The sequence below is a fragment of the Synchiropus splendidus genome, chromosome 16, assembly GCF_027744825.2.
Source record: "Synchiropus splendidus isolate RoL2022-P1 chromosome 16, RoL_Sspl_1.0, whole genome shotgun sequence".
NCBI classification, from domain to species: domain Eukaryota; kingdom Metazoa; phylum Chordata; class Actinopteri; order Syngnathiformes; family Callionymidae; genus Synchiropus; species Synchiropus splendidus.
Genome location: NC_071349.1, coordinates 12,063,087 through 12,330,520, shown reverse-complemented (window position 1 = coordinate 12,330,520; position 267,434 = coordinate 12,063,087). Strand labels below are relative to the sequence as shown.

Below are 267,434 nucleotides of genomic sequence, written 5' to 3'. Positions count from 1 at the left end.
ATCTGAATACTACAAACTACACATCCCTCATACATATGTCATGCCCGCTCTTCTTGGACCTCTCAACATAGAGATAAGTACAGACACACAACATGGGGATTTCTCTTCAGGACACAAGTAATAACGTAGGACAGGATCATGCAAGATGGTACAGTGCATGTGCTGCTGAAAAATTCCTGTGAGAAGCGAAAAAGCAGGGTAGAATGGAGGGAATGAAACCCACACAAACCCACAGAAAGTAAAAACCACCTCACACAGAGTATCGCAGTGCTCTGCTGATCTTTTGTTAGCCTTCATCATTCAGGGACAATTTTCAAATCTGCCACTTACAGCCCGACTAATGCAGATGGAGAAGGAGTGTGGATACCGAGCGAGAGTCTCAGTGGAAAAGTCCACTGGTGCTCACACACTCTCTCTCACACACACACACACACTTGCAGGTTGCGTTTTCCCTCGGAGGGAGCCGCTTCTGCTCACAGGAAAACCTTTGATGCTCTTTTTGCTCTCTGTTGTTGTGCCAGAGCCGAATAATGGTGCCGCCTTTGTGAGCCTCCCTCACCTTCTCGCCCTAAGCAGGCCAACGGCAAGCGTTTTTGTTTGGAGTCTACAAAATTGAGAGAGACGTCGCTTCATCCCCGGTCTTTTAACTGTTTCCCCACTTTTTGTTGTTGTTTGTTCATCATTAGCATCTTTTATTCAGGGTTCCGATGTGTTGCTGAGTCTACGACTCGCAGAGTATACATGAATTATTCCTCTCTGCAAACAGCTTTGAAGAGGAAGGCTTCTCAGCGTCCGCTTGACCTCACATTCCACCACCAGGTGTCCGATCGCCCTCACCTGCCTTCTTGTTTGAGAGGGCAACTTTTATTTTCACAGTCACCTGTGATGCAATTATCAAGTCAACAAACCATCATCTTTAAGAAAACAATATGAAGGAGGGACTTTTTGCGCGGCAGGATCAGAACCCCCACCTGTCCAGTGGAAGCCCACCGAACAAAAGGAGGATTCAGACATGTTGCTTATGCTGCGGCTTCACTAGGGTAGTTAACAAACTGCCTACGAGACAGAGTTCTAGATTTACGCCGACAATCTAGTGTGTTTGAGCGGGACAGCAGGACTCCTCCCCGTGGGTAAGCTTGTCCTTCAAACTTGTTCATTCATCACGCCGATGTCCAGTCTGGTCTTTGCTGCTTTACAACACCACTGATGCAAATGTCGTCACTTATGAGTTTTAATTTATGACTTTTATTACACGGACGAATAAAGAGGCTGATTTTATTTACAGCAGCGTTTTTGCTGATGTAACAGAGTGTTCTTTATGTCCGCATTGTTGTTGCAAGAGGGATAAAAAGTCCTGATGGATCGCCCAACCGAGACGCAGCCAACAGACGTGAATATGAGTCGCATAAATATGAAAGTCAGGCTGCAGGAATCAAACGACACCCTTGGCCTTTTCTTAAAGGAGCATGTGCAGATGACAGCTGATTTACACAGACACGCAGACTCAATATTAGGCGTCGCAAGGACACAAAAACTTTGGCTGTAATGAGAAACTGGGCCTCAAATCACAGGACGATAAATCGCATGTCGGAGCAGCGAGCCAAGGCCGCGAGTGGCCGGGAAGAAAACATCAACACAAAGATGGAGACGCTGTGACATGATGGCGCTCGGCAGCAGAGGATCTGGTGAACATCAGTCTGCTGAAATGCCGTCGCCTCTCTGAAGCGCAGAACCTGTGACAAATTTTCAAATCATCTTTGTGTGTTGCTGATCTCGTTCGTTGAATGTAGCTACATAACTTCAGTCAACCCATGAGTCATCTCTGTGCTCAAACGTATACCAGACTCTCTTTTCCTGCTAATTTAATGCATGCACAACTCACCTCCACACCTGCCCTCCAGCAGACCCACATTCCTTACACTGTTACCTAACCTTGTACTTCTGTTTCACTCTCCTTCCTACTTCCAGTTTACCCACTTCCTCTGCCGGCATACATACCTACCACTTAATTCTTCTTGTCCTTACCACCTACTCTGTCTATCTGCCTACCCACATACGTACCAACCTACCTACGTACCTACCTACCAACAACTCATCCTACCCGCCAGCCCACCTGCCCACCTACCTACCTACCTACCTACCAACAAATCATCCTACCCGCCAGCCCACCTGCCCACTTACCTACCTACCTACCTACAAATCATCCTACCTGCCAGCCCACCTACCTACCTACCTACCTACCAACAAATCATCCTACCCGCCAGCCCACCTGCCCACCTACCTACCTACCTACCTACCTACAAATCATCCTACCCGCCAGCCCACCTACCTACCTACCTACCTACCTACCTGCCAGCCCACCTACCTACCTACCTACCTACCTACCTACCTACCTACGAGCCCACCTGCCCACTTACCAACCAACCTACCTACCTACCTAGCTAATTACATACCTACCTACCTACCTACCCATCCACCCCTGAACATACCTTATCGCAACACCTTGTCAGCCTACCCCCCCAGAGCATCCCAACCGGGATGACAGCCCAACAACCTAGTGGTTTTCCCATACAGTCCTTACTGACTTACTGTTCCCTTATCTTTTTCCAAACCAACGCTTCGCTTCTCTTACCTTCCTCATCTGAGTTCTTTCCCCCTTTATCCTACCTGTCTCCAGTCTTACCTTAGCGGTCAGTCCAATTCCACAAGGTACTTTGCTGGCTCCCACCTTCTTACCTATCTCCCTCATCCCTCCTTATCCCCCTATCAACCGACCGACCTGCCTCCCTGACTTTCCTGTCTGGTGTCTGATGACAGAGGGATCCTTCTGGACTGGCCGTTGAGAACTTGCCAGTTAATTGTCCCTCGCTCCCGTTTCCTCATCAGAGCCTCGTTTACTAAACAATCATCAACAAACGATGCCTCCTTAGCGTCAAACGGCTCCAGATCAGCGAACCAACGACCCAAACGGGATCAGAACACATTTTTACAGACAATTAACTGTCACGGAGGGACGGAGAGGATCAGCAGGCTCGTTAGCGCCGGAGCATAATTGCTGCTCGATTGGAAATAAAGTTTTGATCCAAATTGAGTCTGATCCCATCGTCCTCCACTAATTGATTCTCCCCTGCCAGGAGTTTGGACTGCGCTCTCCTGGATTTACAGAAAAGATTCTCTTCTCACTCAAAGACTTAGACCACGTTCATCTGTCTATCTGACAGCTGCTTGGAGGAGGTCTGTTCTCTCCCGGTTCTTTGGTTGTTTATTTGTTTTCATATTTTTATTTAAAATCTTTATTATAATTAATATATATTTTTAAATGATTTATTGCTTTTAAAATTCAGTATTCAAGTTTGTGCTATTTAAGACATATATTTCAAATAGTATTTTCTCTCATTTGTAGGATTATTCTTTATGCTTGTATTCTTTATTGATGATGAACTGTTATTTTTGGTCACAAATAATATAAATACAAATATTTAAAAAAAAAAAATCTATATATATATATATCTATATATATATAGATATATATATATATATGCTTCCAAATGTGCAATTTAAATTATGGTTTGCTTCCACTGAGGCGTATCTGCTCTACCTCTACCTCAACTCTCCCAGTGTTTTCCTTACAGTGATGGATCTCTGCATGAGTGTAGGAAACGACTTCCCGAGAGTGAAGAGAAGTTTCCAGCGAGTGAGCCAGGCAACATCTCAAAGTACAAATGTCATTTCCTGAATACGTGATCTTGATTTAAAGTCGTCTGCTGGAGCATCTCTGCGGCAGCAGGACCCGCTCCTGTGAAGCTGCGGCCAGAAGGATGTGGTCCATTAGAGCCGGCTAATTAGGAAGCAGCCAAAGTCAACTGCCGACACACAAGCAGCTGATCTGCTGCCAGACCGTCTGGGTTCCCCTCCAAACCACCTCATCCTCTGCTGGGGGGTGGCAGTCCTCATCGACCACTGGGAGTCTCAGGACCGACCCACATCTGAGTTCTGCGGGAGGAAATATGATTTCATTGAGGAAACCACAACACAAAGATAGTACAAGTACTACCGCTGCTGTCCTGTAGTAACTGCACGTCTACTGCAACAACTGCTGTTACTACCTCCACCACTGCTACAACTTTGTCTATTGAAGCTACAGCTACTACTTTTGCACTTACCTAGAACTGCAGCCAGTACTACTGCTGCCTAAACTTCTACTTCATCAGCTATCGCTACAGTACACAACTACCAACACTGCTTGTTACTACAACTAATATTGCTACGATTACCATGACTGCAACTGCTGTTCCTAATACCAGTGTTGCTTGTGAAAAATCTTTATACGACCATGACCTTCAAAAGCTGTCTTAGCACCACTGCTACAACTACTTTTACTACAAATTATACTAGTAGTAGTAGTAATACCTGCATTGGCTAAGTACTAGAACTGACTAGCAGTAATATGATAACCTTGTGTACTTTGTACTTTGTACCTTGTGTACAGTTTGTACCTTATGTACAGTTCTTCTAGTACTGAAACTAAAACTAGGATCTCTGGTAGTACTACTTCTGAAACTTTTTCATCGAGCACTTCTACTGAAGATCTACTTCTGTCATGACTAGGAATAACTAGCTGTACTTCTACATCTACTGCTATAGCTAGTACTGCATCTCCTCCTGCAACTTCAACCCTTCTAAGCAACTGATACAACAAGTACTTTTACCTTTGTTACGAAGGCTGAAAACTCAGACAACTTTAACTACGTCTTGAAAACGACTCCCCCTCACCTACCTCCCCCACCTCACTCCTCCTCCCCACCGACAAACTCAATCCTAATCCAGGAAGCGGTTGGTAATCAGAATATTGGAGTTGACATCAGAGCAGCCACTGAGGCGAGTCCCACACCCCCCCACCGCACCCCGCACCACTCCCCCCAGCTTCAAAGCTGTTCCTGGTCTGTTCTGGTTTCCCCCGTGATCGACTGTGACACTCCACAAACACAAAGGCCTGGTTCTCCTGGGGCTCAGCCGGGCTCTTCTCGGGCCGCTGCAGTCAGACCAGCGCCAAGTTCACTTGGTGTGTGTGTGTCTGTTTATGTTTCCATGGTGCGATGATGTAATCTGCTGCCATAATCAAAGCCATTACCAGTTTGTGTGTGAAGCTGCTGTTTCCAAAAAATGAATTATTGAGTTCCTCGTCTCCTGATCAGAGAGAGCGACGTCCAGGAAGCAGAATCAAACGGAGGAGAGACGATCAACGGGCCAGCAGCCAGAACTTATCTGTAGATCTGATGTCAGACTGTTTGATTTTTTCAATGTTCCTGGCCATTTTGTTTTCTCTTCGAACAACCGTCTTTTGTGCTGTCAACTTTTACTGTTTTACTTCTACTGTCATTTATTTTTTTGTTTATTTTCCAACTGACTCAGTGTTTTTTTTGTTTCTCTGTTCTTTCTTTTATTTTTATTTAATTATTTTATTTAGTATTTTCGTATTTTGTGAGTGTCAGGTTTTCTTTTTTTCCTCATTTTAAGTTATCCAAAGTGTCCTAATACTAAAGACAATTTCTAAAATTCTTTTTAAATTGAATTTTTAAGTCAACCAGCATTTTGAGTTGTGTGGACAGTGATATCCAGTCCAAAACTGCAGTCAAGTGGCTCCTCAAAAAACACTTTTATTCTTGTTATAATAAGTTATTTATCTGTATATTGAGCATAGTAGGGTTCCCTTCCTTTCAGTCTCCCCCCCCTGTGGAGCTTGCGTGCTACATGAAACAAAAGTGATCATCCAGCGTGCGTCCTGACACACGTGACCATAAATAACAAACAAACCCAAGGCCTCCCTCTCACACGCTCGCCGCCCACGCTAGATGAGAAAGCCACGGACCAGATCGGAGATGACCTCAAGTTTACGGCCTCAGACCTGTTGATCCTGAACGATTGATCGCCGCCCGCCAATGAGACCCAGCCTCCATCAATCCCCTACTGAAATGAATTCCAGCAGCGATCCATCCATGAGAAGCACATCAGTGGCGGCCGGCAGCTTCCGGTTTTTACGAGGAGAATTCCATCCGCTGGTCCCAATATTCCTGCGCCCTGGAGTCTGGTGATTAAAGTGTATAAAAACGGGGGCGCGCCTCTAAAAGGGTGATTTAGTGAGCTGTCGGCACGGTCCAGGCAGGGGGACAAGTTCAAGTCCCCGCAGGAGGTTTGTAATGAAATGACACGAGGGGTGAGACGGAGAGACGGGTGGGGCGGGGTCAAAGGTTATGAAAGGTTTTCACCCCTTCAGGTAATGAAGGGGTGAAAACTGCTGGTGTCAAGCATGAAGTTTGTTAGTTAGTTTTAAAGACGTGGTGATGATGGGGTCCACCAGAGGGCGACCTCGGGCCTTCTCCAGAACTTCAGTCCGAAACCAGCTGACACCTTCAGTCAAAACTTTGGCCACTTCTGTCCGGGGTGTGTTGGAGTTAACAGACCTGAGCAGGCTGTAGCCAAGTCCCTGACCCCTCACAAACCCCCCGCTGACCTCGTAAAAAGCTCGACCTCGTCATTTCCAGCTGTACAGGATTCATCTCCGGCCTCTCATCTGCGGAGTAGACTCCTTCAAGTGCTGCTGTAAAAGACACATCCTGACGGGCTTTCCTCTCTTTAATAGCCCCCCTGCTCTCGCACACTGACCTCCGCATCACCCGCCGGCCTCGGCCTCTCCAGCAACCCTTGGCTGACCCCCCGACTCAAGGTTCAGGGTCGGGCCAGCCGACTTCCAGCCAAAAGAGGAACTGATGCTCAGACGTGAGAGACCGCAGGAGTCTCCAACATCCGGACGCTTCAAGAGGGAAGAAGATGTTTACAAGTGGCAGGAAGCGGACATTTGGCTTCAAAGCGTGGCTCAGGGGCCACTTGAGATCCAGAGACTGCAGCTATCCGGTCGTCATGAAGACAGATGATTTCATCTCTCAAACCTTCTTCGGCAGTCCGGCCTCCTTGGTGCTGAGTCATCGATTACGCCAGAATCCAAGGTCGCCCGCGCTTCTACTGTAATCCCGAGCGTTTGGCGGCGAGCCATGCATCACTCATGAGCGGTTTGAGAGACTGATAGATGAACTTGGTGTTCGGGGCGGACGGTTAATATTAATCAGAGCAATTATTGAAAGTGTTTTTCAGCTGACATCATCGGCAGGAGCGGTATATCAGCGAGGTGATGGCCGCGACTGCAGGATGCTGGGTGGCAAAAGGTTCAGACCTTCCGGGGATGTTGAGAACCTCACACGTGTCGCACCCAATGAACTAAGAAGGCCATGTTCAGCTTGTGAACTGAGGAGTGATTGAATTATCTTTTCGTCAATCCATTTTTGGGGTTCAGGCCCATAGAGGATCTGACCTCAGTGTTTACTTATTTACAACACATGGCGCTGGAAAACTGAAGTCGGGCGTTGCTGGAAAACGTCAGAGGCAATTCTCTGCCCGGACTGTTTTCACCGAAACACTTGTGCGATCAGTAGAATGACTCGCTCAGATGTGTCCGCGCAGATGGGGGCCACCATTAAACCATCAGAGAGGAGCTCACACCACACGCACGCTTGGGTTTATGGCAGATTTAGTTTCATTACAGCTGTTTGTTTGATCATTAGCCACGGTTGATTCAACATGCTAAATGGAGAGCGTGCGTGAACCTAGGATGCTTTTCTTTCTGGCTTTAGAGAGCAGTGGGTCTGTCCCAGCTACTCAGGGTGACAGGTAGACAGGTGACACCTTGGGCTGCAGTGACCTGCAGTGAAGCATTAAACCCCATTATGTTGCCGTTAGCATGATTGTTTCATTAGCATTTCAAATGGATGTGCTGAGTCGTGCACCTAATGTGGCGGCTCATTGACGCCCAACAATCTAGTCACGCATAATTGATAAGTCGCCATGTCAGAATATCAGAAAACTTCAGCTTCTTAACCCATGATTCAGTGTCTTTGTTACGAAGTTTTGTATCTGCGCCGATGTTGGAGCTCCAGAAAATCATGTTACCGAGTCACTGGTGCTGGGGTTGGAAGCCAGTCCCCGAGACTGACTCGGGTGATTCATGTGGAACCATCAGACATCGCTGCCAAACAAACTAAAGAAAAGTGTTTGTGCGATCAAACAGTCGCTTTGAGATCTAGAAGGCCGGGGAAAGTTGAAGGGTCTGAAGTCACGTTGCCGTGGAAACCAACAGAGCGCAGAATCCAGCTGACGAGTGTTTGACACGAACCTGAAAGGCCCCACGCTGCCCGACTGTAGACCAGCCTGTGGTGGTCTCCCACTGCCCGCTTGTTTTTGAGGGCCACTCACTGCTTCATCCCTGCCTCAGGGCACAACCTCCTCCTCCTCCTCCCACACATCAGCCTCTCTCACCGTTCTCCCCTCAGGGCAGCAGGTTCGGGGGAAAGTCCATTGCGGCGATCAGAGCTGGTAACCTGTTCTCTGGACAGGCCTGCATGTGGAAGCCCACATTGCCCGAGGAAAGGTTGGTCCATGCTCAGGGCAACTCGGCGCCTGGAGGGGCCAAGGCCGGGGGCGAGGTCTAAAATGGGCTGGGTGCTGGGAGGATAGGGCAGGAGCTGGGTCCATGAAGGGGAAGGGGGCAGAGAAAGTGAGGCAGGGGGTCGGCTGAGGATCTACAGGCTCTCCAATGATCCATGTTTTCATTTTATTTATTTTGCAGTGTCAACTTAACCATATGAGTCTACTCATTTGTGAGTATTCCAATCTCAAATTATGGCCCTTCTGTCATTCCATACTACTTTAAGATCATTTATTATCATGTTTTCTGTTGACGTTTTTTACTCCCTAATTTCATTGTTCTTTTTTTTGTATGGTGCAAGAATTTCCTCATCCATTGTTCGACCTGCTGATGTTGCATTTTAACTCCCGGTGTTGGAGAAAGTAAAGATCTGCTGTCAGCACTCCTTCTGTTTATTTGTGTGTTTTTAGTGTGTTTGTCCGGTGTGTGTGTGTGTGTTGCCTCCATCTGCTGGTCTGCCGTGCCGCTCCGATTCCATCACCTCTTATGGTTCTGGAGCAGGAAGAAGGGGGGGTTGGTGGTGGGCACGGGTGGAGGGGGGTGTCGACCAAAAGTCACCCTGAATCTGCCAGTTGATTAATCATGGCTGATTCCTCCCCGGCCGCTCTCTGAGTATTTACTCTGAGTAACCCTGTTCGGTCGGGCCTGACCTCAAACCATCAGGAGCAGTCGCGTCCAAGCATAAACACAAGAATGTGTAATGAAGGTAGGAGGACGACGGAGGGAGGGAGGGGGGTTAGGCTGTGTGTGTGTGTGTGTGTGTGTGTGTGTTTCTTCCTCTGAGATAAGAATCTCCAGCAGACTGCGTGTGTCCAGATCAGGAGTCGGTCCTGGTGTTTACTTCTCAGTTGACATGGGAACAGGAAGTGGGTGACCTCTGGTGGACCAGCCCGAGTCCATCAATCTTCTGCTGATGGCCGCTGTTGTTTTGGCATCAGATGTCAGGGAGAACATGGGGGGGTGACAAGGGGACCGCCCACTTAGTGGGACCAGAAACTTCAGCAATCTCAAATCAGTTTTTAGAGAAGTGTTTTGTTGAATCTAGACTTGGCAGCAGGTTCCGAGGTCCGGGTCAAAGAGGTGAGAGATCCTCAAACTGAGCGCTACAAACCAAGGAGATGAACTAGAATGACGTGGTGAGGTGTGTATCTTCCACTTGTCAACTCACAAACCTGTACATGAAAGGTTCCAAATTAAAATCAATGAGTCTCACAGGTCTGCATGAGTCCTCTTTGGGTAGAATTCAGACTTGCTCCTAAAGTCAATTGAACCAAAGTTGTGATTTCAGACCTGCTTCTCTTATCAGTCACATGGGGCCAAGGGCTTCAATCCGTTTCATCACCTCCACTGTGATGTAACAGACACAAACAAAGCTCCGAGACTCTGCCGAGAAGTATCGATCGCTGGTAAAACAGAAGGAAACAGAAGGAGCCAGAGTCCATTGTTCTCTGCTGCCGAATAATCGGAACCCAGTTTTTAGGTTATTCCGAGGACTCGGTGGGGGCGCCAGTGGGCCGTGACCGGAGCAGGTGGAGTCTGGGACCGACCTCCGTGTCCTCCACGCGTGTTTGTCGGCGCGTCACTTGCACTGCGCCGTGCGGGTGAAGAGGCGTGAACATACGACACGCCACCTGGTGCCGGGTGGAGGGACGTCAAGGAGGGAGAGGGCATGTTGCACCGACACAGCTTGTCGGGTTCTGACCCGCTTCATCCCTCAATTTCAGAGAACCCAGCTGGCCCCTCTCTCAGGGAGAGTTTGGGGGAAGCAGAAGGTCCGGGGAGAGAAGCATCTGGAGTGTCAAGACATTTGAAGTTTGAAGAAAAAATCATCTAAAATCCTTGAAACCGACAGGAGACAGTTGCAATACTTCACCCAAATAACCTGGTAAATGTCTCCCAACGATTCCATAAAATCACATCTAATGTATTCCTGTGAACTTTGATGAACCACGGCCTTGAAACTGCGAGGGATTGTGTTGCCTCCTCTTCGCCAGTAAAACACTTGGAATGATTAAATAATGCAAAGCAGCTTCCTCGGGTGTCACGTTAGCTTCTCCCCATGAACCCACTTTACTTTCACCCTCACGGACTTGACAGACTCGACACCTCGACAGCAGGAGAAATACCAAGTGATAAATTCGCAGAGTTTCTCTGGGCTGTCAGGCGAGGGAGCCAACAAGTGCACCCAGCCACTCGCTAACCTTCAGCTCTCTCCGTCGCTGGCTGACGGCTCCAAAATATGCTTTTCTCCCCCCGAGTTGTCAGCGCTAACTGTCAGTGGCGGCGTTAAGCACAGGAGGACACATGTGGCTCGGGCGGGAAGGGGCTTCCTTTCAGGAGGGGGGGGGTCTGTAAAGTCACTCACAGAGTTGCTGTCACGGTTAAGTAGACAGGTGCTTACTGTTAACACCCCACTAATATCTTTATGCATATTTATGAACCCTCATAATTCCACGCTTGTTAATGTCACAGCTGCCAAATATTGACTCTTAAAAGCGCATAAATAAAACTGCTTTTAAAGATTCTGACCCGCTTAAAGGCGTCGCTGCCGCCGCGCCTTTGATCAGGAGCTCCTTCATTATTTAAGCCGCAATGCTGCTTCACACTTCGCCACCTCGAATGTGCTGCGTCTCTTTATGTGCAGCAGCATCGTGCGCCTTCATCTCGCACGCACGCCGCCGTCCTCTCCCGCGGTGCCGGAAAGTTCACCATGTCCTGGAAGTCTTCCGGAAAAGTTTGGGAATGAGATCGGAAAAAAAAAACGCTGTCAAGAAATGTAAAGGCTTTCCTCCTGATTGGCTGGGCTGTCCGTTACCATGACAACATCCGCTACAACTTATCAAATATCTTCTCACAAATAGAACTCAATGATTTTTCTGAGGTCTTATTGTGTTTCATGAGTCGCATTCATTTTCTGATGAGTTGTCGCTCAGACAGCCGCTGCTATTTTGGTGAGTCATTAGATCGAGTCACGTTTGGAAACAATATCTTTCCTGAGTTAAAGTTGTGCTACATCATGTGAGCCATTGTGTTTCAACTTCTCAAATACTTAATTTGGTTTTAGTGAGTTTTTGTGTTTTGAATTTTGTGAGTCTAAGTTTGCTGAACTGATGTGTCTAGTGAGTCGTTTAGTCTTGGCAGACTTTTGTGTTAGAAGAGTCATGTTTGGTGAGCCGATATGCCGATATCTTCTTTTTGCAGAGCCCCCTGTAGCCAGAAAAAAAGGTCAACAATATAGGTCATCGCAAGATTGGAAATGCCGCAAGGGTTCACATTCACCTGGACTGGTGCCCACATGTTCTAACCAGGTTCAGCCAGGTTCTAACCCTAAGCTTTGAAAGAGCTTTGAAATGCCATTTGAAAACTAATATATTGTCAATAATATCAAGCTTTCAAAAGAATTACTTTCATCAAATTTCACGTCACTGCCAGTGGGAATTTATGAATACACGCAAACATGCCTTGGTGCCACAGCACTCAGAGAGACCTCAAAAATAGGAAACATATGATGTCATCACGCTTCAGTGATACATCAAATAGAAGACAATTCTGCTTTTGTAAGGGGCAGATTGCAACCCTTTCGCTATGTTTTACCCGCTAAGCTACAAGTAGCAACCCTCCCTAGCATTGTGCTGACCCCTTGTGTGTGACAGACAACCAATGGAACTACTGCATTCGTGTGTTTATTTAGTCGTCGATGGGTTTCATAAGATTACTTCCTTTTCAGTGATAGAAGAGTTCTGTGCTACAACTCTCATGTCTGTGACTTCATTGAGTCCATAGCGTGGACACCAACACATCTTGATTCTTGTTGGCAACTTCATAAGGATCGACTTGTGTCTTAAACAAAGGAGAAGTTTTAAACGTCAAAAGCATAAAGATTTGACTCGGAGGACAAATCCTGGTGGATCAGTGCTCGGGGTCAGAGGTCAAGCCTGACACAGGAAAGCACGACGTGACAGGCTCAGGCGGCTCTCTTGCCCGCGAACAGATGTTAGAGCCGGCGGTGTGATTATCGCCACGGCGACCAGGGTCCTGGATGGATGCTGGTAATTACCCAGCATCCCACGGGACGGAGATGACACGCCGCCGCCACGCTCAGAGATCACAGGGGCGTAATTAAAGCTGCGGTAACAGTTGTTAGTGTGGCGGCGAAGCCGGCTAAGGACTGGGCCATTGGGTCTTTGTCCTTGGTGCTGACCCTCCATGGAGGAAACAAGGTGAAGGCTGGATCATGTGACCGCATTGTATTTTCGCTCGCCTCTTTCCAGCAGATTCATGAGAGTTTTGTGAAACTTGCGAACGCCTCCGCAGCTTCACGACACCCGACAGGCTGGTCTTTAAGTGCGGCGCGGTGTGTTCTGGTGACAGGTATGTTTTAGTCTGGCGCCCACGCCGCGCTCTTAAGAGCTCCGTACAGAGCCACGTGTCAGAGCACATCAGCAGGACCGTTTAAGACCACAAAACCCTCTGACAGGACCAAAATGGCTTCAGTAGCTTTTTGTGCGGCGCAGTAATGGCCGCTTTCAAGCTGCCGCGACGCTTGACAGGCCGGGACGACGTGTGACGCACTCGATTGTACTTGTGTATGTTTTAATGGTCGGCGGATGAAAGGAAATTTCTGCAGACGTCAAAGGCGATTCAGCGATTGAAATGTAATTCCACTGTAGCGAGATGAAGGACCCTCTTGTCCCAGGTCTCTCCAACAACACGCTGCAAACTTCCTTTTATGTTCAGTTTTCTCTCGCCATTTTATTTTTTTACTGTCCTTCTTATTTAGGCATTTGTATTTTTCCTTCAGTTTACCTTTTCCCTTTATGTCTATTTTCCTAGCATTAGCATGAGGTCAAAAACCCCTTCTCACAGTTTCCTTCCATTATCAAATTTTTAAAATTTCTGTCATGTTTACTCGTGCTTCTCCACTTTTTGAGGATTTAAAAAAAATATATTTTATTTCAGTAAGTCGTCCTTCGTCATTTTTAACTTTTTCATTCTTCATGTTGGATGATGTTATGATGTTATATATATGTATATACATCTATAAATATATATACAAAGTATATAAAGTTTGCAGTAAAAGGAACATTGTTTTTTATTATTTATTTTTTATATTATGTTGGAAACAAAATTTGTTGCATTAAAAAAAAAATATAAAATTATATACATTATTTTTTAAACATGACAGATTATATATATATAATTGACCTTTGACCTCTGTCTGTTCCTTCCTCCGGGCACTCTGGATTCCTCCCACAAAAAACAAAGAGAGGTTTACTGATGACTGGTGTGAGTGTGTGTGAGTGGTCCAGAGTCTAGGCTGTCCCCCATCCCTCGCCCTAGGTAGCTGGGATAGACTGCAGCTACTGAATTAAAGGAACAAGTGTCCCACAATGGATGAATGAATGAGTGACCTTCAAGTTTTTGTCTCGTAAAACTTGAATCGAATTTATTCTTTCCACCTGGTTGTGAGTCTCCTGATGAGTTAAGCAACTCCCCTGAGCTGCTCCTCTCACTCTCCATTCTGCTCCACCTCTCTGAGCTCTGGCAGAAGACAGAGTCGGGGGTCCAGAGAGAGTGAGGGATCAGATGACCGGGCGATAATGTGTGAGACTGTCGCCGGCAGCAGAGGCGTCCCCAGAGGACCGGCCGTCTCTGAATCACACCCAAATAAACGGTGAGCTCTGGCTGGACATAGTTAGGGATTAACTTCATGACCCCCCTCGACAGGAGCAACATCCGACAAGAGACCACCAGAGAGCAGGAGAGGAGCTCCACCACAGTCCGACCTGAGATTCTCAGAGAAATTTCTGCTTCACTTTGAAAGAGTTGATGGTAGCGGGACTGTTTTGAAGAACCGGTTAGATCCGGTCTTCAAAGAGTCGCTCATATTTTTCATCCCAGAGCGACACAGGATTATATATAGATCCAGATTATACTCAGATGAAGAGGCAGTGAAGCATGTGAGCAACTTCAAAGCAAAATAAACAGGCACAAAAACATATTATGATGGAGAGAGTGAGGTAAATAAAGGTGCAATCCAGAACAAAAACTGTAAACAATTACCCAAAATATGGGCATTTTTTATAAGAATGGAATGAGTATCTCAAGTCAAATATTACCATCAAACTATCAAATAAACCATCAAATAAAAGAAGAAATGAAATTAGATGAACAGCGGATTGGAATATATTATTTTAGATGCGCTTCATAACTATACAATAAGAATATATATTGTTGAAGTAGTTTCTAAAAAGAAAAAAAAAGAACAGCAACAATTTATTTCGTCTAAAATCCTAAAAATGAAATTTAAACAGATATATATATTTTAAATCTGTGGAACAAAAATATGTAAATATTTTAAATATTAGCATAAGATTAGCAGAAAATAACAGGGACATTAAACTACTTAATTATAAAGAGAAAATGTTTATTAAATAATAATAATAAATAATAATAATAATAATAATAATACAGTGAGATGTCAAGACATGAAAAGGATCATAATATTAAGACATTATAGCTGATGAGAATAAAGTTATTCAGAAACAGAAAACCCGAACTGTATAACATGTTTATTCTCGATAAAATGAAATAAAAACGGAGAATTTAAACAACCCTCTGTGAGAGTGGAGTGTCCAACTTTGGTTCTAAGCACAAGTGGAGTTCAGGTGTGCAACAGTTGCACCAACAAGTCAGTTGCAACCACCCCCTCCACCCACCGTGAAGACCACCTTTGAAGAGAATTGACAAGTTTGCGCGGCTCCTTCTTCATTATTTAGCGAGAGGCTTCGATGAAGTGTGAATCCGCCCGACGTCTCCTGAACCCCAAACCACTCTGACCCTCAAACTTCCCTCAAACCCTTCCGTCTTTGTTTCGGTGAGCTGTCAACGTTTCATGACTTATTCACGTAGCGCTGAGGTCATCAATTTTTCACCAGGCTGGAAATGCGATTTTCCCGGAGCTAAATGTGGGATGTAGTCGATCGCCAAGTTCCTCACACTCGGTTGTGTAACCACTTGTAGGCCTGAATAATTCAGCACGGACAGTCTTCACACCTCGGTCAATATTCATGTGAAAGGTTGAAGAACCGAAGCTCTGCTTCCTCATAAAGGCAACTTTGTCAATGAAAACTGTTTCATTATCGCAATATGTACCAGCCAGCGCCTCCTAATGGGAGTAAGATAATGTTTTTAAAAATCTGTTTATATTTTATATATTTATTGTCTCCTAATACAGACCTCACGATCACAGCACAATATAAAATTTTATTAAATCTACAACCACTCACAAAAAGCGGAGTTTAGAAGTTATTTATACTTTTTTTTAATACTTTTTTTTAAAGATTATTCAAAATAAAAGGAAGGGAGAAAGGTGTTATTTTAAAGAAATGTAATAACTTGCCAGACGACTAAGAAAAATATTTAATAAAAAAAACATATATTTAAAAAATATTGATAAAGATTTCCCTGTCAAAACACGAGGTAAATATTCAGAAATATAGACTAACTTGACAAAAGTTGAGTCATCACATTTGAGTGACAACAGCAGAATAAACCGTGAGGTTGTGTTTTGAGGTGACGTGTGGCAGCAATCTGACTCCGTACACCCCCATGGCTGTCTAAAGATGTGCTAATCCCCACTGTGCTCCTCCGTCTTCCTCTCCCCAGGTCAGTGGTCGATGTTTGGAAATGACTCAATGAACAACCTGCGTGACTTGATTAGCGCGCGGTGGCTAACAGCTCCAGCGCTGTATCAATTCCTCAGTTAACACGCGTCAAATCTAATCCCGGCTGCTAATCCCTGATCCCCGCACCCTCACGTCCCGTCTAAGGCTCCTCCTAAATTTATTTGTCAACCTTTGGTCTGGGCTAATCTGAGCGATCGAAGCTAACCCTCGCCCCTTGATCCGGCCGGCCGCGCGGATCAATGCGGGTATTGATCAATAAGTGATATTGGATGCGCCTGGCGGGGTCGAGGCTAATCAGGTTTAGTTGGCCGCAGGCGGGGAAATGGAGGATAAGTGGAGTTAAGTAGCGAGTGAGTCCACAGAGACGCTTTGCAATGTAATAACTTTGACTCATCATCAACCCTGACAGTGGTCATTTCACCGACACCCCAGTTCCCAATCTGTTTTGGAGGGAGGTAAGTAGCGCCAAGTCTCTGTCCTGGCGAGATTGGAAAACATTTGAATTCACCTGGAAGTGAGTCTCTGTGACTCAACTAAAAGAGCCGACTCAGACAGTTGACCAGGTTTAACTTTGCTAACAGACAGTGGTGCTGTTGTCCTCAATTTGAGTCCGATCCAACTGACTCCTACAGACTACAGGTCTAGCTTCTTCCTCACAACCAGTCGCATAAAAAACTCACTAAATCTGCGTAATAAATAAATAATAACTTCATAATAAATACTATTTACAAACTCACTGTCCACACTGTGCTTTGTTTCATGACTCTGATGAGTTCAGAAAGAAGTGAAAGGGAGCTTGAAAGTTTTGGGACCAAATCGGAGTCATGTGAGCGTCAGGAAGCAAGTGACCTCTTCACACAGGTCAGGTGGAGCCAGGACTCATTACCGACCCATTTCTGCTTGAGACTCTTTCACCGCTGGACTGTCACAGTCTACAGGGGGCAGCTGTACACCAGGGGGCGCTGTGCGTGAGTACGACACTCTCCAAATTGACTCTGACGTCAGCCAAAACGTTATGACCTGCCTCGACTGCTGGCCGTCCAGTCACAGGAGCAGTGGGAGTCACAGAAAGTGTTCACATAACTGTTCATGAAAATGAAGACAGAATGAAACCAACTTGATTCAGAATACACACAAACACACACAACCATAGACGCACACTAATGTGTGCAACCAAACATGACCGTCCCCATGTGCTCCCACCCAAACACACTTATTTGAGCCCACAAATATCTCCTCACACACACACTCCCAGCTGCTGATTTGGACAGAGAAGTGACGACTCAGCAGAAGCTTCCAGATGGATCACTCGGGGAATGGTGGTCACGTGGCACGGCGGCGTGAGCGACAACCAGACCTCCTCCCAGAATGCACCGCTGCGCCGGCGTCGCTCCAAATTAGCTAAAACCTCATCAGCCATCACCGTCACACACACTTCCGACCATTACACACGCGCCCTAAAGGTGAGCGCCTCCTGCGGCGGGTACCTTCGCGGAGCCCCAGCGTTCCCGGAGTTGGGCCGCGCGGCGCGCCCCTCGGGGCTGTTTGCCTGCCTGTCTGACATCATCGACGGCGGCAGCGTCTGATCCGCCGGTCGGCGGAGACGATCTGACAGGCTTAATTTACGATGTCAGATCTTTCAAAAGCATCTCTAGCTCGCGCTGACAGCAATCCTGCGTCCATAAATTAGCAGAAACATTAACCTTTCGCTGATGGTAACGCGCTGCGAGGGCGGCGAATTAACTTCCATTTGTTAATGTCAGGTTTGGGGTTCAAACGCCAGCGAGGGAGATGAAGTCAGGTAGATTGTGAAGATAAGGCGGCGGATCGCGTTTCCCCCCACGATGAGATGTTTTGTCAGGTTCTGGCTGACGGACGCCAGAGATTGTTTTGGCGCGTTGCTCGGCAGGTGACGTCGGGTAATTGCAGTCGTGCTCTCCTCAGAACAAAAGTCTGATTGTCTCTGTTGCGTTCTCATTTCTCGATCTGACCTGCCGACGCCGCAAAATAATGAACACCTCAGCGTGGATTTCATTGACTGCAGCGTCTCCATCAAGACTCACCAGCAGTGAATGAACCAGCTGCCTGGAGGCTTGCTCAAGGGCACATTGTCTCTCCTTCCCAAACATTTCGTGTAAACAGTCATCTGGACTCTGAGCAGCTTGGTCATCCACCGGAGACTCAGAGTAGCCTCAGTTAGCCGATGGACGAAGGCAGGAATTCTCAACAACCCACAAGCCTTCAAGTCAGATGGAGCCCTCAGAGACTGTCGTGGAACACCTCCTATACCCAGAGCCATTAGCATAACTGCTAACACAGATGGTGTTTGAGAGTCATCAGATCTGTGACGCTCACAAAACCATCTCCAAAATCTTCACCGCTGTTAGCCTTCATCATCCTCGCCTCTTTCCTCCTGGCAAATCGGCACAATGTGAAGTGGAGTGGTCCTCCTTCTGGGGTCTCCAGTGAGGGACGAGGGTACTTGAGGGCCATATGGTGCGCTTCAGCATCAGAGGGGGGAGGACAGCCGGCCGCTCCTGGTCCCGGGCCAGATCCCAGAAGAATGTTCTGGAAAATAATACTTCCACAGAGCGAGAGGAAGAGGCCACTTGACACAGAGTACGAGTTTGCCATTAACTCTAATGCAGTCTGTTTAGAGTGACATCACTGTCGGTGCTGTTGAAGGTCTAACCTCTGTTATCTCTGCCACCATGACTCACACAACGGTTGAGAAATGATGCCACTATACATGTCGATACTGTTCAACTGATGCTTCCCTTATCTGGATTTCTTATTTTGCAATGATTTTTTTTAGTTAGTTTTAGCGGAAAAAAAAAAAAAAAAATATATATATATATATATATATATATTTTTTTTTTTTCCGCTAAAACTTACTAAAAAAATAATATATATATATATAATATATATATGATGCATATATATATGATATATAAATATAAATCTATATATATATGTTGTATATGTTGTGATCTATATATATATTTTTTTAAATGGAATATTTTTTTGATGGTTGATTTTTTTGTGAAGTTATCAAAAATTAAAATAAAACGTGGGTTTTTCCTTTTTTCTCAAAGTGTAAGATGAAAAAAAAACATTAATTTTAATTTTTATACAAGTGGCCCTTTTCATTATTATTATTATTATTATTATTATTATTATTGTTATTATTATTGTCAATTATTGTCACTTCTTATTTAGTGTCATTGAAATGATTTTTTAAATTATAGAGATAGTTTTGATTCATAATTATTATCTATTTATGTACTGTACTGTTTATTTACGATTATTGAATTGACCTTTTGTTTTGCTTTGCGTTGTATTTAAAATTTTGTCACAAACTAAAATGTTTCTTTGTATTTAGTTTATTCATTTATTTGTACTTAAGTAGCATTTTATTGTTTACAATCACATTTTAGTCATATAGCTATATTTTATTTGTATTTAGTATGAAAATATTGAGTGTTTTTTTTAATGCCTCGCTTATTTTCTTAAATTCTTTCATGTTGCTCTCATTTCAAGCTTTCATTAAAATCATCAACCATTTTTTGGAACTCCATTTTCAACTGAGAAATCTTCGATGATTTGTAGGTTCACATCCAACATTATCTTCACAGCTATCTGTTCAGAAGCCTCGTCACTTGACAAGTGAATCAGCTTTGGAATATTTTTGGAATTCCAGCCGAGTGAAAGGTGAATCTGACTTTATTACTTCGACAGCGTCTGTCATTCAAAGCCAGCTCCTCCGCAGACGTGCCCAAGGGCGGCTGCCGCAGCGCCTCCTCCACAATGTCACATTGTTCGGCACGAAGACAGAAGGTTCAGCGGGAGGAAAGAAGATCCTCTTGTTGGTGAAGAAGGTCCAGGGGTTTGTATCTTTCATCTGCTGCGGTTACTACGAGGTGAGAAGTTTCCGATGTCTGTGTTTCGCCGTCAGCGGGGATTAAGCCTAACCTGTGCCCAGCGTCGGATTACAAACCTGAATCCAGCCCTGGGCGAAGTGGAACTGTCGCTCCACAAAAGCTGCACCTGAGTGAAGTCCTTAAAAGCGTTGAATCTTAATTTCAGATGGTTAAAGAAGGTTCTCTGGCTCCTGTTTGAAAAGTTGGAGCTCTTCCAATAAAAGGTGTTGCTAGCTCCGCCTGCTGACAGGTATAGACCTGAAGTCGATGTCAGTCACTCAGAATTAGCTTTGAATGACCTTACGCCAACCTGTTGACTTCATGCTTGAGGTGTTTCGCTTGAGCACTAAACAGCTAACAGTCTCAAGTCAGCTCGCGTATCATTGGTCAACAGAATCTTCTGTAGCTTCAATACAGAACTCTCCCAGAAGCTCATTTCTTAAAGCAAAGGTGGGCAGTTACATTTCCTAAAGGGCCACATTACAAACTGTGACTGTTGTGAGGCACCATCATGCCAGAAGGAAGGCGGCGATGACTAAGCAATGTGATGGAAAAAGTCTTGAAATGTACCAGTGAATATTCAATGGAGGCAAGGATATTAAAAAGTGTAAATATGACAAAAAATGTTTTACATGCATCTTATTATATAAATCAAACATCTTTTATTTATTTCAAAATATATTTAGAATTTTCTTTCAAACAAATTTTGAGGGAAAATACAGGAAACAGTATATAAAATGAAGTTGTATAATTTTTTTGTCTGACCTCATGAGGGCCACAAAAACACAGGCAAAGGGCCCCATATGGCCCCCGGGCCACACTTTGCCCAGGTCTGCCTTAAAGCCTTCAGACTCTTTTAGTTGCAGTCTAGCATGACCCAACACCATCACCGACATGTGTTCGGCCCGCCTCACCAGACTCCCTCTGTCCTCTGAGTCACCAGCTAGAATGACTCTCTTCGGTTGTTATCAGAGGAGCAATCTGAGAATCAATGAAACCCAAATGATACCCGACCTAGATCACATTTAAAAACAAAGCAAGGCTGAGGGACCATCTTAAATGTTCACCGACCTGGTGAACTGCAGTACCGGACGGTATCATTGTGAGATATTGTGTCGCTGTGTGACATCACGCGTCTAAAAAATATCGGTTTGTCATAAGCTTTTTGGTCAGAACATCATGTTTCCTGAACAGATTCTACTGTCATGCCACTTGATATTGACACGAATCAAAATCAACCTGGGTCAGGAAGGTCCAGGCTAACCAGAGGGGAAGTCTTAATGACCTGGTTCTGGTCCGGAGGATGCAGGTCCCGGGCGAGAGGAACCTTTTGACACCAAATAAGAAGTGAGTAAACAGAGAGAGCTGAGGGCAGAGAGAGGAGGAGGAGGAGGAGAGAGCAGCTCTTCATCATTAAAGAAACAACCTCCACACACACACACACACACTGGCCTGTCTCAGTCAAACTCAGTCACCCGGCGTCTCGTCCTGACAGCTGAGTTTTAATTGGCCAGGTTGCTGCAGTGCGGGCCGCTGTCATGTGCCTGGCAGTTTGAGGGGCGGTGGGACGAGCCCCCCCACCACGGGGCTGTCAAACGGCCCACGGTTTCCTCAGAAACCCCCACTGTGGGTGTCCCGCCTCATTTAAGAGCGTACAGACAAAGCGCCAATTAAGAAGCGCTTTAAACAATCAAACAGAGTTCCTCAGGGCCCTCCACAACTCCACAGGGCACACGCACACACACACACATATAGAACTGCATAGTAAAAATACACTCCAGACCAGAGCATAATTAAAGCATGTTCCATGAATCCTATTTGAACCCATGTTTGATCCCAAAAAACACACTAAATTCTGACTAAATGTGTTTCTCTCAACTGTCAGGAGGTGTGAGATGCTTCCAAATGGCTCTGTTAAGGAGTTAAACCTGGTCCACAGTTGGAGCAACGCGTGTCCACGTGATAGTCCCACTCACAACGCACAATTCAGTGGTCATAATGTTGTGAACAACACAAAGGTGATCGGGGTTGCTTCCTTGTCAAGGACCCGAACACGACCACGCTAGATGGCGACGCTGGGCCGACTGGAAACACACAAAATAGTTCCGATCGGCCTCATTTGTTGAAGCGGCGCTTCCGTCTGTCAGCCGCTGCTCCTCTCTAAACTGATGAACTCGGAGTTTTGGGGAGCAAAGCGACGTCTTTAACGGCGGCGATGTCGCTGGCAGCCTCCATATGCCGCCTCCATATGTCCCCGCGGCCTCGGCTGACAGGCTGCGCCCGCCGACCATCCATCATCGCCGCCGCACGCTCACTTGTTATCCGCTCCGGCTGCCGCTGGGGGAGCCGGCGCCACAAACGGAGTCAGACGACTTCCTCCACAACTCAGAACATTTCTCTGCTCTCCTCGCTTGATGACTTCAGGAAGAGAAGGAAGAAGAGCTTTCTGTCCCGGGGGAGGAGACACGAACAAACATCCACGCACAACATCGCTCTTCTTCTGTTCAGTGTCGCAGTATGTACCAAACCATAAAGCAGAAATATAACACTGAATTAAGATCAAAGTTGAAATACCCTCTTCTTCCACATCATTGTGGGTCGATGAGGAGAATCGTCGGGTGATTCACTCAAACTGAAATAAACACTAGAGCCGAGGAATTCAGGCCGAAACACTTAAATAAACACGACGCCCAGGACCAGATGCTGGCGGACCAGTCCCGCGAGTGTAAACACGCCATGGCGGACATTTACATTTCTGTTCCAGAACGTGATCTGAGCTCACGAGGAAGGAAAACATTTCAAGTTCTCCAGTCTGGGCCGACACCACGGATCTGTTTTCATGCTTACCAGAACTTTTAACCCTGGTCAGCTGCAACATTATGACCACCGACTGCTGCCTTGAGAATCAGGAGTGGATGTGAATGAGTCGCTCAGATGTTTGACAGGGTTTAACCATGAGAGCTGTTTTTGTTGCTCTAGTGTCGAGCATGTGAAGCATCGCCGACTCTCTGAAGAACCTTGAAGGGGCACAGAAGCCGAGGACGCCGTGTCTGTGGTCTGTGGCGACTCTGGTGCCGTAGTGACCGCACCAAGAGCCGCTGTGTCACCCGAGACCCCATTAACCTTCTTCATATGTATTTATGTTGCCGCCCGTCACCTGATCCGGTCTGAGGTCCAGCAAGGAGAAGACCTCCTCGTCCGATCACATGAATGATTTATAAAGCTCTTGTAAGCGCTGCCACCATTTCTGCTGCGTCGCTAATTCAATTAGCAGCTGGTGAGCCACACAGGTTTGTGGTTTTTGCTTCATGACGCCTATGATTATTGACGTTTCCACTACACTTGTTGGTTTTGGGGTTCCTCAGACACACGAGCAGATGTCCCTCAGTCTTCCAGACGAGCCCCTCATCTTCAACTCTTCAGTTATCTCTTCATCCTGGCGGGTCCGAACCTGCTGCTCCAGAGGTCGAGTCCAAGGGGTCGACCTCCACTCTCCTTCAGTGACAGCACCACCCGGGTCCAACATAATTCCGAGCTGGGAACCGCTCAAGTCCGGGTGAATTTCCCTGGTCCTTCGCCGAAAACAAAAATAAATAGTGAATTACTTCGATAATTACACTCCAGACTTTTGACATTCCAGAAATCAGCGTCCGTGGAAGTCATGAGGCTGCATACGAAGCAGCTTCCTGTTTCCAGTCCAACTAAAAATGAGACTTCGGAAAAGAAAGTGCGGCCGTCATGGGAACTGACCAACATTCCTTCTCAGTGTCTCAACCCAGAGCAGATCCAGTCCCTACTTCAGTCACTGACTCACCAATGGAAAAATCGCTTGTATTTGCAAGCAAGCTTTATATCTGTGTTGATGACGGTGTCCACCAGGGGGCTCCAAAGCACAGACTGCAGGAGTGGAATCGCAGATGAGTTGGTTCCTGCAAGCCAGAAGAAGACACTCACATGATCCTTCATTCATAAAATAATATGGATAACAGCAAAAAGAATAAATCGCAGGTGAGACAATAAATAAAAGCTACAGAAATGACAAGTCTTGAAAAGACCTTGTCTCTCTCTCTCTCTCTCTCTCTCTCTCTCTCTCTCTATATATATATATATATATATATATATATATATATATATATATATATATATATATATATATATATATATATATATCAGGGATATACATCAGGGCCTGCTCAGTGAAATACTGTCGTTGTGGCTTGTTCGTACTCCATGGTTTGCAAAGACCTGGAGGACCAAAAAAACAATGCTCGTGAGCGCACGGGCTGGTGTCAGCTGAGGAGGAGGAGAGATGGAGGGAGAGAGGGGAGTGAGCATGCGGATCTAGTCTTCAAATTCTGAGCTTCTGAGGCAAACGGTTTGAACATGTGACTGATGACGTCGCCAGAACTGAATAAAAAACTGATATCAACTTATTTTTTATTTCTATTTGTTTTGTTTCCCACATTTTTCCTCTGACAGATTGTTTTGATATTTATGCATATCTTGCATCAAGTGTATATATTTAAAATAATATTTTATATATATTACACATGTATATAAAATATAATATTATTTAAAAATTTTATTTATTGATTATTTTGTAAAAAGTTAAAGAAAATTATTAAAAAACATATCAAACAGTTGCAAAGTACCACAAGGAAAAAAAAACCCTTTGACAGTGAAGTCAAGGCATGGAAAAAAATACAGAAACATATAGTAGTAAGTAAATAACAATAATATAAAAAATTTTTAAATGGGCAGATATACAGATATTATTTTAAGCAACAATACATAAATATAAATTGAGATAATATTATTCATACCTAAACAAATACGAAAGAAAAAAATGTATTTTATTCATTTAATTTAGATTTTTTTTTTAATAAAAAGAAGTTTTGCTATCTCCATGTGTTTCTTGAAAATGAAATCTCTGAGTGGTGGGACATCAAAGCCTCGGCCGTGGTCCTGAGAAGGTTCTGGTCAAAACGTTTAGCATTCCCAGCAGAAACACGGTGAGGGGGAGGAGCGGGAGGACTGGGGGGGCAAGGAGGGGTGTGGGAGAGAGAGGGTCATCAATCACCAGGAGGTGACACACAATGAAATCCGAGTGCAGCCGAGATGTTTTAATACGACGTCCATTAGAGTCGGAAAATAAATTGCAATTTGGGAAACAGGCCGGTTTTCCTCATCCATCTTCCGAGTCCTGTAATGTAATTGTGTTGTTAATTTATCCAGGAATTTCCCCGGAACACCGTTTCAGCCGTGGCTCTTAATTTCCCTGCAGAGGTGCTCCCCCTCGTCCGGCCTGGCGGGGGCAGAGTAATGTTTCTGCTTAGAGAGGCATTAGCAGGCCGGCGAATCAAAGCGCTGAAGTCCGTGACACTTCATCAATGCAGAACCAAACCAGCCACGGAGCAGGTCCAATCTGGTCCGTACCACCACGTGACTCGGATGTCGGCGCAAGCGTCGATATTATCGACAGGAAGTGGCTCGGGAGGGGAGGCATTGAAAAGGTGAAAGCAAGTCTGGAGTGGACGTCAGCGAAGATGCAGGCACTGCTGAGGCGGCAGGTATTAGCCTTAGCTGCTGACAGGAGTGGAGCACCTGCGGCGGCTGACCCGCGACTGTCCACACCAACAACAAGAGACGCCTGAGAGACTCTGGAGAACCAACTTGAGATCCGGACTGAAGAGATTCATCTCCAGCTGCTGCGCATCGACTACGCTGGCACTGACCCGCGCAGCGCCATTTCAAATACGGGTGTCGGTGCGAATCCGAGCGCTTCCTCACTTCCTGTCACCTGACGTGGTTTTGAAACAAGAGCTGAGAAGACAGGAGGCAGGAATGTTGTATGAAGAAAGGAGATGAGATCAAAGCCCCACAGGAGGAAGAGGACAGTTGCTCGGCCCGTGGACTCCACCCAGAGAGACGGACTTAGCTTACCTGTACCTTTGATATTCAAAGAGCTAAGAAGTAGGTCACACCGCACACTGCTCCAAGATGGACAGGAAACTTAATAACAAATAAATAAAGGAGTGTTTGGTGATTGAGAGTGAAAAGTGAGCGAGATATCTATCTATTTGGTGTCAAACAGTGGACATGAATGAGATTTTTGCAAATTATTATTATTATTATTATAACTTTTTCTTTATTTATTGCCATTATTTTTATTAATAAATAAGTCTCTCAACATGAACAATTTAATTTTGTCCAAATATGGGAGATGGAAGTCTGTAACATTTAAAAAATATATATTATTCATTACAATAATAATTCAAAATTTAATAACTTCAAATATGAGGAAATATCAGCAGGAAGCCACTATATTTTAAAAAGAAAATGAGGCGAAGACAGAGTCTGGACCACAACGTGACCTCTGGTTTGTAGTTCTTTTTGAATCAGTCACATGGAAGGGTTATATTACGCCATAAACACGTCCCAACTAACGGAGTTTATTTCAGTTGGACAAATTGAATCAAGAAATGTGCTTCTCTGACCTGAGAAAACTCTTCCAGCTCAAGACTGCTGCCATGGCAACTGAGACTCGGCGTAAAGCAGCCCCATGTAAAAGTAAAAGTAAAAGTGGTGGCTAACTTCCACACTTTTAATGTCCTTGTGGTTGTTTTCTTCCTCCTAAAACGATGGAAGGCAGCGGAGGAGTCCAATGTCTCCGGCAGGAAACCGCAGGAGAATCTGCAGAGCTCCACATGAAAACGTCCCAAAACTCCAGCCGTTTAAACTTCCAGGAGGATTCTGTAAGAAGATATTTCTTCTCCCTGGTGCTGATTTGAAAACTGTAGCCGTCACGCAGACGCCCGCGCTGCCAAATCCACATAATGACATCAGATTATAGCTCTAAAACCGTCAGAATAAATACGTCTGTCGGCAGCTCGGGCTCTGAGGCCGGCGAGGTTGGAGCGCCGCCGCGTTCTGGACACGCTTGAAAGGCTTTTGTATTCATTTCACTGATTTATCTGGAAGTTGTGCGACTTCCTCTCTGCTAACCGCTGTGGTTTCCTCGATACATATGTCGAGGACGAGTCCAGCTGGGCTGGTGGAGGCGGTGCGACGGTCCCGTGTGGCAGGTCCAAAATCTTCACATTCAGACAGGTCCAGCTCTACTGAGGCCACATGAAGAACCACTGAGCTGCACACTTCAGTTGGGTCACCTGGTTGTTGTGTAGGCGACTTGAGTCTTTGTGTTTTCCCCTGTGCATTTTCAGTGTTGTCCTTTGTTCAGTTGGTTGCTACATTGTTATGGTCGGGTCTAAGTCGTTGTGTTTGGAAAGTTATTGTTGCAGAACGTGTTGCCTGTGGTCACTGCCAGAGCAGCTCGCAGTCTGTAGTCTGACTCCACCGCTCACTTCTTCCCCTGCTCTGCAGAATAATAAATGTTTTCAACAAGCTCCACTCTACTTTCAGGTGACCTCCAGGTGCTCCTCGCTCACCTGCCCTTCATCTCCACTTCGGTCAGCGACGTCTCCGGAGGAGGACGAATCACGTGAAGCACATCAACAACACAAATACCAGGCAGGAAACGTGACGCTCCGTCTGCTTCCAGCCGTCGGCTGTCACGGACGACACGACAGGAAGGGTGAACTCACGCTCGTCGGTCCATCGCTGTTCTGACAACGTTGACAGGACGGTCAGACAGAGGAGAAATGAATTAGTCATATTGTTTTAGCCGTCAACAAGTCCAACTCTCAGGGCGGCCAGCTGTAGGAACGCGCGTCCAGAATGAGAAGTGTGGAGGCTTCAGCTTGAGTCGGAGAAATGATCAGAGTCATTGTTCTTGTTGTGCTCTGTGTCTTCAAGACTTTCATTTTTTTCCAACACTAACCTTCCCACGCACAACAATTACATGTTTTCTTTATTCTTTTTTGTTTTTCCTCTGATTCGCTGTTGTCTAATAAACAGCCTTTAAAATTGGGTTTTTTTCTATCACGTTTCCGCCACATCTGTCAAATTTGTTGTTGGTTTAGCTTTTTATTATTATGCAAAAAGTTTTTTTCACAGTATTTTTAAACATCATCCTTCCCCTCCATTTCCCCACTTTTAACTACTTTTTGTTGACGTTGACTTGTTTTCTTCCTGCATTTTTATTTTTCTTTATTTCATGTTTTTTTGCACATCTAAACCTGCTAGTTTTGTCACTTTTCACTATTTTTTCTACAGTTAAGAGTCCACATCTTGTTACATGTTGTACTTTATAGTTACAGCTGAATTTTTTTTAAATTATTTTATTTTGCTGAATTCTTATGCTAATGTTGCTAACAGCTAGCCGCTAGCTCCTCTTCACACTTTCATTCCTATATGGGTCTGAGCTACAATTCTGATGATGATTTATTTACCTATGTATTTCAGGCAACAAACATAAAGACTATTCTCATTATTTTAGAATCATATTTTAGCCCAAATAAAGTTGACTTTGGCAGCAGGTTTGCGATGTTAGCTTCACATCTGTAAATGCTTTATAGAGGCCGTGTCTTTATGTATTTGAAGTTTTAACTCGCTAACACGCTAAACAACCTCGGCCCCTCCCTCCACTGTGTTTTGCAGTGTTTATCCTTGTTGCCACGGTGACGGCACGTTAGCTAAACACTTTGCATGAATCTCCACAGCACATATTCTTTCTTCCAGTTTTATCTGGTGGAAAATCTCCATCCCAGGTGTATCACATGTCCACCAATGAGATCACAAGATGAACTTTCTGATGAGTCCAGACGAAGCGCTTCACTTCGTGAATCGCTCAAGAAGGCTCATGTTTTCATAAACTAACCAGCTAGAATGAAGCGTGCAGCTGAGGTGATGGCGGCCTGTCTCCTCCGCAGAACCTCGCTTCCCCCCCCCGCCCTCCTCTCCAACTCCTTCCCGTTGGATGAGCCTCCAGCTCCAGAGAATTCCAGATTAATGAGATAGATTTATCTTACCTGCTAATGCAGCCGCTCTTGTTTTCTCCGCGCGTCCTAAATGCGTCCCAGGTGCCTTCGGGAGGGAGCGAGGGCCGCGTCACGGAGTCCCATAGATCAGCGCTTCAGCGGCCGTCCCCCCCCACCACACACACACTTTCATTTCCCTCCAGATGTACCGAAGCAATATGCATAAAAATTTGATTCGCTCGACATTCCGGGACAAGCTTGCTGCTCCGAGTGAAGATCACGAGGGTGGAGGCAGAATGCAGCAGTGCTGATCACGATGTGTTCCACACAGTCAAAACTCTGCTGGATCACTGAGCTCCTGAAAACACCTCTAGAACAATGAAGGTATTTGTACCTTCATTGTTTAATGCAAAGCATCCAACCTCTCCTCAAACTTTACCTGATTCGTCTCCTATTTCTGGGCTTCAGTTAAATACCTCAGTTGTGTTTCACTTGTCAAACCATTTAAAAAAAATTTAATTTAATTTAATTTAATTTTTCTATTTTATTTTTTTATCAAAACATTGTGGCGAATATATGCTCCTTTCCAGTTACCTCGGAAGTGGGAAGTCAAAGTTCAAAAGTCTGAAAGGATGATAGCGACGTCTACGAAAGCTTTACTCACGCTTGTGCTTCCTTTGCCACTAGAAAACCCACAGGATGAATAGTAACCACAAATTTCTTTTGGCTCTGGAATTCTTCTCATTGATTCAACACTAGTCCTACTTCCTGCTTACATTCGGGGAAGCCATCTTGGATCGCATACTGCTGATGGTGGAAAATTCTTCCTCTTTCTGATGTCAACAGGCCACCGTAGCTAGGCAAAAAAAAACCCCAAAAAACATGAAGAATAAAATAAAGTTGACTTCAAAATTCATGAAATTAATAAACACTGCTCTCAATATATATACACTCATATCGTGAGACCAGAAGTAGCCCGGACTCATTCAGTAATGATGAAAAACTCCTCCTTTGACACACTTTCTTTTGCTATGAATGAATCTTGTCTGGTGCGTAATTGTCTATTAAGAAGTAAAATGTGATTTTTGTGCTACGACAAATAAAAGCAATGACCCGTACAAGTCAGCCTGCATTCATCACCAGTGGCCAGACCAGGAAGTTGAACACATGCCTGGCCATCTTTTGTTTTTTTGCGAATAGAATTGTTTCGGTTGTACCTGCTGTTTGCTCTCCAAAAAGTTCGGTACCTACCACGCCACGTTGTTCTGGTCAAAGACAGAGAGGAGGAAGTGTCGTCTTCCACCCATCGGAGCAGCAGCTCTCGGTGTCAGAGCCGGTGCTGGTCGATAATGACTTACATGCTCTTATTTGCTTTTCTTAATGATTTGCCCTCTTTGGGAAATTGTTTCGCGTCTCTGCCTGAGGACAATGTAAATTATAAAATTAGCCAACGTTACCGCCGCTCTGACGCCGGCGACACTCGCCTCATCGTCGCCCCCATTTACGCTCAAATTAATTGGCTTGGGCAAACATGAATAATGGAAGCGGAAGATTATCCTTATCGCTTGGAAAGCAATCAGACCTCCTCAAACGCGACTAAATTGGAGGCAAACACATCCCGGGCCGGACTCGCGGGCTCCCATCTGTCCGGCCGTCAGCTGCCAGCGCTCTGGAATTGTCGGAGCGTGAATCACTCGTCCTGGGTGGCAGAGCCGGGAAACCTCTGCGTGACCTGGGGTGTCCCGCTAACAGGTGAGGGCGCTGAAAGATTGAGTTTCTGGAGAAACCTGCAGGGACTTCTGGACCCCAACACCCGGGAACAAGACCCCGACCCCCCACTGGTGCGGATATTTACAGCTGGAACGATGAGATCACGGCTAGCATTCTCCGGATTCTTCGGAGAAGAGGCGCGATTTACGCAGGAGCCTAGCTTGTTCTGCGGTCACATGTCTCGGCACAAGCCGAGGAGCACTTCCTCCCGCGACGCTCCTCACATCAGCAGGTTAATTAACTGTGAAAGCCGCTCACTTGAAACCTTAAATCACTCATTCAGCGTTCTGTCAAGAGCCGGCAGCTTAGCGCGCTGAGGAGGGTTCCGCCTTGTTTACCCAACACAGAAGATGGCGGCGCGCGGAGAGTGGGGGGAGTGAGGTAGCACAGCGAGTAGACAGATGCAGAGTCGGACAAAGATAGAACTAAAAATGTTCATATCTGTGCGACTGCAGAGGGACGCTGGTAATCTGAGATAATCTGTCCTTTCAGAACAACAACAGGTGGATTGTCTCCGAGGCGGGTCTGGACTCCAACCAAGACCACCCACTCTCGACAGCCCTCCAGATTTACACCCAAAATCTGCTTCAATCTAATCCGCCGATGAGTTGAGACAAAAGAGGAATCGGTCGCTGGAGGGAAGAAGAGAGGAGGAAGAGTGAGGAGGGCGAGGAAGAGAGTCTGAGAGCGACGGACGTGTCAGAAATCAAAGTATGAATGTGTGAATGAGGATTTGTTTTGGTGAGTTATAAAGTCTGAAGGATGAAACACTATGTGTGAAAGAGATAAGTAAACAAAGAGGTGTATGTGGAACATTTTTCTCTCCTTTGATTTACAGTTTTGTCACCATATTTCACTTCATTTTACATTTAAAATTGTATTTACTTAATGTTTTTTTCCATATAACCACCATATAATTTTTTAGATCATTATAATAATAACATAATATTGTTGAATGTATCGAAAAATGTTTCATACTACATGTTTTATATATATATTATAATCTATTTTTTGTCAGTTCACTATGTTTTTTTTTTTCATGTATTATTTTTTTCTTTACTGTCAAACATTTTTCTCTTTTTCTCTTTAATAATTTATGCCTCCGTATTTGATCCTAACTCACATGATGGTTCCTTGAATAAAGCTGATGGTCTCCTCCAGTTCCAGACCCGGTGCTGACCCCCCTGTTTGGGTCTGTGGCCCCGTTAAAAGCCCAGATCGGGCCTCTGGTCGACCGTAAACATCCTGACGTTAGAAATCACTTCCATAAATCTGCTCCCTCCAAAATCATCTCATAAAGTTTCTGTGCTCGTCTCATCAGCATTCTTTGTTTAACATTCTTGTTTATTGATAAATGTTGTTCAATAATTCAGAGCCAACATTAGTGGGCTCTTAATAATTGATGGGGCGTGTGCGGGGGCCACGCGGGGATAGATAATATTAGCTTAATGCAGCTCATGTGAACATGGGACTGGAGCCGCCGCCCTGCGCTGATGTGGCCTGAAACTTGCTCGGAACGGGGGTCTGTGTGAGTCCGGGGGGGGTCTGCGAGGAGCTGACACGGCAGATCTCTGTTAATAGCAGCAGGTTCACAGGTTCTGCTGAGGGGCCCTCATGGTCCAGCGCGCTCAGCTCGAGCGGGAAAATGAAGCGCCGCTATTAAAAAGAAACTTGAGTCGCCCCTCACTCAGCTCGGCGTTTCCTCAGAAGCCCCAGTCCAAATATGTCTCCCCATCACTCAGTGACCCCCTTCCTGCCCACACACACACAACGGTTTGTCACACCATCTTTGTGCAGTCCACTCGCCATAACCCTTTCCCCAGCCTCTCACCCTAAACCTAACCATCCAAAACAAATGGCTAACCTTAACCCCACCTTGTGGGGACCAGCAAAAGGGCCTCACAAACATATAAGGGGTGTTTTCCCAAAAGGATTGTTGTCTCAGAACGGCCTTCAGAAACACACTGAGTAGAACCTTTGGTGGACATTTGACGGAGGACTTCTACAACACTACTCCAGGTGACACTCAACTTGAACTCCCAAAGGCCAAAACTGTGACCTATGGGGAACCTGCGTCTTCTGAAGTCGGTCCAATGCAACCTGGATGGCAGTCGCTGTTGGATGAGTCAAGACGTTTGCAGCGTCCAGGTCATGTGACTCTTGTAGGCACGGCATGAAGCGTGGCTTCTTCCACCTTCGGCAGATCAGAACAAGCAGGCCATTACATTAAATATGAACACAGGAGGAGATTAAACCTGAATTTGGAAGTGACCGTCCTCGCCGCCGTCCCCACCCCCCCCGGAGCGAAGGCTAGCTTGATGCGAGGCGTCGTTATTTCTGCTGTGCTGTGAGATATTACACGTATGTTAATGGCTGCTCGGCGCCCGCAGGTCAGCCGGCAACAAAAGAGAGACTCTCCCGGGGATTGCAGTTGTGCCGGGCTGGTGGAAAAGCTCCGGCACGGGATGAAAGCGGCGAGGACGCGGCTCCAGATTGCTATCACAGCAGCATATTAGCATCTAAACAAAAGAGGCAGGATCCCCTGCAGCGCCGCCGCGCCTCCACTGGTCACTCAGCGCCGCTGTTTATTTCTCAATCCCACACTTTTTTCCGCTGAACGCAGCGAAAACGGAGGGGTAGGAAGAGGCTGGCGCGTTCGCAGAAAAAGTGTTGAAGCTGCTACTCTGGCTGCGGCGCCGTGACAGCTGTCATCTCCGCTCAGCAGCTCTCAGATCTGCCGTTCAAGGTCTGCAGGTTCTCCAGGTTCTGCTCGGGCAGACAGCTCATCTCCGAGCTCTGATGAGTCCGGCGCGTCAACAGTGCTCACCGGATTCAGGAAGCTTCCGGAACACAACGTCCAGAGAGGGAGCTGTTGTGGGAAACACAGGGAAAATAAAAGTCTGAATAAAGTGAGTAGATACCTGGAGGCCAACCAGATCTCAGTCAGAGCTACAGATGCCATTTTCTGGAGATAAAGAATATTAATGTTAAAGGTAAATATTATAATATAATCATAAATAGAACAAAAAAAATTGAAAAAGGAAAAGGATTGTTTTTCTTTAGTGTGAATGGGAAATATATGAAATATATATCCTGTATATTTCACATTTCTATATCTCAAATAAATAAATAGAAAATTCTCAGGCAACTTGAGCCTGGCGTGTTGAAGCCGCATCATTTCCTTCTCTCCGGGTGAAACCACCTGACTGAGAGTCCGACCTGCTGACAGCCCATCACACCTCTGCAGCGGTCAGTGGACGTGAGGTCAGCAGCTGCTGGAACGCTTGACGGCTCAGTGTAAAGGAGAAAACTTCTCCTCCCTCACTGCAGGCTGAAGAGTGAAGAACATGCTGACACCTGATCTTTTATTCATCCTCTCTCCGTAGCAAACACAAACTTGTTTTGGATGGAAACAGTAAATAATGATGGCGATGTAGAAATTGCCGAAGAACTTGGAAGTGACGATGATGATGTATCTCTGGAAGATACCTGTGGAGGACTGGTCAAAGTTCAGGTCATCTTGGATAGAAAAACTTCCGTAGACGTCCTGGAGAGAACATGGGTGTAGACTGAAGTTCGTTGAGATAAAACGGGTCTGTCTCTCAAGAACTTTGCAGTAGAATGAAGTCTGTGACTGGAGAAGACGTCTTTGACGTTTTTAAGAGTCAGATGTCACCGATGTCTCCACATCCTGGTGATTCCGAATCAGAAACGCAGGTCGCCACAGCACCTCTGGGCACGTCTGCATCTGTAAACAGTCACTTCTACTCCACGATTCTGAGACACGTTTGATGCCACCAGAGGGTCGGCACGCGACCACCCGCCGCCTCTGCTCCCCCGGATTGCCGCAGGCACCCACTGATCATGCAAAGGTACAAAGGCGGGCTGGAGAGCGAGGGGTTGTTATAGTGGGCCGTCCACGCTCGGATCCTCGCCTGTGATGTCAGAGCACGACGGCGACGTGTCATTGTCCTCCATTGGCCTCAAGCTAAGATGAATTCTTAAATACCTCCTTGTCTGGACCGGAATCAAAGCGGAGAGCAATTACAGACAGCAGCGTTGAAAATGGACCATTGGAGTCTCGGACCCAAAACATAAAACCCTAAACCCATTTTAATCAGTTATCAACTTTCTCAAGAGGACAGAACTGACAGGCGTTAATTTTTTATCACATGATGAATTACGAAAATGTAACATTCTTTTTCTTTTTTTTATTACTTTTTTTTTGAAAATTTAGCAATTTTAATAATGTATTCAAAATTATAAAAACATAAGTCAGATCAACTATCAACTTTTGAATGACAATATTAATAATTTTTACCATTATGTGATTAAATTATAAAATAAAAATCTTAAAATTATATAATTAAGAATGCAGCAGAAAGAATTTACTTTTTTTTTTTTTTTATTATGCATCAAGCCGAGTCACCAGTGTGTACAAGAAAAAAATCAAAGGAGATTTGGGGCCGAATCTTTCTTTTAACAGAAATGAAATAAACAAATATTGCAAAGGAAAAAACAGGGTCATTATTATTAGTATTTTTATTATTATTGTTATTATTATTGTTATGAAACAATACATGGGAAATCAGATCAAATACACGATATTTGGCGGAAAAATTTAGAATTAATTTTATTGAAAAGAGAAAAACAGCAACTAAAATTGCTGACAGACAAAAAGGTTTAAATACTAAAGCCTATTTGAAGCTGGTGTACCAAGAGAAGACGCTCCGCTGTTAGCAGGAAAGCAATTTCTCCTCGCAGGAGTCGACCCTCCGTCTTGGTTCAGATAAAAGTTGCCACAGAACTAACGTGTGTTTTGGCTACAAATTGGCTGCAAGTGACGTTTGGCATCTCGAGTGGGCAAGTCCACGTCAGCCAGCCTTCAAAACAAACTTCGGCATCTCAGAGAACTTAGCTGTTCGGAGCGATGATGGCAGCGCTGCACTTGTCACCGCCGCCTCTCGGCCGCGGACAATTCTTCAACTTAAAAAGCCCTTTCATTCTTCGGTCCCCGCCTGCGTCTGTGGTCGTCCGAGGGAAGAAAGTTCCTTAAACCGGGAACAGAACTTGAAAGCGAGGAGCTTTGGCGAGGGCGTTTGAAGCAGGCTTGTTGGTGTAATAACCGAGGAGCGCTGGTGGATGTGTCAAGATGGCGGCTCAGACAGCGGCGGCGCGGGCTTTGAGAGCAAAACTGCAGCAATTATCCGAAATGCTGCTGTTGAGACGGAGCCTCTTAGCTTATGTTGCCTCATCCAGGGTTTCGGTTGCCATGGCGACGGTTGGTCAGACTGATGTCTGAAAGCCTCATCTGAAGATTCTGCAGCCAAAGTTTTTTCAGTTTTTCCAACAATACTTCTGAACGAGACTTCTGATATCAGGTCTTCCTCAAAGGTCACCTGTCATTGCTCCAGGATGCCCTCTGGTGGACACAAGTATCAGGGCTCCAACAAAACTTTATCACAAACTTGTGATCCTGACTGAATGAATGTAAATCAGTTGTTTAAAACCGCTAGAACAGTACAGAGCTAACCGGTGCTGGAGTGTCTGCGTCTCCACCCTAAAACTTCTAACTACTCGGCCGAGTGTGAACAGCGGGTCGGCCGTCTCTCAGCTGCTCGGAGGTCAGAGGTGAAGGAAGGAAGAGGCCGTTTCGTGTTCACAACTTGCTGATGAAGGCAAATCCTCCGACCAGAAGCGGCGGAGCGGTGGGATGCTAATGTTTTAGCTTGTGGCCACGAATCATCCGCTCAGCAGAGCGAGAGATGAAAAACATCCTCGAGAGAGAAGCGTTTTAGCAGCCTGCGATGAGCCTGACAAAGCTGGCGTCAGGAGTCAGACGTCGCTCTGGGTGAGAGCGCTTCAGCTGGACCCACCAGCTCCACTCAGAGCCAGAAAACCGACAGGATCGCCAAAGAGGATTTGAACAACCCAGACCTTGAGAGAGGAGAGAGTTAAACATGAAAAAAAAAAAAAAAATATATATATATATATAAATAATAAAAAAAATATATAATATATAACATCTATTTTAAAATAAAAATATATATATTAAAATCAAAAATAACAAATCACACGTATAATAATGATAATGATAACAACGAAATAAAATAATAAATCACACATATAATAATGATAATAATAAATAAACGAAATAATGTATTCATTGGATAAATAAATCAAATTAAAAGAAACAAAATTTGATACCTTTTCAGATTAATTTGAAAAATGAAAAATAAATGTAAATATAAATTAATAACTGATCAAAAACTTGAGTTACTGTATTGTTTTTAAAGTTGGGGGGAAGATTTTTCTTGTCAGTTAAAAACTCAATATATTATTAGAAATATTAATAGAAAAACCTATATATATAAATTTTTTTTAAATCTCACATAAAGAACACATACTTTTTGTTTTAGTTTTATAAATTGCATTATTGATCACATTCCATTGTGACAAAGTGTCAATCAACCAGTAGATTTCAACTCTGAAAGTGGTCAGACGTTTTCCTCCAGCAGGTGATCAGAACGTTGACTTGTTCTTTGACGGCGCCTCCTCCTGGTCGACACCTTGGTTAATTGTCAGCGCACGAGGCCGCACACAACAGTTTAGCTCTGGTATCCTCGGCAGAGCCCGGCCCAGAAGATCTCCTATCTCCTAATGGATCTATTTTTAAGATCGACTCACGGGTCCGGTGGCTCATAAATTCGAATAAAGTGATCGGATTTCGTTTAATGCATCCCCCCCTCCTTGCAGGAGCGCAGCCATAAATTAAAACCATCTGACAGCGTCTGGAGTGCATTTCATTTTGTCTTGATTCATGAGCTGAAACCTGAGCTCCGGCCGACTCCCGGGGCGACTCGGGAGAGTGAGCCGGGCCGTTGGGAGATCCAGACCCGGCTGCTCGGACTCAGGATGATGGCTCCAGATGATATCGCTGGGATGAAAGTGCAAAGAGGAAATAGTTGTAGAAACTCACATTGATTCATCATGGAGGGGAGTAGCTCTGTTTACACTGTAGCCTTTAGCTCCTCTGAGAGCCCTTCAATCCATGAACTCATTCTCTCAAGTCCTCCTCATGTGAGTGCGTGTCAGGAACTGAGCGAATCAGGAGACTTGGTGGATTAAGCCACCTCTGCCGCAGCTAATCCCCTGGGACAGATTACGACGTGCCAATCTCTGCTCTAGTTCACACCTCCTTGTGCGTCCTTGTGCGTCCGCCGTTCTGGTCCTCCACTTCAGCGGGGCCGGACAGCTGTGCTGGCACGGAGTCCGCTCCCGGCTGCCAAGTCCCAGAGCCTCTCTGCCCTCGCCGCCTCGGTGCTCACCGGCAAGAGCTGCAATAACAAAACACACGTCAGGAATTAACAGCTCACTTTGCTCCCGCCCCACTGGCCTCCTCCAGACTCGGGCTGGAGGTCAAAGGTGGACGGAGAGGTCTCCTTCAGGTTAGGAGGGTCAGAACAAACCAGTAGGTTTTATTGTCTGTGAAATAAAGGTTTAAAGTGACATTGAAATTTACAGATAACCAGCATACAGAGCATGGCGCTGCGTCTCCAGAACACCAGAATCATGTTCCTCTGAAGGTCCTCTGAAAACAAGCAGCCTCAGAGTTTCTCAGTGCAACATTCTTGTCAGAAGAGAAAGAGGTTGAGTTCCTTGAAGATAACCCAGCAGCTACTCAGAGAAGAACCACTCTATCTTGCATCTCTGGGTCCTCGGGAGTAGCCACCATCTTTGAAGGTCCAGACCAGAGCTGCAGGCCTCAGAGAGGTGCAGCAGGTTCCCAAGTCTTCCTGCACTCTGCGGCCCTGAAGGTCCGATTACTGCTCCGGGATCAGCCACAGAGCGTTTTCATTAGCCTCAGAGCCGAGATCATCCTGGAAGGTTCCGGCCCATTAATGCTTTTGAAGCGGCCAACGACGGGCTCGCGGGGTCCCGGGGGGTGTTTTGAAAGAGGAGAGTGGCCTTGAGAGCCTCCTGATTAAACACTCGCCGGATCATCTCTGCTCCTCAACACAAAAGATCTGCAGCCAATTTTCCTGCAATTTGGGATAAATGGTTTGTGAAATCCACGTTGATGCTTCCACTGGGGAATGGGGGGCAGGAGGTGGGGGGGCGGTTCCCAAAACAAGGCAGTGACATCATCGGTTTCTGGTTTCACGTTCTTGTCTTCACCGAAAAAAAGTAAAGTTGACTGATAGTTTAGTCCTTCAAAGCATGGAGGCAGATCAGCGCCTCCATTAGACGTCATCATTCTGTGAAGACTGGTTCGGGTCAGAGTTGAATCCTGAAGAAAACAGTGCAAGCGTCTCTTGCTTTGGAGAAGAAGAGAGTCTTGCTGTGACAGTGTGGAGTCTAGAGTCCTGAGGGACGACTGAATCTGCACTGGCTTTATATCAATAAACTAAAGTTACTGTTTCGTATTTCCAACAATTACATCATCTGTGAACCAGCGCTCGCACAGACGCGTCCTTCGGGAGGCGTCGACTCTCTCGGCTCCCAAAAACACATTTCCAGCCACAAACAGTGAAACAGAAGATCCCTGCAGGCGCCCCGGCCTGTCGGGGACACCAACAGAAGCAGAGCGGCGTCTGGGGTCTTCTCAGTAGCTGGAGAGTGTTTGTTTGGTCTCCACTGACAACAGGCCTCTGTAGTCTCCCTCCGCCCCCCCGAGGCCTCTGCGGTCGGCCTTGAGCTGAGCCTGGACAGATGTGAGCCGACGACCCTGAGACTCATCTGCTCTGCTCCGTCCTTCTCTTCGTCTTCTATTGTCCAGCTACTTCAAGCTCACCTGAGACCCAGGGTGTCAAATGTCAAGTGCAGAGAGTTAGGGATGCATTTCCTCAGAAAATATTCAATTAAAGATGTTTATTTCACTACTTGTGCACTTGTACCATGACTTCTATTTTATACTTTCTCTCTCTTTAATTTCATCTTTAAGTTCCAACCTATTTGACTTAACCTTTTTATTGATTTGACTTTAACTAAATCAAAATTAAAATTGAAGAATATATTTTTCCTTTGTTCAACATTTTGTTTTTACAATAGAGATTTTTTTGAAAACTGATCATACGAATTATTTAAAAAACCTAAATAAATTAAGTGGGAAAACTTTTTCGTCTTTTCCCATTTTATTCATCGTAAAATAGTCACAAAATATTCAATAAATAATTATTTGTTTTTTATTTAAAAAAAAGTTTAAAAAAAAATTGTAAGGTACTTTTATAAGCTTTTTATAAATATCCACTTTTTGCTTCGATGTGGAGTGTTTTGATTCATTTTTAAAACATTTATCAAACAGATTTAACTTCAGATGAGGGAAGTTTGACGAGTTAACGCACCTCAGCTGTGCGCCTTCCTCTTTCTTCGACAGAAAACAAAACATTGCTGTAACTGGTACAACAATAGTGCGATGCTGGTCATAATGTTATGGCTGTCTAATAGGCCCAAGACTCTCCTTCAGGCTTCTCAAAGCCAACATGAAACGTATCCAGTGAGTGTGATGTTGAACAGCATGTTCCCATTAAAGGCATGGAATCCTGCGCGCACACACACACACACACACACACACAGACACTCGGGGCTCTAAGTCAGCATTGATCCCTGCTGCCATATATCATTAATGAGGGTATTAAATCCATGTTTAGGAAGCAGCAGTCCAGCTTTAAAAGGTCCTGGCAGGCCCGGATCATGATGCACCGGGTCCCCCCCTCGCAGGAAGCGCCACCCCTCTCCTCACATTAATGGAGTGATGTCATGGCGGCTCATATCACCGCCGCTGTCCAGGGACGAGCAGGAGATTCAAATGCGCGACCCAAAAAGTGACCCGTCGGTGACGGAGGAGAGCGAGTAAATATTTCATTCACGTACGCAACTTCGGAGCTTTTATCTCGCACCTGCGGGGTCAAAGGTCAGAGGAGCAGCGGGGAGGAGCGAGCGTATCGATCAGAAGTGTCCCGCTGCTCCAGGACCGGTTATCTTCGCATCATCTGAGGCTTCCACTGATATTACTGCGCGATACAGCAAATGGACTGGATCGATCGTGGGACGGCAGATGGAGGAAGTGAAGGAGGGAACATCTGGATGAGGGAGCAGGTCACATGATACACAACGACACATGATCCTTGAAACATTGGGAGCGTTGGAGCGACCTGAAAAACTTTAAATTTTTTTAAATCAACACTAGTCCAAACTGACAGCTTTTTAATCTGGAATTATTTTTTTTTAATTTAGCTTAGAGCATTTTTTATGCATTTTTCTATTCTATCTTCTTAGTTTTTGTGTGACAGGCTTGTTTGCATATAATTTTCCTCAATATTCAATTCAGTTCAATATTTTTGTTTTTTTTTCTTGCATTTACTTTTCACCTTTTTAATGTTTATCTTTTTTACATATTATTTTATCAATTTAGTTGAATTGTTTCTTCAATGGTTTTCCGAAACACTTTTTTCTTCAATGGGAACTTTTATTCTTTTTTTTTCTAGATCAGTAGTTTGTTTTCAGAAATATTTCAATGTGATTGTGGGAAAAGTTATTTCACTTTCACGTTAGTTTGCACAATTTTTTTGTTATTATTTTTCTTCTATTTTGAGGACCCATTTTTGAAGCTTTTTATACATAAGTCGAGGGTTTTTTTCCACCTTCTTCTAAAGCATGAGGAAAAAACCAACCCGACTAATTCATGAGTGACACGACCTCATCTTTCACCAGGCTGTCACAGTGGGAGGAAGCTTGTTGCCGAGGTGTCGGCTGATGGTCAGGTGCTTGCGCAGGTCACCCCGGTGACTCACACCTATCTCAGCCGGGAGTGAGTCAGAGGTTCCTCCACTAAGTTTGTTGACAAGTTTTACTTCGCCCTGGAGCTGCACTGTGCTGAAAGCAGAGCTTAACAACGCCAGCTGATGACATGGACGAGGAGCTCCGCAGGCCCCACATCTCGCATGCGGCGAAGAAAGAGCGAACGCAAGTTTAGCAGGATTACAGGAAAAGCAGCGTTTCTTCTGGGTCAGCAGTCGTTTTGGTCGGGCCTCAGGAAATCCTCTTCCCGATAGGAAACTTCGTCCCAGTACAAGTTCATTGTCACGTTCACACCTCCACTCTGGAGCTCAGGTTCAACCATCTGTGCTGAGGAAGAGTGGAGCACGTACAGTTAACTCAGTTCGGATTGTGAATCAAAGTGAGTCCATTCTTCGCCAGAGCGCCCTCTTGTGGCCACTGATTTTCAAAGTTATAAAACCTAAAAAAGATCAGAATCATGTATCGGAAATATTTTATTTTACTTTTACATTATACTCAATATGAGTCTTACACAGAATCAAATGTTTGACTCACTTCAGAGAGTCAGAAAGATTTCTTGATAATGTTAGCAAATAGCTTAAAGATGTTTTTTTTTTTTTAAATCAAAATACATTTACATTTGAGTCCACAAAACTGAAACTGAGTTCCAAACTCTCTCTCTTAAGCCGGAGCAGCTTCAGCTTCAGCAGAGGAAGTTTCTGGTTCTGGTCGGACTTATGATCTCAGCACAGGTGGATCCTCGCTCTCTCCTCGCGACAAAGGTCAGCTAGAGGTCGCGTCCGAGGAGGAAACACATTTTTCAATACGCTAATTTTCAGGAAGCATCTTTCACGACCGTCTCCGCTATTAGCTGACCCGGTGAGCCGGGCCTGTCGGCCGCCCAAGGTAGCACCGCTGAGTTTAGGAAGATGGGAGTCAGGGGTCGTCCACTTAAAACAGGTTTTGTCAGCTGGGGACATGAATACTTTGTCAGAAACGTCGAGTCAGCAGAAGCCATAGAGGAGCTCGCTCTTCTGTAGATGAAGAGCTTCCCAAAAATCTTCGTGATCTTCTGCATTTGGAGGGACAGGAAGTGTCCTCCCAAGCAGAGGATGTCATGTTTTCAGGGTGAAAAGGGGCGAGGTGCAGCTCACGACAGACCAGCGAGGATCTCACGCTCGCCGTGTCTCAGTTCAAACGCAGACTAGAGTTGGCCGAGTGTCCAGGTCGAATGTCGGCGAGGACACGATCTAGTCTGGCAACGGCACAGACGCCTCGGAGGAAGATGCATATTCATGAAGTCACAAAACGCTCGCCCCGTGGTGACTTCATCCGTCGCCCTGTGGAGCCCCCGGTGGCAGCGACACGTCAGGGAGACCTTGTTGGCAAAATGGTCCGCGTGTCATGTGACCGCTTGTTGTGACTGGAGACGTGCAGCAACGTCGATCCATCAGTCAAGTTCAGGACGATTTGCAGAAGACAGGTCCAAGTGAGTCGCTGAGTGACGCCTTCACTTCAACGCCAGAGTCAACCCTGAAGGCTGGGGGAGTAGAGAGCAAGGGAGTGGGGGGAGACCCCTAAGACTTTTGCACTGAGAAGAACAAGAATCTAGTTTGATTTGGGTTGATCTAACTCAGGTTTTTTGATCGGTACTCAAGTCCTGCAAAGAGGTTTTCCTTCCTCTGAGAGGCAATGGGAGTGAAAATGCTGGGTGTCTGAGGTCAAAACAAGACCACATCATCGCCTGAGTCGGACCAGCCTGGTCATGTGACACGCTGCTATGTCCAACCCAACACAGGTGCTGTGATTCGTCCCGCCCGGGCCTGGAACAGGTCCAGACTTCTGAAGAGCATCTGCCCGCGGGTCCTCCAGATCTGATGTCAACAGCTCCAGGATGTTTCGCAATTCCGACAAATGAGACGTTTGATGGAGAAACCAGACGTGGAAGCGGCGACACGCTGACACACATTTGTTAAGGCTCAAGAGCGGAGAGGAGCGGAGCCATCCCCATCCAGTTTTTTATTCCATATTTGAAGAGGAGAAATTCAGAAAACTTTTGGGTAAAAAATGTATTTCAAAAATAAATAGTAAAAAAGTCAATCACTCAAGATGTGTTTCTCGAGCGATCTCCAGTGAGCATTTTGGGGCCGTCCGGGGTCAGTGAGTGGACCCCATGTGGCCCCCGGGACACACTGTCTTGAATGAACAGTGGTGATCTCAATAGAGCAGTAAAGGATTCCTTTCATATTAGGAACACTTTGCTCCCGTTCAACCCCTTATGACTCCGCCCCCTCACTCCCCTTCTGACCCTGGTGCCAAGAGGTCATCATCAACTGGACTCTGACTCATGGGGACCTGACATGGGAGGAAGTGATGCAAGGCTATAAAAAGACTTATTTTGACTTCTACTCAAAACAGATCGCGGTCTGAGGTCCACCGAGGTCCAGGTCTTGAAAGTGACCCAGGTCTACAAATAGACTCTTCAACCCCCCACATCTCAACCCCCCGTCATTGTTCCAGTTCCGGTCCGGACTACAGATGCGGGTCGGGAGATTTCCCTTTCGTCCAGATCTGCAGAGGAAAGGAAATATTAAACAACCAGGCCAGACATTGATACTCGGGTCCTGAACCCAGAACTGCTGGATCAGCGATTTCTCACCTCAAACGTTGTCGGTTTGAAGCATTTTTTTTCACAAAATTTAACAAAAGCAGATTTAAAATTTCAACACACACACACTTAAACACACACACGCACAGATAACAGAAGCTGCTCGGTCAGCATTCCTCCTCTGAAAAATCATATTTGAAGAATAAATCCTCGGAGCAGGAAGTCGGGGAGACGCGGTTCGTCCATCAAACTGTCAGCGTACAAGTTTCACTCACGTCTGGTTGGGGAGCAAGGCCCAGCAGGAGAGCCGGGCCCTGCCTCCACAGAAGCCTCCAGCAGGTTAAATACTTGAGCAGTCCTCAGACGACCATCAGAGAGAGCGGTTAACAACATCAGCGCCGAAGAGTTACGACGTCGTGATAAATGAGCGAGTCAAGTGAAAGAAAAGTGTTCAGAGGAGACTCGCGGAGACGAGTCTCAGATGTTCGACCGTGAACCTGCCGCAGTCGAGTGGTTAATGGGTAAATAAAATCACAAAGGAGAAGGAAATAATTGAAAATATGGAACATTTAATTTAAAAATAAAAGAAATATATTCAATGACATTTAGATATACATTAATTTCAATATTAATAAAATACAAAAAAAGTAAATAGAAAGTGAGAATAAATACTTTCAGACCGGGCCTCCTTAGTCTCGCTGCTGCCCCCACAACCAGCGGTGTCTGTATTGGTGTCGGTATTGACCTTCGCCGGTTCATTCTGCTGACTCAGCACCATGACGGTCGCCCATGAGTGACACCAATGAGCCTTGTCGGGTTTGTGGTTCCTATTGTGCTGGTGTTTGTCCGCAACGATATTAAATGTTTTTGAGCAAACACTGATGTTTGAGCGTCCAACAGCTCGCTCCAAAAAGATCATTCTTAATTACGCAGAGTCAACGAGGGAGGCAGAAACCGGACCCGAGCCAAACTGGATTTGTGGTTTCAGGCAAACAAATCCATTGACCTCCTCCATAATGAAAAGCTTTTCACCTCCTCAGTGATCACGCAACATTTGTCTCTGGCTTCAAGACTGAGTGCATTTTCACTGCACACCTTCAAAAGGTCCCTTTCCTCGTCCCATGTTTGTTTCTGTTCCTGTCAATTTGACCATTTTTTAGGGTTGATCTTGAGGGTCGGCTGGGGTGTGGAGGGAGGGGGGAGGGGGTCTGTGTGGGAAACATAAATCATCTGGATCACAATGCAGCACCTCCTTCAACACGTCTCCCTCGGGAAAGTTCCGGGTCAGCCGCAGATCCTGGACTCTCTCACGGCTATGTAAATCATACCTGCCCCCCGCCCCCCACACCCTACTGCAAGACCCCTCCAGAACCTCGTCACAGCGCTAATTCAACACAGAGATGGCGGCGAGGGCTGGGAAGAAGGGCTGACCTTTGGCCTCACAGGCCGAACTGAGGCAGGTCTGGGTCTGGACTCTGTGTTTCGGTGCCATGTCCACTTCTTTTCTAGCAGTGTTTCATCCTGCCGATCACGTTTTCTTCTGGTTCGCTCAGTTAAGTGAGAAGTAACAGTAAAAAACGCCTTGTGTCGACCTTTCTCTGGTCAATTCCTCTGATCGATATATTGTTTTTTATTGAATTCATTTTTCAATCTGCCTCCTGTACATTGTTTTCCTCCCCCCTGCCCTGTATGATCATTCATTCCATTTTTTCTTCTATATGTTTCTTCAACTTTTCATTATGTTTTTTGTTTATATTTGCTTTAGAAGAAAAAGGAAATAGTTCTCCTTTTTCCTTTGTTTTTTTATGATGATCACTTTTCTCTTGTTTGTCACGTTATAGTTGGCATTTATTTCTATTTTATTCAAACGTTTTTTTTTTTCCTTTTTATACCTTTCACTTTTAATGATGCGCAATATTTTAAGGTCATTTAGTGGAAAATGTTTTTGCATGAATATTATTTTTGGACTTGTTCATCGTTGGAAGTGTTTTTTAACTGTTTATTCATTTATTTTTGGCCTTTTTTGTGTTATTTGATTTTTCTTTTTATCCTAGTAACTTTTTATATATATTTTTTTTATTTATATAGTTAATGAAATATAGTTACTATAGGTGACACCTGTGTTGTTTTTCATGTATTTTTTACTTTTTATTTGAGGCATTTTTTTGTAGTTTGTTTGTCTTTGTTTTTGCACTTTGTCCCCCTCAATATTCATCTTTAAAGTTCTAGAATTCTTGTCTTCAGGGCTGCAGACAGGCGAGTCAAGATCACCTCATCGATCCTCATTCTCTCTCGTCCCTCCGGAGCTCTTCCAACTGAGACTCTCCGAGTCCCATCCAGCTTCACCTCCGCCTGACCCCCCCTCCCTCCCTGACCATCCCAACTCTGCACTCGAGCTTGAGATTCCATGTTCGAGAGGGGAAAACGGTGCAGATTCCAGGGCCAGCTCGGGTTTCGTTTTAATGTGCATGTGTACCAGAGTGGGGGGCGACGGAGTTCCCTTTGGCAGCACATACAAACCTGCTGATGTCACGCGCGGGTACCAGCGAGTCCCTTGATGAGAAGCAGCTTTCTCTCCTGGCCGCGCCGAGGTTTAGAAAAAGGAGGCCGACGGTGACAGACAAGACAAACTCTGATCGCGCACGACTTGGAGACAAAAGGAATTGAGTTTCTCCGTCTGATTGGAAGCAGATAAGCTTCAAATGGAACGGTTGGGTTCAGTAATGAGATTCTCCCAGAGAATGTTTGGATTAGGTGATTACAGAGCGTGCCGTCCTCCCAACACTCACACACACACACACACACACACTCTTATCACCAGGAGTTCATGAACAAGGCGACGCGCACTTCCTGACTCCACTTGACGGGGAACAAAAGGGAAACGGCTCACGAAAACAGACGCAGCTGGACGGAGATAAACAGTCCGGCAGCTGTTTCATTTCCACGGAAATAATCCACGTCAGACACTTCGAGGCGAGGCGCTAATAAAAGTGCGGCTCTCCTCTCCCACTTTAGAGTCTGGAGGAAACAAGTTTGTGGGAGACGATCGAGAGCTGAGACCGCTTCACTTGTGACATTGCAAACAGGACAACATATTCATCTGACTGTTGAACATCTGGTGTATCCAGGAGCTACCGTAGACTTCTGTCAGCTCACACAGACAATCTGCTCAATTCTGAAGGGAAAACCTGGTCAGTAAAATCTAAACTGACGGCGCATCACTTGATGGGAACTCTCTAACGTAACGGGGAAAAAAAAATCCTGAGACAAACTCCTCCTTTGACTTATGAACATCCCTTGAACAAATACATGTTAGAATTGAATTAAAATTAAAATAAACATCACAGTGTCAGAAAAAAACACCCAACTGCACTTGGTGGTGATGGCGCTGACCCGTAAACTCTTGCATGCTCATCTACACATCAACTGTGACGATAACTTGCTCTTTGTATCCGATGTTTTCAAAAAACATCCGGATTGATGCGCAACTTTCAGAAAACAGTAGCGTAACGTCCACGTCATTTCAAAACAATAACGGCGCAGTACTAAAACACAAGTTTCAAGCAAACCAGAGTCAAATCCACTCTATCATCTCCGTTTCCATGTGTGGGTTGTTATGCTAATGTAGCAGACGCTTCCTACCGCGAGCCATCTTCAGGTTTGCATTGCCACACCACCAACAGGCCTGGAATGTGTACTACAACATTCTCATGAGGATGACTGAAGCAGCTCTATTGTTATGAGGCATTTCAGTTCAAACTGGCTGGAAAAATAGATCAGGCAGGAAAAGGTGAAGGGAGTGTTTGATGTGTGCACCTGCACCTCTCACATGCTAGCATCTGAACGGGTAGCGCATCTGCTGCCGAGATATTTTCCTATTCAACATAGAAAGTAAATAATGATTTATAAGTGAACAAGGGAATTGCTCCATTTCAGTCTGATGCCGAGGTGGTGCTTGTGTCAACTGGAATCCCCCCCCCGAAAAAGCAGACCAGTGACGCTCGCCAACTTGGGAGTCCATCAGGTAAACACAGTTTTATGTGGCATAGACAGTTCGGAAATCCCTGCTCGGAATTCTCCTTCCTGTCCCGAACAAACGGTGAGAGCAAACATCTTGACACACGACGGAAGTTTATGGGTTTGAATATTCAAAGAGGAGAGAAAATATTCCACACAACACTTCAATACCCGTGTGTGTGTGTCTGAGTGTGTGTTGCTCTTTTGAAAAGTTTGTCAGCGTGACAGCGTCGGCGAGGTTCCTGACATCGACTTGTCAGACGCCAGATCTCTGCCACCTCAGTCGCTGTCACTCCTGATCACCGCTCCTCTCCCGGTTTATTCTCGCAAATATTCCGAGCTGCATTAGCGTCGCCGGGGGGGGCGGGAATGAAAGACGGCAATAATCTCTGAGTCTTTATCTGCGAGCTATCCTTCAGCAAAGTGCTCCAAATGTGGAGCGGGCTCCAGTGACTGAGAAGGATATTAATGTTTTGATTGTCATCTTTAAAAAAAAAGAAAAAGAAAGCAGCGGCGTGTGTTCCGCTGGAGAAGTTCTTCTAAATTATTCCTCATCACCTCGGGTGAAACCGCGGCGTCACAAAAGAGCGTATATAAAATTATTAAACGGAGCAGACAATGGCGCGAGCGGCGTGGGCGGCTTACACGCGCCTTTAATTGCATTACAAGACAAACACTTAGCGGGATAATGCAGAATCACAGCAGCAGGATTTCACACTTCTCCCAAACAAAAACTCCAGCGCTGGCACGTGCGTCTCCAGATCCATCACAATGCCGCTATCTGCTAGGTGCAGGGTAACCTGATTTAAGGGCAACTTATTGGATTTGTGGGAGGGACCGCGGCGGAGAAAGAGAAAACAAAAGGGGAGGATTAATCACCGCGCGGCGGCGTGACAGCGCCGACAAAGGCGGCGGTGGAACGGTTGCTTGACGAGAGAATGATTGCGGGATCGGCGAGTATCCGGCTGCCACTGGCAATGTTCCTCATCCGACTCAACTTGTCAGGTGCGATCATTTTGTTAAGCTTAATGTTTTATGCAAATGTGCTGAGGGAGAGTTTTGTCAGGCTTGTTTGTGTATGTGTGTTGTTTTCCTAAGCAGTGGGTGAAGATTTGCATGGCTCTGAACCAGGCCTGCGCCGCTCTCACTACTTCCTGTGAGCTGCAGGACTCCAGAGTTTACATGAGACATATCGACTCTCTCAGAGCGTCATCTCACCTCCACCTCTGCTGACTATCCAGTGATGGAGTCAACATCACTGGTGCAAAGAGCTGAACCCCCTCGACCTTAGCCTCAGATTTCCAGGCCGTCTACCTCAAGATCCTACGTGACTCCTGCAGACTTGAGGAGCAAACCTTGAGAGAGATCCAGAGAGTGAGAAGATCTGGGCCACTGATCCAGGACCAGACCCAAAAAAGTCAGTCAAAACAATGATGAAACACGGAACTAAAGGTATACATCAAGGTCACTGTGGTCCAAATAGGTTGGGTCACAAAACCCACCATAAACATCTGAAAGCAGCGAATTATGAAAAATATCCCAGAAATAAATTGAGTCTGATTCAAGTGTGACTCTATAAGAGAAGATTCAGACTCATAGTTTAAATGAGACATTTTGATGCTCTCAGAGCGTCATCACACCTCGAGATGTGAAGTTCTCATCAGAGCGTGTCACGGGCGACTGATTCCCAAAGGTGAGCCAAGACCTCCGACCAAGGAGAATCCTTCTCCCTAAGCTCTGGCGACCTCAGGAGAGGTCAGGAACACGACTCTTTTGTCACCTTCCTGGTCCAACTTCTCAGCCCCTTCACGCCCTGCTGTCCAGTGATGGAATCACTGGCGCAAAGAGCTGAACCTCCTCGACCTTTACCTCAGATTTCCAGACCATCTACCTCAAGATCCTACGTGACTCCTGCAGACTTGAGGAGCAAACCTTAAGAGAGATCCAGAGAGTGAGAAGATCTGGGCCACTGATCCAGGACCAGACCCAAAAAAGTCAGTCAAAACATTGAAGAGTCATGGAACTAAAGGTACACATCAAGGTCACTGTGGTTGGGTCACAAAAACCCACCATAAACATCTGGGAACAGCGAATTGTGAAAAATATCCAGGACATAAATTGAGTCTGATTCAAGAGTGACTCGATGAGACTCGGACTCATAAATATGTCTGCTAATCGTCACCGAAGAGCTCGACAGGCACGAGCTGTGGCCGCAGCTCCTCTTTATGAACTGGCACCTCTGTTCTTTTATTGAGCGATATCATTTTTACGGTTCTCATCATCATCAGAGGAGGAGCTCAGCAAGAATCAAAGAATGAGATTTTTTTCCTTTTTTCGCCCGCGGTTTCATTCCCACTCGTCTCCACACGTGAATTAATTTGCTGCCAGATGTAATAAAAGTGGAAGCGGAATCTGATCTGCGGGATGATGCGTCCGACGTTTTATCGCCTTTAAAACTCCTCGTTCGCACGTGAAGCAGTTGGAATTCATCCTCGCTGTAAAACGCTGCTCTGCTTTGATTGGAGTTTGACAAACTGAATTCTCCGGGGACGACCCACCCGTCGGCGCTCCAGTCTTCGCCGTCGTCAGCTGAATCCGTCTGAGAACTCAGGTGACTCGATGGAGGAGAAACTCAACCGTGAGCCAAGTCGATCTTCACTTTCGCAAAGTCTACTAACAAATGAAAGACTTCAGATTCAAACATCCTGCACAGGATTTATGTTCACTGATCATTCAGGAAAATATCGTCTTCTCTTACTTAAAGACTTTGGTGCTTCTGTGTTGTCTTCAGGTGTCCCACAGGGCTCCACACTCGGTCCTTCACCTGTCTATCTCACATTCCCAACAAAACAATAAATGAATTCAGATTTTTAAAAAATGTTGCTTGTTCATGTTCATATTTAAAGTTGAAGTTGTTTTATCTGTTTTTATTTTTTTCTCGACTTTTATTTTGAAAGATCCTCTCTGGAAGTACATGATACGTGATACAATATATGTTAAAACAACAAACTGACTGAATGAGCAGGGTTTCTAATACTTTAAGCAGTACTGATATACAAAATACTTTGATCTGAAACTTTCATCTGAATTTATTCCAAACACCAATCTTTATCTTGTTCCAACATATAACAAAATACAGATATGTTACTAACTGGTGTCACTCAGGGATCACGGCTTGGTCGACTACTTTTCAAAATCAATCCTTTATTAAACTACGGACATTTTACACTGCATACAAAAATGTCTATATCAATGTTACAATTCTATCACTGAATTATTCAGTTTCTCGGCCTGTGGCGTCCCTCAGGGATCAAGCCTTGGTCCTTTGCTGATCATTCTGCTTATTTACAATTGTATGAAAATGAAAGTGCTGTGTCTTTAGACCAATAATACGACTGCAGTATTCGCAGAGGTGGAGCCTCATTAGCATACTTCCGTCGAGTGACACGTCCGACCGCGTCTCCGTGACCTTCACCGCCGCCATGTTATTAATGAACCCGGAAGGTTCTATTTCATCGGCGGTCGTAACGAGGGAACGCGTGTTCATATCAATATGGGGTTTTATCGGGAAGATTCTGGGCCGCAATTACCGAGACCTTTTTGAAAAGTTCACTTCAATTATTCCTCCATACCGCTGTAATGACACTGTGGTGGTAATAGCTCCCCCGGTAAGATAATACCACCTGAAACCAGATATGAGAGACCCCCGAGACCGCGTGTGTGCGTGAGCGTGTGTGTGCGCAAGTAGACGAGTCCTTCATCTCATTGTTCCTGTAATCTTTTGATATTACAAGTCATTCATCATTTCGTCTTGACACTTTGTACAATAAAAAACAGGGTAATTAATTTTAGAACGACAGGGAGCGAGGGAGCGAGAGAGGAGAGAAAACAAGGTATGGAGGTGGGAAAGGTAAAATTGAATTCATGAACGTAGTATACGTTTTTATTTTCATATTACAATGAAGATGCGAGATCACAAGGGCTCAAGCTGTTGGGCCTTACTTGGATGTGTGGGATTCACAGAGTCCAACTCACAAGAGACACCATGACTCATTCTGCAGGAAGAGAATGATTCGACAAATCGCAGTCAGTCAATATGCCAAACAGCAAGTTTGAGTCAGATGCGAGTCTCACTTGTTTCCTGTTGCGCTACACGAAGCGGTCAGATTCATTTCAGAAGGAATTGTTTGACTCAGTAGTCGCAATCGCATTAACAAGTGAGTCTTTTGAGTTGTTGTGTTGTGTTTTTCTCTCGCCCACGTGGGTGACAGAAAGAGTCTGTCGTCTGTTTAATAAAAGAGTTTGAGGCGTTGAAGTTGAATCCATAAGTGTTAAACAAGACTCAAAAACTCCCACGAGCCTTCAGAAGAGGAAGTGGTGGCAGCGTTACCTGGGATGGAACGAGCGGCCTGCGCGCGCTCATCTTGGTAATTTAATTTGAGAGCAGCCCGAGGTGGGACAATCTTCACTTCATTAAAACGCCGACCTGTCCGTCATGGAGAACACGGTCCTGTCCCGATAAGCTGCCGACTTCATCTTAATTGCAAATGTTTGCTAGTGGGTCTGATGTTCTGTCTGATGTGACAGAGGTTGTCATGCATACAAATCGGTGCGCGGAACATGAGTCACTCGGACCTGCGGGGCCGTCGTTGAAGTTTGTTTCAGTCACAAGTTTTCTCACAACACGCTGGTGTGATTTGCTAAACCTATTTGTGTTTACGCAAAGCAACAATTTAGCATTGTCATGCTAATAGCTATATACTGCCCACAAATACTGCCTTCATACTTGATGTTTTTATTACCATAGAATGTCGTAGCTCTGTCAGCATTGTTGTAGCAATATGCTGCCAGGATTAGCATTCACAGCAGTGAAAGTAGTAGCTACTGTTTTTCCGGTAAGACATAGAAGTATTTCAAATAGTTGTCATGATAGTAGTAACTGTTGTTGCAATAAGCGTAAATGAATGTATGTTATTAGCATTAGCATTAACGTAAGTAGGAAGTGCATCATTGACACAGGATATTGAAGCAGTAGTGATAAACGCAGTTGTAGTTTTAGTCTGAGTAGTGGACAAAAAGTAGTATTACGATAATGAAGTTGTACTAAAAAAAAGGGGTTGTGGTGTAATGATGTGTTACCTTGAAGGTTATCAAAGTCCAGGAAGAAGAAAATGGCGCCCACGAATGCATGCATGCCTTGGCCGGGTTTCATTTCTTGAAAAACATCTACATCCTGTTTACGTTTGGGGCAGCCATCTTGGATTGCGTACTCTAGGTGATGATTCTTCCAGGTTCTGACTGAGAAATCCTACATCGGGTGACATCACCAGGGGGCGTAGCTCGGACAAATGGACTGCACCCTAAGTATTGACCACTCCTAAAAGTACTGCCACTAGTTGTGGTTGGCAAGTGACAGTACTTCCTCAATGTTACGGAAGTGGCCTTGAGATTGGAACGGTTCTTCACCTCCTCCTTCTAGGAGGGTGAAAGAAACAGCAACAGGCACTTAAAGAGTTTTCAGCGTTATTTTTCTGCGTGGAAAAGCGTTGACAGGAAGTCATCGACGGGCTGAGGAGGTGGCCAACATTTGTGTCAGCGCTGTCAGCGTCCTCAAACCTGCACGCTGTAATTTCCCGCCATTAAGAGGAGCGACAGGCGAGGAGGCAGCGCGGTTCTGAAGCAGAGCCGTCACGCAGCTACGTTGCCGCTGGAAACTTTTAAAAACATAACAACCACTTGTGCTGTTTAAAGTCATCATGAAGTCAATCACGGCACAATCTGTGTCAGCTAGCGCGCGGCGGCACGAGCAGCTGAGTGTGTTTTGATGTCATATTAATGCTCATAAATGTGCGGTGGCTGCATCAAAAGAAGAAAACTCCACAAATGATCCAGGTTTGATTCAGATGTGACATCTTTCATACCTTATTTTCTTAATTGTCAAAGGTTTCATTTTCTCATGTCTTGTTTTCATCTTTTCTTCATGTTTTTGACCTTTTTTTTCGTACTGTAGTATTGCGTTCCTTGTGATCAACGTCTTCCGTACTGTTTACTTTGGTTGATTCACTTCATATTTCTAATATAAATGAACAGCAATCCTGAAACAGAGGTTGGATGCTAACTGTTAGCATGGCTACCTGCATCAGGAACAGACTGGGTCATGTGACAGTTTTATTACTGAGGTCCAAACAGATATCTTTATTTTCTCTACAGCTATAAATGTGATGAGTCATCGCGGATCACGGTCCTGAGTGAAAACATCTTGCTGGCAGAAGTTGTGACTTCATGTCCAGCTCGGGTCTAAACGGGTCCAAATGACCTGTGACACCTTGTTATCCTCGCACTCGTCAGCGCCCCCGAGTCGTATTATTAGCGCACACTCACACACTCACACACACGCACACACTTCGATATCATCTTACCCCGGATTGGGTTGTTCATCACGGTGTCTCTGAAAATAAGACTCGAGGAGTCTCGGCCGACTTGTCTGCACAGAGCCTCATTAGCGACGTTGATGGATGAGCCGCCGCCGTCGCCAGGACGGAGGAGAGGACGCCATTATTGGTGTTTATGAACTGACACTTAATTACAGGTGAGCGCCGTGACACTAGCCAGCGACGGCTACTACACTGATGCTGAAAGGAAGAGAGGAACATAGGGCTTGGATTTATACCTTTAGACAAGCTTTTTGTTTATTTGTTTGCTTATTGTTGCTCTGGTGTTCAGGAACAGGCTTTGATAAGGGGTCAAAGTTCAACATTCCGACTGGAGAAGCGGGACAAGAAACTTACAGGGGAGCCTAAATGCCGCCAGCTAAGATAGGAACATGCTGCAAAACAGGAAGTAAGCAACAAAATAAAAGCCTGGAACATCGCCAGGCTTCAGCTGTCCAGGGCCACCTCAGGCCCTTTCAATGAAACTTTCACTAGAGATGGACGCAAGCTTTTAAGAATGGCTGTTTGTTTTGAAATAAGCGTCTATTTTCAGGAATTTTAGACCAGAAAGTTTGATCGGATTTTTTCCTCTTCCCGTCACTGGGACGTTGTCCTGTGTCAGATTTACAGCGGGATTTGACTCCGAGTGTAAGGGAAGGTCACCGGAGCTCAGATTCCGAAAAAAGCTTCAGCCAAGAGTGCAGACGGATAAAACATGTTTCTGACAGCGACACACTCGGAGTGATGACACGGCTCCCAAACAATCTGGATATTGGCTTTCCTGTCGTAAACAAACCCGACCACTCTCTGTGGGTGCCTGTGTGTGTGTGTGTGTGTCCGGATATGAAGCAGAAGGACGAGCAATAATCTGATGTCGTGTCTCAATTCACATATTGTCCATTAGAGCGTCGCAGTCGTCAGGAAGATTTACGCTGCAGCATGATTTACTTAAATTCAGCAAGGTCGTGTGAAGGTCCTTTGTTTGTTTATTTATTTATTTCTAGTGGGCGGTTTGTTTTGAAATGCTGCGACAATACATCTCAGTTTCTCCTTGTGTTTTTCAGCACTTTTGTTTTGTCTGTCTGTCTTTTCCATCCACATTGGGGGAGCAAAAGGGGATGAATCGAGGCTCAACAACTCAAGAACCTGGATCTTCCAACAGCACTTGAATGCAGCAGCTACCAAGTTCATCACGCACCAACAAGAACAAGCTTCAAATGCAGGACAGCAGCATTAGCAAGTGAGCTACTTGGAGGAGGTCCGCGCTGTATTAGTGCTTTTCTACTTTTCTGACGGTTCATTCTTGAATGAGTTTTATTTCATGCATATTTTACATTTATGTATGTCTTTTAGAAGTTTATTATTATTATCATTTAGATGTTTTAGGTTTTTGCACTACTTTTTTATGACATATTTTATTAGAAGAGCATGATCATATAATACATACAATATTTTTTTAGTTATATCAACAAAAACAAAATTTCTAACCCCATTCCTTGCTCCTTTCTGTCTTCAACAGACATCCTTCAAAATGTGTGAGTCACGTGTTAAGCAACAACAAAACACACACAGAGGCAAACCAAACAAAGTAAACAACAGCAAGCAAAAATAAATAAAAAATGAAAAATATATGTGCAGTAAACATATATGTTGACCCTTAATTTGAATGATCTTGGATCATCAATCTCAATGAACTTGTAAATCTGTGTTATTAGAAGACTCTTTTGTCCAAAGTACTCTGCTATTAGAACTAGTACATGCAGTTAAAGTGTTCCAGTTCCAGCGCTGCACTGAGGTCCAGGTTCTGTGGGACCAGCGGGACCACTAATGAGTCCTGGTGAGGAGGTTTATGTAGAGGAGACGGAGGGATGAGACGAGGGAGAAGAGGAAGCATGTGAAGCAGACAGACAGGTGAGGCTGCCGCAGACACACAGGAAGTCGACAGGTGCTTCATCATCTGCTCAGGCGTCGCCGTAAACAGTCGCCGGGCTTCTCCTGGGAGTGACCCGTTTCACCAGCAGCTCCGGTATGAATCTCTGCCACTAAATTAGACACAATCTTGAGAGCCCGGAGGGAGCCGGTCCTGGGAGGGTCCGGCCGGCTGAGTCTCTCCAGATGGCCGCTCTTCATCCAGCCAGTGTTTTCTCCTGCGTCACCTGGGCGCCTGGATCAAACAGAGCCTCCGCAGATTATTGTTTCTACATTATTCATTTTTCTAGCTGCTGAGGTGCTGACACGCTGAGACCACATCACACCTCTGTGTTGTTCTTCCACTCTCCTGCCACCGGGGGAAGAACATTTGCCGTCGTCTTCCCGCCACGTGTGACAACCGACAAAGAAACTAGATAACAATAAAAAATGCCAGTAAACTACTGCATATACTGTAGTCGTCGGATGTAAAACTACAGTGCAGTCAACTCAAGTGTACTCGGAGGTCAACAGTACCTTCAGCTTCACTTAAATAAACTACATCCTGCTCCACTATAAGTTACACAAGCGTACAAAACGTAACAAACCAGAGACACTTCACTTCGGTGACCAACTTTATTTGTGTTGATGCAAAGATTGCTGTCAGGTCGTCACGGAAACACAAGAGGTGTGGGTCGTAACAGGATGCTAATCTCTTAAACACTTCAACAGTATTTGCTAAACACACACACAGACACGCAACCTGTTTGTCCTAATGCCACTTCACTTAGTCATGTTTGAAAGGTCAAGGGTCAGAGGATGGAAAAGTAGGTCAGAGTGAGCAAGTGAAGGTAAATGGTAAAAGAATAATTGAAGATTTGGAGCTGGTTCAGTCGGTGTTGTAGGGTTCAAATCCCAGAGAGGCAAGGCAGTAGTAGGGACTGTGCTTTTAAACAGCGACAGACGCGTGGTGGTATTAATATCTCCAGATTGTTTACTCAAAAAAGTGGAACACGGAGCGGCTGTGATGCTCTTGCTCACGCACTTCCTCCTGAGTCCCACAGGTCTGTTTACGTTCCTCATAAAAGACTTTACAGAGTGGAGCGAGTCCTGCAGTGAAGCAGGCGACTGCAACTGATGGTTTCAGAAGTGATGGAAATGAAAATAATCATAATCAGTTTTTTCTCAGATGCAATAATCCCATGTGACTGGAATAATCCAGAGCATTGCCTCAGTAATCCCTGCGAACGCTAACAAGCTAATACCTGGTGTGAAAGTGAAGGAGTGTGCATGTGGGCGCACTAGCGTAAAAGTAAAAAAAGTTATAGTTCAGTCAAGTCTTCCTACTGAGCTCCAGATCAGGATGGTGTTCCCATGCCAGAGTGGGAACCTATCTGCCTTGAAACTTCAACATTTGTGAAAAAAAAAAATTACAAAGGACTTTCAAAATGAAAACAAATATCTTGACCCAGAAAAATAAATATGAAGATGTTTTATTAAATACTCATGAATCGGATATTAAGAAAAACTACACAGAAAAATGTAAACAGAAAAAAAATATTTTTAAAAATCTGCTTAAAAGAGTAACACAAACCTAACTGAAAAAGAAGCAAAGTTTTGTTGACAAAAATGTCAATGTTAGCAGTCTTTAAGATAAATGAATACATACAAAAATACTAGAAAATATTTTTTTAAAAGGAGGTTTAAATAAGGTAGAAAAGGAAAATCTAAGTCATAAAAACATATGTATTTTTAAGTGGTCGTAAATTGACAACACAAAATAAATAATAAATATATGAAAATAGATAAATAAGAGAGAAGAAAGTTAAAGAGCCTTTAGATTTACAATTTAAATTTCATTGCATTTTTTTCTGAACACTCAAAAAAAGGTGGGACAAAAAGATAAAACTGAAGTGGGGAGTCTAACCCAGTGATGGAGGAGTGTTTCTAGTTACGATTCAGCTGAGTCCAAAACTGCTCAAGCCGACACCAGGTGGAAGATGAGGGGTTCTTGTCCAAACAATCCCGCTCAGATTTTGGCACCATTACACTCACGCCCTCCTTCACAGGTCCGATAACATTCTCCCGCAGTTTCGGCTCTCGGCTCTGACCAAACACGGCTTGTTGACACGGTCCCGGGCACAATGGCTGCCAACGCCAGGGTTCCTGTTTTTGTTGACTCTGCTGGGGCCCGGCTTTCAGGCCCGCTGCCGCCGAGGACTCATAATTGGAGCGTTGTGTCATGCAACACGACAAATCAACCCTTGAAATGTTTGAGCATGATAAGAGAGAGAAAGGAGGGAGGGGAAGAGGAGAGCACAGAGGAAGTCAGGTGGAGAGAAGTTGAGGGAAATGAAGAAGGTATAGACCACTAGGGGACAGTAGTAAGTCACGGACGACAGGAGCTGCTGCTGCTGCTGCTGCTGCTGCTGCTGTGTGTGTAGGTGTGTGTGTGTGTGGCACAAGTGTGAACAAAAGACTTTTCTTTGTTGCTCTCTGAGATAATAAAAGAATTCAGAAATAGCTCCTCGACTGCTCGGCAGAGGATCTTGACGAGCGCCGGTCCACGACGCTCACAAGCGGCTCCACATTTACGTAGCGAGGAGGAAGAGGAGGAAGAGGAGGAGGAGGAGGAAGAGGGCCCACTTTCTCCAAACACGCTTCATAAAGAAAAGAACATGTTTGCTTTGACGATGAGACGAGGACTGGAACTGCACACTTGTCGCTCAGTCACACACACAAAAAAAAACGCTTAAATTCACTCTTAAATTATTGGCATTATCAATGTGTGTGTGTTTTAACTAAACAAATCTAAATTAAATGTGCTTCACTAGCTGTAATTTGTCATAATATTCTTCATCAGTAACAGCAAGAAATATTACGTGTAATTTCATTCTTTGATAAAAAAAAATGTATTTTTCAATTTGTTTGAATTAGAATTACTAAACACTGCAATTCATTTTTGTTTCTGTTTCTGGGTTCTGCATTTCTTTATTCACAACAGTCGCACATTATAAATCGCTCTGGTCGTATTTGAAATTCAAATATTCCAAATATGCAAAGAAATAAATTTGAAAATGTCAGCGTGTGAGTTAATTTTATTACAAATGTGACCACACACCAGTGCTTTAATTTGACCTTCTGAGGCTGATGTGAACATATTTTAAAGTCATTTGGGCTGTGGTGAGAGTCTGCAGTCGTAATTGATGTTGTGTACTGTTGTGTTTATGTGCTGAAATGTGATTTAGCAGAGGATGACTGTCGACGGCGCTTTAATAAAGACGTTGTGAGGTTTAATAATAATATATCTTCACTCTTCAGCATTATTATCCTGTGATCTGTTAAATGTGGAGCATCAATGTAGTTTGAATATTTGTCTTTGTGTTTGTTTCATCCCTCCATCAACGACAAATAAATCCCCTTCAGGTTTCACTGTTTTAGGGCTCAAAAGTGTTGCAGATTCCAGGTTGATTTACATCAACTGGAATTAAAACCAGGACACAACACAGTTCTAAATGACGGCGGTGTGTTTGTCAACACATCCACACCCACTCTGACACAACCTGTGTGTTCCTCATGGTAGCACACACACACACACACAGCAATTAAAAGCAGAACAATAACAGTATCGAGGATGACAGCGGCGACTCTGGAGTAGTTATGCCCTTCGTTAGTTCCACAATGTTCCTCATGAATTAGTTAAGTGTGATAATTGCACTTTTATTACACCCGAGGCCACGCAGGAGGGAAACACGTGAACCCTGGAATCAAGTGGAATGCAGGAAACAGAAATTAGATCAGAGTGAGACATAAATACAGCTACAAGATCAGACCATTTCTAAAAATAAATCTTGGTTTATTTATATCATTTTTTTAAATCCGTACTTCAGAAACATGATGCCTTTATGTAATAAATCAACACAATTACAACTATGCTGTTGAATCTGTAATAAACATTTTATTACACTTTTAATATAATTTTAATATACCTCTTAAGAGAAATATTGAAAAATGTGAAATTTAATTCATTTAAAAATAAATTCTTAATAAATTAAGGAGATAAAATTCAATTTACAAAATGGCAAGACTGCAGTCACATGACCTACTTTCTAAAATGCATGAACTTGCACCTCATCAATCGTAAAAAAAAAAAAAAAAGAAATTGATAATACAAAGAAAAAATTTTTAAACAATTTTGGTGTGAATCCACTTTTTAAAAAAAAAGCAAACCTTCAAAAAACATTTTAGTACTTTAACATAAAATATTTCAACTGATTTTTATAAAATGTTTAAAAGTCAAATGATTTTAAATGAATTTTAATCAAAGATTAAAATAATATGTAATAAGTTCAAGTAGAATTGGTTTGCTTAGCTCAAACTGTGGTTTAATGAAAAAATAAATAATAAAATAATGATGATCGACCACAGTCGTAATTTAAATGTATTAATATTTAGCACTCAAAGAAGTGACAAGATGAAAGAGTCACATGACTTTTTGTGAGAAACCAAAAAGTAAATGGAAAAGTAGTTCATAATTTCTGAGTTTAAAATGATGACAAAGGTTATTTGCTAAATGAATTAGCATTTGTGGATTAGCGAAGCGCGTCTCCGCAGCCGCGCGGGCAGATCTGCTGTCGCGACAGCAGCCAAACATGGAAACATCCGGCAGCTTCTTCTTTGTCTTCACACTTTCTCTTCGGTGTTTCTGATCTGAGGCGCGTTTCATTACGACTGGCTGACGTGTGAGTGACAGTGACGGCGCGTCGCCGTTGCAGCCATGTGCCGAGGTTCCCTCTCGCCTCCATGCCGACAATAATAACGCCTCAGTGTTTGTGTTATTGTTGCCGAGTGTGTGACGTTAGCTCCCCTCTCTCTCTCTCACACACACACACACACACACTGCAGCGTTATTGACCTTTATCTCGGCACTTTCCTGACAGACGTCGGTACTTATTGACAACACAAACACACGGGACGACACGTAACCTTTCATTTACGACTCTCCCTCACGTCTCCGCCGTTGCAATTTGTTTAAATGAGACGCCGTCGCCGCCGTTTGTCTCTCGCTGCCGAAATTTCTGGAGATAATATCGTTAGAGTCGTTTGGATTCGCTGTGCAGACGCAGACTTGCAGATATTTCAGTTTTTCAATATGGACTTGACAGGATGACGATGACATGCTGTCTGTTTGTCGAGGCTCCAGATCCCGTCGGCAAAATATCTGTCAGGAAGTCGGAATACTGATTTCGGAGCTGTTCATGTTGGTTTTTCTAATTTCTTCTAAAGTTTCTTCTTTGGCCTCCCGGGTCTTGAGTGTATGTAACTTAGCTGGTTGGTGGACTAGGAACTCCACTCTACTGCCTGTCTCTCTATCTAGTCCAGGGTTGTCCTAGTCGGTCTCGGCCTTGCGGTGAGGAGAACTTCCAGCGCTCTCAGATTCAACGCCTTGTTCAGAAGGCTGAATTTACAAAGGGCGAGGGACTTTGTGATAGACTGGCCTCCAACTCCAACATTAAAAACAGAAGCCTCTATTCATGATTTGACTGCGAAAAAAACGTGGTGCTTAGTGAAACTTGTCGACGACCCAGTTGGGTTTGGGACCTCACATAACGTCATTGTGGTTTGGGAAGTGCAATGGTCCGAATAACGTTCCAAGCCGGAGCTTCCTCAGATGATCTCGGTTGTCTTCAGTGTGACTGTTGGGTCGTCGACGCTCACGTTACGGAGCTTTTTTAGGTCAATGGTTATGTTTTGGCTTCTGAAAAATCTCTACGAGACAAAGACCAGCTGACGTGGGGATCATAACAGAAAGACACCTCAGTGAAGAACAGGTGAACATCAATAATAATGCTCAAACAAACCGTCCTGCAGAAGAAGAAACTTGATTATGTGAAAAGACAATCGGTGATAAAGTGAATAATTTACTGCGTCTCGACGCGCCGTTGAATAACAAAGCTCATAAAACCCGCTAATGATTCCCAGCCAGAATTTATTGTGTTTTTCCGTCTGTGTCCTCGTGCGTTTGCGGCGTGAAGAATGGCGACATAAAACACCAGCGCGTCCCCGCCAGCGCTCGCGTCTGCTGGTTCTCAGCACCGGATCAGAACCACACAGACCAACGTGGGACCAAACGAATGATGATGATGCCTGCATGATGTGAAGAATATTTTGTCTGTTAATACACATCATTTTTTAAATCCCTGACGCATAAAATGTAATAGCAATGAAATGAAAACACTCAGTATTTGCATTTTTCCAATAGGATTTCAGTAATAGCATGTTAGAATTAGCAAGTGACTGTAAGCTTGGCTGTTTTCAGTCGGTTATTTCAGTAGAAAACAATTATTTTTATCATTCAAAATAGCAGAATCCGGATAGTTACAGCAACTATTTCAATTTTTATTTTGATATATTGAGTTCAACACTGGCAGCAAACAGTATCTTTTGAGTCCACTCAGGAAGCAGTGTATTATTTACCTATTTGTAAAACCCGATCTTCGTATTTTGGTTCGCTAAAATTAGTGAACCCAAAATACGAAGTTGATACGGCCGGAGAGGAGCAGAGGGAGGGGAGAAAAGGGACCGGATAATGAGGAGAAAATGACCCCCTCCCCAAGCTCTCTCTGCTCCTCCTCCTCCTGTTATTGGGTTAGACTTGATTGACAGGGCGTTAACAGTCGCCGAAATCGAGCGCGATGGAGGCAGCGAGGGCCGAGCGGCAGCATGTGCAGCCACCTCGGACATGCAAATGGCAGCCGGTCAGCCTGTCCAGGATGATTAATGACTCGGCCCGCAGCCTTTGTCTCTCTCGCCTCTCAGCCAACACAATCCCCCAACGTTCTCTTTTGTTGTTCCTGAGTCGACGAATCTTTGAGTCATTAAAGCCTGACGTTGAGCCTTTTTATGCTAGAAAACATGATCAAAACCCCACTTGAAAATCTAGCTGGAGCTGAATCTGAACTGATCTGAAGGTAAACTAAACATTATATCATGAATATTCCATGTCATTCTGAGTTAAAGAATCAGCTGTAAAATCCTGGGCATATAATAAAATTAGTCATGCACCAAACAGATGTAACATTTTCACGATCTGTCTAGAGTTGTGCAGCTCCAACTTTGTTGTTTCTTTGCGTATAATTTTTAAGTCATGTTTAACCAAAGGGCCAGGAGCCGATGCATCCCGTCTTCGTGCCTTAATATTCAGGTTTTTGCACAAGTTACTCATGAAATTACTGAAACATTTTGATTTATCGTAAAACTTAACCAATGTCATGTCATGTCTTTGGCCAAGTGGAAACATCGTAACACGCATGTGTGCACGTGTGCGCTAGCGCTTTCATCACACCTTCATTAAAAATAAAACCAGAAAACAAAGGTGAAACTCATGATGATCTTTTAGTTTCAGGCTCCAAAGATAGCTGAGATATCAAGAGCATTTTGAATGCTAGCTAATACAAGCTCCTAGCATGGCGGCTACTTCAAAGAAACTTCGTAAAATACAACACGGCTGCGATGCAATCCACGCTGAATTATGGCTAATATTTCCGGCTGCGCGGGAGCACACACTTTACTGGCAAAATGGAGACACTTTTAAGAAAAGGTTTGAGCTGAGGTCAGAATTAAGAAGAGCCATGGTCATGGTCCTGTTGCCTTATTGAATGCAGCCTTTGTCGTCATATTTCAACGTCCATGTTTTAGTACTCTCACGTCCTATGAATCCAACTGAACCGGAGCGCTAACTTGAACGGGTTTGTTGGTTTTATCCCTTGCTGTGGAGCGGGCTCTGCTCTGCTAGCAGGCCTCTTACATTAGCGATGGCCGACAATTAAACGGTCCAGGGACAGTCGGCGAAACGGTAGAAGCACGTTGGCCGGCGAACACGTGCATCCGGCCTGGCTCCATGTAAAATATGGATGTGGGATTTGGAGGGGCCGTGAATCTGATACTGTGCTAATACTACAGGCATTTCCTGGTTTTGGCTGCGCTCCTGTACAAAAATGTGATTCCAGACTCCCTGAAGATTCCAGAGTCAATCTGCGGCGGTGGAAACAGGTCAGGACAGTAACACTTGTCTGCTGAGTGACATCAGAGCCACTCGTTTGCTGCCGCTGAGTGATTATGAAAGGAAATGACCTCACACACGCCTCGTCTCCCTGCGCCGGGGAAGAAAATGTAAATGTTTTCTGGCTATTACGCTTCATAAGTGCCATTAGCGGGACGGTGCTTTGCACTACAATGATGCGCCGAGAGCGCTGGAGCAGAGATCAGCGCGGCGTCTGTGGAAATCACAGGGAAGACTCCTTTTGTAAATCCGTCTCCCACTGTGAGTCTTCACAGCCGGTTGACGGCACAGTGAGCAACACGGCCCTGTTTACATGTGGAATGCTCCAAAAATGCTCATCGCTCCTGCGGCTAGTCTGGTTGGACCAACACAAGCCTGAGTGTTGCCTGGTGCTGCCTCAGCTACTCAGCCTCTGTTATATCATCTTTAAGGTATATAGTGTTGATAGAAACATTACAACTGTACCCTGATTTTAGAAAAAAATATTTCAGTTGATATTTTGTGTCTATATATATATATATATACATATTTAATTTATTAAGTAATTTATTCATTTAATAAAAATATTTAATATATTGTATTACTTAAAAAAAAAAAACAACACTTTTTATATGATAAAATATTTGTATTTTTCCTGTATGAGGGGCGTTCCAAGCAAACTTGACATCAAAGCACAAATGGAACGCACCATCAGAGGATGTTGAGACATGAAACTCCTCCAGATCCTGCAGTCTGTGGACATCCAACCCCGGCCTATGAAGTTTATCTCTATAGCATCAGACTCCCCTGATCCTTTAATACCTATGACACACACAGACCCCCCCGATCTTTCTGGTACCTCAACAAGTAAACCGTTGCTCCTGACCTCGGCCCTTTGTAGCAATCAGACCAGACTTCCTCAGAGGTCAAGATCTTATCTGGACTCTAGCAGCACAGCCTCTCTTTTGTAGGCGGTGCGGAGCGGTGAACCTTTTCAGACCCTGGATGAGCACGCGGCAGAAACCTCAGCTCATCTCTCTCATCATACGACACTGGGCTGCAACAATGAGCTCTATTTTGTGATGCGGCGCAGGTCACACCGAGTCTTTCTGCCGGCCAGAGCTTTGTTCCCTCACAAAGGGAGGAACCAGCCACGTTCTTGTCCAGATAACAGCGTCTGATGGCTTCATTCAAGTCTGAGAGGAAAAACAGGAGAAGAAAAGTCATGTTTGATCCAATTCAGACGACAGGAGCTATTTTTATACCGTCTACGACTAAAGCTAGTTCTGTTACCAGCCACCACTAAACTAAACTTTTGTTCGCAAGTAGGGCTACCACAGTTACTGCCACTATTAGTACTTCTACAACTATTGTACTACAACTCAGAAGGACCTGCAACAAAGCAGCATTAGTTCAACCACTCTCCTACACAACCAGTACTTTACCACCACCACCTGTACAACCTATTCTAACACCAGACAGTCTCCTATCTACTGTAACAACCACCACCACTAGTACCTCGACTAGCATCCATATCTACTGTACACACCAGCGCTACCATCTCCTGCTACTACTGAGTCACTATCTTATTTAGCAACACCTCAGTTACTTCATTATAATAACTCCATGACTACTCTCACTGCCGCTTCTATGATATGAGCTGCAGCCATGGTACGAATATAAATGACTCCTCCTTTGCTGCTACTGCAATATATCTGATATTTTAGGATCATTAGTGCGGCGATGACAGAGAACTTCACACTCCCTCAGGTGTGTCCCGCTAAAATATTGAAAATTATATCATTTATTAAAAAAAAAAAAAAAATTCTCCCCCTGTGATGTCAGGCCCTGTTTCTGAGATATAAGACTAAATCCATTAGCTCAGACCTAATCACTGTTCTGAGAGTAATTAGGCAATAACGACATTGTAAAATATTATTGATCTTCAGGGAGACGTTTGTCAGATTATCCCACACGTGTTCCAACTGTAGGGAAACATTTATCCATTAAATCCAACATGCATGAACACATTTGTGGAGTTTTATCTTCCGTGCTGTTCTGCCGCAAATCATTCATGCGCTCATTTACATAGCGCTGCCTGGGGGGCGAGGAGAAGCCTCGCAGGTGAGGTGAGAGGTGTCGATCATGCCGAGGCAGATATTACAGCAGGATCTGGGAAATGACTGCAGAAGTCCCAGACCAATATTCTCGCTCTATTCAGCCTCTACTCCAGCATGACAGGGTGAGAGGAGAATGTTACGTGTGAATCACCATCGCCTTTTTGGATTTTATACATTGGGACTTCAGGAATTCTTATGTACCAGACAGGTAAACTACATAATGACATAAAATAGCCAGCCATATTTCTCAGTCATGTATTGAATATTTTGTATTTAACCTCAGAAATTAGAGATATTTTGAAACTGCAAACAATAACAATATTTTTATTTTGGTGGGATCCGTCTTGATAAAATACCATTAATAACAGTCATATGACACTTATTTAAATGGTACCATTTAAATAAGCGTCATATAATACTGTTATTAATAAGTAATAAATAATTAAATTGAAGTGTTTAATAAAACTGGGGCTGGATAAAATAATTTATTTAAACTGTTTTAGATTTAGGTGGAATAAAGATTTTGAGCGAAGGAAAGAATAAAAACACAGGAATAAAGTACCTTAAAATGTTGAATTAAATCACAAGCACTCGAAAATCTAGTATAATTTCAGAAACGTGTGGTATATTGAAAAATATAATCCAATGGTTCATAAAATGAAATAATTCATTTTTGACTAAAAATGTCGTGTACAGAAAATGGAGATGAATGCAATGCACATACAAATTTGCATTAACATTGTAAAATTGTTTACATTTTAATTCTTTTTGTTTTATTTCTTTAATTCCATTCATGCGCTCAACGTTCCCAACATTCTTATTTATTTATTTATTTGTCTTTAGCACTTCATAGCAAACCAGTTACACATAATTCCACGTTAAATATATAACTGATAGACGACACCGTTTTGATAAGACACCGTTACACCGGATATTTTTAAGGGACGTGAATCGGAGTGGAGCAGCAGACTCAAGCGCTGCCGTTCTGCCGGACACGAGCCAATAAAGCGCAAGTATACTCAGCGCCTTTATTGTCTGGGCCAATCGTCAGGCGCTTTACAGTGACGTGTCTTTAATTTGGAAGCGGGAAGCGGCTAATCAGGAAGTAAACACGGCAGAGAGATTCGATGGTAAACAAACGCCTTTTAAAGTCTGTTTTTAAAATTTGAACTGTGTTTTAACGGCGATAAACCGCACTATGAGACTACAGACGCGCAAAAGCGGAGCTGTCATGTTTTATGCTCGTGTAGTTTTCATTGAAACAGAAACACAGCTGATTTCAGTCATTTGATTTGAATCTATCTGTGTGTGAGGCTGTAAAATATTGTGTCTGTTGCGGGCTACAGCTGTGCAGATAAAAGATAAAACTAGATAAAGACAACGGGGCGCGTATTTAGGTATCATGTGCCTGTGCTTCGTTCTGTTGCTTTACGTTTGTAAATGAAAACTAAAACAGTTTCTGTAAATCGCGTTCTACTGTGGTGGTTGCCTTTGTTCACTCCGTGCTTTGTGTGTTTGTATGTATGTGTGTGTTCTTTGTGAAAACTGCTGTACTATTTTGAGTCATGACCGACGTTCTGGTGAAATATAGGTGCATTCATCGGTGTTGTTATTATTATATGTATATTACAGAATGAATTCATGATCTAATAAGAACATCAATAACGTATAAAGATAACAACTTTCTTTACCTGTTTGACTTGTTTTTTTAAACCAAGGATGTAAAAGGCAGGAGGATATGTGTGTTAAGATTAACCTTTTTATTTATTGTCCCGAGGCTGTGTGCATCTTTAATGTGAAGTATATTTAGTTACAGGCATTCTGTCCTCTGCTTGCAAATTAATTATATGTTATAAAACTTGTTTTGTGATAATTTCACTTACCTATGATTCTCTTTCGACTGAGTGATGCACCCCACATTTCCTAACAGACAGTGTGTTCGGAAATAGGATAATATAAGGAATGTCCTACTCACCTTTTTCATTCAAAAAGTGACATCAGAGAAATGGTTTCTTGTTCATTGTTGATTATTTTAAAATATGTATCAGCAATAAAGATACCATATTCTCTCATAATCCTTTTAATTGTTGTTGTTGCTGGATATTATGATGAATCCAAAAACAGTGGGTGTTTTTTGGTCATACTTCATTAGAGCTTTTTCAGGTCAACATGAAGACTTCTTGGGATTCTTCAGTCTGACTTTAGGTGGTGAGAAGTTGGGACTTAATCCCTGTAGTTAAGGTTTCAATGAATAAAAGAATGAATGATGATGAATGAAAGTTAAAAAAGACAACTTATGTTAAGAAAAATGCAATGCACTTTCTCTCATACGTCTTGCTCATCTGTTTTTACAGGAGCAAGCAGTGACAGAGAGAACAATGAGACTCTCGCGAGCTGAATATAAAGAAATAGTCAGATGGACAGAACAGCTAAAACCAACCCGGCAGTGCATGAAGATGTTGAAGGAGAGATTCCCAAAGTAAGTCCCTGCAGATGCTTATGTGTATCCCAAATTGTGCAGTGGGTTTCTGCTGATCTAGCACATCAAGATGATGTGCATTGTTAATCCTGCATGAAGGTAAATCCAATGATTACATCATGTGTCTCTCTCTAATCCCCATCAGCAATATTAATTACGCCTCTGTCTCTTGCTTTATCTTCCATTACTAAACATTTATAATCCAGTTTGATTTGCTTATTATGGTCATTAATTAATCCTACGCTGTTGTTTTACTGGCAGAATTAGCCGGTGCTTCCTCGTGCACAAATCGAGCGCCGAGGTTAATGGTTGTGTTTGCCTTTCTCCTTGACACCGAGGGCTCTCGCTTTATTGAACGTAACATGTGTAATCCCCCCAAGGCTACCGGGACACCGTGGCTGATCCCGCCGAGGTCACAGGCAAAGTCGCATGTATATGGTGCTTCCTTGTTCCAGTTTGCTCTAATCACCAATCTAGAAAGTGGTATTGGGTCCCCAAAGGGGACGCGGCCAAGCTCGAGCTTGTCTTTGTTCTGCCTGTCAGCATTTTTCAGCGTGTGTCATGTGTTTAAAATTCATCTAATATCCTGTTTGAAAGCAGCAGCAGCAGCTCAGTTTTGGGGTTTTGCCGTTTAATAAGTCCTTAACATAATTTCTTTTTTTCCGAAAAGTTAACCTGGTGGGCAAAGTAATTAAAGAAAACATTCTCACTCCTATCATTTCGTGGTTCCGGCCTCCTGAGGCGCCGGGTGGTGCATTTGGTCTTTCTGGTTATTGTTGTTGTTTCATTCACCATAACCAATCTCAGGGAGGCCTGTGCTCCTTAAAATCCCTGAGTCTCGTCAGCAGGCCTGACAGACGGCTCAGCAGCGCTGTTTTCACAGCCTGCAAAATTATTCTGCTTGTCCAATCAGCTGAGCCGAGGCTCTGGAGGGTTAGTGATTGGACTGGCAGGAAATCAGGCTCTTAAGACATAACGTATCGACTAGGCCATCCATCATCTCTTAGCATCCAGCTCGGCAGTGGGCCGCCCCCCGCCCAGTCCCTGCACTGCTCCTGTCCCCTCGGACTGTGTGGGAGCTCAGCCACTGCACAAATATTGGCCAGACTGAAGCGAGGACGAGTGTTGTGATCTAGTCTGCACTGAACATGGTTTGTGGTTTTATTACTGCCCAGGTAGAGAGACTCTAGACTCTGTAGTCTTTGTTGGCCTTACCTAGGCAGTGTGTAGCCCGGGGGCCAAATGTGGCTTGGTGCCAAACACTCTGGTTGTCATTGTGAAACTACAAGTAGAGTTCAATGCTAAAATATTTCTCTTTTTGTCTTGTTTAACGTGTGTATTTATAGTAGATTAGTAGACCTTTATTAGTTCCACAGTGGAGGGAGTTCCATGGTTTTGTAACACTATACAGGTATGTCTGATCAATTACTGCTCTTTTGTCCTTTGCTAGTTCCAAAATCACTGTGGGATGTAGGATGATGCGTTCATGTGTCGATAGAATTGTAGGAATGTTAACACCATTAAATTGCAATACGTTCATTCTTCTGATCAATATCTTTGCATCTGTTAATAATAATGTTTAGCCAACCATTCTATTTAATTTTTTTAAGTTTTATTTTGAGTTTTATTTGTCACTCATGAGTTTATAAAAGCACCAATACATATGATAGAATATGATCTTTGAAAGATAATAATCTAATTTATTATAATAAATTAAGTTTGATGACCTACTCTGATGATGAATGTTTCATCATATAATTCTATTTGTGAATACGTTTGTTTATACTGTTTAATTGCTCCAATCTAAAACCATGACCATGGTGGTTGAGCCTTAGGACTGCTTAAAAATCATTACCTTTAATGTGTGGAAAAGGGGAGGGTGACCGAAAGTTGGAACAAAAAAAATGATGGTCATAGAGAACGTCAGGGTGATTTCCACGGACGGTCTGTCGCTCTCTCAGTATAGTGGGAGGAGAGTGGGAGGGTCCGATAGACAGATAGAAGTGGAGAGAGCTTGTGATATGGGTTCCCTCATCTGTAACGGCTGCATAACACAGATGTTGGGAGTCATCTGTCAGGCCCGGCCTCTCTTCCCGGGCCGGAGCCGCTCTGGGGGGAAAGGAATTGGACACGGTGCTGTCACTTTTTACCCCCCGCACAATGCAGGCACATGCAAATGTTCACTTCCCCCTTCTTTTGCCCTCTCGTCCTCTTGCCAACCCTGTCCGCCAGAGTCCTGCCCGTGGATCTGGACGGAGGCTTGGCAGCAGGGAAGGGCAGACTGCTCTCGGGCCAGTGCAGGGTAGAATCGCTCCCATTAGGACCTTCTCCTGTCTCCTATTAGAATTGTAAATGATGGGCTGCTCTCTGAGGTCTTGCCTGGCTTCCTCTGGGTCCAGAGGGGGGACTGGGGTCCTCGTCGCTCCCCTGAGAGCGAAGGAGGGTGGGAGTGTGAGCTCTCTGTGTCCTTCTGTGGTATATTATGAATGAATGGCGATGTAATGATTACCCCTCCTCTTCAAAATGCCATTCAGCTCAACTCCTCATATGGCTTTCACATTCATGGCTGGGGGAGTGAAGGAGGGGGCAGACAGATGCCTCTGTTTTGGGAAATACTTAAAAAGTAAAGTGTGAAATGTTCCTCCCCTCATAACACACACACACACACACACACACACACACACACACACACACACACACACACACACACACACACAGTCCCTGGTGAGGAGTCCCTGAACGTTTTTCGAATCGGGCCCTAATGTGCCGTTTTCCTTGGCTCCGAGGCGAGCTGCAATATGGTGCTGGGTCTCGCTCGGGGAATATGAATGTTGATTAAGCATGCGTTCAGCCTTTTGATAGTGTGACGACGTGTCAGAATAATGGATGTTGAGCAAATGTCAAGCATTTGTTAATTTCTCTGTTATTCCAGGTTTATCCAGCTCCATCCTCGCATGTGAAGAAGAGGGCAGAGTTGTTGTGGCATCAGCCATTGATATGCTGATGTCCCTTTTCTGTTGGCACTTTGGTTTGATGGGAATATCAAGAGCCTGGGTGAAGAAGTGGCTCATTGATTATTTATTGACCTGTGGTGTTTCTTCCTCTTAACAAACACACTTAAACCTCCAAATTCAGTCGGCTTAGGGAATTACATTGGGGGGACCCTTTGAGGAATTTCATCTCTTCAGGGGAACCGTTTAATAACATACAAAACATATTCACTGACAACCATGCCCAATAAACAGAGTGTGAATGCTACAGATCTCAGTGTTCGGATTTGATGTCGTTTTAAAACAATAATACTCGTATAAGTCTAGTGCACATTTTTAAATTGAACACCGTCACTTGATGGTGTGGCAAAGATCTGCACTACATGATGTAAAAATAAAGAAAGATGTCTAAAATATTTACCCATTGCTGCTTTACCTGGCTAGCAAGGGTCATTAGGGGCCAAATCTGGTTTTGGTTACGAGGCATAGGACTCCTTGAAGCATGTCAGCAGTCAATCATAGAGCACTGCGCTTTATTACAATTCTTGATATAAAAAACAAACAAATTGCCTGTGACATTCTCAGGCCGGAGGAGATTAAAATTCTTGCAAGATGCCGAAAATCAAAAGTGTTTTCCTCTCATCCAACCTTAACCAGGTAATAATTTTTAAAATGACTCCTGGCCCCTGGCCCCTGCCTTGGGTTCATATTTGGAAGTGCTGATCCTTATATTGTCCTCTGAGGGTATTTATAAAGTACATTAAAAATATACATTGATTATTTTTTCCACTATCTTTTAATTTTTAAGATGAAATTCTGTTTTAGTCTTGGCATTCTCAGGATTTAAAACGGCCCCAGTTTCCCGACTTATCAGGGTTTTTCATTTCCTCAGCAGATTCGGCTGGAGTTGCTGGGCTGCTGCTCCGGTAAAGTTAGACCTCCTGGGCTGTTTGCTCGCTGGGAAGTGGCAATGACATTACCCAGCGGCTGATGGAGTGCAGATCCAGCGAGGGCAGCCGCACACTTCTGGCTGCTGCTATTGACCCAAACCCAAACTGGCAGACGGGGGCTGGAGGGTCCGGCCCCGCAAGGCTGAAAGGATGGCAAACTAATTCCGCAGCTTTATGTGGTTAGATGAGCGTTGGCCGGGTGAAGGATGAATGAAGTGTAAGCGGAGCTGAGAGGGAGAGCTGTAGAAAGAAGAGATGCTGTGCTGAGTTTACAACTTCACGTCAGCCCGAGGAATTCATGAATAATAGATGCAATCAATTACCTGATTAGGAAGCTTGAGATCGGCTGCTTCCTCTTCATATCGCAGGCGTGTTGTCCAACACGCTCGATAGCCTGCATCGCTTTTTCGGCTCATTGAGTTAAAAACCCCCAAGTAAGCAGCAACTTTCTCCCGCTCCTTGTGTTTTCAAAGAGCCAACTCTTGTCAGAGAGAAACACCTCGAATGTACCACCTCCGCAGAGTTGTCAGCGTAGAAGGAAACTGCGTCAAGTCCCATATTCAAACTGGGAATTTCACTTGCTAACATCAGCGCATTTCCCTGCTAACTGCTCATGCGTTTGTGTAAAGCTCTCCAACACTGGTGTTTGTTTCCATCTCCTGTCAAGATCCATCACTTTTCTACATTAACACATAAAGATATTATTCCACACATTTGTTTTGTGGCTAATGACAGTTGGCTTAGCGCAGACAGATGCTAGCATTTTGCCTATCAGCGTGTGTAATTAGCGTCATTTGCATATCCCGGTGTTCTAGCCCACATTCAGCTGGGTTCTCTTGAACACCCAAATGATACATGGGGAAATAATTGTGTATCATGTGAGGAATGTGGATTTAATATCAATTTCAGCGATTGAGAGAAAACATTTGACGATATAGGGTGTTAAAACCAAGCTAAATATCCGTACACTGCCGCGCAGTGAGTGATTAAATGCCTGCCGCTCTCGTCTTGATATAGCTCCATTAGTAAAAATATGTGCTGGGCCTAAATTACCCGGATCCATGCCCCGAAGAGTCGCACCAGGCGACACTCGCTGCATGCAGATCCACCAAATGCCAAGTACTGCCGCAGCATATGATGCCAATGTCATTAGCCAGGTGGCTTCCATTACCTAAATTGCAGCTATTGTTGATAATTAATTATTTGTAAATAGGAAGATTCACAATTTAATTGATCGCCTGAATTCCCCTCATCGCTTATTAATTTGCCTGATGGTGGATTTTGAGTTGTTTCACTGTTGTGTTTATTTGCTCCAAAAGACACTGATGCTTCTCTACACTTAAACTTGGATTTGTCAGAGGCGTATGCTGGGCGTAATAGAGCCTGAAGCGCTGACCAGACAGGCATACCAGCTCGGTGACGAAGTGGAGGCCTCTAATTGTTTTTAATTTAATCTGCCGCCAGAATATTTTGGGTGCCAGAGCGAATTAATGCCCCGTCTTATGCTGTAAGGGAGGATAATGAGGTCGAGAGTGAATGATTCCTTACCCACTCTTGTGTCTCCCAACCGTCTGCTTCCACCCGACTCTAAATAATATCCGGAAGTTGGCCTTTTAATGATCTCAAATGTGTTGCAGTTTCACTTGCTTTAAGCGTATGCATTAGTGGACCAATCCTGAATGAGGAGAGAACCTTCCGACAAGCATTTCTCTTTTGCGATATTCATTTGGGAATTTATGGTGCACATTCTAAAATCATTGTTAGAAAACAATGACTTGATTCCCCTCTTCTCGCTTTCTTTTCTTGAATTCTTGTTTCACCCTTTCAGTGGTCTACATTTATTTGACGATTTCTGAATTCTTTTTATGTTTAGTTCTCCACTTGCGTTTGGAAGTTGAATTTGTTCCTGGCATGATATTCCGGAGTTTCATTCCAGACTAGCTACTATGACAATCTCTCTGCACCCTCCTTGTCTTCTGCCTTCTCACGATTCCCCAGACTGACCTGATAAAAAAATGCAATGCATTACAGTTCAAGTAACTTTTATATGATTCTGTATATTATGAGATGATTTTACATGACATTGTTCTACCTATTTTATTAATTTATGATGCGTGGAGCCATTAGGGTTCAGATCCTGGCTGCACAATAAGCCAGAGCGATAACGCTGCTGTTACAGACAGATGATATTACAGGACAACTCTTGGCTCCATATTTCAGTTTGAGGTGAGAATATGGCGCCCAGGAGACCGCACTTCTGCAATAACTTCAATACTAATGTCTGTTAAATTGATAGAGGTGCAATCTGAGTGCAATGTAAAACCGACCGGTACTATAAACGTGGACAGATCTTGGTCCAGGTCCAGATCCGAGCAGTTATCTTGTCAATGTTTCAATTCTATTTTCAGCAGCTGTGGGACTTTGTTCATTTCCATGTCAGCAGAAACCAGCTGACGTCAGGAAAAACAACAAAGGTTTCAAAAGTTCTGAGTGTTTTCTCCAAGCAGGTATGTTTTCCTAGATATTTGAGCAGTTTGCATCCCTTTTAAAGTTAACAGGCTGAAGATTTAGCAATTAGGGAGTAATCATGCTCATTATAGAGTGTAATCTATTTAAAACCTAACAGATGTGCGTTCTAGCACCGGGATCGCTGCGCTCCCATGCCAACAATGAGCCTGTAATGTTGTTGAAATCCTCAGGTGCAAGGCTGAAGTGTAGACGATTTTTTTTTTCATCTTTTAAGTGTCCACATGTTGACAGTTGACCATTTAATGGCCCCTTTAATTGCGCCGGCCCCTCATGTCCCCCAGCATCAGTGAAAATTAACGCTGAGGTGGCGGCCAGTTCCCACTTCTCATCTTCAACTTCAAACCTCGCTTTGTTGACGTTAAGAATTTCGACCCAGCGCGTTTTGTTGTGTTTTTTGAGTTTGTTCCAAATGGAGAATAAGTGTGATGCCAGATGTTGTCCGATGGAAAAGATAGAGCCACAGATGTGGATGGTGCATTGTGTTCACAATATGGTTTTGTGTGGCAATTTGAAAGAGAATACCATTCATATTCTTGAAGTTTCTTTGGAAATGTTTGACGATTGACGCAAGTTTGCAGTCTTCTCGCCCAGACTGTGCTTATTTTTTTGTGATTGGTAAAAGGCGGAAAGTTAACAACGGAAGTGGTGACACAAGTCATGGCACAGAAGACAAAGCAAGCGACCCAATACCCATATATCATGCGTCAGTTGGACCATGAGTACCGGTACTCAAACGGTGTCCGCTGAGTCCAAATTTTCAAATGTGTGTTTTGTGTTGAAGGAAACCAGACAAAATCAGAGTTGCTCTGCAGGGTACTTTCAGACATCAACACTAGAATTCTACGACAAATGTGACCATTTTGTGACATCTGTTAATGTTGATGATGAGGTACTCTCACTTTGTGTGGTATCTAGCACCCTTCATTACGAAGCTCATTCTTGGTTCAAGTATTCCCGTCAGGTGGAAATGGAGAACCACACACATTTTGAAAAGCACCTGTATGTGTTTTCCTGCCTCTGTTGCCTTGAAGTGTGCTTTAATGAAGGGTGGAGGCGCGTAACAACCAATTAGAATAATACCTGTCACCACTTTAAATATAATCAACTCAATGAATGCACAGGGGTTTGGGGGGAGGGACTGGGAAGAGGAGCACAGGTCCCTGTCGGCGCGAGCTGTTTTCCCTGGTTCTCTTCTCTGCCAGGTGTTTGACATTGACTGGAGCTGGAGATGAATGTAGCTTATGGCAACCCATCGAAGTGACGCGCTCCTGGGAGTCCGAGCTTCCTGCAGTGAGTTTCCATTTTCAAAGCCCATCAGTTGCAATGGGAGGACGCTGCAATGGTCCATATGCCGGCACTGACAGTGATACAGGAAACTTTTCAGTACGCATTGTTCTAGTGGAGAATTTAGCTCCAGTGAGGGGGGTCATTGTCTTTTAAACGCAGAGCTGGAAAGCCTATTTCATGGCACATCCTTCAACATCACTTGGATACCGTTACATTTCTAAATTTCCAAGTGTCTTTTTGTTCATAGATCAAAATCCCTGCAGTTTTTTATGTGGCACTCGAACATTTAATCAATAATTTCAAGACGTCAGCCTGTCAACTGAACGCACTGCTCGTGCTTTAGTCATCTTCTAACAAAGTACTACATTTATGTTTCAGATTTCGTGAGATCCGCCGTTGCTCGGATGGGAGATCCGGGAAGGGATTAAAACCATCACAATTTGATTGTTTGATTGACGTTTAACACGTCATGTTGTCTGGTGGAACATGTATTTGAGATTTCCCTGCCGGAGATGAGAAATGAACTTGCTTTGAAATCTTTTTCCATTTGTGCAAAATCCAGCGCCATGAAGTTTCTAACTTTGCGAAAACTGATGGGGTTTATTCAACCTTGGTGGTTCTGGTTGAAATTGGAATCGCAATCTTCATTCCTGACAGACAATGACCTATTTTATACCTCCCTTATACAATGCCTCCTGAATCTCCTGTTCAAAATTTCTATGACTAAAATAGTCATGACTGTCCCAGTGCAGTGACATCTGACCCACATACCTCCACAACACCTCTGCTACGAGCCGTGATCAGTTGTCTTCATTGTTTCAGAAAATGAAAGGTACTCTGGGATCCCTTCTGCTTCATCTCACATTTAATTGTAGAATGGGCACTTCCACTTGTATCATTTCAACTGTGACCAATCACTTGTTTCTGACTGAATAGAGAAATGCTTTCTTCTCTTCTATCGATGCAGTACAAGATAGTTTCGCATGCATGAGGTAATATTTCTCTCATCTAGCGCACATGACCTCCCGCCTCCTCTCATCGTCACGGCAGGAATCCTTTGTCAGAGGTGTTCATCTGGAACAACTTTGCCACACTTGTTTTCATGTTCTTTTAGATTACAGGGCAGCCGGCCGCCGCTTTGAAGCTTCCTCCTCCTTCCTTTTGTCTCTCTGCAATGCACTCTGGTAATTAACTTTGTCCTTCTTTTATTTGTTCCAGTCACTCGCAGTCCACTCTTCTGAGCATCTTCTCCCTGGAGTACCAGGTTAGAAGTTTTCTTCCTTTGTGAGCCCTGACAGGTGCCTAATTGAATGATGAATGTCCCTTTATTTCTTTGTAATTGAACTGCCAGCTCTCTGATTGGTTTGGAGGATCCCCCCACGTTCTGCCCAACACACACACACATAGACGCACGCACACACACACACCCCACTGGATTGCCCCCACCTCCTCCTCACGTTCACGTTGAAGGCCCTGAGCCTCGGTGGATGTCTGCCAAGCCTTCCCATCCATCTGTCTAATAACATCTAGCCCCTGCTTATTTGGTGGACCTGTAATAAATTATGCTAAACCATTATTATTCTGACAATAATAATTTCCCCGTGTAGTGCGGCTGCGTGTGCTAAATGTTTGCTGACTCGCACTGTCACTGCTGCTTTCCACGGCTGACAGCGGATGATGATAAATGGCCGCTGCCGCCGGTGGCAGAAGGCAGCACAGGCAGAAAATGGAGTCATTTATCATCCGCCTGACAGGTGTCGCTCACGCCGGCGGTCCCGTTGGAATTCCATTTTTGTTTTTTTTCCCCTCTGTGTAGTAGTTTTTAAATAAGTTACTTCCTCTTTTAAACGGCTATTCTTCTTCAGGATTGTTCGCATGGTCTGCTGGAATGTGCACTCGACTCATTGTTTGATGGAAAAAGGAAATGAAAGGAAGGGGAGCAGGGTGGGGGCAGAGCGGGGGGCTGCACTTTGACCTTTTATGGCCTTTTCTGAAAAATAATTGAACCTAGTCATATTGAAGTGCAATATGATGATTTATTTTCTGTATATTTATGCTAGTTTACCTATAATAATATTTGTTTTCTTAGAAACGGACCAAAAGATCCATCTCCAGACATCACACCCAGGATGTTGTTGAGAGCCACTACCAGAGGTGAGATACTAATAATCTTTCCCGAAAATGTGTACGTCTTTTCACCACAACTAAATGTTTGTTTTTGTTCAGTGTCCTCGCACCTACTTGAGTGTTTTCCTTTTCCCCTCATCCCTTGTCTGGCTCTGTACGAGACGTGACTGAGTCACGACAGAGTTGTAGATAAAATCTCCTCCAAACAAACAAACAGCTCCAGCATTCAGCACAGACCTTCAGCGGCTCTGCTGCTTTTTTTCCAGACGATGGTACTTAAGAGCCAACCCTGATGAGAAAAGACTATTTACCAGCAGTGAAGCAGATATCTACCAATCTCCTACTGATAAATGTTATTTATCCTTCCATTCTTTTTCTTTTATCCGAAGTTATGTTCCTTGCTCCACAGAGAGACTCTACAGCGTGTCCTGGCTCTGTTGTAGTTTCTCCTTCTGCTCACATTGCCAATGTTTCTACATTGAGAGTCTCCTGGATGATTGAGCGTCTGCCACTGTTAAAAAGTACAGACTAGGAAAGGTATTTTCTTGTATTTTTTTGTCTTGTTCTTTTGGTCACTACAAAGCGTGTGGCTACAATTGAGAGTTGAAATCCAGTGGTAAATGTAAAGCTTTTTCCTCTTGGTTAGCTCATTATTCACCACAACAGACAGACACATACACAAGTACACCCCTTCTGTAGAACTTCCCTGCCTGTTTACGTTCTTGCTGCTTTGAGTCCCAATTATTGAAGAAGCTTCACTGTTCCGTCCGGATCATGCTTCGTCCTTCCTTACCTCTAGCTACGTGAACGCCTCCTCATCTCCAACCTTGCCAGGACATTACGTCGTTTTTGTGGCTTCATTCCTGTGAACATGATCTGGTAACTTAAATCGATGGGAACATGTGTTATCTGTTTTTTACCAAAAGGGTTTCTGGTTTTGTTTTTCATCATTTAGTAAAGCAAATTGTACGATGACCAAATATGAGGGCCGTCATTCTCCTCGAAAGTAGCCTTGATCCTTGATCCAGATAATGTGCGTCATTGTATTGGGTCAACTTGCTGTTCTCACTCAAGATTGCAAGGATTATGACAGTCCCCAGTTATCTTACTGTTATAACTAACTGTAATAATGCTCAACTTTCATCATATTTGTTCTGTGTATCCGTGCTATCATTCAGAAATCTCTGAGAAAATATCATTGTGTGTTCAACAACATCCTGAAAGATGTGCACTGATGATCCTCATTTGAGTCCTAATTCAATAAACTGAGACTTTGTGTAGCAAAACATTTCTTTGTGTTCAGAAACGGGGCTTAATTTGTCTCATCAAGCCCGTTGTTCTGGACTCATCCACTTCTAATCCACTTACACAACGCTAAGCCTCAGAGATGGTCTGGCAAATAAATGAAGCACCACTTTGAGCTGGCGAGGGAAAAAGCCCTGCTTTGGCGGCAGAGGTTAACTAACTATCATATGCTTCTGCGGTCTGGCAGAAATATGAGGCCCCTGGCTGTGGTGATGGTTTAACCACAGCCAATCTGCCATATGCCAGCCAGGTCATAATCATCAGGGACATTAGCGTGTCTGTGCTGGTCTGTTCTCACTGCTTTGTTGTTCTTTCTTTCATGAAGGTATCTGAGTGCAGCGGCGGCACATCCCCATGCTCCTGTCCTGCTGGATCTGGCCAATGAGGTAACCCTTGTCCTTTTTCTGCAGCCATCTAACAAGCTCCTCAATTGCAGTCTAAGTCTTCGCTCTGATGAATGAAAGTTGGCAGCAGTTTTTGACTTTCTCTGTTAGCCATTATCAAAATTGGTAAACTGCTCCATTATCAATTATTTAATGTCATTAACTGTGGCCTCCATTAAGCAGATGTGAAAATAGTTTTGGTGTTTTATCATGTCATTTACCAAATTGCAGTTGAGACACAGTCGCCTCAGTTTGTGGACAGGTGAGGGGTCACCGGGTGGCTCGCTTCTTGTTTGCTTTGGGTCAAGTTCACACGAATGATAGACCAAGTGTGTCTGTGTGCTGGATCTCAGATCTCTCTTCTAACAAGTGCATTATTCAGAGCCAGAAATCTATGACCAATCTCGAAAAGGTGCTCTTTTAGAAATGCTATAAACTTATCACTGTGCACCGACACAGACAGACACAGTCAGATTTCATTGACACTTTTAGAGTTACGTTCTTTACCCAGGGAAGATATGTGGTGGTACAAAGGCCACCGCCCTTAGCCAGAGAAATAATCATTTCATAAATATTTTTTGATAAGGCTTTGTTACCAGAACACGGTTGTCAATTGTTGCATCTGATTTTCTTAATACATCACCGTGTGTTGTTTTAGTCACTGTTGTTCCTCTGATATAGTTGCCTCTGTGGTTTTTGTTTTTCAGCATTTATTCAAATGCATTCCACTTGAGTTTGTGCATTTGAAATGAGCGACTATTAATGTTTTCTGTGGCCACTTGCTTCTAGTCAGTAAATATAATTTCCATTAGCTGCAGTGAAGGATCAATCTGCAGTTTGTGCTCCGTGAACAGAAATCAGCTAACGCGGCTGAAATGACTCGACTTATAAATTGAGGTCATTAACGCCCACCATTTGGATTATTGGGCTTTTTAATATGAGCAGAGTTTGTGAAACCAGATCCGTGCATGGATTGTTGCTGGTTTCCTTCTTTGGTTGCGTGATATAGTTTTAATCAGATTTTGGTTATTGAAGTTCAAACCCTAATGGGAATTTTGTTTGTCACCCAGTTAGATGTTTTAATTATGGTTTCAGAGATTGATGTGGTTCGACTGCCATAAGTGTATTTGGTGTTTGAAGTCTAGAACTTTGCTCACTGAGGCAGTTCTCCTGGAACGTTCCCTTCACTCTCAATCACAATTTTTGACTGCGCTGATTATGATGAGAGATCAACGCTGGAAGGCTTAGATTAAAGCTCAAACACAATATCAGTTTGAACGGCAGCAGGAGCTACATACAACCAAATGACTGAAGAAAGTCAGAAAATAAAACAATTTAACCTCAGTTAAATATATTCACTAGCGTCGATCAAATTTCAGAGGCATGTTTGCTCCGTCAGCGGTTGGCCAGGAACAAAGTTTGGTGGAGCAGCGACTTATTCAACATCTGCACTATCATCTTATGTTTCAGTCCACGCTGACAGATGATGTGGGAAGAAAGTGGTCCGCTTCTCTTTATTTCTCTCATTATGATCGAGAGACTTTTCAACACTCCAATCAAAATCCTCTCAACGTTCAGTCTTTCCGGCTCCTCACTGGGAAGAGTGTCACAAGACGGAAGCATCACATTCATCACGCGTCAGCCGAAGCTCAAAGCCAACTGCAATTATTCATTCTCCTTTTAATTGACAGAGATTTTTTCCCCCTTCCTCTCTCCAGACTCCAGTTGGACTCGGAGATAACAGTCTGTGAACCGTTTAACTGTCATTTTAATGTGCTACTTAACATTTAAACCAAGCGCTCTCCAGGCTCTCCCAGACTGCTAATTGACGCACTTTCATTTCTCTGTGAGACAATATATTTGAAACAGAAGGAAACGATGAGCTGAGATGATATTCTACCTGCTGAAATCATGCTCTGTGTTCGAGACGTGATGAGAATTAACACACAGACCGTTGCAGGGGAAGTAGGAGGAGCTGTGGCTTGTTTGACAAAGGTCACATAAGTCTCAGGGAAGCTGCATGACATGGCGATTGGCAGTTTGTGATGAAAAGAACACTGCTGGGAAACAGCTACATTGCCTTAAATAGCATGCTGGTTTTTTAACCAGCATGGCTTCTTACCTGTTTATACTTTAAACCAAAAAAAAAGACTTGAATTTGTCAGCGTATAATGTCAAAATGGTCAAAGTGTATGTAGTGTTTCACATCCATGTGTGCAAACATGGCTTGTTTTCTGACCTCGCTCCCATTATCGCTGAGCAGAACCTGCAGCTCCTCGACATGTTTCACCCAGGAAGTCCTTCCTGCCGATGATTAATATGAAAATTAGGGAGAAGCAGGGACCTGAACTAATCAGGTGGTCTTTATTCAGGCTGGTAATGTTGCCATTTTTCATGTGTCAGGCCCGACGCAGGTTACCAGGAGTCTGACGGTCCCTTGTTATCCAGAGGTGTGAATGGAGACGAGGCTAATGAACACAGGGAGCAGAGATGGGAGGAAGCAGGGGAAAGAAGGGAGGCTGAAGTGAAGCTGTCGGCTAAATTAACTGAATGTGAACTGGTGATGACATCAATTCTCGTCACCTTCTCGTGATCCTCAAGTGCATTAGTAATCTTTGATTAACTACTTTGTGCGGTTAAATGAATTTCTTTTTGAGCAACTTGTAAAAAACGGTTATCAGCTGCAAACTGCAAGAAAGTGGAGTGATTTAGCTTTCAGTTCAGTCTTCAGAACACTTTGTGTTGGCTTCATTACTCTTAATCCTGTACCTGCAGGTGGACCTGTCTCCTGCCCTGATGGCTCGGATCATCTTGGACAGATTCCTGCAGGACATAGACGGCGAAACACGTAAGTCATCTTCATTAGCCTCTTTACATTGACTGCCACTCAGAAGCACTGGATCTGCAGCCTCATTTCACTTTCTCGTCCTCACCAACACTGTATAATAAGAAGCAAGGCTTGTTTGATGGAATACCTCAACTTGTGCCCACCAATGACACCCAAACCTGGACCAGTCAACTGAATATTCTCATGTCACCTCTCAGCGAAAGGCTCTTTACCTTTATTCCATGCACCTCCCATTTATCTGCTGCAACATCACTCCTCTATTTCCATGTGAAATTGTTTCAATCACACAAAAGCATCTCTCCGTTCACCTCATATTTTCTCGCGGTCACTTGTACGATCACATGTAAACATGATTCAATATCGCTTTGATACGCTGAAGGTTTCCCCGCGCCCATGTCGGGGTCTTGATGGAAAAAGGCGTGATGTCAAAGAGACGTGCCTTCAATTTAATCAAGAAAGAGATTAAAGTGGATGTGTGTTATTTTCAACTTGGCCACAGCGCAGCCATTTGTCAAAGTCAGCGCCGTGATTGCTTTGGACCCACCGTTATCCAGCGCCTGTCAAAATACTAGTCTGAGCTGACTGTAGAGCGGGTCATTCATCCAGGAGGAGGATAATAACACGCTCCTGTTGTGCCGTCTCCACACACTGGAAACATCTTTAATTATTAGTTAGAGTGGTTTGGATGAGATGAAACTTCCAAGAGGATGTTCATCAGGCCTCACGTTATGATGCAAACATGCTAGTATCACAGATGCTTTTGCCCTCGTCCTGCCTGCATCAGCACATGCTGGCTTGCCATCAAAATGGGTTGTTATTAATAATTGTGACTTTCATATTGACCATGTTGAGAACCTACAAGGTGAGGTGCTGATGGCTGTTTTCTCATTGCCCCTCAAATGGTATCAAAGGTAGGGTGGTCAAAGTCACCAGTGTGTTTGATGTCCAGTGTCTGTACCAACAGCTTGACCGATATAGTCAAGGTGTGTGTCTTTCCATGTGAAGACCCATGGTTTTGATGCTGGTGTCCTTTAGTGGCATGGTCTCATCCAACAGATGCTACCGGAGCACCCTGGTAGAGACGTATGGCTGGTCTAAGCAAAAGGATTACTGTTTGAATCGCACCATTCGGGTCATGTGTTGAGGTCGATTGTGGATGGATAGGTTGGCCCAAGACTGTCTTTGGCTTTTTAGTTCCCATATAATTGGTTACAAAATACATCACCAGAAGGTCGTCCGTAGCATCTTTGACCTTCTCTGCAGAGCGATGGATTGCTGCGAGCACAATGTCAAATATCTGCATGCTCCTGTGCAGTCATGTGTTTTCATTATCAAACAATGCAGGGATAATTGTCTTTGCTGGCTATTAGCTAACAGGCTTCTTTCGCGCTATTGGCAGAAGTATTCATCACACTCCCCCACCCTCCTACCATCCGGCATCAGACTCTGGAAAGAGGGTTGTGTCGCCGCTCTGCAGAGATCAATACACTGCTATATAAGGCACATCACCCCCAACTTTGACTCCCACATCTTTTCTCATTGCTCCTCTCTTTGCATTGAGGAGACACAGGAACAAGGCCTCTGGGACGCTGGAATATATGTACAATCACGGATCAATACTCTCTTTTAAATTGTTTTCTCTGGCTTCCTTGTTTTGTTTTCCTCTCCTGCATACGCACCCCCCCTCCTCCTCAGCAGTATCGGCATTAGCATCAGTCAGGCCGCAGCAGGACTATCTGGTGGCGCTCGTAAATAAATCAATAGATTGAACGTAGTTTTATCACTTATTGAATATGATATCAGTGACATAATGGCCAGAGCCTCATGAAAGAGTCTGTGGCAGAAGGAAGGTCATCCCAAGTCATTGTTTACATTCTCAGGTAGAAGGTCAGTCTGCTGCTCAGTGCTTGCTGAAGATAGTTACTTTCTTCTGAGTTAAAAGATGGAAATAGACATGAGTCTTTCACGCTTTGACTTTCTAGACCTTCACAATTAACCTTGTTTTGGTGTCCAAACACAATATAGCCAGGAAGGACTGTTTTGGTCTGTTTTCTTTGGTCTTTTGTTAATGTGTCTCCTGCTTTGATTCCAATTTCTATCAAAAAAGATTCAAAAGATTTTGGGCCAATGTCTGCTGCTTTAAAGAGCAGCATGAAGGCAGTGGAGGGGGCTGCGGCGTCTCCCTCCCTCTATCTCCTCATCTCTGTTTCTCTTCCTTCTCTGACAGCGGCTGATGTGCCTCTCGATTTAGACATACTTTTTTTTTTTTTTTTTTTGAGGAGGCAATTTTGCGGCGCTATTTGACCTTTTCCATTTTCCCAAGGCCCGACTTAAGATGAGATTGCTGCTGCGTGTTTTCTAACTATAGCGATTCGGCCGCCTCCAAGATTTATCGTCACGTTCCTTTACAGAAGCCGAGGTTGTAAATGTCCCGCGTTTGATGTTAATGCCGCCAGAATGTTTGTCTGCTATGATCCTGCGCTTCCTTGACAAAATTCACGACGCCCTCCACGAATGGGAGATCAGACGAAGACGGAATATTGTGTTGAGCAGTTGAACTGGAGAGTATCGCTCTCTTTCAGCTCGCCATTAAAGCAGAACTGTATGTGCAGCTTAAATAATGAGAGCAAGGGCTCTTCATTAGCAAGGAAGGGTGGGAGTGTGTGTGTGTGTGTGTGAGGAGGGTGTGCGCGCAGGAGGTAAGAAGCGACGTGGCACTTCACTTGACAAGTTTACTAATTACTCCTTTTCAGACGTGGAGCACTAGTCAGCTCCTCCACAGTCTAATGGCCTGACCCAGGTAGCCCCTCGCTGGAGCAGAGCTGCACCACTTCTACTATTACACCCACACACCCACACACACACCCACACACACTATAACGATTGCAGAGTCTCATCTCGCTGCTATCAGGGAGAATCAGGTGGAAGCAGATCAGTTCTGCCCCAGTAACCTCTTCAGGGACCCAGCTCCTCCTGCGCAGGAGAAACCACCTCATATCATCAGCACCAGCTCCGTCCTCACCCCACCGACTCTCCTTTCTCTTCCCCATCTTCCTTTTTTTTCTTTAAGTCCAATACGGGAGGATAAATTTAAAAGGAGTAAATTGGAAAATCAAATGAGGGCTTTAGGCAGCCGCAGAGATTTGCAGAGCTGTCGGCCGGCGTCCCGCTGCCTCATCCATCATGTCCCACAAGTAGTCAATTCCTGGAGTATCTGTAAATGTTTTCAGATATTAGCCAATTTATATGCTCCGAGATTCATCATGGAAAATCAGCTTTAGCGCCGCACATTATCAGGAGCTGTCTCTCCTCTGCACCATGAAGTTTGATGAACGACTGCCCCTCCACAGCTCAGTGGCTTGTGCACGGAGACGGAGGCGGGGGGGTGTACATAGGAAATGTACTACCCCCCCTCAGTTTTATGTCCCTAGTGAAAAAACAGTTTTTAATTAATAAACAAACTTGCAGAGGAGCTCATCAGTGTCGTGGGCAATAACAATCCTCATCCGTTATGGTTTATCACCGTCCTCCCTCAACAAATGTCGCCCCCTAATGAGGTTTTGCAACATTTTTTGCATGTTGGAGATAATGACTTTTTCGGGGAGGAAGGACGAGTTGTTACGGATGACACGAGTCAGCAGAGAGGTCGGAGTTTTAGGATCTTAGGAAGAGATGAAGGGGTTAAACCGCTTCACTCGTACAGTAAGGGTCCATGTCCACATTCTTAACAATTCCATTTTTCTATTTTCAAAAATGTTTAATTAAATTTAAGCTGTGACAATATTACCATTCCTCATCTTGACAATGGCAATGAATTCTGTACATTAAAAGTATTTATTGGTCTTATCCATAATTATGTAATTTAATTTGAACATTTACTCATTTTTTTATTACCACTTGTATTATATTTGTGTTCCTGTTTTTCTTGAAGATATTGCTACTTTTTTTTTTTTTTTTTTTTTAACAAATATAATTAGTTTGTTATCTTTCGTGAAAATCTTGTCTTAAATGATTTATATTGTGGTATGTCTTACAATATGTGTTTCCTTTGTTATTCATCATATATTTAGTTTGATTTAATTACTTAAAATTATACTTAAGTTATGAAATCAGTATAACTATTATACTTATTCCTTATTAACTGTGAGTCATGTAATCATACTTAAGTACCAAGCTTTCATTGTTCAAGTGTCATCAATCTCCATTATTTATATATGAATTGCATCTGGGTATCAGCACTTTCATTGGGTTCATGTTTTTGTTTATTTATGATTTTTAAAAAATCTTCTCTCACAAGAATAGAAACACTTATAACCTTGTCATTGCACAAGAAACCGAAAAAGAAAGACCACCAATTTCTCTCTGTGTGGAGAACCAGTTGTTTTTTAACTTAACTTAACTTAAACGTAACATAACTTATTTTAATCGTAGGGTCGGAAGTAGAGACCGCCAAGTGGACGGGTTCGGTATTACGTTTTTGTGTCTAAAACACATTTTTACTGTATTAAATTGATAATAGTAATTTCCCAAAGTATGTCGTTTGTGAACTCTATCTCAAAGAGTCACTCAATTTAGGAGGCCTGTATTGCATGTTACCTGGACATGCTGCCCCAAAACTCGAAAGTCCCATTTGTTTTGAGGTTTTATCAATGGACTGAACCTTGTCCTCTTCTCTTCTGTTCTGTTCCTCCACCTGAGCACATTTGTGCAAAGCATTTATCCACAGTCTATTGTCATATTCTTTGTCATTTTAAATTTTCCCTAAAATAGCACTCTGCATTTTAATGCCAGCCCACCGATTAATGTCTTTATTGGGGTCTTTGTTAAAGATTAAGTGACAAAAAGGAGTGCAGCATTTAAGTCAAACCGCGGGGTAAAATATAGAGCTGCTTCATGAAAGTCGCGGGTTGAACCAGAAACAACGTGGTTACAAATGACAGGAGTAGACGAGGAGGTTATTTTGGATCTTCTCCACCGTCTGTTGTGTTTTTTTTGGGGGGGTTTGTGTATTTAAACAAAATTGTGATTTGTTTACACTGCTGTCTCCTTTATGGAGCGAATCCCAACGGAGGCGTACCTTCTCACATCTCTGTGTTCCTGAGGTTCTAAAGTCGACGCTGTGATTCGCCACCTTAGACGGAAATTATACCAACACGCCACAATTACAGTAAATTTAGGCGAATGTTTACAAGGTGCAAAGTCCCGCTGCAGGGCTTTGTTCTCTGTTTGCCTGTGCAGGTTTGTGTGTCTGCGGTGTGTTTTAAGTGTGTGTGTAGCCACAGAAGAGCCGAGGGTGTCGGGGAGGAGTGCTGCTGAGCAAGGCGGGGGCGTCTTTAATAAATGTATGCTGATGTCGTAGGCTGCAGCACTGCAAGGGGATGCATGTTGTTATTTACTGCGATGTTTGTGTGCTGCAGAGGATCCCGGGCCCGCAAATGGAACGCCGCCCTGTGATGAACGAGCATTAGGCTAAATTCATTTTAAAAGCATTGTGATTTATTAGCTTCTCTGGTTTCATCAGGTCAGTGCTTGGCTAAAACTCCACAATGTCATCTCCAAGATCGGTTCTTTACAGCCTGTATTTTGTTTTTTTTAACGTCCTACAATGAAAATCAATTTCTACCCAAATTCTGAGAAAGTTGATCACGTTGAATTTAGCAATGACATTGAGTTCTTTTGAGCCACCATTTTTCTTCTTGGCCATGGGTCTGTGTGTTTGCATGTCAACCATGTTTGTAGTTTTCTTTTATTCAGCTAAACATTCATATACAGTGTCTGTCTATGTGTTTACCTCGGCATGAGCATTATAGACCTAATATTTGCAGCAAACTGTTTTTTTTTCCTCAATAAAAATCCAAAACAAAGCCGGGGAGAAGATCAGTGACACCAAACCACCGTGTCTGTTTTTGATAGTGATAAGCTAGATGGTCCTGATATCTCTGTCCCATAAACTGATGAGTTCATTTTATTAATTTTTTTTACTTTTAAGGGGGGAGTTTCCCAAAATAGGGTGAGATATTTTATACAACAGAGGATCAGGTGGAAAGTGTGTTGTGGATGAGTGTCTTGGTAATGGTCTGTGCTCTTGCTTTTCTTTTCCTTATACCATTAACATCTTAAATATTTAGCGACTACTCATTTGTTGTTGTCACCGATAATAATTTTTCTGGACTGTACGTGTTTTAAATAAGCATCAGAGTGATGTTCTCTGCTATAAGTTCACCACAAGTATTTTTTTTTCAGCATATTATTTTTGTGCGCTCACAGTTTTACAATAATTAGCGCAGACACTTTTCTCCTCTCTTCACAAATCCATTAAAGCAGCAGCAGAGCGATGTGAAGTCTTGAAGTGTGTATTTTCGTGTGTTATGTGAGAGACCAAATTGAGGTGGTGGTCAACCTCCAATTATGGTCTCTGGTAAGACAAGAGCTTTAATGGCTGCCGCTTGCCTTCGGGGAGGTTTAATACACACCAGTGTTTTGCAGAAGCAGCGTCAAATCTATAAAAGGACCATTAGGAGGAGGGAAAAAAATCAATCAAAATGCCATTAAAGTGGAATAAGTTGCCAATATTGCTGATGTGGTTGCGGCTCCTTTGATTTTCCTTCAGATCATCAGGCCCAGTCCGCCGGTGACTTTGTTAAGGGAAACCAGTGTTGTTGGGGAGTAATACGTCTCCTGGCTTCATAAAGTTTGCTGCCTCATATTTCCCGCTTTATTGATTATCCATTATCATTTGTCATGAGGTGTCCTAACTCAAGGGGAAAATATAACCCCCCCGCCCCCCGCCACTGCACACTAGCATGGTATGGATCTGCGTTTGAAGGTACCAATCTCAGAGAAAAATGAGGGAAGGAATAAAGCACAAGCTCATGCCTCGCAGCGCTGAGATGGAAGGTGGAATTATGGGCTGTAGGGAGTCATGTGAGAAGGCAGCAAACAGGAGCAGGTAGAAAATGTGGGCGGCGGCCCCGAGTTGTTTTGTTGGAAAACAGTTATTGATTAAATAAAAGCTGGATGAATAAGTGTGTGTGGGTGGTGGTTTAAACAGGTGCGTCCAGTGCCACGAGAGGATTATGGGATTGGATTATTTTGTTGCCAAATTTATTTAGCTAAATACCAATAATGAATTTCCCTGCGATGGACTGGCGACCTGTAGGGTGTATTCTTGCCTCTCGCCCAATGACCACTGCGATAGGCTCCAACACTCCCCGCAACCCTGAACAGGACTAAGCGGTGGTTAAGTTACGATGTATGTATGACTGATAATGAATTATAAAGCCGTTTGAATGACTCTTCTGAGACTCTTGGGGTGATAATTTCACTGATGCATTTTCCTTTGGTATGTCAACACAGATATTTGTGTCCAGGTATCTGCAGCTGTTGGTGTTTGTTGATCCTCACCAATCCGTCCTCAGATTAAGGCAAACGTTAAATAATCTTCCAGGAAGTTGCAAACCAGCAAGTGAAATATAGTTTTGGTCTTATGGGGACTAAGCAGATAATGGAATTTGGAAGACCTTTAGGAACAGAATACCCTGACTGAGGTTTTCTGGGACGCAAATTAAAAATGGAACTCAAGGTTTATTGAAAAAATAATGCTTAATCCATGGACCAACGTACTTGACACGAGCCACAACACTAAGGCTTGAGTCAATTCATTGTGCTTCACGACCATCTAAATAACTCTCAACATGCATTTCCATCCAGCACATTTCGTTTGCTTGAAAAACTAAAGCATAATCGCCACATAAACCCCAAAAGCAAAAATATATTTTAATATTAAATATAAACATTTTAATTACTCATATTCAGATTGAAAAGACTTCATTTTTTAATGTGAAAAGTTAAATGTGAAAAAGTATAGTTGTCGGAGAGCCGAGACTTTAAAGGTTGGTCAAATCAAAATCTGTTTGTGCTGTTGTCTGGCTGTGATGTTGTATTATCTTGTTCATGAATTGTCTCTAATTATTGCAATTTATTTGTGCACTCTTTGAATATATAGCTGTCTGATTTCAAAACCTTGTTCTTCACTGCTGTGTGCTTCTCTGTGCGTTCAACCCTGACACGTCGATAGAAACGTTCCCTGTATTGTCTCCAAAGCGCCGCATGTGTCAGCAGCATGTGTACGTATATATCACTAAAATGGCGGCCCGACCATTTCGTCACACAATGATACAATCCATTTAATCCAGATCTTTTTAAGAAATGATTTAAACATCCCCCCATTTCTCTGCTGCAGCAGTTTTAGAAGGATCAACCTGCTGATTTATACTGTTGGTAGAGACGGACGAGGGATGAGAGATGCAGAACAGGCAGCGGCGGAATTCTAGATTAACTACATGCAGTTGTGGTGCTCTGGACTGAAACATTTGTCCACAAAGAACCTGTGTGGAAGTCATCTTGTGAAGTCGTGTAAAATTATTCCATTAACCGACGCGTCATCATTCTCTTTGTTCTCCTCGCTTCAGCGAGGCTGTCTCTGTGCTGTGGTGTGTAGTAGACAAACATTTTCGCTGCCCCTTCATACTCAGAATCTAACCTTTATGGAATCTAACCTGTCTGGTTATAAGAGAAGATAAGATTTTTTTTTATCACTGTAAAACACTCTTGTCCTTTAAATGAATGCGTACCAGCCAAGGGAATTTAATCCCCAATAATTTGTGCGAGTTGAATGTCCCTTTATAATAAAAACAAAACTGTAGTTCTCATAGCTTGTGTTAATCACTATGACACTTGTTTCTGTGTTTGTGGCTTTGCAGCGTCCAAGACAACCGTCAACGGCATGCTGAAGGAGCCATCGCTGATTCCGGACCTGACCTTGTCTCGTAACATCTCTCAGGTTTGTTTCTCATTAACAGCAATTGTTTATCTCCTCCTGGTATTGTCACGTCAGCAGCTTCGCAAAGTCACGTGATCCAGCACCACCGCACTGTATCTCCTCCCCTTTCCTTCCCTTCCGCCATGCTGGTCTCAGACTATAATACTCCCTCCCTCTCTTTTCAGTGCACAATAAACGACTGCTGTTATGGACCGCTGGTCGACTGCATCAAACAGTATCCACTGCCATAAAATTTTAAGCCCCAAATTGACGAGAAGCTGTTGAAAGGGATGAGATGAGTGTGTGTGTTTGTGTCAGCAGGGGACGGCCTACTGTAAGCTGACAGTGGGGAGGTTCGTAGAGGAGGAGAATCTCCTCCCAGCACATACCCATGTAGGCCTATATTGTGGATTCCAAATCCTATAAACATGCAGCTCTGTTTCATATCTTCAATATTTTTTAATTCAGAGGTCACTCTGGGTTCAGCACCACGGAGAGCTCAGAATGAACATTGAAAATGTTCAACAGCTCATCTGCAGAGCAGATGGGTTACGTCATGAGGGGGCCACATTATATACCCACAGAGTTATGAGAGACCAACTAAAGCATCTGAATCAGGTTATTATTAGTAGTCGTATTTTTTCAAATTTTAAAAAAGGTATCTGAGTAGAAACTGACATTAATTGTATTATTTTGACACAACGTCATGAGTGGAGAATGTTTGTCTGGAGAGGTCAATAAATATAATTTGTGAATGGCAGAAATTAATATAAAATATTGAGGAAATAGATAGTGGTCGGCTGGAAACAAACAACATAGCAATTCTTATAGATTGGTGATTTTCTGTCAAATCTGGCAACAAGAAAAGAAACAAAAACAACAAAAAGAAAATAATCAAATGCAAGATTGTAAAAAATCAAGAATACAAGAATATGATTTTTGAAGTGTAAAATATGATTTAGAGAGAGTTAGAACAGTTGATATATTACGGAGTGTAAAAGAAAAGAATGCAAGGTGTCGATTGTAATCTAAAATGATGATTATGGAAGTGGATAGAATAAGTAAAATAGATTAGGGTGTTTAGTTGATACAGATACAGGAGCTTCTCCTTAACTTAGATCTGCCTTTCCCTATAAATAAATAAAAATAAATAAATTCCTTTCTTTTTCTGCATTTACCACATTTGCATTTCTTTCAGTTTTTATGGTTAGGATAATTCACTTCTCCCCGCATTGACCTGAAAATTGATTATGTTGTGGATGATCAATGTAAAAACATCATGAAGAAGAAGATTTTTTTTCCCTGCCACTGCAGCGAAGAAGAGCCACTTAGGCATTTTACCATGTCAAAGAAGAACATGCAGATGATTTATAGCACTTAAATTATTTCACGTCCCACAATTTAAAAAAATATAGACGTCTCGATAGCTTCTAACTTAGTGTTGCTTAGGAAGTGATTCAACTTCCTCTGGCTGGAAATGCATTATATTTTTAAAAGCACTTGGGAAAGATCATGATTCTGCGGTTGATTTGCATTTGCAAAACATTAAAAGTTCACAAAGCCTTTGAGGCGGAGTTGATCATAGGGAATAAACACTGTTGACAAACTTTACTTTATAACTGTGTTTCCTTGACTGAACACTCTCAGTGCCATTGGTCAGGAGCATGAGGTTCTACTGCGAGACAAGCTCAAGGAGCGGAATCTTTCCTTTTTAGGTAAGTCTTCGTTTATGTCACCCAGATATTCATTTATTTTGATATTTTTGACCAACACTTCTCCTGTCATCAACCATCTTTATCTTTACACATCTTTATCTTTATCAGAAGTGGATTGGGGCATATTTGTGACATCGATTTTTAAGCCTTTCGTTCGACATATTTGTGTTATTTCTTATTTGGTAAGTCAGAAACTACTCCTGGGAGAAGAGACATTTAATGTGGGCGTGGCCTGTCATGGATGTGAGGTTGTGTGTTTTTAAAACAGATGCGTTTGCACCAGTGTATTTTATTGACCAACATTTCCCCGTCATATTGGAACACAATTCTGTGTTGTCTGCCATCATCATCATCATTCTCCTGCAGGTCCACTGAGTGATGAAGGTTGAAAGTCATCTCTACCATCATTAAGACTGTGTCATTTATTTGGACCTTCAGTGTTGACCTTTCTGCAGGGCGACACAAGGGCCGCTCTAAAACCATCCTGACGGGCCGTGGCACTGACTTTACCCGCTCTGATAGATGAATTGGAAGTGATCCCCCAACAGCCGGGACGGCCCATTAATTTTAATCAAAATTGATGCAGGAAGGCGATCAGAGACGCCCAAAGATGTGGACAGCTGAATAGAGGTCCACCATCCTCTCACCGCTCCCAAGATGCACCTCTCCAGCCTCACTGGTCTCTTCCCCGCCACCGCCACCCTCCATCTCACTTCAATTCCCCTCCACGCCCCATTAGTTGAGCTTGGCTGGAGACAAAGAAGCCGGCACTCGGAACCGAATGACCTGGTCAGCTCTGGATTTAATGGAGAAATCAGGTGTTGTGAAGATAATGGCTGCAGCGCGCCAGAAGTCAAGGACAATGGCTGCTGCCCTGGCAGGCAAGGGTCAGGCTTCCAGGGGCTATAACACCGATCGTTCGTCCCCTCGCCGGGTGTTTTATGAAGCTCTGCCAAACCCGAGAGCTGCTCAGTAACTAACGCTTTATAGGCTTTTGTGCCGAGACAGCAGATACCTACAGTTAATGGTTTTACTGAGTTCCTGCAGCCTGAAGTGTGTTTGGAGGCTCTGCCAGGCTGTAATGACGGCAACTACGGCTTCTTTGTTTGGTCAGAGACACCCTTGGCGTGCTCATTGGCTGCTAGACCATTTCAGAGCAAACTGATAGGTTGTCCTATATGTGGACTGGGCATAGTCAGTGTCTCGCCCAGATGATGAAGTTAAAAGAAATCCAGGTAGAAAATCAACAAATGTGGGTCTGGGGGCTTTGCATGGCTCAACAGCGTATGTCAGCATCTAAGAAAGACCACTAATCTTTTTTTTTTTTGTTTGAAACCACTGTCATCAGATGAGAACCAGTTGAGAACGATGGGCTACGACAAAACCCCTGACATCATCCTCGAGATCCCTATCGGTATGTCCTGTTTCTTCTGGAATTGAGTGACTTCATTAACTCCATCCATGCCAACAGCCGTCGACGGCCACATTGTCCACTGGATCGAGAGCAAAGCGTCGTTTGGAGACGACTACAGTCACCGCACGTATCTCAATGAACAGTTCTGGAGCTACTGCAACAGGTTAGACATATTTCTCTTCATGTCAACACAGGCCAGTAGATATTCAGTAAGACACATTACTTTGACTGAAAGCAAAGTTTCTCAAGTGACAAATAACATATTGCTACATCCAGTGTTCTGGGTGAAAAGTCAATTACAAAAAGGAAACTTTTACCTTACTACCTTAATATTATTAAAAAAAACCCTCTGTGATTCCTCAACTGTAGTCATCCATACACAACTTTTTGTTGATATACTTGTAGTCAGTAGCAGTTTTAGAAACTGACCTGAGGTGCTTGACTGACTGTCTCTGGCCTCAGTCAGGGACATTCAGTCATGTCCAACAGTATAGTTGGCATCACAAACTGAACCAAGATAAAATATGTTGTCCAAAAAAGAAAAAGCCTCAGTCCTTAATGTCGTATTCATTTTTAATTGACATTTACTGTTGACATTTTCAAACTCAAGGCTCGCATCGCTCCACGAGTATGTTTGACCTTATGCATTACCGTCTGTGCGGCCAGCGCGCTCGTGTCCTGACTGAGAGTTGCTTCTGTGATTGGATGACATCATCTCCGTGTCACATGTCGTTTGTTTGGACGAGGTCTGACCGGGTTCGTGTTTAGATTTCTCTGATGAACGATCTGTCTTTGTTGCTTCTGATGGACGTTTTTGGTGATTTGCTTATTTCCCCTCCTCAGCTAGCTCGCGCTAATTGTCCCGCAACGGAGCAGAGAGAGTGATGCGTGTTTTGGAAAGTAAATTTGGCTCTGCATTCATCATCCCAACAATGACGACGCCAACACACTAACCCCATAATGAAGCGTATTCAGTGGAGTGAGGGGTAATGACGCTTCACCTTCGCTGAAAAAAAAGTGGCTATTGGAGCTGAGTCTGACGGCGGGTTCAGGCCCAGCAGCTCGGTTGTCTTCCAGTCATCAATCTTGGCTGGTGGCGCTCCAGAGCCAGTGAGCCCTCTGCTCTGACGGATGTTCACGTAATTGAGTTATCTATCTCGCCCACTATCAGAGTAAAAATTATTCACCTGCTGCTGAATATTAAACACATAACGAGCCTCTTGTGTGTTTTGGGAGGACTGTGTGAGGTTAAACACAGCATGTAATGAAATATCGAGCTCGCCGTGGTGCCACCTTAACTGCTCCTCTCTGATTATGATGTGCTTAAATCCATCATCATTGGCAAAGTTCCCGTCACCATTACTCTGCTGGCAGCCAGCGACGTAACCACGCCGTGTTTGTTTAATTAGCTTAGCTTATCGCCGCCTCCGCACTCCATCACTTTTAATGAGCGTCATTATTTAGCAGCGCCTTGATTTTTATTGTTTAGTGCAAATTTGAGTCTGTCAGCTCAAATTCAACTGCCTGCAGGTGAGTCCACTTTGGTGATGGAAACGTCATTTGGATGTCCACTGCTTGAATTTCAAACCATGGAGCTGTGGTCAACTTAGTGAGACCTGATGTGAACCTATTGACAAAACAATTTGTCAAAATGTAAACACGTTTTTTTTCATATAGATTGTCCCGCATAGTCTCACAACTAACTACCAAATGGCTTCCTGTTCGGCAGTGAAGCAGGCGTTACAGAGGTAACACCTGCTAATCAATCTTTGAATCAATGAGATCCATTCATCGTAGTCAGTCTTGTTTAATTGATTTCGTCATGCTGTAACTTTAATAACAAATGAGGTCACACCATTCACTTTTGGAAAAGTGTTGGTAACCTTTGTCTTCATCCTCAAAACAAAGTGGCAGGTGACTACTTCCTGTACACCTGAGTCTGTTTATGATCTTTGTTTTACTTATATTTGTTGTTGTGAACTGTAGCAGTGTTGTTAGATCCCCATCCATCTGAAATGTGTCCCAGTTCAAAGACCAAATATAGAGTTAGGTAAATTCCTCTTTAGCAGCCCCTCCTCCTCTATGACGACCCCCCAGAGTGGATCAGCTGTGATATCCGGAAAAGCGAGAATGTGTCAGAGTTGAAAATGTTACCTCTCCTAATGGAGGCTTGAAAAGGTTAGATCTGATAAAAAGCTGTCATCCGTCCACCAAAAATGATTTATCGTTGTATAATAGGACAGTACGCCTCATTTCTCCCTCGTATGGAGCCGGGGTCAAGACTTTTGGGCTCAGTATTATACATCATCTGTCCCGGACACTTGCATCCTTTTGAAGGCAAACATTTACATTCTATTTTATTTGTGTCATTGTGGTTTATATGAGTCGTAAGTTCAAATCTTGGGTGTTACATTCTATTTGGAGGATGGATTTTGAGCTGACAACATCACACCTGAATAAACTACTACTTTTAAGATACTGTCTAAAATATCAGAGACACATTTGTGTGCCATTTCTTCAAATGTCATTGACACTACTTTGACTTGGGGTGCTGCGATATACCTGCATTGGAGGAGATGTCAACATACTGCCACTCATACATACCAAGCCAAACCAGATCGAATCTGTAGTATATATCTGATATGTAAGATTGTGACCCCTGATCATTTTAAGGTAGGAATTTCAAATCAGAAGAATCTTCAAGCCTCCAGAATTGATCCTCACATCTACATTAATATTTTTTTTTCTTGTAAAAGCCAGAGCTACAGTTAATGAGAAAACGTCACTGATAATGAGAAGACAGATTCATGTCATGTTTCATCAAGGCCGACACCCTTTAACTTTTTTCTCCAATTATATGTGGAAATCTGCTGTTGTTAGGTGAACAAATTGAATCCTGCCAAAGTTCTGTCAAACAAATGAGTTTTTTGGTCACTCAACTGTTGATTTTTCTTAATGGAACTGTCCATCCTTCATCGCAGCATGACGTCCGACTGTCTTGCTAATTCAATACAGCTATAATGAATAAAGGCTGTTGGATGTGTCATGGAGATCAAACTTTGGCACCAGCACATATTCACACTGAAAGCTAGATTCTGGACGGCACCTGAGTGCCCAAAGGCCTTGCCTGCTGCTGATCCGATGAGACCGGACACAACAGTGCGTCCCTCAGGAAATGTGCCGACTCCTTCAGGGTGACAATGCGACACCTACAAGTCCTCTTCCCCGCCTCGTCTAACCTCATCTTATTGTCATAACGTAAATCCAACTATAGTGAAGTTTGAACACATTCAACACACACTTAGCGTTCTAATTCAACTAGGCACCTGATAAAATCCTCAGACCTGAACACAACCCTAACCCTGATGATCAAATGAATGATTGCAGTTACTGTAGATTTCAAAATGACCTCTCCTTTTCTGCATACTCGGAGGACCAACCAGTCACCCATTGAAAAAGTACTTGATTAACTTAAGTGGCCCATGATAATCCTACAACCTCCTGATTTTGGAAAGTGTGGATACCTCCCACGGGGCTGGACCGTGGTGCCTCATTGTTTCCTCCCTCGCGACATCCTCCTATGGCATCCACACAAAGTGCATCCCAGCGCGGTGCTTCCTTTAAGGCTGCGTGAGTGTTTGTTTAAAACACCTCTGCAGACACAACTGTAATTCCGACCCCCCACAAGCCCCTGAAGCACGAGCCACTCAGAATATTAATGGCAAATGACACATCGGCTCCGATGCTCTAAGGATTTCATGCTTTTAAGGACGCACGTTTGGGTGCATTGTTTAAGGCGTCTGGGGTGTAATCCTCACTCTGGGGTCTCCTGCTGCCCGAGGATTTAGCTGCTTAAGCCTCCATGTCTGTGGTTTATTGCACTTATACGTGTGCATTATCCAAATTTGTCATTTAGCGTTGAGTGTGAGAGCGGCTTTGACACGCTCGCCGTCTATATGAACCAGAGGCGGCAGGCAAATGCAGCACCTCAGCAGTATCTACCCCCGCCCTGGTCCTCCAGATCCAGACGGAAGCCTGCAGTCAAATGAGGCGCAGACACCTCGAGTGCATGTGGTGGAGGTATTTTATCAGTCCCTGATTTTGTCAGCTTTCACTGTGAATATCATCATGTTCCTCTTCTCTCTTCGCGTGTGCAGTTGCCCTCTGGGCCTCAGTCAAGTTGTCGACAAAAGTGTGAAGAGATTTAAAAGTAGATCTTTGAGCGACCGGCGATAACCTTTGACCCAGAGAATTTGAGATATAATTCCAACGTTTAAAAAGTTTAAACATCTGCAGATATCTTCTCCATTGTGTTGTTGGAATGTACCTTAATAGATACATGAGTTGCTCAAACAATTGTTCACAAACAATTGGGGTGGAATGTAAATTGATTCACGCAAATGAAGGACTTAACATTCTGGCCCTTTTTTTCCACAAATATAATGTCACATTTGTCACCCTCCTGTAAGTGGTCATTTTGGCTAGTTGGATTTTAAAGGTCCACATGTACACATGCAGGCTATAAATGGAGTATTTAATGCTTTACTGGACTTCGGGGTGGTGAGACATCTAAGTCCCTCATTTCATGCTCGCCCACAGCTGTTGCACGTTCTCGGATGAACAGCTTAATTGGGTCTTAACCCTTTTGTGAGGACTGGAGGTGAGGGAGAAACCAAAGTCTTGTTCAAAGAAATTGTTCTTGGAAAGCTTTTCTTTACCATTAAAGTCTGTGATACCTGTTTTTTTTTCCTGATGTAAATCGTGAAGTGACAACAGGGCCATGTTGCGTTGGTCTGCTTCATTTATGGTGCCAAACAAGCTGGTCCTGTACCAAAAGGTTTTCACACAAATGAGGAGAGGGTTGTACACAGGGCTCACCAACTCTGTGCCGATTGTCCATTTTTTTAGCCACCACGCGTTTTATTTATTTATTTATTTCACCAGTCTATTAAATTACATTGTAGAAAAGATGAACTTTTCCAGCTTTTAACTTGCCTGTTACTCTCATTCCTACATGGACAGGTTTTGATTTTCTACCAAACAGAACCAGGAACTGCATCATTAAAACAATGCCTATTCTGGTGTATGGAAGGGTTAGATCCTCGAAAGGCATCTGCATGCCTTCGGTAGTCAAGCCTTCTGCAACTTCTGCTCTGGTTGCCAGAGAACATATTCCTTATGTCTTTGTGATTGGGTTGGAGGACCTGAAAGAGCCTCTGTGAGCGTGAGGCTGTGATTAGACTGGTGCGAATGGTGATCCCTGTTTAGCAGCTCAAAAATGTCTAGATAATGCGCTCCTTGCTGAGTCAAGCTATGTCCGAGGGCTATGGCTATGGTCATTTTGAGCATTCTCTTTTCTTAATTTGATTATTGTAAGAAACATGATTTTGGTGAAGTGTGGCACGATACTATTGTGTTGTTTTTTTAAGTACCACCGAGAAAGAGAAACCTGCTGTGAGAGTGACCTGGAGTAAGAACACCCTCTTTGTTGGTGTCTTATCTGGTCGGTCTGAAACATAAAACGCTTTCAGACCATGCGGACAAATCGGATATTTTTACTGAACGACAAGCGAGGAAACAATGCTTCATATTTCTGCCTTTGTGTTTATGGAGCAACTCTGCGTGCAGCAGATAATGTGTCGGTTCTACTGGTCTGTGGAGGCCCATCCGTCACTGTGTGGGCCTGCTGGCCGGCGATAAGTGCTTCTTATAGATAACCCAGACTCTGGGCTTCTTTTTATAGGCCTGCTGCCCCTTACATAACCTTGCCTTTATCCCGGGCGCCATTATTGCTGTCTTTTTATAGCTCTTTTCTGTTGTTGTGTTTGACTCCCAAGTGGCTTTTTTTTTCATTTGTCTCCAGCTAGCTTGCAGTGTAAACAATTTGGAAGCCATGTATCATCACCTCCTACAGAAGATCTGAAAATGTATTTCCTTAATGTGTCTTCAGTTATCTTGAAGTGGTGACAATGTGGTGGACAAAATACTACCCCAAGCGCCTGATGAGTATGTGAATCAGTCAACTACTTACTCGCCTGCTACGTTTTGACTCTGTCATCTACATCCTCATAACAATTTTGTTTTTTCCATCTGTCACTTGAACAGATTATATGAATAAGAATAGGGTCGTTCAAAGCCTACTGTTGTTTTGTTCTCATGACCTTGTCTCCTTCCCTTACCAGTCTGGAGATGTATTGGAGTTGTCAGATCACCTTGGTGTCCTGTGACTACTACATAGATGTGGTTTTCATGTGGTCTCTTCTGTAAGAGGTTCAACTACAGCTTCAAATAGATTCCTAGTTAGGATCCAAGTAATCAAAGTCACTTCAGTTGTTTCTCTTCTGGAATACTGGACTTTTATGTTGGAATTGATGAAAAGATTGTGCTGTGTCGCCTTGGAATTATACACTAGATTCTTGTGTAATGCGTTGGTAATGACACAATGAGCCCACGTATTGTGCTCCTAAGGAAAAGACACTGTTTGGGATTTTTAGTTCACATCCCCAGTGTGCGGTGGGTTGTTTGTGTCATTGGATTGACCCTCACAGCTGTCAGCGTGATTGACGCAGCACTCGGCACAGTGACTTCATAGGTCAGACAGGGAGGTGCTTGTTTCTCTGAACTTTGCTTGATGCCGGCGTATTAATTCACATCAGATATCCCGATAGAGATACAAAGCACATCTGAGTCTCCCCAACTGGCCTGGCAAAGCTTTAAAGGCTTCTCCGGAGCTGAATCCTACATCTTCTCCTTTTTTTTTTTTTTCTTTCCCAGGCCGCCCTCTCGCTCCACCGTCCCCTCCTGGTTTGAGTTTCACGTCTTTCTGCGGTCTGATTGCCTGATAGCTTAAACATACCGGCCTGACGATCCCTTAGTGAGAGTGTGTAATCAAAGACACATGAGAGGAGTCCATGTCCAGGCGCTGACCCTCCAACGTTGCTCATCAATTCTCGGGGTTAATGTCTATGGTGTTTTGGGGAAGCGCGTTTGACTTGGCTGACTCTTGCAAAGTCACTCGCTTTTAAAGCAAAACCTGTATTTACTTAACCATTATGAATTTTATGGATGTCGTAAAGAAAACTCCCGATGACAAGAGCTTCGAGAGTCAAAGGGGAAGGTTTTCTATCCAAGTTCTGACTCCAGCCCATGTTGATGTAACGTTTCATCAAGAGCGGGAAGTTGAAAAAGCTGACACCCGATCTTTTTTTCTTTGGTCTGACGCAAGATAAGAGAGGCAGCGAACAACTGAAATGTAAACTTGTGTCTCCACAGAGGAATCTTTGACTGTAGCGGCAAGGAAATCTTGATTATAGTATGTTGTTCTGTGAAGGGTCAGCCACAGAAAAAAAAAAGTCTGATTAAATACATATTTATGTTTTGTCTAGTCATAACAAAAAGGCACCCAAGAGATATAAGAATATAAAAAATAAGTCCACTCCTCAAAATATGTATAAAAAAATAGATCATGGCAATTGGAAAAAAAGAAAAAAGAGAGACAAAGAATATAAGGAAAAACAAAATGTACCAAAAATCGGCAAGCGAAAATACAAACGTCTATGAAAATACAAGGATGTGTCCTTGAAGTCACAGCCAAAGAAGCAAGACCACCAATTTGTATGAGCTGTTGGCTGGAGGATAGGTGAACAACTGCGCATCCGTGAAACCATTGGATTAAATTGCAGCTGTGGTTCGTGGAAATGAGTCAGTTGTGGTGGTTCTGTCATCTCCTAAATCGGCCACAGGTTTCCTTTGGATGTTATCAGGCTGTCATGGTGGTGAGATTACAACTAAAGCCTGGATGATTGGTGTCAGGGAAGATTTTATAATGCTTTTCCTGCTGCTTTTGCCTATTAATTAATTTACTTATCCAGATTGTTGAGTCACATTCAGTTTCAGAACGATTAGTGTGGTTGAACTCATAGCACTCCTCGGTGGTTTGAAGCGTTTTGGCTAAATTTTCTGAATGATGATCAGTAAACATTCATCTCCTACAGCCTGACTGAAAGAAAACATGCTGCAGAGAAACACTGAACTGGACTGTCCTCTTCGCTCCTCTGTGGTTTCTGTTTTCAAATCCTAGCGGCGGGTTCATGGGAAACTCCGCAAGGTTACCTGCGCTGCTTCACAGCAATGGGAAGAAAGCGGGATTATGGCCAGAAGAATGTTTTTGCAGTTAGTTGAAATATTGCTGGCCTTGTCAAGTGTCGTCTCCAATAAGAAGGCAAACATATTTTAATCAGGCTCTTAAAGGCCGCTGCGCTCCGACTGCGAGTGCGGGAGAATGGGGTCAGCTAATTGCAGCGTTTGATGTCATGTTTGGTCTCCGTTGGCCGCTTGACGCGACTGCCTGGAAGCCCGTTAGCTCCCTCCGTGTCACACTCACACACTCGATCATGCGCTCTTACATGAAAAACCAGCAAGAGGTCCCGAAGTTCTGTGAGCTGCAGTCTTCATCATGTCTTTGTTTTTGCTTTCCGTTAGCCTTGTGCTCAACTTCAGCCTCTAACCTCCCCAATGATGCGTCATTGCGTTCTCCCGGGAATAATAACTCTAGCACTGTAATTACTGTGAATCTACTTTCAGATTATGGGACAAAGAATAGATGACTAACTTTTGGCTGTGTTATGGTTGGGTATCTGGATTCATCTTTTGAAGGTTTTCTCACCTACTGAGTCACTGAATGATGTGTGGATCAATGCAGAAATATTCTACCTTGGATGCCAAATATCTGTGCTCTAAAACTGATTCTCAAATCAGAATATTGGTAGGTCGGTAGGAACTACTTTCTCTTCCACTTGGGTAATCTCAAAGTGCATAGGCCTGCTGCTAAATCACTCAATATTAACGCACTTAAATTTCCTAAACTCCCCACTCTACTGTATCTGTCATGAGATACAGTAGACAAAAATAAGATTTTTATTATATAATAAAAATTTATTTGACCTTTGAAACATTATAAGCAAACATGTAAATATTTGCAGAATGACAAAGAAATAATAAACTCATTTTAAAGGCAAAAATGTGAGGAAAATAACTAAATAAAATTTGGGATGTAAAAATAGTTATACTTGTATAAACTACTAGTAGTAACTTTAGATTGTCAGCATCATCTGTAGTGTGCATGTGATCTTGCACAAATAGGTGCAAGGAAATACTGTAGATAAGAGACTTAGTGATGACTGGAGGAGTTGTGAGTTGGTTTACCACCTCTGTTCACCTGTTATATTGAAGCAACAGTGACTTCATCCCCAAATCTATTTTTGCTAGCCTCCAACCAGCCCTTAGAGCTGTAATCTGTCTTCACATTTCGCTTTCTGTCTGACTGGGGTCGTCATTTGTCAAGCACTTTTCCCATTAGTCGTCATGTTCTACTTCTCTTACTCCACCATCTCATTTGAAATGTAATCAAGTTTAAAAGCATCTTCTCCTGGGATGTTATTAATTTTGCGAATGTATTATCCAGATGACCGTGCACTCTCAGCCATGCAGCTAGAGTTTCCTCCCCAGGGCCGAATATGTACGTGAATGTTTAATAACTGACCCGTTATTGGCTCTTGAAGAGACCTGAAGTTCTTTACATCAGGGACAGTCAAGGGCTGGAACGATGGAATAATAACCCTCCCTCTTGGTGTGTGTATCAAGGTTTGAAAGTTGTTTAGGTTGTGTGTAAGAGTGTCATTCTTGAATGTTTCACGGACATTCTGCGGGTGAAAAGGTCTTCAAAACACAAAGGTCCAAATCTTGTGATTACTGTTTTAACAGCGCGGACGCCGGGGTGAGGGGATATACGTTGTAAATTATGTTTGACAACCCGGGGTTAGTTTTCGTCGTGGCTTGTCTTTGGTTATTACTCATACTTCCTCAGTCGTAGATAAGGAACATACCAAGGTGAACGCTGGCGCAGGGCTCTTATCGCCACTATTGATTTAGGGCAAGAACCTGGTGACAGAGGTCATTGTGCGCCGAGGCCATCCATCATTCAGGTTTCTGCTCAAACCTGTTCAGGTTGTGTGTTCGTGGGCGGGGGCCAGAGAACTATTATGACCAGCTTTAACAATCATGGAGTGCTGATCACAAGTTTGAGAAAGTTGCCCTTGAGAAAAAAGAAAAACCTTTACAGAAATTGCTTTATAACAATGATACAATGCTGTTTTGAGGTCCCAGTCATTTAAAAAAAATGAATCTACTAATGTGCAACTGCTTTAGCATCCTGTAAAGCTTTAATTTTTAATTCCTAGAGGGTGGGATTTGATTGCAAGCAACCAGCTCTATGTACTTTCATCAGATCTGATCTTTGTTATATGACTTGAAAAAAATCCTGATGATGGAAGACAGTTTAATGAAAACTGATGGCATTTCCAAAAATACAGCCAGGAAAGTTCACAGTAGATATTAAATGAACATGACCAGCACAAATGTGCTTCTCGTAATAAATAAAGTTGACCGTTGAATGTAGAATCAACAAAAAGACATGAGCAAAGTGAAAGTGAATCGTTCAAGTGCCAGAGAGAAAATAGAACCAAAAGAGAGAAGCAAAAGCCATAGACAACCCAAAAAATTTGATGTGTCTTTCTGGTGTTTGTTTCCTCCTTTTAGACCAGAGAATGTAATTCTTCGGGTCTCTAAAACTGGCGGTGGGTCTATAAGAGAATCCTGCGCAGAGAGGGTGAGCGTTCCCCTTCCATGTTTAAAGCTGGATATTTATCGCTCTTATCATGTTGTTTCAGCCTCCTTCAGGGCCAGACTTGTAACTTTTGGCTTAAACATCCAATTTTGGTTTCAAGTGCGGGAGACTGTACTTTCAGGCCTGTCATGAGTCACAGTTATTGATCGCGCCGAAGGTTATTTATCCTTCCTCTCTCCTCCGACCCAGCACTCCTGCAGTGGACGTCTGTAAGCGGTTGTAAACCTGCGGTGCTGAATCCAGAGTCTTTTAAGATCTTTTTTTTTTTATTATTGTGAGTTAGGATGGATGGCAGCGATCCAGAGGACCAAATATTTCCGCGTGTAATATCCAGTGACATCTAGTGGTCCGCTGCCAGTTTGCAGTCCAATAGTTGACGTCTTGTTTTCCTCCTGGCCATGACTGGATCGGGTGCTGCCTGTGGGCGTATGCCAAACATCTGCTTGAAAGTCATATAAACTGAAATCATGAGTGAATCTCAGAAACGGGTTCATCTCTGTTTTAAAGCCGAAAGATGCAATGTAGGGAATGTTTCAAACTAGACTCAAACTAAACCTTTTTGCCTTTTCACCTGTGGTCACAGGTTTTGAGGAGTGACCAAGAGATCGTCGATTTCCCACTGAGAGAAGCTCAGTCATCCAGGACAGACTCAAAGTAGAACCACTACGCCTCTAAAAGACTTGGCTCAGACATTTTTTTAGACTCCTGGACCAGTGACGTGTTGAACCAGGAGGATTCCCTGATGCACAGACAGAAGATACTGGATGCCTCTCAGTTGACCACTAGAGCTCTATGAGGTTTTTTGGCAAGAGGGCGCTTGACTAATGAAGAGGCTTACTCAAATCTGAACCCAGCGCGTGACTGTTATCCTCTAGTGGTTATATACCAACAGAGCACTGCATGTCGACCCCTGAAAGTACTAGGCTGCAACTGAAAGTAGCTAATTACACTTCATCTGTAATCAAACCCGTGTCGGCTTGTGTGAGCGGCTGGATTTGAGCGGCTGGATTCCAGTTAAACACGAGGCCGGCTTAAACATTTTATGGTTCTCTCCTCAAATTAAACTTTCTACCCGCGACGGCTCTAAAACGTGTCACATCCCATTACACAAATATGGCAAATTAGCCAGCAGAGAGCTTACACGCCGAACATGTTGACTCCTGCGCCGAGTGCTTTCCAGGGGTGGGGGTGTGCAACTCTTAAAAAGTTGTCTTGGATTCTCTCCCCTCCGAAGATGATGTGTTTTTGCAATTCAAATATTTGCCGGTTCTCTTGTGCACTGCGAAGCCTCTTTGAAGCGGTGGAGTTCTATCAGGACCAATGACAGCGTGAGTGTGCAGCGTGACAGCGCGAGAGGCAGAGCCGGCTATTTCTAACTGCATATTTAAATAGCAGGAATTCAGAATGGCAAATGTATGCAAATGACTGCATGTTTTGCATGCTGATATTTTTCCTTCCGATTTGGAGCTTGAATATTCAGGTGGTCTCTGCGTCGGCTGCAGCAACATTAATCAGAATTACTTCACGTCTTCGCCACATCCTTGATCTCCTAAACAAACACTTCTGGGGGTGGAAGGCCTGCAATTTAGCAGATTTACTTTTAATCAAAGCCCTGCTTAATGTTTTTATAGACTGCAGCCTCAGGCCTTGAAAGCATCTCTGCACTTGAAACAGAGTTTGGTGTAACCTAGAAACACTTTGCCTCTTTGTGGAAGACCCAATTAGCCCACCTCTGTCTCCTTGCAGCGACGACTTTATGCTTCTTCAGCGAGCGCTCCGATCGCCAGTTTAGCTCTCCGGTTTGAATCCACGATGGCAGTGTGGGGGATTTGCTAAATATATGTCAAAACAACTTTGTCTCACGGTTGAGGTTCTCTCTGCCAGCAGCTTGACACCTTCGACTTTTCTCAGGTAACTTTTTGCCAAGTTCAGACTGTGACTGCACATTTTTGCACACTTTTAGAAGCACTCACTAGATTAACTTGTGATGATGGTCAAAGACTCTCTGTCACACAATCAAACGCGTACATTCATTTAACTCTGGCAGCCTATATAAACAACTAGTGTCTTCAATAACAGTCTGCCAGGCCCGGTGGTTGACAGGTGATTTCATCTCTTTCTTTTTAGGAGATGTGAAAAACCAGTCTCGATCTCGGCAGTGACGTCTTGAGTTCAAAAACAGAGGCCTTTCTCATCGGATCGTGAGAGAGTGACGGGCAGGCATGAAAGTCAGGCTTTAACTTTTGATCAGCTGATGTGCCTGAAAGCACGTGATATTCCGTTGCTTCTTGATCTTTTTGAGTTTTGAAGCTCAATTTACAACCTGTTCATGACACATTGTTTTCGTGTGTGGGTGCCCTGTCTGAATGAGTGTGTCTGTCGATGTGTGCAAAAATGTACAACATTACAAGGGAAAAGGAAAAAATGTCCATCTTCTAAAGATGGCGCCACCGACCTTTTAGACACTGTGAGCTGCTCCAAAAGCTCTGTTACATTCTTTTCCTGTGATGAAAGGTCATTCTGAATGAAGACAATGAACAGATTATCGATTCTGCGCGATGATTACCCAACATTTAACCTGAACCTGATCTAAAACGCAGAATTAACCATTAATGTTATTGTTGATGTGTTTGTTCACTTTTTGAACTGTCAGTTCAATTAACTGCAGTAAATATTGATGTTTGAACTTGTGCTGGACTTAATTCCACATTTGTGAAAGATTTGGTAACAATTTCAGGTATTTACGTATGAAATTGGGAAAATTTTATCTATTCGATTTTGTAACATGGATGAATTGTCGGACCTGCAAAGCCAGTGTTGAGCTTCTCGCCTACGCTGATAAATACAAAGCCAAACTCCCATTTAAGCTATAATTTCCCAACAATTTGTTTAGACTTTATGTCCTTGCGTCTTCTTTTCGTCCTTTGTTTTCCTGCCGGCGTCCTGCGGCCCTCACTTCCCTCCTGATGGTGTTTGAGCGGGAGTGTAATAATGAATTGAATTGTCATCTCTGAGCAGCCGCTGCTCCAGCACCCTGTAATTCCAGCCTCCTTCCCTTTGCCACATTTTCTTCTCTTCTTTTTTTTTTTCTAAACAGCAATTAATCTCATTTCTAGTCCAATTTCCAGGCCGCTGCAGGAGTCGCAGAGATTCCCCTGTTTTGTTCCTGTTTGGCTCGGTTCCTCTGCATAGTTATTAAGGGCCCAATTAACGTCAGCCCTCAGCTGAAGAGTGCTCATTTTTATTGGGGAGCTGACAGTCACCGCCATGAGTGCCGCAGTGTAATATGCATTAATTGCCCCGTAACACTGGTAATTACCAGCTCTTCAAGCCTCTCAGTAAACTGTCATGCCCAGACACGACTGCTTTGAAATAGATTACTCATTAGGGCTACCTGCCCTGTTTTCCAACGGGGGCTCGTCGGGTTGGCATCAAGGCGAAAAAGAATCTGCTGCTTGAACAAATAGTTGCCAAGAGCAATTTCCTATTACAACGTCCCACTGACGCTTTGTTTTCCTCCTCGGACGGCGCTCCGGCAGTCGCTTGAGTGAAAAGTCAGGGTTCATCATGGACCGTCCCATACACCAATGATGTGTGATTTTTACCCAACAGGGGAGTGACATTATGCATTTATGTAAATATCTGGTATAAATTGGGAAGGCCACCATTTTGCGTTGCCCATTGATGCTGATGCCTTGCTTCTGCTCTGTTGCTTTGGCGCTGTGGCCATGTGAGTTGTTACTATACCTACCTTCAGCACATTCACTTAAGTTGGGACTTTACTACCTTGTCCCTGACACTGCCTTCCCATCCGTGTAAGAATTGACGACTGATTCGCAACTTAACAGTTCCTTTTTTTTTTTTACTTTTCTTTTCTACTTCTAATCTCCCAACACACCTTTGCTTGATGGGTATACTATTTTCCAATATAGCCAATGTAGCCATTTGTTCCATTGAAGCCATTGAAGCCCAAAGATTCCAACCTTCCTGTGTTGCCCATTTCCCAATCCAGTCTTTGTTTGTAGCCAAATCATGATTTTAGTTTTAGTTTTTTTATTTGATTTGATTTTTGTTTTAGTGGCAAATGCGAATGTAATAAAAGCTTAAATTTGGCGGACCTTCGAGACGATTTTGATCTGTAAGTCTTAACCTCCTGCGTTTCAGTTTGTGTGTCCTCCTCAAACTTACTCCATCTTCTGATGTAACCAGAATCTCTTGATATCCCACTTGAATTATTTATTACCTATTACCAACTATAACCAAGTAGCTTTATTTTCAGCTCTTACTGTGTTCCAGTAAATTAGTGAAAATGAGTGACTTTGTTCTACATCTTGGTGTTGTTGTTGACTGCTGTCATCTTGTCGTCTGTTATTGTTTGCTTGTAGTGTCTGGACTGAAGACAATAAATGTTGTTTTTGAAATATGGATGATGACTGCCAGAAACATGTTGACAAACAACGGCCTGTCCTTCACGCATGAAGACACACATTGTTTCACAGTAAAGAAAATGATTACAAATGCAAATAAATGAAATGACAGAAACAGTCAGTGGACAAAAGGCGAGGTCACTACGACGGGTGTCACCGCTGCTCTGTGATAAGACTCTGAAGCAAAGAGCAAATCAAACAACATTAGCTATCGCACGTCCACAACGGAACGAGGTGTTGGCCTGTTTGGTCACGCCAGAGAAAATATTTAGATTTCACCACCCTCCCGTAAACGTGCAGCACTCCTCCGCCTTCTTCTCTTTTGAAAGGCACTTTAATGTCATTACACATTTACCACCGCCAAGAGAAGAACAGGAAGTGAAGACCAGAGAAAATCTCCCCTCACGCACACACCCACCGCGAGGACTCACACGTCCGATCGCACACGGCGCCTCACAAAGGTGCTGCTTTTTGTTTTATCTCCCTTATAGCAGCTGCTCCAGGCAATCTGCTCCCACTCCTCTCAAATGAATTTTGTCACAGTCGCTCAGATTCTCAGCCTGCGATGCGCTAATGAAAGAGGAAGGTACAATTGGAAGTGACCAGGTAGCGGCCTGCAGTCTGCCGCCCAAGACGAGCCGCTGATTTACCCATTACCCTTCTCATTAATGCCTCGCGGACCCTCGGCGTGTGTCTGTGTGCACTTGTGCGTGCCCAGCTCTGTTTGTGTTGGTCGAGCACTTGCCGAATTGTTTATGACAGGCCTAATTGGGCTAATTGAAGAGATTAAGATTACCTGTCAGCCGTGTGTGACCGGAGTCCCGATCTGTCTGACGAGTCCTGACAAGTGAGGGACCCCGTAGCATCCGTCATGATGGACCAGTCCCGGGCGATAATGGGGACAATAGGGGCCACTCTAATTTGATGTGGACACATCAGCATGGGTGTGTGTGGTTGCCTGCAGCGGAGGAGGGTGTGGGGTGGAGGTCGCTTTTAGGAGGCGGACAAAGAGAAAGGTCTGAAGAGAGAAACCTGAAGTGGTTCTCATGAAAGAAGGTGCTTGAGGACCGTCATGTGTCAGTGGCTGGGGTCAGATAAGCATCTGTTTATGAACAATCATTCGCAAATGGATTATTGTGAAAATATCTTTATTTTGCTCCAAGTATTATTCAAATGAAAAGATGGCTTTTGAATAAAAGAAAAATATATGACATGAATTATATGTATGATGGCTAATAGACTTTTTTAGAACTTTCTTTGAAACTGCTTTTTGTTTTTTTTATGGTTCCATTTATGGTCTGCGTGTGGTTAGCTCTAATCTCTGACATGCTTATATGTTTTGTTTCAGTTTATTCTTTCATGTTCTTATTCCCTTAATGGGGTCAAAATATGAACACATTTTGTGAAGCCTGAATTTATCTGTTGTGAAGAGACATACACACTCATGTGACTAAAATAAATACAGAGCGAGTGTCACTAAATTCTTACGTCCCCCACAATTTCAGTTCATTGAAGTTCCCGACTTAAAAGACTGGAGGAATGTGTGACTGCATATTGTTCTATATCTGTGTCACACACACACACACACGCACGCACCTCTCCTGTGTGGTCGTGTGTGTGTGTGTGTGTGTGTGTGTGTGTGTGTGTGTGTGTGTGTGTGTGTGTGTGTGTGTGTGTGTGTGTGTGTGTGTGCGCGCTCGGTGTCATCACTGTGACAGATCAACGCTGTCAGCTCTGGATCCTTCTGTTTGTTTGTTCGGCTCCAAACGGGGTTAAACTGTCAAGTTGACAACTGCGAGGCCCTTAGACAGCCCCCCGACCCACACTCCCCCACACACACTCGGTCCACCGTCATCCCCAAACGAGTGAAAATCAATACCAGATTGCCTGAGGAGCAGTGTTTGGCGAGGGCCTGACCCGTCCATGCCCCCCCCACTCTGCTTCTTTCATTACATGTAGCCGGTATTTAACTTCCATCCTGATCCTTCGCCTAATTAGTTTCGATAAGCTCAGTCTCTCTCCGTGTCCTCCGCCTCCCGCGTAACGCGCGGCAAAACGCGCGCCGACGTGTTGCTTCTTGGGCCTCAGACGAGGGACTGGGGTCTGTGACTAATAAAAAGACAAATCCCAGCAGGCGCACAGAAGCCCCTGGTCCGAGTCCTGAGCCGGGATCATTGTTTTGTTTGCAGAGAAAATGTTTTAAAACGACACTGGAATTAGATTTGCACCCCAGATCATCAGTGAAAACAAAGAGAGCCAAGTGTGTCATCCAACGCTAATGGAGCTCAGCGGTTGGCCCCCGACCAAGACCAGACCCCCACCCGCCTCTTCCTCCACCACAGTTTCCAGTCTGGCTCCAGACCGAGCTCCGTCATATCGTTAGCACCTAAACTAGTAAATAACTGGGTGACAAACAAGCTGACGGATCAGTTGCAGTGTTTTGTCTGCCAGGGGGGTCTCGGGTGTGTTAATGTACCACCCACATGTCCAGGTGCCGCCACTGAGCCTGGCTGACCACCGACCAGCCCGACGACAAGCCCCCTGCTCCGCCCCCGGAGCTAAAATTACCCCCAGGAATGTAAACAGTGCAGAGTAAGCACCTCTGCCCCACCAACTCAAGTCCAACTTTGCCCCTCTGGCTTTTGGTTCCATTTTGGACCCAAAGGTTAAGGTCGGCGGTGGGACCCTGGCATCGCCCGAATTGCTACAACTCTCTCTTTGGTAGACAGACATGGCCGTGTTGCACCAGGCGACCAGTCCACTGCGGGACTCCACTGAGTCGGCGCTGACATGTTGATTTAGTGGCGGGAACACGACTGCACTTCCAAAGGTGCTGACTGGGACAAAAGCCAGGCCTCTTTTTTTCAGCTCCCAAGCCATGCTCTAATTTTGGGGCAAGGTCTTACTTGCGAACTCGCCACGACACCTGCCTCATTTAATGGTGACTCTTAAACCTCCCAAAAATCTTCATGTGTCCAGAATCAATAGGAAACTGTGGCTGTAGTTCACATTATTGCCGATCGATGAGGAGGTCCGACTTCTTTATTCTCCGAATTTTGATGAAAGTTTGTGTCGTGAAGATGTGTTGACTTTTATTGATGGCAGATTTTGCTTTGATATTTAGTATGCCTTGAAATGTTGACGATATACTTCATTGAGTTTTCATTAACAAACCAGCCATTGTATTTTTTCATTTTTTTGTCTTTGCTAGTTTGATTTTTATTTATTTATACGACTGGATTAATTTTTATCTCACATTTGCTGAATTACTTTCATCCCAAGTGGGCAGAGAGGTGTTGTCATTTATTTGTTTCTTTCACTACCGCTAAACTCTAGCAGCTATTTATGACTAAAGAAAGTTTACTGAAGTTTGATTTTTTTTTTTGTCAATTATATTGAATTATGGAAACGACAAGGTCTGGAGTTTCAGCATAAACTATCATTCATTAGAGTCGCAGCAGCAGCAGCAGGTCTAGTCGCCCTTGTTGGGACAGGGTGAGCGCCCAGAGTCGCGTGGGGTCGAAGATGTGCACAAAATGGCTGCCCCTGTGAATGCACGTTCCCCAGAGACAAGTGTCAATTATACACAGGGCTGCTGGGAGTTCACAATAACAGGTTAAAGGAGCATGTATCCCCTTGACGTCCCGGCTCTCTGCGTCTGCAAGACCTGGCCTGAGTCCCCTCCACCACAGGGAGCTTCCTGTCTCCTCACAAAACCTTGAGACTCATATAGACCTGCACCCTCACGTTTGTTTGGCTTCCCCGACATCTAATTTGAATTCAGCTCACGTACAGTTAAATCTGTAACACCTGAGGGCAATATATCATTAGAGAATGCAAGATAACTGACTATGACACTGTGTACTTGAACCTTTGTTAGTTTTGTTCACTCTAGTTTTCCTCTAAAATCTGACTAGGTATTAAAAATGGCCATTTAAGAAACAAGATTGTGTCCCATGTTGCACCTGTACTCAGTCGCTGTGAAGGAAGCAGCGCACCACCACAGGAGACTTGGTCACGTGTAACACACTAATGCTTTTGGTGATATCAGCCCTATTGTAAAGTGGAGTCTCTGTGACTCTAGCTCTCATCTACAAGTGAATAAATGTCCTATTTTCTGGATGTTTGGAAAGCAAGTATCAGTGCGTTGGTCCAGGACCACAGGTCTCCCTCGACTGCGTGTGCTCTGCCTTCATCACAGCTCTTTTGCTCCAGTTTATCACGCCAGCATATCACGGCTGCACAGGATGTGGTCCCACCGAACACGTTCTTATAATCCAACTTCATAATATCAGCGGTGGATGTTAATGAATAGCCACTCTGCGAATCATAACGGAGGAGATCGGGCCGTTTTCATGATGGAGAGGGTCATTACGAGGCCGTAGAGTCGCTGCATGTGAAGAGATCAGGTGAGGTCCGACCATCTAAATGTTAATCCTCCTCCAGACGGAGACCTTCGCTGTGAGAGACCATTACATCCACTGCAGTGGTGCAAGAGGAACGGAGGTCAGAGAACAATTAATGAGCTGGCGTGGTCAGTGATGGCCTCTTTATGTGGTGTAATGTTATTTGACTCCTGCGCTGGACTTCCACTACCACAGAGGGGGTCTGTCAGTATCATTGTAGTCAATAACGTCACTCCGTATGGCCTCAGTATATTGTCCAAAATGTCTTGAAATTGAACTGAAGCTTACACTGACAACCCCTAGTTGTCAGTGTAAGCTTCAGAAGACTTTTTGAATCCCCACCATTGAAGTATCTCTTAAAGACCAAGTCTGTTTTGGTGTCTTAGAACCCAGCACCTGTTACTCTCTAAAGGCTTATGCCCTGCCGACCCTTGTCTTCTACCATGGATCACCTCTGGTTGAATGACCAAGATAGGGTTGGTGTTCCAACCTCAACAGTGGTCCTAGAAACTCCTCATCAACTCAGAGCAGACTACTTCCAACTTGGGGTCTCAAAGGATGTGTTTTTGGATTGGCTTGTTGCAGCTTAGAACCTCGAGTATGACCTCATCCTGTGCTCAGTTTGGTTTGGACGCAGTGTCCTTGTTCGGTTTAGCCCAAACTCAACGCTGAACAGACGTAGCCAAGGCCAGACCTTGCTGTGTTTGGTTAGGCTCCACATCCAAACCAGACCGGAGCGTGTCAAAGCGCGTTGGACCGTGACGCTACAGATCTGACCGAGACCAGCACACGTTACACACACACTTGTCTATCAGATATGTATCGCTAATGCGGTCGGCGACATGCTCAGTTTAGCCACTTCACCACTTCCAAATACTGATTGAGGCTGGATTCTGAACACATCTGGGACCCTTCTTTCTCTGCCCGCAGAAGTTTGGTACTGTAAAGTGCTCCAGACTTTTTAGGCGGAATGTTGCGGATATCTGAGATGAGGTCTGCTGAAGAGCGTGTCTTTAGGCTGAAGTGTGTGAGATAAGATTCGAGGCTAATGTGGGAGGTTGTTCTGGAGAGACACTGGAGAACGTGATAATTTGTCATTGTGAGATAAAGACTACAGGGAGGAGGGAGCAGAAGCTGGAGTGAAAACGAAGAAGATAGAAGGAAGCCAAAGATGGACACCAATGGCTCCTCCTCCTCCTCCTCCTCCTCCTCCTCCTCTCCACTTGATAAAAACAGGTTTGGTATCAGCGGATGCGGGGTCATGTCGTGGTTACTAGATAATGTGTGATAATCTTCTCATCTGGGTTATGGTATCTGGTGTGAGTGTAAATGAGCTCTGGTGTAGGACACTCACCTCCAAATGACCTCCCACTCGCTCATTCGTACACATCACACCTCTCGCGTTAACCCCCCTCAGCATCGCAATACACATCACGTGATCCAGACCAGAGGTGCCTTCTTGTTAAGATGACTGCTGCGCTCGCCACTCTGACCTTTGGGAAAAAGAGCGACGACATCCAGACTGGGATCTTGGGTTGAGTGTTGGATCAGGAGTGTTCAGGAATGTGATTCGTCCTGGATCTAACTGTTGCTTCCCTCAGAGGTCAGCACCATGTCCCAGTCCTAGACAGGTGAGCTACTCCTCATTCTGAGTCATACGTGTTCTCGGCCACATTATAGGTGTCAAGGTGAATTACACCTGGCCCCACAACTCTTAACTGTCTTCTCACCGTCTCATTATGCCGAACTACTTTAGAAAACCCGTCCTACGTGCGAATGCGTCACATACCTCAGGTGAATTTAACCTGCCGCCGCCCATGAGGAGGATAAAGTGTTGAGGTGTTACGCGTGGGAGGTTTATTCTCACATTCAGCTTGGGTTATTTATAGGCAGGTCTACGTGAAATCACTTCAGGAAGTGAGCTGAGATTATCCCAGCCTGCTGAACTGGCACTACTGTCGTGTGCTCCCGGACAAGGGGGGTATTTTGTCCTGGCCCTCTCTGACTGAAGCTCGCCAGGAAGTGCAATATTTTGCCCAAGGCAACTCAACTTCAGACACAGGAAATGACGCAAGGGGGGAATAGTTCGCAGGACGGAAATTGAATTGGTATTTTTAACAAAAAGCAATGCGACAAAATACGCCATAACTCACAGGCTTTCAGCTGCATTGTTTGCAAGAGGTCAACGTTGTATGTCTCTCTACTGCCCATCAGCCATTAAATCTCTCTGACATCTTATTTACGTCCAAAGTCTTAGGAAGACAATTTTGTATTTCTTTTACGTGAAGTGGATCATGAGTAAATCTTTGCATTCTGGCCCAGCTGGAGAGAGGGAGTACTCCGAGAGAGAGAGTTGATAAGAGTCGAAAAACAGAATGGAGAGCCACACCAGGAGTGGTTTGTCAGACATATCATAATGTTCTTTCTCACGGATTAAACTGACCCTGTTGGCAGTTTTCCATTTTTATCTGGTCTCGATCTGCAGGTACAGGTGAGGCCAGATAATTCATGGGTCTGGCAGAAGCCGTGGTTCTCATCATTGGTTTTGTTGTATTTATTGTCACCTTTGTCGGTTGTTCTGCTGGATTGACATGTCGCCTACTGTGTAATTACTGTCATCAGTGTAAGCATGGCTGGTGTTTCTACCTTGGTCTCGCTCAGCAACATTCTTCTGCACGTGCGACTCCACAGCGTCAACCGCGATCTACACTTTTGTCGGCTCTGTGTTGTCCGCGATCAAAACTGCTGTTTAAAGGCAAGAATGAATAACTTGTTTCCTGAAAATCGGCCTCCGCTGGTCAATGGCTTTTCAGTTCAGATCAGCCACTGAGCACACACACACACACACACACACATCACCGCGATACACTGAGCACGGTGAGAAAGTGCTCCAGTAAAAGTTGGAGCTGCCAAAAAGCATTACTCCACATGATGAATTATCAATAAAATCAAGATGAATTTACGCTCAAGTGGAGAAAAAACTCAGAGCCATTTAAAACAAATACCTTGGCAATAATTTAGACAAGCTAAGCCTCCACCTGAAGGTGAACTCTCTGTCTCTGAGGTCTCCCCACAAAGGCTTCTTTGTCTCCGGCATCCACACATCAGGTCACAAGGTAGCGCTGCGACTGCCAAACATTTGCTTTTTTTCTGCCGACAGGAATAGAGGGATGGAAGCTTTTCTTTAAAAATGGAGACCATTGAGTGCGACGGGAGGTCAGAGGTGCAGGCATCAGGTTTCTGTATGCGAGCGTCATGAGAAAATGTATATAGAAGCATCATTAGTGGTTAAGCGTCAAAGACCAGTGGAGTTTATTTACCAGGTCAGGCCAAGTTTGTGTGTTTGGACGTGAGCGATCCGGCCCTGGAGCCTGACAGAGAAAACTGTGATCGCCTCATTTGCGTTAGTGGAACTTGAGTCTGGTTTGGAAGTTAACATAGAAATTGATTTGGATTTTTCTTGTAACTCAATTTGGAAAGTTTGTTTGGTTTATTTTGTTGTCCAACAGACGTCAACAATGCTTAGGCTTGTGAATGAGCCGGGCGCCACTTGGATACTGACTCTGGGACACATGAATGAAGTCTGGAACCTTTTCTCACAGTCGTCACTGCAGACCTATTGGAGGGAATGACCTCTTGGCTTGGTGTGTGTGAGACGTATCCTGTCATAGAAATGTGGATAAAAAAGTTAGGTTTCATCACCCGACCTAAAGGGCATCAAGACTTACTGCTCTGATGCTGTCAGCAGATCAGAAAGCCAGGAACTGGTGTCGCTACTGCTATGCTAGCTAGTGCTTTTGCGCGGTTCTGAGGCAGACAGTCACTTGCACGACTCGCATTAAATTGCCACGTGAACGCAGCCACTCATTAGCGGCGCCCGTACCCGACAAGTGGCCCTCTTTGCAGATGTTTGGCAACAAACAATTTCGCCGGCTCGCCCAAGAGGATTCTTGGCTAGTGCTGTCTTTCCTGCGCGGGGTTAATTTTCAAACAGAATTACATTTGCGTCCTTGTTAGCTCATTAAATGAGCATGTTTTTACACTCTTTCTGAAAGATCTTTTTGGATGCGAGTAGTTTTTCAGAACGTTGTTGTAATGACGCAATTTTCCGCCGTCGAAGTCACATAATTCACACTGTTTGATTGACGTTTAAATATTCATTTGTAACAAACACGGCGTTTGTGGGAGTGACGCGCAGTGAGGTCCGTCTGATTCCAAATCCTTTTATTTTGTTCTGCAGTTGCACCTGAGGCGATATGGTACGAATAAACATGGCTGAAATGAACTCCACAGCCGTTGAACTTCGAGCGGAAACATGCCGCATGAGCTAATGTACATTCACGTTCGAGGAGGAAAAGTTTTTGTTTTTAATTAAAATACAACTGGTGTGGAGCTACATGGATTAAATCAGGTTGGATCTGAGAGCAGCTCTTCTACATTCCAATATCTGCTGAGATCTGCTGAATCAGCAACAATCCCGATCTTTCTGTGGTTTCTAAGAAGTTGTGTTTCCTGTGCTCAAAGTTGTTCAGAATGAATTGTTCTGGCGCAGAGCAGAGAGAGTCGGAGGAGAAGCTCAGATCTCCACGTTCTTTGTGCTTGACTCAAGTTTTTGAGAAAATCCAAGCGTCCAGCTCAGTCTTGACCCCCTCACCCTCTGCTACCCATTCACTGTTATTGTTTCTGTTCCTGTTTTTTTTTAGTGTGGCTCAAGGTCCCCGGCACTGTTGGCTGTATTAATTCCAAGCCGAATTCTAAGTCCATCTATTTTCTTTACGGTATAGAGAGGCCTTGGTGACACGGCTCCCCTGTGTTTATAATTTTGCTTGTTTCAATTTGTGCTCAGCCTCCCCTGACAGGCCGGGACATGATGTATCGCGCGCCGCTGCCTTATCTGTTGATGTACAGTTTTAACCTTTTCAGAAGGTTGCCTCTCCTCTCTGGTGGAGCCGGGGCCTCCCCCACCCTCCGGCCTTTCCCTAGTCAAGAGCAGGAAACGCACCGCGGCGCGGCAGCGATGGGAGACGCTGCAAGACTGTAGCCCCCTTCTCCAAAGTCATCTAATGTAAATGTTTAGGTTTAGGTTCCATAACATTTCCATATTAAGAGTCACAGACACGTTAAGCTCTGGGCTCTGCTGAGAGCCAGAGTCTTTGTGCGGCAGAGAGAAGCTGAGGTGTGTGTGACATTGCAGTGAACTTGCAGTGAGCATCTGTGTGCTTTCTCTGCAGGGCTGTTAGCTTTGGCCTGTTTGCTCATAGACACACCGCTGTAAATCACACGCCGTAAAGTGTAGTGCGGCGGGCGTAGGGAGGGTGTGCTTCTATAGTCGCACACATTTGTCTGGACGTACACATACACCTATTACAGAAAGAGCCGGGTCCAATTCCAGGACCTTCGACAAAGTGTCCTTGAGTTTAAATCTAAGAATGCAGCTCGTGTTGTGCGTCTTCGACTCACAATCTCAATGTACTGACCACTATCTGAGGAAAAATGCCCTCTTGGCTTGCTCTGTTTGCGACATACACTTGTGTTTTCAGGACATTCATTCATTGAGTTGGGCTGGAGCTTGACCTGGCTACACAGGGCAAGAAGCTGGTCGATATCCTGGCCCTGTTGGATATCAGTCAAAATTGGCAGGAACCTTTTCTATCGTGAAATGAGCCGGAACACGGAGAAAGTTTCTCTGATTGTTGAAGCGTTACTGTCGAGAGGAAACGCCCTGGTGCTCTCCACAAGTCCGTCCACCAGGAGTGGTGCTCCCTGGACATCACCCCTGGCCATAAAGGCGGATGTTTATGATCACAATTCTAGCTCGCACAGCTTCCTGTTTTATCCTTGATGTGGAAGAAAATGAAGGATGTGGACGAAGAGCAGGGTTCCCATGATCACTGTTAACTGTGCAGAAAGCGTCGGTCACAGGTTAACGTTTAACGCTCTCCACCTCGGAGCCGAACTTCTGCGAGCTTCTCTCGCTGGTTTCCTGTCTGCGTCCCCAGAGGCCTGACAGCACCGTCAAGTGTCTGAGGATTGGATGTCTGGGACCCCCCCCGCCCCGCCCCCACGCAGCAGACAGAGGGGGTCTCTCAGCGTTCAGAGTTCAACTGTGACATGTCTTTATGCATGACGGTGAGCGTTCAAAGAGCAGGTCTGCTCCCGCAGAGGCCGGCGCTGGCTCTTTGGGGCGTAATAAACGGCCGGGGAGATAATTTACTGCCGTCCCCAGTCGAGGGAGTGAATAACGTCCAGCTCTCTTCCGCTTTGATTCTTTCTCCACCTTTTCACCTTCCTTCAGGTGCGCTCGCACCAGCGACGGCAGCTCGCGTTAAAAGTCACCACTGGATAAAAATAGAAACTGAAAAATACTCAGAGTGAACAGAACAGTCCTCCGTGTAGATGAGGATCTGGGTGAAGCCTCTTGAACTCGGCTTGCTCCTGAACGCCACACGGCCTCCGATGACAGATCGGCGCTCCGCCCTGTTATTTAGCAGTTAATTGTCGTTTTCACGTCCACAGTAACGTGATCAAGTGCAGAACATCCTGTCAGAGCTCTTCCCCGCGGCTCCGCTCCTCTCCTGGATGCTGATGAAAGAAGAAAACAGACCTGATCTCACGCGCTCTTCAACTTCTGCCGTCTTTCAGCCATCATTGTTGCGCTTTGTTTTTGTTTTGCAGCCAAATTCCACCGCGAAGGGCGCTTCAGTTGCGTCAGCACCACGACGTTATTTCTCTCCTGACCCACTTAGGAAATGATTCTCTCTGTTTGGCCTGGTTTTAGTCCGACTTTGTCTGTTACTACCACTTTGCTTTCGATCAGATTCAGAGTGACTATATTTTGATATATATTTTGACATGCGGAATAAAATCCAAAATCATAAGGGAATACACTGACGGAAACTGCAATATATATATATATATATATATATATATATATATATATATTTTTTTTTTTTTTTGAAAAATAGAAAACTCCAATTAAATACTGAACAGAAAAAAAAGGAAATCTGAAGTGCTCCATAATACTCATCCTTCCCTGGTTACAAAAAAAAACAAAAAAAAAAAAAACTTTTTTTTCCTGTCTGGCAGGTTTGGGCCTGGTCTGGTCATCTACTGGCACGGCTTCATCGGGGAACTAGACTGCCAGAGGGACCGAGGCGTCTTGCTCAAAGACAGTTTCCCTGCTGAGATCGTCACCCTGAGCCACTCGTGCGAACAAAACTCAACACAGAACTAACAAGGGCTCAAAAACAAGTGGAAGGAAAGAGGAGAGGAGTCAGGAAGGGTAAGAACAGCCACACCGGGGCAGGGACATGGAGCCGGAAGCAATTTGTCCTTCCTGTCCGCGAGCTAGACTCGAAGCTCACCTTGAACTGACCCCCAGTCCTTCTTCGCCGTGAACTTTTGGGGCTTCCCGAAGTTGGTACCTGTGTGTGAGACCCAACCCCCTCCCCATTCCCCACCCTCACCTCTGGATGGTCTGAGAGTCCAGGACCTTCTTATCGCCCGGGAGTCCTGGTCTGTCTCAGACCTTCCTGTTCTGGACGTGATAAGACAGCGGTGGAGGAGCAATGGACACCTGTGTTGCTCTTTGCCTGATAAAGCTGAACTCTCCGGAACCTTTGTCGCTCTATCGGTCAGAACATTTCGCATTCGTGCCTCAGAGACGTGACTTCGCCACTCCTGTTCCTCGCAATGACGTCAATAAAAATGAAGCCAAAATCTGCGACTCAAATGTGTCTGTGTGCGTGGTCCAGTCCAGAGCCCACCTGGTGCCATCGGGACGTGCATCTGACGGGTCTACACGGAATGTTCCTGAGATGACTTCCATCCAGTCCTGCTGACCCTCCGGCTCAAGGCGAAGTCAAAGTTAAAAATAATGGCGTCTATATTTGTTCCTCCTCGCGTGTGCCTGGGTTAAATTCCTCTGAAGTGTCGCCTGATTTGTTACCCTGAAGCCCCCTGCCCTCGGCCCGGCCTTGATCACCGTGACGGGAGGCCGACGGGTCGTGGCGAGGTCGCCGGGCGGCTGCAGCTTCCTGCTCCGTCAACCGTCCAGTTGAGAACCTGCACCCGAGCTGGCAGATCCTGTCGGGGACGAACGTGGGCGACCAGCAGAAAGAGAGAATGAAAAACAGCAAATTGAGTTCCTCTGGAGTTCTGAGCTTCCTGCCATTGTTGCCAAGGCGACTCTTGCTGCCGGAGGTCGATAAATTAAGATCCAAACAATGAAAAGTGGAACCATCAAACGCCGGGCCGCCGGTCCAATCGCGCTGGAGCAAATATAGACAACCAGTATAGACCTCCAGCGGAATCATCTGCTGGACCTTCGTCAGTCCAACACGTACGTAGAAGCCCTAAAAATAGTTTGATTTTGAAATTCTAATGACAGTTTTGACAACTTTTGATTCACGGGAGGTTGACACATTCTTGGACAGGAAGTTGAGGGTTTCAAAATAAGAGTGTTCCTCGGTGCTGCCGCTCAAACCTTGAGCTTCATTAAAGGTTTTGACTTTACTGGTTTGATCTGACTGCCCTTTCTGAGTGTCCATGAGCAAAGCATTTTCCTCCTTGAATAATGATATTTCCTCCACTTTGGACGGGGATTTACCCCCAATACATCTGGGTTATCTCCTTGATGGAGGACCTTGAAGGAATCTCCAGAGCACTTCTTCAGTCTTGTCACATGATGTTGTCAACACTTCCTGTGGTGTTCCTGAAGGTGGTGGAGTTGGTCGGCTCTGACGATGGAGACCACAGGGGGCACCGTCGGTCTGCTCCGAGGAAAGGTCAACCTCCTCGCTGTGGCATTTGGACGTTGAACATGGGTCTGTGCCTCCTGCAAAGGCTGGGGGTGCTAACACTGTAACGAAGTTCCCCCGGAGGTTTGGGATGCGTGGCCCTGAGGAGCTTCTGAATTCAAAACTATTCTCAGTGAAGGACCTCAGAAATTGGTCTTTAGAGGTTAGAGCTGTCGACCTTGTGAGGACAAACCAGTCATGTGATCGTCATGTGATCTTGTGTTTTTATACTTCCTAGGCTTCAGACGTCTCAACATTCTGAGACCAGCACGGCTTTAGTGCCACCTGAGATGATAATGGTCCAGAGGCCTGATGGTCAGGTGGCTCCGGATTAATGACACACACACACACACACACACACACACACTTGTGTGTTTTGAATATATACTTGACTCCCTCTCCCTCTCTCTCTCTCACACTCAGGCAGATCTGCCGCAGAACATTGATCGACGATCCATCTTCATCGATTTAACCATCAGCGTGGCGGAATAATAACAGGCCTAAGAGCCCAATACCTGTGAGTAAATACGAGCCCACGCGCCTCTTTACTCCTCCATCAGTTACGTTCCAACTGTGGAACGAAGTTGAGGATTTTTTTCTCTCTCTCATTGCGGCCAGTAGAGGTCACCAAGAGTGAGTTATTAAGATAAAACTAGGAAGCCTATTGGCCCGCAGCTCCAGATCACAGGAATAATCCAGTTGCAGTCCGTGGGGTGAGTCGGCGCCTCGTGCCTGTGACAACACTGGTGCTGGTTCCAATCCTCAGGGCTTGTTTTCACACCTGACCAGCGGGTTCGTCTCATTAAACATAAAACACTGCGATAATAATAATTTAAAAAACAGTAAAGGTTCGAGTCCCTGCAGGCCCCACTGCCCTGCACTGCAACGTCCGCCCACCCCACCGCGCCCTGCAGCCGCGTGAACTGCCTCACTACGACCGTACAGCGCGCGTGTCTTTGACGGCATCAAAAGCGACACATGGTCACGTGGTTTCTTCTGCTAAATCAACCTGAGGTGACGTCACTCATAAGACACATAAATCGACTTGGTGTCCGTTGGCTCTGGTGTTTTTGAATCCTCGGTGCGATTATTGAAACCGAATAGAAATATTGTTTGTGTGTTGTCAGACTAACTCGTCCATGACGAAAACAGAACTTGTTTTATAGTCTCTTCAGTTGTCTCATTCTGCATGTGTCGGGTCAAAAATAAACTGTTAAAAATATTGTTGTTTTAAAAAAGGATGAAGACGATAAGCGCTCTCTCTCTCTGTCTCTCTCTCCACCTGCCTGTCTTTCACCGGCGCCTGTCTCTCGCACCCTTCTGAGGGTCTCAACTCCACTGTCTCTCTCTCTCTCGCACCCTTTCTGAGGGTCTCAACTCCACTGTCTCCCTCACTTCTCTCTCTCTCTCTCTCTCTCTCTGTCTCTGTCTCTCTGTCTCTGTCTCTCTCTCTCACACCCTTCTGAGGGTCTCAACTCCACTGTCTCTCTCTCTCTCTCTCTGTCTCTCTCTCGCGCCCTTTCTGAGGGTCTCAACTCCACTGTCTCCCTCACTTCTCTCTCTCTCGCACTCTTTCTCTCTCTCGCACTCTTTCTGAGGGTCTCAACTCCACTGTCTCTCTCTCTCTGTCTCTGTCTCTCTGTCTCTGTCTCTCTCTCTCGCACCCTTTCTGAGGGTCTCAACTCCACTGTCTCTCTCTCTCTCTGTCTCTCTCTCGCACCCTTTCTGAGGGTCTCAACTCCACTGTCTCTCTCTCTCTGTCTCTCTCTCTCTCGCACCCTTTCTGAGGGTCTCAACTCCACTGTCTCTCTCTCTCTCTCTCTCTTTCTTTTGCTCTCATCCATCATCCTGTCTCCCTCACTCTTCTTGTCTCCCTCACCTCTCTCTCCCTCCACTGCCCCCTCTTCAGTCTCTCTGCCCCCCCTCCTCCCCCCACTCTCTCTCTCTCTCTATTGATCATTGGCCCTGACGTCATCTAATTATCCTCATCAATAGAGGAGCTGCAGGAGAATCATTGTGAGTGTGACATTGATAAATGATCGTCCCGCCGCAGACCCCCTTTTTCTCACAGGAGCCCCACCTCACCCGCACGCACGCACACACACGCGCACGTCGCCATAGAGACACCTACTGCAGACAAAAGTCATTTTTGAACTGAAGTTCGGTGAAGTCCGACTGCGCATGCGCCCCAGCACAAACTCTTGTCTTTAAATTCTCACACCAGTTTGTTTAACACGAAACGATTTTTTTTTGTAATAAAGCGTGATTTCCGACAATAAGAAAATGTGTTTCGTTTGTGTGAAATAAAATGTGTTTTTTGACATCAGAAAAATAATGAAAATGTTTCTTTAAAAAAAAGTTTATTTCAACTGATTCTTGCAATTTTTTTTACATTGAATGTGAAGTGTCGTCAATGGTGAAATGTAGAATTGTTTTTCACTATTTCAAGCGTCAAACTTGGTCGTGATTTTGGAGAAAATGAGGCACCGAAGTTGAATTTTCCTTTTATGGTAGGTCATAACAATTCGTCAAACCGTGTGTGTCCGTGGAAGCGTCCAGTTCGATCTTATCAGACCGAATTAAGACCGAGATCGTCAAGTCTCTTTCCATCAGATATGTGTTGAATTGTAAATCAACTTTCTGGACAAAAGGTTCAAAATGAACGCACCACCCGTTTTCACCTTGGAGTCGAGAATTTAACAATTAAAATTTAATTCAGTCAAATTGAATTAAATCTTAAGGTCTGGAACCACGTGAAAATGATTGTCTAACAAAATTGTTTAATCCAAATGCTTCGATTTATGTTCAACATCACGTGAATAAAATAAAACCAAGTAATTATTTAAAATGAAATTGTATAAATATATAATCGCTTTAACGTCATAAATGCGCCGACAAACTTCCTTAAAAAACGATTCGAATCTATTGGGTGTCTTGGTTTTATTGACATTTTTATTTAATTTATTTTTGGTTTTGAGTCCAAATAGCAACGCGTTAAACGCATTATTTTCTGGATCATGATTTGATTCATGAAAGGCGAAATTGAAATTGTTTTTCGTAAATGTGTGTGACAATAAATATTTTGGAGTGTAATAACATTTTGCAAAATTATGACGGAAATATTTGATTCAGAAAGCATTTTAAAAATGAGTGAGAAAGCAGCATTTTAAAAACGCGGAATTACTAACAAAATTGAATAATGAAATACGAAGTAATATTAGATTGTTGGTGTTTTAGGTTTGTGTTTCCTTTAATTTCATTTTGTTTAATTTAAAATTTTAATTTCAATTTTTTCATTTAAAGTAAATAAAAACAGAAAAAGTTTTAAAAGGAGGTTGAGTAAAAATAATTGTAGTGTTTTTCAAACCAGCACGGCGAGCAAATGTTGCATACGTAAAAGCGACATTTTAGCTTCAAGAAACTGAAAACAATTGACGTCACTTCACATTCACATTTTCTTTTGACGTTAAGAAAACGGAGTCCGGGGAGAATGTGCGGCAGCTGAAGCGTCACAGGCCGTTAAAGCATTTTCTTCTGGCTTGAAATATATTTGTTTCTTTTGGTAAACTTGATTTTAAAAGTTTTATTTTGAGTGATCAAATTGGGTCTTCATATGTAGCGCGGCCGCAGAGGCTTCAGTTGGTCTGTGTGTGAAAGTGAGTTTTCTTGGTGCGGCAGCGGCTCGGAGGGAGGAGGAGGAGGGCGGGGGGTGTTTGGCGCGACGCTTCATCCATCATCGCTGTCAGTGGCATCGGCCGGAGGAGCGCGAGCGGGGGCTGGGGGGCTATTAATATTAAAATCCTCTCCGTGTTTAATCCTGCCTCTTTTCTCTTCAGATAATCTGGCAACAAAACCCAGTTCTCACTTCCGCACAACAACAATAGATAAACAGTCTGGAGCCTAAACAAACGAGCCGGATTTAAACACTCGGATGAGAACACGTGACGTGCGGTACCTGCCGGAAACAAAAGGTCCAAAAGTGAACGCAAATATTGGAAGCGAATTGATGACGTCGAAGAGGATCGACGCGCGAAGAGAAGCGTGGGGAATAGAAGCGTCCCGCAGAGGCCTCCGGACCAGAGCCGCAAAAACAAAAACAAATCGCAGGAAAAAAGAATCTGATGTTATTTCGGTTGAAATATATATGAACATATATATTTATATTTTACCCATAAACCCGTGTCCACTCAGTTGATCATCAACTGATAAATAAAAACAACCTCAACTGCGTACGAAACCTTCGATTAAAAAAAAAACAAAAACATAAACATGTAGTTTTGAAGATTAAAAATGACTGTAGCTGGGTGTCGTCATCACATTAATGTCCCATTAATATGGGTGTTTTTTTTTGCCTTCAGACTTTCGCCGAAGAACCAAGAAAAAGAGGGAAAGAAAAAAGTGTCTGCTGCAGTGACCGACACGGCCGACGGGCGGCGCTGTGGAACGTTAGAAGAGCTGAGGCGAGCGCGTGACGTCATTACACATGCATGTACACTTGAGGTCTGCTGCACATGAAGAAACAAATGGTATTAGTGTTCAATTCAGCGGTAAAATGACCTCATTTTAAAAGTACATTTTCTTCACAATACTGCCAATATTTTAAAATAGTTCTGTAAGTATTACTGAAGTTCTACAATTTAGTCTACATTTACTGCCAATAATAGTACCACAACTGCTCCTACTCACATGTATCACATATACAAGTGCTAACTACTACTACTACTACTGAGAACTGCCACTAGCAAATCAGATGGAACTATACAAGTTGTACTACTGAGGCTTCTACTTGTAGTACTACCACAGACACTGGCTGACTCCATTTTTAATCTATCAACACTACTGCCACTTATCTGGGTGCACAACTCCAAATGCAAGTTCTAGTATTGTTGCATACATATTATAGTTGCATACTTATGCTGCCAGTTTTACTCCAACTGCTATCTTTCAAGTAACAAAACATAAGTACAGATGCATCAACAACTTTGTCATACTGCTGCAGTAACGTTACTGTAGGAGTGGGAGATTCTGTCAAGTACTGAGATGCGCACGAGTAATTGCAAGTATTGATGTAGTATCCTCTAATGTGGTACTGAAAGTTCGTAGTAGGACAAGGATAGTAGCAGCACAAATACAGCCTCGAAAGTAGTCTAAGTGAAAAGAATGCAAAGAGGCTGTGTGAATACACTAATACCCTGTACGAAGTAGTACTAGTACATCTAAAATGGAGATTTTCCTACTGATAGTGTAACTGGCTGGCCAAGGACGAAGTACCTCAGTCACTACAACAACCATCTTTTGCAGTACTGCCGTGCCAATAATTCAGGTTTAAGCCATCAAGTTGAGGTTCTAGCGCCCCCAGCAGGTGAGCAACACAGTCAGACAGAAATCTACCAAAAGTCAAAAATGAAATATTTATTACAGCATTTGTGACTGAACACCTTTGAAACATCACGTCACGTCCTCATACAAGTATTTGAATGTTTCGACAAAAGCTCGAGGGAGACGGCGTCTAGTGAGGAACACGTGCTGAGAAAGGAAGGAATCATGGACATACAATATCAATCCACAGCAGATCTGAAACTAGCAAAACATTCGTCTTCATTGAGGTAACACAGAATATCTAACATGAAACAAGTAATAGACTCGACTCTGTACGACTTTCTTACAATACTCTCTCCAGTTCATAATTTAAGTGTCTTTTTTTTCAACTTTTTTTCCGTCTCCAGGGTTTTTTTTTCCAAGCCGCGGAGTCATCGGCAAGAAACACGTAAGGATTCCGATTTTTTTTTTCTCCGTCGGCCGGCTCCGCAGAGTCCCGCGTAGAAAACCACAAATAAAAAGGTAGAAAAGCAACAATCCAGTGCTTGGGCAAACAAAGATCATTCATGAGCCACAAAAGAAGAGAAGAGGCGTGACCGGTCCGTCCTGCCTTGCTCGTGGGCGCCCTCTGCTGTTTGAGAATCTGTCTTCTTCTTTAAAAATGTTTTTCGTGCTGCGGTCCGAACACGCGACCGACACCAGCACCGCTTCTTAACTTAGGTTATACTACAGTAGTCGTTCAACTCTTGGAGTCTTCACACGTGATTGTTCGGATGTCTGCGGAGAAAAAGTGTGAGTGCATCTGTCCCTTTGTCGACAAAAACATCCGTCACCAAAAGACTACAAAGCTTCCTCTTGGTCCTCCGTTTGGATCGAAGTAAGAAAGTTTAGAAAACAAAAGTTTGGAATATTTTCGTGTCAAATTCTGGTCAAAAGAGTTTCTTCTTAAAAATAGTCGTTGTTAGCTGCGGTGGCCGCGGTAGCTGACGTTCCCTTCAGGCGTGGATGTCCAGGCCCGGTCCTGCGGCGGCGGGGTCCAGGGGCGACAGTAAGGGGGGTCTCTGAGCCGACACGGGCATTCCCGGGTGCGACGAGGGTCCGCCGTGCATCAGCATGGCGTGGTGAGAGTGGTGGGCGTGGTCAGGGAGGTAGGCGTGGAGTGGGGGTCCATGTCTCAGCTGGGAAGGGTGAGAGGTCATCTGGTGGTGGGGGTAGGAGGTGGGAGCCATGCTCATGCCCATAGGACCGCTCTGAGGTACGTAGTCGCCCGGCAGACCTGCGGGAAGAAAACTGGGCGTCAGCCACTTCAACACGACAGTTGGCTGGTCTTTCACTGTCTTCGACCTCAAGCTGCTCACCAGCATCAACTTTAAGTGAGGCTAAGTTGCCGTGTTTCCTGGCCAATGATGACAACGTTAGCTGTTAGCTTCTTCAAACACAAACATTGTTTAATTCCTTTTAAACTCCGACATTTTGTTGTCAAACTTTATGGAGCTAGCAATGCTAACCACAGCCACTGCTTCATCGCAATCTTGTAGAATTTCATCTGTTCGTTCTACAGTGTCGAGTTGCGACACAAAAACCCTCTTCAACTTGTGTTTCTTTAAGGATCAAAATGCATCTCAACCTTGAAACGTCCTCCTTCAAAGGTCCAAACCTCCACCTGAAGAGGAATCAGTCAACTGACGTCAAAATCAAAGTCCCCTGCGTACAGTCTTGGGAAGTCTAGGCCTTTGGAGAAGCACCACAAAAACAGAGGGTCTCGGCTGGAGCCAAGGGGCGCCACAGTCTGGGACTGGTTCTGGACCTGGCCCTGCTCTGTAATGTGAACCCCGGGGGGATTAGACGCTGTAACAGGCGGGGAGAGGTCGCTGCCAGGTCACTGAGCATGCTCGCTGCATTCCTGCACCTTCGTACACTGCAATTAAGAAATTGCACCGGAGGGCCCGGGCGAGGGGACCAGGAGTGCTAGGAGCTGCCGGAGGAGGAGGTTGGTTGGCGGCGCTCTCTGCCATCTCCTCGTGAAATGTTTGTGAGCTGCGGTCTCTTAAAATCTCACTAGCAAGGTCATAAAGCGACTCCTCCAGCACGAGGGGGGGGGCAGCAGAGGGGGCTGGGGTTGGAGAACAGCCCTCACCTCCTCATAACCTGCAGATGCTCCTGTTAAAGGCCCGGCAGATGTTTGCGATGCTGTAAGCTGCTAATCCGCCCGTCCAGCAAGATCCCGTCGCCCCCTTAAGTAGATGAGTCCCCCTCCTGGTTATTAACAGGAGTGGTAAAAGACAATATCGCGGGTCGGACCCCAGGTGCCCCTCCCGTCTCTCAGTTCTGGCAGAGCGGCCCTGCTCAATGGCCGGTCATAATGAAGTACCAAATCCAGCATATTGTGAGCGACTGTAATCAAATCAGCAGAATAATATTGCCGGAGTCAGAACCATCAGCGTAATTGGTCATGAAGCGGAAACTGTCTTACGCAATTAAACGTCTCAAAACCATGGCTACGAATTAGCCGCGCGAGCGAGCGAGCGGCTGTTTTAGGGAACATTGCCTCGCGCCGTTAGAGGAACCGGGGAGCCTCGGAACCTGCGGGTGAGCCGACCTCTGACCCGCGGAGGAATCTCCGCACAGAGAGCCTTTACGTCGCGGCTCATTGGAGTTCGGGTATTAAATAAGAGCGTTGAAATGTAAGCGAAAGTGCGGATTCCTCCGGTTCCGACGCCACAGCCTTATAAACTTGATGGCTCTGGTGCCTCTCCAGTAAAACCTCATCAACACACACCAACAGGAACCAAACCCCGGCGAGGGATCGGCCGTGTCAGCGTGGCCCGTATATCTGGCCCGAGGACGGTAATGTACTGCAGTGCTCCGTCTTTGCATATAAGATAATTTGGGCATCAATCGTGGGCCGGGACAGATTTATGTCACTCGGAGGACAGTTTCACTTCGCCTTCTTTATCGCTTCACTGGAGCCTGCTTAATTCCTCCCCGTCAGCCCATTCCCCAGGAGATGTTATTTTTTCCCCTAAATGTCCGACATTTGCATCGGCTGCCCGACGCGGCGCTGTCCTGATGAATACGCTCCGGATTGTTGTTGTCGTCTGGCGCCACAAGTCCAAGAGTGGGGACCTCAGCGAGGAGATTCCCGGGACACCGAGGCGTCGGCGGCGCTCTAAATCTACTCCGACATTCAACCCAAAAGAGGTTTGGAACATGGTGAGGACCGGACTTGGTGCGCATCCAGATTAGCCTGACCACTATCCACCTAAGACAGTTTTCCCTGAGAACACTGTCTTGACATTGGTTGTTTCCAAGGTATTGGCCTAAAAACCCCTTAGTTTCAACGTCAGCACTAGTGATGTTCTGATGAGGCTTCATGAAACAGTGTCGCTAGTTCACTGGTGCCGCTAGCTCTAAACTCTATGCATATGAACAAGCATTTCAATGACACTTGCCGACACATTTTTGAACCGAGAGCGCCACCTACTGAGCTCTCAAAATGGGGACACTGTTTCGTGAAGTCTCGTCTGGCCATCACTAGCTAGTGATGCAGTTAGCGAAACGTCCATCTCCTGACTAAAGAGATTTGAACGCTGACGTGTGACCCGATCTCTTGCTGAGAACCTTTCTGATCATTCGTCCCAAAACATCCCAGAGTCACATGTGAAGGAGCGAGAGAGAACAAATCAGATGCCCAAGGAGTGAAGGTGAAGAGAGCCCAGTACTTACTTCCCCCTCTGCGTTAAAGTGGAGGTTACATGTAGTGCCACTGCCCATCCATGCCCATATTCATCCCCATTCCACTCATAGGCCCTGGAAGAGGAGAGAAATGCCAGCAGGAGCGTCAGTGAGAGACTCAGAGCGGTCAGCGGCGACCAGAGAGAGGAAGAGGAAAACACAACATGCCACAACAGTTTCCTCCCGGGCTTGTTAGCATGGAAGGCTAGCGTCGCAGACTGGCGGTGCGTTCAGGGGCTAGTTCGGACTGGAGACGTCGAATGAATCAAACATGTTCCAGGAGGAGCGACTCGAACAAGTCGTGAGGTGAAGAAAAAAAAAGAAGAATGTGGACTTTCTTTGAGGTCATCAGTTTTTTAGCTAAACGGTTCTTAATGGAACAGTTTGTGGTCGATTCTGAGTATCGAATGTCGCCATTTTTTTAGATGATCAGAGCTCAGATTTCCGAGCACCCTGAACGCACCAGTGTCTGTTGATGTGAGAAGAGGAACGTTAGCAGTTAGCTTTAAGAAGCGCTACGACCTTAAAGGATCTTTATGTGGTTCATTATGCCGAGGGTTCACACTTCCTGTGGTCCCCGCTATGAGGACACACAGAGACTCTCGCAAGGACCCGATGTGTGACTTGCACGAGCAGCAGTTCAAGGAACCCGGCGTGAGTGGTGCAGCGTTAGGAAGCCTCATGCCCCCCCCCGAGGAGGAACTTACCGGCCGGTCGGATCCCCATGTGCTGCTGGCCGTCCAGCACAAAGCTGCCCATGGGCTGGCCCTCGGGACTGTACGCTGCTCCTTGGCTCACTGAAGGATCAAGAAGAAAACCTGATTGTAGTCAAAAACGTGGAGACGGAAGAAGGGAGGGGGAAGGAAGAGAGAACACACCAGACAATCAGCAATTGTCCCAGCTGAAGCCCAAACAGACTGTAAGACATTGTGCTCATGTTTGCGGACCCTCGCTGAGTGACGCGTGGCATGCTAGCACGCACACACTCGGTCCTCATGCACACACACACACGCTGATAGTGACTAAAAACACACACACGCGCTCAGAAGAACATGCAGCACAACCTTCACCGATAGATGAAGCAGTGACTTGACTCGTGAGAACATTTCACAACGGAATTAAGTGAGGTAATCTGGAAGTGCCCGAGATTAGGAGAGATCCTTGTGTTTGTTTGAAATTACAGATTAGGACAAGTAGTCCAGTCGCGAGGAGCTCCTGTTCTCGACGAAGTTGGCCTGATGTTGATGAAGTTTGTGTTATAAATCAGCCTCAGAGTGAAATATTTTGATTTGAGAGAATGACTTGTCGATGTTCACCTCCTTAACAGTAACTCATTTAAGTTGTAATACTTTCTTTTCAACACAGTGCCGCGCAGATTGCAGTCCAAACTTCAGCTACCAAGCATTTAGCAGCTCCAACTCTGGTGGATTTTGGGGGGTAAAACTAAGTCAGCATGAAAGAGGAGCCCCCCTGGATCTCTCACCGACGAGAACCATGAAGAAGAAAACTGGGCTTTAGCTGGCAGCATTTTTGGCACTCTGGTGTCCAATTAGAGATTCAGAGGGCGCTAATGTTCCTCTCCGCTCACTTACGGAGGGAAATCTCCAATTACAGTCCATCAGCCGGCACCTCTGCTCACGCACGGACAGGACGGTGGGAGAGGATTAAAGGGGGGAGGACTCCAAAGCCCCGGTAACCATTTTAATATTTGGGAGCCGGAGAGGAAGCCTCTGCTGCAGGGACGTTTTCATTACCTGCTCGATTCGACTGGTCGATCATGGGCTGTACTATTCTTCTCCTGGCGTTAATGAACCTGGCGAGACAGAAGCAGAAGAACACAGACGTTAAATCACTGGCCGTCCACGCACTCCATCACTGGCGGCCACAAAGACAAACAGTTTTCTGGACTTTATGGAAACATTAGCCTCCCAGCCCTCCGGAGAGGCGCTCGCAACAAAACAGCAACAAACAAAAGGGCAATTGTGCGCCGACTTGGGAACTCAGCGAGGGATACTTTTAATGTTCCTTATGATCTAGTCCCCCTCTTTTAATAAAGCTTTTGATTACGTTTGGTTGCTATGGGCACCGGGGAGACATTCCTCAAGTATTAAGTGCAGCTCCGGCACAGAAGAACCTTCATCACCGCACATCCCTTCCTCCCTCTGCTTCTCTTATTTGCTCCCGCAGCTCTCGGCTGGCGCTGTACTCGCCTCTTTTAGCAAAACCATGTTGGTTCTAGCACTCGTTGGGGTTTCACACTCATTATTTCGACGCTGCGGTGAGAAAGGACAATATTGGGGAGTCGGCCTGCAGTAGCACGGAGAGGAGCGCTCCCCTGATCTTAACCTAAAACCCTTCCTTTGAGGAGGAACCAAAGCAGTAACCTCGCTGCCAGTGTGACTCATAACCAACAGCCACAAGAACAAGAGCATCCCCTTGTTCTTATTCGGAACGTCTTCGGCCCCATCAAGTCTTTCTCCCTGGCAGGACCTCGCCTGCTTCTGCTGCCCCTCCAGCTGTCGTGAAATCAGAACCAGGCATTTTCAGGAGGCAATGTTGTCAGTGAGCCCATCAATTAGGCGTCTGAAGTTTTATCACCACCTCAGCAGCAAATAAGAGCAGCACCACTGAAACTCCACAGCCGGCTTCACTCCTGCAGCTTCTCCTGCGTGGAGCCAGAGGTCACCAGGAGTTGACTGCCAGCCAGGGGGCAACTGTTTCAACTTGGGCACGCCTAAAGCACTGAACCTCCACTTCATCCCCACTGCAGGTACCACCATGTGGTGGACATTAAATAAAGGTTTGGGATCACATCTGAGAGTCCAGTCCTGAGTCCGATGTAAAGAAGAGAGGGAGGCCTCGCCCTCACCGCCTCCTCCTAAAACACCAGCTCCATCAGAGAACCGGTCATTAGACAGGAGGGAGAGCTGGAACCAATTTAAGGTCCTAATCCCCCATGAAGCCCCAATACCTGCCCTTACCTTCTCCAATGAACTTAAACGTTTGTAATCTGCCGACTCAAAGTGACGCGCCTTAAAAGCACGGTTGGGAAAAGGGAGGCGCTCATTTGGCAGCGGGGCATCCAGAGTGCAGGGGTGCCACGGGCCCCTGGGGAGCCAGATGGAACAAAGCGAGGCAAGAAAGCGAGAGGACAAGTCGTCGGGACAGAAACTGGACGAGAGAAGCGTTGCAGGGAAATCGTGATGGGAACCAGCTGAGCAAGAAACTACTTCCTCTCAGCTGTCCCAGCTTGTTCACCAGTGAGTTAGCGGTGGTCAGCTACCTCCACTTCACACGAGACTGTTTGCGTGCCAAAAGTGGTGCTGCGGCGGGGCAGTGGAAAGAGTGACCAGGTCAGCGCTGGCGGCCTCTGAACACCTTTTATCAGACTGAGTAAAGCCAATTGAGATTATCGAGGCTCGGCCTGATAACACTGTTTTCCTTCCATGCGTGAGCTGCTAATGGTGTGTGCTCAGGAGAACACGTCTGGAATCTTCCTGCGACGACGCGCTCGGCCGGGATGGACGGCGCAGGGACACGAAGGTCGACTGCAGGGGCGCACACTTGCTAAAATACACACCCATGCTGTAAATCTAGACATCATCGCCACAGACCTGACCACGAGCGCCGCTGGCGTGTCCTCAGGCTAGCCAGAACACAGGAGCCTCCACTGGGGACTGAAAACCCAAGGTTTTATTATCAACATCTGGTGGCCGGCCTTATTATTGCCTGCCTCTGCTCAGTGTTGCTGCGCGCACACACACCACACACTCGCCTGCACACAGCATCTCTCAGCATGGGAACGCCATGCTGTCTTCAAACAAATAATTAAAGGCAAGGTTAGAGGGTCGTGTGGGGGTCATTCCTCGGGATACAGCGCAGAATGTGTGTACATTAGCGAAGAGAGAGCGAAAAGGCGGGGGCATCGGACCATGTCGGGAGAAGTTTGTCGTTCCGTCGATTGGGTTTTAAAACTGTAGCAGGAGTGTGAACTGTGCTTCTCGCATTCTCACAAAGGCCAACGGTATTCAGGGATTCTTCGAGCTCTCCTGCCAACTGAGCCAGGTCTAGAGTGCGGGACTGTGTAGAGACACTCCTAGGTTTATCCTCTGAGCTTCCTGTTGGGAAACATGAAGGACTCAGTGACCCATCTGGGCACGTACAGGATGGAGGAGGACCAGCCTTTACTCAAAAGAATCGGCCCAAAGCTCCCACCACCGACTGTGGAGCTCCAGTCAGTAGCAGCAGGGTTGAGCTGCAGACGTGGCCGCGTGTGAGGAGCGTTACTCCGCCTGAATGTTTTGCTTGTTCGGGAAGTGTGAGAGAAAACAACAGACAGATATGAGCGATGGAGCCACGGCAGCAGGAGTCCACTTGACTCCAGGTCTTGGCTGGTTAGATCAACAAGAATCCTGGGCTAGTTATATCCGCTCAGGCAGGCGGGACGGGACGTCCAACGCCTGGCTAGCATACAGTGTTGTGCTTCACCCACTGTGCTCGCAAGTGCATGATGGTCCGACATCATGAGACGCTGTTATCAAGAAGCTTCACCCAAATAGATTTTCTGAAGAACCTGTTTGTGTTTTTGTCTCATTTCCTGGTCAGCTGACTTGAAGCCACACCTGGTGAACCGACTTCTGCTGCCAACATTCCTTTTCGCAGGAATCATCATGCCAAACCACCCGACAGTGGAGCACGGCCAAGAGAGACTCTTGCCCAACCAATCACAGCAGAGGTCACTCGACTGTGAGGGAAGCAGCAGAGGGAAACGACGAGCGTAGCGTCGCAGAGGAACGTTGTTGCCTTCCAAGTTCTGTCGACAAATTCCCATCTCACAGTTGAGAACGGATGGAAGAATGTGCTGAACTCGATCGCAGCAAACATGACGGTGCTCTGGTTCCCATTAGGCCTCATTGCTTCCATACTTCCTCTCCAGACAGAAATAGAGATACAAAGCCATTGAGTCACAACCCAGAAAAGTCAAGAGGAGCCAAGTTTGACCGGGGAAACGCAGCGTGTCCCTTGACCAGGAAGTGCATCCACCTTAACCTGGAGAGCTGCTGCTGTTTAGTGTAAGCAAACAGTAATTAGGCTGGAGCTGGGCAGCTGATCTACTGTAGCGTCAACAGCACTGACCAGTCAGCTGACCTGCTCTTCGCTGCCCTGCTGAACCTGCACGACCATGACCGGCCCACAGCCGGACAGTCGGGGGTGCAGGTGAGGCACCAAGGCAGCGACTCATCCCATCACAGACTCAAGTGAAAGCAGGAGTCCAGAGACGGCGCAGCATTACGTCACCCTGCCGTTTGATTCGCTGCAGATGTGAAGCAGAGCAAGGCAGGATGGGTTTTTTTTTTTTATTTTGGGAACGTCGGCGAGGGCCCGCGTTTAGGGCAGCCACTGTGTTTACATAGTTCTACCTCTTTCGCTGCCTCTCTCATCCACACTGCCTCCAGAACCCCCTCCACTCTTTTGTCTGCCTCTCAAAGGGGGACTGTTTCACCTCTCCTCCATGGACTTTCACTGACCTGTTTTTCTTCCCCTTTTTATTACTCCTCTCATTGCCCTTTTGTGCCCCCCCCCTCCCCAACACACACACACAGTCCCACATGAGTAACATTTGCATGACTCCGTCAGTCTTGCCACAGAAGTTGCTCCCCTCCGGACCCCCGGGTGCACGAGTCATTAAGACTGGAGTGGAAAATCAGACAAAGAATTATATATTTGTGTTGCAAACTGACACGATTTCACGAGCAGCTAATTAAAATAAATCAATAGCACTGCGGCAAGTTGCTTCTCGCTGCGCTCAGATTTACTGTCGGCACCGTGCAATACTGCAGCGTGGACTGATGGTTTCACCCTTAAAAACCCGGCTGCAGGACGAGGACTCCCTGGCTCGCAGCGAGAGACGGAGAAAGAGTCTTTACACATCCACAGCAAACTACCCCGCGAAAAACCAAGAGAGGAGACAAACATAGACATCTCTCAGTGTTTGCCCTCCCATCAAACACCGCCTTCCCTCTTCCCCTGCCTGTCCAGCCAGGGCATGTCACCCCTGGGCCCTACAGGCCAGCAGCCTGACCCCTGCATGGCGAGCCGTGCAGACCCAGCTGCTGACTGTCCGTCAAACACCTCCAGAGCCGTGTTGGGCCAGGAAGACCACGCTTGTTGCCCCTTTGATCCGGCGAGCAGCAGCTGCTGCTCCACACAGCAGCACTTTGTTCCTCTGCCTCCTCACAACCCTGTCCTACGGCACAAAAACAGAATCGCCTGCAAAAGTGGAGGGAGAGACAGAAGTAGAGGAAAATATGTGGGCTCATGAAGGGAGGGTTTTTTTCCTCCCTCTCCTCCCTACAACATCAACAAGCTCTGACAACAGTGGCGGGGTTTTTCTTGGCCCTGACACAGCTCTCAGGCATCCTTTTTTGAGCGTCTCCCTCCCTCTCTTTTAAGAGATATCACAGTTATTGTTCAAATCAGCTAAGGTGAATGGAATGGACTGAGGCCAAGCGCGCCCGAGGCGTCAACACACCTGTATGAAAGAGCCTCTATTGTAGCAACACAGAACAGCTAACCTGCCTCACTGCCGTCTGATGTTCAAGAAGAAAGGGGGCAGGTTCTCCCCTAATATTTCCCTTAATTAACCTCGGTCTCCTCGCAGGCTGCCACCTCTGACCTGAGATGCTTTTAGTGTTGTTTTGAATATCCGACTGACTCACAGATACAGCTTGTTAGCATGTACAACCCCACGCCTCCTTTGAGTCTTACAATAGCTTCCCTGTCCTGCCCAAGATGTTCCTCTGTCAGCCAGTCTATCCCTTCTTCTGAACCAACCTGCCGTGATGGAACGTTTCTCCATGTGGTGAAACTCCATTTGTCACCTCAGTTATCCACCTTGAGGGGGTCTGACTTATCGGATGCCTCAGAGAAGTGTATTCTTGCCACTGCTTGCCACTTCCATCCTGGGAGAACAAAAGGCCTCGGCCATAGTCAGCTGGACAGGCTTAAATCCCGGTTCCTCAGATCTCCACCAAACTCCCATGATGACTCATTTCCTTCACGTCTCGGCCGGCCGTCCTTCGTGCCTAATCTAAACAGATATTTAAATACCTTTCCTCTTGGAGCAGGAACTCTGTTGATGGTACCGACCCATGAGGAGAACAGAAGGAGAGAGTGATCCGGCTCTATCATTATCCCGGCCTGCCCTCCTCGGATGAGCGGGTGTGCCACTGTTACAACCCTCTAACCACGCTGCCCACTCCACCGAGGGCAGGTATGTAATCTTCCTCCATCCTCTCTGCTTCACTTTTCCAGCCTCTTTTATTCTATAAACTCTTTGATTTGTCTTTCACTAGCATGTCTGCGCTTCAAACCCACCCCCCACACCTCCTCCCCTCCTGTCTACTCCCTGGTAATTGAGTGAGAGATTCCGTGACTCTCTGACTCCCCCTTTATTGTCAGATATCAAACGGGGAGGCTTTGTGGATTACCAGGGGAGGCTGATAATGACATGATAGAGGCGTGATATTTCAAACAACATTGAGTGTCAATTGCCGGCATCATCTTTAGCAACACGAGTGGCGGCGCCGCCACAGCCAGGCAGGAAATAAGGCCAATCTATTTCCCTTTGCTCCGTATCAAACGGCGCTATTCTCCTCCTCGTGGTAATGGGTTCGGCTCAGACGCTGTATGCTAACAAGGATTATATCATCGTCTGTTCAGCAGGGCTGCTGCTAGAATCAAACAGCTACTCACCGAAACCTTCGCGGAGCAGCGCTGGCTTTTAAACCAAGGTTTGAATTGCTAACCAGCCTGAGCTGGGGGGTAACAATGTGTCTGAGGTCAGCTGATGACCATTTCCTTTTCATATTTCGTGAGTCAGTTTGCAACTCACACGTCTCAACAACCACAAGCTTGTCTCCTGCTGAATAATTGATCGCAGTCTCAATTGCACGTAACTGCTCGGACAAACCCAACGCACCAACAAACTGACATGAATAAGAAATCAACTTTCGTGGTCTGAAACGGAGTTCGGGGCGATGGAGCCCAGCAGCGGTCTGCTGTGGTAAAAATAACTGGTTTGTGGAGGCGACTGCTGGCAGAGGGAGCACTGACACCGCCGAGCGGACCACAGGGACTCGGATGTGCCCGGTGGCCTGAAGCAAAGCCGCCGCCTCTCAGATCAGCTCTACCACCGACTGAGTCTAGCCCCGACTGGCCTCTTTCAAATACTGAAACAAATACTGAAGTCGGCACGTCTCACAAAAGACACGTTCAATCAGCCGCGGATATGGAACGTTGTCTCTGATCTGTCAGCAGTGATTCGTCCGCGGGGACCCTTCCAGCTGACCCCAAAAATATCGATGACCCCGTTCTTGAAAACGGTTAATGCTCTCTGTTATAAATTCATAACCACAAATCTGCATTCCCCGGAATCTCACTCTGTCTCTCCCACTCTTGTACCTCCAAACTGCTGGTCAGATACACCTGACTCTCCATGAAAACACAAAGCTCTCAGAGTCCAGACACAACAGCCGATATGTTGGACTTACACCTGGATGACATCAACAGTCCTTCTTTCACAACATTCTCCTCCCTTGTTTTCTAATTCAGTCCTCACCACAAACCAAAGCACTTCCTGACTCGGTTCAGGACCTGCCTGTTTACCGAGTGCAGGATGTGTTTGGAGCTCTTAAATGCCTCGTACAGGTGGAGGAATGTTAATTGGGCTGAGCTGGAGCGGAAAAAAAAGGGTGACTCTGATTGCACTTTATCCAAATTGAAAAAGATTGATGGCAGGAATTCAGAGTGTGAAAACAGAGGCAGAAGCAGAGAGCAAGTCTGGACAAAGAGAAAATACCTCGTGGAGGTTCAGGGAGTTGAAAAAGCTCAAGCTAAGATGGAGCTCATGTCCACACAAACACACACACCCTGAAGGCCATTCTGTTACACCTGGTCACCTTTATCCCTCTCAGTCTCCCCGCATCCAAACACACACCACACACACTAGCACGTAGCTCCCGTGGCTATCTCCCACAGCAGATAAAACTAATTATTGCAAATCTAGTCTGTCAGGTTGTCTGATCCTCTGGGGCCCTCCCTCGGTTTAAATCTCTGGGTGGTTCTCTGCATGTCATAAGCCAGTGACAGATGAAAACTGTGCCAGTGGAGTCGGACCCTGAGGACAGGGGTCTCAGATAGCATCACCCAAAGGTGAAACCTTTGATTTGGTCATCCGCCGAATAAAAATAAATAAATAAATAAATTGTAAAAAAAATCCCAAAAGACTGATGCATCTGTTTACTGAGCGGGTCCATCTGCTGGCATCAATGTTTGGCTTTAGCGCTAAATAAAGCCGATATATCCCAGGCTTGTGCTCTGAAAGCCTGCGAGGAAACCGCCAGCTCTGAAGGCAAATGGAAGCTCATAAACAGAGACTTGACTGTATAGACTTTGCATTTTATCTTTCGGCAGTTTCCCCTTTTACGAGGCTGGGACCCCTGTCAGGAGGGGGAGGCAGGGATGAGCAGGACCGGGAGACAGCGGGGATGATAGCTGGGACGTTAACAAAGAGCAGCAGAAGAATAAGAATGAGGCACAGGTTGGAAGAAAGACGCGGCAGAGTTGCGGGGTCACAAATCTGGCTGCTATTCTACTGACTGACATCTCCTCTCGTTTGCGGCTGCTCATTAACAAACAATACGGCTGTGAAATTGGTTTAATGACAAAGTAATAAAATTGCTATTCTGCTCACAGATGGCCTCGGGCGCAGGGAGATCCTGGCAGGCTTACTGCCCGTGCGCGTCGAGGTACTTGTACATGAAAACAGCAGGAAACCTCTCACCATCGCTACTTTCTCCGGCAAATGAAATAAATTAACCTACTTTCCCTCTTCAAGTCTGCTGCAACCTTTTGCTCTCAGTCTCTCTCCAGCTCTCACTCGCGCTACAGAAAGTGCCATCTTAAAATAAAAAAGCGGCTCGCCCACGCAAGCGCAGCTTCATTTCAAACGCAGAGCCCTTGTTATTAAACGACCCACCAATAAAACCAAGCTGTTGAGGAATAAAAGAGCCAAAAGGAGCAGAGAAGTACAAAGAGCTCCCTCCTCCCGTCGCTCTCTGTAATGCCTCTTTCAGCTCTTCGCCTCCCCGTCTCCTTCGTCTGGCTTCGTCTATCTGAGCCTTCGCTGGGAGAATTTCACAGCCTTGGAGAGTCTTGTACCGGGCAAACAAGCGAAAGCCCGTTTTTGGGTGTGATCACCGACAGCTTCATTAGAGCAGCACATGTTCTCTATCAATGCCGACACACTGAGGTGGACACTGCGAGGATCCACTGTCACCCGCGGCGCCCCTCAGTGCTTGACAAAACTCAGCCTCCTGCTCCTTCATATTCTGTATTCACGGTTTAAGACTCCTAAGGCTGGACCTAGGAACGGAACACGTGGATGAAACAAAATGGACAACAAAATGACTACAACTGGGAGTCTATACTGCTTTACATCGGCCAGAACAAAAATATTTTCTCATTCCCTCCATTATGGATTATATCCATTTCTTCAGACTGGAATGAACTTGGGGTGTTGGTGGTGTGACGGGGGTTTGGGGGGGGGGGGGGGGGGGGGGGGGGGGGGGCTTGCTCTTGGGATCTGACAACAGAGACAATTCTGCTAATTAACTGCCAATTAGGGCTCCCTAAATGAGAGGGATCATGATGCCTGTGTTGGCAGCATCCCAACCGTCCCCTGCGCTACTCTACATATCCACATACCCTTCAGAGACGCCTGCCTACCACGCTCCAGCTGTATATTTAGAAAGCCAGGGGCAGCGCCAGGCCACGGCTGGAGGTCCCTGGTTGGATGCTGAGGGAAAACAGGCCTGACATTTTCATCTGGGTCAAAGTTAGATGGATAACTGTCAACACAACTTCGATGGAGTGACAGTCGGGAGGAGGGAAAACAAATCTCTGTTGACTTTCTCATCCAGGTCACTGAACACTCTCAAAAACGGAGGTTAGAGTGTGACCCTAAAAGCTCACGGACCCTTGACATCGCTCTGGCCTTTTGAGGCACAGTGAAGTAGCGCCAAACAACAAACCGCTCCAAAAAGTCGGACAGGTGAGCTTCCGGTTCACTTTCGTTTTTCATGTTCACGTTGAAGATTTGGGGCTTTAGTCGATAAGCAGCCATGAGAACCTGACCTTTGCTATTTTATAGTTTTGACATGAACAACAGGGAGCTAATGATATAGCATTGCTTACGATCAGAACCTGAACTGTACTGGTTTAGTTGTCATCAAGAGAACCAGATATGTGACTCCAGCTGCCGGAACTAACCGCCCTGCCTTTGAAGGCGTTTAAGATTCACACTTGAAACTGCGGAAGCCTGACTGCGGCGGGTTCAGATGTGTTTGACCTTATCTTGATGTTCAAATGATGACTTGAGGACATTCTGAGCCTCCATTACACAAACATAAGTCTTATCTTTACAATACCTTTATATATGAAAAAAAAGAGAATCGCTGACGCCGATAAAGCGGTCGACACGGTAGCGCAACAAAGACTTTATTAGCATTATCATTGTCGCCCTTTGATTGTGATCCAAGCGGGCGATACGGCGAGCGCCTGTCGTCTGGCTCAGAGGGGAATCCTCCCAGATAAAACGCACAATCAGTGTACCCTGGACTGTATGACCAGATTGAGACCTATTTCATCTGTTCAGTGGGCACAGGCTGCCTGGCGCCGTCGTCTGGCGGATATCCTTCCCTTATCATGTGACCTGTGCTCCGACGTGGGGCAAAGGTTGGCTGAGATCCGCCCCTCTGTCTTAATAACTCACTCATTGTATTCCTTTCTGCCGCTAATTAGAGCAGTGTGTGTGTGTGTGTGTGTGTCCCACTGTGTTGTGAGGAGAAGACAGAGAAGTAAAAATAGAGTGGCTTCATGCCCTCTTTATTGTTATTAGTGCTCCACTGGCACAGCAGTCAGTCATCACAGATGCCAAGACTTGACATATTCCCTCTCCTATTCCCCATCTCTCACACACACACATACACACACTGGGCTATGGAAATGACCAACTGGTTGAGATGAGGGAATAATGAGGGGACGATTTCCTTCCTTTTTTTAGCCGCAGTTTCTCTCTTTCATCTGTCATCGGTGTCATCGCTCAGGCCTGTGTAACAACCAGTGTGTGTGTGGGGCTATGTGTGTGCAGCAGTAAATAACGGAAGCATAGACGTGTGTGTGTTTACGACAGTCAATAAGGCCACATCGTGCTGCGAATGACGCCGAGACATGAAAGGATTCGGTCAGGCCCCATTTAGCTCAAACTGATAGCGGGACACCAGGAGCTGCTGAGGCAGGAAATATCTAACGGCAGATACTGTAAACGCCTCGCCGCTGTACGCTCGCCATTTCACCCACTTCACTATCCGGCGGCGTGACACGACCCTCACCTCTTCCTGCAATCTCCTCGCAAACAAATTAATAACAGGCTGTTCCTGGATTTATTGTTGGCGGGACGCCTGCTGTCTCAGAAGTACAGCAGAGCAAACACACGAGCTAATGGTCAACTAATGGTCCACTGTACGTTCTGTACATACTGGGAGAGCCGCGGCGGCCATTAGAAATGTTGTGCACACACCAGCGGTCCCATTAGGAGGAGAAGCCGACGATGCTCTCGCTCATTTGCTCTGAGACTTTTCTTTCTTTCAACATGACACTAGCAATGGTGCGAGGTGGAGCTGGTGATGAACTACTTGGGACTCTTACATGTGCTGAGGTTTGTTGCCCCGCGCAAGTCAAACCACACACCTGGCTAGTGGTAGCCGGAGTTAAATGGAACATTGTTAGCTCAAACAGCCTTAAGATGTTGTCTACCTTCATGTTACTAGGTGATCTCAACTCATTCAGATGTAGTTTGGAGAGAACAGAAGTTTGGTGGCTTCAGGTGAGGGACAGGTAAATGGGGCGTCAACGGTAGGATGATGGTGCAGGAGCAGGAAGAGAGAGAAATGCCATCTCTATTGACGATCATACAGAGCGCCCTTGTGCCCTTGCTGGGCTGTAATTGTGCCAGCGGACAAAGCTCTGATTCAGCACATCCTCTCCCCGAGGGAGAGCTGTGGAAACCGAAGACGGCGTCCTCCCTCCCGCCCCCCCCACACACCAATCATCCTCTGTCTGTCTCTTCATCTCCATCTCCTTCGTGCTCAGTGACGCTGAAGCAGAAGCAACAGTAGAACAATGCAACTGGGATCCAACAAGCTAGTCTTGTCTGGTGGGACAAATCTGCTTCTGGTCCTGACTGGGAGGAAGTAGAGAAAGGCAGTGAACAGATGAATAAGGGCAACCTTCTAGACTGGGAAATGACTTCAACCAATCGCTGTTAAGGCTGAGAAAGGCGCCTCAGACACTATTGTATTTGTTTTTATTTTTCTTCAGTCAGATATTTGGGAAGGTCCCCAGCAACTGCACCCACAAGTGGATCTTCACAGTAGAACTCAGATGCTAACTTCAGTTTTGCATGTTAACCCTTGGATAGATACAGTCGCATCCGATCCGAGTCATTCCAGGTCATGCAACATTGTGAGCCGGGCCCGGCGAGTTCAGAGCCTTCTAATGACTTTACGTATGAAAATGTCATTCTTTTCGAGCCGCTGTGACATTAAGACAGTCACATTAAGATGCTCCCCAGATTATACGTCCCTGGTATTTTAGGTGCCAGGTTTGGATTTCATGGCCTCACAGGAGACGGCTCTCTTCCCCGATCCGCTCCTCCCGGGTTCTGCCGACTATTTCTACATTAATCACCATGACACAGGCAAGGCAACTCAATTTTCTGCTCCTGTAGGTAAGGTGTCCTGAAACGGTGGCAGCAGGCATGAAAACAGGCGAGCAGGGGCTAATCTTTGGTTACTGGTGTAATTGAAATGCTATCCACACTGTAGGGTGCATTAAAGTCTGATAACGCCGGTTCCTGCGGCCAATTTAAGGAGCTTGACTTCCTTTGGCTGGAAGGGAGAGAAAGGCAGAAGGGCGAGAGAGCAAGAGAGAACAGGAGAAAGAGAGAGTGAGGATAGAAGGGGGAGGCGAGGAGGGGGGTTTGATAGATAAGGCTGACAAACCAGGCTAATTCTCCAGGCATGTTTCTCATTGTGATCCAGAAAAATGAGGAAAAAAATGAATCACAGAAGCAAAAAAAATCAATTGACCCTCGGGTGGCTTGTCAGGCTGCGCGTCTGATAAACCTAAAAGCTTCGTTAATGTCGGCCCGCCTGTACCCGACTGATAGAGCACTTTGTAAATGAACCCGCTTTGATAAATATATTAAGGAAAGCTGTGAATAAAAGGAGCAGACTTGTCATTTGTAAATAGAACCCCCCGCTACATGGAATTAGAATGATAAAATGGGGTTCCATATAATTAAGTTTGTGTAAGACCTGAAATCCGTGCAAATACCTTCCCGGAATTCTGAAAAGAACCTGTCAGTTCAATTAATCTGAACATCACCCTGAGAATGTACTGGAGGAAATTAAGCCGCCGATAAAACCCGGGCTAGTATTTTGATAAGTAATTCCTGTATCATTTCTTGGCTCCTGTGATCATTTTATTTAATCCACCACCCCCAGTTATGTGCTAAGCCATCTACAAAGACCCGGCTGGCCAGGCCACCAAAACCTTAATCCACCATATAGCTGCTTTAAAACAGGGAGGGGGTGTAAGATGCCTTTTTGTGGGGGCACCGGTGGCATAGCCAGGTGTTTTTTGGTGAGGGGGTGGGGGGTGCAGCTTATATTCTGGATCCTCAGAACACGGGAGACGGCGGGGAATAACCAGAACATCCTGGTGCTGAGGTGGGAGCGTGCGACGGGATGCACCACGAGCGACGCAGACTCACCAGTTGTTTACTTGTAAGATGGTGAGGCCTGTGTCCTGGGCTAGCTGCTTCTTCTGCTCCTCAGAAGGGTACGGGTGCTGTGGGAGGAAGCGGAAACACAATGAGAACCATCGCAACTCGCCAAATGTGTTTGTTGTGCAACCCAAGACTGCACCTTTCGGTGACCTGCACCCAACCTCGCCACGCCCGTGCGCAGTATAGAGCACACGTGTACAGTCATCAACTCACACTTCAGTTTCAAAAACCCGTCAGAGCTGGCCGAACGGGTTTGTCAAAACCGACAACCCTGATAACCCCTTCCTTCCCCCGCCTCCGCCCAGAGTGTCGGAGATGGAGATTATTTTTGGGTGTTAAAGCAGCAGATTGAGCCGGGACATGTGTCTATTCCTGAGAAAGCGACTTTCCTTCGCAGCTGAGAATGTGATGCTTGTGACCATGCCGGGCCGTAATGACACTATTTGTGTCAGCTCCGATCTAGAGAACATGGGCTGATGTATAAATGGCAGACCTTGGGCTGCCTCGCTCCCTCTGGGCCTTCCATGAAGCATGACAAAACAACTGTGATCGCCGGTGACAGATGTCTTTAAGGGCCAGATTAGGAGTCCAGAGCACGCAAACGAAACAAATGAGACAGTGTGTGTTGTGTTCAGCCGCTGCAGACAGAGAAGCACGCCGAGCAACACAAAGGCTCGCGGAAACATTCACACACATGACACCTGCAAATCACCGCGGATGAAAATTCCTCTTAAAGATGACACTTAAATCCTCCTCTATTTTCAGGTGCTTTTCAAGCTCCATTAACATTCTTCCCCTTCAAAGAAAACACCTTCAGCCCTCACGACTTAAGCTCGCGGCCCACTTTTTTCAGCTCTTCTCCTCCTCTACACACCAGGAGAGCAAATACAGGTCCGCCCGGCTTTTCTCCACTCATCCATCGCTGCGAAAGTGCGTCCACATTTGAAATAACTCAAGGTTTGGAGCTCAGCTCGGCGGTTCATTAAGTACTTTGAAGAATGTGCTCGGTTAATAACAAACAAGAATCCATCCGACTGCAGCGCTCTTAATATGCTAAAATCATTAACAAGGAAAAGATGATGACGCCTGCATGGAAATGAAATATTTGATTGCCAGGTGTTGACACGCGGCTGGCGAGGGCTGGCGGAGGCAGATCTGGGAGCGAGCGCATGTAAACACGCAGTGTTTCCAGAGGAAAGCTGTCTGAACGCTGCTTGCGAAGCGACGTAATGAAAGAGCGGCTTATTTTTATCATCTCCGCGGCATCTACATGAAACATCGCCTCGGCAACCATCACAACATTCCGGGAAGGAAACTTAATTAATGGAAGGGGGGGAACATGAGAACATTTAGACTTGGGCTAATTGGGACAAATTTCTTCATGAATTTCGGTTTTGGACTTTGAAGCGCTGAAGGAACTTCTTTGATCTAATTATGTCGTAAAAAGGTGTAGTATAGGGAATCAACTTTTACAGTTTGGGACAAACTTCCATTTATGGAAGAGCTTTGACATCAGAGACTCAGAGTAGAGCTGAGTTTCAAAACTGGATTTTGAGGGAAGGCAGTGTCCACCACTGGTCACTGGGGTTGTGAGCCAGTAACCTTTTGGTAGCGGGTCAATTACTCCCTCTAAGCCGGTGAAGCCTCACAGCTCAGGTGAACCTCACTAATACAGCGCTCGGCTTGGGAGACGGCGAGAGTCTCGTTCAGACCGAGTCAGTCATCTACATTGCATTAAGGCTTCCTCGGCCTCTCGGGCCCGGACCCGGTCATCAATCGCAGACTGTCAGCCGGGGAGCGCTGGTGCCTCGGTGATGGATACGCCGGCCAGAGGCAGAGCCGGTCCAGCCGCCACCATGTAATGAATGGTTCCAACAAGCAAGAAAGATGTCTCATCAAGGAGAGTGGGGACGTTAAAGCCCCCCCCACGCACACAGCAAATCCCTGAGTAAGGAGATTTACTCTGACCGCAGAGACACCGGTCGAGAGGAAAAAGAAAAGCCAGTGTTCAGGACTGCTCTTTTGTTTTTCCTTCTGTCACTCCGCATCTCCATCCACGCTCCTTCAGTTTCAAAACTCGGCTATAGATCCCAACACCCCACCCACTCTCCTGGGGACAAATCCGGTTGCACATATTAACTATACACAAGCTGTGGGAATCTATTTCCCACATGGGTTCCTCCCTTCTCCAGTACAACTGTGACATATAGGAGAACCGTTCATGTGTTCATCCAAGAGCATCTTAGAGCTAGAATAGAAAATCAAAAGACGTTGATGCAACGTCATGACTGGAACAGTTGGGGTCCTCCATGACTGAAGTGTCCCCAAGCATAGGAGCCTATTTGCTCGATTCATGGATCCCTACAACAGATCAACAACACAGGCATCACTTGTTGAGTCTAGCGACCTTCATTTCAGGGACTTCTCTGACAGCAAATCATGAGTTCAACTATAGTTCCACTCATTCTTCTGGTGCCCTCAACTCTCTTGCTGGCCTGTAGCTGACCCTCCGCACACACACACACACGTTTTATGACTTTGACTGTGGGCCACCCGCACTTTACGCTGTAGCAGCCTTAGAAACTCTGACATATCAGCTGTGAAAAAATAGCGCCGCACACACATGGTTCTCACAGATGGACGCGAGAGTCGAGCCGTCATGGTGGGCCGGCCGGCCGACCCGGCCAGGCGCTAGCGAGGCTGCAGCCGCCGTGAAATTGGAGAAGGAGTATTTGGACCTCTGAGTAACCTCGCCATGTTAATTGCCTGAGTAAGAACACGCACGTCTGTAAATCACACAGCAAGAACAAACACTGCGTCTTATTAAAAACAGAGATAAGAGATGACCACTAGCTAAGAGCCTGCGAGCTCTGACTTATCAGAACACCTTCAGAAGATCACAGCCAGTGAAGCCATTTCTCCAACACGACACTTTAGTCACGACTTTCTCCGTGTGGAAGATGACTGTTCAGTCTGAGACAGAAACCGCGGCGCTCTTCCTCCGGACACGGACAGTTGGCGCTAATATACGTGATTTTGTTTTCAAAGAAAGCCCGACCACCCTTCGCGACCTCCGAGGAACCTCTGGTTTATGGGATTGAAACACTAAATTGCTCCGGATCTGTTCCCTCTGACGACACACAAACAGCGAGACCAATATCCTTAAAAGCGAATTGACGCAGAGACGGTCTATAAATAATTAGAGGCAGGAATGAGGGTTCAATTTGTTGCCGCGGCAGCGCAGCTCTGATCGAAACAGCTTTGGTAATTATGCTAAAGCCTGTTAATAGCTAGGGCGTACGCACGCACGCACACACACACATGTTGTCTGGTTTCTACAAACACACATTAACACGGTCGCAGGTGGAATCACATTCTGAGAACGTGTGTGTGTGTGTTTGAGATCGACTGCTGGCTAAATTACAGGGTGAGATGTGCTCTCTGCTCTCTGATGGTGCAGGATGTAATGGCCCCTGCGGTTGCTGAGCATTACAAGTGGAGCTAGCTCCATCATCTGACACGCAAGGCCCCTGCAGCCGCCCCCCCTGAGCCCAGCTTGGCATTTCCACGTATACAATAACCACATGTGCGGCTCAACCGCCGCATCTTCGGCTCACTCCGGTCGGCTCCTCCGACATCCACCGTGCGATATATCAATTTCCGCTAACAGCCATTTGCCGCCACCGTTCTCCCAACCAACAGACGGATCATTATCCCCGCCGCTCCATTCAACCTTTCCTGCCTCGCTCGGCCCCTTCCCCTCCATTCACTCCAGCCGCCGGTGGACCCCTGTTGATGAATGACATCATCAGTGTGTGACATGAGTGATCGAGCCGGGCCACGAGGTTGCAGGAGCTTGCGAATCTATTCCATGCTAATGACTCCCAGGAAATCGCAGGCCATTGGCTGTTGATCCCGCTGCCATGGCAACACCGGGGGGCTGTTGATGATGATTGGTGTGTCCTCAGCCGGTTATTGCCTCGGCCTGGGGGGGGCATGTTTTCATTGTCTGATTGCAGGAGTAACCCAAAACTGCTTCGGCAACTCGAAGTGAAGCATCATGGGAACAAAGAGGAAGTTCGGGTACGACAGCTCATTAATAAGTTCTTATACAAAGAGGAGATAACGGCATAAATCACACTAACAGAGGTGTGTTCCGTAAACTTCATACCCCACGATCAAAGTCATGGCTGCCTGAGAAGAAACTGGAGCTAAAAGTATTTTGACAGATGTGAAGATATGAGGGGGAAACAAGTGCTAAACGCTCCCCAATCAAGCGCTCCGCTAATAAGGCCAGACTGTGAGGTTTTCCTTTGAATAAACGCGATAAAAAAGGCAGCTGGCTGGTGGAATTTCTATAGGAAGGCAGAGCTGGAGAGGAAAGAAAGCGACAGCACAGAGCTTCTAAGGAAGCCACAATAAGAGTTTGTTCAAGGTTAATAATCACATTCAGATGTGAATCGACTGGTTCAAAACAGCTAACTGAAGGAAGATCATGTGACTCGATAGTGACTCCTCTGGACAGAATAGTGACGTGTGGCTTTGTTTTTGGCCTGTTGACTGAGTCCTGAAGTCTCACGCGCTAAATCACCTCGAATAGCTTCACGGCGTCAGATGCGAGGCCGCATCTCCGCGGCGCTGAGACACCTTGATTGTATTTGTTTTTTAATCAAAGTGAGAGAAGCGGCATAATAACAGCCACTGTCAGAAAGGAAGGCAATCAAATATCAGAAATGACATTTTAATATGGAATCTGCATGCAGGTCGCCAGAGATTGGCACATTCTAAATATCCAGCCGCGTTAATAACGTTACAATCGCGCGGGGCCCACGACCAGCGCATATCAGCGTTACCCGCAGATCAAAAAAAAGATATGACTAATAAATTCTGGATCCGTCACGTTTGTTTATGAAGCGTAATGTGCCAGCTTTTATTTAAGCAAAGAGAGGCGGCTAATTATCAGCGCTGACAAGTGACGAGCAATAACGCTTGTCGGGGGGGGGGGTTTAAGAAGAAATTAATCTGGTAGTGCTTTAATTGAATACGAGGAGGAACTAAATATTTTCCTTGTTTTGTCTCTCCCGAACATCTGATTTATGAAATTATTTTTATAAATTCTCTCGACGTCAGTCACTGGCGCTTGGAAGCTGGTTGCGTGGCGGCTGCCCTACGGCCGACACTTTTCTCGTCTTTATCAAACACATTTTCCTCTGTTTTCCGACGTAGGCGTGGGCTGCCGACTTTTTGCGACTTTAGCAGGAACTTCTCTGCCTTCTGACGAGATTGGCACATGACCCCTCTCGCTCTTAAACAGAACTCACATCATGTGAACCTACCAACGCGCTGCATGCCGACCCCTGATAACACCCAGGCTCATATCTGCAACCCGACTGCATTCAGAACATACCACCAGGACGTCCAGAAGGACAGGGAGCCGGTTGCCCTCTGACTGTACAACTGTAGAAACAAGCAGAAACGGCAAGGCCCGCGGCGGATATTAGAAAGAGCGAAAGAGCCCCGAGTCTGTCTGTCTGCCTCTCCGACGAGCCGGCTGACTGTTTGGCTGGCAGTGCATCAGTGCTACTACTGCTGCTGCTGCTGCTGCCACGGACCCCCACAACAATCGCTGGCTGGGGTCCTGAAGCCCGCTCCTGGACCCTGGCCAGCAGCCTGTTTGCTCTACACCATTAATTCATGTTCACTAGAGATGGTGCGAGGTTGTGGGGAGGCTTCTCTCTGCTGCCAAGCTACAGTAACGGTAAAGTGGGTGAGGGGTTTCAGAGAGGAGACGGGATGAATGGAAGGAAAAGACGGAGCCCTGGAGGATATGTGAGAGAGAGGCATCTGATTGCACCAAAGCTCGGTGAGGCTAAATAGCAATCACTCCCACACAATCCCAGAGCACCTCGAGACTTTAGCACATCCCGCTTCAAGAGAGGTTTTCAGGGGAGCGTTTTTAAATGCTATTAAGAAATAGTAATTTATTCCTTTTATCCGATAAATTATGTTATTTATGTTACCCAAACAGAGATCAACACTGAACGTGCGGCACTTAGCGAGCGCGCCACAGCGCTAAAGACTTAATCATAACATCAAGTTCATGGCTTCTCTTTCCACCGCACAGCCGCCCCTCCACTTTGAACCTGAGGAACGTGATCCTTGTATCATTACGACGGGGGCTTGGTCTTCTCTGGCAGCCTCTCTCCTTTCTTCCAGCTTTCTCCCACCAGTCCACAGGCCCCGGCGGCTATCGCTTTCTTGCTAAACGCTAACCTCCATCTATATATTTCGCCTCTTCTCTTTGCTTTCAAAGTTTCCGCTGCAGCTTTAAGTTGGGTCCTAGAGGGCAGGAATTTGGCCCGGTTTTGCAGACCAGTCTGTTAGCTTTGTTGTGGTAACTGGCAGCTCAGGGGCACCAAGCTCTGGGTTCTGTTTGGCTCTGATGTCAACACACAGCCATGCTCACTTACTCTCAAGAACTCTTCCTGCTGCCATGCCAGTAAGTCAGCTAAACGTCGAGATTGTGGTGGAAGTCCAGACTATTCGCTCGCAAGCTCGAAGTGGGTGGCCAGGTAGGCTTGTGTTTACGTCATCACAATGTACGGGTTTTACGGCTTACGACCCTCGATCTCTTATTGGTTTCAGCACAGAGGTATTTTCCAGATCAAGTCTTCAACTCTGGATGAAGACGTCTGTCTGAAACATCTGAAGATAGCAACACAAAAATGATCATCACGTGGTAGCGTCTGGCAGGCGATATGTTTTGGTTCTTGTGCAGCGTTGCTGATGCGGACTGTAGGTTTCACACGCCGAGACATTCTCAGCGTTGAGCAGCAGGTTTATTCAGATCCCGTGTGGGCACTTGTTTTCACAGGGGGCCACGGTAGATAGCGAGACTGAGGGGGTGGATAAGTTGTTGGAAACAATGTAGCATGAAATAAATAAATGTACCATTTCTCTTTTGTGTAAAATGAAATGGATATGCAAACGAGAGATATGTTCGACAATAGCATGAGTTTATGTGGGGACACCCTGACAACACTTGGAGGAGCTGCGCTTCTGCATAGAGCTTCCTGGATGGCTGAGACAGGGTCCAGAGTCACAGCCTAAATTCAGCCTGACTGTAGTTGCGCATTTTAACATTCAGATGTGCGTTCTAGTGGATGGAATTATTCAGAGACTTCAAAGCACATCCAAAATAAAAGTGAATTTTGTCCTTGAGCTATCCCACAGTGTCGAACAGATCCAGGACCCAGAAGCAGGTCATTAGAGGCCTGTGGGGGGCTGTCAGAGCAGAGGACCCACCCAGGGAAGTCTCGTGTGCACACCACTTGTCACTGCTGCCTGTCATAAAGTCATTGGCAGCGCAGGCTGTAACTACTCGCGGTGAACACACTAAGCTTCTGAATAAACATTGGCGCCGTTTAATGATGTACGCACACGTCGTAAAAGACCAATGATTTTCTAAACGGGGCCAAAAGGGTGAGGGCCCGCGTCAGCCGGAGAGGATCTCAGGTAGTGGGAATGCATCACCACAAGAAGGCCTGCTCTCACACCGAGCACACGGGTTAATAGATGACGCAAAACTTAATTAAGCAGAAGAGTAGCGCCCCATCCACACTAGAGGGCGTGTGAGAACACACAAGGGACCCCTGAGCAGACTGTAAAACACTTACAACCACGTTGATAAAATCTGTTGGGAGAAGGACTTAATATTAACATACAGGAACACTCTAAGTTTGCCCTCGTCCTCCATTGTGTTCCCCAGTCTTTGTTTGACTTCTTAAGTCAAAGTAAAGTGCTGCTGATCTTCAATTGAAACTGAAGCAGATTCATTTAGGGGTGAAGAGGGGGGTCTGTTCACTGCTCAAATAGAAGCTTCTGAGAGTTTCCACTTGACGGGTCTGCCTTTCACTGTGCATTAACTTAATGAGCATAAGTATTCAAATACCCAACCAGAACCTCTCTTAGCGCACTCTCTCCGCAGCCCTCATGTCGCTTTCAGATTCTGCATTCTCAAGTGAAAAGCCGCTACGTTCTAATAGCGAGCCTCGGGACACGACAACAAGAGCGCAACCACTTATGGAGGACAAACAAGAAACTCCCTGGGGCCGGCAGCGGAATGTCAAGCCAATTTAAAGATATCAGGAAACATTTGTGATGTCAATATCTGTTTTCAGGTCAAAAAGCAGGGAACTTGGAGGGTAACATTTGTCCGTTACAGTTGAGGCGGACGCCTCCTCCCCCGCCGAAACAGCTGCAAGGGACGCTTCCTGTTTGCTAATGATTTTAAATGTGTTCAAATCAGGCATGTCAGATTCTCTCTCCTGCTGGACGGACATCTGCGGTGGACGAAGAGACTTTCTTTGCCACAGCTCTTTTTTTCTGACCTGCCAGACTTGCACTCAATGACAGAGACGCCTCAGATCATGTCCCTGTCAGTGAGGCAGAGGATCGCCGTTGATGGCTACCATAGGTGCATTCATCTGAGATCACAAGCACTTGCATGGAACAAAGCCAGCCGGGCCCAGATCATTCACGACCCTGTCCCTATCTGTTGTGCCTTTTCTCTTTGACTGCCTAGGGTTTTTCTGCTTTGCGTGTCTTCCGAGCCCTCCTTTCATCAAGGGGTGTATGAGTCAAGGAGATATCTCCTGTCGCTGCTCAACACCCAGGGGCTGCTGGCTTCATGAGGCTGTGTGGACTGACAAATGCCCTCAGGGTCTTTCACATTCTCCAAAGAAGTGCAGACATGTGACGGAAGTTGAAACATCTTTGTGATACGCCGCAGAGCGCCGGCCGGCAGACTTTGAAGCAATAAATGTTTGTAGCTTTTAGGCTAGTTAATATGTTTTCGCAGCATTCTTCCATCCTCTTTTCTCGCAGTGGTCTTAGGCTCAATCCTGCCCGGAGGCTGAGGTGACCTGTGACCTGGCTGGCCTGCCTAGCTACAGCCCTCTCGTTTGTTAAGGGCTTTATCCACTGACAAAGCAAGCAGGAAGTTGGCAGCCACCCAGCAGCCCCATGGGAGGATGACCATCAGCTAGCTCAGCTTACCGCTTATTACAGGATGGTGGGGAGCGTGAGTGTGTCCTTGTGCTTCCATCTCTGTTTACATTCTGGGCAGATGCATTTATTCATAGTCGACGGCACTTTTTTTTGTCTCAGTCCAACAAGTCAGAGCTCTCTGTTCTCCGTGTTTTTAACTTTGCCATCTAATGACCCGCAAAGAAGAAGCCTGGAAGCTACAACCGTCCCTGTCTCTGAGCTAACCCGATCAGCTACGCATGTTAGCAACAATCAGGCAGGCTTCCAGCGGCAGGACCCAGGGGACCCCAGCACACTTCCCTCTCTATCTTTCTCCACTCTCCCTCTCAGCGCCGCGCTCACCAACGGGCTTGGAACAGCTCACTAAAACATTATATCATACGACACCCCGGTTTCACCCTCACAACTCCATAAAAGTCGGGTAATTCATGCTTCATTTATATACCTGCCCATTAATAAAGCTGATGAACTTTTACTCCTTAAATCTAATGGGCCATTCTGCCGCGGCCGCCATGCCTGCCTGCGCCTGCCGCTCTCCCCGTCGGCTTCATAGACAGTTAATCCAGAGGCACTCCGATACAGTGTTCCGTAGGTGAGGGGAACTCAAAAAGGATTTAGAGATCTTTCAGGCTTTTCACTGACCTCTGCCACAGACAAGCAATGACACGTTCAGCTGCAGGAGAGTTCTTGTTGGTTTTGGCGTTAGGCACTCTCTCCAAGTACGTTTCCTTCTACCGCTCTCTATCTGGGTGCAACACAGGGTCATTGACCTCCGAGCCTAATGCAAGGCATGATGGCTTCCCGGCTTGGAGGCTGTTGACAAGCGTCTGTGTTCTTTTCAACAACTCGTTGAACCACTCGCCCCCCCTCCAACCCCTTCCCTTCTAAGGAATGTAACACAACCACTCACTGAGGTAACCCAAGCGCCTCCCCTCACACATCCTTCATTTACAGAAAGAGAAAGAGACAGCGAGGAAAACAGAGTTAGAGCAAAACCAACTGGGGGTGTGAGACAGCTGTCCCCCATCTCCCTGTGTAACTGTTGCCCCCTCTCCATTTATCTTCCTCTCTTTAGATTTGCTTCTAGCCCAATGCCTGTGGAATAATTAATGATGCAATTGAGCAGAGAGAGGACTGCGAGCAGCAGGGGCCGCTCCTGAATGCTTGTGTAGCTGTATGTGGTTGCTATCTGTGAAAACACAGAGGGACATAAAGCCACGGAGGAAAAACACATTTGATTGTCTTTTTTCCAGCAACAAGCAACTCCAGTTTTCTTCCTCTCTCCTCTAATCCCCCATCCCCCTCTCTCCTCCGTCCTGATGGAGGGATTGGGGGCCTGACCTGTCTGGTGATTGATGGTAATGTCTCAGGAAGTCATTTTCCCCGACAGCACCCTGCCGCCTTTCACCAGGCCTGGTGCAGAGGTGAGGCCATCACATGGATCCTTTTAACTCTTTGCTCACTTGCCGCCAAGATCCTTCCAACCCATCCATCTCTGCGGACATCACTGTCCCCCCACCCCAACACTACATCAAACCATCGCCCCCGGAGCCCCTTCCTTGACAAAAATACAAGGGCCATCTTGAAGTGAATCTACCATGTGGCCCCTAATTCAGGTTGCTGGGGATGGATCCCCACGACTCTATTACTGTCAGCGCTTACCACCTCCATTATGGCAATTAGGACGCGGTTCCAACACTCGGAATGCTTTGCTATGCTCGGGAATTGCTAACATCTGCCGCATCACTGCGCCATGTGTCAGAGAAGAGATGTCTTCCCTTAAGCACAGACTTCTTCCAGTCGCACGCTCTCCTCTTCTTCTTTGTGCTTTTCCCCATACATTTATTTTCTTAATTCGCCTCAAACTGTGCCTTAAAGAGATCCTTCTCCGTTTGAGTCCAAATAACTTAAAATGATGCGTGAAGAGCCTCGCTGTTTCCCGTTTTCAATAGGCTTCATTAGTTTTTAATATCTAGCCAAGAGAAGGAGGGGAAAACGGCATGAAGATAATCAATGGAAAGAGGCTGCGAGCCTATTAATCTCCCCCAAAGGATTGTGGGTTAATACACGCTCTTGCATAGGCAAACATGACTGTCTGGCGAACACATCTGTCTGCATGGATGGGCTACTTAATGAAACAGCCAGCGTTTGGCTGCCGAGATAGATGTCGTTCCCCGAGTGAAAAATGACTTCTCTCTCCCTCTTTGCTGAGGCAGAGCCGCACGTGACGGAGCGCCATTCAATTCACCAGAGACCTGACTGTGTCCTCTTACGACAGCGGCTCAGACAATGAGGGTGCAGGGCAGGACTGGCAACGCATGGCCACTGGAGCAAGTCCTGTCGAAGATCCTATCAGAGAATCCTAATGTGAACAAGAGTCTGAGTGATCTGGGAACGAGAGAAGATAGAGAAAGTCTAGAAGAGGACTAGTACAGTAGACAGATAAAGAGGTACAAAGAGGGTAAGAGATATGAGGTTTGAGCCACCTGGGACAGATAAAGTGTTAGTGTGAACAGAAGCTCCTCCAGACTTGCATTAAAAACCTGCGTATTTGTGTACAGGAGTGTGCGGCAGCAGTGACAAGGGCATGGGCGCATGTTTGTATCTGCTGTGACCCCTGGTCAGGGAGTCCTGTAACAGGAGCTCACCTCCGGTTCTGCTAGCTCTCCTCTCAGTGTGCTAAACAGCCACCTGAAGACAGGATTAGCCATTGTGACCCGGCCCCAAAGGTAACTGAGCTACACCACCGGGGACAAACATGAAACACACACTGTCACGTGTTGCGGCCATGGAGCCAGGTGGGAAGAGATGGACACAGAAGATGTTTGAAAAATGGAAACAACAGCGGACAGGTGGCGGCGGGGATTGGCAAAGGGGACACCTATAAGAGGATGACACCAAGCAGGATACAGTATAATGACATGCAAACTGAGGTGAAGGTGTCAGGAGTGTTTGTGCTGTTTGTCTAGTGAAAACAAAGCAGGAGACCATAAGAGGATTGGGCGAGCGAAGCCAGCGCCTTGGGCGAGCAGAGATTTGAGCTCGTATGGAAATTGATGCCTGTCAGCCCGTCTATGACTCAACCCTGACAGCATCCATGCATGTGTGTTCCTACGAACACGTGTGCACGCCGCGCTGTGACAAATGAGCAGTGCTTAATTTGTGACTGATTATGCGGGTTGTGGGTGCCCTAAGCCCCTTTGAACTTGTAATTGCCCCTGGATTCAGTAATGAACATTAAGGGGGATTCAAAAATGTGTGGCTAATTACACATTTGCACCCCCTTTTCATTTCTAGGTCTTGAGAAAGAGCAAAAGGGAGGAGCAGGACTTGTGTAGTAGGAGGATGTAAGCCAGAGAGGAGGTTCTGGGTTAGCAGGCATGCACCGCTGTTGTCGCCCGTCTTTATCGAAATAATAGTACAAGCTGCTTTATGGGCTTCACAGAGGAGCTTTGTGTGTCACTCGCCTCCATCGATATCGAATCGCCTCCAGGATATAAGGGCTAGCTTTCCCTGCGATCAATATTCAGAGAGATTCACATCTGGAGCCAAGGCCTGCTCCGCGCAGATTTGGAATTATATATTTATTTCCTCAATTTGTTTGATTTCCTTTGGTTCACTTGCAGCCAGCATGAGGCACTGCTATTCCTAATGTCCTCAGTTCACTCTGGCCGGTCTTGCTATATGTTGGAGGGAGACGATGGAGGTATGAAAAACAAAAAGCGGTTGTGATTTAGGAAGCCGAGGTGGGGAGAGAAGGAACAAATTGACCCACTACGGGTGAGCCTTTGAAGTGACTGGAATCTTAAAGAACGGCCCATATGTTCCGAGAGGGGAACACGAAAAGGTGAGAACAAGAAAAATGTCTCCCAGTTATGAGGACCCCACTGTGCAGGAATCTCGCCACTCGCCTCTGGACATGGTGTTTACTAAAACAAAAGCACTGGAGAGGAGAAGGAGGGAAGAGCGCGGCAGCGCAGGTCCCATAACAAACCAAACACCACGGTCTGTTTTACATTTCTACCCTGTCTCATATTTTAGCAGCCGGCTCCCTGCGTGCTTGCTAGCGCGGCAACTTCCCACCTCTGCATGTAATCCTCTTGGTGTGAGATGCATATCAAAGCATTGATGGAGCATGATAGAAGCCTGAAGCAGGGTATCAGACTCGGGCATGAAACAGACGCTGTTCCTCCTGCTCACACCGCAGCCTCAAATCAGCCATGGGGGATAAAGCATGGCCGCGGGGCACAACCCACAGGGACAGTAATTTAAGGACAGCCGTTGGGTTGAAACCAAAATCCTTCCTCTGGTTCAGATGCTACATACATGCTGAATATAGCAACAGAGAATTGGTTTATCTGAGAACGTCTTTAAAATGACGGTGCAATGCATGAGGTCATGACCTTTCCCACAATCCCTGTGAGTCAACATCAAGTCCTGAGAGTCTCAGCTTCAACAGAACGAGTGCCGCATCAGCTGAAACCTGACGTGGTGAAAGGTGATAGCAGTTGGGGCTAAACTTGGATGAAGTGTTGAGGTCAAGGTTGTCCCATACATCATTGATGGTTTCCCTCACACTACAAAAACCAGCTTTAAAAAACAGTTCTTGTTTTAATGGCCGTGATTGCTGATTAAAAACACCGTCTCACTCTCAGTCATGAAGACAGGCAGCACACTCAGGTCAGCGGCAGCTCTCAGAGGAGCTGGAGCGCTCTCCTCGGCTGTGTGCTTTTGGAAGAACCTCTTGCTGTTCAGAGAGTTTATAAAACCGACCACCTCACACAGGCTTTGTTTGGCTTTCTGGCTTCGGTCATAGCGTGTGTAGTCACCTCTGCAAAGCTGCTGAAGCTCAGACTGAGACATCAATCCCAGCACAGACACACGCTCCTGACTTGTTCTGCTCCAGGATGTTATTGAATTAGAAGCATAACTATTATTTTAACTTGTTTCTAGTTAACACAGCCGTGCTCTATGTGTGAGGCTGGACGTGGGCTTTGAAGCTGAGATTAATTTGTTATACTTCTGTGTTGGCGGCATCCTTAGGAACACACCAAAACAGAGACAAGTCTTCCCCTGTCCTGGTCTCGCTGGAATAAGAAGGTGAGAGACTCTCTGGACTGGACACACTGCAGAGGAACAGATGGCTGAGGTGGCTTATGCCAACATTAGAACACAGTGACCAGACAATAGCAGCACCCCCTCGCGCACACACACTGGCTCGGAACATCTACTCAACATTCTTGATCAGAATGACCCTCGTTGGATTGTCACTAATGTGTGTTTTGCAAACAAACACACAAAGCAAGACATCTCTGTCTCCGGCAGCTTCCACGGATAGTTACACATTTGTGGTGCGGCATCACACCAAACAGTCGCCCGGGTTGCTATGGGTGACTGGAGAGCTGACTTTTGGGCTGCGAGGCAAACAATCACATGACAGATTAGTGTGTGGGCCTCCTCCAGGCCTCCACCTCTGTGACCCTCAGGAGCCCCCCCATTTACTCCCTGCTCAACTCTAAACCGTGCCTCTCCTTTGTCCCCGCCCTTCATTCATTAAAGTTCCTGTGGCTTTAAAAAGTCATATGAAGTGTCGTTTCCAGAGAAAGCATCAAACAGCAAATACGGAAGGGGCAACTTTCAGAAGTTTCATATAAAAGGAAGATGAAACTGTTTGCAGATGTTTGTCTCCACAAGTGAAACGCAGCTTGCTGGACCATGTACAAGGATTAGAAGACCCGAGCGAGTCAAACGTGCACCAGGCCCAACTGTTTAGTCTACTCAGACAACATGCCCTCTCCTTTCAAAGAATGGACTCGTACACTTGTTTACCGCGCAGGACAAACATCCGTTGCCATGGTCTGGCCTTGCCTGCACCCATGTCTCGGGAATGACCCAAGCTGGCCCTTTTATGTGCATCTATAAAGGGCGGTTGAGAGAGCAGCTCCCATAGGAGGGCTCGACCTGACGATGACACCCTGTCGTCATGGAGACTAATTCTATGTTGGGCTTGGTGTGGAAGGAGGGGGCAAACACTGTCACTAGTGTATCTAATGATGTTTGCAGCACAATGTGGGATTCCTTAAGCTTCATCAACTCTGCGTCTCAGGATTTAGGAAACCAAAGCAGCTTGTTGAGGGAGGCTTCTTCTTCACTGATGACACTTTAGTTTGGTCTAATCAAACTGAAACCAAGTGGCTGCATCAGTATAATCCCGCTCTTTCGATGTTTAGGAGTAGAAAGAACCCCAAACCTTAAGATGTCGCTCAAATGTTTAGGCAATAGCTTCTGCGTATTTCCTCCAGAAAAAGCTATCATGAAAAGGGAGTGTGGAAAATCCCCAAAAGGACAGGAGGGCTGATAACATTGTACTCCTCATGTCACACAACAAGCCACTTCCTGTGTTTTTAGAACAAAACAGGGTCACTAAAAAGTTCTCCATGGAAATACACAAGATGCTGTGCAGCTGAGGGTTTGTTTTAAAACAATCTGAACCGAGTCACACTTCACAGTTCGAGGACTTGGCTGAGGGATATATCATTTCCCTTTCAGGGAGCCCAGGGGACCAATACACCTGGCTTAGCAGCTTAACAGCATTTCCCCAAACAGCCAGGCCAAAGGGTGTCCAAGCACAAAACCTGAGACGCTTGAAGCCTGACGGAGCTTCCACCCCGATCACTGACCGCTCGCTCAGCAGACTTCACCTACACGCTAGTGCCGAGTGTGGTGTCCATGTATCTGAGTGCTTCCTGTTTTCAGCGCGAGGCTGACCTTCGTCTTTACAGGGGTGAGCCAGGAGTGAAGGGGTGAAGGGGAAGGAAGGCCGGTGCGCCAGAGGGTTAATGCACAGATACAAGAGGACGTCACCTTTAGCAACACGCTAAAACAACAAGGTGCCTCGTTTCTTCCTTCGCACATGGCATAAATACATTCCCCCAAAAATGTTTGAAGTGCAGCCGAACATTTCATCCCTAACACTGAAGTTTACCTTTCTGATAACATAATCTCCCTGCAGTACTGAAAAGCTTATACCAACAGTCTGGGATTTCCCTTCCCCTAATGTGGCTGGAAGATGTCCAGAAAACTGGCAGGGAGGGAGGAAACCGGCGTGGGAGGGGGGGCGTATTAGAGCAGGAGAAAGAGGGAGGGGGAGCAGGAGAGACGTCTGACCCTCCTCTGCCTGCTAACACCAGCTGATCTGTCCAGTCGTGCCAATTATATATGGGGCATTTAAGGTTGCCAACCTCACACGCTCCCTGATGCAAGTGCTCCAGACAGCCGATAAGCCTCATCGACACTTTCAGGACACTTCGCATGCAAGCACAGGGGAGCTGCTGCCAGGTGGTCAGCTGCGAGAGCCCAGCATCAAAACCTGTCGAGGGGCATCACCTGCTTGCTCACCACCCGAACCATGACTCAGCTGCATCAGCAGCCATCATCGTCACTGATGTTTCAGCCATAAAGAGGGCAACCTTTTAAAGTCAAGACGAAACTTCAGTGCACAGAATTCATCACGCTCACCTGGGACAGAGACCCTGGATCCAAATCAATATTATCAGAAGCAAATCACAAATGTCATTTGTTTTTATTACAGTTAATGAAAATATAGAAGAATAAAATTGTTTCTGTTATTGCCTTGAAAACGCTAAAAACTTAACTGGACTAATACTAACTTTATTCGTTTTTAGGTATCTCTGAAGTAGTAGTAGTAGTAATAATAATAATATTAACATGAATAATAATGAAACACTTATAAGGGATTTATTACACGATGAGGGAGAAGTTCATGGGTTCAATCTCAGCAACCCTCTTACGAAGACGATGTACATAAGTAATGGTACGTTACATTACAATATGAAGGTTGTGTAACACAGATTTCAACTTGTGTTTGTGTCTCACCCACAGTTGTTCAGGATCATAACTCTACAGAGCATAGGTTTCAAACTCCAAATCCACCTGGTCACTTTGGTCTGATACTCAATGAATTCAATATGACGGGAATTGATCAAGCTTTCTACAGAGGTACGTTCCCTAAATTTAGCCTTGAAGAACTGTCCACAGGTGTGACTGCCAGCATGAATAGTTGTGTATTTGCATGCCTGGTGACAGGCTGCTTCACACCGAACGTAACTGGGATAGAAATTAAATACCACACCGTTTTGTTTCCCCCTGGTGTGGGTTTGACACCAGTGCTGTAAAAGCTCTTAAACATGAAGTCAGAGTCCATGTAAGAGGAAGTGTATAGGCGCTTCTCCCACGAGAGTGTGAGGTCACAGCAACATCGCCCGGCTGGGAGGGTCATTTTGTAACAGTGAATCCAAAAGCCAACAGTTGTTACCATTGGCCCGTGTTGTTTTCCCGTGTGTGAGGAGGGGAGGGGGGGGTTCTGTCCTTTTGAGCTTTTCATGGGATGTGACAATGGCTGGATGTTGAGAACATATGTAGGGAGACCCCTGTGGCTCATGGAAGAGCAGCGCCACGCTGGCCCCGCCGTTGTAGAAAATACAAGTCCGCTCCCTTTCACTCCTCACCCCTCAGTTCATCATGAATGAGTGAATGACAGAACGCCACTATGGGCCATTCAGGGGCCAGAGACCCCCAGAATTCAGCGCCTCACAAATGCACCCAGCAATGACAAATACATTTGCTTAACAAATTAAAAGAAAGGAGAACAGCTAATGGGAGTGTGTGAGGGAGAGAGAGAGAGAGAGATGGAGAGAGTTTATGGGTGGGAGAGCTGGATGGTGAGAACAGAAGGGGGATAATTCAATTAGTCCTCTTCCTCAGTGAAGAAATGAAGCCACGCTAAAAGGAAGGGATTATTATTGGCACAAGGCTGGATAGCTCTGTACACAAAAGAAACAAATACAGATTGGGGAGAACATCTACAATCAGCCGCAAGAGAAAGCAGCATCTGAATCAAAACTCGTCTGCAAGCCCTCAATTAAAACAGGCCCAGAGAAGAAAGTAGTTTTTTGTGTCAGTTGAAGGAAGGAGAGCAGCTGCCCGAGACTCCGGAGAGAAGCCAGAGCTGGAGGAAATATCGAGAGAAGAATCGGACCAGGGACTTCCTTATTGTGTCAAAACCATCAGGGGACAGTGGAGATCGGAGGTCTGATCTCAGACAGGTCTGAACGTCAGCAGTCTGGTGCGAGGACCGAGTCGGAGCCGTGAACAGCTGTGAAGTCATTTTGATAATGATGAGAATAATAAGCCCGCAGAGTGGCGTGGTGGAGCGGCTCAGGACCGCGAGGCTCGGGGCTTTGCTGTTGCAGCTTGACTGCTCCTGAATAGATAAAAGTGATTAAAGCACTCCTGATTATCCCTGACCAATATGTAATGGATTTACAGCCCTTTCAATTAGTCCGCATTTGCTGGCCACTCATTACTCGGGCTTTTGGTTAGGTAATCAGGGTCTGAGGGCTTTGGGCAGAGAGAGGGCGCTGGGGAGGGATGCTGGCGGGGGAACCATCCGGGCTCGGTCTACTCCACTTTCTCTCCCTTCTGCTGTCCCACAGTGCCGGGGCCTGATGTGTCTGCTGAAACCTGACCTGCGATACTCCGATCAATACGAGTTGATGCTCTGATAATGTTCTGACATCGGTGAGACGGAGAGGACATGTGTTCCAACCCTGGCCAATGAAAACAAAACTCCACTCTGTCACTCGGTGTCACACTCAGTCTGTTTACAGCCCATTTCTTTTCTTTTTTTTTTAAAACACATTTCATTTACGAGTGTTTTACTATGCCTTTTATGTATTGTCTTTTTATCATTTTATTTTAAAATTAAAAATTATAATATAATTTACAAATGAAACTTGTCTGACAGGCACTGAACTGTGAAGCAAAAGTAGTGCATCTTTTGGGTGAATCCTGACCTCACAACGAGTTTCAGGAGGCAACTCCTAGGCAGAAGACAGAGTGAAGCACTATGAACGTCAGACTGCAATTCCAAGAAGCTGCAGAACATCGTGTTCAAATCCTGAGATGACATCTCTGCTAAGCCTCATCAGTCCAAAGTGATTAGTTTGACCAGGCGAGCGCATCACTGCAACAGGTGAGCTACGTCCGCGCAGAGAAATTGAAAGGGTCCTACCGTGAGATGCTGGAAGAGCCACGCCCTCATGATGTTGGTGGCCACTTTGGGGAAAATGCCACGTTTTTTCTGCCTCTTTTTGTCCTTGTCGGGATCGTCGTCATCCCCTGTTCCAGGCGATGCAACGCTGTTGTCTAGGCCATCTCCTGGACGGAAACCAAACCCGGGGTTAAATAACATCCCACACCACAATACACAGGATCACAGTACAACCTTGCTCTAGATCAGGAGTCAAGTCTCGGCCTTGCGAGGGATGATACACCGACAAATACCTCACTTCATCTCTAAGGCTGAGCTCTACAGTGGAGCGGCCTGGTAGCAAAGCCGGGGTTATGATTTGAAGATATGGAAGCCGGGGGATTTAGAGAGCAGGGTTTACAGCTGTACCCCTCCGCACGGGGTTAGAGACTCTAGGGTTGAAACATTCCATAGCAGAAGAGTAGGGAGTGAGCTGATGAAAGAGGTCTTCCAGTACAGTAGGAGCTACACTCCAATCATTAATTCAATTAAATTAGAATGCTTGACATCATGCGAGGCATTTCCACATCTACTGAAGAGCGCCCAGGGGGGGAAGCGCTACACAGCGACACAGATGTTGCTAACCCGCACACACAAACAAAACTCTCAGGACTTGGGACGTCCAGGTGAAAGGCAAGTATGGATGTGATTTGGGGGTTCGTTGTTACACTTGGATGCACATAATAGACTTGTCCACCCCCCCTCCGTCTTAACCCCAACTTTCTTAGCTGCCTTCCCACGCAGCTACCCCTCCTCATTTGGCCACAAGATTAGCATGACAGGGCGGCGGCGGCTTCGCCTACATTAATGTCCGTTAGCGTTTGATTTCAAGAGGAAAACACGCACGTCGGCCAAACACAAGTTCTCCTTTTAATCGAGGTTTCCATCCCTGCCTCTGCCCCCTTTTTCCTTGTTCCTCCATCCCAGCATTAATTGTGTATTAGCAAAAATGATTTACTTTTAACAGTCATGGTTATTTTTTTCTCGCCCCCGGGCACGAATGCCTTGAAAGCCTTCCTTGAGGGCATCTAAATTATGTATCAGAAAAACTCCTCCACTACAGCAGAGAAGGACCCCGACATTCTCAAAATTCAGACTCACTTGTCCTCCTGTTTTTGGGGAGGCATCAATCACCAGCACCTCGGCAGCCCTAATCTGGCATAAATATTTGAACTAATAACTTAAGAAGAGGAAGGACCGCTGGATAATCACATGCAACATTCATGAAAACTACAAGGACGGCGGGGAACAAACTTTTATGTTGCTTATTTCCTCGTCTCATTTTTATCTTCTTCCCCGTCCATCTTTCTGCCTGTTCTCTATTATCCTTCCACATCATTAGTGCAGCGAGAGAAAACAGAGAAGTGCCGACTTAGCACTCCCTGTGTGAAGTTAAGAAGCAACAGCTCCTCTAAAGGACATCTGGGAGCAGGGACGCAGACTCGGGGTGTTGTAATAGTAGAATGGGCATTCATTAGCGGCAAGTGCTGTAAATCCCAGGCTAAGTACGAATCCTTGTTCAGGAAAGCCTAAAACAATAAACTTTGGTCGGGCCATAGCGCTACTCTGACTGTGAGGGGTTTCCTGAGAAATGCGACCCAGGCGGAAGTGGAGTCGAACTCCCTCAGTTTGCTTTCCAACTCCAATAACAACACGACTAGTGAGCTGTGAATTCTAGCCGCCCTCCCTCTTTTCCTCCCTCTTCCAGCTTTGCTCAATAATGTTGTTTGTTTGTTTTTGTGCGACCAGTTCTGTTGATTTTCCAACAAGTCTACAAATCCCTCTCCCGCTGCGAGAGCGCCGGCTCATCCAGTGGAACCACGTCGTGGCCAAAAGGCCGGCAGATTAATTTTATTGACGTTTCCATTTTCACTGCAATACGATAGCTGCCCCCCCCCCAACCCTCTGGCCGGGGCCGGAGCGACCCGCGCGTATTTACAGAGTGACCTGTCACTTCATTACCCAGCATGCTTGCTGCCTCCTGCCACAGCCTGCGAGGGTGAAACCAGACCCCGGCTTGTTCAGCTCCTCTGTCTTTCTCTTGCGCGCACGTGGATGCTCCCGTGTGCGAGGCAAACGTGTGGCAGGAATTTTGCGGTCACTATTAATAGTGGTCATTGATTTAAAGGGACGGTGCCACAAGTTTTAAATGTTTCTCTGATGCATGTAGTAGCTTTGGCATCCAGATGTGGAGGACCACTTAGTTTTAAAGCTTTAAAATGCTACTATATTTCACAACAAGAACAAACATTCCATCTGTTATGATGGTTTTGAGGTTGCGTACGTGAGCCTTTTGTGGAGCAGCCGTTTTTACTTAACACATAGGAAACACCTGACAAGCCGTTTGAGTAGTGAATGAATCATCTGTTCAAGGACACCCACTAAAAATGAAAACTAACAGCATAAGAATCAATGGCAAACAGCCCCTGATGAAGTGAATACATAACAACGTTGATAAAATGGCTGCAAAACACACATGCAACACCTTTGGTTTAAGGTCTTAGTGTCAACAGTCCTAAGTCAACATCGCACCACTGACAAAACAAAATCAGGTCATGGGTGAAGAGGGCACAGAGACAAAGAGAATAGAGGGAATATGATGAAGCAAGACCAGCAGAAAAGAAAGTGGACTAGAATAAAGAAGAGCCAAGTTACACAGGCTCATTACATCTAAGGGAGAGCTGGTGCTTTACATCCACCCCCACTCCTTTCTTATGAGTGAGAGAAGGAGTGCTGCAGGGCAAATTGTCCCAAACGCTAATGGCTTCTGACTGTTCCCTGGCAACTCTGCCATTCTAACCTGTGTAGATGTGGACTGCGAGGGAAAAAATGGGGTATGGAAGAATAGTGCAGGGCAGTGTAGGGGGAAACGTCCCATCATCTGGCCATGTGACACAGATGGGGGATGGCTATTAGGAGGCAGCCAAAAGGCCTTGGGGAGCCGAGATGCTGGAGTCTAGCCTCGGGCACTGTTGAAACAGCAGCACCCTTGGAGACATAAAAAAAAAGCAGCCCCCCACTCCCACCATCTTATTCCCTCACTCCTTCCCTTCCTTGTTCTCTCTTATCGATATCTTGACTTTAAGGAAACTTCGCCACATTCTTCTCAGGCAAACACCTCAAAACGATGACCGCAAACAATGAGGGCGAGAAATGGAGCGGGCGAGCGCACAAACAAACAAGTCCAAGAGCACATCACGCTCACATACATTTGCTCTCACATCACCAGTGGGTGGTTATTAAAAATGCATTCAGATATATCTCCCTGTGAGTAAATTGGTCTCGCGGCTGAGCTCATTAACGGGTTGGGAGAGGACTGTAAACACACTGCAACTCTGCTTGTCTAACGTCTGGTCGCTTCAGGTTTTCTTGCACAGAGAATTAGTTTTGCACAAAGTCTGGTTCCTGGCCGTGCACAAGATTTAAGGGAGCCTAAACCAGTCTCGAGAGAGTGCTTCACCTCGTGAGGAACCGGGCCCATTTCACCCCAAAATTATTATGACTCCGTGACCACGCTGAACCGTAGGTGTGCCTCATTTTGTTTCTAACATCAATTCAATAAACATCAAGCAAGGGTGGCTAACACTGGTCACAATCCAAACCAAACGTGAAAAATCCCATCATCAAACTGCACCCTTCATAGCCTACACAATATAGTTTGACGCCTATCTCCACACAGAGCCGTCCAACTCAGTAAGAAGCGATGAGCTAGTGTCAGGGGAGTAGATGAAGGACAGAAGCTAAGTGCCTTTGTAAACAGGGTTTAGGCTGGGCCCTCCAGCCCGCCATCCAGTAACACCCTATTACACCACCTCTGGCCCGGCAAGCTTCACCATAGAGAGCCAAGAGAAAAGAAGAGGGGGATTTAGAGCCTCCCTTGTCCCTCTTCTCTCTCAAACTTTTCAGTCAGCATAAGCAGCATTTAGCACCGTTCAGCCCCCCTCCAAATGGCATCCAATGGAAAAAGCAGTGGGGGCTCATCTTTTGTCCCACTGGTTACCCCTTTTATTTACTCTGGATTGACGAAGGTTCTTTGCAGGCACCGAGGCCACATGGTCATGATGCACATATGCACACATTTATTCACACTTGGGGATACTTGCCTCTGTTCAGATGGGGGATAAAGGGACCCTTTTGCTATAACCGCATGCTACCAATATGCTCCGCACTGATGCCATATACAGTTCAGACGAGTGGAATTTAATCCCCCTAATGAGACAACACACACTGGAGCATCCAGTTTCTATAAGTGTGAAACTCATCACTCTGTTTGTGTGACCAAACACCAGATGGTTTATGGCGCTCATTCAGATCCATACAGTAGATGAGGGTCCGGGTGTTGCAGCACAACTGCAGCCTGTGTTTTCTTACACTGATTATTTCCTGATCTGTGCTTAAACAAGCAGCAGCCTCTTGCACTGGACCATAAAACAACAGCTTAGTAAACAGCAAGCATGCTGACAAATTGGTAGCACTCAGGCCGAAGTCATTAACAGCCCTAAAACCTGTCAGAGCAATTACAACCAACTCTCTCCTTCTGCAAGTCCCCCCCCTGCCAAACTCAGATGTCACCACCCGCCTTCTTGTTACCACCCCCCACTAACCACAAGGACATCGGTCACAGGTGAAAGAGAGACTGCCACTTTTTCCACTGGTGTTCGGTGGTCATGACACTCCAGAGGTGAGGGGACGAACCTTCATTTTCCAACACAGCTGCTTGCCGCTACAAGCAAATGGTTCCTTTTGCATGAGAAGTAATGTGTAGTTGTCTTCCCCAAAAACACATCATTAAGTGTTCTCTTAAATGAAGTGGAATAAGAGCTTCTAATTAGATGGGTTTACGTGTGGAGAACGAAGGCAGTCAGGCAGTAAGAAAGGCAGGGAGGGGAGGAAGGAGGGAGGCGGGGGTAGGTGCTCAACAACTCCTGCACCTCCTCTGCTCCCTCCCTTCTCCACCCCTTCTCTAAGCCCCTAACCCTGCCATCAGGCAGATATCTCTCTGTCATCCCTGGAATGCAGCAGATAAGTATCGCCTCTCCATTGATACAAGGCCTCTTGCCTCTCTCAGGCCCGGTGTTGACCCCACAGTGCACATCACTACCAAAAAGGCATCATTTAAAGGCAAGAGAGCAGAGGGTAAAAGGGGGGGTGGGGGAGAGGGGTCTAAGGTAAAACTTGTTTTTAAAGAGTCAGCTGGGCTATTTTACCTTTTAACCCTAAGTACAGGCTGGAGCAAAGTGGTCAGCCCCTCCAGCTACTCCACTGGAGCCAAGAGTGGAGTAGCTGGACCAGGGAAGACGGAGGTGAGTGCAATTTGAAAGGAAATACCTATCTTTCTGTGGGAAAATGAAGAGACGTGGCCGCCCTTTACTTACATACAAGCCATCTTGATTTTAGGATGAGCGGCTTCGGCGAGGGGGAAACAGGAATAAAGATGTATAAAAGCTGTCGGAGGTGTCAGAACCTAATTAGCATGAATGGCGAAGGGCTAAATTGGAGGGGATGGGGCGCTACCCTCCACCGTGTGTCAAATGAAAGGGAGTTGTGATGCCCATGACTGCCCCTCACAGGGATCAGTGGTTAATGAAGGGCTTTGGATGCCCACCATACATTTCACACCCTCTGCTTCCATGACAACACACCCCTGCCCTCCCAGCCAGTGGACTGAGGAAGAAAGTCTATTTTTAACTTTTTTCTTTTTTAACATAAACAAAGCTGGGCTCTATAACCTGGTTTCTGGTTGCACTGAGGAACACTGACCCACTTAAGGTGGCGCTTGAATTCCAATGTCACCTGCCTAGTTAGGATTCCGAGACACGCTCGAAAGAAAACCCAATAATCCTTTTGTATCCCATTGTAAACCGTAGCTCCTCCTCATAACTTCTTCAGTTGGCGTCATGTTCCGAAGATTCAGTTCAACTATTGTTGTCGCGGACATTTAGAGTCAAAAAGGAGTGTGCATCAGAGCAAGTGCTAAACAATGAGCACATTATTAAAGAAAGACTTCCACGTGTTGTGGTCCGTCTTGTAAACCATCAAGCGCTGAATGTAAGCGTCAATATGAGCTGCTGGCTGCACTTGCCCCATAAATCATAATGGCTACAACAATAAAAGAGAGAACGGCCGCCATAAAGAAGAAAAATCGAACCCTAAGGTTTGGAGCGGCATTAAATATTTAAGAACAGGTATTTCCCAATAGCAAGTGGAGCAGTGTTGTTACGAAACAAACCCGATCATTAGTAAAACAAGCTGCTTCCACACCTTTATTCCCAGAAAATGAGTAAGGTTTTGGAATTATATTGTAAAACGGAGCTTAGAGATGAAACAGCAAAGGAGGGATGGCAAGCATGCAGATGATTCATCTTCTAGAGAAGAAATGGATTTATAATCCCCGCTAGGAACTATTGTATATCAAAGTCTTCCACCAAATCAAACCACAGAGAAATGCTGCTCGCCACTTGGTGCGGTTTAGCGATTCAGAACGCCGTTTCAGGCAAAGTACGATAACAGCATTAGAGTCTCTACCCTCAATTACAGTTCCAAACCAAACAAACAAACATGGTGTTGTTATTTGGACGGCAGGGGACAACTTGAATCCATTACGTGAATCTTTTGTAACACCTGACGGACAGAGGGGATCAAAGAGGAGTTTGGCTGGGAGAGTAGCTCCAGCATGGTGCTGGTGGAGGTCGCGGAGCAAATGGATTAAAAGGTTTATAAATCAACAAGTCAACCATCAGATTGTAGCCTCTGCTCAGCAGCCCTCTCATCAACCAAATGCCACGAAGTTTTTTTCTCTTCGCTCTTTTTTTTTCGCGCGAATGTCCTGGAGGCAGGGAACAAAGCGAGCAGAACTGATTACTGCGCTGTTGCCCCGCTCCGCCAGTCTAAACTCTGTTTGGCTTCCTAATGAGCTCACTAAAAACCCAATTCATCACACATAACCCCCTTTCAACCTGCCTTGAAATCCCCCATTATGGCTGGTCAAGGACAGTCCGTTTACGCGCTTTAGGCCAGGGTCAAGGGCTGTGAGGGCTAGATGGCAGTGGTGACAGTAGCAACAGGGGGTACGGTTCCATGTGCTGGCCCCCAAATAGACAGAACTTTAAATCATTATCACAGTTATTTTCAAGAAATTATATTCCAAATATTTACTACCAGGAATGACAGTTCAGTCAACTTATAACGTGAAGCAAAGGAAAGACCAATGAAGCAGCACGGCTGTTGGAATGATGAAAATATGGCCACACCAAAACTGAGGGTCTAGTATGAAATAACTCAGTTAGTGAATGAGGCTGTGTTGGCAACAAGAAACTGTGGGTGAATTCATACTCCACCCACTTCTGGACTGTCCTGTGATGACCCTGTTATGTTGCAAATACAAAAATTCTCAACATCCATGTGGTTTGTTTTAGTCGTTCAACAGTGAAGGAATGCTGGAATGGAAGGAATAAGTGTGAATGATAAGCAGCCAAAACAGCAATGGGAAGATAAATGGAAGCGAGAAGCGCTCTGGAGGAGGTGTATGTAGGGAAGGGGGGTGAGGGGGTTCGGTCGGTGTAAACTCCCACAGTTCCTCATTACATAGACTTGAAATGATCCTCCCGACACCTGAGCTGTAACCAAGAGATTACAGAATTGATGAATCCTTGGTTTAAAATGCGGCTGTTTTATTCTGCTTTAGTAATTAATTCTTTTTCCGATAGCGTATTGATTAAGTGTAGCCCCTGATAAAGTTCAAACTGAGAGGGATCCCCCCCCGGGGGGCTCCGACTGGGCCTGCACCGGAGAGTCAATGAAAACTTCCTCCTTCCACCTGCATTCCTCCTCCATCAGTGCATTTACCTCATAAATTAGTCAACTCTGGAAGCCTCACGCGGCCGGCTGCACTTTCATTTCTGTATTTGCACATGAGCCTTGTCCGCGTAGCTCAAGATTGTTTCCTGCTAGCATGCTACTCACAGTTCCTCTCCCTCTTCTCCTGCTCTCATTCTCACTAGAACGGGGATTGGCGGCATGCGGAACGAGAGCATCCTCTTCCACCAAACTGCTCTTTCATTCTTTTTATCGCAGCGTTTTTCCATACGACTGTGAGCGAGACTCTGATCAACCGAGTGCAGAGTGGCGCTCTCTGGGGAGGCAACTAGCACAGAAATCAGATACAGCTTTACTACAGAGTCAGACGTTCATGTCTTGTCGGGACCCCTCACCTACCCGCTCTCTTTTACGAGTCAATAACCAGCCCCCGGTGTCCTCCGCTGGGTCCTGGCACACATTTGCTACAGAAGTGGTTTTCTCAAAACCTCCAGAACCATGTATAGCGTTAGATATGAAGCCAGTGAGGAGCGTAGCATTAGCCTAAAAACACAACGTCAATCATACAACATATAATATATAATATATTACTGGGGTTGTATTAACATGAGTAATATTTAATTTAAAAGTCAAGCTGAATTTACATCTTCATCCAGAGCTCAGGATGACAATAAGAAGCCATGGCTGCCTTCTGACATGACATTGCCTCATTCGAATTTCAGCTGAGGTGCTCCATCTACACTGACTGGAGTGGTTCACTCATGTAGGGATGCACCAGCACTTTTTTTGAGTCCCTGTCTGATCACTCAACTCATCTACATTCTGAAGTTATATTACATGTAACTCAACCCACAACCTTCTGCAACTTTATAGCTACCTATTGAAGATACAGGCTGACTACAGACTACAAACCAAGCAGGTCGGTTCCTCACTGTATTTTCCGGGGTCCATGACGTACAAAATTAGTGTGAGTGTGATGTAAACTTTACCAAATAAGCGTCAGCCTTTGCTAGTTCAATGGCCTGGAGGTAGCTCGAGACTGGCACCGTGAGCTCTCCAGCGTCTCGCCTTCCAAGTTAATCTTCTGCCTTACACTTCCAGAAGGGAGACAAACCCTCTGATGCTATTAATTAGCAACAGTGTTCAGCACTTCTCTGCTTTTTGAAGCGCTCCGTCTTCTTTTGTTGTGCCCCATCTTCTCTCCCTTTATTTTTTTGCAGAGCCTCCATTATTGACTTTCCAATCATCCCCTTGCATCCAATCCCTGCTCAAGCCGTACAGCACTGGTGCTTGTGTACCAGGGCGCTGCCCAACAACACCCTCGAGCCCACTCTCTGAGACGCTGGCTGGGGAGCCCTGATTGCCGGGCAGGCCCTAGAGCACCCACCAGCCCAACAGCAGCTTCCCATGAGACCGAAATCAAAGCCCCTTTAAAATATAACCATGGGTGTAATGAGGGTGCTCCGAAGAACAATAAGCATAAACACCAAAGGAGGAAGGATGCTACAAAAGATGCTGTTGAAGAATGTTCTCAAAGAGACGTGGGAGTCAGAGGGCCAGAGAGCCGCAGCCAGTGGCGCTGCTCGCCGGGGCCTCGCATAGAAACGTATCTGAACTCAAAACAACAAGGGGGTCCGCTGCATGCCTCTGGAGCCGGGGCAACAATAGGGCTGGATGGGCACCTACACAATGGCAGGTGCTCTGAATGCTAGCGAGAGACCCTTGCAGCAGGGATCCTCCACTCTCCCACTCAGGGGTCTTGAGCTCCGGCTTGTGCAACCGCTGGTTTTGAACCAGGGTTCCTTTTGGGTCATGAAGGATGAAAATGATCTCATGGGGGTCTCAGAAAAGAGCAAGGTCTGCGAGGCCCTAATACCATCCACTTCTGCGACCTTTATTTTTCAACCAACTCTTTTTCACTTCTGAATAATCGCTTCCTTCCCTCCTCCTGTCTTTCATGTATCATGTTGCTTGTGTGTTGCTTGCGTTTGTTGTATTGCTGCTGCTTTTGGGCCGTCCTGTAGGCCATGGTGCTACGCTGCAGTGAGCCCCCCCCAACCTTAAGAGCATTCTTTCCGGGGTCACCGGGTCAGGCTTCACAGATGTCTCCTGCAGACACTTGGTTGTCTAAACACTGCATCCCTGGGAGTAAGCATTCATACTAAACAATGCAGTTTCCCCCCCTCACTCTGGAAAATGTTAAATGTTTTTTTCTCTCTCTTTATTGTTTTTGCCTTTTCCACCTCACTTCTGCTTCATTGTCTCCTTTTAAGTTAAGCTATAAAGAGAGTGCCGCTTTTTTTCCGAGGTGGGGTTTCGCTCTGTTTAGATAATGACATAAAGCCCTGGTTATCACAAGATAGTTGTGCTTTCTGGCTGCTTTCTTTCTGTTAAACACTCCCCGTCTCCCTGCGTTTCCTTCAATTGTTCTAATGGAGCCTTAGTCATCCCTGCCCGATGGCAAAAGATGGAAAAGATGCTTTTAAAGGTCTTTTCTCTCGGCTTGTGTTGCCAGGAGAGGACAAACGGAAACATGTAGTCCAGAATTGCACATTGGAAGACACTAGAAACCCTTGAGTAAGCAGGGCAGAAGCTAAACAAAGAGCAACACCAAATAAACAAACAGCCAATATTCAAGCTTTTATACCTTCTCTCTAGCTATCGGCTACAGTCTCACTATAACATCCCAATGTTCAATGTTTGTTCAGAGGTTGCCATCAACAGGCTACAATGGTCTGCTACACACAATTTAATGTGTGAGTGTCACCTCAAAATCTATATGTTTATGTGACTGTAGCAACATTTTTACTAGCTACACCGCAGTGTAACATTCCATTGGGACATCTGATGGCATGTGCAACAATCCCCAACACCTGATGCAGTGAAGTCTTCTGTATAAATACAGTGATCAGCACACAGTAAGGCAACAAGATGAGTCTGAAGATCAAGACATCTGACATGCAGGTTCTGCCCAGGAGCATACAGAAGTGTGTAATTACGACAATGTCTTCAGAAATCCAGGCGAGCAGCAATCCTTGAATATCTTACGCCTCTTTTTTGCTTCCCCCAAACATCTTTGCTGCATACTGGAAATTGATAACCCTCTAAATGAATCATGGTAAACGCATAATGAAGGTTTCCGCGGCTACAGCCCCGCAGCCAAGCAGGAAGGAGCATTGCGTTTGGCATGTTTGATTTGTTTTGTTACACATTTAGTCCCGGTCTTTCTGCAGTGTGCTCACTGCTTGGGGTATGTAAATAAGAAATTATCCCAGCCGACTATATGGCGGATGCCTCAGAAATTATTAGGTGTTGGCTTCCAATACGCATCAGGGCTCATGGCGCTAACCACTTATCACCTATGCCCGCGACTCAACAGCCACGAAATGGGCAAACAAAAAGTATCCAGGTGTGGTAAAAAGAGAACTTGCCATATGGAAACTGAGAGACAACAGGGCTGTTATTATTCCTAAAATAGCAGCCATTGGCTTTAGGAATCATTAAAGCATGTACCGAAGTGGGAATCAGACGAGAAAATGAGCTTATCGTGCATAATGCCCTCCGAAGCTTTGCATAAACGTGAAAGATGTGTGCGTGAAAATTAGCAGCAGAGAGGAAGAACTGGGATTGTAGCGCACTTCCTTTAGCGTCCTCCCACTCGCTCGGATGGTGGCGGCACGGTTAAAGTACTACCTGTAGGGTATAGCAGCTCTGCTCCATTCCAAATACGCCCGAGCGTGTAGACGCACACAAGAGCAAACCACACAGAGAGCAAACACGCTAGCCATGCTGGAGTCATTTGGCTTGACTTTGTGCTCCCTTTTGGGGCTGGCCTTTGCTGGGATGTGAGGTTTGGACACCAGTGGGAGGAGAGTGAGGAGGGTGGAGGGGAGGTGGAAGAGATTAGAGAGCCAAGGGAGGCACAAGAAAGGAAAGAAAGTAAAAAAGCACAAGGCCCATTGGTCAAACACAAAGGCTGAGAGAGAAGAGGGCATTTGAAGTCGGGGTTAAACTCCAAATAAGCACACCTTAAACGGGTCTGTGTAAGCTGGCAAGTCGGGCTTTTGGGAGTTTCCCTGCAGGTGTGCCTTTGACTGACTTGGCCTCCATAACCTCTCTGTGATCTGGAATGGGGCCCAGGGTTGGACACAGCAGAGACCAGTGGCATCTTACAGCCTCTGCCTCCCATCCGCTGTCCATTACATTCACACACGCATGCTTACACACTCTGTAAACACACACACAGCCAGACAAGGGGGGAAACAAATCTGGTGAGGACTGGAGGAATTGGATTATCACCTCTTAAAGGGTGACTTCTTGGCTGACCCCTTCAGGCACTGAAACAAAACAGAAAATTTCCAGCGCAAACAGTCTCCCTCTGAAGAGCGGAGCGCTGTCATCCTCGTGAATGTAAAGAAGTGGCGGCATTAATGGGTGTGATGATGCCCTTCGGGGAATGTGCTCCAATCCCTTTTAGCCATATTACATCAGACCCCTGTGCACTCGACATCACCAGCGTGTGCACTTGAGTAAGCAGCGGAACATGGGTGTGTAAACCCTCAGAACAATGAGCAAACATCTTCATTTTCAGTGTTGTTTGGTCATGAAGGTGCAAACTAAGCTGACAAACATTGATATGGAGTGCGTTGAAGGAGCATTTAAAGGCATTATGCAGCACAAAAGTTTGATTCAAACCTTCCAACTGACCCACACGCTTTCACACTGAAACACTCGAGGGCATTTCAGAGGGGCATTTGTCTGCGCTCCACAGGTTAAATCACCTATAAATGGTGCTTCTTGACAAACGTATGATACATAGAAAACACTGCGAGTGAGAGCTTTCTCTCATCGCTCCAAGATAAGCGGGTCCTCATCTGAAGAGGCCTGAATTCATAAAATCTCCCTGAAGCTTTACGTTAATGGCCCAAAACTGAAATTCTCCTCGGCTGCTGTCAGAATAATCTGGGTAATTTCTTTCCTGTGTTCTCCAAACACTAGTTTGCACATTAGACTGACCCAGTTAATATGCCCTTCCTCCTGCAAAGAACCCAGCTCCCGGCCAAGCAAAACCCGGCTGGGCCGGGCCGGGCCAACCGAGAGGCCTGTTCGTGATTACGGACCAGAGGGACCAGCCTTGATGCCGGGAGAGTAAAACCAAGAGCGGACATATGGACGCAAGCAGCAACGACTTTCTTTTTTTTTTTTTTTTTTTGCATTTATCATAATCGACAGACTTTTAAATGTGGTTCAAGACCAAGATAAAGAGGGTGAAAAAAAGAAAGAAGGAGAGGGGAAAGTGAGGTGGGGGCGAGCGAGCTGATCATTCTCTTTAATCACATTTTGGATGAGGGCCAGGTAGTCTGCGGTACCGCGAGCGAGACGGAGAGGAGTGTGAGCGATGGGAGAGGAATAAATGGAAAGAGTGAAAGAGAGGATGAGAAAAGGACTTATGAAGAAAAATAGAATGTTGAAGCAAAGTGCAGCGGCGATTAAACGGCGTACAGAAATGCCCACATGTGCGGTGTGTATGCGCGTGCAGCGGGGAGCGACGGCCGTTCCCGTAAATGCCTGTGAATGCTGAATCCAGCAAGAATCCGGTGTCGGAGCAGGCAGAGATCCGCTTTAAAACTATGTGCATTAACTATACTTTTCCCCATAGATTAAGCACTCCACATGAATAATTTAGCCTCTCTTATGCTAATGGGATCATGAAAGTATCCCCTCTGTACGGTGTTTTCTCTCCCCTCCACCTCCGCCGCCCCCCTCCCTGCCCCTCTGAGCAACTCTTCCCAGCTTTTAACAATAACCCTGCCTCTTCCCAACAAACCACTGCACCGACGCTGCAGACTCGGCCGGCGTGTAGCGACATGGCTCAAGCTGGCTCACACGTTGGGAAACTGCTGTAGCGTTATCAAGCAGCTCGGTTGTTTGTTGGCTATATCAAAAGCTACAAGTTCATTCATGACTGGATCGGGTTTAATATTGCACAATCGATCGCTGCCGAGAGGATTCCAAGCACTACTCAGTGAGGACGTCAGTGTATCTGTATTTTTAATGGCCGAAACTTCCTATATTTGATTATCTTCTGTCATCAACCCAGGCGGAACTTGCAGCCCATCAGGGCTGGTCGCACCTTCCATACCTCTTGCCAAATGTTGAGAGACAGGCGTTTATTTGGTTTAAACCACCATTTCTGTTAGCAGCACTATCAGCTTCAGGCTAACCTGACTCAGCTGATGAAGAGGAAAAGAGGCGTCATTTCGTTTCTCAGGAAAAATTGTCTTGGCGGACAAAAAAAAAAACAGTTGATCATTTGTTTTCTTACTACAATCACAACCCAGTCAGGAATAAAGTTCAGATGACAGGGGAGCGTTTAGTTCATGTGCACACCAGAACAGATGCCAGGCACTTTCCAACAACACTGTTTTTAAAGTCATTTCAGGGCCGGATGAAGAGCAGCAGCTTGAGGAAGAGCAAAACACACAGCGTGGATGAGCTCTGGAAGTGTCTTGTTGCCCAAGTGAGGCGGAGGCAGTGTGTAAAAATGATCAGTTCTGCAACAGCTGGGTGTGAGAGCCATGAAACAGCAGGGCTTGGGTCTGCTTTATTGTTTATCTGTTGTTTATGGGCCAGTGTTCAGCTTTAATTACGACACTAAATTAAACTCTAACAGGCACTTAGAGGAAGCTAGCTAGCTCGCGCCCGCGCACACAGCCGCATCTCGCTGATGAGTTCTGGAGAGCCAGCTACTGAACTGCAACATGACTTCCATCTTGTGTTTAGCAGATACTTCAGAAGTTTCCTCGCTCTATCCAGCCCCGAGTGTTGTTTTATGAAAAAAAAAAAAAAGGTCCGGAAGACGCCAAATTTAACAGGCCGTGTACATGCCGGGACTCTCTGGTTAGACGCAGAAGTCATGCCCCCACCAAGAATGACCCTTCTCTCATGAGCTCAACCACAAAGCCTGAGCTGCGCGGGGCCCCTGGTCAGGGCCAGGCGTGCTCACCACACGCCCTTCTTCACTCACACAAACGTACCACAACATCATGGAGTGCAGCCCTCTCCTGGCTCCCATTCCTCTCCGCCTCGGTCTCTCTGGGGAGTCTGTCTATCCGCCGCGCGAGGGGATTGTTCAATTGCTGAGAAAATGCACTAAATGCTTTATTTCCCCTTCTCTCCCGAGCCTCTTCCATCTACACTCGGATGGACAGGGTTTGCACTCAGCTTCAGGAATAGCTAGCAGTCTCACTTCTGCACGCTTCAAATGTCAAACGCACGACGACGGACACCTGCTTGGAGAGGAGCGACGTCTGAGACTTGTTAATTCATCCACCCGCCACTGATGTCTCTGATGTTGCTAGATAAGCTTGGGAAAGTTCCAGAAGGCCGTTAATCATCATGATGTTTCAGCTCAGGCAGAAAAGCGATTGTTCGTTATCTGAACCGTCTCACCTGAAAAAAGCTCATCAGGCAAGAGTCGGTGTCACAATAAATATTTTTGAAGTGGAGAGTTGGGTGGGGGCTGGAGGGAAGAGAAGGGGGGGGGGTCGATGGGTGCCGCAGTTCGAGATGGATTTAAGAGTTTTGAAGTCAAATGCTTATGTTAACTGCCAGAACCTCAGCTTGCACTCTGGGCTGACAGCTACAAGCATGCTTCACCTTGCTTTACTGCTCGACAATAAATTATTCCACAGACGGGCAATACATATTTGTGCACTTGTTAAATAGCTTGTTGGCCTGCGTTCAAAGAAACGCTCCATGCCGAGGTACAAGCCGAAAACGCGTGTAAGGTAATTCTGCACATGGCCAGCGTCCTGTGATGCATTCAGGGGCTTTAAAATAAACGTGATTATGACGTCCACAATTTGCATGTTGCATGACATTAGCCACGCTTCAATCTACGCACAACACACCGTCCAAAATTGAAGCTGGCAGAGGAAAGTTGATGTTTTTCTTGGCAGCGGGGAAAGTGCTCTCTCCTTCCCTCTCTCATCTATCCCACGACTGATCCACATCGTCACCCCTTTTAACAGGGGCCAAGCTGTTAAAGACCCCATTACTGAAGTGAAACACACATTTCACATTTTCTCCGCGGACCTCGGAGTGTAGACTGCAAATTTTATGTGGAAATGTATTGAGATAGGAGGCAAGTTCATGCGTGGAGGGAAAGGTGGAGAGGTTGGGGAAAGGGAAGGCTCTGTCAGAATGGAAGGGCCAGAGTCGGGAGTCAGCGAGCGCTTCAAGCGTTAACGTAATTGCAAGAATGTGAAAAATGAGGCGGCGGGGCTCCCGAGCGAAGCGAAAGGTCAGAGCATGCCTCACACAAAACAACTGGCTGGAGGACGGCCTCATTAGACCATTAAATCAGCTGCCCTCTCTCTTCGCGTTTGCTTTTCCCTCTCTGTACTCTTCCACCTTTGCTTCTCAACACCCTCATTTTTCTTTCTCCTCTTGACTCTATACTTTCACGACCCGCCGGTCCCGGTCCGGATCTAGTCCAGGACCGTCTTGGCCCAGTGCAGAAGTCTGTACCGTAACTGTCTTTGGTCCGTATTGATCGGCTGTTACTGGATACGGTGGGGGAGTCGATAAGTGCTCTGTGGATTACAGGTCACTTGTACTTATGTGTGTAAGATAATCAATAGGCAGTGCATTTCTTTCTCTCCTTCTCTCGCCCCCCGCCCCCTTCGTCTTCCCCCTGCCCTTCCATCTCATGTTCCTCAAGACTTTACCTCCAGTTCAGCAGCAATTGTGGAGATTAAAGCAATAAAACATCAGTCTGCTGTCATCAATGTTTTCTAGTTTCCCAAACAGCAAAGAAACCTGACCTCTGACACCATCTGTCAAAGCCCTCTGTTGTCCAGGACCTACACCTTCAAATGCCGCCCAAGATGGAAGCATATGACCCTCTGGTGAGGCGAAAATTTAAATACCATGTCAAAATCACAAATATATTTTTTTAGTATTTCAAGAACTTTAGTTAGTATTAAAGGGATTATGATTTTGTAACACAAAAAACAAGAACAAAAGATCTGGAAATCTCAGTCTTAATAAGACAATGGGAGCTGACTTGGACCAGTGAGGTGTGTGGACGGTAGGAACCTAAACCAGTGAGTAAAAGTAAGTAGCAGCTTTCTAGTGCAGCACCATGAACTCCAAGACTCCTGATTTAGATCCATAACAGTCATTCCTAGCTGCTCATCTCCAACCACAGAGGCAGTCTGTGGTCAGCCACGTTTAAGAGTCCCACCACAGCGCGTCCATCGATACATTTGATTGCTTATTGGCAAAGCGATCGACTCCAACAGACACAACACGCAGCTCCATCCAGCCAGGCAGCTGCTATAAGTGTGCATCCTAAGTGTTTGAGCGCTCGTGTCGGAAGCCGGTGTGATGAAATTTCATGCAAAACCCTGGACACTGCCAGAGGGCACACACACACACAGAGCGGGTGAAAGCAGATCTCTGTGCATTCAAAACAAGCCGAGACAAGAATGGAGGAGGCCAGGAGCTCCTCGTCTGTCTCTGCGTTGCATTTAATAAACAATTTTAACCTCGCAGTGTGTCGGCGCTCTGGCCTTGTCGCTGAAATCCACCGACAGCACGTGATAAATTTACATGTCAGAATTGATGCAGACCGTGACAAAAATAAGAGGCAGATGGCGGTGACTTGCGCACACTATCTGTAACACATTCAAATGCGTTTGTTTTGAAATGCTTTATTACAGTTTGGCAGGTTGAGCTCCAGATAACGGCGCGGCATAATTAGAAGCCGGCAAAGTTAATATGGTTTCAAATGAGAACTGGCAGGAATACGGTATTAATCACCGGCTTTTGTCGAGCTCTTCAAATAGAAACAGTGGTGAGTTGCCGCAGTTGTTTCTCAGCCAGGCGAGCAGAGTGTTCATTTTTAGGCGTGACTGCGTGTTTACATGGACGGCTGTCAAAAAAGAGGATAATCCAGGAGGGACGGCGGCGTAAATAGACCTGTTCCATTTACCGAAGATCTCTTGCTAGGCTGCTTTAAGTTTTGGCTGCTGAGTTGCTGAACATACCAGAGAACATCGGTGTTCTCCCAAGTTAAGGTCAACACAACTTTGTTCACCTAAGAGGGGAGTTAAGCTTAGATAGCCACCGAAGTTATATAGATATATTTGTGGTGCATCATCCTCTGAAATCCAGTTGGATGTAAATCTCTGGGTATAGAAAGCAGGCCGTTCCAGTGCTGACTCACCTTGCTCGCTGCTGTTGTCGCCGCTCTGTGAGGCATGGCCGCCGCTGGAAGGCCCCGGCGTGCCCGCTGAGTGCGTGGAAACGGCGTCATCGTGATCTCTCCAGGACGCCGGGTTCTGTGGTTCGAAAGAGGCATCCGTCCCATTCCCGACCGCAGAACCAGGAAGATTTGCAGGAGGAGAGAGAAAGGAAGAGAGCGTGAGGATGTGACAACCACGCGGGACAGTAGTGGTGATCGGTGATGCACCGCAGCAGCTGGCGAGAAGTCAAAACACAGCAATCAGAGGTTCTTATTAATGCATGAGAGCAAATCGCTGCGCCGTTAATGTTGCATCAGATTCTTGAGATGAGCTCTTATGAGTAATCGTCCAAACACATATGGCGCAGCCTGGCGTTTGTTTATACCATCGCCGACTGAGACTTCCGGTGTTGAATACCGAGGTGGAAGTCCAAACCCACCACAGACGCCATTAATCATCTCCACTGTCAGAGAGCAGAATAAGACATGACAGTGATTCTCTTGCTAATCTGCCAGAGATGTGTTGACGCCCACAGAGGCCCACGCACAGACACACATGCTAATGACATAATAGGCTACAAAGCATAAACACAGACTTTTATATACACAGCAACTAAAGTGATCCAGAAACATCTCCTCCGGCCCCACTCTGGCTCCGCGTCATTCTTTCTGCCGTGCTGGGAAACAGGAATTTTGGAGGGTGCAGGAAGGGCATTATCAGTGGCACATGAAGGCAGGCGAGAGGTGGCATTTCCTCCGCCATTCATCGAGCGATCACGTCACTTACGACAAACATACAAGTTCAATCAACACACAGACTGCTCGTGTCGCTCAAGTTGCCCCGTCTTCAACTCCAGCCAGAAAAACCAGTGCTTTCAAAAGAGGAGAGGGCAGTGGAAAAGGGATGAATATAAACAGGAAGCTGGGGTAATGACAGCCTAGAACAGAGCATCAGTGTTGGTCAACAATAGTGTGAGCGCAACATCTTAATAGAGGCATGAATAAGTGACTTACTGATATTGTTTGGCATCTCTCCATGACACTGCTGAGATTATTGGCTCTGCTTTCTAAGTGAAAATTCACTCTGGCTTCAGGTATTCTCAAGACCCCCATTCAAAGGTGACAAACCATCGACAAGTGTTGTCTACCAGATACCTAGCAAACAGACATCACGTCACCCACCATTCAGCAGACTAGCTTGCATGGATTTAATCATAAAACCCAGCACAGCTCCACAAATCAAGTATAGCAATGTTCAAGTCCCCGGAGAGACAAACCTCCTCACCCGAAACTTGTGCCAAACAAACTCAGGCCTTCACCCAGACTTCCCACAAAACCTCAACCCACTTCTCAGTTCCTACTTTTGGGTTTCTCTCTTTCACAAAATTATACATCGATATGAAAACTGAAGGAAAATATACAAGCCGTGAAGGACTCCAAAAAAGACTGAGTGTTTTTAACTCTCTGAGTGTTGTTGAACTTTTCACGACCAGAGAGGAGGCGGACGGGCCCGACACTGGCCCAGTCAGAGTAAGTTGTTCAGCGGGAGGACAGGCAGTGCAGTGCCAGGGGAGCAGGGGGAAGCGGAGGCAGTAGCTGCCTCGGGGTGACAGACATACTCGTCCCTTTAGTCTGTGCGTTTGTTTTCTTAAACCCATCGAGTCGCAGCTGAAGTGTTTCCCATATTGAGTGTGCATGTTTTCAACATCAGGATCCAGAGAGAGCATTCGAAGCCCATCGTAGTGTCAGCAGCTGAAGGGAAAGCATCGCTCCTCTGAGAGCAACGGTGGATTTCGGGGGGCTCTCAGATCAACGCGTCTGGAGTGCAGAGCATGCTGTTGTTACAGCAACGTGCTGTTCCTCTCCACTCGTGGCCTGCTGGGCTAAATGACTGATGTGGGTGAGCCTCCTCCAAACACTTAAATTCTATCTTGGCCATATGAACACAGAGGGAAATAAAACTCAGAATGGATGTACTTAAGAGGAGTTCACTCTGAACGGCTGTTATTGTTCCGAGAAAATGACCGGCTTCAACTTCCTTTCACGAGGAGGAACCCACCAGCGTGACGTGAAGAGCTGCTGCTCTCCCTCTCCCCCTCACTTTCTCTCTCCTTCGGCAGCGGCCACAGCTTGGTTTTAATGCAACGGCTCAATCGATAGGACTTAATTTAGCTATCATTACAGAGTAATGTGTCATTTTTAATGGTGCTGGCACTGAATTAAATTCAAACACACCTCGGTTAATGGCGTTAAAGGGAATGATATTTGGCTGTGATTTAAACCGCTGGGCTTTAATGGGCTCGTGTGCAGAGAGTTTGCTTCCTAGAGGGCACAAACAATATGAAACATAATATTCTATCAGGGATAAATGAGGTCTTGAGTGAAAAAATGGCTTGCTTTTCGTGTCAAAGGGGCGCCACAGGGGTCGATTCTTGGACCACTCTGCTCACATTATAGCCTACACGAGCAAAGAGAAACCTTTCTTGTAACTTTAAGATGTTCAATCACACACAAGTGGGCATGAAGGAATAGCAGTTGACCAAAATATGCCTTGGCTTGGTGTACAAATGCCAGTTGTGACTGTGCAGGAATACAAAGAAAATGTAAGTAAATAGGTTTCTGCCTTCTGGGATTGTAAATGTTTCTCTTTTCTCTGCCTGATTACATAAAGTCAGCACCACATGAATACATGTATGTGTTTAACAACCCCATGTCTGCTGAGATCCACAAACAAAGACGACAAACATGAGTTAACTTTCCGCGACAAAAGCCGTCTTCCTCCGCATGAATTATTTATGGCCGCCTCTGCCAGATATGGCTGAACAACACAAACATTCTGCCACCAGCCCTGTGGGTCTGATAAAGTTCAAACAAGTTGTAACACAAAAAGTCAAACAGTCGTCTTCAATCCGCAGCAAAATAAGAAAATTGAGGATAAAACGGAGGGAAAAGGCCCACAGGGTCATGTGACTATTCCCCAAAGATGGATATAATTAGGAGTCAAGCCTGGTTCACGCCGTGCTCCTCACTAATTGTGTTAAAGAGAAAGAGTAGACACACATGCGCGGGCAATAACGTCGCACACAGATAGACAATAAGATACAAGGGAAGGAGGGTCTCTAGGGACTTTGCAGTTTGGAGGGGTGAGCAACCTGCAACTGATGATACAAGTTGTAATTAAAATATAGGCGAGAGAAGGTCTGTGGGAGGACGAGGACGAGGACGAGGACGAGGAGGAGGTCCCTGCTTCATCATCTGCACACACCTGTCTGCCTAACTCCCCTGGAATCGCGGCCAAAATTGATTCAGCGGCATCATTGAATTTCCCTCAAACTCCCCTGGAGAAGGAATCAGTCGATGTCGTGAGCGGCTGAACATATTCAGAACCGCTGACGCACCACAAACACACACTCAGGACCATAAATCAAAACCACAGCTGACGTTTGGAGGCACATTGTGGAATCAACAGGAAAAAAAAAAGAAGCAGCAACACGTTTGAGGAGTGTAATTATACACAGTGGAAGAGTGTAGGTGAGTGTTTACTACACCACAATCAGTTGCCACATAAACACGCACTCACTCAGCTGCTAATAATTCACCAACGGGTGTGGAACTGCACTTTTAACTGGGCGTCGGGACATGATTCACCCCAATTTTAACACTTTCAGTAAAACGTAACTGGTAGTTGATGTAATTATTAGTTACACTATACAGTACAGTACAGTAATTACGAACATTAAAATATTTTTATTGACTTGTTTTTAAGAATATGTTGTGGTATTAAGGTGGTATTTTCTGATGTATATTTTATGTTAGGGTTTCAAAGGTTTTGTTTTTGAGTTTAGTAGTTTGTTATAGAGGGTTGTTGTTCATTGATGATTTATTGTTTAGTTCATTTCTAAAGTTGTGTTGACAGAGTGTCAAAATATGTTGCTAGTAGTTTGTTGATGAAGTGATTTGTTCAGGTTTTCCATTGTGTTTTCTCACTACTGAGCAACGTATTTTGTTGTCTCTGATTTGTTGGTTGAGCTACTGTTTGTTCAGTTGGCGCTACGTTGTATATCGTACTTTGTGTTGGTTCATCTGATGTTGTAATCAAGGATTTGTCGTTGTAAAGAGAGGTGTGTGTTGTGTGTGTACAACCTGTTCTGGTGATTTATTGCTGAGGAATGCTTTGTTGAATTTCACGAGTCTTCTAGTTGTGCTATCTTTGCTTACAATCTACACAGGTAACCTTTCGTAGGACAATATCAACTGTATGTTTGTCAACAACCACAGTTGAACTAGACGTGTCCTTAAGCAAGATGACTTGGAAGTACAACGCGAGTAGAGGCTTCAGCTCATCGTCGCAACAAATAAAAAACCGACTAGTCATAAGACGTAATTCCACTCTCAGAACCTAAAAACCTGGATTTCACCGACGACTCTTAAACACGCATCTCGCTGCACTGTCATTACCCATATGTCCTACTTCCCCGTGTGAAATCAGATATATGCATGTAGCAACTGTTTTTTATTGCCGTCATTTACAGAAGCCCTTTATGGGAATAAGCAACAAGTGAGCTTAGCCACAGTAGCGATGATTAGATATGCTCCCGACAGGGCTCTGCCTCTGAGCACTAATCAAATAGGAAATGTAAGGCGAGACATCCCAGCATCACAAAACAGTTGTCAGCCGGAGAAGTGGAGTCGACGCTGCCTTATTTCCCCACCGAGGAGAGAGACAGAGACGCTGCCGGCCCCAGGAGAGAGCCGCTAGTTGAATTAGAAAACCTCCAAAACGGAGAAATTCCACGGTTCAGCAGGTCGGCTCGGCCCGAGGGCTGCAAGGCCGCAGACACACAGAGAGAGAGAGTGTGTGTGTGTGCGTGTGTGTGTGTGGCTGTATATAGTGACATACAAGAGCAGGACAAGCTCAACAGAACCGGCAACACTTGTGGAACAACACTTTCACGTCTACTTCCTTAACAAACCTCTCAACAGAAAACAAGCTGATTCAGAAATGTAAACTCAAGACAAGGATGATGACTCAAAAAAAAAAAGTTCATTTCCACGATGGTCGCGGACTGGGGTTTTAGCTGTTGACGTCAAACTTCTTAGCTTACAGTGACAAGCTATTGTTACAGTGATCGACCTCCACTTCAAGTTACAGCACCTTAAGTCATTGGACAAAGTGTTGTGGTGTCAGTTATAGTCACAAACTAAACAGTGACTGAAGCTGAAATGTCAATTTAAAAATTTAATTAAACTTCAGTTAAAGAGTCAGAACATTGGTGTGTTGTTAAAAATAACTCCATCCGTCACCTGGTCCACAAACACACACCCACACACACACACACGTGAATGTTTCGGTCACTTCCCTCCAACTCCGTTTCCCTCCCAGCTCCAGATAAGCTGGTCTATGTGGCCGCCACTATCGCTCCCCGAGGGAAAACAAAGGCGAGGACGTGCGTACGACTAATCTGGTAGCAGCGAGATTCATGAAAAGTCTTCATCAGTGCGAGACACAAAAGCTAATTCATTAGAACAGATAATATTCAGACACTGCTAATTCTCTTTGGCTTCCTAATTGGACTGTGCACAGACGAGAAGGACATTTTATTCTTTAATTAAAAGACAAGAGTGTGGAGACACACACACACACACATCGACCTTCCTTTACACAACCGTCGTTCGAAGTTTTTCTTTTAATTGTTAAATTAAATAAAGCAAAGCATTTAAGCAATAGAATATATAATCTTAGTATATATTCTTAATTTGAAATCACAATGTAAACACTCTCGAATAAATGTATTTATTTACTGACAAGTATCATTCATGAATATTGACATTTCCCATATTTATATGTCATGGAAAAAATATATACAGTTCACACGTAAACTCAGAGGTTTTGTGTATCAAATTCCAGTTAAACAAAAAGTACTGTTTAAAACCATAAAAGTATGTTTTGTTTATTTAAACAGTGATCATGATGAAATTACTGAAAAAGGTTTTTAAGGTTTTAACAATTAATTTAAAAACTTTTTGTTTATCTGAAAAAATCTGGAAAACCAAATAATTTAATGATTAAAAAAAAAAGTTTTGTCCTTATTGTTGGGTCACACTTCTAAATTATATTATGATTAAATATAAGGCTGGATTTTTTTTTTTATGTGTACACTTTTAAACTGTGTAACTCTGTTTTAACTAGATAAGAAAATGGCAGAAGGTAAATATATGAATGCGCCTTTGCTGTGACGCTTGTTAGTTCTGCCACTTGAGTTCATTTTTACACGGTTTGAAAATCAGCCATCAGCGCCTCTCTGTGTTTTTCCTCTTCAACGCTCCCAACATGCCATCACATTCATATTTGCTTCTTCTTTTAGCGGGGCTGACATGAGGGGGGATAGGAAGCCTTGGGTGGCCTGCGCGGTTGAGACAGTCACCGCCAGCAATAAGGGATATCAACAGTGTCAGCGAGGCCTCATCCCCATTCTCACTCAACCATAATCCAATCATCTCTAAGACAATGCTGCATTCAAGTGTAAATAAAACTGGGCTTATTATGCCGCACTGTCAGGTGAGGGGGAGAGGGGAAGACATGAAAACACTCCCCCCTTCACCGCCAAGAGCCTCATCATCTCCAGAAAAACCAACTTTCACCAAATGAGATGTAGCCGCAGGCCCTTCATAAAAAATGCATATCACAGCAGAAAAAAAACGGAGGTGAGAGACTCCGACCGGCTGGATTAGCATTTCTAACTACATGACGGAAGTCGGTCATGAAATAGAGACGGATGAGTGAATGAAACAACAACAGTGTGTGAGTGGAAACCTGCAGCAGCAGCAGAGAAGCTGGAGAGCAAACAAGTAAAGACGCGGCACATATTAGGGCTTATATAATTACATGTTTGCATTAGCTTCTTATGGAATATTCCGCACGTAGCTCTGTTTACATGTGATACACTGACCGTTTTGCAAAGTAAAAATTTCATTCTGTAACAGCTAAAAACACAGGAAGTGGTGGGAAGACTTTTTACTTAAATTTACAGCAGAGTGAAAAATGATATTAGCTTTAAAAATACTCATGATTTAATCACCGTTTTAAGTGAAACACGGGTCTAAAAACGTGAGCTCTTGTTGCAACATTTACTGCAACAAAAAAATGGATCCTATTTAATAAGTTTTGAATAAGTTTCTGATATATAAACTTTATTTCAATCGCAGAATCATTTGAGTCATGTGACACCTCAGGAAGCACTTCAATCTAATTTAATAGAAATGTGTTTTTTTCTGTTATTTGAAAGACTTAAAACTGATTTAACATTGTCAATTAAACTTGAGTCCAAACTAGAACAGTTTCAGCTACAGGTTGCCACTATCAATGAAGATCTGACGCCTGTTCTAAAAATACATTTTTATGCATCAACTGTCTAATAATCTTTCATTTTATTTTTAAAAATCATAATATTATATTCTCAATGTCAGACAGTGCAACCACTTCCACTGTGTTCTTGGAGCAGCTCACAGCTCAGCTGAGCCCTGAGCTAAAGCACGTCCGAAAATGGCCACCTCGAAACAGCGCTGATGAAAGCTAACAATGCTAAACGCAATAGTCTTCAAGTCTCGTGGATAAGAAGGCTGAATTGCTGACACGGCTCTCCTCACAAACCTGCTTCGGTCACACTGCAACAACACAAGCTGCTCAAACAGAAGGAGAAATAACTTCCGCCAGCTATCAGGTGCAATAAAAGCTCAAATAAATCCCTCAAAAGTTAAATACCTAATGAGGTGGTCACTCCAAATGACTTCATGATGAACGTCGCCCTCCTGGTTTACTGGTGCTCCTCTGTTGGCACGTCTAATTCTTCTAATGATTTCAATGTCCGGGTCACGTGCGCACTGGTAACTACTGTCTTGAGTATCAAACATCTGCCGTGAAGCTAAACAGCCAGTTTATCTAATCTCCACAGCGTAAACAACAGCATGCCCCATTTCTGCTGCAAGGCTGCCTCAGCCCGGAGCAGGAGCCGGGCCTGCAGCGGGTCCTGGGCGCCTGTGACTTTCTGACATTAGCTTGCCTCACATCGCCTCAGTGATACCCAGCAAAAGAGTTTATTAGGAGGGGAAGGCAGAGTTTAAACCAGGGGGATCGATGCAGGGATTTAAAGCCACTGTACTTCAGGTGCATATAATTGAATTCAGCGTTATGGAGCCTGCAGCCATAAAGAGACTGCAGAGGGAAGCCGGCTTCAATCAATAGCAAACAATTAAACACATTAACATCAACAGCCGAGGACGCTCTCTGCACACCGACCTCACATGCCTGCTGAACTTGAAGACTTTGAGCTGGATCGCAGCACTTTCTTCTGCTCTGCAGCAGCGCACCCAGACACACAAGTGTGCAGATATAAAGACTCTCTTAAATATTAGCCCAGAGCTACAGATTACTGCTGATACCCCGCTATAATCCCAGTCTGCATAACTCTCCCATTTCACTCACACCAAACAGCCATCTTTATCTTCAGACGCTAACATTAATGTGAGCAATTACAAGTTATCAATTAACCTACATGTCTCTGAAGACCCACAGCAAATGCAAGCAAACACACAAGTAGATAATCCTTCATGGGCAAAGATGAACGGTACAAAAATGATCAGAAGCCACAGTGAAAATGTTGATCATCTTCAAGCGTTAATGTTCCTCCTACATTCAGCTGCTGCCATTTACACACAACCTCTCTCCAGGGAGACACAACAATACTTGTATGAGAGGAAACACACACACAGCTGCAGCATGTTTCTCTTCTTTATGAGCTGGACATTCACTACAGATAATTAAAAATACTCCACAACTCTTCAAGTTGAAGGTAAAGTTAAAGTCGTGCTAATATTCTACAACGTTCATAAGGTTTATAAACACCCAAATATGAAATGTACTGACGTTTTAATAATACGTGACGTCATCTTTTCTGCCAACCACCGTGCTAGCAGTGCTACTTTAGCGAATGCTAACGTCAATTATGGATCATAATAATGATTTAGGTCACATTATTGGCAACCACTCGTGGTTTCCTCACAGCCATGAAGTGGCTGTATCGTATTAAGACGTATAAAATGACACTTTAAAGTTTCGTTTGGTTCCAAAATGACGTCTCAGCCGACGACACAGAAACGTATCAAAATATACCTACGTCAGAAGCGTTAATAATCCACCTTTGACGCAGTGGCCGTGGGTTTACACCACAAATGTTTTGGCGGCGCCACAGCCTCACACACACATGACTAGCCCTGATCTGAAGACTACTACAATAACCACGTCTTTTGTGTCACATTTAGCTTTTGACCTTCGATGGAAAACAGAGCATGCTCAGTGGGCCGAGGTCACCAGCGAGCCCCAAACAGATGACGTCACAGCAGCAACTCGTCACAGGCGGCGGCGGCGGCGTTTAATTATAAATGTTCTGAATTCAAACACCGATCGCGTTTTATCAGCCAGCTGACAGCGGCGCATGCGCAGAGAGAAGATATATATATATATATTTTAAAAATATATAGTTTCACTCACGTGATCTGCGAGGTTCGTCGATGATCCCGAAAGTTCCTCGTGATCCGACTTGGAGCTGCCGTCCCGCTCGTCAATAACTAGATCTATTGGCATTTTTCCTTTTAAACAGCTGATGTACCGGTGGCAAAAATTGTCGCACAGCTCATGGACCTTGACAAAAAAAAAAATCAAAACTTTAGTGATCCAGAACGGAGCAGCTGACGACCCCCTGGAGGATGAAGCAACAAGTTCCAACGGCAGCGGATCGATCTGAAACCATCACGTGAACTTGACTTGATCAAATGAATATCCATAATTACCTTTTCTAATTCCAGGAGGTGAAACCGTAATACTTGTATGGCTTGAATCATCTGCAAAAAAAAACGTGAAAACACGTCACTTAAATTCATTTTTTCATTGCACAAATATACAGTGCGTCTGTATATTTCTGATTTGGACGCGCGATTTGAAAATTAAATATAAAAAAAACCCTTTTTTTATTTAGTCTTCAATTAACGTGCACACTTTTCAAGAACCAAACCTCGGTGCACACATGCACGCAAAAGTCTCTGCACATTTTTACATGCACATATTCATGTGCGCAGCAGCAGACGCCCACGCAGGAGCCCGATTAATTCAAATTAGATTAATTGAGATTATCGTGTTGAACAGCAATCTGAGTGCACCATTTTCTCTTCATAATAATAATAATTTAAAAAAGGAGTTTGCTGAAGGTAAAATTGGTGGTATAAATTGTGCCTGTATTTTGATCATACTATGAAGTAAGCGCTCTTATTTAAACCGCACTAAAACTTAAGCTCGTTTAATGAAGATGTGTGACACTCACCAAATTATCCAACTCTGGGTTTGATGAAAATAAAGGTTTCTCTGCTCGAACCTGAAAGCCAGAAGTTAGTGGAAGTGAGTTGGACAGCATGAAACAGAACACACACACTCGGTTCGTCTGAGAGTGCGTTTGCGCCTCATGAATCCAAACGGTGTGTGTATGTATATATGTATATATGGACCTGTTTGGCAAAGACCGCGATGTCCTCGTTGAAGGAGTCGGAGGAGCAGACGTCCCCGCCTGCCACGCCGGGCTCCCTCGGTGTGCACGTCGCCAACTCGCACTTCTCAAAAACCAGTGCGAGCAGTGGGAATAGTGGGTGACTGGAGGCGAGAGAGACACAACCTGAGCACACGGACCCGCAACCACACTCGCTCGGTCTTCATTTCAAACTGTTTTAATTCTCCTTCTAGTTTCTGGCACGGTCCAATTGCGCGGATTTTATTGACCCTAAATCATTTTAGAGCACCTCAATAAACGCTCCATAAGTTCACAGTGTTAGTCAGTAACGAAATATAAACTGTTCTTTATGGAAACACCCATTCAATATATCAGTAGATAGTACTATAATTGATCTACTTTTTAATTAAATTTAAATAACAAATAAAGAAAAAATAGTTTTGATCCGCGTATCAAAAGGAAATACTTAAATAGTAAAACATTTCAATTTAAATTTCAGTATTTAAAAGGTGTGTGGTGTGTTTATTTCCTCTGACTCCAATAAACTTTTATTTAATTTAAAGAGTGATTTTTATATCCAATAGTTAAAAAAAATCTCTATTTTTAAGTTAGTTTCTTATAGACTCAAGTGTGTGAAGTTCAGGTCCTGATAGGTTTCCAAAAAAAAGCGAAACTGGAGTTCGGAAAACGAGGCTGGGTCCAGCTCTTACCCATAAATTTGATCTTTATCCCTCTTTAAAACGTCGTTGACAGCGGAGCCCATGCTGGTGGGCATGACGTTCGGGTGCGGAGCGTGGGCTCCGTAGTGCTGGCTGGCGTGGAGCGGGGGTCCGTGGTTGAGGTGGTGGACCTGGGGAAGCGGCCGGGGCGCGTGCGGGTCCCCGTACATGGACGCCGAGACGCCGTCCATCCCACCGTAGTGGGCCAGCTCATCGTACTGGAGGGACAAAAGTCAAGAGAAGGAAGAATGAAGCTTCATCTTTTGTTTAACGCGCACCAAAGTGCCTAAAAATGAAATAAAGTGCGTGCGTGTGTGTGAGAGAAATTACCAAAAACATTTTTAGTTTGAGGAGGAAAGTCGGAGGCGCAGCTGCTGCCGCAGACACACACGCAGACTGAGCGCAATAGTTTGTAAATTATCGATACCTCCCCATACGAAAAAAAAAAAAAAAAAAGAACACTGCATATGAAGATGTTAGTGAGGAACGAGAACCTACCCTTTGCGCCATGAGGCTGCGCTCCAATAACCTCCTGGATCTGCCGCGAGTTTAAAATCCCAGCTTTAGTGATTTAAGATTCCTCCGCGCTTTTTCCAACTTTGCCAATTCTCCGGGAAGACGCCGTCGCGTCGGAGAGTTCTCCCCCTGTTTTCTCTGGACTTGTCGCAGAAAACAAACAAAAAGAAAACTGCGCCAAACAAAAGTGAAGGTTACAATCGGCCCATCAACAACCTGCATGTAACTAAACTGTCGTCTCTCATGGCTTTTTGCCACTCCAGCTGTCAATCATAGCCAGAGGTTGTCAAGGTAATGAATGAATGACGGTCGCTGATGATCTTCAATCTGTTTTAGTCCGTTTTCATCCCGCAACAAAGTCCGCAGCTCCGCAAGGCTCCAGATCGCTATCTTGGTTTTTATTGTCGTCGCCGCTCGGCGCAGCAAAAGTAGGAGAAAAAAAAGAGAAAGATTCGGATCTCAGCGTTCGGTTCCGTTCCGATCCGATCCCCCCCTGTAGGTCTATCTGGCGAGACAGAGATGAGTGAGTGTCAGCGAGTGTTGGCAGGTTGGCTGCTTGCTTGCTTATAGAAACAGAGGCAGATCGCAGCGCTGAGCGGTGGGCGAATGAGATGACGGATCCCGGAAGTGGCGGTGGCCAGAGCCAGTCCTGCAGCAGCTCCACCAAACAGAGAGGAGAGACCAGAGAGATATGCAGAACCCCAAACTCCTCACTCCCACCCCAGTTCCACCTCGAAAAGCAGAAAGAGGGGAACTTTTTTTTTTCTTCCTTGCAAACTTGAAAACTGCAGATTGCGTTTACGCACGGCAGAATAAAACCAAGCAGCCATTTTCTGAACGTTTAACTCGGAGACAGTCTCGACCCATCTGAGGAAAGATGTGCCTCAGATTCATACTCTTTTATTTCACTTTGTGGCACTTTTATATTTCCTCGTCTCTTTCAGTTGACGTATAAATAAACAACTTCACGTTCATAAACATTTATCCACACGCGTCTTCAATATTTAAACGCCATTTTAAAGCAGCAGATTGAAACCTTGAAAGTGTAAATATGAGCCACACTCAGGTGTCTGGATTTAAACAAACACGGGAGTCAATGGTTTGAGGGTCTGTTTTATGGTGAATTTAAATACATTGTATTCAAGAGTGACATTAAAAATAAAAACATGTCGGTCCAGTCTGTGGTTGGAAACGCGCGCTTTTGGCCAGTCAATTATCAGGGCTCCCCAAGATCATCAATCATGAGGGGAGATTGAAGTTTAGAGGAGGAGCGACGCTCCGGACATCGATTTGCACTGAGTGAATGACCCCCCCCCCCCCACCCCTCCTCCTCCCGCTCACCCCACCCTCCTGCTGTTTTTAGCTCTTTTACGCACCAAACACATTCACCTTTCCTCCAATATTTAGCTCCATAAGTGCTTATCTGGCATCCTGCATGTGTGTGTGTGTGTGTGTGTATCGATAGATGTTGATGTGGACTGATGTCGCGGAGGGTGGGGTCAGCTGAAGGAGAGGGTCTCTGACCGCATTAAAAACTAAAAAAAAAAAAAAAGAAAGGCAGAAGATGAAGGTTGTTTAAAAGGGAATATTTAATAAACGAAAGCGGGACAACACTAATGTTTGTTGGCGTTAATGTGGGGGCGGGAGGGCTGCGGGGCTCTGACAAACGCCTGCGTGGACACTTCAGAACCCCGGGACGGAGCTGCGGAGCCAAGACCACCACCGACTCTCTCCGTATAGACGCGTGATGTTGCCACACACTTGTTTCCTTTGCGTTTCTGTTCCATTCTGGACGCGCTCGGTGAGTAACGCCGCTTTTGTTGAGACGCTTATCAAACCTTCAGGATTTGATTTTTGGTTTAGAATTAATAATGGGTGATTTATTTCATTTAACCTTTATTTACCGTGAAGATCCAGTTAATTTACAAACTAATTAATCAAGATAAAAATAAGTCATTAGTTTTTTTTCTCTCCCCTCCCTCAAAGTCACCGCTTTAATTTTCTAATTTCTATTTAATCACCGCCGCCTAATTAAAATCCCCCCTTTTCAAACAAGCGCCAACTTGACTCCCTGATAATCCAGATTATTTCAGCAGGAATCATAAACACGTGCGTTCACCGAGACGCTCATCGGACGGGTTTACGCGCAAAAAAAGGCAGCAAAATCAGGCGCTAAAATTTCATCTGCTGGTGTCAAATGCGGGTCAGTTCGGGGTTAAAGCTCTCGGTGTCCGGGCGGGACGCGGTCCAGCTGCGTTTGGGTTCTGTCAGGAGGCTGAGGGGGGCGTGAGGAGGAGGAGGAGGGGGGGGATCCATTTCAAGGAAAACACTAGTGGGACAATCAGCAGGCTAAAGATCCATCCTGAAGGTGCTCCAGTGCCGCCGAGCACAACCGCTGTTTACGCTCCCAAATTTCCTCCCCGCAACCCCCCCTCACCCCGCAGCTTCAACCTAAACACAACTGTTGGTTTAATTCGCTCCACAATAAAAGGACATCGATATGAAACGAGCTGGAAATCCGCTTAAACACTGGGAACAAACACAATCTGCGTAATCTGGTTTGTAACTTTGTTCTTTTTCTGGCTTCTTCACTGGCTGAGATTATGCAAATGATGCGGGTGATCCAGATCAGACTGGATCACAGACGCGCTCCAGAGGACAAATATTTGATTGGTAAGCAGCGGAAAACTTGGTTTATTCTTCGGGTTGTAAGTGGCACTTGTGCGCGATTGTACCTCTGGCGGTGCGGTGTTAACCTCCAGCCCTGAACTCTCTCTGACCCCGGGCTGAAATGCGGCCGGGACCCGGTTTCACACGGAACACAAATTCTTGTAAAAGTTTCGCGACTCACTGTAAATTCTTCCGCGCGGCCTCGTTTTTCTCCTCCGTCTCTGTCAGACGTTTGTGGAGCCACAAATGGGCTCTTTTTTCTCTCCACTTTTGCTTTTCCGGAGCGAGCGAGAGTGAAATCCGCGGCCCTCTAGCGACACCTGGCGGACGCCTGGCTCTCGGAAGGCCGAAAAAAGGCCCCTTCGGATTAACAAAAAATAATATAAAGCATTTTACAGCAACAAACTAGAAGCTACTCCGTGGGTTAAATCAACAACTTCCTAATAATACGAAAGTAAATGCATCGGACACAAGCGTGTTTTTATTTACACCTACTCGTTAAACAAACACAAACAATCATAAATACAAAACCGAAGATGCGTTTGTTCATTCAAAATATTGACGTCGAATAAAGCGACAATAATTTATAAATAATTAAACAACTCTTTTATTTGTTGAATCCTGCCATTTTAATGTTTATATTTTATATTTAAGTGTGAAAAGCTTGTATAAAACAGATCTAGAATACTTATTTAATTTCGCAAATTAATAAATTGCTCTATTTCGGTATATTTTTAGATCAAACAATAAATTTTTTTGCTAAATAAAGTTGAAAATTGAATGTCTGTTCTTTGATCTAATGGACAAATGTTTGGGTGCGTACTTGACGTGTCTTTCCTCCGCATGGATTCGAACCTCAGACTTGGGATTATTTGAATAAAAATCTGAAATTTAACTGAATAAAATTCTCAACCAAAGCGTTTTATTTATTTTTACGGCTGAAGACAGCGCCTGTGTGGTAGCCAGAGTGTGTGTGTGTGTGAGATTCGAGCTGGTCGGTCCAGTTCGGATTTGTCACGGACTTGCTGGAGAGTGGCTTTAATTCCCGTCCTGCTGCCCCGTCCGTATTGTTTCGAGGGTTTGAATCCCGCTGACGTGTAATTGGGAGAAGTTGGAGTGAAGCGGAGGAGTTAATGGCGCTGACCCGCTGTCGCTCATCATTTATCAGACTTAAGGGGCTTAAACAGGCAGCGAGGACCACCTCCTCACACACCGACCCGAGCCGCTCCACCAACATACATGACGGAAGGACACGCGCGGATGTTCGCGCGTGGGACTGCGTTCACCGCTCACATTATTCCGATAGTAATCGCTAAATTATTTCATGTCAGGCGCTTTAAAATACGATTTCTGAAAGACTGTTTATTGCTATTACAAGGTAGGGATTAGATGGAACTAAAACAAGGAGAATCAATTTAAATGTACTGAAATAAATGGGAATTTAACATCTTGGTTTCAGCTCATTCTTCATTATTTGAATAGAGATAAGACAAACAAAACACAAGTTCAACTTTCAAAGACTAACATGAAGAGATAAAATTACGATTTCAGATTGACCTTCAAAAAGTGGCTCAAAAAACATCTTGCTGTCAGAGATGTGGGTCCAACTTGTGCTTTGATGCCTTTTAGGAAGACTTTCTTCAGGAATAAGCAACAGCCCACTCTAAATATTCTCTAAATAAACGTAGCTCTACTCAGCCTTCCTTATATAATGTGGCCCTCATCCGAAAAACATTCTAAAATTGAAAGAGGAGAGACACGACATTTACAGACTATTCAAGTGGTAAACCGGCTGTTGAAGTCCCACCACCTGTGTTACGGTTCCTTCAGCGCCACCATCAGACCCATCGAGGAACCAGAGAGCTATGATGTCATCAGATGCGGTGACGTCACATCATTCAGTCAGAAAATAAATCTTCGACGCAGCCTGCAGACAGCAACAATTAATAGTCGGTTAAAGGATGGTATCGTTTTAAAGCGTGTCCTCTAGTGCCCCCCGTGCAGTAAGAACTCCAAAAGAGCGTATTTGAGTTGCAGAAGTGAGAACTCGTCGCCACAGCTGCACTTGCGAGTTGATATTCCAGTCACACCGCACTGCTTTTCAACAAACATCACGACGTCTGGATCCTCGGAGAGACTCGTCTGCAGGTTTGACTCGTGATGAGGAGTGTGGACACGGTGGAGAATAAACCTGACTTCAACCTCACTTGTGCTCTGAGTTTTATTTACAAATGGAGCCATGTTTAGGAACCAAGCTTGACTTTGTGATAACATGAGGTTCAACAACACAAAGATGAAGAGAAACTGTGAGTCATTCTTCAGCAGTTTGTGACCTCAGTTAGAAACAAATATGGATTTACAAATTCCTCATATCACTCACGCAAAAACAGTCATAACAACATTCCATTACAATTCCTTTAAAACTCCAAGACAAGATTGTGAGTATATACAACTGAGTTGGTACAAAGTGAATGAAAAGGGGAACTGATTATTTTTAGGTTTTATATTTTTTAAATGTTCACCAGTGACGTGAAAAAAAAGGCTAAAATGATCATTACATTGGTTCAAATGGCACATAATCACGTTTTTTTTCTTTTGACTTTTTATTTACTTGTTCTTCCCTTTTCCTTTAAGCTTTTTAGTCTGTCTTCTGCTGCTTCTTGATCCTTAAAGTGACGGGAAACAGAGGTGGCGCCAGAACAGACGCTAACGCTAACAGATAGCATCGCAGGCGACGTCACGTGCACGGAACTCTGTGAGTTAAGAAAACAAATGTGAGAGATGAATTAGGGGAAAGAAAAACATCAGAGGAGAAAGTTCATTTGAACCTTTTGCGACTGGTGAGTGAAAGACGAGAAGCAAGTGGTGTTGCTGTTGCTTTGGTTGGGTCACGAAAAGCTTCCAGGCTCGGACAATGGATCCTCCTCTGTCTCCTCTGGGTACTCCAGTCTGACATGGACAGTGAGCTCTCTACTTGTCAATCATCTGGTAAGGAAACAGAAGGGAAAAAAACTTGTGTTAAGACGACACATTGAGAGTAGAGTGAGACGAGAGTAGCTGTGCTGCAGGTCACATGATCAAACCAAAGTTGAGCCGAGTCAAAGTAGCAGAGTGAAATGTAACACACAATGATGTCCTGACTGAAGTCGATGGTGACTCGGAGATGAGGAGCCGCAACGACGTGATCACCTGACCCACCGTTGTTCTTGACTCATCTGACTCACGGCTCTATAGATTCACAGCTCGTGTGCTCATTTGCTCAAAGGCCATTGGTGTTTTGAGTCAAGGCTCCCGAGTCAAGACACGATTCACGGCTCATGTCAACAGCGGCTCATTAAATGGATCCGGAGGTTTCCGACATGACAGCTCTGTCTCCAGCAGCAGCTCATTCGACTCGCGCTGCTCCGGCGATTCCCTGCGGAGCGGCAACAGACTCGCGTACAAAACGACAACAAATAAACGCTCCCTCTTAAAAAGCTGTTTTCGGCGGTTGCAGGCGAAACAGGTCGCCATGTTTGAGTGTTTAAAGTGGCTCTCTCCCTCTGGCGCCGCTCGGCGTGTAAATATTCAGCGGGAAGATTGGATGAATTATTGAGCAGCAGAGACTCTTTATCGTTTAACATGAATCTGGAGCTCCGTCTGAGCGGGACGCTGCGGAGGAACCAGGACGGGATTAATAAGAAATGACTGTCGCAGATAAAGAAGGATCATCCTAAACATCGTCTCAACACAGGCTGTTTTATTCACCTGTAAAGTTTTACTGCGGAAACGCAACTTTTACTTTTGCATGTCGAACTCGCAGAAGTGATTTATGTATTTATCATTACTTCATAACCTCCATGAAAACATCGTCTTGTTTATAGACTAAAACTTTCCTCTCGTCCGTTTATTTACACTTTTCCACCTCTTTTATGTTATTTACCTCACGTCAACTTTCTTCAGTCACAGCATTTATAGATGTCGCGTCATTATCTTTCTGTTTATGCACTCATATTTTCAGCCACTCACATTTACACATTCTTCACTCTCTGTTTTGCAGTGTTTACTTATTGATACATCTTTGTCAAAATATCTTCCTCATAGTTAATTGTTTAAATATTTCATCATTATTTCTTTTTCAGATTTACATTTAGTTTATAAGCTAGTTTATAAGAATCTTTTTTAAAACACATTCATTTTATTTATTTAATAATTCAGTATATATGTGTGTCTTAAAAAAGTACCAATATTTTTTCCATCCAAGTCTAAGTCACTACTGTTTTCTCCTTGTTTTATGATTATTATTTCATTATTTTTCTGGCTTATTTACTTGCATGTTTTCTTTCTCTCATTCTGTATTCAATTATTAAACCAATAAAACTTCAATACGTTTTCAAGTTAGTACCTATTAACACATGAATCATCTTATAATTGTCATTTATTGGCTCATTTTCCATCTTTAAAAGTTGATTTGCTCAGATTATATGGAATGACTGGAGTGCCTAAAGTTGGAAATAAATGTTGGAACAAATACAGAAATAAATGCAGAGATAATCCTGGAAATATTTATTGCCATTCAAATATTAGATTTCCTCATTTATTTCTGTTTTTTTCCCCAATATGTATTAAGACGTTCCTATAATTCCATATTACTGACAGAAATGTAGCAACAATATTTATTCTGTTCTGCATATTAATCGGTAAAGACACACATTTATCAAAAGTCATTTCCTCTCGGCAGATTCGGGTCGACCTGGATCAGAACCGGGCCACAGGGAGGGGGGGATGTTCTCACTGACAGAGCTGAGCGCAGTGTTTGACAGGAGTCCAAATCAAACGGGACAAGCTACGTTCCGTGACGTCCTCACATCCCGCCATTCAATTCATTTGCCAGTGGATTAAATTAACAATTCCCCCACTGATCTGCTGCTCCTCATTACGCCGCAGCCTTGTATATATTACCAACCCCGCGGAGGGAGGCGCCGCGCGCCTCGTACCACGGCCAACTTGTAATATTATAATCAATTAGCATGCTCCAGCTAATTGTCCAATCTCCGCGCACTAATTAACCCCGAAAATATAAATGGGACAAGTGTGTTTTCGAGGAGCCACAAATGGCGCCGCCGGTTGGTTTCTGGGCCGTCAAACATGTATGAGACACGTCAAACTCTGACGCATGCAAATGGTGCCACGGTTCGTTTGTACAAGGCGACTGTCCGCGACAAACTCGTGGCCCTCAGGGAGGGGAAACTTGTGCGCTCAATAAAGTTAGAAGAAGAAGAGAAGCAGGGGACGGATGGGGATCAACTATGATGTCCACAGGGTCCTAAAGCCCTCCACAGTCCAAAAGATCCGGAGTTTTGGTTGCGTGTGTTAACATCACTCTTGTATCTTGCATCATAGTTGTAGAGAAGAGTGAAATAAGCCAACATTTAAAAAAAAAAAAAAACATTTAAAAACAGCAAAAGCCTTATTTTTACAGAAAAAAAAAGTTCAGGAAATTACGCAAAATAAAATTCATCCACACAATGAAAAATAACAACAATAATAATAATAATTGATCAAGTTATAAAATATACAAGTGACTAAGTTATGAAAATTAACTATTAAAATGAGTTAAATAAGTAAAATCATGAGTAATATTTCTGCTTCTTTTCTATTTTAGTTTTTTCAATATAATAGCAACTTGTATGTTGTATATTTATATGATGTATATGCAGATATTTGTATCTATATATGTTTTTCATTGACAAAAGATGTACATATATATACACATATATTATTTATCTAGTTATTTTAATGTGTATTTTCTTACTGTAGAGTTTTGAAGCTTTTAACATGGATTTTTTTTTATCATGGAGCATAAATGTTGTTGATTGATGGTGTAAAATAAAAAAATGAAAAAAAGAAGACTTTCAATTTTGATATTTCAATTTCAATTCAATAGTATTGGACAAAGAACGAGGCGCACAAAAGTCAGCACCAGCTCAAATAAAAGGCGAAGTGTGACTCCTTTGATGGGACCCTAAAAGCGGACCCTCCACCTGACTGCAGCTCGTCCTCCTCTCATCGCCGCCTCGTTAATTATTAAACGTATGTATTTGAATTATAAATATACTAGTTATTCACAAGTAGGCAAAGCAGCCACATCGCCGCGGGCTACGTTCCTCCATTACCCATTATTCCCGGCTGCTGTCTCCGCCTGCCTGCCGATGTCATCCCCAAAAACAGCCCGGCGTTCCTTTGTACTCCACCCTCCAAATCCCCACCCCAGCTCCAAATCCCCACCCCAGCTCCAAATCCCCACCCCAGCTCTGGCCAACGGAGAGAATAAGAAGCCTCCCCCTGCGAACCAGTGGCGCTCAGATGTGGGTGTCACTTGTCTTAATATAATGAATCACTCTCTTCAAGGTTCCCAAACACACACACACACACACACACACTCCGCCCCTCCTCCCCCCCGGCCTGACTGCATGTCACTGCTCATCCACCAGGAGACTCTCCACTGAGTCATTATCACTGTCAGAAGCAACTGGGCCCAGAGAGCCGGGACCGTGGCGGGACTAAACAAAGAACCCTCCCACCTTCCTCTTCATCGTCTTCCCAGGGATTCAGGAGGAAGTGAAGGAACTGTCAGAAGAAGTTGAACAAATGTAGGAATTGGAACCTCAAATCCCCAAACTGAGATCCAACTCCGCCACTCAACTTGGGACTTGAACCGACAACCATGCGTCGGTTCAAACAGCTATCTTTCCTCTCCTTTTTTATGACGTCCAGAAGAGGAAGTACTTGAATAAAATAAGAACAGAGACAGGCTTTATATTTGAACAAACTGAAGATGTGTTGCTTCTAGAGCGGAACACGAGGATGGTAAACATGGCGGCTTGTGTCACATGACTTTCTACCCAGGAGGCAAACTTTGGTTGTCAGCTTTTGTCATCGCATTACGCTTTTAGTTATGATGCATTCATTGGATCTGCGATGCTACATCGCTTTTTATGCCTCAGCATCTTCTGTCACTTCAGGAGGACAAGGTAGAGCTGAGCCAAAAGGCAAAGTTCTCACCTGTGGTCACAAGCTTTGTGGGAGAATGCCTCCTGGACTTGTGAGGTGTCCAGCCAGGAGGAGGTCCTGTAGCAGACCTGGGTCTCTCCAATGACCATGGAACAGATTTCTGGAGAGAGGACAGTCCGGGCCTCTTTGCATTCACCGCTGCCTCTGCGACCTGGCTGAACATTAAATCCAGCATGATGCTCCAGATCTTCTTCTAGACTTCCAGCCAAGGTGCGACAGAAAGAGTCCTAACCGACACATGGCTGTAGGTTCAAGTCCCACCATGTCCATGTCACTACTGAGAGATGTTGAGTGAGACAACCAATTGATGGTACAGAAGGTCATCCGTCAGAGACACGTTGTAGATCCAGGAATGAGGGGGTCAGGGGTCCTCTTGTGCCACACCTCAGCTGTGACAGCAGGTAGGTGTGGTGGGTTGATGGTTGGCCTCCTGTCAAACAGCATTATGGCTCCACCCGTGTGGCGAGCTCAGCTTACAGTTAAAGCTGAGATGGATCAGCTCCCGCCCGCTCGCACTCGACATCCATCAAGAGGACACGAATCTTCATTTCCTCTCTGAAGAGTCTGAAGCGTGATGGATCACAGATGAAGACTGTTTGAACCTGCTCAAGTCATTAATCCACTTTTTACGCCCAGCGCGGTAGTAAAGCAGTCGTTAACGCCGCGGTCACTTTATTACAATTCCTGATTGAACTGTAAAAGCCGGACGGGAATCTGCAGCCGACGCAGGATTCCTGACGCTCCCGTCTCCACTCCGGAGGCGGCCATCGCTCACCTGACAAAGCAGCGGCTGGTTAGCAAGCGGCGGCGCCTCGCGCGGTCAGGGAATAATCGCACGTCAACAGCGGTGATCAAAGCGCGGCGGCGGGCTGACGCCTCACATGTGCAAATCCACACGCAGACCTGGAGAATCGGCTGCAGTCATGTTGTGTTTGTCACCAATTACCACGTGGTTGTCGGTTCCACCGGCAGAAGAGAACACGCGACCTCGCCATGTTCCCGCCGCCCCAACACGCTGCTGCTTTTGTTCTTTGGCGAGTAAATAACCACACCGCAGTGACACAAAGACAAAGACAACTAACTGTCATGACAACCGTACATATACCACCAATGCCACGAGTACTACACAGATATACCTTCATTACTATTAGTGCTAGTATAGGCACTTAAGTATGACCATACCTCTACGAACATAACCACTAGCATTGCTGCGGCTAACATTCCAAATACTATTTTCACTTCTCACAGAAATACTGCCTCTAATACTACTACTGTCCTACAACTATTATTAGACACTATATTTACTCACCACTGGTGCTAATATACTTATACCTCAGCCTCTTGACTTCTTGCCTCTTGACAATGCTAATGCTATGCTAAAGTCACACTACTCCTTTGACCTGAATATTTCACTACTTTCAGAGATATGAATGATATACTAATACTGTGTTCCCTTCTTCTAGTATTATATATATATACATAGTATATATATATATATATATACATATATATATGGTTTGTGGCGCAGCTGCACGGACGCTGAAGCACACAACACAGCATGAAAGAAAGATGAGGGGATCACAACCTGGCAATATTTCGTTTCCGCAACACGGTAAACAGAAGGTGAAACGTCTCCAGCGATGAGCAGGTCTCGTTCAGCTCATCGTCTTGTGTGTGTCCAGATAAACAGTTGTGAGAACGTGACAGCTGTCGCTCGGCACAAGTAAACATCTCGCCACGTCAGATGCTAATTCCGCGGCCTGAGCATACGCGTTACCGCGTACGGTGTTTGTGTTGGCGGATGAGACGCGGCGAGTAAACAGCTCAGACAAGCGCAGATTCTCTTATCGGCTCAAAGATGTTTGTGCAGAACTTTGTTCACCTGAGCAGCGAGGCGGCCATTTTGCTGATACACAAACACCATGGCTCCAACTGAGAAAAAACAAAATGCTATAACTTCATACTCAATGTCTACTGAGTCATCTGTCTGTCTGTCTGTCTATACAATATTCTCCCAATATATTGTTTGTTTGAGTTTTTCATGGTCAAGTTTATTTCTGATAGTATTGTATTAGTCAGTATTTTGTACATAAGTATTTTGTACGTTTTTCGTTCTTTTTTTCCAGTTATTCAGCATCATCTTTAATTTTGTTTTGAAAATATTATTTGTTATTTTACCTATTTATTTTTATAAAGTAACTGTAAATGTTTTGTTTATTTTTTCATTAGTCTTTTATTTTACCATTTATTTTTTTTATTGTTGTTGTTGAACTCTATGAGCCTCTTCCCTAGTACTGGGAATCCCTAGTACTGTCATCCCTAGTACTGTGAAGTGTTTGCCACATGGCTACAACATGGTCATGTGACAAGCATGGAGCCATGTCTGCTCTGCATGGGTAAATATCTCCGTCTTCATTTCACATCAAGGCGGTTAAGACGTTACTGTCCATCATCGGGGGACTTGGATGATGTTCCTGCGCCAGCCGACAATGGTAGATATCTGTCAGGATGAACGACGGGGTTCAGCTCTGAGGTGCATCAGGGACCAAACTAGGAACGAAGAATGACTGAGACACAAAGGCGCTGTGTGACGTGAGTCATTGCAGCGTTACAGGACGCCGCTTAATTGCTTCCAAAACCAGATCATCCATCCTACTAATGCGACAGACCAAAATCCAAACCAAACACTGGATCAGTGCAGTGAAGCAAGCTAGGGTGAGAGGCGGGGGACACCCTAGACAGGAGTCCAGTTCATCGCAGGACGCAGATCGACTCACAGTTTCCCAAAACCGACACTTCCTGTCGAAGGAGAGCGATGAATGCATCTGCCAGTCAGATGTTTGGCGCTCTCAAATGTCCCATCTGAGGAGAAGCCCCTCCCCCTCCTCTCAAGTGGCCATGTTTACATTCACTGCGAGCGTCGTCTGCGTAAGCGTATGTAGATTTCATTTGTGATGACGGCAGAGATTTACGGCGGCGGCCGGTATCTCCGGCTGCAGGAGCGCTCTTATCTTTAATAAACGCTCGTGAGCACATTAATCAGCGCGTCGCGGCGCCGCTAGCTCGCCAAAAGTATCGAGAAGGTGAGTAAACACACTCCGGGACTCATTACATTTATCGTACGTCCACATCTGCTGTTTTTGGTCGACACGGTGTGAGCCCGTAAAAGAGTGTCACCGAGGAGAGTGAATTCCTCTGATTTGCGGCGGCGGCTAATTCCTGCGCTACGTTCTAGAAAAACAAGCAGCGAGCCCTGAAATTGCGATTCCAGCTCAGCTTTAAATTACAGAGTGGAGAAGTTGAGGAGGCGGTGGGGAACTGAGAGGCACGAGCGACTCGGCGGCTAAGTGAAGAAGATGAGGCGATGATGGCAGAGGAGGGGACCCATTAACCGCGCCGCCTCGTCGCATTTGAGCCGCTATGTTTGGGTTTGTCTCACTTTGTTTCAGTTCAGAGGACGTGACACCAACGCGATGGCGGGACTTTTGAATGTTCTGATGGCTGACATGATGGTGAGCGATACAGGGGAGCTTTTCCACTAGCTCGCGCCATTCCACCATCATCCAGGGAAAAACACCAATGATGAAAAACCAAAACCAAAAAAAACAAGTAATAAAGTAGTAAGTAGTATATAAATAATAAGAAATCACTGAAATAATGATAAATAACAAAAACGTTTTTGTGCTTTTTTCCAAAATATATGCTAATAAAAACTAGACTGAATTTATTTTACATTTGCGTTGAGGTAAAAGAAGAAAATATATATATTATTTGATCCCAAATACTGTGTAAAATTAAAAAGATATCAACAGAAATATTCAGAGACGTTCATTTTAAAATATGGAAATAAATAAATGACCACAAAAAAGTTGAAAGATGTTTAAAAGAAAATGTATAAACAACCATCTATCATGAATTTAGGTGGAAAAAAAGAAGTAAAATTCTACACATTTTAAAGAAAATATAAATTGACTAGTTAGAAATCATTTGAAATGAGAAAAAAAAGTATGTTTTTGGTGCAGAAATGGTTGAAAAACAACCATTGTTGACATAACAGTGACCACAAGTGGTTTGCGTTGAAAAGCCAGGAGAGTTTTGCGAAGTTGGCGAAGACGATCTTCTCCAAAGTGTTGATTTTGGACATCAGCTTTAGTCCATCCAAACGCTGTTAAAACGCTTCCTGACGTGACTTTCAGCGAGAAGCTGGTTATTAAAATTCGGCTCATAAAGCGCCGTAATCAGACGCTCACGTTAATTGAATTTTAATTGGCGCTCGGGACGGAAGGTTTAGATCTAATCAATAAAATATTTCACTTTTGGAGCGACGCGTCGTTTATGAGCTGCGAGAGTCCGAGCTAGCGACTTCCTTGCTTTACATAGTTTCCCGCCAGCAGTGGATAAATAACCGCTGCTGCCGCTTCTTCCATTAATTACCGCGGCGCGGTCACCTTCAGACGGAGAAAAAAAGCCTTCAATGTGGCGGAGCTATAAATATTTTCAAATGTCACACCTGGAGAAGACGGGCGTCAGGACGCGGGCGGCGCCATAACTCACGTGGCAGGAGCGGCGAGGAGGCGACGACGGCGCTATGGTATTTTAGAAATAATTACGAACAGGAAGGAGGGTAATGAATGTGGCCGTAAATTAGGCTGAAACAGACCATTAGGAGAGGATTAGTTTATAAAACTCCTTAAAACGACCTCCTGGAATATCAGCGGCTCTTCGCCCGCCGTTACTCACACGGCACGTCAGAAATCACTAACTCCTTTGATTCATCGTAAACTAATTGATCCGCTCGGCGAGAGTGTGACATCAACACCATCACCTCGCGGATGCGAGTGTCCCGTCGCCATGGCAACATCCGGACAGTAAGAGATTCTGGAAATACACAAAACTACTGTGAAACAAAAGAGTGGAGTGAAACAAGCAAATGTTGAAAGGAGAAAAAATATCAATGGTCGGAATATTGCGGAAATGAAATAAAAAATATTCAAATATCGGAATTTAAAAAAAAGTTGAAAAGACGCCAAAAGTTTAAATGTGTAAAATTATTATTATTATTTATTTTTTAGTTGGCTGGGGGAACGTAGGGAATCAATTCTTAATGTTAAAAAAATAATAATGTAATTCAGTTTTAGCTGTAATTTTCAATACATTTTGGGGGAAATAGAAAAACAGTAGAGAAAACCAGATGATGAAAATAAATTACAGGAGGAGCTTATTTGTTTTCAATTAATCAATCTGATATTTGCTAACTGACAGCTTACTACACACACTATCGTGCTAAATATGACAATGTATTTAGCCACACAGAACACGAGCTAAAGGTTGTTAGCGGTGGCTCGTGATGCGTTCACTGTCCACAGGCGACATCAACGCTCGCACACAGACATAAATCTGCGAAGCCTCAGTGTGGCTGCGACGCCAACGCGATGAATCCATCCTGCGTCTCCACAGCGACGCGGCTCATCCTTTCAGGCTCATAAAAGTCTAAATTAAATATCAAATGGAAGCGCTGATGGATGGCAGCCTTCCGCGGAGCCACGGCAACCGTCTCCCGCCAGCGAAACAACCGCGGCCGCCGCCCCGGCTGGCTGGAGAGACAACTTTGTTAGCGTGAAGAGGGGATGTAGATTGAAGTGGGTGAGGGTTGCCTCGGTCATTGCTCATGGTTCTGGACCATAGTTTGATCCCGAAGTCTGAGACTGACTGACTGAGACCAGGTTTCCCTTCCTCCCCAACAAGGGTTCAGGATAACTGAGAGACTCACGGGTTAAAATGAGATTTTCGACTCGTCCTGAATTGTAAAAAAAATGTCAAATGTATGGCCTCTTCAAATCCTGTTTCATGGAAACTGGCAGGAAGAATGGGATTTATGTTTCTGAAGGCGGACGTGGAATTTCTCTGAACTGTTGCGTCGGAGATCTAATGAGCCGGATTTAGAGGAAGATTTAAGACTTGCTTATCTCGCTTTACTGTGATTTCCTTTAACTGCTGTAATTGTTGAGCAGTAAGAGTTCATTCTTGCCTTCACACGAGAACACGCTCCCGATGAAGCCGCCAGCTCCTCTTAATTGTCTTCACCTATTATCGCACGGCGCTGAAAAAGCGGATCCCTGTCATCGCCCGCCCCGGCGCCAATTCTCAGACCGAAAAAGCCGCGTCTTCGTCCTCACTTCCAGTCGGAGGAGGTGAGGATGAAAAGTTTTTGATTAAGAGAAGAAGAAGGTTCCATTTCATTCGGGAAGCGGCAGAAAGAGCGGGATTAATATTAACGCTGTCGTTTTACTGCCGATCGCCGCCGCCGTCTCCGCGACGCGCAGGCGGCGGTGAATAATGGCGCGTCCATCAGCCGAGGGCTCAAGCCCAGATTGGGATTTTCTCCGGGGATGACACAAAGTGGGGAACAGCTGATGATTCATAATGTTCTGTTTGAGCCGGCGATAGCGCCCGCCATTGTGGCGGCGCTAGCATTAGTGTTGACGCTCTCCGCTGAGGCGTCTGACAGAGACTCTGCTCGCGCTGAGGCCGCAGAAACCTCCCGCTATAAATATGGATTCTGTGACAAATCTCTCGGAAAAGTCGACTCAAGAATCATCCGTGCTCAGTCAGAGTTCCGGAACGAAGGGACGAATGACTTTGCTTGTGACTCAAACTCGTTCAAACGAGTCCAATTCTGGATTAGGAGAAACCTGAGACCTGAAGGCTTCTCTTTATCGATGATCAATACCAGTATGGCAGGAAAATTAATCGCTGATAGGGACTCAAATATCACGATAATAGATTGATCTGTATTTTAATTCTGCGACATAATATTTCATAAATTCATGGCATGTTCAATACTACTAACACTGTCCTACTGTAAACTGGAGTTACTTATTCTCGGATCGGATCTCGGAGTAATGCCTCTTGTTAGGAAACATAATAATAGAGAGTGTCGTAATGGACATCGCGATCTGCATCGGTATCGTATTGCCACTCCCGTATTGGGACACGTATCATATCATCAGTTGCCCACCAACACGTAGCTCAAGTAGCTGAGAGTGAATCCATCATTAAATGAATCAGCACATCGACCCATGAGTCACAAATCACATTTAGTTTTTGAGTTGCAGATCAGAGAGATGTCAGGCTTTCATACACCCTTGGATGGTGTTGTTTACCACCAGCTGCTTCTCAGCACATCGCCATCTTCGGCGTCTCCGCATCACACGTCCAGCGCGAGCGTTTGCGCCTCGCCACGTCTGGTTTTAGCAGCAGGCGCCATCGCCCGGGCGCTCAGGTGTTAATGAACCGAAGGTTCGCTGACCGTTCAGCTGAGGCTTGGACCAGACCACCAGGAGGTCCAGGGTGGCCCTGAAGAGCTCTACAAGACAAAAGCCGCCCCTCGCTCTGGCTGTGAGCGCGGATCGCTAATTGTAGCGACCACCAGGGGACGAGCCGACGGTGGGGTCGGGGGGGAGTGGAGGTGGTGCGGGAGGCCGGACTCTCTCTCGCCTTCTTTCACCCTCTCCAGACCAAATTGGCAGCTGGCAGGCAAATGAATGCGGCGTGAAGTGAAGCTGGTCGAGTGTCGGGTCCCGCTGTTCCGCCAACAAAGGAGCTGCAGCGAGACATCTGCTGCTCAGATATCAGAGGACGTTCACGTGCCCTCGCTCCTCATCCTCCTCAGTTGAACAGTCAACCCAGGTTTCCTGCGGCAGGTCACATGACGGCCCGAGGAACGAGTCCTAATGAGGCCGAGCAAAAGTAAATTGAGCTCACCGTCGTGATGAATTGCCTTAATGAACGCAATTGCCGACAGATGGTCGACACGTTCGCTGGCTTTAGATGTTTGATGAACTTCTCATGGAATTGCTATGTTCATCAGGATCAGCACTTTGTGATGTCATACTGAGGTACGCACAAGAGCAGAGAAACGAACACAAATGTGCAGTAAACACAGCTGAGTGGAGCACCTGTTCACCAGGCGACCCCTGAGACCCCGATCTGGTACAAGATCAAGAGGTCACATGACCGAGTCTTTCTGCCCAAATCAATGTTCCCCCAGAACACTTCATCTGTGTGTCGCTCTCTTGTGAAGGTCACCCCCCGCACCCCGCCACCCCAGTGTAAACTCGATGGCTTCCTCAGGCAGGTGGCTCACCTCCAGATGTTCTCTGGGTGTGTGTGTGTGTGTGTGGAGCAGGTGACCTCGCCACAACATCACCACTGGAACGGTTTACACCCATAATGACTTGTATCGCCTGAGGGCCAGCCACATCTGTGCCCCCCCCTCAACCCCCCTCATCTTTCTCTTGGCTCACCTTCTCTTTTCTTCTCTCCGTCACCGATCATGGCAGCAGTTTACATTTTCAGTTTTTGTATGATTCATTTGTATGAATGTGTTTTTATTCACGTAAAGGTAGGTCACCTGACAGGAAGTCAAGACGCTAGGTGTGCCATTCAAGTTAGTTGTGCGGGAGTTTCTACAGCACTTAGGGGTGGTGTTTTTGCTGGGGCCTTGCACCTTGTTAAACCAGACACTGTCCCTCCAGCTTCATCTTTTATTCACTCCAGGGTTGTAGTCTACGCTTAACAACAACTTGTTGACACGCTCGGCCGCCATGAACCAGCACGTCACTCAGCAACTGCTCGCCGCGGCACCTGCCGGTGACACAAACAGACCAGGACATCAGCTTGTTACCGCACTGGAGGCCAGGTCCTGCTGACCTGGCGATCTGTCGCCCGCCACTGACCTGGTTCCGTCCATCACCCGGGACATCGGCGGCACGTCCCGGACGAACGTCAGCGTCTCCTCCTGAGGATTGAGGATGATCCAGCGAGGAGCTCCTCGTCATCGGCGGCCAGGCGTCCTGTGGCGCCAGTATTTATGAGAGTTGATTTAGCAGCTAGCCGGGGTCCTCTCGTGGAGTCAGTTCCAGCGTTTAACCTCGCCCGGCTAATTTACGCTCCGTGGCGGCAGCGCTTCATCATGAGCTCTTTGGGGAGAGACGGCCTTCTCATTAGATGCAGACTTAATGACATGCCAGGATTCACTTCTTAATTCCGAAGATGGCTGGAACAAAAATCTGGCGTAAATCCTGGAGCTCGACGGCGATTAATCGTCGGAGGGAGCGAAGCGGGAGATGATCGGCGCGGGGAGAGGACGTGGAGACTGGAGCACGATTTATTACGCCTGCAGTCTTAAACTCTCAAGGCTTTGGAACAGATGAGGAGGAAAGTAGGGCTCAGGGGCCACTACTGACCGTCTGACTGCAGCTACTGGGCCCCTGCCACACTGACTTGTGGAAATAAAAATGTTATTTTTAACTTGTATTTTCAATCTTAAATTTCTGTTTTGTCTTGTAGACGGGAACACTGGCTGTTGCATGATGGGAAGGGACTCTCAACTTCAGTCCACCATTGGGAAGCCTCCAAAAATGGGCAATAAAAAAGTGTTGACATCAACAACGTAGAAAGGTGCCAGGAGGCAGGAAAATGCAAATGTCGACCTCGATAGACTCCAACCTGTTTACGCACCAAAGTCCAGGAGATATTTGGGTCACTTCCTTGACACTTCCTGGCAGGACAGGAAGTCCACGTCGAGTCAGCTGTCGATTTTACTGCATGACTAGTTCCTTCAAGCTGGGTTTGAACCTAGCTTTTTATGATTTCTGAAGAAATATTTGGGAAGAAACTCGAAACAAAGACATTCAGACACATCTGAACCGACTCTCTGGACTGAAACAGCAATAATTCCGTCTCTTTTCTCCTCCTGACATGTCATTACAGATCATTTCTGAGGGTGGAGAGAAATGAAGTTTGGAGGGGGGGAGCATTTCGGGGAGCGAGGTGAAACGATGTGAAAGCTGTAATTACCGGAAAGAGTCGCTAATGTGTGCGATCACATCGTTAAATGTAAATGAGATGGAAGGAAGGAAAAGGGGGATGTCGGCGAGGTCAGGTGGTTTTGGGCGGGTTTGGGGGTCTTTCAATTGGGGGGATGTTAAACATCAAATAAGACCATCGACCTGCAGTTTCACCTGAGGTCTTCACAGACCAGCGGCGAGAGGCGAAGGGTGAGGACATCGTCTTATTGTGAATGTAATGAGAAGCGGCCCCGTTGTGTTTTTTATTTCTTCCAAAAAATAGTTTCCTTCAAAATCTTACATAGTAGCTTTGCATGAGAAATGTTTGTCTTCACAAAGTAATGGCGAAGGTTGGCTGCATCTCTTGAAATGGGCTGCTTTCAAGGACGACAAAAATGGCAGATGAAATGCCTCTGTTTTGACTGGGACAGTCAGTTCCACTGTTTTCAGGATAAACCGTTTTACCAGGAAGAACAAGTACGCCTACATTTGTCGGCTAGTTTTAGTGGCAAGTTTGAAGGTGCTCGCTCATACTTGTAAGTCTGGGTCCTAGTTTGGATGTCGTGAATTATTTCTGGAACAAAACATCAAGTCTTCAAGGATTTGGAGTGCGATTCTCAAAACTTCCCGAAAGGATGGCCTCTGTTTTGCGCCGTACAACGGTCGTATCAGAGCAACACTGAGAGGTTTTCCTGGGACACAGTCGCTTAATGACAACGGTATCATTTGAACACTCCATTGTGGACTTGAAGCTGAAAAAAAACTCAGGCGTTTACATTTGAAATGGACCACGAGACGAGGACGGAGTACAGAAGTGGGGTGGAGGGGTCGGGAGGGGGGGGTCTTATTACTCCCTAAGTGCCGGGCTGCTGCAGCCTCAGCAGAGTGAGCTGTTAACGGATATAATTTGCTCGGAATAGCCAGAGGAGAGCTTTTGATATGCAGAAGAGCTGACCTCCGGACCGCCACTTTAATTGGGTTTTTAATTTTCCGGGCCATCTGACAGTATCAAACATGATCGGAGCCTCTGTGACAGGCCCGGCCCGACGTCGGGGTCTGCAAGACGAGCGAGGACAGTCGGGAGAAAGAAAGTGACGGGGGGAAATAAAAGCAGGAGAAGTTTGGGGTTGGAAATTGGTCTTAATGGAGAGAGGCGGTATTGTGCTGCTGACGGGATACCACCCGGCTAGCTGGGCTGCCGGAGTACCGCCTGTCACGTCCATCACAAAGGTCCACGTCGGGCTTGTGCGCCTGAATACAGTGCAGAAGAAAGTGACACATGAGGTGAAAAGGATTTTTAAAACAGCGTCTTAATACACATTCCTGCATCAGAGACATACAGTCGGATTTTTAGGACCTTTGCACATTTACTGCGTACCGTTAGCATCACAAGCAACGTAGCATAAAGCACATAAAGGGCTATAAAAAAATCCCACTAAACTCACTCTGTAAATTAATTCGGTTCACATGAATCCTCCTTTGAGTCTCTCAAAGTGTTGACCAGGTTTAACCTCCTGCACTCACCAAGATACAAGTGCTACACAATTTTTCCACGCTGTTGATCTTGTGGTGGAAACAAGAAGTAGAATGTCCTCTTAGTCACAAATGATTCTACTGTAGCTCTACTTGTTCTTCCTGTTAAAATGTGAATCAAAAGCTTATAGAATTGACAGGAAGTTGCTTGAACTTGGTGTCAGGCGACGTTTAAATGACTGTGTCGAGGCACTATATAAAATTGTTGCGATACACAATAGCTTTTCTTAATGTTTGTTGGAACATCTCCATCACAGACACAGCGCCCCCTACAGGAAGCCACAGCAGCAGTAGCTGTTTCCTTTTTGTCACTGCCTGATCTGGTCTGCCATCCTGATGCAGTTTGGAACCGGAAATAGCGCATGTTTTACCAACTGACCTTTACAGGTAAGCGCATGGTTATATCGCGCATAGTTTTTCTTACTTATTAAAATATTCTTTTTCCTAAAATAGTCTAGATTTAGAAATTGTATGTTTGTATCTGACATTCTAGTTTATTTAAATCTGACATTATTGAATCAAACATTTCAAGCTCCTCCAATATATTTGACCTGCGCAATGTACTGCTACCGATATTATCATTATTGTATGGGAAACGTTTCTCCTTACATTTGTTTCACATACAGTAGATTTAACAGGAGCAGGAGTGAGCGCTTCTGCCCCTGAATAGTGAGTCTATGAGTCTGAATATGTTGTTGAAATAAATAAACAAATAAATCAGATAAAAACATACAATTTCTGAAGCTAGACTATTTTAATAAGTGAAAAAACGTCATCACCTTTGCGCGATATAACCATGTAAACATGCACTTTAGCAGTTAACGCAACCTCCGGTTCCATCACCAGAATTTCCGGCACACCACATAAGGCAGACGCACCAGATCAGGCAGTAACACTAACAGCTACACAAAGCGACAAGCATGGAGCAATGGAGGATGACATCATCATTATGTGGCGCTGAAGATCTAAGTGACTCCTAAACTTGAGTCACTAAAACGCTGCACTTTTAAAAGCCCTAAAGTGGAGGAGTCCAACGTCTCTGGTCCATGACAGATCCAAACCAAAGTCGTGGGCGACTCGTGTCCTTGCCCAGAGCGAACGCAGCCGAGGATCATCGCTCAGGATGAAGTCGGTGACTCACATTAGACAAATGCAGCGATCTTTCACCAGCCGACATTAGAGTCCAGATTGAGAGTAATGGACCCCTCGCTGGCACCGCTGAGATGCCTCAACCTTTAGTCGTTAAAAAGTGGGAACTTTTCCACCTTTTCCTTAAAGTTCACGCTCTCGCGCGGCTAAATGACTGCGTCCGGGGAAACTCGTAAAACACCGCGGACGACAAAACCCTTTTAACTTGTCATGAATCGCCGAGCGGTTATATATTTGGAGGAGCCAACCTGCGCTGGAATATGCAAGCAAAGCACTCTGGAGACACACACACACACACACACACACACACGCAGAGTCAGAAATCTCATTAGGCCGCTGCTTAATTGCGGCAGACAAATGCTAATGGTTCAGGCAACAAAGCAGCCGCGCGTATGAACGATGAGAATCCACAAAGTAATTATTACGTCCAATATTAATTTAATTATGCTGTTTTGTGTGATACAGTAATTTAGGAGGCTTTTTTTTCTAATCACAGACACTCTTGAAATAAATTAGGACTTACAGAGGCACAGGGGAGCGATGGGGGGGAGGGCGGGGGAGGAGAGGGAGGCTCGTCGCCATCCCTCTGAGATCTGCTGAAATTAAAACTCTGATGTTGCTCACTCATCAAATGTGAGTGGGCGCTGGTCCACATGACAGATTTGTGAAGTGGCCAACCTCCCTGGAAGGAAAGGTGGACCTGTAGTCAGAGCAGGGAAAGACTGGTAGCATATACAGTGTGTACGGAAACTGGAGGGATGTTCTCCTCACGTCTTCTAATAAAGACCTCACCACTTCTCAGGCCACTTGTTGTGTCCTTGAGGATCAGTATATGCTGTACCACCATTATTATGGCAAACTGTAGAAATGGTAAAAGTACTTGTGAAAGCAATGGTTACTGCAATAGTTGTGGAAACAATGACTAGTTTCTGAAGCGTTTGCAAATGCGGAACCGTACACACTGTAGTATAAGTAGGACTGGTGTTGATCTAAGAGTTGAGTGGTACCCAGAGTATCTCAAGTTCCTCACAGAGCGACATATTTTCCGTGCTGTTTTCAGAAAAGTAAAGCCTCTCCTGATGTCCACACGTATCTACACAAAATGATTCAGTCAGAGTCATGAGTCAGAAAACTGTATTAATGTTAAAGGAAATTATTTTCATAACATGCTCTGTACCCAACACATCACAATAAAATAGAAATAATATTATAAAGTGCAAAAAGCAATAGAAAAGAGCTTAGAAACAATGTGCAAGAAAAAGCAGATTCAAGGACAGAGTGAACAGAAAAAACGTGCTAAAGAATCCTTCTGTAGTTTTTTCCAGGGATGAATTGTACAGTTTTATTTCCACAGGAAGAAAGGCCCTCCAGTGGCTCTCAGACTTTGAAAAGGGTAGTCTCAGTATGTTGGTTCATGTGCTTCTGTATTGTACCAGGAGTGGATGGAGTGGGTGGGTGATGTTGTCCAGGATGCTCCTTAGTTTCAGGAGCATCCTTCTCTCCATAACTGTCTCCAAGGAGTCCAGTTCCACCCCCACCACATCACTAGTTTTGCAGATGAGCCTGTTGAGTCTGTTAGTGTCCGCCACCCCCACGTTGTCCGCAGCAAACCACGTATGATGTAGTACACGTGCCAGGAATGTAGGGGCGCTGTAATGTTCTAACAACGAATAAGAAGACAACACGATGCTTGTGCACATAAACAATAACATTAGCATTAGCACAGTGGGATAATAAATTGATCGGTCAGAGCTTTTATTTTTATTCAGAGCCAACACTGAAAGTACACGAACACATGCTGTGCGCCTCTGTAAAGCATTAAAGTAGCAGTTGAAGAAGTAGTTTTAATAGTAATAACCCAAGCACCAAAATGCTGACTCATTGTAAAGACTTGATATATTGCCGCTTCTTCTGGGCTAACAACATTAGCATGTGTGCTACATTAGCATTAAGGATATAGTGTTTATTATCGTTTACAGGCTACTCGGTCGTACAGACAGAAAATGATTTCACAAAACGGTTCGAGGAGAATCTGAGGAAAATTTTCGGGGAGTGTCTTGGATTCACACCGCGGGCCGACAGCTTGACGTTTGAGTTGACTGAGAAAAGAGCAGTCGCTCAGCATAATGGTTAAAATGTGGACGAGTGTTTAATGTCCCTGCAGGCCCGTCTCTGTCGGGGCCAGAGGACCACGGCTGTTCCGGGTCACCGGGGCAGGGGCACGGGAGGAACGGCGATTAGCGATTCTTAAGTGGCGGCAGGTCTGACTGGCAGTCCGTTGGTGGGTTCTGGGCACACTCAGGCTTTTTGTGGGGCCATTATTCCGCTCCATGATTGAGATAATAAGCAGGGCTTTCACTTTCACCCTTAACAACCTCCTTCTTCACTGCCCCCCCCCTTGCACTCCAGCCCAACTCTTTCTGTCTGACTTCCCCTGTTGTTCTGTCGCTATTACAGCTATTTGCATTTCTCCTTCCTCTCTGACAAGGTCATGACGGCTTCAGAGGTTTCACTTTCCGACAGCTTTTTCTGGCGGTCGCCGTTGTAGTCGGGTGGAGCCACACTCTTTCTGACCTTTGTATATCGATGACATCATCAGTCTGAGTGTGGGTTTTGGCGTTGGAGAGTTGTTCCGGTGGGCAACTTCTTTTGACTGTTTTGTTAACGTTTTTTTACTTTCAACAAGAGCTCAAATCGAGACTCTTGTGTGGCACTGAATGGTCAGAGCAGTAGCCCGTCTCAGGCTAGCAAGCCGACAGAAGTGAGCCTCTTGTGTCTTTGCACCATCGTACTCTTTTTTGCCTTGCATTTTTGCTAGCATGACTTGTTAGCCCATAAACTAGCAGCACATCACCCTGACGCTTCGAAAACTATGAAAACGGAACCCAGCATGCCTCAACCCTGAACTTGCATCCTAGCTGCTGGCGTAGCAACGACTTCTTCAGCACGCTAATGCGGCGCTAATGACATCACGGTGGAGCTATTAAGTTAACCACATTTAAACAAACTGTGGCATAGATCTTCAGTCCAGACTACATATGTTGGGGATTTAAATATAAGGTTCTTTGGGGTTAAGTGGCGCCCGGATTGCCCCCCTCCCCTCGGTGGACCCCCCCCTTACACTCTCCCGCCGAGCCCGATGCTCAGTTTGCTTTTGTGTGAAGCCAAATAAGGAGATTTAAAGAGATAAAAGTAAAGGACACTTCAATCTGCCCACACAGTCTGGAACATTTGCTCTTCAGCTAATTGCTAATTATTCGGATTAAAAAGACCAATTTTGGGAGATTTGAAAGGTCACTCAGGGCCTTTGTTGTGTCCCACACGTACTTTCTCTTTTCTTTTCATCGTTGTTTCACAAAGTGCAGTTCCGTCACATGAGTGTCACGCACCATTGAGTGTTAGCATACAACTCATGACTGACGGAAACACGTCTGAGACCTTTACTGTGATTTATTTTCTCATTTTCAAGATTCATTTTGTTGTATTTGTCTTTCTTTTTTTTTTTTATTCATTTATTTGTACATTTTTAAACAATGAACGTTGATGTGCTGGGGATTTTTATTTTACTTCACAAACATTTTCAATGTATTTTATTTCAACATTGATTGAGGAATTCCTGCTTCCTTCTCTTCCAACGCAGATGAACTCTGACTTTATAAATTAAATGTCACCTCTTGTCTATATTTTTGTGTCATATACATTTTTTTTTTAATTTTCAGATTTAGATGAGCCTCTCATGTTTAATATTCACGCTCCTCTCCGGTCCGAACTGATGAGTGATGGATAGTAAAACCACGCGAGCGCTGAAGAGCGAGATGAATCCTCCCCCTCCTTTAATGGACAGTCTCTCGCAGCCGCTTCATTTCTCAGATTACAAACAGAATCAGGAGCTCTCTCGTCGCCAGAGTAAATTAATCTGCATACTTTAATGAGGTGTCACCAAGACGAGTGCCGATGTTTAACGGATTATCGCCCCCCCACCCTCTCTCCACCCCTCCAGATATGAATACATATCTTTGATGAGAAGAAGACCCTCCAGTGCTGCTTCAGAACAGAACAGGTGATGTTCTGGTTCTGCTGGTGTTCAGAGTAAGATGTCAAACTCATAATTCTCACAAAACTCTAGTTTCCTAGTGGGACAGAATCAGACCACCAGTCCCCACTAGGACCTCTTTATTTTCATGTCCCCACATTTTATCATCTCAGCGGTTCTGCTGGGTCGTGGGGTGTCGACTGACCTTGTTTGGATCAACCGTCCCGCTTGAGTCAAACAGAGATGTGGTTCTGCTTTGCATCATGAGTCTGGATTGTCTTGTTCACTAGTCATCAAAGGAACATTTGGACTTTTAAATTCTCCAGAGAAACCAGTCGATAAGAGCCACATTAGCTCTGATGCCCATTTTCTGTGGTGCCCAGAAACGTCTAGTTCAGCAACAGAAACACAACCTCCCGAATTTTAAGGCGCCTCACGCCCAAAGAAAGAGCAAAGTAGTTGTTCCGACTTGTCATCTGTCAAGTCGTTGTGACTCCCATAGTGACTCAGTCTTCTTCTCATTTGAAAATGGCAATTTGTCAACACGCAAATGGTGAAGAAAAAGAGTCGACTCTGGGAGGCAGCACTGCGCCCCACTTCTCCGGTGCAGATTCCTATTTGGTTTATTCGAGCTGTCGCTGCTTACGATCAAACTGGAGGTGCAAAGTTTAGAAGAAGTAAGTTTGAGCCAGGTGACAGATATAGCCACGGGGCTCTTCTTCTCCTCCGCCGTACGCAGGCAGAGACCCCCGGGCAGCCGGCGGGGGGGGGCTGAAACATAGTGGTCCTGACAGAGTTCCGGTTTTGGCTCCTCTCAGCACTTTTCCATCCCTGCGGCGGGATTTCCACACCTCACGAAAAGTCCAAACTCCTGCAGCATCATTTAGTGGGACCACGAGGACAGGTGGTGGTTCAGGGGTGAGTATGGGGGCGCTGTAGACTAAACACCTACTAGAGTTACATCGCAGTTCTCACTTGTTACTGCTGATTTACCACTGCAACACCACACACAGAACTAGCACTAGAGTTTTAGTGCTAACGGTGCTCCACTGCTCCTCCACCAAGTGAAAGAAAATATAAATACTTAAGTGTCATATCAACACTTAAGTCATGACTCTGGAAACGTAATAGTGTGTGCTCATTCGTCTGTTGTCGGCGTGTGGAGTGGAGCTAGAGTTCTTGACTCTCATTGTGTACTACTTGTTTCCTCCTCTATAAATATGCTGAAACGTTTTCGCTGAACACAAACCTTAAATTTCCTTCGGCTACCACTCCTAAAACTACTACTTTAATACTTAAGAAACATCTATACTGCAAGTAGTGCACTCAAAAGTACAATTGCTACTATATTTTTCGGCACAGTATGAAAGAGAGTCAGGACTTGACTCACAACAGACTGACACATCTCAAACTCTGACAGTCCGCACCGCCACAGCAACACAGCCCATGGTGCGATACAGCACCAGACTGAGGAGAGACAGGCCACAGGATGGGCTGGTTTGGGTCCATCCAAGTCCAGGAGGGGGCGGGGGGTAATTGGGGTTAACGAGCTGCTCAGCATTAACGGAAATTATTTCAGTCGGTCGAGCAATGAAAAACCTACAGAGTGGAAATTGTTAGGAAAAAAGAGAAGCGGGACTAATGACGCAGAGTGGAAGGCTTTAATACAGTGGCGGCTTTAAATACCCAGCATTCAATCTTCCAGGGAACATGGTAGAGAGGAGCACTGAGGTGGTGAACAGCTCCTCCAAGTCTGAGGCCGTGGTACTTTCTGGCCGTCCTCACTGGGACACAACAGTCATCCAGGATCTTCACTGACAAACTCTCCTGGAGAACCTTCAAGGCGGCCAGTGTTTGTCTGCGGTGGTGAGCAGAAGCACCCTGGCTGTTTGAAGCTGTTTACCGGCGTCCCGGACCTAGTTTACTCTGTCAGACGGGGTTGGATTCCTTCTTGAAAGCGACTCCTTGAAGTGACGGGAGTGTCAGCATGGTGACGCGTCACCGTCTCAATTGTCTTTGCGGCAGGAGAAGATGTGAAGACGAGCGTCTCCTCAGCCGTCACAATATTGATACAGTACGATGGCTGTCGAGGCGAGCGCCTCCCCCCCTCACCCCACTCCCCGCCTCACCCTCCTTCTCTCTAATCTGGCCTGACAGAGCGAGCGGCACATGACTGATGTGACATCACAACTGGCTGCATGAAGAGAGAGCAGAAAAGAAAAGTTCTTCACAAGTTTTTTGAAAAGACACTTTGTTGCTGGGACTGATATTGTTGGCAACACAGGTATTCACTGTTGAGTGTAAATACAATTACTATTACAGTTGTTTACTTATAATCAATCACAATAGTAATTTTTGTTGCAACCTCTTTTGTATATAGTTGTTCCTATTGTTGCCATATATATATTTGTTTTTTTGAGGTTGTTATTGTTGTACAGTATTTAGAATTAGTGGATGAGTTTTTGCTATTTGTGTGACTAGTTGCGCGCTAGGTGGATGTTGCATTTCCAGCTGTTTCAGTTGTGCTCTTTTAGTTGTTACTACATTTGTTCTTACAGTTCGACTCGTTGTTGTAGCATGTGTTTGGGTTCATATTTTAGAAGTTGCGTTGTTGTGACAATTTATATATTAGCTCAAATTATTGCTCTTAAATTCAAGATGATTTTAGTGTTTTTGTTGTTGTTGGATTTTGTTCTCAAGTGAGGTGAGGGAGTCATGAGGTGGATTCATAAGACTGCCATGGTGGAGAGAGAGCTGAGCTAAAAGGCTCTGCTTGCTTGTTCTTCTGGGAGAGACTCAGGGTAGAGCCAGACATCTACAGATTAACCTGTGATCTGAGAGGCCAATAATCGGTGTCCCAGTTTGACGGTTTGTTGCTAAGCTTCCGTATTCTGACAGAGACTCTGTCCGCTACAGGCGTCCTGGCAGAGATGGCAGATTGTGTCCACGTCAGCTCCGGGTTTATATCACGCAACGCTTTAGAATGAAGAACAAAGAAGCACAGTCTCTTGTTCAAAGACACCTTGAAGACCGGGATTCATCTGTCAGACCCGGCGCCTTCGGCCAGGTTCTGGTCACAATAGGTCCCTCACAGTTGCCGACACGTGCTCTGACACACAAAAGATACCGAGGGAGAGCGAAATCACCTCTGTGGATTCATTGTGATCTGCAGGATTGATGGTTTCAGGACGGAGCTTTTGTTCTGCACACACGAGCAGCGGCAGGTTTTTTAGATCTGGCACAGATTATGCTCAAGTCCAGTAGCCCTGGCTAACACCAGTGTATTCGGACTTGCTAGATCCAAATTTGCTAAAACTGACTGAAAATTAGGCATCTTGCCGTTGACGCACGTATTCATAGAATTGAAGTTACATTTAGGTAACCTAACATCTATACAAGAGTAACACAACAAAACATTGGGTCGGCAGCATCTGTAGCTCATATGAAGCAGAGAAGGTGGTGAACTCTGCCGGACCAGGATGGGTGTGGTGAAGCTGATCACAACAACAAACACCTACACAAAGGTCATAAAGAGAGGGTCTCTGGAATGGATGCAGGTCCCAAAAAAGCTGTTGGCCTGTGGTTTGAAGGGTGTGGAGATACGACCTGAGAGAACTATAGTCACAAATATAAGTGGGAAAATGGCAGAGCACTGTCTCCAGAAATCATCTCTTAGAACCGGTCTCTGGCAGGAGGTCCATTGACAGGCAGCGTTCTTGAGGTTGGTAGACACATAAAAGGCACACACAGAGTCTGGACCACAAAAAAAAGTCTTGGTCTCAGTGGAGTTGTTTGCTTCACAATATTTGGAGTCTGAAAGTCTGATGAAGATGGAGAAGTCTGACAACTGAAAAACTATCTTGAGAAAGTGTTCTTCAGCTCTCATGGAGGCCGTGCTGTCCCCCCTCATTATAACCCTCCTCTCAGGAAAGACTCTTGAAATTGTTCAGTTAGCGAGAGGAACAAGTTGAAGGTTTGAGGAGATTACCCTCATCATGATCCTATTAGCTGGCAGGAGAACGTGACCGCTTAAGATGGATTCATGGAAAAATAGTTTTCCCTGAAAAAAAAAAAAAAATCTTTTTTTTTTTTTTCTTTGCGATTTCAACTTCAAGACCAAGCTGGAGTTCGGAAGGTCAAGAAGTCTGGGAGTCGTAATCCAGGAACACAAGTAGCACTCCACGTTCTCCGCCGGCTTCCTTCCAGGAATTCTGGATTAGACCGCAGAAGTACCTGCAGTCTCCACCTGCTGCCGCCCCGAAATAAAGTCCCTTTTGTTTGAATATCTGTGTTACCCACAGTTTCTTCTTTACGCTCCACACAACTTTCAGGTATGATAGCGCTCCCTACTGGACAGGAAAAGGTTCAGTTAAATGACACGGGCCACAGGGTCGGGGTGGTGATGACTCGACTGGTTTCTTTGGCACAAATGAGCCGATTTACCTCCCCTCATCTCTTTAGGTCGGGGACCCCCCACCCCCACTGCCACCATATGCGAACCAAGCGGGGGGCACAAGAGTGGAGGCCTCCTAGTCATAAGCCCAGGTAGGCTCCCCATGCCGGATCCACCCCCCCTCCAGCCGACGCCCAGGGGAGACGAGGTGTTAAAACCTGAAGGGCCACTGCTCAGTCCCCCTTTGAGCAGGCAGCCATCTGCTGCCCCCCCACCGGCTCCCCACCCTCACCCAGCTGGCCACCTTTGATCCCCCAAATTTGAGCTAAAAGGAGGATGATGAATGAGCTCTCGCAGCTTGGAAGGACGAGCACAAGTTCAGGAAGTCACAGGAAAAGTTTGGGGAGAAACACATTTCTGCAGATTTACAGACTTTTTGGAGTCGGCGGGTGATTTGTCCTCGAGTGTCTGTGGCTACAGTTTTACAGTTTGGAGTCGAGGTGTCGACACCAGCGGGAGTAAAGACCAGGTAGATGGCCCATTCATTTACCAAACCTGCTTCTGCATCTGTCTTGCCTAATGGCCCGGAGTCGCGCTGAGACGCAGCTCATATCTCTAATTAAAACGCCGCGCTCAAACACAGCGGCGGCGACCGGGTCAGCGAGAATTGATATTAGAATGATCAGAATCGACCACATGGATCGCGGCCAAACGGACGACGCCCCGTGATTAAAAGAAGATTTTGAACCAAACGACCAGCTCGCGGATGAATCAGTGGGGAAGTACACGATCAGCGTTTCTCCCCCATGACCCCCCGAACCCCCTCGACTCCCCCCCAGTCAGAGAAAATATCACGTGAATAATTAAAGGCCTTGATGAAACAGTGAGATAATATTTAATTAAGGTGGCTCAGTCCCGTTCCTGCCGCGGCGTCTTTAATGAGTTGTTAGCTCAATGAGTTTTTTAAGCGGCTCTGAGAGGAGAACATGTTTCTGGAGGAGTCCATTAGCTAATCTGAGCAAAGTGAACTTCAATTACTGCTAAAACTTGCTGAAGTTCTGGCGCTCGGGCTGCTGAGTCCATGGATTTGGGGCTTAATCTGGATGATGCCGAGGTCAGGTGGCGTGCAGCAGGGCCTCCACTGCTTCCTGTCTCTTGGACAAACAGGAAGTGGAAGTGAAGAAGACTTTTCCACTTGTTCTCCAACAGTGGCCCTCCATTTAACCATCGAAATCCCAAAGCAAGTCATGCTTGGATTCAATCATTGATGGTACGTGGTAAAATTCCATAAAGATCATGACAGCATTTTAGAAGGAAGAAGAAGTAGGGCTACATTTTGGTATAACACTGAAGCCATTTACAGCCCAAAATATTCAGCATGAGGTGAGATTTTTAAGGAGCCTCAAAAAAATATCTGATGGTGTCGTGTTTGGACATGGATCTCCCTGTGACAAGGACTGTCATAGGGAGGTAAAGAGGAGGAGTCTTAGGGAAATATGATGACTATATGATATGATATGATGAATAAGTGTGCGGCTCCCGTGGGAGCGTCAGGCGTAATATGACTTCTGAGTGCAGGAAACATCCAGCATGAATAATTTGGGAATATTTGATCTTTAATCTACACGAGGACGAGGTCGCGGAGTGACAGCTCGCTGTGATCTGGGTGGGCTCCCCGGTGCGAGCCCTTACCCCCGTGGCGTGAACAATCCTCAGACTTCCTAACCCGCTTGCATAAATAAACTCGGTTATCTTCCCGTCGCGCGCCCGTTTAATCGTGCGGGGGGTCGACGGGACGCGGGAGAGTTTCTTCCCCGGAATAATCAGAGGCCCGTCCCGGTCCTGCGCTCTAATCCTGCCCTCCCCCGGCTGGCCTTATCTGCTGCCGAAGCCCGGCTCTCCTGGGATCGGGGCGGCCGTCTCTGCGCTCTAATCTGCTCTGAGGAATTGTTAACAGGATGTAAATGCATCGGAGGATGATACGTAACATGCGAGTTATTGTCCGGCGTTTTGCATGCAGCCTGTGAGATTATGCGGCGCAGAATGAGAAAGATGGTATTGATTGATGGAATAACAAACCTCAATATCGTTTTAGATGCAAATGATCACACGGAGGTTACAGGACGCGACCGGGATGAAACGGCAGGAAGGATAATCTCCGCAGATATTTGAGTATCTTGGAATTTACATTGCTGTCTTTCCTGAGTCTATAAATTTCTGCTCTTTGGTGAAACAGTCTCGCTGCTGCTGCGACCGTCATGAAGGTTCCTCAGGTCTGAACATTCAGGAGAAACCAAAAAAATAGCCCATTTGACCAAAATTATTTGAGACCTAACCACAGGAATGTGCCCCTCTGTAGCACATAAGGGAACTGCATCCATCGAAGGGCCTACATCTCCATCAGATGGAGTTCCCATACCCTTGGTAGGTTCTAGGGTTCGAGAAAGTCCTCAGGGATGCACATACCCAGACCCCTCGGTGGAAGCTCAGCATAAGGCACCTATACGCACCATGAAATGACCCTGGTTTTGGGGGTTATGGCCAAGTATAACCCCAAAAGGGCAGTAGGAATCCATGGAAGAACTCAGAACAGGGAAGGCCACGCCCACTTCTCAACATCATCCATTCTGTCAGTCTAGCATAAGACGTTACACGTCATTGTGTCCTCACATGAGGACTCGACTCATTTTATCGTAGTTTTGGGGAAACTCAAACCAAATTTAGTTCAGCGATTTTGTGAAACCATCAAATCTCACATGTCCCACATCTAAAGAATCTTCAGAACGTTCAGACAATCTTGTCAAGACTCATCTCCATGGTGCGGCGGGAACGTCGCTGCAGCTGTCAGGAATCCTGGAGCTTCAATAACTGTCGCATGTTTGGCAGAATCTCATCAGAAACGGCGGCGGGAGTTTGTTACCGTGATTCCTGCGACGGAGAGCGTCCTTGCTTTTGTTGTCACTTTGTTTCCTGTGTTTCAAACAGAGTGCTTTTTGTTGTCACTTCCTGTCAGGGATGTTTGGGACTCGCCGTCAGTCGCTGCGGACACAACGTCTGTAATTCCTCCTCTGGTACAGTAATTAGGGCCCCCTCTTTCTCCTCCCTCAAATATCATCTGCAAGTTGACTCTGATTTCTTTTCATAGTCATCGTCATGTTGACGGATGAAGAAATCTAAGCGAACGATCACATGACAGCTTCAAATGTATTCTATGCCTTTAGGTCTGTTAACAATCTTTTGAAGACGACTAGTTTTGGAGTGTCAAAGTTTAAATGATATATGTTTTTAGATATTATTTTAATATATGAATATGTTATTAGAGTTATTTGATGCAATATGTTAAATTTTATTGTATTCATGTAGCATGTTGTGGTCTTTCTTTTTTTGTTCATCAAATACAATAATTCTATTCTATTTATTTGTTCATATTCATGAATAATGTGTTTGATTTACATTTTTATTAGCATTTATATATATAATGTTTTTTCAGCTATAACAAGATTAAAATGAAGCACTGATTCCTGAAGTGAGCGTCAGCAGCTCAGTCATCTGAGACTCAGAGCAGAGCCACACAACAACAACAACCACAGGTGGAGATCTTCTGAACATCTCACTGGTCGACACTTTATGACAGGAAACCGGGGATGATGCTGCAAGACAGCGACCCCTGGAGGTCGCTCACTCAAGAATTCATCAAGATGGACGCCTGCTGGCGTGTGTGAATACTGTGACAGAACTGAAACACTGAAATTGGCCTCCGCAGCGACGCTCCAAGGACCGTAACATCAGGAGGATGTCACGGCAACAGTTGATGGAAAATAAGGAACCGCGCGGCGCGTCAGCTCCCAGCACGCCACCGCCCCACACTGGACACTTGATTAGAGCGAAGAGCGCGCTCGGCTGGAGGACGGACATTCCCCGGGGAATACATTTGCACCTGTCCCATCCGGAGACGAGCGCCGCGTTAATTACAAAAACACGGCTCATTTGCACACTCCACGGCCAAATTGGATTCCAGTCCTCCGCTGAGTCTCTTCATCTGAGGCAGGGCAGGGTGCGGTGTGATGAGTCTGACAGGAGACGGGCAGTCGTGAGGCACCTACCTATGACCCATCCGTCCATGTAGCCACAGCTAGTTAGCTAAATAGCATCAACTAGTGTGTCATGTAAATGCACCTCCTTTACTGAGGGTTGTTTACAACATCCAGCCAGAAACTTCCTCCTCGCACAACTTTGCTTGAGAGCATCGGCGCAGTGATCCCAGCAGCTTCAGTGGCGCTAATCTCCAAAAAAGTGAAGGCGTCCGCGGATCAGGAGGCGACACTTCTGACAGGTGCGCCGATCGACGGCTCCTGAGAAGAAGCGCTATCTCCGAGAGAGGCGGATGAATTATGACAGTTTTCATATTAGGCGGACTTATCTGCCGCAGAGAGCATTACGAGTACATCCGCAGATACCATCGCAAATTGACCTGCCAATCAGACGCCGGCTTCGCGGCCCAGATTAGGTGTTTGAGGTCACCGGCTCTGTTCTTATCTGCCGCGTGTTTTTTGACCACTCGCAACATGAAATGGGAGACAGAAGCAGCGGACTCCGCCGAGGATTAACCATAATCTGGTTGATATTTATTCTCCTAATGACGACTTAGAATGTAAACTGGGTCGGAACGCGCCGATTCCTCGCGCTGGAATCGTGAATGGCATATAAGGAGAGCCGGGTCATATTTGGGGAGGTATTAGCGTTAGCAAATGTTAGATCGTGCGGGTGTCCGGTGGAGGAATTAAAGTGTCCGGCAAATTGGATGAAACTTAAATAAAGACTGTTGGATTTGAGGAACTCTCAGGTGGATCTGGACAAAGACAGAGGTGGTAATGAAACAGTCTCATGTTGGGATGAAAGAAGACAGATGTGCGATGAGCTGGCGGGTGACTGGACAGAAGTGAGCTGAAGAAGTGAGGGACGGCCAGATATTGGGCCTCTGTTGTGACCTGGGCTGCTGGCTGTCCACTGAGAGTCAGCAAGTGAGGTGTTTCTGGGTGCGACTCCTTCTGACCCTGGACAACCTCCTGGAGGACCTCAACAGGGTCTTCATAGGAGACCACAGAGCAAATCGACACAACTCGGTGAACACAACACTGAGTCACTGAACACAACAAGTCGCTGAACACAACACCAACTCACTGAACACAACATCGACTCGCTGAACACAACACAGACTCGCTAAACCCAACACAAACTTGCTGAACAGCATACTGACTCACTGAACACAACACCAACTCGCTGAACACAACACAGACTCGCTAAACCCAACACAAACTCGCTGAACACCACATTGACTTACTGAACACAACACAAACTTGCTGAACAGCACACTGACTCACTGAACACAACACTGACTCGCTAAACACAACACTGTCTCAATGAACACAACACAGACTCGCTGAACACCACACTGACTCACTGAACGCAACACCAACTAGCTGAAGACAACACAGACTCGCTGAACACAACACTGACTCGCTGAACACAACACCAACTCACTGAACACAACACAGACTCACTGAACACAACACAGATTTGCTGAACCCAACACTAACTCGCTGAACACAACATCGACTCACTGAACACAACACAAACTTGCTGAACAGCACACTGACTCACTGAACACAACACGGACTCGTTGAACACAACACTGATTCGCTGAAAACAATACAAACTCGCTGAACACAACACAAACTCGCTGAACACAACACAGACGCGCTAACACAACAATTCGCTAAACACAACACCGATTCGGTGAACACAACACAAACTCGCTGAACACAACACAGACACGCTGAACACAACACTGTCTCACTGAACACAACACAGACTCGCTGAACACAACACAGACTCACTGAACCCAACACAGACACGCTGAACACAACACAGACGCGCTAACACAACAATTCGCTAAACACAACACCGATTCGGTGAACACAACACAAACTCGCTGAACACAACACAGACACGCTGAACACAACACAGACTCACTGAACACAACACATAGTCACTGAACACAACACTGACTCACTGAACACGACTCGCTAAACACAACACTAACTCACTGAACACTACACAGACTCGCTGAACAAAACACCGACTCACTTAACACAACACAGACTCGCTGAACACAACACCGACTCACTGAACACAACACAGACTCCCTGAACGCAACGCTAACTCACTGAACACTACACAGACTCGCTGAACACAACACCAACTCGCTTGAACACAATACAGACTCGCTGAACACAACAATTTGCTAAACACAACACAGATTCACTGAACTCAACACTGATTGGCTGAACACAACACAGACTCACTGAACACGACTCGCTGAACATAACACTAACTTGGTGAACACAACACTGACTCACTGAACACAACAAATCACTTAACACAACAACGAATCGCAATGCCCAGAAACTATTCATGCCTATAACCACATAACTCAAAACACTCAACACAAGACATTTAAAACTGTTCACAACTTAAACCTCAGTTATATACCGTATTCAATGAATGCAACAATGCCTAGTTAATCGCCAGGTTGACCCAGCGTTCAAAAACTCAAGGAAACTAAAACCACACGATTCCGTGTCACTGACACACTTGTGTTGTTTACATTTTACAAACACAAAAGTGAAGACAGAATTAAGCTGAGCATCAAACTTCAGGAGTGACAAACAGACCGAATGATACAAAAGTGAGCAGCAAGCGAGGCGACTCAGCAGCGACATTGTTGACTCAGTTCGCTGTCATCACCTGTAAAATGACTCGAGTCGGCGTCTAAAGCGCTAATGAGAAAACAAACACTCGCTGCCTCCTTGCTGCAGTCGGATCGGAGCGAATCCTCACAGCTAATCAAACACGCGGCCTTTCATGCGCAGTCACGGCCGCTCGGGCCCGGCGTGGCGCCGAGGGGCAGCTGTCGATACTGTTGCGAGCGCGTTTCCTGTCGAGCCGCCAGCTGCCTCGTCCCTGAAGAGCGACGACAGACGACTCTTTTCTGCTGCTACAGTATCAGTCGCACAAAGAAGAGCAGCCAATGTGAACAACACAATGGACGCTGCAGGTTCAACAAACATCTGAAGATGTGTGTTCAGTACAAAAGTCTAGAATATCCAGGGTCCACACAGCTTGATAACTTCATTTAATTTATCCAGTCGACGCACATTTCTGTCATGTTGCAATGATATATTTTTAAAAATTCTTCCAAACTTGTTAAAATAATAGTTTGAATTCAATACTTTTCTGAATTAAATTCAGTGAAGTGAATGAATAATGAATTGGATCAATGTTTTAAAGTGACACAAAATGTAAAATAACTTCGACCTGTTTTCCTGTCTGGAGCCGCGGCGGGATTCGACCCCATGCCCTGCCGAACAAAGCCGGCAGCTAATGAATGTACACATGTCCCGCCTCCTGGCGTCAATATTGACAGCCGAGTCATTAGTTTATATGCACAAGAGACGTAAACGTGCTGAGGAGAATTTAGACTGGTCCTCTAAAAGCAAAACAATCACCGTCCTTCGTCTCCACCGCAGCCGTAATCACATCCGACCGCTCTGATGGGACGGCGGCGAAAAGTTGTTATTGATGACGGCAGATTTGTGGGGGGCGGAGGAGGTGTCACATGATTAAAGTGAGACGCGGCGTGGGGGAGAGATGAGAGGAGAGTTAGCGTGTTTAAAGCCTCCTGTGATCAGCACTGACAGTCGGACGCCGGAACACGAGCGGGCCACTCCTGCGACGCTAACATTAGAATACTTTAGAAGATCTGAGAGCCGACCAGGTATTTTTAGTCTGACGGACAAAAAAAAACGAGAATCTCTGATGTGGAGTCCAGAAGCTTCTTTGTGTGTCAACGTCGGCTGTTCAAACAGTCCGAGAGTTTGAGTTCTGCCACTGATTCAGCCCAGCCTTCTAACACACGATTCACTTACTGCTAAACCAACACCAAACAACACTAAATGACACAATAACACAATGCTAAATGACTCACTTACACAATGCTAAATGACTCACTAACAGCATGCTAAACAACTCAAAAACACAAAGCTAAATGACTCACGAACAAAGGCTAAATGACTCACTAACACAATGCTAAATGACTCACTAACAAACCCTAAATAACTCACTAACACAATGCTAAATGACTCACTAACAAACCCTAAATGACTCAATAACACAATGCTAAATGACTCACTAACAAACCCTAAATGACTCAATAACACAATGCTAAAGGAATCGCTAACAAATGCTATATGATTCTGAAACATAACGCTTAATGACTCACTAGCACAATGCAAAATGACTCTCCAACAAACGTTAAATGACTCCCATACATAATGCCGAATGACTCGCTAACAACGCTAAATGACTCAATAACACAATGCTAAATGACTCACTAACAAACGCTAAATGACTCACTAACACAATGCTAAATGACTCGCTAACAACGCTAAATGACTCGCTAACAAACGATAAATGACTCCCATGCCCAACGCTCAATGACTCACTAAAACCATACTAAATGACTCACTAACAAACACTAACTGACTCTCTAACCAAACAACTTGCTGAACACTAAATGATAAACCAGAAACATCAAGCACCCACCAAGCACTAGAGTGACCCAGTAAACACAACTCATCAAATACAAACAGCATTGTACAAGCATAACCTCCAAACACAACCTCCTCTGGTTACAATGATTCTTACACAAAGAAATGGGAAATGAAACATTACAGTTGACAATACACAACAGTGATAATCACATTACTGAAAAAACTAAATATCAATACACAACTGAGTGAAAAACTATCTCTTCAATGATTCCACCTTGAACTGAGTTGTCAAAAATCAGGACACACAACTGCGTGCGGCCCCCGACCCACACATTGCCAGGAGCATCGGGCCGACCCGGGATATGTTTGCCGTTTTGCCACGTCAGCATCCCAGAGACGTCCACAGATCCGGACATCCTGGAAACACATCGCTCCGGGTCTGATCCTGCAGATCGCCCACATATATTTCTCCTTATTAGTCGGGGAGCGGAGCGGATGGATGGCACTGTCAGGGCATTATGCCGGCCCAGTGTGAGTGATGTGTAGCGGGGGAAGCCTATTAGGCCTGACAGGGGGATGATGATATTAGGCCATCATCATTCAGGAGACACCGCCCCCCCCTCCCGCCGCCCAATCGTCTACACCCTCATCCATCAGACGGCCCGAAATGTTTCCCTCCTCGCGCCCGCCGCACGGTCCCGTCCTCTGGCGTGGACCCATTGTTTCCCGGCTCCATTGTTTCAGGTCTAATTCTGCAACACAAAGACGGATTCTGCCCTTTTCTTAGCCCATGAAACATTCAACATTTCATTCCACATCCTGGCAGCCACCGGAGAAAAATGACCCAATGAATCTTACTTATGATCCGACCCGGGCGCCATCGTGAGCTCGACGCGAGATCCCGGGCCATTGTCTCCTGGGTGTCTTCAGCTTCCTCCCTGCGCCTGCTCACACGTTTCCGACAAGCATGAGCACAAATAAACACTCTTCTTTTTTGTTCTTCTGGTCCAGAAGATGCAGATCTGCCACAGGTGGTCCTTCCAGAGTTGTTGGCTCATCACGACACACAAGCTGGTCCATAGCATCTCGGTGTTTTTGTTGTGTTGTGTAATGCTAGGTGTTATCATTGCTACATTGTTGTGTGTGTCTTCATGGTTTTGTCTTGTTCATATGTGTGAGTTGTGTGTGGGGCACAGTGTTGCTGGTTTAAGGCAGTGATGGTGTGTGAAGAAATAAGTGAGTAACTTTGTTTTCTTTCCATGAATGTTTGCGTTTGGTGGATCTATTTTGTGTTGAGTCCTTCACTCCATGTTTTCCATGTTTGTCGGGACGACGTCGTGAGACAGACCAAGGACTGCAGATGATTAAACTGGAGTCAGTTTTCTTGTTTTGGCAGATGAAACAGGATGCAGTTGAGGAGAAGGAGGAGAGGCCGACCCCTCACCCTCATCTGCATAGCAGACCTGTCAGCAAGCTGGAGCTGACAGTTGCAGAGGACCAGAGGGAGTCCAGGACTTGTGTTTGAAGCCGGTCTCAGGGGACGGCGGCGCTGTGCGGGACTGTCCCGCCACAGACGATCAGGAGTGTTTACGGGATGATGGTGAACACTAGCAGGGACTAGTGAGCGACGAACACAAAATCGCAGCGAGTCCTCTTTGTGTTCAAGTTGTTATTACGAAATGTTAGCTTTTTTTTTGTGAGTACTTTCTGATTGGTCAACAGCCAGTAATGCATCTCTTCATTCCGTGACTGCCCATTGTTCTTTTTTTTCCTTCTTTGTAGATATTATTCTGTGTCGTCCAGCGTCTAGAACATGCCAAAAGAAAGGCAGTCATGACTACGAAAGGTGACAGGGACAAAATGAATCATACCACATGGAAGCAAGGATATTAAGAAGTGAAAATATAGCATGAGACCTATAAACATTCGTTTTAAATGAATAGAAAGCATAAATAGAAGTAATAATAATAGAAGCATAAAACTATGGACCCAACATCGGAGATAAAAAAAAGGCTGAAAAATATATATATATATATTTCAAAATATAATTTGAATTTTCTTTCAACAAATTTTGAGGAAAATACTAAAATGACAGACGAAAAGAAGAAACGAAAATTTAGTTGTGTTTACTGTTGAACCAGAACTGGCTAAAAAGAAACAGGATTTTTTTTAAAATGAAAACTTATCTGACCCCATGAGGGACGCAAAAAGACAGGCAAAGGGCCACATATGGCCCCCGGGCCACACTTTGCCCAGGTCTGGTTTAGAACAACATCACTAACTGTATGGGACACAACAAATCGAGGCTAACAGCGAGCAGATTCGTCGCCTGTTACTTGAGAGGTCACTGGTTCAATCCCCAGATCCTGATGTGTTGATATGTCCCTGAGCAACACACTAAACGCTGGGTTGCAAATGTAGCAGCCTCCTGTTGTTAACTTTGAGATACATTCACACGTAATGAGATTCAAGCCACAAAAGGGGAGCAGAGAATGTGACATGCTTGGGGCGAGTAGGTCGCAGCTTCAGCCTCTTTCAAGTGTCATGTTTCAGGCGATGTTTGATGCATCAAAAATATGAAAAATCTGAGCTCAACTTGAGCGGTGGAGTGAAGTTGCTTTGGTAGCTGGAAACCAATGAATACTCAGGAGCAAGGACAAGTCGCGCTTGCTGTGAACATACAAAAGAGATTGGCCTCAGTCGGAATTTTTCAATGGAATCCAACCAGCAACCTCCGCACCACAGACTTTGCCAGAACCTGACTTTCACCTCACGAGTTACTTTCCTTTTCAAACGCGACGAACATCGGAGTCTCCCACTTCATGGCGGCCCTGCCTGGACCACTGATCATCGTGCCCCCCCCCCCCATGGTGGAGGTAGAGGAGATTAGCTGCGATGTGTCAGGGAGGAAATAGCTTTAAAGGTTTTATGCAAAACGTCATCTCTCGCCGCCGTTCCATTAACCGACCACTTTATTAGGCAGCGGTGCAATTAAGGGATTACTGTGATATCGACGCCGCTGCTGTTTGCTGGCGTCCCGTCAGACGTGCGGCGACTCGCAGGACCAGTCAGTGTAGCTGCGGTCAAACAGCTTCATTTGAGCAGCTTTATGTAAAGCGTGATGCGGCGGGCGGGAGGTGTTGACGGAGGAGTCGGACTCAAACAGAAGAGGGATAATAAGCACAGACAAAGGCTGCTTTTGCTTATCGCAGCGGGACAATGTTTAGTTAGAGAAGAGTCCAGACACGGTCGGGACCAGGGGTAGTTCTGACTCAGCGCCACTCGGCCCTCTACTCTTGGAGGAGCAGTGTTTCTAGTTTGACTCCAAAAAGAGTGCTCTCAGAAGTGTTTGTGAAAAAGCAGTTACGGATGCGACACAGTTGCGTGTTGACCGTTGACTGAGCACGTGTTTGTGTGATGGTGTCAGCCTTCATCCCACCCCCACATCTTTGGAGTCTCTTAATGCCCCTCTTACCTCCCATTTTCTCCTCCAGCCCATTCAGTTGCTGTCACTCATCACTGTGGATTCCATTAAACCCAGGGGGCGCCGTTCATTCACCTGAGAGAGAATAGAAGAAAAACACACATCAAGACTTTGTGTGGATTTTTTTTCAAATACAAAAGTGGAGCTGTTGTCGTCACGTTAGTTTGCCCCTCAGAGCTTGGTCCATGACTTTGATGGTGAGCAGCAGATTTTGCTTCGGTCCGTGGGAGAACAAAGATCGGACTCCTCTTTCTCTCCATGTTTCGAAAAATCTGAGGTCACATATTAATCCAGAGCGGAAACCAGGAGTCAGCACAACCGTCTGGAAGCCAGAGTCTGGCTCCGAATGTGCTGAATGAAAGAACGCGGGTCGTGATTTATCGGGTCCCGCTAAGTCCTGATGGCTGCAGTCTTTATGTAAAACAAGCCCGCGCTCGGGTCGGTCACTCGGTCCAGATCCCGCCTCCCTCTGAGTCCGTCCATTATTGATTTATGAGCCCACGTCCAGAGACGGTTTTTAGGAGTAGTCAAGTCATCATTTAAAAACAAAGAGGACTGAGGGGGGGCGCTGACGGTGCAAGGATCCCTTATTGATCACCCCCCTCTCAACGCTAGTAAAGTTCACTGAATGTGACACCGAACTAGTGACTCAATCTCCCAGGATGCATCGCTGCAACAGAATCAGAAGGATTCTGACCCCTCGAATGAAGGGTGAAGTGTTGTGCTAACATGCCAATGCAGAAAAACAACTGCACCAAACAAAACTAAATGCTAATTCTAAATTCTTCCTGGAACTCAACCTTTTAAGACCCCGTTCCTCCAGTGTCCACCATGCACTTAAACCTCGAGGGCACTCAAGACCACCCCTCTCAGTTTAATTACAGCGAATCCCATTGATGCAGGTTTTCCCTCTTTTGTTCGCCACAGAGCACAAGGCACCAATGACCTGCTGAGGTCCTTCGGTTTGACAGACGATGACGGCTGGAGTGACCAGGACCACAGCACTCTGTCAACAACCTGTTTAAAGTCCATTATGAGGGGCGGCGAGTGTGGCATTGATCTGTTGATGGAGGGGTAGAAATATTTTCTGTCTGCTCCAATCCGTAAGTGCCCCTTCACAAAAGCAAACAACAGCTGAGCTGCCGACACTCGCTGGAAAATCACAGCCGACCTGTGCCATACAAGCATAGTTTCTGGAGTCAAGAGTGATGCGGCTCATGTGGAGGTGGACCACTACGCTCTGAAGACACTTCTCATTGTGCTGCTGAAGGGCCATCACGGTCCGGTACATCGCTAATCTGTCAGAAGTCTGAAGTGCTACACAATAAGAGCTGAAGACTCGAAGTGTAGCATCACACAACTGAGCCACTCTGGATTCAGCTTTGTTGAAATCGATGTTTTCATCGACAGCTGTGGAGGTGTCTGTTGAGAAGTGAAAATTGTGCACCAATCCGGGCAAATACCTCTTTCCAGGCGAACTACGAAAGACCTGTTGCAAATGGATTTAAGTGTCATCTGCGAATCTTGATGCAGCGACTCTCACTAGTCCAAACTGGTGAAGGGTCCCGCAACAGTGATGCGCTGTGTGAATGTCTTTGTGGATCTAAGGGCAACTCCAAGGGAAGCACAAGCTGTCTGCCGTGTGGGACCATTTTGATCTCCTACCGGAGAATAATGTATTTATTTAAATCTTTACCCACTTTGTCTCATATTTTCGACTTTTCTTGTTCCATTCTAATTCAAATTAATTTCAAGGTATAATGTAATTTAGAAAATTTAAAAACATTATTTTTTTTTTAAATAAAAACATACATACATTTTCACATTATTTAAAGATATGAAATAATGATGAAAAGACTTATTTAATATTATTATATGCAGCAGGTCATCATATCGGTGTCAATTCAGTTTGTCAAGCAGGTTAAAGGGCGGCACAAGAATGGTTCCAAAATGCCGACCCCACTCACCGTACCCGCTTTATCGGAACATTTCGTGAAGTGAACGTTTACGTACCAAATTTCTGCGTTGTTAATGTATTAGGCTGTCAATCCAATGTTACACATTTTGCGGCACCAGCCGATGCTGAAGGCGACGCTTCACCTGGATTTCTAACTTGTAAAAACCAATAAAGTTTGGGCAAAGGGTAAAGCCATGGGGCGGCACTCCTGGAGGTTCTGAGCCTGGGTGGAATAGCTACTTAGAAACTACCACAATCCGCAAGCTAGCTCAGCGTTCATCTACTGCCCACTGACGCCACAGTCTCTCCATGATCTCCAATCTTTCCATTCAAATACCCCAAGCCAAGATGGCACTTTCAAGTGAGCCAGTGAGTTGACTTTCTGCCAAGGGAGCTACACTGTTTGTCTTCATCTGTTTACCTCCACCAAAAACGCATCTTTTGCACCGCATGATGCCAGTGGCGAGAGGACTGAAGGATAGAAGAGATCTGGAAGAAGCTTCCAGACTCAATGTTGAACCGACAAAGGAGTCAAAGAGTCAACACATTTTGAAAGAATTAGCTTACACAACTTTCAGACGGGTCCATGGCAACAGTGACCTTGAGTGTTGCAAGAACGCGCGGCACATTTACATCGCTGCTCTCAGCCGTCAAAGTCAAAATGGCCTCTTACAGCGGGCAACGAAAAAAGACGCAGCATTCAGCCTAAATACGAGTCAGATAAACAGATAATTGTGGAAAAGCTTGCTTTGTGCGGATAAATGTGTTGACGCGTTTCCTAGCTTTTAAGTCCAAACGGAGGCGTATCCATGTCTGGCGCTGTCAAAGAGAAGACGACCCTGGCTCAATATATGTTGTTATTTCCTGAACTTTGCCGCTCGCTGCAAAAGCAGAGGGCGACTCCTCTCAGCGGGACGCGGCGGCTCTTCCCCGGATAATGATGCATAACAAGGACACTTCCATTCAGGAGAGGCGCCGGCAACGGCGGCCACTCAAACGCGGCGATTAGACCCGCGCTAATGTCAGCCGCTGCCATATTTTATTTTGCTTTTTTGATCACTGCTTTTACTAACACTTACCGCCCCTCCACCTCTCCATCTTTAATTTCAACAAGGCTGCCAATTTCCAGCGACATAAACAAGCACAGTGGGTCGTTCGCACCATATTAAAAACTGTTGGTGCAACAAAGACCTGGAATCAGCGGACGCCTGCGTAAGCAAATTATCACCCCTAAATTAAAACCACAGCCGGGACGGTAATAACGCCGTACATCTCAGGAGCAACAATCGCATCCTGGCGCTTGACTTCATTTTCCTCCACATGGGCGAGCGCCAAACACGGGTGTCAATGGAGCTTTATTGAGCCAAACAGGTAGATTAGTGTCCGTTGGAGCGTTCACACACCAACACACTTTCATCTCTTTTATTTATCGCACACTTACTGCCGAACGCTTCAGCAGGCTTCGGGATGGAGTGAACGCAATGGCACTCACAAATACAAGTTATGATTTATACATGTAGATGCTCAGCCCAGGTGCTCCCAGCTACCCGGGGAGGGAGGCCGAGACGCCCTTATTGGGTCTCCGGTCCATAACAATACAGACAAATTTGAGTCATCAGTAAATCTCTATTTAAATCAAACACATGGCCCGGGGGCCAAATCAGGGACGCCACTTCATTTAGAATGGCCGGTGAGAGTTTGGCTTCAGTAGACATTAATGTTTTAAACATCGACTCCAAGATGGAGAAACATTGAGGCCGAAGGGGCGGGAGACATGTTGGGACTCAAATGTTGGGGTTTCCCTGTGAGAACCTTCATCCATGATTGTCGAGGTGGAGGATATTTTGTCGCTGGCTCACCTACGTATTGACCTTGTCAAAGAACTCTCAGGTTAAAGGGGGCCACAAGAAAATGGCGACCCCACTCACCATACCGCTTTCTCGGCAGTAGCGTATTCTGGTTGTGATTTCTAACTCATAAAACAAAAAAATCTTGGGCTAAGGGTAAAGCTCCGGGGCGGCACTCATGGAGGTTCTGAGCCTGGGTGGAATAGCTACTTACCAATAGCTACCACTATCCGCAAGCTAGCTCAGCGTTCATCTATTGCCCACTGATGTCAAACGTCAAGGTCGAAGGGGCTGGAAACATTTGGAACTTAAATCTCTCAGAATGAGTGCACATAGAAGTGATCCATGAGTCATTGAGGGATCTGTCAAGGTTATCCAGGTGGCTGAGCTGCTCTATGGACACCTCTAGTGGACAGAGGCATCACCATATATATATATATATATATATATATATATATATATGAACTTGACATTACTTCTGCTTCACGAGTGGTTGGGCCCACTTCCACAGTCTGAGGGATGATTCCAGACTTGTTTTGCCACCGTCTGTTGAGATCGGCAGTTAAACGGATGATAAGAAATTCAGCAGCAGAGCGCAGCTCTCGTGCGGTGGATTTTCAAAAAAGCGACTCCCCACTGAGCAGCGAGTGCAGGCTTTGATGCGTCGTACTGTAATGTGCTTGTTATCCATAATCGTCCTGGATTCAGGCGAGCCGAGAGGTTCGCCGTCTTCCTGCACCACATTAGGATGTGAAGATTCCCGCGCACCCCGCTACCGCGACACCTCACATGGTACGTTTGCAAAACATGCGAGGCAGGTGCTCTGCAGTACCATCGGAAATGAGACTCTTTAAGAATGAAAAATGATATTTTATGTTTTACATGTCATATCTGAACTGTTAAACAAAACACAATCATTTTGAAACTGAGTCTCTTTTGAGTCACAGTCAGGAGTATTAGCACTCTCCACAGCAAAAGCAGTGATAACAATTGACAATAAAAATCATATATACTGTTTTCAGACTTAGAGAGTGACGCCAGCATTCAACTAAAATTGTAAACTGAGAGAGATCAGACTATCTTTTTGGGCTAGAGGTGAAACAGTGAGCGGCTCTGACTCAAAAGTTTATTTTAAGCCTCTATAGTCAGAGAACAAACGTTAATTGAATCACAAGCTCAGTTAATTGCAAGTTGTTGTTCACCGGTGGGTCTTCGTCGGTGGCAGGTGCGAGGCGACAGCGGGCAAGGTGTGTTTACGTGGATTCACACCTGTTAATGAACGCGCTTGTTTTTTCTCCTTTCCTCCCACGGCTGGCGTAATGACTGTTATCACACACTAACATCAGCGGTGAGGGCGCCAACACGCAGGTGTCCAGACGGAAACTGGAGTGAGGAGTTTTGTAAAGATTTTACTTACTACTTCTAGTGGCTTTAATGTGAGCACTGATAGCTATTACTCTGTATCATGTGTAGCAATTTCTCCTAGCCATGGACGCCATCTTTGTTCTGCTGCCGGAGGTGTCAAGCAGTCAACCCCTCCTATAAAAATTGAAAGTGATGTTCTTTATCGTAAATGCAGAAAACCACGCGCCACAAACATTTCGCTTTCTTTTTAAGTATTAGAAAGTAAACCACCCTTCGCTCCGTCCTCTTTGAAGTGCGTCAGTTCACATGTTCATTTTTAATCTCACCTGACCTGAAGAGGTGAGCTCACGTTTTGTTTCTGAATGTAGCCATTTGCGTGATGATGCTATAGAGCATACTTCTCTGTTCAAGGATTTAATGTGAGCACTGATATCACTGATATCTTAACAAATATCTGTTTGTTTTTACTAAGAAACCAAAGAAAATGAGCTCATAAATGACTTGTGTTCAGCCTGGTTTATCATTTACAAATCGTAGTTTAGCTGCAGCTAGCAGTTAGCTAAATACGGATTTGTAGTTCATAAATTTCCTTCCATTTTTTTCAACAAAAAACACAGAAAGCTACACATAATTACAATTCAATACAATACAATACAAAAAAAAAACTCCACGCAGAAAAGCTGTGATCACGTGATGGTTGTTTACTTCCTGTCACGGCCATATTTGTTGTCAACTTTCGCAACATCAGCCCGTCGTAAGTTTGGTTTAAACTGATTCCCAAATTGTAGGTAAAAACATCGACATGTTTGTGAAGAAGCAGGAATGAACTCAGCAGCAGAAGAAGATCATGAAGAGTCTCTGGAAGAAAGAAGCGCTCAGTCTGACACGCTGACATTTGTCGGGGGAGAGCAGGTGAGAAGCTGCCAACCCTCCCCCTTTAAACCCATCAACCCTCTCCAGAACCGATATCTGTGGTAACAAGCACATCTTCCTCGGGGCGCTAACAAAAGTTTCCTCCACTCTTCCAGTGGTGGAGGAAAGAGCGGAGCAGCTTTTGTCTGCGACTCAAACAGGAAGTGAGGCGGCCATTACCGCGGCTAAATTAACACCAGTTAAGTGTCTATTAAAACGCCAATGCGCCGCTGCCTCGCCGTGACCCCGCCGCGCCCTCCTCCTCGCCGCCGCCGCTCATTAAAATCACGTAATTGCAGGTGAGCCTCCTGCCAGATTGACACGCATTAATTGCAAAGCGAGGGGTTGCGGGTGCCACGCCGGTCCAAACCAACTGAATAAATAGCACTTATCAATATCAGCGGCAGTGGTGGCGGCGGTTTCATTAGCGAAGGCGGAGCCTCCTGATTAGCTGAAGACAAATGTTGCTGTGATGAATCGGTAATGAAGCAACAGAAGCTAATAAGGCTCCTTTGTTTGACTCGAGTCACTCGCGAGTCGTGAGACTTAATTAAAGCAAGTTTATTAAAGTTCATACGAAGGGATGTTGTTTATCAACAGGGAGACGTGAGCGCCATTTAAGGGTAATTATGTGAGTGTAATGAGTTCATTTCATCTGCTTTAATTTTGGTCTGTAACATTATGACCACCTGCCTAATCGAGTGGGTCTCACTCGTGTTACTGTGAGTCACAAATTTGTGGACTTGTTTCACAGTTCAGAACTTGTTATGAAGGTGTGGTGAAGACAACTCCCTCGCTAACTCCATAAGCTCATGGTGTCACCGAGTCACAGATGTCAGTCAGTCAAGCACCTGGAATAGAAATGAGTTGACTCATTGATCAGCATGTAGCATGCCGCTAAACTCTAAAACTTGTGCACAACATAGTTCACGACATGAATTTCCAAACAAATAATGCACTTTAAATCTTCAAATGAAAGTGTCTTGTAAACTTAGTGGCAAAATAGTAGCTGTGCTAGCTAGCATTCACTGTAATATGGTCCACATTTCGTTCAAAAAAAAAATATATGTAAATTCTTTCTTTCTTCCTCGATATCTCTACAATCCCAAATGTTTTTGAGCACACTAGTTTTTCACTCGTTCTGACTCTCAGTCCAGAACAGAGGCAACATCTTCCAAACTAGTGTTAGTGGTTAGCGCCGCAAATGGATCAGGACTTTCTATGGATCTTAAAATGACTTCAGACCACGAAAAAATATCACGGAAGAACCCAGGCGTGCTGAACTCACTGTAGTTTTAATCGCCTCTTTGATTCACTTTTGTGCCCTCGGTCAAACAATACGCCCTCACTGGATGTATATTGTAGCGGATTATTTCCTAACCTGCTCCTGAACCGTCAAATCTCCGCTGGCGCTTGATCCGTCCAGTTTACAGCTCCTGAAAGCTCCTTAGTAACAGTCGGACGATCAAAGCGTCCACGGCCTCTTTCGTCCTGCGGCACAAAGTTCAGGTCGTCTGAATGGAGACTCGCAGCCACGGAAACTGGCATTGTTGCCTCGACACGACTGCTGGTGCTAAATGTTTAAGCTGGTCCAGTCTGTTGGAATGCAGGAGGTTAAAGACGAAAATCCTGCGGAATATAGAGTAGCGCGATGTAGAAAGAGATATTGGGACGAGTCCACATGTTAGTATGAAGTCATCTATAACCTGAAGAGTCAATATTCCACTATCTATTTACTCTGTATCATGTGTAGCAATTTCTCCTAGCCATAGACGCCATCTTTGTTCTGTTGCCGGAGGTGTCAAGCAGTCAACCCCTCCTATAAATACTGAAAGTGATGTTCTTTATCGTAAATATCTTTGCAGAACACCACACAGCACAAACATTTCGCTTTCATTTTAAGTATTAGAAAGTAAGTGACTTGGTTATTTAGAAGAGCCGTGACAACAGTAACCATGGCAACCAACTGTCAATCAAAGTAAACCACCCTTCGCTCCGTCTTCTTCAAAGTGTTGCAGGTCACATGTTCATTTTTAATCTCACCTTACATGAAGAGGTGAGCTCAGGTTTTTTTTTTTTCGAACGTAGCCATTTGCGCGATGATGCTACATAGCATACTTCTCTGTTCTACCTGTTAGAGCGTAGCGAATATTCTAAAAAGTAAAGGGTGTTTGAAAATTCCATTAGCCATATGTCAGAGTGAGGTGGAACTTCTTTGTTCCAATACTGTAGAATAGTGTTTTTTGCGAGAACCATGCCATTCTAAAATGGCTGTTGCTAAAAGATATCTGTGCTTCTAAACCTGCACCTTCAATCACACGCTTCATGGTGACCATGAGACCAGTCCTCGGATCTGACTTTTTGAAAAAATGTATGACTTATTTAGAGAAAATATTGTTGAATACAAATATTTGTGTGAGTAACTAATGTACCAAGAAGTCAAACAAAAAAGAAAACTATTTCTGGGAATTAAAAAAGTGAAAATATAGCAAAACATTAAAAAAAAAATTTGGGGGGGGAGACTTTAATAAACTAATAAAAGACATGTAATCTAATCTTTTTATTTGAATTAAAAACACAAAGTAGCTTCTCAGTGATTGTGCTTTTAGATAAGTTGAACTCAGGCCTCATACAGGCCCAGATCATGGTTCCGGCTCAGATAGGTCCAGAGTTGCGAGTACGATCGCTTGACGTTGGAATGTTTGCATCACAGCGGTCGGTAACTACGGCGAGTGTCCACCTACTGAATCATTCATAGCGTTGTTGTCACGTTCAGAGAAGTGAGTTCAGCCAAACACATTCATGGTTTGAAGCAGTCGGCTCTGGCTGTTGTGTGTGTGTGTGTGTGTGTGTGTGAGACAAGGAAGTCTGAGCTAGTGTGTGTGTGTTTGGGGCGCGGATGAGGTGCAGGGAACCAAAGATCACAAAGGTGTATGACAGCTGACAATTTCTGCCTTTTGATTAGGGCTTGTTGATACGACCGGTCCCGGGTCTCTCCCCAAACTCACTCCGGGGAAGCCGGCCCGCCGCAGACACGCGCGCAGCCTTCACCTGACAGAAGCAGGCGGCGGCTGGGGCGCCTCCTCCTCGCCTGCCTGGGCTCCCCTGCTGGAGCCCGCTCATTAGAGCGCGGGCCACATGCAGAAGAAACACCTGCAGAGAGCGCCGTGTCACGGACGCCGCCAATTATGCGGCCATTTTGCTCCCGAATGCAACCGGCTCAGCTGATGATGACACACACACATATGGCTAGGTGAGATCATTACAGGACTAAACCGGGTTTATTCCTGACATATGCCATGTCGGCAGCAACACCCCAACACATGATGTAGCTCATTACTGATATTTGGACCCAAACTCGGAGAGGAAGGAGTCCAGAGGACACACACGCGCCTGTTCTGTTGGCTTTGTGGGGACCGCTCTTTGCCATAAAGCCTCTCACCCGAAACCAGTGCTTCAAAATGATTTCCCACAACTCTCTGCCGCTTCTGTAAATAGCATCACTTGTCTATAGCATTATTATATATTAAGTACACCTCTGCATAACATTGTATCCTTGTTAACATTAAAGAAAAGAAAAAAGAAAGTAATATAGATCAACTTTCTACGGAGCCCTGGAAGTGACATGCATGTGTTTATTTTTTTGGATGTGACATATGCATGACTTTATTTTTTATTAAGCCCGAGATAACATCTCGAGATAATGTTTGTTTACACTCCGATCAAGTGGCTTCTACTCAAAATAATACCACTTTTTTTTTTTTCTCCCGAGATAATAGTTATCTCAAGATAATTTATATCTCGGGATAATTTGTATCTCGGGATTAAAAAAATAAAGTTATGCATGTCGCATCCAGGGACGCGTAATACGTATAGCTTATTGTGAGTAGAAGGCACTTGATCAGAGTGTTGAAAGCGCACATACTTGCAGACAGTGACTGACAACGTTGTCAAACAGTTACAAAGCCACGGGAGACGTAGTGGTTCCAGGAGGACGTATACCAAATGCTTTGCCAGAGAGGCAGCTACGCATGCGCTGACATTTACGATTGTATCTTGAGATACTCATTATCACGAGATAACAATTATCTCCAGATAGTTGTTATGTTGGGCAAAAATAAATAAATAAATAAAGTCATGCATGTCACATCCCAAAAAAATAAACACATGCATGTCACTTCCAAGGCTCCGTAACTTCCAACAAAGAATACGTTTGTTAAAACTGTTGTTGTCTCTAACAGAAAAGACTTAAAGTGCATCAATTTGCCTGAAAAAAAAATCATGAGTGTTCCCCGAGGTCACATGTCCTTCTATTTCAGAAGGACTGCCCTAAACCTGCCAATCCAAAACAAATGGCTGACCTTAACCAGGAGTCTTCACCAAACTTAAACCTAAATATAATGACCTAGTTAATAGACGTTTTCATATAGATTGAACTTTGTAAGGTCCAGCAAAAAAGGTCCCCACAAAGCAAAATGTCCTCACAGGGTAGAATTGGTCCTCACAAGTATATCTAAACCAGTTAAGTCATCCACACAACAAACTCATGGATGAGTGTGTTACTGAGTTATCATGTGACTCAGACACTGTTGACAGCTGGGTTCCAAAAGCAGTTAAGATGAGCAGGCAGTTAATTGCAGCCAGGGAGGGACTCACAACCTCTCAGTCTGAGACAGACTCGGCTCAGGAGAGGCAACGTGGAGCAAGGGGTGAAGAGCACTAATGCAGAGTTAAGTGTTGGTTGTTGCTCCGTTATCTCTCCGCTTTGATTCTCGCTACTGCGACGCAGGATCACACTCAAGCTTCAATACGCAGCTTCAGGAAGGGCGTCCAACCTGAGCTGCACACCTTCATGATGTTTATGGACAAAACTGTGACCCAAAATCACACAAGGGTCACCACAACAAATGGCTTAAACACACAGGTAACTACAGAGATTGATCAAAAACAGTTAAATATAAGTCAATAAAACTAAAGTCACACACTCAACATTCAACAAATGAACATGCAAAATTGATGAATTAATCGTCAGGCAACAAAAACAACTCTAAATAAACACAATGATGACAAACTAAACAAAACTAAATATGAAAGTGAAAAATCAAAGGACACGCTGAACAATAGCAAAATTGAACACATTCAGAATCAGAATCAGAATCAAATTTATTGCCATGGTCAGTGGGATCAGTTCGGAATAAAGTGTGGTCAATAAAATAAAATAAAATAAGAGGCTTATTTTTATTTATTTATTATTTATTCTTATAAACCACAAAACAAAAACCACAAACATTTGTTTTAGTTTGTTTTGTGTGTTGACCTCGGTCACTCCAACATCCCTTCTTAATGTGTAGCTTGCGTTCTGTTGTGTGCCAGTTTAAATACGTAAATAGGGAGTGCATTTCACTTCTGCTTCCTCTCCAGCCGCTGCCGACTCACGTGTGAGGATTTAAGAAAGAGACTTGACGTGAACTGAAATAATCCCGCTGGTGGAATTAGCCATTTTCCTTAAGACGGCTAACAGCGCTAGTTAATGATGTATCGAAGCTAGCGGCGTCGAGCAAATCCCGCCGCTGACAGACCTCCAGGAGAACCCGCTGAAACCAAGCAGCCTCTTTTCTGAGGAGTGTTTGCTGTAATTGATGTCACGCTGCGGCGAGATTGGAATCATTTCTCCGTTTCCTCTCTTTGTTTGCCGCCGTCCCAGAAATCCGCCCTCTGAACTTTAACAGTCATTTATTCCCTCATTTCCCTCTCTAAACAAAGGCGACGCTGGCGCTCTGCTCGTCGCCGCAGAAACACCATCTTGTCACGCAAGCTAACAGAACCATTAAACGCGCAGCATTAAAGGGAGACGAGACGCAATTAGCCGAGGAATGACTCTGATCTCGCTGACATTTGGGAGGAATTGTAGCACAATATACGCGGCCGGCGCCTGATTGACAGGCTAATCCAAGTTTGATGGGCGCCGGTCCGCGGTCGGCGCGCGGAGTGGCTCGCCAGGCAGATAACAAGTACAGCTGCACAACCCTGATAGCTGTGTCCGCCGTGATTCGTCACCGGGCAAATTCCTGTGGTTTAAACGATGATGAAAGTATCGACCATTAATGACAGGATCATCTGGCGGCGGGAAGAAACGCTCTAATCCCTTTTGCCAGGTCCATGAATTCCTAATATGAGTTATATAAACTGCGCTAATAAATCAGTGTTAGCTCAGTTGTGTTTGGAGAATTGTGCCGCGGATCTTTGCCCCTGTTTAAAATGCAAGACGGACACGTGAGGACATCTTAAGCCAAATCATCCGTCGCGTTATTGGCGGGTAGATTAGCCTAGCGCTCAGGGATCCACGTGGAATGAGGTGCCATTATGAGATGTGGGATGAGACTCGGGACCACACCTTCCAGTCTCAGGCACGTGGGACAGAGGATCTCAGGAAGTTTAAAAGTGAACATTAGCCCAACTCTCACTGGAACGTTTGAAGATGAGGATCAGCTCCCCTAAGTCGGAGACCATGTTGCCGGGCAATGGAATGACCGGCCCAGATTGGTGGAAGAGGTCGAGCAACATGGGTTCTCTTTCAGACGGGGTTGGTCAAGTATCTGTCCTTCATGGTGAAGAAAGAGCTGAACTAAAAGGCAAAGCTCTCCATGTACAGGTGGATTTAAACTTTCAATTGTGGTGACCAGTTTTTTCAACAGGGAGTCTGGACTCTCTGTACAGGTATGCAGCTTGGCAACACTTGTTGTCCGTGGTTTTCTAGCCACCTGAGCGACTCGCTCCACCTCTCAAGTCCTGTTAAGAAAGGTAGTGGGACATCACATCGTGGATTCAGATCAGATCCTACAGAGGCCAGAGTGCAACAGCTCCTCTAAAATCCAGTTTTTCGTCTTTTTGAAACATACCTTTGGAGACAGAACACCCGTCGACCGGGAGAGACTCAAACTAGATCCTACAACAGAAGCCAGAAGAGGTGGATCAAATGTAGTGGCAGACCTAGAAGCAATGACCGGGGAACAGAAGATACTGGAGTGATGGATGCGTGGACCTCTTTACTGAGACTGCTGCCCCCGTGACCGAATCATTTTTATCGTAAACCGATAAAAATGGATGGATGAACTAGGGATTCTGGGGAAAGGGATTCTACGTGTAGCAACAAATGCACCTCAGAGCTAAACTCCAAAGCTCAGGCATTTTGTGGAAAACTCTCTCACACTGTAGGGGGCGCCAGAGAGCACATTATTTTATTGCCCTCTATCGATTGGAGCAGTTTCCCCAAGAGTGGCACTAAATATAAGTTGAGCTCAGGACGTGGAGGGAGGGGCCCGCCGTGACTGACACATTAATACCACCAGGGAAACGTCCACCCACGGGACGCCCAGCATAAAGGAAGGAGTTCCCTAATTCGTCCTCTCTGAGAAGATGATTACAGCCTTTTTTAAGTGGCGAGGTGACACAATGCTGCTTAGACGTAACGAGCAGGGCGAGTGGAAGGTGAATGGCTGATGAATATTTCATAAATGTTGGCAGCACTTACTGGACAGCGGGCGTGATTGATGCCAGAGCGGCTGCAGAGGTTCTGAAGGGCCTCAGACGGCTCTTCTCGCTCCGAGCGCCGGCGTTAATGGCAGAATAAAGATGTACTTAGCTGGAGAGCTCTTCATTAATGGCTGCCGCCTTTAAACAAAAGTAGCAGGATTTGTGTTGCTGCGGTGACGGACAGGAGGAGGAGCGGGAGAGCGCGGAGATCAGGTGCTCAGACGCTCATGTGGCGGAATCACAGAGGCATTCAGGACTAAATACAGGACAGGAGTCGGAGTGGATGTTTCATAATATCTATCAAAGAGTTTCACGTTAACGTTTTTATGAGACACTTGTATTTCATCTCACCCCTCTGAACATATTTATTTTATCATTACGTTTCATCAGAACATCATTTTATATTCTTATTCAAATAAAAAACTGTATTTTATATATTAAAATGTATTTTATACATTTTTAGATTAGATTACATGTCTTTTTTAATCTTAATTCGTCTTTTATTAGTTATTAATCTTTTATTCTTCAACAAAAGTCTTTTTTCCCAAAAAAATTTAAAAATTTGACTATATTTTCTTTTTTTTTTTAATTCCCAAAAATAGTTTTCTTTTTTGTTTGACTTTTTTATACATCAATTACTTATACAAATATTTGTATTCATTAATATTTTCTCTAAATAAGTAATACATGTTAAAAAATATTAAATGTTTTCCTCAGATCCGAGGACTGGTCCCATGGTCTTGTATTTACAGTCACCATAAAGCGTGCAGGTCTGGAAGCACAGATAAACTTGTCTTTCAGCAACAGCCACTTTACAATGACAATCTAAGTTGGCATGGTTCTCACAAAAAAGGCTATTCTACAGTAATGGAATAAAGAAGTTCCACCTCTCTCTGACATATCACTAATGGAATTTTCAAACGCCCTTTACATGGAGAAATGTTTGTGAGAGTGCTCAGTTATCCGTGTCATCACGCAGCAAATGTTTGAATCTGGTCAACGTAGTACTAGTAATAGTACATGGAGAATATTCGCGACGCTCTAACATCAGATTTGGCAGCCATTTTTTATGTATATTACGGCGCAATGGAATGGAATGCATTTTTTTTTCTTTTGTTTGGGGGAGTTGGGTGGGATATGTATGTTCCGTCTTGCATTATTGAAAACTGGAAAATTAAAAAAAACAGGTTACAGGAGAGAAGGTAGAAGATACAGAGAACTTGGTCTCAGAAGAGGATGAAGAAGCGAGAGCAAGCAAGGAACGAGGATCAAGGAGGAGCACGAAGAGGGGACGAAAAAGACGGGCAACCTCGGCTCCTCCACACGGTCAGGAGTCTGAACCTCTCCATGATCACCGGGAGACTCCAGTCGGCCCGGCTAGCTGGTCCGTCCCCCTTTAATTACGCCGCAGCGTTTCTCCATCACTGGCCGTTTGCAGCCGACATCCATCAGGCGCCGGCCGTCTCTGCAGGCGTCTAATGAATTGAGAGCGAGTGATTTGTGCCGGTAATCCTTTAGAGAGGCTGGATGAACTGTAAGCATTACACCTACTTTATTTTTACCCATCTCCCCTCATTTCTCCGCCGATGAATCGCGGCCCGCGGGCATCATCATTATACAGATAGCTGCGAACATTATGTTGACTCGCTCCCGCCGCCATTAGCATGTATTTCTAATAAAAGTAGGAGCTCGCCGACGACTGCCGGGATCATTTCTCAGCAGCTTTAGCAGCCGTTAACTAAAGTAGCGTGTCATTTTTCCTGCCGCTAATATCTTAAATCTCATTTGGAACATCGGGGATGAGACAATTTGACCGGAATCTCACCGTAATTGAGGTATTAGCGCGACAACGGTTGATGAAACTGTCACCGAGACGTTCATGCTGTCAGCCATCGATCATCTTCCGTCTTTATGTCTCAAATGTTTTTCATCGTCCGTTCTTCCAAGCCAGAGCTGCAACAACTCCAGTCAGGAAGAGTTATGAACGTCACCAAGGTGGAGGACAATTCCATACGTTTCAAATCATACTGTGCAGGTTTTATTTCACTTTTAATGCCTCAAATTTTATCTTAAAACGACAAGGGTGAGACTTTTTCAAATACAATTTCTCCATATTCACATATTTTTTAACTATGAGGAAACCTTCACAGTTTTGCTAATTCAAACAGTATTGACCCTCCAACAATCCTATATAAATGTTATTAATATTAATTATAATAATTTTGAAAAATCTTGTACTTAATACATTTTTTTTCTTCTTAATGTTTACTTTTATTCCTTAGCATATTTTTGTGTTTGTCTATAACTTTTGTAAAATAAATGTTCTTTTTTTCACACAAAATATATTTTTTCTCTCTGTGTTTTATATTTTTTTACATTAATTATTAAACATTTTTCTTTTTAATTTGATTTATTTTAGTTTTTTTTTTTTTTATTATAGGCATAGTTCATTCCCATCCTTTAATTCAACACTTGTTTAAACAAAAATAGAGTTTAAAAAGGTTATACATTTCATGTTTGTTTGTTTTTTAAACAAATCGAAAAACTCAGATCAGATTCTTTCCTAGGTGCAGGGGTCCACAGTGTCTGGACTGTCTCGATCTTGAGAACAGAAGCTCAATCATCCAGAGGAGACTGAGAGTAGAACTCTCCACCTCCTCATAAGATTATCGTTTTAGCTGTTTTTTGATCACACAGTTTTTCATGAAACAATTTTTTGGTGTCACACAAGAAGACACCTAATTACGCAACATTAGTGACGCCTGGATTCACCCTGTCTCCTTCAGCCGGAGCTCACCTGTGGCTCAGGAGGGCTGGGGGTCACCGCTGCATCCTCAGAGGGCCAGCTCCAAACATGCCCGGGCCACAAGCTCGGCTGTCGCTTGTGTGCCTGAGCCTCTGTGTGTGCACGTGTGTGTGTGTGTGTGCTCTGCCACAGAACAAGAACCAATTTGATTTGCTCCAGTGGCCTGTGAAGCTCGGCTGTGAGGCAGCACCTCTCTTTATTCCCCTAATGGCCTCCATTCCCCGCCGCTCCTCACCTTTCCCCAGACGCCGGTTATGTGCACTCGTGTAAATATACATATACACAACAGAGGAGGATGAGAGGGAGGGAGGGAGGATCACAGAGGCGGTAATGAAGGAGCAAGGATGCGCAGAGAGACACAAAGGAAGGTGGCGCTCCTCTGGGTTAACCTTTAACCCCCGGTCTCTCTCCCCAGACATCAGCCTTCTATGCAGAGTCTGTCAATAAAACTTTCACTTCCTACCAGGCGTCAGTCGCAATGTGTCATCAGCGCGTTCTGTTACCGTATAGTTTAAGAGAATCTGCCTTTATGTTTCGTAAAATTACCAAAAGAAACGGATAAATCTCAACAAGGTTCACTTTCACTTTCCTCTGTCCAACTCCCAAGATGCTTGGCAAATAAAAGCAATATAATTGAGGACAGAGTTTGTTCCCATATTCACAAAATAACATTCATATAGCACTCGCTGTCCAGATTAAAGAGTTGTATTCATCCATGACACAATACAAATATGCCGTCCCTTGTATTTTTCTTCACTAGAATCTAACACTTAACATGATTCACTTTCAGTTTCTACTGCTGCTTTCCCGCCCAGCTCACTCACTAGGGTGGACAAAAACCCCATAAAACACTGTCAGTTTTCTCCTCACTAATGACTAGAACCTCCTGATTGGTCCCTCTGTCCATCACTTTGACGCCATCAGCTTTACATGTCACAGATTTCTTCCCACAAATTCCCACCTGTCTAAGGAGAACTGGCAGTTAGAAACCAATTCCGAGACCCACACATCTGAGTGAGTCCTACAACACCAGTGCATACTCCCATTGCACACAACCTTATGCTGATGTTCGTAGCAAACCAACTTAGTGAAAAACACATGAGAGTTTCAAACAGCTTCAAATATTTTCACGTATGATGAACAGGGCCAGAACAAAAGATTATTTTGTACTGTATCTCAGCAAGTGTGATTCATTTGAGGTCACTTGAATCTTAATAGTTTGGGTCTATCATTAGTGTTATTACACTGTTACAACACTTCATGTCTAAGAGGAGATGGTTGTGCGTCTACACCGTGGTGCTGCCGCCGCCTCAGTCCACTCTGACAGATGTAAATTGAAGACCTTGCGGATGGGTTCTGTGGTGAGTAGCATGAAAATTCTGACGCTCTGAACATCGGGTCGCCGCTCCAGCGCTTTGATCGGGTCCACAGGTTCAAGTCAATCACATAAGAGTTTGCTGCGAGTAAACTTTCCTCCGTGGAGTTCAGGGGGGGCGGCGAGCGTGTAGTCGGGGGTCTTGCAAATTGCGAAGGCTACATGGAAATATGCGGGCGGTAGCTAGAGCGGGTGGGGAGGAGGGCGCTAATTTAAGAGGCTTAATAATGACCCCCCACCACTCTCTGCAGGAACTGCCTTCATTGGCCCATCACATCACATGCATGACATGACATGGAAACAGGAGCTGCGTGTCATTTCTGACACGGTCTGGCACTTACTGGCTGCAGGGGGAACTCAGACATGAGTTCTTGATACCTGGCTGACACCAGAAGAAAGGCAGACAAGGAAATCTGGAATCCTTTCTTCCCGCTGCAGCTAAATGTCTGAACGGAAACCTAGTTTTCTTCCTTTGATCAAAATATGAAAACAATTCTGACAATGTGAGGAGGAAACCATCCTTTCATTTCGTCATTCAATTCTTTTATATCGTGAGCATCAGATGAGGAGGGCGCCGATGATCCAGAAATGATCTGCTTTGTCCGCAGAACAGATCACCAGTACACAGGATTCTGCAATACTAATCTTGTACTGCTACTGCATTATATACTCAGATGAATGACCTTCTGTGAAGTGTCCACGAAACAACCAGACAAATTCAGCACTAAAAACCTTCAAATGCTCTCTTGCATGTCGACGTAAACCGAGCTCAGAGTCTTTGTTTGGGCTATCATTTTGTTGTTATAGTACAGAACCTCTATCTTAAACTGACCTGTATTAGTAATTACGCTGTTATTACGCTAAGTGTTAATTCCAAATACTTATAATTCTGTAGCTGCACCACTGCAGTCGACAACTGCGGTGTATTGATGTGGTAATGTTATTACCGCTGTAATAAACAAGCAGCAGTGAGTTGTAGGTGGAGGCAAACATGGAAGAATGTTTCATTCGGATTACAGAGCGTGGATGAGCGTCACCAACAGAAGAAACCGGAAAGACAGGCTGTGACGGAGTAAATATCCGTGACGTACGCAGCAGTTTCCGGCGTTACGAGGGTGACGTTTGTCTCCTGAGTAGGAAGTCAGGTATTCAGCTTCATAACTTCATCTCACCGCAGCTTCCCTCTGCCGCGAGTCGCCTTGAAAGACGAGCGCGGCCTCTTGACGCAACAGTGACCGTAATGTGATCGGCACAGTGTGTCCGCCGCCAATGATTCGCATGAGGAGCCCCCTCTCTGCCCCATCCCACCCCTCCTCCTTGCCTCCGTTTATCTCGCTTCTATAGTCTTCAAGTCTTTAACTTGTGTAGAATCCAGCTTCCCATTTGGGCCTCCATGCGTCCAGTCATTTACATTTCAGCGGTTCTGAGGCGTCCAAAATCGGATGTGAAAGCGTGTCATCACGCTGCCTGTCAGCCGCGCAGGCCCCGTCCTCCATTTACATTTTCACGGCTGCTCTTTCTCCAGGTCAGCAGGGGGTCTTCTCTAAGAGTGCTTTTCACTGGTTCTGGCTCAAAGTGGAAATGTGAGTCGTCTGATGAAAGCTCATGAAGCCCGAAGGTACGCTCGCGATTCTGCATCCTTAAATTGACTCCCTGTCTCCTAAATGGACCTCGGCGATTCTCCTTCATCGGATCGTGAACTAAAGACCGCCGCAACAATTCCCACTGATTCTTTTTAATGTTTATGGGAAACGCCATCGTCTCTCTGTGTTTTTCACTTCATTTGTGCTTGGGTCAAGAAGAAACAAGCCTCTGTGACTCGAGTGGACAAGTCTACTGGTGCTATCACTAGTGTCATTCAGGGATCAAATTTTATTATTTATATATTATTTGGGAACCCAAAGGACTTCATGAATTGAATCTCACATACGTATTGAGAAACTTTGCAACAAAATCAAATGATAAATGGCTGCCACATGAATGTAAACGTTTTGTTTTACATTGAAAGAGTGACAAGGACTACAAAAATGGCCGATGTTTCAACTGATCAAAAGCATCAATGGCGATGGGGGTTGTAGCATGAGGAGAAAACAGTTGCATTTAAGAGTATTGGAACGTTCAATTGTTCTTTTTCTGAGAGCTAGAGTATTTTTGCTACTTACTAAACTATTCTAAATACGACTGGTTTGGAGTAAATATTTTTACAAAAGCATTGTAGAAACAGGGACATGAAATCTTCGTAAAACAAAAGTCATAAACCAACTTGCGACATTCTGTTGTTGTTCATTAGACATTTGAAGCTACTGCTGCCCATTCAGGAATTTGACACAAAAACAACGCTATAGACACCACATGATGTGACTCCAAATAGCATCTGAGATGCTAATTTGAGGAGGTTTCTATCAAGACGCTGTCTCCCTGGAAGCTAAGTCTTGAAACACTGAAAAAGGTACAGTTGAAGAGAAGAGTGCTGGAATCCCACACTGCAGAGCAGCTAGCTAGCTAGGCAGGTTGAGCTAGCGCGTGAGATCTGGAGTTTCCGAGTCTCCTGAAAGACAGATCAGGCTCCAGAACCAACCTTAAGAGGAAAAAAAAAAACAAGGCAACTTTGAAACTTCACTTCTCTCGCAGGACAACAAGCTCAGGTTCCTGTCCGACAAATTGCCATCCAGAAAACACCTCAGAAAATTCAAGCGAAAACCAAAATGTTCTCTCTTTGATGATGTTTGTAAACTGTGATCAAAGAGGTGAAAGTCGTTCTGCCAGAGTGTAGTGGATTACAGCGGCGGGACCTTCCTTCCCAACTCTGTAATCCAGGAGAGCGCTCGGCAAACCTGTAATCGGTAATAGATAAAGAATAATAAACCGTTCCGGCTAATGAAGCCGACCCATGTGCGGAGGGCTTACCCCGAAGCCGGGCGTCTCATCACCGTTGTTTGTTTTTAACCGCCTGCCATTGTTACTGCTCTTAATCCGAGAGGGTATAAACTTACTGCAATGCTTCACGGATTAAAGAAACTGCAATTTTCCACTTCAAACACACGCACGGCGTCGAGCGATAAAACCTCCGGAGTTTCATTGTCCCCTCTGTCTTGTTTAAACTGCAGCTCTGTATTTCAGGATTTTGGTGCGTGGAGGCATTTTTTTTTTTAGGTTTTGTTAGCTGCTGGGATGAAAGCTGTTTTCAATAATCCCACCTGCTCCTGAAAAGACGCGGACAGTGATTGCAGGAATCAAACGCTGCAACAAAGCAGGTTGATACTTTCAGCAGAAGACAACAGCTTTTATTAGAAAGCCAGTTTTATCTCCACATCGCTGCTCTCCATCTCCACACGACCCTAATTAACACTCTCCTTCATTAGAAGTCATTAGCTGCTCTTGGTGGAGCCGCACTTGTCTCTGGAGAGGAACCAGATTTAGCCGTGTGGCAGTCGGAGCAGAAAGGCTGGGGGTTCTTCCTGGACACCTCAAGATTACGGATTGTGAAATGCCAAAACTTCAGTTACATTGACCGACAATGGACCCAAAAAGACAGCAGTGACCACATATCACAACTAAAACACTGAGAGTCAAATTCACAATTTTTGCTACTTCCTGTCAAGGTTTGTTATGATCGGCTTTTTGAACTTTTTCATGGGCTTTTTTTTATTATTATCATTGTTTTGCCTTTTATTCTCTTAACTTGTTAGAAACACATTTGTATTGCCTTTCATTCTTTGGACAACTTTTTCTGTATCGATTGGTCTGGTATGACAAAGTACAGCCAAGAATTTATGGTGTTTTTACCGCTGATTTTTTTTCGTGACTTATAGTCAGTATATCTCTATTTTTCGTGACTAAGTTTTCAAAAGTTGCCTATTCATTTCAAGGTTCATTTCAACTTTATAGGTAAACTAAGAGTTAAACGTTAAACTTAAACTGATGCAATGAAAGTGGTGGATTTGCATGGACAACTGAAGTGACACAACTGGCACAAATATGCTGTTGCGTTAATATAGGAGCAGCGGATGCAACATACAGGCTCTGCTTGAGAGGGGATGGTGCCTCAAGATTTGCATTTGATGCCAGTGACACAAATGGTCTGCCGGGTCCGACAACATGAACAATACAACATGTACGTACAACAGTATGTCTTTATTTCTTCTTAACAAACAACAGTCAGCTAGCATCCATGCTAACGTTAGCATCCTCATACTTCTAACAGATCGATCACCGCAACATAGCGGCGAAGCCGGCTTTGGCTCCGCCCATTTCTTCTCCGTTGGTTCACCAAACCAAGTGAGATTATCAGCGTTGATGCAAGAGGTTGGAAACGTTGGAGCTGGCATTTCTAAAATGAGTCCAACGCTTGATATGCAGGAAAGAAAACTGCTGTCTTTGCACGTGACGTCATGAAGCGTTGTCCCAATTCTTAGAGACGTGAATCTCTTCATTTGTCGTTGGAGGACATTTTCCTTATTTTTAAATCCTATTTTTCCTTCCTTAAAGTTAGTATACACCAGAAGAAGAAGCGGATGAGGTTCCGCTGTGCCGCCCCACCACTTGCATGGCTTCATCTCCGATACAGCAAAGTGATTTTCCTCCTTTATTTGAATACCACCTCCCATTGTTTCCACTCTCGCGACGGCTGCAGCTGAACTTCACTCGTCCTCCACTTGGAGAACTTTGAGCGAGCGAGTCAATTAAAAAGCTGGCAGCAGCATTCTGACACTCACATCCGTCCTTTCATCCACACCAGCGCCGCCGTCACCCTCCGGGGCCGGGGCCATTTTAATTGGCCCACCTCCTAACTGTAATTTTTTTAAATTGCTCAGAGACGCTCTGTTCTCCCTTTAAAAAAAGAAATCAATGCAGATGTAATAATATCTGTAATTGTCTGCCACGCTCCAGGGACACCACAAAAGCCTCGGATCAATGGAGGGATGCAGAGAAGCTGGTAGGGGTTAATTTTTCCTTTTTTGTAGGTAATGACGGGGAGGCAGAGCTCGGCCGCTGGCACGCCGACGCTCCTCGCTGTTCCTATTGTCTCCACAGCCTCTAATTGGGCCAAATGCAGTTAGCCCCCCCTGGCAGAGGCTGTCGAGGCGGTGATTAATGAAGCCTCCAGTCATGCAACCTGATGGAAAGAAGGGAAAAAAAAAAGGGTCGACGAGGAAACATCAACCTGCTGGGTGTTTTTTTATCAACCACTTTTGCTGCCTCCCAAACAAGCCGTTTCTTCGGGAAACTTCAATTACAGAAGCGCGATATCACGGCGTTTGACTCTCTCCGGAGACGAGTGTCGGGAATCCTGGATCGGGAGGTCAGAGGTCGCAGGTATTAGCCTCCGAGGGTCGTCCTGGCCTTTGACTAATTACCTCATTAAGCCGCTCTTCAATATTTTCCACGGACTGGTCACACGGCGGAAAGGAGGACACGGCTCTGCTCCTCGGTGACCCGCCTGAACCGGCCGCTGGATGAGAGCGAGGGGGGGGTGAGGGGCCGTGGGAGGGAAATCAATCCTGAGTAAATATATTAGATGCAATTACATCCTGCTGGACTTTGCCTAACACGTTTAAGGACGCATTAGGCAAAGTCTTCCTTTATCACCGGCCCCGGGCGTCGGCACAACAACAGGTCATTTCCACACGCAGCTCCGGACCTATTGGAAAAAGGAAGGGCTCTTATTGGATCCACTAAGTAGGTCATTATTAACCCTCAACTAGTTTCCATCATTTAATCTGGATTTTTGTTTCATGAAAGTATCTCACAGAGAACAAGGCCAATGTGGAGGAAGTTTCTCTGTGAAGTGAACCAAAAGCTCACCACAAGATGGACTAAAAGAACTCTACTCCTCGCACTAAACGCAGCAAGCTGGCCTTCGTAACCAGACAGATATTAGTGAGCAAATATGGCTAGTGCTAACATGCTAACACAGAGGAAAGTTGTGGCTACATGAGCTGCTGTCAGTCTATTACAGGCCTGGCCAACCCGCAGCTCCCGAGCCACATGCAGCCTCTCACCGAATGAGCCACCGAACTGACAAGTAGCTGAGATGATTGTTTATGCTGGAAAAGGAGGAGGAAATATAGTGGTACCTCGGTTCTCGACCACAATCCGTTCCAGACAGCCGTTTGAGAAGCGATTTGTACAAAATCTGAATGGATTTTTCCCATTATAATGAATGGAGAAAGAAATTAAAATTAAAATAGGCTTTTGTAGGAGTGAATGTAGAGTGTCTGCTGCAGGTGCGCTGTTCCTCTATGTGTGTGGCCGCTGCATGTGGGAGGGGTTGCCGAGTGAGTGACGTCTCTCCAGAAGTGAAGAGGTGCCCGGTGCGTGTCCAGCTCTGAATGTGCGCTTCTGTGCAGTTTGGCTGTGACAACGTCATAAACCAAGTCACACTCTGTCCCAGACTCGCCCCATCCCTGTCCCAGCTCCAGCCCACAACAGGACATCAAACCCTGGAGTGGAGGTGTGGAGAGCGAGCACCTCCCCTGTGACACTCTACCACGGTCCAGTGCGGAGACAGGAAAGGTTTTACACCTCAATATGAAGAAAAAAACAGTCAGTAAATGTAGCTAACGGGACACGTCTGCATACAGAGGCTGCGTTTTACACAATAACAAAGCGCGTTGTGGGTCAGCTGATCGGTCCGCGCACGTTATGGTTTTTCCGGCTTTTTTTGTGCGTGTTCGAGTTCTGGATTTTCGTTCGAAATCCGAAGCAAGAAAATCTCAAAATTTTTGTTCGAACTCCAATTTGTTCAAAGTCTGGGACGTTCGAAAACCGAGGTACCACTGTAAGACCTATTCCGGCGAAATTTCAAAATATTGTTCAAAGACTTTGACTTGCGTTTAACTTTGAAGCATAAACAATAAACCTCGCCAAACTGGGGGGGGGATCCATGGTCACCATGATTTACATCACTTAGTTCCACATTTCACACTCTCTAAACTAAATGTATGGCATGTTTTTCACCTATTATTCATTGTTGATGGTGGTGAAGTTTGTTTAATACAGTGGAGTGAAGATGAAACGCTCCAGTCTGCAGCATCGCTCACACACACAGACCGGCTCATGCCACCAATAAAAAAATAGAAGTAAAATAAATGGTGCACACATTTCTATGCCGCTTGATATTTCGAAGAGGATCATGGTAAAATGTATGAATTTTAAAAATACATGCACAAGAGGCATACGTCAGACGCATGTACTTTAACCGCTATACTGTCGCTCAGTCACGTGACCAGCTGTTCAGGTGAGCTTTGCAGCCTTACATATGTGTAGCATGTGGCTCTTTTCAGCTACACAGTAAAACAATGTGCCTCTGACTGGTTGGCCTCCCTGCTCTATTAAATGTGAAGCAACTGGCTTCCACGTTCCATGTCACTAACAGAGCATCGGTACAAGGTAGCGTGTGTCTGTACACGAGATCATTCCTCAGAGACTCAAGAGTCACCTATTTAAGAGAAAAATCCTGTCAAATATCCCCACACACACACAACAGTAACTCAGTAAGAACCTCTTTAATTGTGGATTTAATTAAGCGGCGGAACAGTCATGCGAGCGAGCGTCTCGCCGCCGTCTTATTTCAACAGTGTTTCAGCGCCGCACCTTGTTGCTTCATCACCTCAAACACACGGGAACGTTGATTAATGTTTGTTTTGCACGTGCGTTCATTTGGCCGGGGATCACGTCGTCGCCTCCTCACGCCGAGCGTATGAATGATAATGGAGGAAGAATGGAATGTCAATAGCTGAAGATTAATCCCCGCCGGCGGAGCCAACTGGCTGCCGGGTCGGGTTCGGTGAGCAATTTCATTTGCTGCTAATTACCAGGCGACCCGTTCCACCGGTGTCGTGACGAGACTCGGGGAGCGTGTCCAGGAACTCGGTTCCCCCATCTCAGGTTCTCGCAGGTCCGGAGGTAGTTCAAGGCCCATTATTGATGAGCGCGTCACCAAAACCCAAACATCTGCACCGTTGAGCTCTTCAGGAACAACATGACCAAATCATGACCGGATGGAAACAAAAAGAAGTGTTCTGCAGAACATCCCAAGTAGGAGGTGGAGGTTTTTTTCCTTCATAATTTTATTTTTAATTTCATTATTTACCAAACTGTAGATTGTTTTTGTTGTATTTATTTATTTATCAACAAATATCAAATATTCTATTTATTTATGTTCTATCGGTTAAGTTTTTTTTTTTGTTTTGGGGCCATATTTTCTGTTTGCATTTTAAGTTTCATTGAAGCATTTTGTATCAAAAATAAATAAATAAGTAAATAAAGCCCTGATAACAATTTTTACTTGTTTATTTTTACTTGTTTACTTGTTTATATTTTAAACCAAAGTTACATTTTTTCCTTTGATATTTACAATTTACAATTTACTATGATAGTTTCTCAACCCAAAAAAGCGTTTTAACATTAGAAAAAAGAAAAAAACACTCATTACTTATATATATGCAAAGTTACAAACGCATGATGAGGCTGTGGTTTGCTCAGGTCTCCAGGACTCTTCCATCCCCTCCGAGGACGATGCAGGCGAGATATGACAAACATTATGACTGCCCTGGAGCTTCTGCTCTTATCTGAGACCTGAATTCTTGCTTTGGTCACACTCACTGCTCCTGAATAGTCACCTCTGAGGAGATTAACCCTTTCATTAAAGATGGCTGACCCGGGTCAAGCTACCGCCTGGCTCTGCAGTCCCGGCCCTCGCTTTGATCCATCAGCTATGGAGAAATGATCGGCCAAACTCTTAAGCCGGGACATGTGACTTGTTTTTTCTTTTTTTTGGGGGGGGTGAATTTGTAGAAATTATTCATAATCCTATTATCAGAAATATGAGGTTTGTCGTAACAAGGATAATCGGAGTTCATGCGAGTTCTGGGAAAAAGTTCCACTTGGATCCTTTGCGTTGTGACCCTCTGAAACTGAAGGAGAAAATATTGCTAAACTCAGGTGGAATAATTGTGACATGAGGAACTTCTCAGAGTCTCAGAGCCGTGTATTGTCGGAGGCGAACGTACCGTCGAGGGGAGGAGAAGAAATCACAATTTTTACACCTCCCATCTCCCATTCAGGGGCCGGCACTCGGCAGAACAAAAGTCAATGTCTCTGACCAAATGTGGTCTGACAACGCGTAGCAGCCGCTGCTATTCTGGGCTCTTTGTGGTGCCAATCTCCTATCTCTCCGTGACACTTTCTCCTGCTAAAGAGTAGATTTCCTAGAGACTCTGCCCTTTGCAACTTCCACGGCGTATTCTTGCTCACAGACGGAGGACCCGCCCCCTCGCACTAATGCCGTCGCTCACCGCGGTGACCCAAGAAAGGGGAAATTAAGACAGCGTATCAGGCTCAGAGCGATCTGTAGCTGAAAAGGTTATTCAGATTCCCAAATCCCAGATAAAGCATAAGAGCAGAACCTGGGAAAGTTCTGTCCCCTAATGCTGACCTTACACCGTGCCGTTTCCACGAAACACACACACACACACGGTTCAAAGTTGTGAGGAAATGATTGCACACCGGCACACCAGAGGTGGAGCTGAATGCTGCTTCACAATCACTAGCTCTGGTACACAAGAGCAGGAACAGAGATGATCGCGACTATCCCACACATCACACGTCTCCTGATGGACAATCCCTAGGTGGTTTCAGATAACAAAAACGCTCACCGATTGTCTCACCAACTCATGTTTAAAACTGCCGGTTGACACTAGCTAGCTCTCAATCCAACCAAACATTTCGATTTTTATTTCACAGTAAAGAGGCAGGTTAAAGGATTTGTGCTCGACTAGAACAAAAACCTGGCCCTGTGAGGATCAAGTTGAAGATATACCTACTGTATTACCGTATTATTACCAAAAAATTCTGGCTGCACATTACTTTTTACAGACCGATTTCCCGTCTGAACGATCCCCTATTCTCTAAGTTGTCCAAGGAGTCCATGAATCACCTTCATATGTGAAGCAGTGCGGTGCTCTTCGAGACTACCAAGTCCAAGAAAGGACCTGTACGATGCTACAACTCCCCGACGG

General features: G+C 45.4%; 2 protein-coding genes across 5 annotated transcripts; one reads left to right on the top strand and one right to left on the bottom strand.

Annotated features, from left to right (window-relative positions):
- Window positions 1-67,782: 67,782 nt before the first annotated feature.
- Window positions 67,783-123,431, top strand: cdin1 (CDAN1 interacting nuclease 1). Of its 2 annotated transcripts, none has more exons than XM_053845717.1 (12): window positions 67,783-67,827; window positions 69,052-69,176; window positions 78,151-78,196; window positions 79,022-79,086; window positions 80,690-80,750; window positions 83,523-83,595; window positions 92,358-92,437; window positions 92,602-92,651; window positions 94,064-94,131; window positions 95,480-95,545; window positions 95,603-95,708; window positions 122,149-123,431. In XM_053845717.1, the coding sequence occupies exons 1-12, from the start codon at window positions 67,825-67,827 to the stop codon at window positions 122,294-122,296; spliced, it is 891 nt and encodes a 296-aa protein (XP_053701692.1). In that variant the 5' UTR covers window positions 67,783-67,824; the 3' UTR covers window positions 122,297-123,431. The 2 variants fall into 2 exon arrangements, with proteins under 2 accessions (XP_053701692.1, XP_053701693.1); XM_053845718.1 differs by lacking the exon at window positions 122,149-123,431 and adding an exon at window positions 108,357-108,530.
- A 5,826-nt stretch (window positions 123,432-129,257) lies between these two features.
- Window positions 129,258-197,461, bottom strand: meis2a (Meis homeobox 2a). 3 transcript variants are annotated; one of them, XM_053845743.1, is made up of 13 exons: window positions 196,822-197,461; window positions 196,315-196,541; window positions 195,606-195,747; window positions 195,425-195,475; window positions 194,898-194,948; window positions 194,599-194,748; window positions 185,034-185,148; window positions 166,967-167,112; window positions 147,811-147,887; window positions 134,669-134,727; window positions 133,622-133,732; window positions 132,906-132,989; window positions 129,258-130,455 (listed from the first exon to the last, which is right to left on the bottom strand). In XM_053845743.1, exons 1-12 carry the CDS (start codon window positions 196,831-196,833, stop codon window positions 132,931-132,933), a joined length of 1,200 nt encoding a protein of 399 aa, XP_053701718.1. In that variant the 5' UTR covers window positions 196,834-197,461; the 3' UTR covers window positions 129,258-130,455; window positions 132,906-132,930. The 3 variants fall into 3 exon arrangements, with proteins under 3 accessions (XP_053701718.1, XP_053701719.1, XP_053701720.1); XM_053845744.1 differs by having other exon boundaries at window positions 166,967-167,109; XM_053845745.1 differs by having other exon boundaries at window positions 133,622-133,711; window positions 196,822-197,460.
- Between the last annotated feature and the right edge of the window lie 69,973 nt (window positions 197,462-267,434).

What these genes read in the sequence shown, in the direction of transcription:
- cdin1 (XM_053845717.1), top strand. An exon ending in GGACATAGACGGCGAAACAC is followed by an intron (nt 83,596 to 92,357) that starts GTAAGTCATCTT and finishes GTGGCTTTGCAG; the next exon opens with CGTCCAAGACAACCGTCAAC. An exon ending in TGTCTCGTAACATCTCTCAG is followed by an intron (nt 92,438 to 92,601) that starts GTTTGTTTCTCA and finishes CTCTCTTTTCAG; the next exon opens with TGCACAATAAACGACTGCTG.
- meis2a (XM_053845743.1), bottom strand. An exon ending in ACCTCCTGGAATTAGAAAAG is followed by an intron (nt 194,749 to 194,897) that starts GTAATTATGGAT and finishes TTTTTTGTCAAG; the next exon opens with GTCCATGAGCTGTGCGACAA. An exon ending in CATGGGGATCCGACCGGCCG is followed by an intron (nt 132,990 to 133,621) that starts GTAAGTTCCTCC and finishes CTCCTCTTCCAG; the next exon opens with GGCCTATGAGTGGAATGGGG.